Below are 288,358 nucleotides of genomic sequence, written 5' to 3'. Positions count from 1 at the left end.
CTGGTGGGGGAGAGTGTCCAGTTCTCAGGGGGACCTGGGAGAAATCTTTGCCAGTGCAGTACATGCACCAAGGGACTGTAAAATGGGGACCTAGGAGGTTCTCTGGGATGGCTCTGCACCCTACTCCAGAGGGTGTTCTGGGCCTGTTTCCCCCTTGTCTAAGTAAAGCGTTCACTGCTCTCCCTCCTGGCTTTGGGCAGGCAGGAAGCCCAAGACCTTTCGCCTGAGGTTAGGTGTCCTTCTGCCCTTGCCTGGGCCTCTCACTAGCCAAGGCTGGAGCTCCAGGCTGGGAAGAGCCCCCTGGTGGTGGGTAGAAACCAGGGGTGGACCAGGGCTTCTTGCAGCCAGATGGGCAGGAGAGGATGGGCCAGGAAACTGGGTCAGACCCAAGACAATCGGCCCATGAATAAGCTCTTCCCGTAATGGAGGTCTGGTGCACCAGAACCGCTGAGCCAGGCTCCTGGTCTCCAGGAGTGGGTCAGGCTCCAGGAAGAGCGGCTTGGTCAGGCTGAGGTTTCCTGCGATGCTCCCAGTCTGTGGAGATAAGCCAGCGGTGACTATGCCTTGTCAGTCCCGCTGCCTCTGGAGGGCAGCCCCTGCTTCTGGGAGTAGCCTGTGGAACCTATATGAAGGGGTGGGCCCAGGAGCCCACACCTCTCCTCTGTGGTGGGGACCGGAGGCCTGGAGTGGTTGGGAGCGACCTTCATGCCCCAGAACCACAACCAGAAATGAAAGATTCTTCACTTCACTTCTGAAGGATTCTTGAAACCAAGTGATCTGATTGGCTTTCTGCTTTCTGGAGAGAGGGCTCCATTCTGTCACAAGAGTGTCTGGGCCCCAGGAACCCCAAATCTTGTTTGGGGTCCTGAGAAGAGAAGGAGCCAGACAGAGGTCACCCAGCTGTCTGTCGGGCAAACAGCCTCAGAAGTTTTAAGGAGAGGCCTGAGAGTACCGAGCCCAGCTGCCCACCTGCCAACCGATGTTCGATGTTGGGGAGCTCAGTGGGTGAAGGGGGAGCCATCCAGAGGAGAAGGAAGCACAGGGCTGGGTCTGAGCTGTGGGCAGATTTTACTCTGGAAACGTCTGCTATGCCAGCTGTTTGCTGCTCCCTCCTCGGTGGTAAGCTCTCACAAGCTTGTTCTGGGACCATGTCACCCCAGGGAGATGGTTTGTGCAGGAGGGGGCAAGGACAGGGACTGTTCAGCCTGGAAGGACTAGTGTGGAGGCTGGTGACCTCCTTTAATAACTGTGGGACCTTGGGGGAAAAAAAAACCCTTCTGAATTTCAGTTTTCTCGTCTGTAAAATAGAATTACACATACCTTGCCAGGGTTATTAAAATAATTAAATGTTCTCATGTCAAAATGCCCAGTTTATAATAGATAGTCAATATGGTTTTCCTTCCCCTATTGAAAGAGGAAAGTAAGAAAGAAGGGAGGAAGGGAGGGAGGGATGAAGAGAAGGGGGAGAATGGGGAAAGGAGGGAAAGAGGAAGAAAGGAAAAGCCTTTGGTAGTAAATCTGTAGAGTATGACATCCAAATGCAGCAGCTGTGGCCACCCCTGCACGGCCCAAGAGCCCAGGCCACTGATCACCTTGGCCATCCGGGCTCGGACGATTGCATCCACCCTGCCTCAGCCCCTTGACCCTGGGGGTGAGGCACGTTCTGTTGCTGTAATACCCGATTCGTGGGGGCACAGACGGAGAGCCTGGTCCGGGGCTCCTCCAACCGCCCTCTCGCTTCTCCTAAGCCAGTCTTCACCAATATATGAGGTTTTCCCTGAGAAAGGCCCACTGACCTGCGAAGTGACACCGACTCAGGCGCTTGGGACCAGCAGCAGCCGCCACTCTCAAGCTCTTGGGCCGACGCCCCCACGCCCTCAGGTGCCTCCCTCTGGAACGCGGTGCTGTTAGAACTTTTTCAGAAAAGCAGTAGGTAGCCACGAGGTGGGAGGTGGCGGAGGTCAGCTTGTGGGAGAGGCTCTCCCCGGTCTTTGTGGAGAAACGGGAAACCTGAGGGGTAAACGCAGGAAACGGGTTGGCCGAGCTGCGGCGGGCAGAGGCGCAGCCCGCGGGTGACAGCGGAGACCGCATGGGGCCGTGGCTCCGCACAGCCGGGCCCGGGCGCCAGAGCCTCCAGTCCGCGGGCCTGGTGACGGCGCTACAAGCGCGGATCCCCAGGCGCGGACCCGGTGCCTCCTGGCAGCTCTAAAACTTCGGTGAGAACGACTGGGCCCGTCTGAGCTCAGGGTGCTCCGGACAGCAGGGCGAGCAGGGGAAGCGCAGGAGACCCTGACCGTCCCCAGAGGTGGCGGGGCGCACCGGGCATTGGCCGCCCGAGCCCCCGCCACGCCGGGATACTGACTCCGCTTCTCCGCGTTGGGAGCTCAACCTGACCTCGTTGTCCTTAGTAATAGCACTATCAAACCGAATAAAATAAAACCTTTTCCGGATTCTCCACGGAAAGTTTTCTTTAGGCAGGCGAAGAAAAGGAAAGGACAGGATCCCGGGAAACTTCAATCCCTATGGATGAGGAGGGAAGGTGAATGTGCTTTTTGCTTTTTTTTGTTTGTTTCTAGGGAGAAAGAAGGAAATTCGACACATATTTTTAAAAATCTACCCCCAACAAGTCCCAAAGGCTGTGAGTGTGAGCAGAGTCAGGAAACCGAGCCCCTGCCCGCAGTGACATCGGGCCTTTGTCTTCTTTCCTGAAGCCCCCATGACTGCTGACCGCGCCAAGATAAAGGCCGGGTCAGAGCCCTGTGGAATCCTGAGGGAGGGGGCAGCGGGGCTGTCCATTGGCCGCTTCCAACAGGCCGGCCTTGCCGGAACGGGGCTACCCAGCCAGAGGCTGCTCCCCCAGCCCCAGGCCCAACTGAGGCACGGATCCGCGTTTCTCGACTTGCCCTGAGTCTTCTGCCACTAAGTTCCCTGGACCCAGTCCCCACCAGCGCTATATTTTCCTATTTAAAGGCTCCAGGAGGGGTGAGGGGCCATGCCCACCGTCTCCCCCCACCTCCCACCCCCGGGACGGACGTCGCCTGATTTGGTCCTCTAGAGTGGAATCGTGAGCAACTTCTGCTGCGTCTCTGGCGTTTGCGGCCGCTGGGCTCGGTTGGCCAACAGGATCCGAACCCGTGCCGTGACTTCGCCGCTGCGCCTCTGTGCCTTCTCGCGGTCCTGGAGACCCCTCCAGCTCTTGGCCTCAAATTTTCGGCGTAACGCCCTCCTGTCGGCCGAACGGGTCTGCGGAGGTGGCAGGAGAGCATTTGTGACCCTATCCTACCGCTTTTTGTGATTTAGTAACGCGCGTCGCCGCGGAGCTCAAGCCTCCGTGCTGTTGCCTTTGCACGGCGGTGTGGAGACCCCAGGGTACGCGTAGGGTCGGTTTCTCCGCAGACACACGCAGGTGATGCGAGTGCTGCGCAGCTCAGACTTCTTCCGAAGAAAGAAAGGGAAGACGAGCCCGGCGACCTGCGCGTGCGGAGATGGAGGGATCTTCAGCAGTCAGGCTGCGCGCCTCCCGCGTACACCAACAAGGTTGTGCGCTGGGGCCCCCAGCCGGCGCTGCAGCCGCACATTTTCCCAAGCTGAGGGCGAATCCTCGGTTCCCTTCCCTTCATGATGGCTTGTGGGGGTAGGGGCCCGGGCCGTTCTCCCCGAGCCTACTGGAAGATCCGGGCCCCTCTTTTATCTTCCATGGGGACGCGACCTGGGGAGGAAAAGGAAAGGCGACAGACCAGGGAAGTGAGGCCCTGCAGCCTCGCGTGCCGGGAGCGCCCTCCACCTCTTCCTCTCTCGCCTCTGGCCCCCACCCGCTGACTCGGGGATCTTGGTCCCCACTGAAACTGGAGCTGCCCACCGGCCATCAGATGAGAGATAAAGGAGCCTGGCGGCGCCGAGGCTCTGACCGGATCCGGGCATTGCCGCACCCTGGAGCGGCACCTGAGATCCTACTTCCCCAGGTGGCACTGACTCAGTTGGAGAGAAACGGGTCGGCTGAGCAGTGTGTACATTCTGCCTCCAGGCACCAACAGTCGCGTCCGCGTGCGCAGTGTGCCTAGACACCTCTGCACGAGGGTATCCCGTATCCGTGTGCGTGTACACGCATACGTGTGTGCATCTGTTATCAGTCTAGAAAGACAGGCAGACACATTTACACACGCGTGGTATACCTGTGCACACGTTTGAACTCTTGCATCTGCCCTGTTCGCGCGCTGCGCAGACGCTGATGGAGCCGGCTGCTCGTGAGTAGTAATTGTGCCTCATATTTACATAGGCCTTTACAGTTTCTAATCACGATTTTTACAACTACCCTGGAGATACTGTCCTCTCGAATTTTAAGTGGGTAAACAAGCCAAGACAAGTTAATGGGTGCCCGTTTGCATGCAGACTGTGAGAGAGCGGGGCCAGCCAAAGACCTCGCCCGCTGTTGAACGTGGATGTGTTTGCTAGACGCGCTCCGAGGTTGGCCCGTTTACCGCCCTAAGCTACCTCCAGGCCCGGCGGGCCTTGGCCTTTCGCCAGGCTTCCAGGGAAACCCACAGCGCCGGGTGTCTAGTCTCAATTCGTTCGCTGATAAAAGTGCGCACTGCTAGAGCTCGGTGACCCTGGTGCCCAGAGCAGGGGAGCTCGGGGCTCGCCAGACTGCCGCGAAAGAGAACCCTAAGAGTCCAGGGCCGTGACCGCCCACGCGCAGCTGGGTCCCAAAAGTCTGGCTGGCCTGCATCCCCAAGGCAGCCACGACAGGCAAATGCGCGATCCTTTCACCCCAGCCGCAAAACCAGGAGCCCTGAGTTGTGCCAGAGCAGAAGCAGTGACGAACGAATTCTGCTGTCTTGAATCTCTAATGACCCTGCAAGAGCCGGAGCTCACCATGCCCATTTTACAGAAGTGATTAGTCGGAGGCAAGAGAGGTACAGTAAGTTGCCCCAAATTCAACAGCCGGGAAGTGACCAGGGTCGAGGCTGGAATCCCCAGTTAGCTGAGTCTGGATCCCTAGACCGCGGCTCCGATGCCCGCAGCCGGGATCGCCAGGTCCTTCCTTGCGCCACGTCTCCTGTGCGCGGCTCGAGACATCCGGCTCTTAGCCTCCGACTTCCCCCGCCAAGGACGCGAAAACTATTCTAGCTCTCACCAACATAATTTTAAAAGGTTCCTACACGCTTGGAACCTGTTTCTTATACATATATTCCCTGTGTGTTGGGCTTGGCATCGTGCTTTTTCTCCTGGGGCATTTGGTTGCCCCCCCGCCGCTTCCCCGCCCCAAGCCTTCGCACTCGGAGACTAAGGTTGCCCGAGGGCTGCAGCCTGACCACATCTCGCCGGGTGCCCTTGGGTCTCGGCGCCCGGCTCCGGCAGACTGAGGTCGCTGGTCCCCGGGCTCCAAGGCCGCCCCCATCCCGCCGAGCAAGGGCACTGGAAGGGAGCCCGCGGCACGGCGAGGTCGCCTTGCGGCCTCGCTGCCTCCAGGCTGCCCTCTGCTGGCATTAAGCGACATCATCGCAGACTCCCTCAGAGGCCCAGGAGCTGAGCCCACGAGAGAGGCTCGCGCAAGGCAAGGCTACCCCACAGCGCAGAGTGGCTGACACCACTGTTTGCTGGATCCCGGGAGTGACCGACGCGCCTTCAACCACTGCCGATACCCTCTGATATCTCTCAGTTTCTGGTCCCTGCTCCCCGCCGGCCCCGGACTCCGGGTGCTCCAACCAGGGGCTGCTCAGAGAGCCGAAGCTCTGCGCTGGCAGTCCAGCTGCTCTGGGGCTTCCGTCCGGATCACCGTCCCTCGGGGGAAGCGGGGGAAGGGTGGGAAGCCGCAACCCGCAGGCGTCCACCAGGCACGTCGCGTCAGGTCATTTGGCGGACTCTGGGGAGCCCGAGGAGAACCCCAGTCTGTGCTCAGGCCCCTTTCTTCTCAGCACCATGGCACTAGCACCCCTGGGTCAAGACCTAGAAAACCCTGCCCTCCCACTCCGTTCGACTTACAACTCCACTACATAGTCTCCTTGTCGCTTGGCTGCCTCTATTTCTCGCAGAGCACTTGTCTCCTCAACCAAATTAAGGGAGCCCCAAGGATCCGAAAGGACCGGTTCCCGACCCGCACAGTTCCCGACCCGCACGGCACACTCGCTCAGAGTCGGCCTAGTGGTGACCGCGCCTCCGTAGTCACTCTTGAAACAAGCCTTGGGCCATGAGGGGAGAAGACGCTTCCGCCTGCTGGAATCTAAGGTGGGATAAAAATTATTCAGTAATTATACCTGTGCCCTTCCAGTGCTACATATTAGGACTTTGCACGTTTTCCCTTTTCCTCTTATTTACAAAGATAATTCAAATTGAAGAAAATTGAGAAAATAGAAAATTGAGAAAAGAAAACAAAAATTACAGGTGATCCCACCCCTCCTCCACGAGGTAACCACGGTGAACATTTTGGTGACTTTCCTCTGATCTTTTATTTATCTATTTTAATAAGTCTAATTTCCATAATTACAAGAATATATTTTATATAGGATTTGCCATTTTGTATCCTGCTTCTTTTAACCTCTCACTATGGGGGTTTCTCCATATCTGATTCTTTGAAAGATGATTTGGAATGAATGCTTAATAATTCATCATATAGGTGAGCCATAATTTTTTAATATAAAAGCACTAATCAGATTTTTTTTTTTTTTTGGCAGTATGCGGGCCTCTCCCTGTTGTGGCCTCTCCCGTTGCAGAGCACAGGCTCCGGACGTGCAGGCTCAGTGGCCATGGCTCACGGGCCCAGCCGCTCCACGGCATGTGGGATCTTCCCGGACCGGGGCACGAACCCGTGTCCCCTGCATCGGCAGGTGGACTCTCAACCACTGCGCCACCAGGGAAGCCCACTAATCAGCTTTGTTTCAGGTCTAGGAATCACACTCTCCTGGTCATTAAATATGGAATCAGTAGCTGATCAAAAAATCTTGAGTCCCTTGCTGGCCCAAAAAGGAATGTTGTGGTCCCACTCTCAGGGCACAAAGGATCCACCCAGAAATTGGGAATTGCCTTGAGCTGGGAGAGGGCCTTCCAGACTCTGCTGACAGCTATTATTTCTCTTTCCTGGAGACCAGTGGAGCTGGGGTGCTGGAAGTAATGTCCTGAAAGAGAGCAGGGACCAGCAATGTGCCTGAAGAGCTGCCCTGGCCTGCCTCTAGGACCAAGCCCTGTATCCCCAGCTGGCACTCAAGACGGTATCTGCAGCCTGGGTTTCTGCATGCAGTATCTTGTAATAGGAGTCAAACATGCATTTATTTGGATCCTGGATCTTCCCTCAGAGGCTGTGTGACCTCGGAAAAGCTGCTCAACGTCTCTGAACCTCATTCTAAAACTCGGAATAATAATGCTCTCACACTGAGCCTTTTTAAAGTATTCAGCTAAATTATTGCATCACTTAGCCTAGCGCCTGAACAAAGAAATTCTCAATACATGGTAACTACTGCTCCTACTGCCTCTGCAGCTGCTGTTGCTTCTGGCATTAGCTTTGGTCTTGGGGATCACTGCAGTTGCCCTCTCCCTCAACTCCTGACCCCATTGCTACTGTTAAACACAAGCCTGAATCCTGGCACTACGCCGGGTCCAGGTTCTCAGGGCTGAAGGAGTCATTTCCAGCACTCTGGTTGGGCTGCTCAGGACCTACTGACAATCAGGCCTGGGCTTGGGTTGTTTATACTAGAACCGTTAAAACAGGAAAATATGCAAACCCTTCATTCACAGGGATCCGGCTATTGTTGGGTCAGAAATGATATTTTTGTTTCTAAAATAAAAAGTACATTTGCTGCTTTACTCACACACACATACAAACACTTTTTTGGGGGTGGGGGTTGGATGGGGAGGAGTTGAGTCTATAGGCAAAGTAAATGATCTAATTCATTTGACCAGTTCAACAAGCCTGAACTTCACGGGGCTCTTTTGTATATGTCCACAGACTAGGCTCTTATCCATCTCTCAAACAAAATGCCTTCAAAATCCATCTCCCAGGGACTTCCCTGGTGGTCCAGTGGTTGAGACTCCACGCTTCCAATGCAGGGGGCGTGGGAACTAAGATCCTACATGCTACACGGGGCAGCCAAAAAAAAAAAGAATCCATCTCCCAGACATGATGGGGGGATACCACCTCCAACTAGAAAAGAGGCTAAAGGGGAATTTCATAAGTTACACTAATTCAGCCAGCCTGATCCCAGTAGACTCAGAGGCACATCAAAATCTGAGAGAGAGGACTTCCCTGGTGGCCCAGTGGTTAAGACTCCATGCTCCCAATGCAGGGGGCACAGGTTCAATCCCTGGTCAGGGAGTTAACATGGTGTGGCCCCCAAAAAAAATCTCACAAAGAAAGTTTTAAAAGTGTGGATTTCATGATCCTCTTCAAACTGGATAGCTTTTGACTCTCTGGGGCTAGTGCTTGGCAATCCTTGTATGTGTATCTGTAAGTCAGTTCCTCCAGGTGATTCTGATGAAGCCCATGGAGGCACATTAGGGAACCACTGCTGTTCCCAATTGAATTGAAAGCTGAGGTTTCTCCAAGTGGACTCCGGAAAATACAGATTCCAAAGAGTCTTCCATTGGGACCACATGGAGTTACAAAAAGCCTGGTTCAAACACCGGATGTATGTATGAGTGTATGTGTGTATGTGTGGGGTGGTGAATACACGCTTGTTTTTGTGTGCTTTTGTTGTACTGTTGCCTTTGCATGTGTCAGGCCTCTTCGGTCACAAGTAACGTAAACCCACTAGAGCTGGCTTAAGCCAAACAGTAGGGGCAGGGGGAGATTGTTATAAGGATTTGTGGGTGACCTCTGGCGCTCCTGGCAGGGTGGCAGCCACACTTCCTGAAGGACTGGGACAACAGGGGCTGAAGTGATGGCAGAAACAGAGGTAGCTTCTCTCTGCAGACCAACTTTTTTCTTTTTAATATATATATATTTTTCACTTTGTCAATCTTTTTTAAATTTATTTTTGGCTGTGTTGGGTCTTTGTTGCTGCGGTCAGGCTTTCTCTAGTTGCGGTGAGCGGGGGCTACTCTTCAGTGCAGTGTGCGGGTTTCTCATTGCAGTGGCTTCTCTTGTTGCAGAGCACGGGCTCTACGTGCGTGGGCTTCAGTAGTTGTGGCATGTAGGCTCAGTAGTTGTGGCTCACGGGCTCAGTAGTTGTGGCTCACGGGCTCTAGAGCACAGGCTCAGTAGTTGTGGCGCACGGGCTTAGTTGCTCCACGGCATGTGGGATCTTCCCGGACCAGGGCTGAAACCTGTGACCCCTGCATTGGCAGGCCGATTCTTAAACACTGCACCACCAAGGAAGCCCCAGATCAACTTTTCTTGCTGCTCTGACCAGGCCTCTCCTCTGCTCTGTTCCAGGGAAGAGCCCAGTTATAGCTCAAATCTCTGAGTCCCAATTCCATTTTCCTGTGAGAGAGAAACTGACCCACCTGGGTTGGGTCTTGTCATCTGGAGCTGTTGGTGATGGGGAGGGTCTTGTAGTAGTTTCTGAAGGTTCCTTCCTGCGGGGAGAGAGCAGTCGTGGCACTCATTGAAGGCTAAGCAGACACCCCAAAAGTCTGATTTGCTTCAGAATGGCCCCTTCAACCACTCAATCAGTAGCTCAGGGGTTCATGATACTAGCTGCACTCCAAAAATCACCCAGGGATCCTCAAAAACTATTGTGTCCAGGTTCCATATATGGGGTATAACCAGGGCATCAGGATTTTTCAAAGCAACCCTGGTGATCCCAACATACAATAGCAATAACTAAATAGGGAACCTAGAGCAAATTTAGCCATTTCCTAAATATGCAGTGTCAAAGTACAACCAATTAAAAGAAAAAGTTTGAAAACCTAATGGGTTGCACATGGCTTATTTTCATCTTAATTGGAGACTGACATCCTAATCCCAATGTTAAATGCCATGATTATTCACATTTGACGTTTTCTAAACCTCCTAGTGTAAATGTTCATTTACATTCCTAAAGAAACTTGCCTTTTCTGGAGACCCTGAGCTACTAAAAACAAAGGATGCCTCCCTGTGGCTTTGGTTGACCCCAGCCCACTAAGGACCACCTGCCCCTTCTTTTCCTTGGTCTCCAGCTTGCTGAGACAGTCCCAAAGCTCCCAGCACTGAAGCACACTGACCTTGCTGGCTCCCACTCCAGGCTGGTGCTTCAAGGTTCCCACCCAGGGGCCTCTGACACAGGAGACCAAAGAGGAGAGACCCTGCCTCCTTAGCCAAGCTGGCAAACGCCTATCAAAACTTTGTCCTAGTCCATGGCAGGCTTGAGGAGAATCTTCATTTTATTCTATTTCCCCTCCTGGTAAGTTTCCCCAAACAGTTAATCAGCCGATCAGCAAGTATCTCATAAATAGCTACGATGTGCAAAGAAGGGAAAAAAAAAAAAAAGCATCACGCCCAGGACATCTTGTCGCTGGCAGAAGTGCAACAGCGACCCCTCTAGGCCTGGCCTTGCATGAATCTAAAGGAGCACATCAAAGGGATCCCTTCCTCAGGCCCTTTCCAGCCTGGCCCAGGGCTAGGTCTCAAGCACACCTAGAGGGTGAGGGATGGCAGGAAGGAGAAGGTAGCTATCAGCAGAGAGCTGTTCCCTGCCCCAAGAACCAGACAGCACAGACAGCAAGACCAAATTGTCTCTGAAAGCCGGGAAAGGCAGTCAACACAAAGGCCAGTGACTGATGGAGGATGTACAGAGGGTGGGGCTGGGCACACACAACCATGACCACTTTGCAGCTACAGTAAGGGCTTAGAGATGCCAAAAGAAGCCTAGGGTAGTGGTTTTCAAAGTGTGGAATCCAGATCATCAGCGTCACCTGGGACCTTATTGAAATGCAAATTCTCAAATGATTCAAACCCACTGAATTAGCAACTCTGGGGGTGGGGACTGCAATCCAAGTCCTCAAGTTGGAGAACCAATGGTCTACTCTACAGAATGCAGGGAGAGGAGGCACTCTTTCTAGACGTGGTAAGTCTAACTCTTCCAGGTTCTTAGATCTCTAAATGGGTTCCATGAAGCCAAACAGGACCTCAGAGATGTCACCCCAGCAAGAATTACTGCCCCTGTCTTCCCTAGTACCAAACCACTCACCCACCCAACACACACACGCACACACACACACACACACAATCACTCACTCACTCCCTGCCAGGAACTTCTGGCACAGGCAGGGTGACACAGAGCCAGGAGACTCTCTAGAGCCAGGGAAGTTGGAACAGAAACATCACCCAGATGCGTTGCCTAGAGTCTTAGAGCTGTTACCAGTTCTTTTCCAAAGGCCTTTGGCAGTCGCCAGCTTACCTGCACAGGCTGCTGGGAAATTCCAATCCTTGAGCTTTGGAGTGGGACTTAATTGGTTCACTTTTGGACAGAGGTCTTTTAAGCAGTTACCAGATAGTTGACCCCCTGTAGACCGCGAGACTCAGCCCTCTGAATGCCAGGGCCATGTTTGTCAGATGGTTCTCAAAGTGCTGTCCATAGACCAGCAGTACCAGCAGTACCTGGGACATGCAAATTCTCAGACCCCACCCTACCTCACCTACAAATCCGAAATTCAGGGGGTGGGGCTCAGCAATGCGCACTTCAACAAGGCCTCCAGGAGATTCTGAGACTCCCTAGCCCAAGTCTGAGGACCACTGGCCTGGGGGTGATTTCGGCTCAACCGGGAACCAGCCCAGAAGCAGGGTGTTCAAATGACTTAAAGGATTCGGACCCCCGAGGGTCAGGGATCGCCTCTCCCCGCTGTAGTGCAGTGGGCGAGCAGACCAAGTGCTCGGTCCCTGCGAAGCTTCGCGGGGTCGGCAGGTCCCGGGGCCGCCGGCAGTGGCCTTGCGGATTGGAATGACGGCCGTGAGACTCCACTCTGACTTGTTTTGTTCCATTCCGGGAGGAATAATTTGTTTCGTATTGGAATCAAAGCGCCTCTCGCGGCGCTTCCGTTTTATCTCGGAGGCTCTCCGGCCGGGGCGCGGCGGCTGCTTCCCATTAGGACGGGCATGGTCCCCATTACGTGCTGAGCCCGTCCCGCCGATGGGACTGCAGCTGACCCGCCTCTGCGCCGCGACATCCAGAGACCCACCCCTCCCCCTCCCCCCACCCACCCACCCAGTTACAGTTGGCCCCAGAGAGAAGCTGGAGCGGCCCTGGCCGTCCCAAGAGCTGGCCTCCACTGCTTGGCTGTCCCTTGCCTGCCAATACACCATCAGGGCGCTCCTTGGGGTCAGGCACCGCCCTCCAAAAGGGTACTTACAGGCCCCTAGCTCTTCAGTGGAAGTAAGTTCAAAGAGCTCTCAGATTTAGGACTTGGGCCTACCAAAAACGGCCCCTAAAGAGGAAAGCATCACAGGGATTTTCTAGCCGGGGAAGAAAATGTTTCCAGTTTACCTGTTTACCCAGTACCTGAGCCCAGACCCTTTACAGCTGCTCAGGGAAATCAGGCCGACCTGGTTTTCTCCTACTTTGGTATCCATTTTACAAACAGTATAGAACATCAAGGAAGAGAAGATTAAGAAAGAAAAGCCACACCCAGTCCCCCTGACTTAATGTCCCTTGCAGATAAAGGGGACGCTGAAGGCTCTCCACCACCTACTGAAGGAGGGGTCTCCACACACGCCAGCCAAATCAGGGAGCTGTGCCTGCCACATCCTGGCTTCCCCAGGATGGCGAAACGTCTGTGCTGGGGACCTGCCAGGGCTTGGGAACACAGCCAGCTATCCCAACAACCACCAGAGCAAAGTGTAACAAATGGCCCTCATGTTCCCGTCAAACTTCACACTTACTTTCTTTGATTTCATTTATTTTTTTATTGCACAAACAATACTCTAATAATCACGACAACTTTAAATTAGGATGGAAAGCCAATAATCATCCTAAGTCTGACCACTCACAAAGCAATTATTTTCATTTTTCCATTTTGCTACACAGTTCACAATATTTAACGAGGGTGTGAGACTCAGCCATGTGGGTGTGGCCTAATTTTTTTAACTCTGCAATTTAAGATGCTCGCAAGCTTTTCACCGTTATAGAATGGAAACACTTGTTGAGGCGTGTGTACTGTATCTTAATAACTTCTATGGGATTAGGCAATGGATTTTTTTTGCAGGGAATTTGAAAACTTCATAACATTATAAAAATTAACTATAGGGGCTTCCCTGGTGGCGCAGTGGTTGAGAGTCCGCCTGCCGATGCAGGGGACACGGGTTCGTGCCCCGGTCTGGGAAGATCCCACATGCCGCGGAGCGGCTGGGCCCGTGAGCCATGGCCGCTGAGCCTGCGCATCCGGAGCCTGTGCTCTGCAATGGGAGAGGCCACAGCGGTGAAAGGCCCGCGTACCACAAAAAAAAAAAAAAAAATTAACTATAATCCCAACTCCCCTTTTGTCCATCAAGCTTTCCTCACCTCTGTACTCCTATAGCACGTGCCTCTATACTCTTACGACTCTACTCCCTTTCATCTGTCAGGTTTTGCTTTGTATTTAATGGTGGTTTGTCTTTTCCATACTCTTTGATTAACATCATTGCTTAACATTATTGAAGCAAAGACCATACCCTTTTCATCTCTATAATAATCATAAGAGCTAGTTTTTATTGGGTGCCTAGTCTGTGCCAGACATAATACAACATTATCTCACTGAATTCCCACAGGCTATATTTTATTTCCTTTTACTATATGAGGAAAGTGAGGCTGAGCAAGATTAAATAACTTGTGTGGGGTCACCCAGCTTGTAAAGAGCAGCCAGGGGACAGAAACTGACTTCACATTCATGCCCTTTCCCCTGTATGAATCGCATTGCGATTTCCCCTGTAGAATCGCATTGATAGATGACTTCTCAAATCTTTACTCGTTCAGAATTATATTAATCTAGTTGTAATTAATAACCTGCTGTATCTTTGCATCAATGACAATGCTTTTGGATTTAAAAAAAAGAAATTTTAACGATGAAGTCTTCATTATCTCACAAAAGAGAAGACTCAGAGATTAATGGCTCCTGGCTTTGGTTAGTCATTCAAAGATTTGGGTATGAGCCCTCATCATCTTTCCCCTTTGTAGACTGTAGCCAGTCCAAGCATCACATTCAGATTTTTAAATGTCCGATGGGAAAAGGAACCATTTCTTCCAGGCCCTTTCTTAGGAATCTGGACCACTTTCCCAGAAGCCCTCAGCACACCTCCCCACTCATCTCATGGGCCAGGACTGAGCCACATGCTTGCTCCTATTTGCTGACAAAAAGATGAGAGCACCATGGCTGGCTCAGACTAACTGTGGTCCGCCCAGGAGCGGGGCCAGGGTCTCCGAAGCATTCGAATTACCTGCGTCGCTGAAGAAAATTAGGGTTCTCTGAAGAAGGAAGAGAGGCGGAAAGGGCGGTTAGAGAGGCAGCTAACTCGGTAATCTTAAAGGGCAATGTACCGAAAAATTAATGCATGTGAGCTAAAGTGAAAGCAATTTGAAAATTTCCTCCCCCGACTTGAAATACTATTATTTGTCTTTAAATCTGTCTATAGTTTTAAGTAAATCAGTTAAATGTAAACTGTCAAATGATTGTGTTTTAGTTAGACTATGAAGTGACGTTGGGGAAAGAAAAGGGGTTCAACTGTATGGCTTTGAGACTGAACAGCCATTGGGATCCGAGATTGCTCTGCTGTCTGGCCCTGTCTTTCTCCTCAACTGCCTGGTCTCTCCCAGGGCCACCCTGCTTCCCTTGCACATCCCCCTGCTTCCCCTGTTTTATCAAGTGCTCCCTCAGGCCACTGGCCCCCTCCTGGATTTGGTGGCCACCGAGGCCCCTCCAACCACCACTGCCACTGCAAATTAACAACCTCTCTTGGAAGCTCCTAATTCCAGTCTCCAAGAGAGGCGGCTCTGTTTGGGGCTGCTCATCCTGTCAGTACAGCCACTTCAGAGGCTGCTGACCCGGCCAGCATCTGGAGTGGCTGCCCTGGGGTCATGAGCTACCCCAGGTCCAACTGGCTGACCAAGGAAGGAAGCAGGTTCACTTGTCACAGAAACTGACTGCTGAGATCGGCCCCTTTGGGAAGGCACTGGCGCTGGCGGTGGGGTGGTGAGGCTGGGCACCTCCCATTAGAAGGTCTGACACTTGGAGTTCATTTTGCTTTTCTATGGCTGAACTTCCACTGCAGATGAGTCTGCTCCTTATCTCGTTCAAATCTGAGCACACAGTATGTGCTCCATAAATGCAAGCTGGTTGGTCTAGTCATCCTAAGAGGCTGTTATAGGCCAGTGTTTATCCAACTTTAACATGCATGCAAATGACCTGGGTTTTATTAAAAATGCAGATTTTAATTCAGAAGGGCTGGGGTGGGGCCTGAGCTCTGCATTTCTAACAGGCTCTGCATCAGGCTCATGGGAGCAGGTGCAGCGCATCTGGGACAAGGTTGTAGGTGACCTTGGGACTTTCTTCCAACCCAGGACATCTGTGGTTTTAAGATTCTATCAGGGGCTTCCCTGGTGGCACAGTGGTTGAGAGTCCGCCTACCGATGCAGGGGACACAGGTTCGTGCCCCGGTCCGGGAAGATCCCACATGCCGCGGAGCGGCTGGGCCCGTGAGCCATGGCCACTGAGCCTGCGCCCCGCAATGGGAGAGGCCACAACAGTGAGAGGCCCGCGTACCGAAAAAAAAAAAAAAAAGATTCTATCAGCATGCACCCTCCCCTCCTGCCAGGCTGCCTATGACCTGCCCCCATCAACCAGACACTTCTTCCTCCTTCAGTTCCTTTGCTTAGAATGCCCTCCCTTGGTTCCATGCTCTCCAGACTGCCACATTACTACTGACATTTTGAACCAGGACTTGGCTCTGAAGGGCTGTCCCGTTTGCTGGAGGATGTCTAGCAGCAACCCTGGTCTCCACCTATTAGATGCCAGGAGCCCCCTTCCTCAGGTGTGACAACCCAAAATGTCTCCAGACACTGCCAAAAGTCTCCTGGGTGGGGTGCTGGATGGAGGCAAAATTGTTCCTGGTTGAGAACTACTGCTCTGAGACGTTGAATCAGAATCTACATTTTAACAGGGCCCCAAGTGATTCACATGCATATTAAAATTTGAGAAGCACCGCTCTATGACACAGCTCCAGTCCGAACATTCACTCCCTCCTCCGAGCTCTCACAGCCCTTGCTCTCTGTGCCTCACGTCTGACGGGTCCTCGCACCTCTTCTGTACCGGTATTTAGCAGGATGCAGATGGGCCTGGATGTAGCACACACCTGAGATTTTGGTCCTACCTGACATCTGTCCTCCTCTCTTCTTCTAAGAGAACCTTGATTTTCTAGGGGAACTACCTCTCCCTCACTCTCATTCCAGTAGTTCAGATGGAGCCATACACACTCCTATCTCCACTCTCATGGGAGGGATGTATATTTCACCCCCCTCTTCCACACGGATTGCCCCAATGGCAGGCAAGTGATTTAAGCCAAGAAGACCCAATTCCAGAACTTTTGTAGGGACTGAAGGCAAAGAGAAGCTCTCTTTCCACCAAGACTGATAGCTCTAGAGAAGACATAAGCCTGGAACTTTTTTTTTTTTTTGGGGGGGGGTACGCGGGCCTCTCACCATTGTGGCCTCTCCCGTTGCGGAGCACAGGCTCCGGACGCGCAGGCTCAGCGGCCATGGCTCACAGGCCCAGCCGCTCCGTGGCATGTGGGATCTTCCCAGACCGGGGCACGAACCCGTGTCCCCTGCATCGGCAGGCGGACTCTCAACCACTGCGCCACCAGGGAAGCCCAAGCCTGGAACTTTTTAGGGCACCCAAGTGGAGAAAGTCTGCCTGACAGTGAAGCCAACACAAAGGAAAGAAGAATAGACAGGAGAGACTGAGCTCCAACCACATTGTTTGAGCTCCTGGTTCCAGCCATACCTGAAAACTTGCCATGAGTTTTCAGTGATATAAACCAATAATTTTCTTTTTTAAAAAAAATTGTAAGCAGCTTGAGTTGAGTGCGCATCAACTGCAGACAACAGACTCATGACTAATATGCAGGGCCTTTCTGAGGAGTTAGGTCATCACGGATGTATGGCAGGGTCCTATGGAACCACAGGCTGAGGCGGAAGTGTCCTTATCAGGAGGGTCCTCAGAGCCCCAGGACAACAGGCAGCACTACATCTGTGCCCAGGTCACCAGGTGCAACCCTGAGCAAAGGAGGGGGCATCCTCCCACTTCCGCCGAGGTCACTGCCTGGCTGCAGGGAGACCACAACCTTGTGGCCCCCTGGATCCTCAAGGACTGCAGCTTTGAGAGGCTGGCTGATGCCCCCTGGACAGGAGAAGAGCCTCCCAGCCATCAGAGGCCTGGGCAGCTATGGCAGTGAAGAGTCACCACCCTCAAGTGGCGTCACAGGCAGCCACATTCCACCAGGGGGCGGGGCAGACCAGAGTAGAGGAAGGTGAGAGCCATGTCTGAGCTCTCCTGAAACATCGCCAGGCAACCCCAGAAGCACGGAAGGCCGGCAGCTTTGCAACAAGTTGAGGTCTTGCATCCCGCAGATGGGGATCAAAGCCACCCACGTCGGGGTTAGAAGTACGTACCCTTAGCACCCACACACAGAAGAGGCTCCATAGCTCTAAGTTTCAATAAGTTTTCCTGAAGATGCCCTGGGGAGGTGGCAGATAATCAGAGGGGATGACCACGGGCTACCTGTGACCTGGGCACTGGTGTTCCCAGCTCCACCAGCATGGCACTGAAACAGCAGAGATGCCAGGCCCAAAGGGACCGCACAGCTTGGGACAGCAAATAACTCGGCAGTAACGTCTGAGGACTGATGTCCCAAGGCCCCTGATATCAGACAGGGTGGGTGATTAGAAAAAATTAGGATCATTTGAAGAGGACCACAGCTGGTGCTGTTTCTTTCACACCTGAGTTTGTAGAACAGCATTCAGTCCTCTGTGTGTAGTCTCTGCCCTGTCCAGGGCAAGCTGTCAGGGAAGGGAAGGTCCCTGAGCGCCTGAGCAGACTTAGGAAGGGTATCCCAGCAGCAGAGACCCGTAGGAGCCCAGCTTTCCCGTATCCCAGGGCCCCTGACCCTAGGAGCCTGGGTGTGAGGTCTGAAGCATCCTTTCCAGTTGGGAAAGGGCAGCCATGATTCAGCCACGCAGCCTCTCTCCTGAGCATAAATACAAGTGCCCCAACCTGCAACCACTTAGGAAGCAGAAACCAAACTCCAGCAATAAACAGACTGGCGGGAAACCTGCTCTGCAAGTGGAAGCATCAGAGGAAATTCTAGATTCAGAGGCTCTGAGATGGAAACCTCCTCACACACATCACCCAGCCCAACCTGCTCAGGAAGCTAGAAACCAACGAAGGCAGGGGACTTGCCTAAGGTCACACAATGAGTTGGTGGCACAGCCAGGAGCCAAAACCAGGCCTCCCCACCCCAGGTCTGGGGCTCTGTGCCCTGGGCTTCAGACACCCCCTCCCCACCCCAGGGAATCTCCACGTTTCAGAGGAAGAAAGGGACAAGGATTTTTTTTTGCGGTACGCGGGCCTCTCACTGTTGTGGCCTCTCCCGTTGCGGAGCACAGGCTCCGGACGCGCAGGCTCAGCGGCCATAACTCACGGGCCCAGCCGCTCCGCGGCATGTGGGATCTTCCCGGACGGGGGCACGAACCCACGTCCCCTGCATCGGCAGGCAGACTCGCAACCAGTGCGCCACCAGGGAAGCCCGGGACAAGGATTTCTATGCCATGTGTTTATCTTTGCACTTGGACTTCACCCTCTGGAATTTTATAGTGGGAGCTCATAGCTATCTCTTCCTTGGGATAATGCCCATTGCCCTGACCTATAAAGCTGCAGCCTTATTTATTGCCTCAAACCAGCCTTAGCCAGAATTCAGTTATATGGTAACAATAGTGGTCACCACTGATTGAACACTGTATTAGGGTTCTGCAGATAAACAGAACCAATAGGGAGAGAGAAAAAGAGAGTGATTGATTTTAAGGAATTGGGGGCTGGCAAATCTGAAATCCTGAAATCTGCAAGGATGCCAGCAGGCTGGAAATTCCAGCAGGAATCCACATTGCAGTCTTGAGTGGAAAGGCAGTCTAAAGGCAGAATTGCTTCCCCGTGAGGGGACCTCAGTCTTTTCCCCTAAGGCCTTCAACTGTTTCAAGGCCACTCACACTCTGGAAGGTAATGTGCTTTACTCAGACTCTGATGATTTAAGTGTTAACCACATCTAAAAAGTAACTTCATATCAACATCTGGATTGGGGGACTTCCTTGGTGGTGCAGTGGTTAAGAACCCACCTGCCAATGTAGGGGACAGGGGTTCGATTCCTGGTGCGGGAAGATTCCACATGCCGTGGAGCAACTAAGCCTGTGCATCATGACTACTGAGCCTGCGCTCTGGAGCCCATGAGCCACAACTACTGAGCCCACGTGCTGTAACTACTCAAGCCCACATGCCTAGAGCCTATGCTCCGCAACAAGAGAAGCCACCACGATGAGAAGACCACACACCGCAAAGAAGAATAGCCCCCACTCGCCGCAACTAGCGAAAGCCCGCGCGCAGCAACGAAGACCAAACGCAGCCAAAAAAAAAAAAAGAATCTAGACCAGTGTTGCACCAAATAACTGGGAGCCATCACCTAGGCAGTGACACGTAAAACCAACCATCACAAGTACTTACTCTGTGCCGGGTACTCAGATAATCTTGACAAGACGCTATGAGGGGGCTTCCCTGGTGGCACAGTGGTTAAGAATCTGCCTGCCAATGCAGGGGACACAGGTTTGATCCCTGGTCCAGGAAGACCCCACATACCGTGGAGCAACAACGCCCGTGCGCCACAACGAAGAGTAGCCCCTGCTCACCGCAACTAGAGAAAGCCCGCGTGCAGCAGTGAAGATCCAATTCAGCCAAAAATAAAAAAATTAAATAAATTAAAAAAAAAAAAAAGAATGCTATGAGGCGGCCAGCATCATCCCCACCTCACAGAAGGAAAACCGAGGGCTTAAGCCCACAGGAAGTTGTGGACCAGGCCTGGAACCCCAGTCTCCCTTCCTTATTCAGAACTTCCCCCTACCCCACCATTTCCTTTCGCTCAGTTGCTAGAGCACAAAAAGATGCTTCTAGTCTACAGGCCCTCAGTCACTGATGCAAATTAGAATCACCGGGGAAAACTACTTTAAAAAACAAAGATGGGGGGCTTCCCTGGTGGCGCAGTGGTTGAGAATCTGCCTGTAATGCAGGGGACACGGGTTCGAGCCCTGGTCTGGGCACATGCCGCGGAGCAACTAAGCCCGTGCGCCACAACTACTGAGCCTGCGCGTCTGGAGCCTGTGCTCCACAATAAGAGAGGCCGCGATAGTGAGAGTCCCGCACACCGCGACGAAGAGTGGCCCCCGCTTGCCACAACTAGAGAAAGCCCTTGCACAGAAACGAAGACCCAACACAGCAAAAATAAATTAATTAATTAATAAACTCCTACCCCCAACATCTTCTTTAAAAAAAAAGATAGGGGAATTCTCTGGCTGTCCAGTAGTTAGAACCCCACGCTTTCACAGCCAAGGGCGTGGATTCCATCCTAGTTAGGGAACTAAGAGCCAACAAGCGGTGGGCCATGGCCTAAATAAATAAATAAAACTACATAAACTTCAAAAAAAAATTTTAAAAACAAAGACACACTATTATATATAAAATAAACAACAAGGACCTACTGTATAGCACAGGGAACCATATTCAATATCTTGTAATAACCTATAATGGAAAAGAATCTGAAAAAGAATTGATGTATACATCATATATAACTGAATATACAACTGAATCACTTTTCTGTACACCTGAAACATTGTAAATTAACTATACTTCAATTTAAAAAAAAGAAAGCAGGGCTTCCCTGGTGGCGCAGTGGTTAAGAATCCGCCTGCCAATGCAGGGGACACGGGTTCGAGCCCCAGTCCGGGAAGATCCCACATGCCGCGGAGCAACTAAGCCCGTGATCCACAACTACTGAGCCTGAAAACCACAACTACTGAAGCCTGCATGCCTAGAGTCCATGCTCCACAAGAGAAGCCCGCGCACCACAAGGAAGAGCAGTCCTTGCTCACCTCAACCAGAGAAGGTCTGCGCACAGCAACAAAGACCTAACGCAGCCAAAAAAAATTTTTTTTAATAAAATTTATTTATTTATTTATTTTTGGTTGCGTTGGGTCTTCGTTGCTACCCACGGGCTTTCTCTAGTTGTAGAGAGCAGGGGCTACTCTTTGTTGTGGTGCGTGGGCTTCTCATTGCAGTAGCTTCTCTTGTTGTGGAGCACAGGCTCTAGGCATGTGGGCTTCAGTAGTTGTGGCACATGGGCTCACTAGTTGTGGCTCACGGGCTTAGTTGCTCCGCAGCACGTGGGATCTTCCCAGACCAGGGATCGAACCTGTGTCCCATGCATTGGCAGGCCGATTCTTATCCACTGCGCCACAAGGGAAGGCCAATATAATTTTAAAAACAAATAAAAATTTAAAAACCAGACCAGAAAACAAACAAAAAAACAAAGCTCAGACCCCATCCCCAGAGATTCTTATTCCATTGGTCAGAGGTGGAGCCCAGAGCATCAGTATTTTAACCTCTCCCAATTGATTCTAATGTGCAGCGAGGCTGAGAACCCCTGTTCTAGAAGATGGAGCGGTGAAAGGCATGAGTTCCTCTCTTTTGTGGAGTGTAGGTTGCCCAACAGAAAATATACATCCTAAAAGGAAATCAAATAGCTATAAAATAGCCTGCGGGAAAAACTAGCAAATACATTTCCTCTCTCAGCATGAAATTAGCTATTTCCCCTCTCATTCTGAAGTAGCTTACAATGAGGACTTCCTTAATTATTTAATTGGAAATACAAAAGAGTGAAATGGAGTATAATTCATTCGGGCAATAAGCATTTGGTGAGCACCTGCTGAGTGCTGGGCACGGTGCCGGGCAGCCAGCAGCTAGATCTAACGCAGTTCCTGTCTTTAGCCAGCAAGGCTTTAAGTGGGGCAGTCAGAACCACAGAATTATGTGGGGAGGAAAATGACAAACACCTGTCTCGAAGTTCCCAGATTCCAGAGATGGTGACCTGCCGCAGACCTGGCAGGTGGAACTTTGATACAGTGGAGTCTGTGTTTTCAGAGACTTACACCCTAAATGGATGTTCCTTCTAGGTCAGCAAGACCTCAAATGCTCAAGGCAGCCAGCCTCCTATGAAGGAAGTCAGCCAGGGCTCCCAGATGCCCAAGAAGCATATGGGAGCCCTGTTACGCCAGTCCTTGGTGAAACGAAAAAAACTTCATTTTTTGAGTTTTCTTAAAACTCTTGGGGTTAAAATATCCCTTTTCTGAACCCATCATAGAATTTGTTTTTGCTAATGTCCTGGTGTGCCGAAGCAACAGTGGACAAGTCTATGTTGTTTCCCCAATAACCACAGGGGATACTTCACTGGTTTCCAAAACCTGGGAACCGCCAGACTAGACAATGACCTGAGGCCTCATATGAGCAGAAATCTCTGGAAACATCGTCTTCTGCACCCAGTCTTGTCCTGATCCTGTACACCCACGGGCTCCTGAATAAATCACATGACATACATAGGTTGTCAGCTCTTTGAAAGAGGACACCTGTGTTTTGGAGCATTTTCTGGGCAGAATTGTTGAACTGGTATTTTCAGGTGTTTATTAGGAACAAATAAATACAATTTTGTACTATGTAAGGTAGAAAATGAGCATAACTTTGGTACTATTGGAACCTGGACTTCCGGGACTGGACACCCCTGACTAAACCGGGAGAGTGGGCCACAAACTTGGCCTCTGACACCCCAGATCTGGGATACTGGCCCATCATTGATGTGGCCCTTTGTGAGCAACTCAGATCAACTGAGAAAAGGGCTCACCCATGGTATGAGTGACTACTAACATGTCAAGGTAAACCTACTTCAATAAAATAAAATTGTCTTTGAGTAGGCAAGAACCTGACAAGGACAAAAAATACCAAAACAATCAAGTTATGCAAAAAGAAAAAGAGAACAGTGAGAAACCTTGAGGGAGGCCCCTTGCCTTCCCCTCTGACTGCCCCCAGACTCCTCCAGTTCTAGAGCTGCCTCCAATGTCGTTTCCAGCCCTACCAAAATGAGGAAGGGAATGCTGACCCTGAGTTAACAGTCCTGCCAGGATCTAGGAAAGAGAACCAGCAAACTTGTACTTCCAGGGAGCACAGACCTACGTTCCAGTGAAGGGGAGGACTTCTAACAGAAACCATAAGATATTTTCTCCGTTTTTTTTTTTCTTTTAACAATGATTATGCATTCCTTTTATAATCATACATGCCTTGTCCAAACTAGAATAAGAAGAACAATATAAGGACTTGCCTGGCAGTCCAGTGGTTAGGGCTCCACGCTTCCACTGCAGGGGGCACGGGTTCCATCCCTAGTCGCGGAATTAAGATCCCACAGGCTGGTGGCAAGGGGGGCAGAATCAGAGATACCAAAGGAAAGAAGAGTACAAAATACTAGAAACATGTAGGTAAATAAAAGTAACTATTAAAAACAAGAAAAGAACAATACATATGGGGGACAGGAGACAGTGTAGAGGGGAGGGAGGCTCACTTGGAGCCCTCACATGATCCACGAAGGCAGGAAACTAGAGTGCCAACACCAACAGGAACCATCCTGTTTTTGCCATTCCTCGGCAATCCAAAACCTGATCCCACCTTAACGTACCCAGTTCCAATGATCCAGGACCCCAACCACTAAGTGAAATGGACACGGGGATCCTGCGTTAAGGGCAGGGCCTGGGAAGAGACGCCCCAACCAAGGATCCCTCTGACCAAATAGCCCCTAAGGCGCACCTGGGCTGCGGGATGCGGGCTGCGACCGCCAGGTGGCGTCCTGACCTCGGCTGGGGTGGCCGCCGGCTCTTCCCTCCCAATAGTTCGTGAGGCAGGGCTTCCACCAAATCGTGCCCGAGGGGACGCGCCTAGTGCCCGCAGACCGTGGAGCTCGATCCCAAACACAGAGGCATCGCCTCCCTTGACCTCAAAGCCCTTGGACAGGGCCGAGGGACGTCAGGTCCCAGGGAGGACACTGGCACGGCCCTCGCCTCCGCCTTCTGACGTCTCAGCCCCTCGCCTCCCGGGGTTGGGGGCGGGGAAAGGAGCGGAAGATAAGACCGGAGGGGGGCCGAGGGAAAAGCAAGGCTGTCCCAAAATGAGGAGACCTCGCACTTGAAAAACCACTTCTTTTTTTTCAAATGTATTTATTTTTGGCTGTGTTGGTCTTCCTTGCGGTGCACGGGCTTCTCATTGTCGTGGCTTCTCTTGTTGTGGAGCACGGGCTCTAGGCGTACAGGCTTCAGTAGTTGTGGCCCATGGGTTCAGTAGTTGTGGCTCACGGGCTCTAGAGCTCAGGCTCAGTAGTTGTGGCGCAAGGGCTTAGTTGCTCCATGGTATGTGGGATTTTCCCGGCCAGGTCTCGAACCCATAGTCCCTTGGCATTAAGAGGGGGATTCTTAACCACTGCGCCACCAGAGAAGACTGGAAAAACCCGTCTTGCGGATGACGTGGTGGAAAAAGGCGCAGGACCCCGACCTCCCTCCCGCCTCCCCGCCAGCCCCGCGCTTCTTCCTTCCCCAGTCCTCCTCCCTCTTCCCGCGCTGGGCAAAAGCAGAAGCGTCTCAAAGGCCGGAGGAAGCGGGCCCGGAAGCTCCAGGGCTTTCCAATGCGCCGGCGGTAGGGAGGTCCCTCCGCAGCCCAGCGCGGCGCCCGCTCCGGCCTCAGGGAGGCCGCCAGAGGGCGCTGTGGGGCAGGCAGGCCGCGCCCCTTGAGAGCACTTGCTGCCCTTTTCAGATTTCCTTAGAAACGCGCCCAGTGATCTTGAGCCCAGCGGCGGAGACCCTCCCCGGGCTCCTAGCCCGGGGCAGGATTCCTGTCGGGCCCTGAGGGCAGGTCGTCTGTCCCACTGGCTGCTGCAGCTCCAGCTCCTCGAACAGAGAAGAATAAGTGCCATATTCACCAAAAATTGATTGAAAGCTTGCTAAGGCCAGGAAATGTCCTCGGCACTGATGATAAATGAGTGATCAAAACAGACAAAGCCATGACCCTTGTGAGGTTAATATTCTGTTGTGGAAGCAGGGAGGGGAGACAAGGAAGATAGGCAATAAACAAAATAGAAGCGTTAAAAACTAGTAAATAGGTGTCAGAAGGGGATAGGTGCTATGGAGAAAAAGCGGAGTAAGAGGGATATGGAGACCGAGACCTAGGGTGAGGTGGGGTTTCTTATTTTATACAGGATGATTACAGAAGGCCTCTCTTATCTGAGGGAGACGCTTCAGCAGATACCTAAAGGAGGGGCCGAGGGCAGCCAAGCAGCTGTCTGAGGTAATAAGGAACACTTCACACTTGTGTTAAATGAATGAGTTCTCAAGGCAGGAGCCCACGCTGGGCAACGGCCCCTCTGATGTGACCTAGGTCACACCTGTCTGCCCCACTTCATCCATCCGACCATTTCTGAGCAGTCCTCAGGCACCCTACCTTCTTTATGGTAGACCTTATGCTGGGTGTATTTCATTTCGATATCCCCAAAACCCAGGATATGGAAATGAAGAAGACATAGTCCTTGGAGGAAAAAGAGGCCTTCATGGTCGCTCTGGTAGGATCAGAGAATGAAACAGCCTTCTTGGAAAGTAATTTGACAGCATCTCACTCTTAAATGTGGGCACCCTTTGAACCAAATTCTCAGTCTGGGACTCCAGGCCAGGCGTCTCAGCATGGTGGTCAGGACTACTGGTTGGAACTAGACTGACTGGGTTCTAACTCCAGCAGCAACTCTTATCAGGTCTAGGACCCCGAAAATATTATTCATCTGTGCCTGAGCTTTCACGTCAGTAACATTAAGCTAATAACAATATGACCTAACTCATAAGATTTTTGAGAAAATACATCTCAAATGGTTTAGAGCAGTGCCTGGCTGATTGCCAGTGTTTGATACATGTTAGCTATTATTATTTGCTTAGGCAACTGTTTGCACAGAAGTGCAAATTGACCTGTTCACCAAAATGCTCTCTGCAGGATTATCCACATAGCTCCAGATGAGAGCAACCTCAGTAAATATCCAACAATAGGGAGATGACTAAGCAGATTATAGTACATCCATTCTATAGAAGAAAATGTAATTCTAGAAAGATTGTGCTGGGATTTCTGTGGTGGTCCAGCGGTTAAGACTCTGCGCTCCCAATGCAGGGGGCCTGGGTTAGATCCCTGGTCAGGGAACTAAAAGATCCCGCATGCTGCAACTAAAGATCTTGCATGCTGCAACTAAAGATCCCGCATGCTGCAACTAAAGATCTTGCATGCTGCAACTAAAGATCCCGCATGCTGCAACTAAAGATCTTGCATGCTGCAACTAAAGATCCCGCATGCTGCAACTAAAGATCTCGCATGCTGCAACTAAAGATCTCGCATGCTGCAACTAAAGATCCCGCATGCTGCAACTAAAGATCTCGCATGCTGCAACTAAAGATCCCGCATGCTGCAACTAAAGATCTCGCATGCTGCAACTAAAGATCCCGCATGCTGCAACTAAAGATCTCGCATGCTGCAACTCAGCCAAATAAATAAATAAAATTTTCTTTAAGGAAAGAAAGATTGTGCCAATGAGAGACATCATATCAGCAAGTCAGACCAAATGTCAGAAAGTGGTGAGTCTCATGGTATGCTGGAATGTGTGTCATGGAGGACTGGGGAAGACTTGTCTTTGGGGATCTCTGTTCCTCTGATAAGAGCTATTTGGACATGTTACTTGAATAGTCAGTCAATATCAATCAAAATTTTTAAATGTACATATCTTTTGACCCAGAAATTCTACTTCTAGGAGCTTATCGTAAAGACATACTTGCACATTTGCCCAAAGACTCATTAACAAGAAGGTTTGTGACAGCATTGTCAAAGATAGAAAGAACATTATTGTCCATCAACAGAGGATTAGTTAAATAAATTATGATACATCCATCCCATGAAAGATTGAGCAGCCATTAAAGTTAAAGAAGCATATCTATATGTGCTGATGTGGAAAAATCTCCAAGATGCAAAGTTAAAAACACAACATGACAACAATGAGATACCACTTTATACCCATTAAAATGGCTAAAATTAAAAAGACTGACAACACCAAACATTTGTAAAAATTTGGTACAAATAGAACTTATGCACTCTGCCAGTGGTTGTATAAAATGGCAGAACCATTTTGGAAAACAGTTTGGAGGGTTGTGTTTGTCTGCTTGTTTTTATTTATTTATATATTTATATTTGGCTGTGTTGGGTCATCGTTGCGGTGCGCAGGCTTTATCTAGTTGCAGTGAGCGGGGGCTACTCTTCGTTGCAGTGCGCGGGCTTCTCATTGTGGTGGATTCTCTTATTGTGGAGCATGGGCTCTAGGTGAGCAGGCTCAGTAGTTGTGGCACGCAGGTTTCAGTAGTTGTGACTTGCAGGCTCTAGAACGCAAGCTCAGTAGTTGTGGTGCACGGGCTTAGTTGCTCCGCAGCATGTGAGATCTTCCTGGATGACCAGGGCTCAAACCCGTGGACCCTGCATTGGCAGGTGGACTCTTAACCACTGTGCCACCAAGGAAGCCCTGTTTGTTTGTTTTTAATAAAGTTAAACGTGCACATAAGCAGAGACCTAGCAAATCCACTCCTAAGTATTACCCAAGAGAAATAAAAATATATGTCCTCATATGTTGTACACAGACGTTGATAGCAACTTTATTTGTAATAGCTCCAAACTAGAAACAACTCAAATGTCCATCAGCAGATAAGTGAATAAACGGATTGTTGTATAACTATTCAACTATAAAAATGGTGTTCTTGGAACTTCCCTGGCGGTCCAGTGGTTAAGACTTCTCCTTCCAATGCAGAGGGTGCAGGTTCAAGCCCTGGTCGGGTAGCTAAGATCCCACATGCCTCGAGGCCAAAAAAAAACCACAAAACATCAAACAGAAGCACTATTGTAGCAAATTCAATAAAGACCTTAAAATGGTCCACATCAAAAAAAATCTTTAAAAGAATGGTATTCTAAAAAAAAAAAAATGGTATTCTTCCTCCAGGAGTTCACCACTATGAACTTACGTCTCCCAGTCAACAATAAAAAGGAATGGACTGCTCATATGCAACAAATGAATGAATCTCAAAATTATTATTCTGCGTGAAAGAAGCTAGAACATAAAGGGTTCCATTTTTTGAAGTTCTATAACAGGCAAAACTAAGCTAAGGCGATAGAAATCTGACCAATGGGTTAGGGTTGGGGAGGTTTAACTGGAAGTGTCAACTGGGAACTTGCTGTGGTGACTGAAAGTTTCCATGTCTTGATGGGGATTTGGGTTATAAGGGTGTACGCATTGTCAAAAGTCAGAAAACACGGGCTTCCCTGGTGGCGCAGGGGTTGAGAGTCTGCCTGCTAATGCAGGGGACGCAGGTTCGTGCCCCGGTCCGGGAAGATCCCACGTGCCGCGGAGCGGCTGGGCTCATGAGCCATGGCCAAAAAGTCAGAAAACTCTTAAGATTTGTGCATTTTATTGAAAGTAAAATATTCCTTAACTTGGAAAAAAGCAAAGAAAAGAAAGAAAAGGCTAGGCCCTCACAACAGGAGCCATGAAGAATTTGAGAGAGAGGGGGCTGCCCTGGGGACCCCAGGGAGAGGTGCGTTCTCATAGTGGTGAGCTCCTGGGGGCAGAACCCCATCGGATTCTGCACTGTTCTTCTCTCCACCCTCAGTGCCCAGGACAGGACAGGGCAGGACAAGTATTCACAGAGCACCCCAGGGAAGGGGGAGACCATGAGACGGGCACAAGGTCCTCTGAGCCTCACAAACAGCGGAAAGGACAGAATGTGATGGGGCAGCCCTTGGAGTGATGCCGAGTCAGAGCTCAGGAGGGCGAGTTCTGTGGGCCTGCGAGAAGGCTGAATGTGCAGACCCCAGGGCTCCCATCCCTTGTCCCTGCTGGTGCTTGGGGCTGGGCTGCAGCAGCTTGTTCTGGTAGATTTGGAACAAACACGAGAGCTTGGAGGTGGCCTAGTAAGACATACTGATCCTCTCCGGCTAGCCGAGCCCAAGGACTCCCTGGCTTTCTCACCATACATACCCTCTGAGGCTTCTTATCTGGTTCCTGTAAGTCTTGGCCTCCAGCCCATCTCCTGGCAGAGGGTCATCTCAATCCCAAACACCCAGAACCTCTCCCCTCGATAACCTGAAGTCCATAAACTTTCAATGAAGCAAGGCAGATCCCTTGCTGCCGCAGTTTTCAGTCCCAGAGCAGTGATTCCTGAAATGACTGATTTCACCTAGTACACATGCTCCAGTATGAGAAGAAATCACAACAAAATTCTCATATAATCTTGGAGGGAAAAAAAAGGCATTTTTAACTATGACCTCAATCACATTCCATAAAACAAAAGACTGATAAATTCAACTAAATTTAAAAAATTTTATTTCTTAAAATTATTTATTTATTTTTGGCTGCCTTGGGTCTTTGTTGCTGTGTGCGGGCTTTCTCTAGTTGCGGCGAGCGGGGACTACTCTTCATTGCAGTGCACGGGATTCTCATTGCAGTGGCTTCTCTTGTTGCAGAGCATGGGCTCTAGGCACGCAGGCTTCAGTAGTTGTGGCTCACGGGCTTAGTTGCTCCTCGGCATGTGGGATCATCTTGGAACAGGGCTCGAACACGTGTCCCCTGTATTGGCAGGTGGATTCTTAACCACTGCCCCACCAGGAAAGCCCTAAAATTTTAATTTTTAAAGTGTTTTTTTTTTTTTTAAATTTCTCTTTGGTCGAGCCGTGTGGCTTGTGGCATCTTAGTTCCCCGAACAGAACAGCAATCGAACCCAGGCCCTTAGTAGTGAAAGCGCTGAGTCCTAACCACTGGACCACCAGGGAGTTCCCTAAAAAATGTAATACTTGACTGTAAAACCTGTGTAAACAAATTCAGAAGACAAGTAGCAAACTGGGAAAATATTTTTAAATTCATATAACAGAAGAAGAGCTTAATTTCTCTAATATAAAAAGAGATCCTCTAAATAGGTAAAGAGCAACCCCTAAATTTTAAAATGGTAAAAGTTCTGAGAAGAAAATTATAGGTAAACGACTCTTAAAAATTAAAATATTCTCAGGACTTTCCTGGCGGTCCAGTGGTTAAGACCTCACCTTCCAATGCAGGGGGTGCGGGTTCAATCCCTGGTCCGGGAGCTAAGATCCCACATGCCTCTCAGCCAATAAACCAAATCACAAAACAGAAGCAATATTGTAACAAATTCAATAAAGACTTTAAAAACTGTCCACATCAAAAAAAAAAAAAAGATTAAAATATTCTCAGTCTTACAATGAGAGAAATAAAACTACGTAAAGTTGGTGATAGTCAACAATTATTTTTACCTAAAATTCACAGCAATTTCCTATGGCTAACATCAATACAAATTAAAACAACATTGAGGTACTAGTTTCATCCTTTCGTATTGACAAAGGTTCATGTTGGCAAAACTGTAAAGTAACACAGACCTTGAGAGCAGAAGGCTAACTCATACAATCTCTATGGAAAGTGATTCAGCAGTTTTCTCTCAAATGACAAATGTAAATACCCTTCGACCCAGCTATTCCTCCACTAGGAAATGATTCTACAGATCTACTCACATACTTGAAATGTACACAGTTATTTGCCACATTGTTTGCAATCTCAAATGATTAGGAAAAAAATAAATGCTCGTCAGTTGGTAGACTGGTTAAATAAATTATGGTACATTCACACACACCCACATACCACAAAGCAACAGTAAAAATAGAATGAAATGATCTCTAAGATACACTGATAGATTTTTAAAAACCATACACACAAGGCTCAGAACAATGTGTTACCATCTGGGTAAACAAATATAAATGTGTGCGTTATGGTATCTGGAAAAACTGAAGATGTTTGTTTTGCCTAGAAAGGGGACCTAGGGTGAATGAAAAACAGAGGTAGTAGGGAAACATTTCACTAAATATTATTTTGTGCCTCTTGGATTTTGAACCCTGTGAATAATTACCCGTTCAAAACGAACAACAAACAAAACAACCAGCCCTGGCAGGGCTCTCAGTATATCCTATCAAAGACCTCACTCTAACCAAGGCATTAGCATAACAAGAAGTAGAAAGATAGATAATCTCAGCAATTCGGGGTCCCTCCTCCAAAAGTCTGCTCTATTCTTGTTTTGTGTATTGTCCCGGGACATTCTGACTGGGCAAAGGTCTGTGGAGCCATTTGGTAACACTAGACTTAAGGTCTTAAGCAGATGCTAGTCTGAGCTTCCTGAGCTCCTGCTGGGCTGGCCCTGGCCCTTGAGGAATCAATGAGGCAGGAAGCCAGGGACCTGATGGCAGGAGCTTAGAGGCAACCTGAGGAGTCAAAACTAATCCAAGCTGGAGACTGAGTTCAGGGACAAGGTAGGAAATCTGAAAAGTGAGACTGGGGAGCAGCCTGCCAAGAGACAACAGGCCAGCTAAGCCTGAGAAGGTGATCTGCAGTGGACCAGGAAGTCCTCCTGGGTCTGGGAGCCAAAGCGGGGAAGCAGGAGTGGCCCCATTAACCATCACTCCCAGGACCCACTTTTGTGCTTCCCATGCCTGCAGCTCAGCTCTGCGTGGTTGAAGGTTCTGGCCCCCAAAGGGGCTGTGTTCTCGCCAGGGGAACACAAGCAGGGTCTCACTGAACTACTAACCACAGCTCCTCCTCAGGGTCCTGCCAATGGGAGGAGTCACCACACTGGCAAGAGAAATTGACCCTGCTGAGCAGATGCAGGTAGAACTGCTTTTACACCGTGACGGGGGTGAGGGGGTGGGAACCCACGTGATCCACATCAGTGCCCCTTGGTACTCCCTGTGAATGGACACGTGTAGCAACACCGGCCTCAGATGGTTATGATTATATTGACTGAAAAAAATGCAAAAATTCTCAACCTAAAAGTTGAGAGTTATGTTTTATTTGGCAGACGTTATGGGGACTTCCAAGCCCGGCAGGCAGCCTCTCAAATAGCTCTAGGGTCTGTTCCGAAGAGGGAGAGGAGGAACCAGGATATATAGGAGTTTTGCAACAAAAATCAGATAAAGAAAACCAGACACCAAGTTAATTTAGTGCTTTTCTATGTATGGGAAGATGCAAGAGTCAGGGCTCTTTGAAATCATTCCTTTGATTTGCACCTTAGCTATGTAGGGCATGTAGCCTGTACTTCCCATCCCCTGTCCCCTCAGGGTGTGCCGTTGGGGGCAGCTGTAGTGGCTGATGGCTTGATGGCCAACATCCTTTGTTTGCTCATATGGCAAGCAGCATTCTTAGTCCACAAGTAACAAGAGTCATACCACCAGGTAAGCTACAGCCTGTAGAGGTGACCAATGAGGGTGAGTGAAATTTAGAGTAAGTAGTGGAGCAGAGAGAGGATAAGTGCCAGTTGTAACCGAGAGATCAGCTGCATGAATGGGGACTGTCATTGTCCAGTAAGCTGCTTCTGTTTCCCCTCAGAAAGAGAGACCTCCAGGAGCCAAGCAGGAGCTGCTCCCTGGACCTGTGGAGAAGAGAATTTGTACAGTGAAGTGGCCATGAGACTGTGCCTCTCATATCTCCAACTGCGGGAGTGTGTTTGACCATCACGACTTCCTTCAGGGCACTCACAGTCAGTGACTGAGCACAACAGGGGCCCCAAGGTGGGCCTGTACCCTGGAGACATGGGACTCTGCTGACTGGCAACTTCAGCTCAAGGACCCCTCATCAGCAGAGCCAGAACTTTTTTAGAAGTGCACTGCTCTCTGAGACTTCGTGTCTACCCTTCTCCCTCCTCCCCTCTCCTCCACACAGCCTGATGCTCTCTCAACCTCTTCCTCCAGCTTCCTAACTGGTCCCCTCTCAGGTCTTTTCCCAGTGAATCTCTTGGGGTCTAACCTCATCTTGGCATCTACTTCTTGGGAGACCTGAACAAACACAAACGTTATTGCTATTGTGTTTAAAACATAGTTCTGAGCTTCTTGGCAACCAAAGGAAAAAGCCTGTATTATTGTGCGATAACCATTAGTGCTCTTCATCAAATAATTCCAGTTCCCCCACTTCCAGGCACACTGGTAAGATTGCTTCCTTGAAATAAGTTGCTCCAAGTCAATAAGGTTCTTGGGACCCTTTTTATAACCTTAACCCAGCCTTTCCTGACTAATATACATTGGTTTCTTTTATCTTATTCATTGTTTGCCAATAGCCACGCGACTGCCATTTTGGATCAGACTACTCTTTGCTGTGGGAGACAGAACTTTACATTGTAGGACGTTTAACAGCATCACTGGCCTCCACTGACTAGATACGAGTAGCCCTCCCACAGTTGTGACAACCAAAAATATCTCCCAACGCTGGCAGATGTCACCTAGGGAACAAAATCACTCTCAGTTCAGAATCACTGACGTAACTAATAGCAGCAAAACTTTTCTTCAAAAAGAGATAAAGTTTAAAATGGAATTATATAAATGCTCAATTAAAACCAGACGGTAGGGACTTCCCTGGTGGTGCAGTGGTTAAGAATCTGCCTACCAATGCAGGGGACACTGGTTCGAGCCCTGATCCGGAAAGATCCCACATGCCATGGAGCAACTAAGCCTGTGTGCCACATCTACTGAGCCTGCGCTCTAGAGCCCGTGAGCCACAACTACTGAGCCCATGTGCCACAAGTACTGAAGCCCTCGTGCCTAGAGCCCATGCTCCACAGCAAGAGAAGCCACCGAGCACACTGCAACAAAGAGTAGTCGCTGCTCGCCGCAACTAGAGAAAGCCCGCACGCAGCAATGAAGGCCCAACGCAGCCAAACATAATAAAATAAATAAATTTATATATATATAAAAAAAAGACAGTAGAAAGAAGAGGAGAGGAAAGAAATAAAGAACAAGTACAACAAAGAAAAAACAGTTACCAGCATGGTGGATATTAATCTGATGATACCAATAATCACTTTATTTTATTTTTTTATTTTGACCGAGCTGTGAGGCTTGTGGATCTTAGTTCCCCACCCGGGGATCGAACCCGTGACCCCTGTAGTGGGAGCGTGGAATCCTAACCACTGCACAGCCAGGGAATTTCCCCCCAATAATCACTTTAAATGTTAATTGTCTTAAGCGAATGAGAAGGCAAGCCACAAACTGGGGAAAATATCTGGGAACTCTCTGCTTTCTGCTCGGTTTTTGCTGTAAGCATAAGACTGCCCTAAAAAATAAAGTATATTTTTAAAATAGATTAAAAATGTAAGTGGGCTAAATACACAGATTAAAAGACAGAGATTGGGCTTCCCTGGTGGCACAGTCGTTGAGAGACCGCCTGCCGATGCAGGGGACACGGGTTCGTGCCGTGGTCCGGGAAGATGCCGCGGAGCGGCTGGGCCCATGAGCCATGGCCGCTGAGCCTGCGCGTCCGGATCCTGTGCTCTGCAACGGGAGAGGCTACAACAGTGAGAGGCCCGCGTCCGCAAAAAAACCCTTCTGCACAGCAAAGGAAACCATCAACAAAACAAAAAGAAAACCCACAGAATGGGAGAAAATATTTGCAAACAAAGTGATTAGCAAGGGATAAGTCTCCAAAATATACAAATGTTAGCGGAAGTTCATGTACCCAATGCACAGTGAGGCCAAACAAACCAAATGTCGGAGTTTGGAGCAGAGAAAGGCTTATTGCAGGGCCATGAAAGGAGACGGGTGGCTCATGCCCTAAAAAACCCTGAGCTCTCTGAAGGGTTTCAGCAAAGCATTTGTAAAAGCCAGGTGAGGGATTGGGGGTCACAGGGTAAGTGATCAACTGGTACACACTTCTCTGACTGGCTGATGGTGAGGTAACCAGGCAGTGTCACAGGGGTTAACCTTATCAGTCCTTAGGCTCCAGGAGGCTATGTGCTCATGGTCATCAGGTAGTTAACATCTTCCATTTAATGGGGGGTTTTCACTTCTGTAAAACAACTCAGGAAATGTGCATCAAATACTGTTATCTAGGTACTTCAGAGAGGAGCTAAAGCAGAGGATACGGGGGAAGGCCTGTCCCAGGAAGCCCCCATAGGGTCCTGCTCGGTTACACAAATAGCTCATGCAGCTCAATATGAAAAAAAAAAAAAACCCAATCAAAAAATGGGCAGAAGACCTAAATAGACATTTCTCCAAAGAAGACATACAGATGGCCAAAAAAGCACATGAAAAGATGTTCAACATCACTAATTATTAGAAAAATGCAAATCAAAACTACAATGAGGTATCACCTCACACCGGTTGGAACGCCCATCATCAAAAAGAATACAAATAATAAATGCTGGAGAGGGTGTGGAGAAAAGGGAATCCTCCCATACTGTTGGTGGGAATGTAAATATTCTCCACTACGGAGAACAGTATGGAGGTTCCTTAAAAAACTAAAAATAGAACTACTGTATGATCCAGCAATCCCACTCCTGGGCATATATCTGGAGTAAACCATAATTTGAAAATATATATGCACCCCAATGTTCACAGCAGCACTATTTGCAATAGCCAGGACATGGAAGCAACCTAAATGTCTATCAACAGATGAATTGGTAAAGAAGATGTGGTGTATAAACAGTGGAATATTATTCAGCCATAAAAAAGAATGAAATAATGCCATTTGAAGCAACATGGATGGACCTAGAGATTATCATATTAAGTGAAGTAAGTCAGACAAAGACAAATAACATATGATACCACTTACATGTGGAATCTAGAAAATTGATACAAATGATCTTATTTACAAAACAGAAACAGACTCACAGATTTAGAAAACAAATTTATGGTTACCAAAGGGGAAAAGTGGGGAGGAGGGATAAATTAGGAGTTTGGGATTAACATATACACACTACTATATATAAAATAGAAAATCAACAAGGACCTACTGTATAGAACAGGGAACTCTTCTTAATACTCCGTAATGAACTATATGAGAAAAGAATCAGAAAGAATGGCTATATGTACGTGTATAACTGAATCACTTTGCTGTGCACCTAAAACTAACACAACATTGTAAATCAACTATACTTCAATTAAAAATAAAAATAAAATAAATAAAATTGAAAATACATAAATAGGAAAGATGTGATAAATCTCCTTTGCAGAAGAATTCCAGATAATTTATATAGATATTCTCCTGTGTTATGGGTTGAACTGTGTCCCTCAAAAAGATATTTTAAAGTCCTAAACCCCAGAATTTCTGACTGTGACCTTCTTCGGAAAGAGTGTTGCGGGTGGAATCAAGTTAAGATGACGTCATTAGGGTGGGCCCCAATCCAATGTAACTGGTGTTCGTATCAGAAGAAGAGAAGGCCACAAAGACAACAGGGGGAGAACACTGTGTGCCAGTGGAGGCAGACTGGAGTGATGCATCTACAAGCCTGGCAATGCCAAGGGTCGCCAGCAGCACCTGATGCCAGGAGAGAGGCATGGAGCAAATTCTCCCCTAGAGGCTTCAGTGAGAACATGCGGGAGAATAAATTTCTGTCACTTAAAGTCACCCATTTGTGGTACTTCGTTACAAAACCCTAGGAAACTAAGTCATGCGTCAAGGAGCTAGAGCATAATTCCCCAGTCCTTAAGTGTGTGTTGGGCATAGTGATTTCCTTCCAAGGAGCACAGTGTGGAAAGGGGGGAAAGAGTAACTTTCCAATGAGAAACCTGACAGACACGACCTCAGCCAGGTGATCAAGGTCAGTATCAATAGAGATCACATGTTGACCGTGTGCACCTTCATAATATACAATGAATATTGGACGTTATCTTTGTGGTCTTCCTCGCAAGAACCCGTAACTCCAGTCTAACCGTGAGAAAAACACCAGACAAATTCCAACAGAAAAACATGGTACAAAAGGGACTCATGCTCCTCAAAATCGTCAAGGTCATCAAAACCAAGGAGAAATTCTCACAGCCAACAGGAGCCTTAGACATGATCACTCAGTGTAACTCAGTGTAATGGGATCTTGGATCAGAAAAAGGACATTAGGTAAAAATTAAGGAAATCTGGGCTTCCCTGGTGGCGCAGTGGTTGAGAGTTCGCCTGCCGATGCAGGGGACACGGGTTCGTGCCCCGGTCCGGGAAGATCCCACATGCCGCGGAGCGGCTGGGCCCGTGAGCCATGGCCGCGGAGCCTGCGCGTCCGGAGCCTGTGCTCCGCAACGGGAGAGGCCACAACAGTGAGAGGCCCGCGTACCGAGAAAAAAAAAAAAAAAAATTAAGGAAATCTGAATAAAGCATGGTTAATGATTAATGATTATTTATCAATATTGGTTCATTAATTGGAACAAATGTACCATATTAACATAAGATGTTAATAGTAGAGGAAGTTGGATATATGGGAACTCTCTGTACTAGCTCCTCAATTTGTATGCAACTGCTCTAAAAAATAAAGTGTATTAAAATAAAAAAATTTTTAATGACAATAAAAGCCAATGCTGCCAATATGTCAGTATTCTCCAAACTATAAAAGTTGACAGATTTTGTTTAGAAAAGAGATCAAATTTTCTCTGGTGCTCACTCAAAGAAAATTTGGCATTGGCTCTTTATACCAGTGCTGGTGGTCGCTGTAACAGGGCCACTTGTCTTCTACTGAGGCTTTGTGTTTTTTGTGACAGGAGTGTTCCCTGTGTCACTTGATGACTGTAGATGAAAGATAAGGGCCAGAAAACCAATCTGACCAGGTGATCTCTTAGGAATATGCAGAAGCAATAAACAAGTCTAGGTAACGCATAGAACTTGCTATGTAAGCATTTTAATTATAATGACTCTTTTTTCTTTTTTTTTTGCGGTACGCGGGCCTCTCACTGTTGTGGCCTCTCCCGTTGCGGAGCACAGGCTCCGGACGCGCAGACTCAGCGGCCATGGCTCACGGGCCCAGCCGCTCCGCGGCATGTGGGATCCTCCCGGACCGGGGCACGAACCCATGTCCCCTGCATCGGCAGGTGGACTCTCAACCACTGCACCACCAGGAAAGCCCTATAATGACTCTTTTTATCCTCACAATATCCTTATAGAATAAATATCATTAATTCCCCATGTTACATTATGGAAACTAGGGCACAGAGAACTTTTAATAACATGCCCAAATCATATAGCATGTAAATAACCTAGCTGGGATTTGAACCCAAGCCAGCTAGCCCCAGACTCTGGATCTAGACATTATAGCATACTGTGGGAAGCCAAAATGTAATAGAGAATTTCATGATAACTTATGAAATCATGGGGAAAGGGTGGCTGGAGGGATTATGCAAGTCATAATAAACTATTCCAAACCTGTTACTTAGTACGTTTGTATAGGAAGCATAACATAGGGATCAAATTAACTGTACTTCAATAAAATTTTTTTTAAAAAAGCAAAACATAGGGATCAAAAATGTGGGCCCTGGAACCAGACTTCCAGAGCCTAAATCCCAGCTCTGCTACTTACTTGCTGTGTGAACAAAGCAAGTTACCTTCTGTGGTAGCCAGAATAACGGCCCCTCCAAAGATGTCCAAGTCCTAATGCCCAGAAACTGTGAATATATTAGGTTATATAGCAAAGGAGAATTAAGGTTGCAGGTGGAGTTAAGGTGGACTAATCAGCTGGCCTTAAGATACGGAGGTTGTTCTGGGTTATGCAGGTAGGTCCAGTGTCATCACAAGGGTCCTTAAAAATGGATGAGGGAGACTGAAGTGAGATTCAGTCAGGGTCAGAAGAGTTGTGGCAATAGAAACAAGATCGGAGTGATGCTATATGAGAAGAACTCGACCCACCATTGCTGGCTTTGAAGCTGGAAGGGGACCATAAGCCGAGCAATGCAGGCAGCCACTAAAAGCTGGACAAGGTCAGGAAATAGATGTTTCCCTAGATCCTCCAGAAGTAAAGCAGCCCTGCCTACACCTTGATTTTAGTCCAGTGAGACCCATTTCAAACTTCTGACCTACAGAAAGCTAAGATAATAAATGTGTTGTTTTAAGCCACTGAGTTTTTGGACTTTTGTTACAGCAGCAATAGGAAACGAATACACCTCTCTATGCCTCAGTTTCCTCACTTATAAAACGGAGAAAATAAAATTATCTCATAGGGTTATGGTGATGATTAAAGAAAATACAGGTAAAACCCTTGGAAGAGGGCACAGTACATAGTAAGTTGCTCAAGAAATGCTAGAAAAATACTTAATATAAACAGTTGAGGGAAGGAACCACAGTGGATGCTAAAAATATTAGGTGAAATATTGGTCAGGAACAGGATGTCACAATGGTGACCAAAGGTTACCCCATAGTTTACATACTCATTGCAAAAGGGGCAAGTGACTTTATGATGGAGAAATCTGCAACCACCACCTAAGCTCAGTCTTCAAACATAACATCACCGTAGGTGGGACCCCAGACGTTGATGTCCCTCCTGATAGGATGCAATATAAAGTACAACATTAACTTTGAAATACTTCTTACTAAAAAATGTTAATCTGAATCGAATCAAGCTACAGAGCTGACTTTCCATTTGCAGCAAATGCAAGGAATAGAGGAGGAAGTTAAATAACAACATGAAGAAACATTGAGATAAATCCTGTACGTGGGGATACTCTACAACTGTCCTTTTCTCTTCAAAACTGTTGTGTCATGAACCAAAAAAAAGGTTGTGAAAAGGTGGTTCTCGACTCTACCCGTCATTCAGGAACCCAGGCCTCTCCCATCTGTGATGCTGCCATGGTTCACACTCCTCCTATAAGGAAGGAGAAGGGGGCAGGATGTTGTGGGATGGCTTTTAGTACCATGCCTTAAAGTGACATCCTTCAGCTGCCACTTACATTTCTTTGGCCATAACTTCACCTGGCCCGTACCTAACTGGAAGAGAGCTGGGAGATGTGCCTGGACTCTTGGAAAGGTCAAGAAAGGGGTATGGTGACCATCCAACCAGACTCTCCACACATGTTAACACCACTTACCCCCAGTAATGCAGCACTCAGCATGGCCCCTGCCAGGCGGTCCTAAGCCATGCACACCTTCAGTGTCGTGGTATTCCTCGCTCTGAGATGGACCAGCAATCCAGGGTCCTCCCTTCCCCCTTACCCCCACACAGCCAGTCGGTCACAAATCTGACAGGTTTTACATATCTCTAAATAGCCTTCCCCTCTCCCACTGCAACTGCCAGACCTAGTGCAACAGCCTGTGGTCTGGCCTCCCTTCACGCAAGGATCCTGCTCTTGGAGGAGCGGGTGGGAGGTGGGACTATATTCTTGTAACAGGCGGCAAGTGAGCAAATAAATGGGCAAGACAACTTGCTGTGAATAAGCCAGAGACTGAAATGGTAAAGAATGACTCTGCGGGGTGAGGAGGAGAAGGGAATTTATATCGGGCTGTCAGGGAAGGCTGCACTGAGGAGGTAGCCGTGGCAGAGAGTCATCCGGAAAAGCAGTATTCCTATTTCTGTGTGCTGTTGCAGAACCCTGCCGCTCCGCCTTCAAGTGGTAGAGCCTGTGTTTCCTGTTTCCTCCACTTAAACTTGCACAGGTGTTTCTTTTTGTTTGTTTGTTTGTTTTAATATTTATTTATTTATTTACTTTTTGGCCGCGCAGCGTGTGGGATCTTAGTTCCCTGACCAGGGATGGAACCTGCGCTCCCTGCAGTGGAAGCCCGGAGTCTTAACTGCTGGACCGCCAGGGAAGTCCCTGGACAGGTGTTTCGACTTGCAAAATTAATAAAGTACAATAGAAGTGATGCTATGTGACTTCTTAGGCTGGGTCATAAAAGACATCACGGCTTCCACCTGACTCTCTTGGGACCCCTTGAACAACCAAGGCCCCTCGCCTTCAACCCTGGTTTAACTAACAGACGACTGCCAGCCCCAGCGTGCCAGCCATGAAAGTGAGCCATCTCTGAAGCAGATCCTCGGATCTCGGTTGATTTGCCCCAGCTGTCGCCATGTGGAACAAAAATGCATCTTCCTCATCAAGCCCTACCCATATTACAGATAGATAATAAGCGAAATAGATAACTGCTGTTCTGAAGCCACTGAGTTTGGGGGTGTTCCATTAGGGAGCGATAGTACTGAGTTAAGTTCTAAATACTAAGGAGCCAGCCATGAAGAAATCTTCACAAAGCATTTTAAGCATTGCTAACAACAAATCCCATGGCTCTAAGGCAGGAACAAACTCGGCACAGGTAAGCAGGTAAGGCCATGTGGCTGAGGGGGAGAGTAATAAGACGTGTGGCTGGAGAGGAAGGCTGGAGCCGTATCACGCAGAGCCTTGCGCACTGTGGTAAGAAGTTTGAAACGTATCAGAAGTTCTGTGGGAGCCTTTGGAGGGTTATGAGCAGAATAATAGTGGGATGGGCTTGTCCCTGAATGATGGCTCTGGCTGCTCTGGGGGGAGTGATCTACAGCAGGACAAGAGTAGAAGCAGGAAGACCAGTTAGCACATCACTGCAGTTGTTCAACACAAACACAACGGTCACTAAGCGGTGAAGAGAAGAAAATAGATTCTGGGCATATTCTGTAGACACAGCAGGCCTTGTTCTTTTTTTGTTTTGTTTTGTTGTGTTGTGTTTGTTCTTTTGTTTTTAATGAATTTTTTTTTTTTTTTTTGCGGTACATGGGTCTCTCACTGTTGTGGCCTCTCCCACTGCGGAGCACAGGCTCTGGACGCGCAGGCTCAGCGGCCATGGCTCACTGGCCTAGCCGCTCCGCGGCATGTGGGATCTTCCCGGACCGGGGCACGAACCCGTTTCCCCTGCATCGGCAGGCGGACTCTCAACCACTGCGCCACTAGGGAAGCCCTGAATTTTTTTTTTTTAAGTATAGTTGATTTACAAAGTAGTGTTAATATCTGCTATACAGCAAAGTGATTCAGTTATATATATACACACACACACACACACACACACACACATATACCTTCTATTTTATTTTTTTAGTTTTAAATTTTTGATTAATTAATTTATTTATTTTTGGCTGCGTTGGGTCTTCGTTGCTGCGCATGGGCTTTCTCTAGCTGCAGTGAGTGGGGGCTACTCCTTATTGTGGTGCGTGGGCTTCTCATTGCGGTAGCTTGTCTTTGTTGTGGAGCATGGGCTCTAGGCACACGGGCTTTGGTAGTTGTGGTGCATGGTCTCAGTAGTTGTGGCTCACGAGCTCTAGAGCGCAGGCTCAGTAGTTGTGGTGCACGGGCTTAGCTGCTCTGTGGCATGTGGGATCTTCCCGAACCGGGGATCAAACCCATGTCCCTGCATTGGCAGGCAGATTCTTTTTTTTTTTTCCTTTTAAAAACACTTTTTTTATTATGAAACATATCATACACACAGATAATTATTTAAAACCTACATGTTCAACTTAACAACTAGGTATAAAATAAACACCCATGCCACTATCACCCAGGTCAAGGCAAGAACATGGCCAGCAGTCCAGAAGTACCCCCAGTTATAATTATTTTTCAGCTGAATTAGTTGTCAGCACTTCAGATTCAGGAGATTTTATACGAAAACCCACTTTCTGGCCTCTCTTGAAAAATCAGACAATGCAGTCGCACTGGGCCCACATCCAGCAGGCAGATTCTTAACCACTGCGCCACCAGGGAAGTCCCTATACCTTCTTTTTTTTTTTTTTTTTTTTTTTGCGGTACGCGGGCCTCTCACTGCTATGGCCTCTCCCGTTGCGGAGCACAGGCTCCGGAAGCGCAGGCTCAGAGGCCATGGCTCATGGGCCCAGCCGCTCCGCGGCATGTGGGATCTTCCCAGACCGGGGCACGAACCCGTGTACCCTGCATCGGCAGGCGGACTCTCAACCAGTGCGCCACCAGGGAAGCCCCCTATACCTTCTTTTATAAAACATTCTTTTCCATTATGGTTTATCATAGGATATTGAATATAGTTCTCTGTGCTATAAAAGGACCTTGTTGCTCATCCATTCGGTATATAACAGCCCACCTCTGCTAACCCCAACCTCCCACTCCATCCCTCCCCCAACCCCCTCCCCCTTGGCAACCACCAGTCTGTTCTCTAGGTCCGTGATTCTGTTTCATAGACAGGTTCATTTGTGTCATATTTTAGATTCCACATATAAGTGATATCATATGGTATTTGTCTTTCTCTTTCTGACTTACTTCACTTAGTATGATCATCTCTAGTTGCACATACAGTATGCCTTGTTGATACACAGGATGAGAGGTGAGGGATAAGGAAAAATGAAGGTGACCTTCTAGGTTTTTCTCTCAAGCAGTCAGGTGAATAACACTGCTACTGGCTGGAAGGGGAGGGCTTGGGGAGGAGCAGGGTTGGGGTGGGGAAACTTCCCTTTCCCTCAGGATATCCAATTTTAATGTGGTTGTAGAAAGAATTTCAAGCTGCTTAAACAATGTTCACTAAGTTATGGGGAGGCGAGTATAGAGCTTCTGGGTCTGGTGGGGTTGGAGATTCTGATAACTACTTGACTTTCCTTAAGAACTCCTTTCTGTTTGTTTGTCTATATAGCTTTAAGATCCTCCATACAGAGTGTGGTTATTATAATTACTATGGCAAAGATCCCAGTTGGAAGCTAAAACACACCCAGAGGAGGAAATTGAACTCAACAGGTAGGGGACCCAGCCAAGCACTTTCTCCAAACCAAATTCCATTAGCTGGTCTGGAGAAGAGTCCCTGAGTGACCAAGAGAAGGGGACCAGGCCTTAGGTGCCTACTGGAAGAATGGCTAAGAAGAGTCAGGGGAAAGAAGGATGAACTTCTGGAAGGGCTCTTAATATAGGCAGAAGACCCAGACTGTTGGAAGCAGCTGCTGGGTCTCCTATGGGGAGAGGGAGGAGAAGGGGACATGGGGCTGCCCAGCAGCAGAGGAAGCAATTTCAGGCCAAGCCACACCTAGATGCCTTCCTTTACTTTCCTCTTCAGCCCAAGTTCCAGGAGCTTGCCTGATTCACTCAATTCCCTCCCTCATTGGAGGCATCTCTGAAGCTCAGAAGGAAACTGCTCTTCACCTGGTCTTCGGTGAGGGTCATTCACCTCCAGGCTTCATGGAAATCACCTCACAGGACCCCAGGTTGGATGGGTCAACAGAGGGAAGCAGGGTATCCATCCAGGCTCTCTATACAGGCAAAGGATAGGCAATCACAACAGCAGGGACAAGGACACTCAGTGACCTGGATTGTCTTTGCTGATTCCCACTCAGAGTCCCAATTCTACTGATTCCTCTCTCCTGTATTTTTCAAGTTTGCTTCAACTTTCCACCCCATTGTTTCCTCAATGGACCCACAGTACTTGCTGCCCAAATACTACTTCTTCCCACTCTCTCTCCAAAATATGGTAAAGAGTCTCAAGATTAACCATGACCCATCAAACAGCCAAAGATAACTCATACCTGAGAATTGCTTCATTTATTCATTCAACAATTATTTATTGAGGTCCTACCATGGGTGACTGTTAAGGAGGTTATTGCAGTAATCCAAGTAAGAGATGATGGAGACTTGGACCAGTATGGTAGTAGTGGAGGTGATGAGAGGTGGTTGGATTCTGGATATATTTTGAAAGATAGAGCCAACAGGATTCCCTGATGGATTGGACATGAGGAACGAGAGACAAAAGAAGAGAAAGATGCTTCCAGGTTTTGGGCCTAAGCATCTCAAAGGGTGGAGTTGCCATTTTCTGAGAGAGGAAAAAGAGCAAGACAAGCAAGTTGAAAGGACTAAATCAAGAGCTTGATTTTTGGACATATTAAACTTGAGATGCTTATTTAGACATTCCAGTGGCAATATTCAGTTAGCAGCCTGGAGTTCCTGAGAAAGGTTCAGGCTGGAGATAAAAATTTTCAAAACCTTATCCTGCCTTACTCTGCTCATAAGCAAAAAGAAATGCTGGAATCAGAGGGAAACTGCAGAATTTCAACCAACAAATAGCAGGAAGCATAACACCAACCAAGATATCTAGAAATGTTGTGGTTGGCATTGTCTAACAGAGTTGGTGAGCAACTTCTCTCAGAGACCGAATGAGATCATGTATCTAGAGTTCTAAGCTCCTATACAATGGGCACCATCACTGAAAGTGTCTGCAGTGGTCCCCTGCCCATAGAGACTGATGTAGGAATAATCTTACCCCCCTAAAATGGAACCAATGGCTTTTCTAGATCTCTTCCCTCCCAAGGTCAACATCACTATTTAAAACCAAACACCCTTTCCTCCCTCAATAAACTTTCTCCTCTCTTCCTTCACGTTGGCCTATCCCTTCTCCTACTTAGAAAATAAAAGCTACCATCCACATTAATGAGGACAAACAGAGGGTAGGGGTAAGGGAGTAGGAAATACGGCATGACCATACCTAGCAATAACCAACCTTAAATTCTTGTTATGTGTATTTTATTTTATTTAAATTTTGTTTGTTTGTTTTTTTGGGGGTACGCGAGCCTCTCACTGTTGTGGCCTCTCCCGTTGTGGAGTACAGGCTCCGGACGCGCAGGCTCAGCCGCCATGGCTCACGGGTCTAGCCGCTCCACGGCATGTGTGATCTTCCCGGACCGGGGCACGAACCCGCGTCCCCTGCATCGGCAGGCGGACTCTCAACCACTGCGCCACCAGGGAAGCCCTAGTTTTTTATTTTTGTCTGGATTGGGTCTTCTTTGCTGCGCACGGGCTTTCTCTAGTTGCAATGAGCGGAGGCTACTCTTCATCGCGTTGCCTGGGCTCCTCACTGCAGTGGTCTCTCCTGTTGCAGAGCACAGGCTCCAAGCGCACGGGGCCAGTAGTTGTGGCTCACGGGCTCCAGAGCACAGGCTCAGTAGTTGTGGCACACAGGCCCAGCTGCTTTGCTGCATGTGGGAGCCTCCCGGCCCGGGGATCGAACCCATGTCCCCTGAGTTGGCAAGTGGACTCTTAACCAATGTGTCTCTAGGGAAGTCCCTGTTATGTGTATTTAAAAAAAAAATTTTTTTTTTGCAGCTTCTCGAATTTATTTGGATTTGCTTCTTTTTTTTTAAATGGATTTTATTGAAGTATAGTTGATTGACAATGTTGTGTTAATTTCTGCTGTACAGCAAAGTGATTTAGTTATACATATATATACATTCTTTTTCATATTCTTTTCCATTATGGTTTATCATAAGATATTGAATATAGTTCCCAGTGCTATACAATAGGGCCATTTTGTTTATTCTATGTATAATAGTTTGCATCTTCTAATCCTAAACTCCCAATCCAACCTTTCCTCAACTCCCCCTCCCCCTTGGCAACCACAAGTCTGTTTGTTAAAAAATTTTTTTAATTATTGTTTTGTTTTAAGATATTTGCTGTCAGCGTAATTGTCCTTTTATTGTTGGTTATTTGTTTTTCTTTCTGGATGCTTGGGTGTTCTTTCATCCTCTTGGATTTTTTTTTTAAATTTATTTTTATTTATTTATTTTTGGCTGTGTTGGGTCTTCATTTCTGTGCGAGAGCTTTCTCTAGTTGTGGCGAGCGGGGGCCACTCTTCATTGCAGTGCACGGGCCTCTCACTGTCGTGGCCTCTCTTGTTGAGGAGCACAGCCTCCAGATGCGCAGGCTCAGTAGTTGTGGCTCATGGGCCCAGTTGCCCCATGGCATGTGGGATCTTCCCAGACCAGGTCTCGAACCCGTGTCCCCTTCCTTGGCAGGCAGATTCTCAACCACTGCGCCACCAGGGAAGCCCTCTTGGATTTTTTTAATAGACTTTATTTTTCAGAGTTTTAGACTCACAGCAAAATTGAGTGGAAAGTACAAGGAGTTCCTATTTACCCCAGACCTCTACACACACACAGACTGTCTTTACTATCAACATCAGTCACCAGAGTGGTAGGTACATTTGTTACAATCAATGAACTTCCATTAACACATCATTATCATTCCAAGTTTATAGTTTACATCAGGTTTCACTCTTGGTGTTGTACATTCTATGAGTTTGGACAAATGTATAATGCTATGTATCCACCATTATATTATCATACAGAATAGTTTCACTGCCCTAAAAATCCTGTGCTTCACCTATTCATCCCTCCCTCCCCAATAACCCCTGCCAACCACTCATCTCTTTACCATCTCAATGTTTTTGCAAAACTTTTTTGCATTCTTCTGGAATGTCATATACTTGGAATCATACAGTATGTAGCCTTTTCGGATTGGTTTTTTCACTTAGTAATATGCATTTAAGTTTCCTCCATATCTTTTTACAACTTGATAGCTTATTTCTTTTAGCACTGACTATTCCATGTATTAATGTACAATGTACACATTGTGTGATGTACCATTGCCTACTTACCCATTTACCTACAGCCTTCAGTAGTTGATCATGTATCTGTGTTGCTCTCAAGATGCTATTAATATAGTCTCCCTGTCTTCAATCTTCTGCAGTTTCCCTATAAAGACTGTAGGTTTGGGGAATTCCCTGGCGGTCCAGTGGTTAGGACTTGGAGCTTTCACTGCAGTGGCCCGAGTTCAACCCCTGGTTGGGGAACTAAGATCCTACAAGCCATGCAGCACAGCAAAAAAAAAAAAAAAAAGTCTATAAGTTTGGATTTATTTTTATTTATTTTTATTCTTGAGATTCATTCTGATTTCCAAACCAGAGAGTTCATATTTTTCACCAATTCTGGAAAATTACTCAGGCATTTTGTGTTTGAATAATATCTCTTTTCTATTTTCTATATTCTTTTCTTCTGGAGCCCAGTTGTCTGTGTGTTAGACCTCTCACTGCATCATTCATGTTTCCTAACATCTCTTTGTTTCTCTGTTTTGCATTCTGAATAATTTCTGCAGCTATATCTTCTAGTTTATTAATTCCCTCTTCAGTTATATCTAATTTGCTTTTTGACCTGTTCATTTGGTGTTTTATGTTTTTTAATTGTAAAAACACATAACTTAAAATTTATCATCTTAACCATTTGTTAGCGTACACTTCAGTAATGTTAAGTGTATTCACATTGTTTTGCAACCAATCACCAGAACTTTTCCATCTTGCAAAACTGAAACTTTATGCCCATTAAACAACAACTCCCCGCATTTCCCTCCCCCTGGCAACCACCATTCAACTTTCCGTCTCTATTAATTTAACTAATTTAGATATCTCATGTAGGTGAAATCATACATACAGCATTTGTCTTTTTGTGACTGGCTTATTTCACATAGCATGATATATTCAAAATTCATCCATGTTGTAGCATGTATCAGGATTTCTTCCTCTTTAAGGCTGAATAATCCTCCATTGTATGTATATAGCACTTTGTTTATCCATTCATTAATTAGCTGACACTTGGCTTGCTTACACATTTTACCTATTGTGAATAATGCCACTGTAAACGTGGGTGTGAGAATATCTCTTTGAGACCTTGCTTTCAATTCTTCCAGATACATACATACTTCCAGAAGTGAGTTTGCTGGATCGTATGGTAATTTCAGTTTTAATTTTTTGAGGAACTGCCATAATGTTTTCCACAGAGGCTATAACATTTTATGTTCCTGCCAACAATGCACAAAGCTTCCAATTTCTCCATGTCCTCAACAACACTTGTTATAAAGCACAACTGTCCTGGATCAACAAACATAGACAATTTTGAAATTCCTCAGTTTTGAGGGAAGTCTCCAACCACCCCATTTGTGGTTAATTGTTCATTGCCCAACCTGAGCTATTGACTCCTAAATGGGGAGTTTCATGGATGTGTGACAATAACTAGTGAGAGAGTGTTTCCCCACAGCTTCTGGAGATCAGTCCCCAGGGAAACCTGAGAATACAACTCTGGAGAAAAGTTGGGGGAGGAAGTCACTCCTGGGCAGCTGAGGACCACAGATACTTCCTCAGGGCGACCAGAGATTAGCAGGTCCTTTGAACAGGTTTCTCTATTCTCTTCCATTCCAAGGACAAGAGTTCCTCTGCCCTTGTCAGAGAACAGACACCTGCTCTGTTCATCTAGAGGAGGATACTAATCAGAGAATATTCAGCCTTTAGAAAATGGAATGAATTCCCTGGTGGCCCCGTGGTTAGGAATCCACTTCCACTGCAGGTGGCAGGGGTTCAATCCCAGGTCATCCCACAAGCTGCATGGCGTGACCCCCCACCCCCACCCCACAAAAGAAAGAAAAAGAAAATGGAGACTTTCTTTGGTGGAAAGAAAGCTGCACTGAGAATCTGCAGCTCAGAACCCTGGATTTCAGTTCTGCTCCTTTGGCTCAGAGGCTGTGTGATATGAATTGAAGTTCCTCCAGGAATTTCCTTTTTCATGGAATACAACTCACTCACCCGCTCTGGACCCAAGCGGGAGACAATGGCTCTCAGAATGCTCTGAATGCCTGTTCTGGTTCAAGTGTGCCTTGTTCTTTTAGCATTCATATAGAGCAGTGAAAAGTCCACCTTTATGAGAAATCTTCATTACTATGTGGTTCCTTCCACCACAGCAAGCCAGGCAAAAATATGACCATGTGTGATCCCTGCTCAGGGAAGTACATAGAAATGAAATGACTTGTGTGTGCTACAGTAGTGAGACTACTGGGTGGGAAGGGGGAGAGTTATGGGGGCATGAGAGTTTCTTTTTTAAAAGTTAGCTCAACCTTGTTCTTATAGTTTCTATTTAATGGTAATATTTAAACACAAATTAAAAATTATATAAGTCTTATAAATAAATTATTCCAGTTTATGTAAGGGAGCAAAATGTGAAAAACCCACCCACCTACACTCCACCACTCAATAATTTATTGCCTATGGCAGGAGGCTGGGTACCCCAAGAAATAGACTGTCAGACAAACTTGTGTGCGGATGGGTTATTAGGAAGTACTTTCAGAAACATCTGTGAGGGAATGAGAGAAGTGAGACGCGGCCAAGAGAGAAGTTAGGTTGTCAAGTAGTAGCAGGTTGCAGCAGAGGCTGCAGCAATCCCTGGGGGAGCTCTGAAGCTAGGATTGCCCTTCATAACTGTCCCAAACTGAAGCAAAGAAGATATGCATTTATACTGCATAAGAACCAGTCATTAGGGCTTCCCTGGTGGCGCAGTGGTTGAGAGTCCGCCTGCCGATGCAGGGGACACGGGTTCGTGCCCCGGTCCGGGAAGATCCCACATGCCGCGGAGCGGCTGGGCCCGTGAGCCATGGCCGCTGAGCCTGCGCATCCGGAGCCTGTGTTCCACGACGGGAGAGGCCACAACAGTGAGAGGTCCGCGTACCGCAAAAAAAAACAAAAACAAAAACAAACAAAAAAAACAACTTAAAAAAGGAAAAGGTAGGGACTTCCCTGGTGGCGCAGTGGTTAAGAATCTGCCTGCCATTACGGGAGACATGGGTTCAAGCCCTGGTCCGGGAAGATCTCACATGCCACAGAACAACAAAGCCCATGCTCCACAACTACTGAGCCCCCGCGCCTAAAGCCAGTGCTAAAAATAAATAAATAAATAAATGGAAAAGGTAACACCTGCTGGTAGAAAGGATATAAAGAAAACTGAATCACTTTGCCCTGTACAGCAGAAATTAACACAACATTGTAAATCAATGATATGTCAATAAAAAAGAATAATTATTTTTTAAAAAGAAGAAAAATCAGCTGTAATCTCATATTAAAAGAAAAATCTGGGGCTTCCCTGGTGGCAGTTGTTAAGAATCCGCCTGCCAATGCAGGGGACACAGGTTCGAGCCCTGGTCGGGGAAGATCCCACATGCCGTGGAGCAACTAAGCCTGTGTGCCACAACTACTGAGCCTGCGCTCTAGAGCCCGCAAGACACAACTACTGAGCCCGTGCGCCTACCGCCCGTGCTCCGCAACAAGAGAAGCCACCGCGATGAGAAGCCAGCGCACTGCAATGAAGAGTAGCCGCCCACCCCCCGTCACCGCAACTAGAGAAAGCCCGCGCACCAACGCAGCCAAAAATAAATTAAATAAATCAATTTTAAGAAAAGAAACATCTGTCAACATTTTAATGTTAATCTTTTCAGCTCCTTTTCTATGTATGACTAATTTTTTAACCTAGCTGACAGACTGAATGGTATTCAAATTCTGTTTATCCTTCTTTCTTTAACTTTCTCGGGAGCTTATCTCTAGTCTGGAATTCTCCCTCTTCCTTTGAAGTCACTATCTTCTTTCAAGCTCTGCCTTTGGGTGAAAGACAAGGCCACTAGCTCAGGAAGGACTCTCCCTTGCTGATGACTTGAAACTCCAGATCCTAGCCCCAGGTCACAGGAATGGCCCAGCAGGAGCCACTATCTTCAGACTGCTCTGGGGTAAGCAGGAAGAAAAGGCATTCCAAGGTGCAGGACTGATTGGGCTTGAGGATCAGAAAAGGGGACTGAGGATCCCCTGGCTGTGGCTGACGCTGATTATCGAAAACAACTATTCAAAAGACAACAGTTAGTAAAAGAAGTCTCCCCAGGTGAGACTGGTCACTGCTTCTGCCAGGATCAGGACCCCACAGAGCCTAAACTTTGCTCCCTTTAATCGGGTTGCAAGGTGGTGTGAACCTGAATAAGGGCATTTACTGCACCATGAGATTCCTTAACACTTGAGCCTAATTCAGGAGGGAAGGTGTTTACCTAGACCACAAGGGCAAATCTACATTTCTGGTTTAGAAAAGACCCTTGGAAAATGCTCCTTTAAACTTAACCGCAGGAGGAGCAAGCCAACCTTCGGTCAGTCTTAGTCAGAAAACTACTCCTTAGGGGTTCCAGCTGCGCCTGCGCAGGACTGCATCTGCCGGGGTGCGCAGAACCTGCACCTCAGTGAGCGGGCCCTGACGTCTGGAGAAGGAGCCACCAGTTACGCTAGCATCTGAACTTTCTATAATAGTGATCTTATACACTATGGGATAAGAATCCATGGATACATTTATAATCAGAGGAAATAAACATTTAGTATACAAGAGTCAATAAGGAGATGAAAATCCATTACAGAACCAAAAATGAAAGTTACCGAGATTGTTTCAAAATCCCTTAACAGTAATCATTTTGCAAGCTTCATATATCAAATCATTATGTTGTATACCTTAATATAATGCAATGTTATGTCAGTTATAGCTCACTAAAACTGGGAAACAATAAAAAATAAAATCCTCTTTGGGAATTCCCTGGTGGTCCAGTGGTTAGGACTCCGCACTTTCACTGACGAGGATGTGGGTTCAATCCCTGGTCCGGGAACTAAAATCCGCCAGCCGGCCAACATGGCCCCCTCCCCCAAAAAATCCTCTGGTCCTCTGCCGTCACAATCTAGACCCTAGAATATTTTAGAAGTTCCTATAGCAAACATACTTGCTGATTTATAAATGAACACTATGGCAGTAATATTGTCTTTGCAATGGCCAAGGTCTTCATGATTAAGGTTTGGACCTGCCACCTCTTTACATCCCCTGCTCTTCTACCATAGTCTGAAGCTTCATAAATGTTTTTGGTTGATGGCAAAGCTGTTGAGTTTCAGTAGACAAATCCGATTATTCTCCCAAAGGAGTGGGGAAAAGGCACAAATAATTGACTCCATGAATATATTTGATTTTGAAGTATAGTGTGATCATTTTATGATAAGTTCACCTTGGTATTCACTTTACTAGTAGCTCCTGAGCATAAATTAATTACTAGGAAGCTGCAAGTGTCCCTAGAAGATTCTTTTTTTTTTTTTTTTTTTAATTTATTTTATTTATTTATTTTTGGCTGCTTTGTGTCTCTGTTGCTGTGCGCGGGCTTTCTCTAGTTGCGGTGAGCGGGTGCCACTCTTCATTGCGGTGCGCAGGCTTCTCTTTGCGGTGGCTTCTCTCGTTGCGGAGTACGGGCTCTAGAGTGCAGGTTCGGTAGTTATGGCACACGGGCTTAGTTGCTCCGCGGCATGTGGGATCTTCCCGGACCAGGGCTTGAACCCGTGTCCCCTGCACTGGCAGGCGGATTCTTAACCACTGTGCCACCAGGGAAGACCTCTAGAAGATTCTTTCAATAGGAAGTTCCTCTCACTGCCCCCTTGGGGCATGTGACAGAAGCTCTGCCAATCAAATGCTGTCTTCCAGGGTTTTGATATTTCAACAAACAGGAGAGGAGGGGTATAACCTTTGGTCTCAGTGGACTAAGAGTGGGGTAGAGCTCTAAAGACCAAAAGGAATTTACTGTCCATATAGTAAACTCAAAAAGGGACACTAGGATTCAATTCCCTCATTAAATTATTCATTTCACAAACATTTACTGAGCATGCAATGTGTGCCAGGCATTGTACTAGATGTTTGTACCTACTCATTTCATTTAACAGACGAAGACAGATTCAAAAACTTTCAAGAAACTTGCACAAGGTCACACAGCCAGGCGAGGATCCGGACCCCTGAGTCTATTCTAGTGCTTTATCTTCTATTCCACAGTTTACACCAAGGCTTGCCCACATCTAGTTTTAGGGGTAAAATGAAAGAAAAACACCAAACAGATTCTTTTTAAACAGATGAGGCTGACTTAAAAAGTAGAATTAACTTTATTTCAAGTGAGTATTAAAACTTATGTACAGTTCCTGAGAACACATGGCTGGTAGGGGCGGAGACTGGAAGGGAGATTTCCCAGGAAAGAATGGGTGAGGCCACACGCACACACACCAATACACACAAAACAGAATTCTCCCCCATCAGAAGGGATGAACCTCAAATAGAAAGCTGATGGTTGAGGTGCTTGGAATGAAAACGGTAAACAGTTAGCCTGCCAAGTGAAAGAAACCCAGCTCTACTAGCTTAGACAACCACAGAAACAGCCTCAAGGGCAATGGCAAGTAAGACTGACTCTCTCTTTCTCCCCTTCCTTTTCTTGTCTGTGCATCTCTCTGTAGGTCAACCACTTTGTCTCAGTCAAGTTTCTACAAGTGAATGGAACAATAGCTGTTGGCAGTTTTCAGACTGCACCTCCCAGCCAAGAAGAACTTTATTCCTTTCCCTAGTGCCAGTTCAAACATCCTGGTGTACTGCCAGATTGTGTGTGTGTGTGTGTGATTAGCAGTGAGGGAGGGGGAAGCAGCCAGTGGTGATAATTATCCAGGAGAAATGGGGAGATATGAGCCTGCAATGAAAACTTTAAATATCCTCCACATGGAGTTATCATTCTAATTAGCCTCTGTTCTTTCTGGTTATAATTGCAGCATGGTCTCCACAAGTTCAGGAAAGATGTGACTGAAACAGGAGGTTAATCAGCTCAACTGTATCCCTCATCTACATTTTAAAATTTTTATTTATTTAATTAATTTATTTTTGGCTGTGTTGGGTCTTTGTTGCTGCGCACGGGCTTTCTCTAGCTGTGATGAGCGGGGGCTACTCTTTGTTGCAGTGCGCAGGCTTCTCATTGCAGTGGCTTCTTTTGTTGCAGAGCACGGGCTCTAGGCGCGTGGGCTTCAGTAGTTGTGGCGCGTGGGCTCAGTAGTTGTGGCTCGCGGGCTCTAGAGTGCAGGCTCAGTAGTTGTGGCGCACGGGCTTAGTTGCTCCGCGGCATGTGGGATCTTCCCAGACCAGAGCTCGAACCCATGTCCCCTGCACTGGCAGGCAGATTCTCAACCACTGAGCCACCAGGGAAGCCCCCTCATCTACATTAATAGCATCATTATTTTCATTTATGGGTCTATTCTGTTGATTAGCTTTTATACCTATTAGCTTTAATGGACTGTAACATATGGAAATTTGAGTGTGCTGATCATCTCTGATAACCATCCTAGACTTTTCTGTAGATTTTCTTTCTATATTGACTCAACTTCTATTTCTGTATGTGGCCCATTAACAAGAATAATTCCAAAGGCTTAAATATAACATTTCAGAATTGATTAAGCATGTTATATCCCAGTAGATAGATTCAAACCGATGTTTGCTTGCAAAAGAATTCATTAGACTGTATAGCAAAGGGAACTATATCCAATCTCCTGGGATAAACCATTATGGAAAAGAATATTTTTTAAAATGTATATATGTGTGTAACTGAGTCACGTTGCTCTATAGCAGAAATGAAGCACAACATTGTAAATCAACTATACTTCAATTAAAAAAATAGATTGGGGCTTCCCTGGTGGCGCAGTGGTTGAGAGTCCGCCTGCCGATGCAGGGGACACGGGTTCGTGCCCCGGTCCGGGAAGATCCCACATGCCGCGGAGCGGCTGGGCCCGTGAGCCATGGCCGCTGAGCCTGCGCATCTGGAGCCTGTGCTCTGCAACAGTAGAGGCCACAACAGGGAGAGAACGGCCGTACGGCAAAAAAAAAAAAAAAGTAAAACAACAAATAGATTAGACCCCTATATTTGCATTTTCCTCCTCATTTAGCGTAGGAAAAGAAAGGGGGAGCAATTGGGGTGGGTGTGTGGGCTGGATTGACTCCCTGCCTTATCACACACCCTGTGACCTTGGGTAGGTCCTTTAGTCATTTAAATTTCCTTTTCATTCTCTCTGAAATGGTTAACATCACCAACTTAGGGGTATTGGGAGGAGTAGAGATAACAGATGCTTAGCACAGGGTATGTATGGGAGGCTTAAAAAATGGTGCTTATTGATTTTAACCAAAGCCATTCTCCTACAATGCCCTGAGAGATCTTTATCCCAGGTTGGGATGACCCAGCAGTGCTCCACTATACACTCACTCACCTGTCCAAGGTACACAGAAAGCGATCAACCATCAGTTTACTGGGATATTCCCTCTCTGAGCCCAAATTGCCCTGCACGGCTCATGGTCCATTTGATCTTCCTATTGCACTGCTGTATGACATGGCTTGCATTGTTAACTCAGACTGTTAACTCTTACATTGTACAATGTTTCACCAACAGTTGCCAAACTGACCTCATTTCCTGCCAAGTTAACCTCATTTCCGTTTTTGATAAGGTTACTAAACTGAACGGATCCTGAGAATACTGCAGACAGTATTATCTGGGTTCTGCCAGGGAGATGATAAGGTCCTGTGGTGTCTCTGTGGCCAGGATGGCCAAAGCAGTGGGGAGACAGTGTAGATAGCAGGAGTCATAACTGGCTGGACAGTTCCTCCAGCAGCCCTTTGATCAGACCAAGAAGTTTGGTTGTGGGAAGTAGGTAGGTAGGTACAGAGAGGTCAAGCTGGGAATAAGAACTGAAGTGGTCATGAAAAAGATCCTTCAAAATCCAGAGTAGGAAGCCCTTTGGCTCATTCACAGAGCAAACTGAGTGCATGGGCAGGGCACTGAGTAAGGCTCTGGGGACAGAAGAGAACAAAACAGACATGACTTCTGCCTTTTTGGAGCTTATATTCTAGTGGTGGGGGGAGAGACAACAAACACACAAATCATCTGGAAATTTCTAAAACTGATGTGATACCAAGAAAGTAGCATGACTTGGGGCAGGAGAGGGCTGCTCCTTTAGGTATGATTGCCCAGTGAGCTAGAGAATGAGTAGCCAGCTGTGCAAACTTCTGGGGCCATAGCCAGCTAGGCAGAGGGAAGAGCAAAGGCAAAGGTCCCGAAAAGAGAACGTGCGGGGCTTCCCTGGTGGCGCAGTGGTTAAGATTCCGCCTGCCAATGCAGGGGACAAGGGTCCGAGCCCTGGTCCAGGAAGATCCCACATGCCGTGGAGCAAGTAAGCCCATGCACCACAACTACTGAGCCTGAGCTCTAGACCCTGTGAGCCACAACTACTGCGCCCATGAACCACAACTACTGAAGCCCGCACGCCTAGAGCCAGTGCTCTGCAACAAGAGAAGCCAACACAATAAGAAGCCCGCGCACCACAACGAGAAGCCCGCGCACCGCAACGAGAAGCCCGCACACCGCAACAAAGAGTAGCCCCCACTCGCTGCAACTGCAACTAGAGAAAGCCCGCAGGCAGCAACGAAGACCCAACGTAGCCAAAAATAAATGAAATAAATAAATTTTTTTAAAAAAAGAGAGAGAGAATGTGCTTGGTATATTAAGGTCTAGAAAGAAAAGCAGGTCTGGGGAGCAGAAATGAGGTGGAGAGGGGCAAGGAGTGGAACTTCTAATGAAGAGCCTCCCAGATGATGTGCCCTAGGGGGGTTTCACAGGGTCCCAGCTGTAGCTCCCTCAGCAAGTCAGCAGAACTAGGGCTTGGAGCAGCCTGCTTCTCTCCTTACCAACACCATCACCTTGGATTGCAAAAAGTTCATCTACTTACCCCAGTGTTCACTGCACATTTACAATTTCCTTTGTGTTCCATGATGTAGAAGGTTGAGAAGCGCTGATGTAGCTTTTTGTAGATCATGTTTAACACTTTAAATGTTAACTCCTGTATAGTTTCAAATGACAAAATTAGAACTATTGCTTAGAAAATATAAAGAGATATACCTCAAAACAACGGGAAATTGAAAAACTATCAGAATCATCCAATGATAGAATGGGTTGCCTCAAAAAATAGTCTGATAGGGCTTCCCTGGTGGCGCAGTGGTTGAGAGTCCGCCTGCCGATGCAGGGGACATGGGTTCGCTCCCCAGTCCGGGAAGATCCCACATGCCTCAGAGTGGCTGGGCCTGTGAGCCATGGCCGCTGAGCCTGCGCGTCCGGAGCCTGTGCTCTGCAACAGGAGAGGTCACAACAGTGAGAGGCCCGCGTACCACCAAAAAAAAAAAAAAAAAAAAAAAAAATAGTCTGATAGGAGGAGGAAAATACATATATTGGGTAGGAAGACTCAGTATTATAAAGATGTCAATTCACAATAAACTAATCTACACATTTAACATAACCAGGATTAAAACATCGAGTTTTTTTTAACTACACAATTTTAAAATTTATATTCTAAGAATATCTGGGAAAATTCTGGAAAAAGAAAGATGACCATCTCTTCTAGGTATTAAACACAGAATAATAAAAACAGTGTGGTAAGGGACATGAGGAAAGTTAAAAGGAAAACCACAGTCCCAAAATGGCATCACTCATGTTAAAAGCCCATGACGCCAAACCTAGATTTAATACCTGATCTAATTGCAGTTTCAACCTCTCCCAGAAATGTAATCCTAACCAACCAGTCTGGAATTTTCCAATCAAGCACCAGTAAGGTAATCTGTCACATGGGCCCTCTCCCTTTCCACCCCGCCTCCCCCAACCAAGAAAAGCCAATCTGCATGATAAAACCTTTGCTGCTCCCTTCCTCTAAAAAAAGATGCCCTAGCCTAAAAATAATCTTTTCTTTTCTTTTGCTAATAGCTGCCTTTCCCCACCCTTCTTCCCATAAAAACCTTCCATATTGTACAACTCCTTGGAGGCTCTTCTATTTGCTAGATGAGATTCCACCCAAATAAAGTCAATTAGATCTTCAAATTTACTTGGTTGAATTTTGTTTTTTAAACACTAGGCAGGGAAAAAAAAAACAACACAAAAAAAACACTAGGCAGGGGACTTCCCTGGTGGTGCAGTGGTTAGGAATCCTCCTGCCAATGCAGGAGACACGGGTTCCAGTCCTGCTCCGGGAAGATCCCACACGCCACGGAGCAACTAAGCCCATGCTCCACAACTACTGAAGCCCGCACACTGCAATGAAGAGTAGCCCCCGGTCAGCACAACTAGAGAAAGCCTGCGCCCAGCAACGATGACCCAATGCAGCCAAAACAAAAAGCAAACAAACCAAAAGAAACAATAGGCAGATAGATCAATGAAACAAAATTAAAAGCCCAGAAACATATATATGTGTAAAATTTTATATATAATTTATATATATAAATTTAGTTTATTATAAAGATAGTATTCTAAAAATAGATTATTCAGGGAATTCCCTGGCTGTCCAGTGGTTAGGACTTGGCGCTTTTGCTGCCTTGGCCCGGGTTCAATCCCTGGTCAGTGAATTAAGATCCCACAAGCCATGCAGCGTGGCCAAAAAAATAAATTAAATAAAAATGGATTTTTTTTTTTTTTTGGCTGTGCCGGATGGTTTGTGGGATATTTGTTCCGCAACCAGGGATTGAACACATGCCCCCTGTGGTGGAAGCACAGAGTCCTAACCACTGGACTGCCAGGGAATTCCCCAAAATGGGTTATTCAATAAAAGATGTTAGGAAACTGAAGAGCAATCTGGAAAAAAAAATACAATTGGATCACTACTTTATAGTTTAAAGCAAAATAAATTACAGATGGAGGAAAGGTTGGAATGTGAAAAGTGAAAGAACAAATGTACTAGAAGAGAACGTGGTAGAATTTTTGTATCTTGCTATAGACAAACTTCGCTCAGTATGGTAAAACAAACACTAAAATAAATAGGTAAAACAAGATGTTGTAAAAGAAAATACTAATAAGTTTCATCTTTTTTTCCCCCAGTTTTACTGAAATACGATTGGAAAGTGAAATTGTATATATCTAAGGTAAACAACATGATGTTTGGATATACATTGTGAAATGATTACCAAAATCAAGCTAATTAACAAATCCATCACCTCACCAAGTTACCTTTTTTTTTTTGGTGATGGTGGTAAGAACCCTTGAGATCTACAATGTTAGTTGATTTAGTTGATAGTTGATAGATAGTTTAGTTGATAGTTAGATAGTTAGTTTAGTTAGTTGATCTACAATGTTAGTTGACTTCAATACAATACATTATTATTAACTCTAGTCACCATGCTATACATTAGGTCTCCAAAGTTATTCATCTTTTTTTTCTTTTTTTGCGGTACGCGGGCCTCTCACTGTTGTGGCCTCTCCTGTTGCGGAGCACAGGCTCCGGACACGCAGGCTCAGCGGCCATGGCTCACGGGCCTAGCCGCTCTGCAGCATGTGGGATCTTCCCGGACCGGGGCACGAACCCGTGTCCCCTGCATTGGCAGGCAGACTCTCAGCCACTGAGCCACCAGGGAAGCCCAAAAGTTATTCATCTTATAACTGAAAAGTTGTATCCTTTGACCAACATCTCTCCATTTCCCCCACCCCCAGCTTCTAGTAATGAGCCTCCTACTCTGTTACTATGAGGTCCATTCTTTTAGATTCCACATATAAGTGAGATCATATAATATTGGTCTTTCTTTGTCTGGCTTACTTCATTTACATTCACTGAATTGAACAATTAAAAAATAAAAAAAAAATTTTTTTAAATTCCTGCATGGAAAAAGAAGTCATAAGAGAAATAACAAACTGGAAAAAATTTTCAATTTAAATTGTTCTTATTTTCAAAAACGTATGTATATATAAAGCCTAATATTTACAAGAAAAGCAGCAAGGAGAAAAAAATAGAAAAACAGGTAAAGGATATGAACAGACGGCACACAGAAAATAAACACGATGACTCTCACATATATGAAAGGATGCTCAACTTCATTCATAAGAGAAGTGCAAATGAAAACAGCTAAAGGTAACTTTAACCTACCAAGTTGGCATAAGTTAAAAAAAAAGTAATTAATATCCTAGTAATAGCATGGGGAAAAAGTACTCTCATAGTTGATGAATGGAATACAAATTGATACAACATCTACTGAGAGCAACCGGCAATATCTATCAAAATAACAAATGTATCTGCCCTTTGATCCAACAATTCTACTTTTAGATATTTATCCCACAACCTTGCGTGCGTATGAAAAATATGTAGTATAGTCAAAGTTATCCATTGCAGCCTTGTCTGTAATAGCAAAAGGGCAGAAACCCCAAAATAGTCATAAATAGATTGATTTATTAAATTATGACATATCCATATAATGAAATGCCATGTACCTGTTAAAAGGAATAAAGCAGCTTGCTCTAAGTATGGAATAACTTCTAAGATATGTAATTAAGGGGGAAATATTGTATTTAATCTGCTAACACTTGTGTTAAAAAAAAAAAGAGGGATTTCCCTGGTGGTCCAGTGGTTAAAACTCCATGCTTCTACTGCAGGGTGTGTGGGTTTGATCCCTGGTCAGGGAACTAGGAACCCATATGCCATGCAGTGTGGTCAAAAAAAAAAAAAAAAAAAATAACATATATGCTTGTAAAACACACAGACTATCCCTGGAAGGATACATATAAAAGTAGTAACAGTGGCTGCCTCTGGAGAGCAGAACTGAGGTGCTAGAGGAAGAGGGATAGAAGAGACTTTCTTTTCATTGTATATTCTTTCATACCCTTTGATTTTTATATTGTATATGTTATCTAATTTAAAAAACAGATTACAATTGAAAGTATGGGGTGCAAATGTCCATATATGTGTTTGTACAAGTATAGAAAATAACCATTCTTAGCATCCTGTAGCAAATGGTAGGGAGGTGAGGGATTTGAGGTGAGGCTTGACTTTTTACTTTGATACTCTGCCATATTTTTTCAATGTGTTACATTAAGCAAATACAGCTTTTCTTTTTTTTTCTTTTTTTTTTTTTTTGTGGTACGCGGGCCTCTCACTGCTGTGGTCTCTCCAGACGCACAGGCTCAGCGGCCATGGCTCACGAGGCATGTGGGATCTTCCCGGACCGGGGCACGAACCCACGTCCCCTGCATTAGCAGGCAGACTCTCAATCACTGCGCCACCAGGGAAGCCCAAATACAGCTTTTCTAATTAAAAAAATTAATAGTAGTTTCCTCACCAGAGGAGAGTTGGTACAAAGCTGAAAAGACTATTTGCAAAGTACTTTGTTTTTTTGTTTTGTTCTGTTGTTTTGTTTTTGACTTTATTTATTTTATTTTTTTACATCTTTATTGGAGTATAATTGCTTTACAATGGTGTTAGTTTCTGCTTTCTAACAAAGTGAATCAGTTATACATATACATATGTTCCCATATCTCTTCCCTCTTGCGTCTCCCTCCCTCCCACCCTCCCTATCCCACCCCTCTAGGTGGTCACAAAGCACGGAGCTGATCTACCTGTGCTATGCAGCTGCTTCCCACTAGCTATCTATTATACGTTTGGTAGTGTATATATGTCCATGCCACTCTCACTTTGTCACAGCTTACCATTCCCCCTCCCCACATCCTCAAGTCCATTCTCTAGTAGGTCTGTGTCTTTATTCCTGTCTTACCCCGAGGTTCTTCATGACATTTTTTTTTCTTAGATTCCATATATATGTGTTAGCATACGGTATTTGTCTTTCTCTTTCTGACTTACTTCACGCTGTATGACAGATTCTAGTGCAGAGTACTTTGTATGGGGAGTTCCACCTTGGTAGGGAATTTCAGACCAGATGGGTCTTTAGCAGCTTTCAACATAAAACATTCCTTAGTTCTATGATCTATAATACTAGGTGGACTGGCCTTATTTCTCCAACTGGATTATAAGCTATTTAAGGATGGGGAGTGTCAATTTTGCTTAAAAAAAAAAAAAATGTCCGTCATCTCTTAGCACAAAGGTACATAACTTGCCAAATAAATTCTGCGACTTGAACGGAGGGACATCTCTTTTTTTCACAGGTGACATAGTGCAGATTCAGTGCCCAGAGTTGTTAAGGTCACATATTGTTGTTCTAACCTTTCCTATCACAAAGAAATGTAATACAATTTTACTGGTAAAGAAGACTTAGTCAGCACATTTTGCTTTGGGTTTAGTAGAACAAGAATTTATTTGGTCAAAGTTAGTGGGCCAAGAACGGTTGGCCAGTGCACAGTCGTGATCTTGATTTACACAATGCCAGCAACAGGACTGTAGGTCTGGAGCCTGGGACTTTTCCCTGGGCACCCACTTGGGTCTCTAATTATCATCAATCCTTCTGGCATCAAAGTAAAGAGTCATAACTCTTTTTTTTTTTTTTTTTTTTTTTTTTTTGCGGTACGCGGGCCTCTCACTGTTGTGGCCTCTCCCGCTGCGGAGCACAGGCTCCGGACGCGCAGGCTCAGCGGCCATGGCTCACGGGCCCAGCCGCTCCGCGGCATGTGGGATCCTCCCAGACTGGGGCACGAACCCGTGTCCCCTGCATCAGCAGGCAGACTCTCAACCACTGCGCCACCAGGGAAGCCCATAGCTCTTTTTTTTAAAGTCACAACTCTTATAGTCGATGTGTACTAAATAAACGACTGTGCTAACGTATGAATACATGCCCAAATGAATAGATGGATCAATTATTGGGTAAATAAGTGCATAAATGCATGCATTAATTAATGAATGAAACACTTTCTCATGGGGCAAACAGACATACTATGTATGGGTCATAGACACTGACAGACCTAGAAAGTAGAGATAGGAACTATGGAGTGACAGGCACTCGGAGCATGTCCCCACGACTGTCCACAACCTGTACCTGTTTGACCGGAATGGAGTGTGTCTGCATTACTGCGAGTGGCACCGCAAGAAGCAAGCAGAGATCCCCAAGTAGGAGGACTACAAGCTGATGTACGGGATGCTCTTCTCTATCCTTTCCTTTGTCAGCAAAATGTCCCCACTAGACATTAAGGACGGCTTCCTGGCCTTCCAAACTAGACATTACAAACTCCATTAGTACAAGATGCCTGCTGGGATCAGCGCTGTCATGAATACTGACTTGGGCGTGGGACCCATCTGAGATGTGCTGCACCACATCCACGGTGAGCTGGACGTGGAGCTGGTGGTCAAGAATCCCCTGTGCTCGCTGGGCCAAACTGTGCAGAATGAGCTCTTCCGCTCCCGACTGGACTCCTGTGGCCACTCTCCGCCCTTCTTCTCCGCCCAGGCTGGCTGAAGGAAGCACTCTACCTCACCCCTCAGAAGAATCCCTGTCTGGGGCCCCTCCTAACCTGTTTCAGCCGAGGGCCCCCTACTGCAAGTGCCACCGTCCCAGCACCCCCAGCCCAGTCAAGCCCCTCGGTAGCCCTCCCAAGGGAACAGCCTAAAGCCGTCCCTGGTGCCCTCCCCGGCACAGAAAGAAAGCCTACCAGAGTCCCTACACCTCCGAACCAGGCCCTCTCCAGTTTTATCCCCTACCTGATGCTTCGAGAAGTACAGAATAAACTTCTTATCAGTAAAAAAAAAAAAAGAAGAAGAAGAAGAAGAAAGAAGGTAGAGATAGACACAAGAAGCACATTGAGCCCAAGACTGGGGCCCTTCCTGTGAGGACCACAAGTGGCCCCATCTCCTGGTCAGTGCCTAAGAGTGTACCCAGCCAAGCAGAGTACATAGCACAGGGTCAGAGCCATACATGCCCAGATGGGCTCCCACCAAGGGCCAAGATTAGGCTGCCACTTCAAGAAATACCTACCTAAGCCCTCTGATTAAAAATATTTGGTTTCCTCTGTACTTGGCTGTTTATGATTCCAGATATTGTATCGCCAGTTTTTTTCACAACAGGAAACATGTATATGTCAAAGTGTGGTCATATCAAAAAAAAATTTTTTTTTGCCACTTAACCTCTCTCTCCCTCTCTCTCTCTCTCTCTCTCTCCCTCTCTCTCTCTCTCTCTCTCTCTCTCCCTCTCTCTCTCTCTCTCTCTCTCTCACACACACACACACACACACACGCACACACACGCACACACACCTCAGAGCAACAGAAAATGGCAATTACAGCTCAAAAGTTTACAAAGTCCAAAAGGTGGTCAAGATAAATGACAATATAACATTCTACCTTGATGAAAGGTATCCAGACTCACCTATTAAATTGGCAAAGGTTTTTTTTTTTTTAATAAGAAGCTCAGTGTTACTATGGTCAAAGCAGCTCATTTGGCGAACTCCTGCTGGTGGTGATATAAACTGGGAAAACTCTTGGGAGAGCATTGGACCATCCATCCATCTTGAAAGCTTTAACAATATTCCTATCCTATGTCCTAGTGATCTCACTTCTCAAACCAGGGATGTGATGCAAAAGAAATAATTCTTTATTCTTAGAACATAATCCCAAAGCATTTTTTTAAAGACTTAAAATAGCAAACCTCAGCCCTCCACCCCCATCCGCCAGGCTCTAATCTCCTTTCCCTGCTTCTCTTCATAGTACATATTATATATTCATGTGTTTGTCTGTGTTTCCTCCCCACCCCTCCCAAAGAATCAAAGCAAACTGTGTCCCTAGCGCCCTTGAATAACTCCTTACACGTAGTAGGTACTCATAAATATCTGTCTAACTAATGAATTATTTATAATAGTGAAAATTAAAACAAATGTAAAAATAGAGTAATAATGATTAAGTACATTTTGGCAATCCTTTGATTGGCTGTTGTGTAGTCATTACAAATGTAATTATAAGAACTATATCAACTTGGAAAATAAATATACTGTTAAGTGAGAAATCAAAATGCAAAACAGGGGACTTCCCTGATGGTACAGTGGTTAAGACTCCGCGATCCCAATGCAAGGGGCCCGGGTTTGATTCCTGGTCAGGGAACTAGATCCCACATGCCGCAACTAGAAGATCCCGTGTGCTGCAACTAAGACCTGGCACGGGCAAATAAATAAATAAATATTTTAAAAATGCAAAATAGTATGTAGGTGTGGCTGATTGTTACAGTAATGACCCCAACGAACCATGCCTACCTGTATCTGTATTTTCTTTAAGTCCCCTCTCACACTGACTCTAGGCTTCGCCATGTGACTTGTGGATGATGGGATGTGAGCAAAGATGATTCTGGCAGCAGCTTGAAAGATGTTTGCACAGTGGGTCTTGACCTCTCTCCCTTGCTGCTTTTGGAACCCAGCTGCCCAGGTAGCATGCTGGACATATACCACCCAGCCCGCAGCCAGCGCCAGACACTGAATGTCTCATTCATAGAAAGAGGCCATATTATACAGCCTCCAGCTCTAGTTGAGCCAACAGAAGACTGCAGTGGCATGAATGACCCTAGCTGATAATAGCAGAAGAAAAGCCCAGCTAAGCTCTGCTCAAATTGATGACTCACAGAATTGTGAGCAAGTGAAAGGGTTGTAGTAATAAGCAGCAAGTTTGGGGGTGGTTTGATATAATATCTGCGTTGTTGAAATAGGTGTGCATATGGAGGAAAAAAGTACAGTGCAGAAAGAACTCACAGCAATCCTGTGATGAAAGAAACTCAGGTGAGGAGACCTCTTGACTAGGCATGACTTACCAGGCATGACTCTGTCAGCACAGGGACCAATATATTCTAGAGGAAAAACAAGCACAGAAATGAGTACAGAGGTTCTGTTTAGAGTGATGAAAAAGTTTTGGAGATAGATAGTGGTGACGGTTGTACAGCATTGTTAATGTAATTAATGTCATTGAATTGTACAATTTAAAAATGGTTAGTTAAGGGGTTTCCCTGGTGGTCCGTGGTAAAGAATCCGCCTTCCAATGCAGGGGACTGCGGTTCGTCAGGGAACCAAGATCCCAAATGCCTCGGGGCAACTAAGCCCTTGTGCACCACAACTACTGAACTCACACGCCTCAAATAGAGAGCCTGCATGCCACAAACTACAGAGCCCACTGCCCTGGGGCCCGTGTGCCACAACTAGAGAGAAGCCAGAGTGTAGCAACTAGAGAGAAGCCCAAGTGCTGCAACGAAGAGACCACGCACCGTAACAAAAGATCCCGCATGCCTCAACGAAGATCCTGTGTGCCGCAGCTAAGACCCGATGCAGCCAAAAAATTAAGGAAAATAAATAAAATAAATAAATATTTTTTTAAATGGTTAGTTAAAATGGCACATTTAGTGGAATTCCCTGGCTGTCCAGTGGTTAGGATTCTGAGCTCCCACTGCAGGGGGCACGGGTTCGATCCCTGGTGGGAGAACTAAGATCCCACAAACCGCAAGGCATGGACAAAAAAAAAAAACCCACAAAGAAACAAAACAACCGCCTGCCCCAAAACCATATAAGCAAAGTCACCTGTCACAAACTTCCTCCAAAGATGGCAATCTTTCCCTAACGCGCAATACAATTGGCTCCTCAGCCACTGTGAACAGCTCTTACAGTGGGCCAATATCCGCCCAGGATAACTTTCTATCTTTCCCTGCAGACCTCGGCTGAGTGATGCAAGCTGGTCCTGCCATCCTTTCAACAGCTCTGAATGTCAGGATGGGGTGGTGGAACTTACCTTCCTCAAAGGAACCTGATGCCAGTTGGCCGATCCCCACACCCACCGTTCCTCACTCTCTCCCGTGAGGCACACACTGCACTTACAGCCATGCCAGTGACCAAGAATGTTCTTTAGTTTCAGAGCGTGCTTCCTTGCCTCCTGCAGCAAGCAAGATGTGACAGTCACCACATCATCTGTTACTCACCACTTTGCCCTCTGCGCTATGCCAACCCTGGCTTTAGACAGCTCTGTGAAACCGACGGGCGGCATTCCCCGCTGAAACTTCCTGCAGGGGAAGCCAAGGGGGATTAACAGGGCACCTCACTCTCACCCTCCCCGAGAAGGAGCTCTTCCTCAGGGTCCAGGGCCCCTCTAGTTTCCCTCATCTGGCTGAGGTTCCTCACTGGATAGTCAGCGAGCCCTCTCACAGGAAATATGTTTGCCCAGTGCCTTCCCAGTGGCTTTTGCCCTAAACTTGAATCTGGTGGCACTGACTCATCTTTCCCTTGCGACACCGATACTCAATACTAGGCCATGGCAGCCGCCGTGAAATACCGGCCTGGCTTGTAGTTTTCTCTCTTCCTCTCCCGATCCTGCCTCGGCTCAGACCTGGCTGCCTACCTCAGCTTTCCCCAGTGCCTGTGTTTCAGCGCTGAGGTTTTTTACTTTTTGGCTTCCCTGCACAAGTGAATATTTGTTACTAATTTCCCCACTCTTCATCTTTGTGGGCTGTCTTTAGCCCTTCTTTCTGGGAGCTACTTTACCTCTGCTCCAGGGTCCTGGTAATTACCCTTCTAACTCAATTAGATGACCTTATTCTTTCCCACTTCCTCTTTCCTTCCATTGTTATGCAGAGGGCGGGGAGGTGGCTGAACGTGCGCGGAGAATTGGATTAGGTAACAGGGTAACTCAGCAGGTCTCTTGGGGGTTATGCCTCTGCCCCTGCTTCCAACGAGCCCTACACCCGCTACACACTGTCTTCCCACCTGCAAAACCAGGAACAAAGGAGCCAGGAGTGTGGGAGAAATGAATAAGGGGGCCTTGGCTGAGGCACTGGAGAGGAGGAAAAAGTTTCCCTCTTACGGCTCCTGGCTGGGTATGAAAATTAAACTGACAAAGACAGATTAACAAGAGAACTGCATACAACTTTTATTAAATTTTTATTAAATTCTTCGCAAGAGAATGAAGACCTGAAGAAGTGACCAGAGCAGGAAGATTTTATATCCCTTAGACAAATAATAAATGTGTGAAGAATTAACAACACAAAGGGGTTTGGGCTAAGAGTAGTAAATGGTGAAGAAGTAACTAGGAAGATAAGGGTTAGTTTAACGCACTTTATACAGCCTCGGTCCCAAATTCCCTGTCCTGGTGACAAGGAAGTCCTCCTTCCTCCTAGTACAGGGAGGGTACTTTTCACATGGGAGTTTTATGACCTGTTTCAGGTAAGAAGGGCACAGAGTGACCCTCCTACACCTGCCACTTTTTTTTTTTTTTTTTTTGCGGTACGCGGGCCTCTCACTGCTGTGGCCTCTCCCGTTGCGGAGCACAGGCTCCGGGCGCGCAGGCTCAGCGGCCATGGCTCACGGGTGCAACTGCTCTGCGGCATGTGGGATCTTCCCGGACCGGGACACGAACCCGTGTTCCCTGCATCGGCAGGCAAACTCGACCACTGCGCCACCAGGGAATCCTTCCTGCCACTTTTTAAAATTCCTTCAGCTTAAAATATTTAATATGCCAAGGTGCCATATTTTGGGGTTGCGTGTCCTGAACCCTGTCAGCATCTTATTACGATTTCCTCAAATGAACGGGAGATTGTGACATTACAAAATAAACGCCAAGAGACTATATACAGGAAGAAAACAGTAGTGTTGGGAAGAAAAAGTAATTTGGTCCAGGGAAATCGATGCAGAGAAAATTTATATAAAATCTCCGTCTTGGACTACATTCTCAAGTGATTCTTCTTATCCTTCTGGGGGGACACACACCCCTTTCAGATGAACGATACAGGATCATATCCCCAGGAAAATACATGTAAACACAGAAACCAAACATTAGGGGCTCACTACCTCCTTGAATCCCGACGGCACAGGGTAAGTGGGTAATTTCCTTCTTTGTAACCCCATCTAGAAGCTCAGTGTGGTTTGTAGAAAGCATTCATTTGTTCATTCATTCAACAAGTAACTCTTTGAGAAACTTCCAAGTGTCAGGCCCCACGCTGGGCCACATTGTGAGGCAGAAAGAGGTGAATCGGACACAGTGCCTGCTCCCGGGACGCTCATGGTCTGGTGGGGAGACCTACAGAGAGCACACAATGAGTGTAACAGTGATGGAAGAGGCAGCCGAGCGAACGGTGGGAGCCTGGAGGGAGGGGGCAGAACTGCTTCCCACCCTTCCCCCTTCGCCCTTCCCCCTTCCCCCAGCAGTCAGTGCTGCACCTCTGACTACAAAGCAAAGAGGTTTGAGAAAGCCCAAGTATGCCCTGAGGGGCTAGCTGAGCGGTCTGGGTCTGAGCTCTCACGCCCCACCCACGCCCCAGCCCCCGTTCACACCTCCACTGGGATGGACCCGTTTTCCTCTCTCCCCACAGGCTCCCTGGGCGCTGTCCATTCACAGCCAGCCCACCCCCGGCTACCCCATCTGGGGCTGTTCTCAGCTCCCCAGGCCAGCTTTTAAATAAGTAGCCAACCCCCCATTGCACTTCCTCCTTTCGTTGCTTAAACCCTATTCATTTTACTAGTTAAGCTGCGTGGAAACAAGGAATAACAAAAATAACTAACTTTAAGGAAGTTACAGATTTGCAAGGAACCTGGGGAGTCTTGGTATGAGCTGGTCTTTATTCACTTGATGGAAGGCTGGGCTGGGCTGGGCTAGGCTGGACCTGGCCCTGCTTCCTCTCACCTCTTCTCCCTTCTTAGAGTCCCAGGAAAAAGCCACTTGATACAAGTTTGTGTGTCAACCATTCTGCCTGTCTGGGTTGGATGCTAAACTACTCCCCTTATTCCAGCTGCTTCCCTATCACACCTTTGGCTACTGGAGCCCCAGAGCACCCATTGGAAGGCTCTGGCTGCCCCTCTTCCCTTCCTCGTTTCAGCTCTTGACTCCTGAGGGAGAAAGTCCCTTTCCTCCTTGGTTTTGTTTTGGTTTTTTAAAATATATTTATTTATCTATTTTTGGCTGTGTTGGGTCTTCGTTGCTGCGTGCGGCCTTTCTCTAGCTGTGGCGAATGGGGCTTCTCTTCGTTGTGGTGCACGGGCTTCTCATTGCGGTGGCTTCTCTTGTTGCAGAGCACGGGCTCTAGAGCACGGGCTCAGTAGTTGTGGCGCATGGGCTTAGTTGCTCCGCGGCTGTGGGCATGTGGGATCTTCCTGGACCAGGGCTCGAACCCGTGTCCCCTGCATTGGCAGGTGGATTCTTTTTTTTTTTTTTTTGGCAGGTGGATTCTTAACCACAGTGCCACCAGGGAAGCCCTCTGGTTTTGCTGTTGTTGTTCGTTTTTCGTTTCTTTTCTGAATGTTAAGGGCCCCTCTGCTATAAACTCCATGAAGGCAGGGACTGTTTTCATCTCTGCTCTCCTAGCTTCTACCACAGGGTCTAAGACATTCCAGCTGCTCTGTGACTGTTTAACTCAGCATGTGTTAATTTATCCATTTTATTCATTTGTCTTGACAGTTCAGTCCCTTATATCTAATCCATGACCGAGTACTAGCAGCTTTACTAAAACTGTTCTTAAATTTGCTTCTCTTGATCTCTATTACTGGCACCACACCTTCGTCTAAGCCACTCTAGCTAGATATTTTTGTAGCTGGGAATATATCATAGCTTCCCAGCTTTGTCTAAAAACTCCGTAACGTTTCTTCACTCAGCTGATACAGTAATGATAGAGAGAGAGATGGAGTTTGAGAGAGAGAGAGAGAGAGAGAGAGAGAGAGAGAGGGAGAGAAGGAAGGAAGGGAGGGAGGGAGGGAGGGGAGAAAATGACCAACCTCATAAATCTGGAGCTCTTGAAACCTGGCATATTCCAGGCAAATTTCCCATTCGTGGAAGTATTGTGTCTGTGACCCCACAAACATTTCTGTTCTTTTAAAAAAGAAATTAATTGGCTTTCTACCCTTCCTTTCACACTTGCAGTCAGTTGCAAATAGCGGAGAACCAACTAAAACCAGCAATAGGAAAGAATGGAGTTAATAGCTCAAACAATTTGAAGTGTTGCTGGTCTGCTGGCTTGAGGCCAGTCTGGACCCAGAGTTTCACTTGATGTTCTTTCTCCCGCTATTGCTCCTGCTTTTAGCACTCTCTTCTTCTGTATGTCGGTTTCATCTTTTTAACCCACTCTCTTCACACAATGACATAGAGGTCTGGCTTTACTTGATCTTACAGAGAAAAAGAGACCCTTTCCACATGCCAATTATAAAGGTGACCTCGATTGGTCCAGTTAGAGTCACCTGCTCAGACTTCCCTGGTGGCACAGTGGTTAAGAATCTGCCTGCCAATGCAGGGGACACGGGTTCGAGCCCTGGTCTGGGAAGATCCCACATGCCGCGGAGCAACTAAGCCCGTGCGCCACAAGTACTGAGCCTGTGCTCTAGAGCCTGCGAGCCACAACTGCTGAGCCCATGTGCTGCAACTACTGAAGCCCACGTGCCTAGACCCCATGCTCTGCAACAAGAGAAGCCACTGCAATAAGCCCACACACCTCAACGAAGAGTAGCCCCCACTCGCTGCAACTAGAGAAAGCCCGCACGCAGCAACGAAGACCCAACGCAGCCATAAATAAATACATTTATTAAAAAATTAAAAATAGGGCTTCTGTGGTGGCGCAGTGGTTGAGAGTCCGCCTGCCGATGCAGGGCACACGGATTCATGCCCCGATCTAGGAAGATCCCACATGCCACGGAGCGGCTGGGCCCATGAGCCATGGCCGCTGAGCCTGCGCGTCCGGAGCCTATGCTCCGCAACAGGAGAGGCCACAAGAGTGAGAGGCCCATGTATCGGAAAAAAAAAAAAAAAAAAAAAAAAATTAAAAGTAAAATAAAGTCACCTGCTCCTCCCCGAACTAATCACATTCATCATTATTGTCAGGAAGGTTCAGAGCTCTGATTGGCTGGGCGCCAACTCATGCGTGTAGGATAAGCGCAAAGCTCCCACAAAGCAGTCCTACCAGGCCCATGTAAAATAAACGGTCAGGGCTTCCAAAGGAAAAGTTGGGACACAAACAACACAGGTCCAGGCCCCTTTTTGCAGAGTGGGTATGGGGAGGGATTTTACATGTGCCCAACTCTTTCTTGCCTCTGTTCATTGACATGAGTGCTCTTTCCTCTGCCTGGAATGCTCTTTCCACTCACATCCTATGTACCTAAATTTTTTTTTTTTTAATTAATTAATTTATTTATTTTTGGCTGTGTTGGGTCTTCGTTCCTGTGTGAGGGCTTTCTCTAGTTGTGGCAAGCGGGGGCCAGTCTTCATCGCGGTGTGCGGGCCTCTATCGCGGCCTCTCTTGTTGAGGAGCACAGGCTCCAGATGCGCAGGCTCAGTAGTTGTGGCTCATGGGCCCAGTCGCTCCGTGGCATGTGGGATCTTCCCAGACCAGGGCTCGAACCCATGTCCCCAGCATTAGCAGGCAGATTTTTCAACCACTGCGCCACCAGGGAAGCCCCATAAATTTTTTTTTTTAAAGAGATTTATTTATTTGTTTGTTTGTTTCTTGGAGGCGTTGGGTCTTCGTCGCTGCACGCGGACTATCTCTAGTTGCAGCGAGCGGGGGCTACTCTTCGTTGTAGTGTGTGGGCTTCTCATTGTGGTGGCTTCTCTTGTTGCGGAGCACGGGCTCTAGGCGCGTGGGCTCAGTAGTTGTGGTGCACAGACTCAGTTGCTCTGCGGCATGTGGGATCTTCCCGGACCAGAGCTCGAGTCCGTGTTCCCTGCATTGGCAGGCATATTCTTAACCACTACACCACCAGGGAAGCCCCTATGTACCTAACTTCTACATGGACTTTAAGTCTCAGCTTAAATGTCACTCCAAAAGATGCTGCCCCTGACCCCATACATTGTCACCTATATCTGACTGACATTCTCATAGCAATTTTTAAAAAAAATTATTATGAAAGGTCCTTTTTATCTGTAAGACTCTGACTCTGAGTATTGAACACCCACATCATGGAAAGCACTATACCTGATGTTGGCTTTTTTTTTTTAATTTATTATTTATTTATTTTATTTATTTTTGGCTTCATGGGGTCTTAGTTGCAGCACGCGGGATCTTTGTTGAGGCACGCGGGATCGTTTTTTGTTGCAGTGCACAGGCTCTTCTCTGCGGCGCGCGGACCTCTCTCTAGTTATGGAGTGCGGGTTTTCCACAACTAGGTTGTGGCGTGCAGGCTCCAGGGCACATGGGCTCTGTAAGTGTGGTGCGTGGGCTTAGTTGCCCCACGGCATGTAGGATCTTAGTTCCCTGGCCAAGCATCGAACCCGCGTCGCCTACATTGGAAGGCAGATTCTTTACCACTGAACCACCAGGGAAGTCCCTAAAAGGTGATTTTTAATTTAATTTCGTTTTGGTTGAAAGTCTGTCTCCCTCAGTAAGCTCCACCAGGGCAAGGATTCCCTCAGCTTTGCCTCTTAGTGTTGCTCATGATTGCATTCCTAGCTCCTGGTTCAGATGCACATGGTAGGTATTCACTCCTTCATTTATTCAGAAATAAATAAATAAATAAAAGGGGGTGTGTGATAAGTGCTAAAGATTCAGGTAAATAAGATATATGTATCCCTGACTCAAGGAGTAGCAACTTCTATATCTCCATTAGACCAGTGTTTTTCTTTTTTTTTTAATTTAATTTTATTTATTTTTTTATGGCCGGTTCTTATTAGTTATCTATTTTATACATATTAGTGTATATATGTCAATCCCAATCTCCCAGTTCATCCCACCCCAGCCCCCTGCCACTTTCCCCCCTTGGTGTCCATATGTTTGTTCTCTACATCTGTGTCTCTATTTCTGCCCTGCAAACCAGTTCATCTGTACTATTTTTCTAGGTTCCACATATATGTGTTAATACACGATATTTGTTTTTCTTTTTCTGACTTACTTCACTCTGTATGACAGTCTCTAATACATCCACGTCTCTACAAATGACCCAATTTCATTCTTTTTTATGGCTAATATTCCATTGTATATATGTGCCACATCTTCTTTATGCATTCGTCTGTCGATGGGCATTTAGGTTGCTTCCATGGCCTGGCTATTGTAAATAGTGCCGCAATGAACATTGGGGTGCATGTGTCTTTTTGAATTATGGTTTTTCTCTGGGTATGTGCCAGTAGTGGGATTGCTGGGTCATATAGTAATTCTATTTTTAGTTTTTTAAGGAAACTCCATACTGTTCTCCATAGTGGCTGTATCAGTTTACATTCCCACCAACAGTGCAAGAGGGGTCCCCTTTCTCCACACCCTCTCCAGCATTTGTTGTTTGTAGATTTTCTGATGATGCCCACTCTAACTTAGACCAGTGTTTTTCAAATTGCAAGACTGAATGGATGGTGAAATTAACTTGGTGGATTGCAACTACAATTTTTAAAACATATTTAAAACAATTTTTAAGCAGTATAGCATAGAAAATAGAAATGACCTAGAAAACATCAGAGTGCCTCACACATGATAAGGGTGTTATTCCATCACAGTTTTATTTCAGCGTATAATATCAATACACACACACATACACACACCTCCTTATGTATTACTTACTGGGTTGCAGTAAAATGCTTCTTTTACTAAAGGGTGGGTCAGAAAGTTTTGGGAGACTTGCATGAAGCTGCTTGGACTGAAGTGTGATAAGATAGTATCTTTCCTGTTCAGATCAATCCAGAGCTCCAGATGTTGTCATGTCATCACTGGAAAATAACACATGGGAAGCTCATTCTCATTCAAAAACCCAGAGTGGAAGTAGACACAATTTCAAGATGCTCTTGTAGGGTGAACTCTGGGTTTCTGTGCTTTGGTTGGCTTGTGTTACATCCTCAAGGCCATTTAATCATATGTACAGTTAAGTGTGTTTTCTCTATTCTTTCTTTTTCAAATGACAGATGACTTGGGCTTCCCTGGTGGCGCAGCAGTTGAGAGTCCGCCTGCCGATGCAGGGGACACGGGTTCGTGCCCCAGTCCAGGAAGATCCCACATGTCGCGGAGTGGCTGGGCCCGTGAGCCGTGGCCACTGAGCCTGCGCATCCGGAGCCTGTGGTCCGCAATGGGACAGGCCACAACAGTGAGAGGCCTGCGTACCGCAAAAAAAACACACACAAAAAAACAGTTGACTTAATGGTTTTCAAAGTTGAATACAAAATTAAAAAAAACTTTTTCTTGCTGCCACATATGGTTGGGCCATAAACTGCATATTCCTAGAAATCACTGAATTAATTAAGATCCTGGAGTAATAGAACTCAGGGAGACTGGGGTGGTGTGAGTGTGGTGTGGAAGGAACTGGGGCTATTGTCCTGAACAGATCGGGCTTGAATCCCTATTTCAGGACTTGCTATGTAGATTTGGGTGAAGGGATCTAATACGCATTTGCTAAAGACTCATTCAGAGCTAGGCCCTGTGTCAACTGTGGGAAGTATAGAAATAAACACTATACCATCCACTGTCTCCAAGGAATATACAATCTGGTAGGAGATACAAGTACAACTGAGCCTCAGTTTTCTCATCTGGAAAATGCATATAATAGACCTTCATTCAGTCTATTAGGAATGTGAAATGAACAAATTCAGATACTTAGCTTGGTGTTAATAGACAGTAGAGAGGCATGTGATAAATGTTTTCTATTTAGCTTTATAAAATGAAAAAAACAGTCTTCAATGTTTATGACATCATACAGGAAATCAGATGGTACAAATCAGGTGCAGTTTTGAAAAGCTAGATATGGAAATTCATAACTGAATAAAGGTCTGTGAAAGCAGATGAGGTGTAGATATAGTTGTAGATGAAAGAAAGTGTGTAAATTTTGAATTATTTTAATGGTCTTCCTTTGGGTTATGTGCTTCCTTTGTGGAGTTTCTCAAATTTGGGTCTATATCAGTAAGATATAGGTTTGCTGCAGTTACAAACAACTCCTAAATCTCAGCGGTTGGATATGGCGAAGGTTTATTTCTAGTTCACACTCAGTTGGCTCCTGTCAGCTCTCCAGGGTAGCCATCCTTCATGTGTTGTCTCCAAGATCCACAGCACTGATCCATTCTTGTGGTACCTTTACATCAGCATGTGGGAAAGAGGATCTGGAGAAAAACACACTCCATTGCTCTCTCTTCTTTTTTTTTTTTCCTGACCATGCTGCAGCTTATGGAATTTTAGTTCCCTGACCAGGGATTGAACTCAGGCCTTCATCAGTGAGAGTGTAGAGTCATAACCACTGGACTGCCAGGGAGTTCCCTCACACTCCATCTCTTAAATGCTTCCATTGAGAGGTAGCAGATGCCACTTCTGCTCACATTTCCTTGGCCAAAGCAAGCCTTATGGCTCTGCTCAACTGTAAGGATTCCATCTAACTTCAAGGGAGCAGGGAAGTACAATCCTCCCAAGTGCTCTGCAGGGGAAGAGAACTGGAAGTATTAGCAAGTGGTGGTAATCTCTCCTGAGGGTCTCATACTGTTACCAAGGCTGTTGCCCCAGAATCATACTCCTGCCCCTCCCTCAAATGCAAGCCAATTATTCTTATCTAAGTTTCAGGAGGGAGATGCAAAGAGAAAAAAACAAGAACTGCTTAGGCCTAAGATGGTGTAAGATTCAACTTCCGGTAGATCTTGAGCTTCATTATATGCTCATTGTGATGCATTAGAATGCTCAATGACACAGCCACCAGGCCACGACAGTTGACAATTGCCATGACCACAACCAGAAAAGCCCACACAAGGACTGAAAAGGAGATCTGCATCAGTTCCAGGTCCAAACCACACCCCTGTTCCAGGATAACTCATGAGTATTCCTCCTACTCTTTCCAAATCCCTCCCTTTTACTTTTTTTTTTTAAGGCCTATTCTGTGGACTTTTTTTTTTTTTAATTAATTAATTAATTTATTGGCTGCATTGGGTCTTCGTTGCAGTACGCAGGCTTTCTCTAGTTGTGTTGAGCGGGGGCCACTCTTCGTTGCAGTGCCCTGGCCCCTCATTGCAGTGACCTCACTTGTTGTGGAGCACAGGCTCTAGGCGCGTGCGCCTCAGCAGTTGTGGCAAGCGGGCTCTAAAGCACAGGCTCAGTAGTTGTGGCACACGGGCCCAGTTGCTCCGCAGCATGTGGGATCCTCCCGGACCAGGGCTCGAACCCATGTCCCCCGCATTGGCAGGCGGATTCCTAACCACTGCGCCACCAGGGAAGTCCCTCCCTTTTACTTTGACCCTCCAATATATTTGGTGTCTCCACCAGAATTGGAATGAGAAGTTGATTTGTGAACTAGGTTCCTGCTTCTCCATTTTCTGGCTATTGAATAAAGTTTGTGCTCTTCTAGTCTTAGTATAGGTTTCGTTATTGGTTGTGGGAATCTGGTTGGAAAAAGAACCTCCCTGTCTGAGACAAGGGGTCTCGGCCTGGGTTAGGATCCTGGCGCAGGTTCAGTGGACCAACTTGGTAATAATATCATGCTTCCTGCACTCCAGCTGGTCTTTTTGGTTTTTCAAGTGGCCGCACAAAGGACCCTTGCCTTGGCTGTTTTTTCTGATTGCGATACTCTGGGCCTCCACTCTTTGCCTGGTCTCATCTTCCTTCAGACTGAGGCAAGTTTTCCCTTCCTTAGAGAAACTTGCTTTCTCCTCTCAGTAAATTCCTCCATTATTACTTACTTTCAAAGTGTCAGGCACCCCCCCACCTTATGGCACTTAGGTAATTTGCAGTTATTCATGAGATGTAATTTGCAGTTAATCATGAGATGACTTCATTAATGACTGTTTCTTCCTTTGCAGCAGATGCTGTATGAATCATGTTGTTTTGCTCACCCCCATATCACCACCATTTATCCAGTGCCTGGCACTGTTGCTGGTGAATGAAGAAGAGAATATTCTCAAGAGTCTGGGATAATTTTTTTTTTTTTAACCCTCCAAACAGTCTGTGTATTATTGGAATTTAACTGTCTTCTATGAATTTCTCGTGGTATCTATTAAGGAGACACTTGACAAAAACTTGCTGATTTCATTGTGGAAGTTCTGTCCGGATGGAACATCCCTGAACCCTCTGAATATGTAAATCTTTTTTTAAAAAAATAAATTTATTTATTTGTGCCTGCGTTGGGTCTTCATTGCTGTGCGCGGGCTTACTCTAGTTGTGGCGAGTGGTGGGCTACTCTTTGTTGCGGTGCGTGGGCTTCTTATTGCAGTGGCTTCTCTTGTTGTGGAGCACGGGCTTCAGTAGTTGTGGCATACAGGTTCAGTAGTTGTGGCTCGCTGGCTTAGTTGCTCTGTGGCATGTGGGATCTTTCCGGACAGGGCTCAAAGCCGTGTCCCCTGCTTTGGCAGGCGGATTCTTAACCACTGTGCCACCAGGGAAGTCCCCAGAATGTGTAAATCTTGATCCTTGTAAGAGGAACATTTATCCACCCCTTGACCAATCTGGGGGATTGAGGACTAGAGGAGTCATTTCACATTGTGCTCTTGTCCCCAGTCTTTCAAATTGGGCGATCCAGGTTTCTGTTTTCCAGAGCCATCCTGTACCTGCTATTTTCCCCATTTATTTGCATAGGTATTTCAATCCTGCTCTAGACATGTGAGCTCGGCTTGATTGAAGTATCAAAATTTGCTACAGGGACTTCCTGGTGGTCCAGTGGGTAAGACTCTGAGCTCCCAATGTAGGGGGCCCGGGTTCCATTCCTGGTCCGGGGAACTAGATCCCCCATGCTGCAGCAAAGATCCCACGTGCCACAGCTAAGACCCAGAGCAGCCAAAATAAGTAATTAAATAATTAAATATATTTTTTAAAGTTGCTACAAAAAGTCAAACTGTCTCTTCTACTTACATTTTGAAATATTGACTTGATTAAAAAGCAGAAGTAAAGTCAACTCTTTGGTTTGGTGTTTGCTTAAAGGAAAAAAGGCTCTGATGAAGCTCATTTTTTAGCTAAAGGAATTCCCTTTGAAGTTAGGGCTTTATTTTGCAAATATAAGGCTCTGTGAGCTACCACAGGAGCTGAGTATAGGCTCTCCAATAAAATTTCAGTAGTGGGTGAATCAGGGTGAAACTGCAAATAGGCCACTGGCCAGTTTGAGACATTTCTGCTTCTGATGCCTTCTTAATGGGCCAGAAATTTCTGGATTCCAGCTCTTTAAGGTAGCAGGTTATTTAAAATGTTAATTTAATTACATTGCATCCTTTTTTATAGAAACAGGTTAAACTGCAGTTTCAGGTGGCTTGTCCACAACAACAAACAGGGCAGAGCCTTTGTTGATAAAGAGCTCACATTCCACAAGGCAGAGTCACACCCAAACCCCTTGGGAACCAGGGGTACAATCTTTGATCCAGCTAACACTGCATACCAGAACTAATTGGTTTTAAAAGTGCCTGATTTATTATTTTTCAACATTCAACTTATATTTCTTTAGTGAATGACACCATTCTAGACTTGCAAGTTAATAAGGCTGAAGACAAATTGCACTTAACATACAATGTGATAAGCATTCTCAATTTGCAAGGCTAGTCCTTGAGTGTCCTTCCTGTCCTTTAGTGCACCCATTGCCTCACTGGCTCCCTTACTAGGGCTCCACCACTTCCTTTCTTGTTTTTTGCCTCTCCTTACTCAATGATGGTCAAACTTCTGGCTAAATTACAACTCTTTTATATGCTTTCTCTATACATATATTTATCTATCTATATTTATATAATAGGTAATATGTGAGCATGATAAAATTTCAAACAGCATAAAAGACAATAACCATAAAAATTAATTCTCCCTTCCACTCTTGTTTCCCAACCTCTAGTTCTCCTTTTCCCAGGCAACCACTGATAGTTTCTTCTGTCTTTCTGATAATAATCTATGCATATACAAATTGTAGCTGACTTTACTGTTCTGCATCTTGCCTATTTCATTAAATAATATTTTGGAGATTGTTCCAGATCAGTTCATATAGAAACACCTCATTATTATTTAAAAAAAAATAAATTTATTAATTTTATTTATTTATATTTGGCTGCGTTGGGTCTTTGTTGCTGTGCGCAGGCTTTCTCTAGTTGCAGTGAGTGGGGGCTACTCTTTGTTGCGGTGTGCGAGCTTCTCATTGCCGTGGCTTCTCTTGTTGCGGTGTGCAGGCTTCAGCAGTTGTGGCTCATAGGCTCCAGAGCGCAGGCTCAGTAGTTGTGGTGCACGGGTTTTGTTGCTCTGCAACATGGGAGATCTTCCCGGGCCAGGGCTCGAACCCGTGTCCCCTGCATTGGCAGGCAGATTCTTAACCAGTGCGCCACCAGGGAAGCCCCTGCCTCATTATTTTTACAGTTGTATACAGTCACATAATTCAGTTATGACCCGTGTGTATGTATGTGTGTGCTCACCTGTGTGTGTAATTGTTTTATTGAATTTCCCTTCAAAGCCTTATATATATCTTACTTTGCTTTCCTGGAGAATGTGTCTTGTTCCCCCTGAGTCCCTTCTGTCCTCCACTGCCTTTCACTTTCTGTCTCCTTTCTCCTAAGGTTCCTGGCCTTGATGTGTGTGTGTGTGTGTGTGCACCTTTTTGAAGTGGTCTTTGAAGGCACTTGGGGAAGAGGAGGAGAGAGAGGCAGCATGCCAATAACTGTGGCAGGACAGGATGTTTGAGGCTTTGTTGGCTCTCTCTGATATGGAGACGAGCATCCCGGCCTCCTCCTTCAGAATCTGGGGATGGTAAGTAACTTGTTCTAGGACTCTGTGCAACTCTTTTCATCTTTAAGGGCTTAGATTTCTCCCTGTATAAGATGAGTAGGCTATACAATGTAATTTCTAAGTCTCCAAGCTCCAAGCTCTAAAATTCTAAGAAAATAAGCTCTCAAGTATTCTGCTGGTGGGAGTGTAAAGGGTACATTCCAGAGAGAGGGCAATTTGGCAATATCCTTCAAAATTACAAATACCTATACCTATTGACCAAATAATTCTACTTCTAAGGATTTATTCTGTGGTTACACTTGCATATGCACAAAATGGTATAAATTCAAGGTTGTTCATTGCAGCATTGTTTGTATATCAAAAAATTGGACATAGTCTAAAAATATTCATCAATAAGGGACCAGATAAATGTAGTATTGATATATCCTTACAATGGAACATTATATAGCCTGAAAATAAATGCAGATAGAATGAAATACTGTATCACAATGAGAATGAGCAAAATACAGTTATATGCAGTAGTATATGAATATCAAAACAGTGTAGAGGAAATGTAGGGCAAAAGCCAAACTCAAAAAGAGCACACACCGTATGAATCTGTTTAATTAAAGTTCAAAAACAGGAAAAAGGAATCTCTAGTGATAGAGATTGTGGTAACCCCTGGGGGTAGGGCAGTGACTGAAAGGGATCACAAGTGGGTTCTGAGATATTTGTCATGTTCTCTATTGAGTTGAGAAGTAATTACACAGGTGTGTTCCGTTTGTGAAAATTTATGACGTGGGCAGTTTTTTCTATTCTGTATACCAGTAACAATGTAAAAGAATAGATAAACTCTATAAGCACGGATATCAAACAACCTGATAGATATTATGTGGAAAAAAAACCAAGCATGAATCAAACACTTCCATATGTGTTAAAAATGGAGAAATAGGGCTTCCCTGGTGGCGCAGTGGTTGAGAGTCCGCCTGCCGATGCAGGGGACACGGGTTCGTGCCCCGGTCCGGGAAGATCCCACATGCCGCGGAGCGGCTGGGCCCGTGAGCCATGACCGCTGAGCCTGTGCGTCCGGAGCCTGTGCTCCGCAACCGGAGAGGCCACAACAGTGAGAGGCCCGCGTATCGCAAAAAAAAAAAAAAGGAGAAATATACCTGTACTTGCTTATAAATGTATACAATACGGCTGGAAAGATGCTCAAGAAGCTGACAACTTTGGTTGTGAAGAGCGAGTAATAGCTGAGAGAGAGACTTTTACTGAACGTTCAGTTGTACATTTTGGATTTCAAATCATGCATATTTACTACTTATAAAATGAAGAGGAAGCACTCAAATTCTAAAAAGGAAAAATAAAAAATGTTTCTGAGCCTAGGAAATTCTCAGAAGTGAGGAAGTACTCATAAGTAAGAAGAAGGAAAAAAGGGGAAAAACACCCCCTAAAAAACACCAAAAGATTATATATTGAATGTATAACTCAGAACTCAGTAGTGGGGAAGTAGAGAACATTTGAATCTTCTAAAATTGAACAGATAGAACCTTTTCTTTATGTTCACCACTTTTTTTTTCTTTAAAGCTGTATTTATTAAATGCATAAGATAATACATACAATTTTTTTCACATCTTTATTGGAGTATAATTGCTTTACAATGTTGTGTTACTTTCTGCTGTACAACAAAGTGAATCAGCTATATGTATACATATATCCTGATATCTCCCAAACAATGGTTTTAACAGTAAGATATCAAATATCTATAAAGACATTTCAGCCCTCTGAGCTATCCAATGTGATCAGCCTAGTATAAATTCTTCAATCCCTTTCTCTATGCCCCCATGGATATATCTATAAATGGTCAGCAATATACTAACAGGATCATACCACTCTTTATCCCTCTTCAGTTTGCATTTTCCACTTTAGCAATATATCAAGGACATCCCTCTAGGTCAATACAGATAGGTCTAACTAATTTTCATCATTGATCAGTGTATAATATTGCAGAGTATGGAGGGAGTACAATTGGTTCATATATTCCATTACCTATGGACAATCACATTGTTCCTAGTTTGTGTTTGTTTTGCACTTCACATAACACAATAAGCATCTGTGTTAGTTTCCTGTGGCAACCACAAACTGAGTGGCTTAAAATAACAGAAATTGATTCTTTCCCGGATTTGGAGTTCCAAGTCTGAAATCAATGTGTTAGCAGGCTCTGCAAACCTGTTCTGTGGCCCCCTCCTAGCTTCTGGTAGCTGCCAGCAATCCTTGGCATTCTTTAGCTTGTACATGCATCATTCCCAACTGCCTCATTCTTCACATCCCCTTTATCTCGGTGTCTCTATCTCAAATCTTTCTCTGCCTTTCTCTTGAAAGGATGCCTGTCATTGGATTTAGGGCCCACCCGAAATCTATGATGATCTCATTTCAAGATCCTTAACTTAATTACATCTGTAAAGATCCTTTTCCCAAATAAGGCTATGCTCACAGGTTCCAGGTGGGCTTCTTTTGGAGGGCCAACATTCAACCCACCACAACATCCTTGGATCCATCCTTACAATTAGTATTTTCTTTAGTTTTTCTATAGGGCAGAGTTAATGCATTTTTGGGTCAATGGATAGGTACATGTATTTTAAATTTAAATAGGTATTCTCAGATTACTCCTAGAAAGTTTGTGGCATTTACACTCCCATCAGAGCTTGTTTCCTATGTATCGATTGGTCTTTTTGCCAGTCTGATGAGTGAAAAATGGATTACTGTTTTAGTTTGCTTTCTCAATAGAGACTCTTTTATGTTAGAGATATGTGTTTGCCATGTGTTTTGTGCAGTTCTATTCCGTCTATTGTTTTTTGTTTTAACTTGTCTTAGTGTGATGTTATGCAAAACTTTCAAAATATTTAGGTAGAAAATTTTTTTTCTTTGATGATTCTGAGCTTCCTGTCTTGCTTAAAGTTTCCCCTCGCTAATGTTATATTACTATTCTTTAAAAAATTTCCTCTAAGTCTTTGTTTTGTATATTTTTAAGTCTAACTCTTCTGGAACATATTTTTGAATATGGTATGGCTCTAGATTTATTATGAATAGTCAATTAAATCAGGATCCTTGATCAAATAAACTATTCTTTTATCACAGGCTTGTTTGCCACCTTTGCTTTATATTAGGTTTACTTGAGATTCCATCCCAGACTACTCAACTATTTGCCTGAGATATTACAGTAGCAATAAGTTACAATAACCTTACAATATAGTAGCTTTACAATAAGTTTTGGTTTTCAGTAAGTGAAATTGAAGTGTGCCATTAAGAAAGAGGACCATGAGATTTCCCGGTTGAGGTCAAAAGATAACAGGAGATAAGGTATGCGAACAGGGCTGGGTAAACTGTAAGCCTCTGCAGATAAATGTTAATTATCGCAAAAATGAACACACAGAAAAAGAATCTTGGGCTTGGAATGCTGGACTTTTGCTTTATAACCAGTGCAGGGATTGAAGGGCCAGCTGTGGGTCAGCCGACCTAGCGGCCCCACCCCCAGAAGAGGAGTGACACAGGGGGAGAGGGAAAAGCAAAGTGTAGGGCCCAGGAACCGAGATATCAGTTCAGAGTCGCAGAACTGGGGAGAGTGGCTGTGAAGAGAAGGCCGGCAAGGAAACTAGGAACAGAGAAATCTCTCGGAGGCGGCTACGAAGGCCGGGGCAGGTGGTGGGTCTCTCCTGAAAGCGGATTGCTGGGGATTCCCGATTCCGAGTCCTCCGGGAGCCTCAAAGAGGAGCTGCCGCACAGCAGCGCCGCTGCTGGGCGGACAGCCGGAGAAATCTAGGCGGCGGTTCAGCCTCCCAGCAGGCACCAACCGGAGAGGGCTAGGCGGCGGTTCCCCTCCCAGCCGCGACCAACTCTGCCCCGCCCAGCCCTCAGACCTGGTATTGGCCGGAGCGGCTCGCGGGGCGGGGCGAGGGCTGCTGGGAGGCGGGCCCTTGAGGCGGGCGGGCGCGCGCGCGCGCGCTCCGTCAACGGCGCGCGCGTGCTCCGTTGGTCGGTGCGGCGGCGGCGGCGGCGGCGGAGCTGGCCATGGCCGTGGGCGACGGGCTGGTGTAGCGCCGCGCGGGGCAGGCGGGTGGCGACTGAGAGAGACGGGCATGGGAGCGCCGCAGCTGGACGGTCGCGGTGGCCTGGGCTGCTAACTGCGCACCTGGAGCCGAGAGCCGGCGGCAGCGGCGGCGGCGGCGGCGGCGGCGGCGGAGCGCCGGGCAGGTGAGTGCAGTGGAGCGGGACCCGGATGCGGCGCGGCTGACGGGCGACGCGGTCGCGGCGGGCCTCTGAGGTGCCCCCGCGCGGGCCGGCGGCGCGCTCTTGCCCGCCACAGCCTGCGGCGCCGGCGACTGAGTGGCCGCTCCGCGCTTCCTGCCGACGCGGAGGACGCCGGCCCGCGGGGGTGCCTAGCTAGCCTGCGGCCCTCCCGGGGCTCTCCAAGGTGAGCGGCTCTCCCCGGCCTCCGGGCGGCAGGGACGCGGCCCTTTGGGTTGCGTTCCTGAGGGGCGTCTGGGGAGAGGCGGCGTCCTCGCCCCTTGTGTCTGTGCGGACACCCGCGAGCTCCTGATCCTCAGATGCCTTTTTGCGCAGGGTGTATTTTAGGGGCGGGGATCCTGGACTGTTGGGATAGGGTCGTGTTTTCAAATGCCGGCGCCGCCACTGAGCAGCCCTGGGGCTTTGGGCCAGAGTATCCGGATTTGTTAGTGGGAATAATTATACGTACTTCACAGGGTTGTTGTGAAGCTAGGACAGGATGATGTACATGACCGAAAAACGAGTGGTTGGTCAGTGGTAGGCTGTTAAGAGTAACTCTGCTGCAGCATCTTCCCTTGTTAGCTATTGCTGATTCTTGGCTGCGGGTGTACTTTTGGGGGGCATTTATTTCCGAAGCGCTTTGATGTTGCAGTAACCTCCACTGGAGTTGTTTAATACAGGAGCCTGTTATCTTAACAGTGGCCAAAATACGAATCCTATAGCCTCATCCTAGAATGCTGGAGTCTCTCTTTTTATTTTTTCTAAGGCTGCCTTGGAATACCTGTCTCAGGTACCGAGTGGGAATTGCTGTTTAAATAAAACAGTGAGTTTTAGGATTCGCTTCAGATGCAGGGTGCTGGGACATATCAAACTTGAAGTGCTTTGCTGTTTAAATAATCTTAAGTGACACTTAAACTGTCACTTGTTACAGAGTATAAACAGAGAAGAATATGGAAACAGACTCCTTTTTTTGCATTGCTACATACGAAGGGAGTGACAAGTGCTTTTGTAAACATCATCGTGGGCAGTGTTATTTCTGGTGAAGTCATCATAGTTAAATTAGATGAGTACTTATTTTGAAGCACTGAATGGGTGTTTGGAAATATGATTCCTAATAAAATCATCTCCAACGAGTCAGAATTCTCAGCAGTTCATTAATCATTTGGGGATTTTTTGGTTACACTGTAAGATTTTTATGGTAAAAGCAGAACTGCTTAAGTCATGATAAAGTAGCATAGGAAAGGGTGGTCAGGATAAAGATCTTAACCTAGTTCCAGAGGCAAGTGTGGAACAAAGTAAAAATCTTTAGCTTTAAAACTGGGATTGTATTCACTAAAGAAAAAATGACTGAAATCAAAAAACTTTTTTGTACAACCCCTGATTCACATCCTAATGAGGGTCTTCTACCTTCAGAGTGGTTTTTTTTTTTAAATTTAATTTATTTATTTTTGGCTGTGTTGGGTCTTCGTTGCTGTGTGCGGGCTTTCTCTAGTTGAGGCGTGCCGGGGCTACTTTTCGTTGCGGTGTGCGGGCTTCTCATTGTGGTGGCTTCTCTTGTTGTGGAGCACGGGCTCTAGGTGCGTGGGCTTCAGCAGTTGTGGCTGACGGGCTCAGTAGTTGTGGCTCTTGGGCTCTGGAGTGCAGGCTCAGTAGTTGTGGCCCACGGGCTTAGTTGCTCCGCAGCATGTGGGATCTTCCCGGACCAGGCTTGAACCCATGTTGCCTGCATTGGCAGGCGGATTCTTAACTACTGTGCCACTGGGGAAGACCCACAGTGTTTTTTAGAAGTGGAGAAAATCGAGTTGGGTTTTGATTTATTGCCTTTTTTCACCTCTTGTCTGTATTTCTTACTTTTCTTAGAGACTCATCCATAAAGACTTTTGATCCAACTTGCTTTGTGAATGTAAACAAAATACATAGAAAAAAAATTAACCTTGTAATCTAAATTATTTTCTTCCTTGTAGTCTCATTGTGTTCTTCCTAGATTATAACCTTCCCTGTTGTCTCACTGGTGAACCCAACAGTAGAAGCGCTGCTAGCCACTGTGAAAAGGCTAGGGGTCAGAAGTCACACCTTGGCTCTTAGGCCTGGTCCTGGGTCCCAGGTAGCTGAGACTTTGGGGATGTCACCCAGTCTTTCTGGGCCTCAGTTTTTTTTTTTGTTTGTTTATAGAATTTGAGAGTGTGTGGCCAGCAGGATGGGAGGGTGGTGGTGGATTAGAGTATCATATTATATAAAGGAACCTTCCAGGATACTCCACTTTTATGGTTTTCCTTCTCTTCACTCTGTTTCTCTATCTCTTTTGTTGACTTTTCCTTCTCTTCTTGAATTCAAAACGTCCTAATGCCTCAGGGTGTCCAAGTCCGTCCCTCTACTTTTTTCTACCTGTATTCTCTCTGAGTGATCTCATCAAGTCCTGTGGTTTAAATACTGTCACTGTGCTGTTGACTCTCAGATTTTTATCTCCAGTTCTGAGCTTCACATTTCTTCTACCTGCCTACATATCTTCACTTCATTTGTCTATCTTAAACTTGACATGTTCAAAGTGGAGCTCTTGATTTCCATTCTCCAACCTGTTCCTTCCCCAGCAGTCTGCATTTCATAAGAGCACCCCTCTACCCCCCTGTTCCACCTACTTAAGTGAAAAATCTGGTGGTCATCCTTAATTCAACGCTTTGCCTCACTGCTCCCCCACTGCCCCACACAACCAGTCCTTCAGCAAACCCTGTTGATTTTGCCTCCAAAATGTATCCCGCATATATTTACTTCACTTTATTTTTTATTTTTAAAAAATATTTATTTACTTTTTGGCTGTATCGGGTCTTAGTTGTGGCACATGGGCTCAGTAGCTGCAGAATGTGGACTTAGCTGCCCCGTGGCATGTGGGATCTTAGTTCCCCTGACCACGGATTGAACCGGCGTCCCCTGCATTGCAAGATGGATTCTTAACCACTGGACCACCAGGGAAGTCCCTACTTCACTTTATTTTTTATTGTCACCACCCCAGTTGTTCCTAGGTAGTAGCTTCCTAACTAGTCTCCTTGCCTCTGGCCTTGCTCTCCTACAGTCCATTTTCAGACAGCAGTCAGAGTGATCTTTACTTAGTCTCCTGCTCCAGGGGCTTCTTATTGCACTAAAAAGTAAGTCCAAACTCTACCTACATTATCAGCTAATTATCTTGCTTATTTTCTTGTTTGTTTATGGTCTTTTCCCTCCAACATATTATAAACTCTCTGATGGAAGGGACTTGGTCTTCCCTGGGGTATTCTCAGTAACCAGAACAGTGTCTGGAAAATTTAACTAATGTTGAATGAATGAATGTGTGAATGAAATACATTATAAAATCTTCCGATTCCAAGTATAACATGTACTGAACACACTTGACCCTTTTTTGGTCCCAGATTTGTGCAAATGAGGAAGTGATCACAGGGCCTAGAGTTATTCTATTAGGTATCCTTACTTTCTCAGTCTTCATTAAGGTACTGTACCTCCTGAAAAGGCTAAGCATTTAGACGTCAAGCCGTTAATAACAAAAACAAATGTGGATTTTGTTCATTGTATACTGGATCATTAGTATTTTTGTGAATAAGAAACCATACAAGTTTTCCAGCCTTGTTTTGTTCTTTAGAAGCGTTGAATTTTGGTCTTGACTGGAGGGGACTGGTTCTATAGAATGTGGTAGTTTAATCCAGTATTGCATACCAAATCCTATAGGGTAGCAGTTGCAATTTTTACAGAGAACAGGTGTGTTTATTTATTTCAATTACACTATTTTTTAAAAATCTGAGCCCCCCCCTTGTGTGCATTTATGTAAATATCCTCTGAACCATTTGATTCAGTTATCATATCTTACCATATCTTGGAGAGATAAGTCCCTATCATTTGGCTTCTGCTAACTGCTCACTTGCAAGCCTTGTCATGTTGTAGAAAGAGGCAAATAATTTAGGATTTTCCCCCTGCCTGAGACTGAAGCCCCAAAGACTATCTAGTAGGTTTGTGAAGAAAGAAGGGTATGGAAAAATCAAGGTGTAGAATTCCATTGTCAGAGTAGATAATAGTAAAAAGATACGTTGGAGAAGGAAATCCTAGACTAGAAGAACAATACTGGAAATTTAGTAGAAGAGAAGAAAAAAAGGAAGATAAAGGAGAATATTATAGATTTTCAGGCTTGTGTGGGGTAACTTTGCTTCTCACTCCTTTTACCTTCTCATCTCCCTCTCCAAATTTTGACACTTTTTTTCCCCCTCTGCCTTCTCTCCACTGCCTGATTTGTATGGGCTGTTTTTCTAAGGAGTGCCTATGTGCTTTTGGTAGTTTGATGTCTGCTGGGACACCTTGTGTGAAAGGATACTATCCTTACTTGAAGAGGCCTTTCTGCTTTCTCATAATCAAAGTCTGACTTCCTGTATTTTCCAGCCACTGGGTCCAGCTTTACCCTTTGGAGTGATTCTAAACTGGTGTACTTCCTTTTTAAGTTGTTCTCTCATATATTCCATGGTAACCTTTATGTTATCATCTCCAGGTTAAATAATCCTGAGTCACAAGCTTCCAGTTGAGAGAGGAAAAATGAAAGGTATTAGATGTATGTTTGGGTGTGTATAGTGTGTTACCTACCGGTTGCTCTGATAATGCAGATTGCGTATCTCTAATTTAGACCTTTCTTTTTCTGAGTTGATAGTTGTTTTTTTTTTTTTAAATAAAAAAGACATTTCTAAAAGGAGAGTGACATTGAATTTTAAAATTTTACAAAAACTTTTTCATGTACAGTCCTATGAGTTTTAACACATGCCTAGATTCTTGTAACTATCACCACCATTAACAATGTACAGAATAATTCCAACACCCCAAAGAATTCCCTCATGTTACCCCTTTGTGGTCAGCCTCCCCTTCATTTTTAACACTTGGAATTATTTTATTTTTTGGCCGCCACACGGCTTGTAGGGTCTTAGTTCCCTGACCAAGGGTTGAACCCAGGCCCTTGGCAGTGAAAGCGCAGAGTCCTAACCACTGGACCGCCAGCGAATTCCCTGGATTTATTTGTTTTTTTAAAGGGAAAGTCTCTCATGCATAGAATATGTTAGAACTTGGAATAAGTGGATAATTGATCAACCTAATTGTTGGTTTTCTTTTAGAAATATAAATGAAAGAACTCCAGTCTTCAACGTAATGGGTTTACATGCAATAAAGTAATAAACTTTGTAGATGGAGGAATGTTTAAAAGGCTTTAAATTAAAAAAAAAAAAACTATTGTATAACTTCTGGAACCTGTCAAGTGAGGCAAATCCCATGATGTCAGGTTACAATAGGGAGCATCTAACAAAGAAATTTGGAGGCTAAGTCTGTGATAAAATCATAAAGGATGGCATAACATATCTTCTCATGTGTCTTTGATAAACCCAGAATCCCATTTACTGCAATCGCAGGGTAAGCTAGGGTAAACTGGAGATTAATTTTGCCAAGGATTATGTTATGAAGTCTCAGCTTTTCTCTGTTCTCTCTCTCTAGCATTGTCACCTCTGCTAGACTATCCATTTTATTCCAGCATTTAGTTGTTTCAGGTATTCAACTCTCCTAGGGTTTGAGGGAAAGATGTGCTATCTTTATAGCTATGGTGTATTGCAAAGGTAGCTTTCCATTATTCGTTTAACTTTTTTCCAGCCTAAAGCAGTCAATAATTTAGAAATTCCCTCATTTCCTCAAAAATTTACACATCCTTCCCCTGAGTCCTGGCTCCATGATCTGTCTTTCCCCCACTTCTTCACCAAGAATGTATATTTCCTTATTTTCTTGATTATTTAAAGTAGGTCACCTGAGGTTATTATCTGTTGAGCCTTTAATAGGGGGAATTTACCGCCAAAATAAAGAAAGTTAATCTGACAGTCCCCTGTGTTGTGGTATTGTTAGAGCACAGGTCAGCAGCTCACAGTCCCCTACTGCAAACCCTGGAGGGACTGCTGCATCCCTGACCCTGTAGCTTGTCTCCTGCTGCTCTGGCTACTTGGGAGACCACCGGGCAAATGCTCATTTGCCTTCAATGGAAATGCGAACCTGATTATCCATGCCTTCAGGAGGAGGATTATGTGGATTAAAAGAAATCCATGGGTAATCCAGAAGCTTTATTTAAACTGCAGTTTAACCACATTCCTGACCATAGTTTTTCTTTGCATTTCTAATAACTAATTTATAATATTTACCAATTTCATGTTTACCTCTTTGTACCGTTTAGAAGTAATGGTAGTTATGAAGTAGAGAATATGTGGGAAGGGACAAAGGAGTTAGATAATCTACAGGCATTGCCCCACATAACTTGGTGTTGACTGGATGGTTTAACCAGTAAGGTTTAGTAATGCTTACTAGACCTTGAAGCCCTGAATTCCATGAATTCCTTACCTGCTGAGCCACTGGAAGAGATTTGAGGTGACTGTCAACAAGAGGCCAAACTCCATTTTGAGACATTTGTACTTTACTAGCTTAAATGATTGAGCTTTTGTGATTTAAATGAGTATTGCAGATTGTCAGAATTATAAATTTACTACAATTTGAAGTTCTCTTTAATGTTTATTTAATCACTTAACCTGTTAAACATTTTCATAGGAGTTAAAATGAAGACCTTCTATTTGAGATAGAGGTGCTCATTTCTTGTAGCCAGGCCACTACTTACTACCTCTGACATGTTACTTACATGTAGTTACACAGTAACTAATTTCTATTAAATAGTTGAAATATGGTCATTTAAAATTGCTTATTCTTGAACTACTGATTTAGTGTAGATCTTGTATTTAGATATCATACTATTAAAATCGGTGTTTTCCTCTGACTTTATAAATCATTACAAATTGCTGCCCTTATGTTATCTGAACACAAATTTATTTAAAACTTATTTCTGCAGTTGTATATTTTCAAAAGTTAGGTTCCATGTTTATCAGCTACATGGACATCATTCCTCCAATGAGATTCATTGTAGTTAATTATTAGAGGCATGTCCTGGGGAAAACCAACTGGAATTCTCTTAACACTTGTTTTTTGCACTAAGGAAACATCCATAGAAGATGGTTGTTGATTTTGGACAATGTTATGATCAATTATAATTATTTTATTTTTGTTCTTTTGATGGCTGTGGATATTTCACATTTTCATTGGAAATCATTAGTTCTTAACTCTTGATGTACTTCACTCAACATTCCATTATTAAATTATTAAAATTTTCCCTAACTGAGAGGCTTCTGGGTTTTAGATTCTCATTCTACCTACAAGGAATGTCTACTGTGTGTGTGTGTGTGTGTGTGTGTGTGTGTGTGTGTTATAGAGAACTATATATGCTGTACCAACCAGTAACAATTGTTTTACCTTTAACTTATGAAGAATTTACTATCTTCTCCTTGAGAGCCAGGCAATTATTTTTTAATCAGTGACTTCTTTAATTCTATGTATTCTATTGTTATCTGCTTCCTTTTATCAATATGTTCTTTTGTCATTTAAAGCTGTGACTGTCAATATAGCCTATTAGAAAAACTCCTCTGTGTGATTTACTATATAGGATTAAACTATAACCAAAGTTAACATTATTGAATGCTCACCTATGTGTCAGGTTATGCTAACTCCTCTTTGTGCATTATTCATTTTATCTTCATAACAAACTTGTAATGAAGGTACTAATGATATCCTCATTTAAGAGATGAGGAGGGCTCCCCTGGTGGCGCAGTGGTTGAGAGTCCGCCTGCCAATGCAGGGGTTCCGGGTTTGAGCCCTGGTCCGGGAAGATCCCTCATGCCACAGAGCAGGTAAGCCTGTGTGCCACAACTGCTGAGCTCGCGAACCACGGCTGCTGGGCCCACGTGCCACAACTACTGAAGCCTGTGCCTAGAGCCCGTGCTCCACAACAAGAGAGGCCACTGCAATGAGAAGCCCACGCAGCGCAACAAAAAGTAGTTCCCGCTCGCCGCGACTAGAGAAAACCTGCACACAGTAACGAAGACCCAATGCAGCCATAAATAAATAAATTTATTATGAAAGAGATGAGTAAACTGAAGCTTTGGGAAGTTAACGTGCCAGGTGGCACACAGCTTTTAAGTGGGAGAGTCAGGTTTTGAACTCTGGTCTGTATGACTCTAGAATTTATGCTTTTGCTTATTTATTTATTTTTAAATTTATTTTTTTTGAGGAATAGTTGATTTACAATATTATATAAGTTTCAGGTGTACAACGTAGTGATTCACAATTTTTAAAGGTTATACTCCATTTATAGTTATTATAAAATATTCCCTGTCTTGTACAATGTACTCTTGTAGCTTATTTATTTTATACATAGTAGTTTGTACCTCTTAATACCCTACCCCAGGAGTCCCCAACCCCCAGGCCACAGACCGGTAGTGGTCCAAGGCCTGTTAGGAACTGGGTTGCACCGCAGGAGATGAGTGGCAGGTGAGCGAGCAAAGCTTCATCTGCCGCTCCCCATGGCTTGCATTACTGCCTAAAGCATCTTTTGCATTATGACCTGAACCCCCTCCTGCCCCCACCCCCCCGTCCCTGCCCTGGCCGTGGAAAAATTGTCTTCCACGAAACTGGTCCCTGGTGCCAAAAAATTTGGGGACCGCTGCCCTACCCCATCTTGCTCCTCCCGCCTTCCCTCTCCCTACTAGTAACCACTAGTTTGTTCTCTATATCTGTAAGTCTTTTTTCTTATATTCACTAGTTTGTTTTAATTTTTATATTCCACATATAAGTGCTATCATACAGTATGTGTTTCTCTTTCTGACTTATTTCACTTAGCATAATATCCTCCATATCCATCCATGTTGTTACAAATGGCAAAATTTTGTTCTTTTTATTTATAATGGAGTAGTAATCCATTGTGTGTATATATATATATATATATATATATATATATATATATATATATACACACCACTCTTCTGTATTCATTCATTTGTTGATGGACACTTAGGTTGCTTCCATATCTTGGCTATTGTAAATAATGTTGCTGTGAACACTGGGGTAGAATTTATGCTTATAACTGATTGCCTCAATAGTTTTTTTATTTGTTAGGTCCTTCAGAGGAAGGTTGAAAGAGACTATATATATATATATTTTTTTTTCTTTTTTTTTGAAGAGGGCTCTTTCCTTTCTTATTTTTTTAATTAATTTATTTTTGGCTGTGTTGGGTCTTCATTGCTGTGCGCGGGCTTTCTCTAGTTGTGGTGAGCAGGGGCTACTTTTCATTGTGGTGTGCGGGCTTCTCATTGTGGTGGCTTCTCTTGTTGCGGAGGATGGGCTCTAGGCGTGTGGGCTTCAGTAGTTGTGGCTCGTGGGCTCTAGAGCGCAGGCTCAGTAGTTGTGGCGCATGGGCTTAGTTGCTCCGCGGCACGTGAGATCTTCCCAGGCCAGGGCTCAAACCTGTGTCCCCTGCATTGGCAGGCAGATTCTTAACCACTGTGTCACCAGGGAAGCCTGAGACTATATAAGTTTAAAGTGTTGCTTTTTAGTGTAATAATCACCACCTTCATTTTACAGTACCTGGGTATTTGAAAACAGGAAGCAATTTTCTAATCATTTAACCATTAACTTTCACTCACTACTCTTAAACAAGTTTTTATGTGTATAGTCCTGTTTTATGGATTAGAGTTAACAGTTAAACAATGAATTAGTTATGTGATATAGTGTACCTTTTTTAAAAAAATAAATATTTATTTATTTATTTTGGTTGCACTGGGTCTTAGTTGCAGCATGCGGGATCTTTAGTTGGGGCATGTGGGCTTCTTAGTTGTGTCATGTGAACTCTTAGTTGTGGCAGGCATGCGGGATCTAGTTCCCTGACCAGGGATCAAACCCCGGCCCGCTGCATTGGGATTGCGGAGTCTTACCCACTGGACCACCAGGGAAGTCCCATACCTTTGTTTTGAATGTAAGATGAGCTTTTCCTTTTCCCTTGGCTTTACAATTGGACTGTGGTTTTGTGGTTTGTCATATATGTGTAAGTAACAAAAATACTTAATGTATGACTTTGTATAGTTAGAGGTCCTAGTCCGCTTGTGTAGATCATCTCTACAGATTTTTTTTTTTTTGCGGTACATGGGCCTCTCACTGTCGTGGCCTCTCCCGTTGCGGAGCACAGGCTCCAGACGCGAAGGCTCAGCGGCCGTCCAGCCGCTTCGCGGCATGTGGGATCTTCCCAGACCTGGGCACGAACCCGCATCCCCTGCATCAGCAGGCGGACTCTCAACCACTGCGCCACCAGGGAAGCCCTACAGAGTTTTAAAATAAGAAAACACAGGTTTTTTTTCCTCTTCTGCTTAGGTAATTTGTTTGGGTGGTATATTAAAACATGTTGCTAAGCTTGATCCTAAATTATTGGGAATAGAGGAAGTTAGACATAAATTTACTTTTTTTTTTTCATAAATTTACTTTGAATAAATGAACCAATAGACTACAGTTGTTAATCCCTTAACTTAAAAATATAGTGAATTGAGAAGCGTTAATACTATTTGGCCTTTTTTTTCATATTCACAGGAGAAAGGAATGTGAGCGTTAACATTACATCTACCATTAGTAGTACTCAGACACATAGAAGGAGATGCATAGGATACAATGGAGGTTTTCTTTCTAACTCTGGAGCCCAGTTAACTTGTTTCAGGCAAGTTTCTGGTTGTGATGCCATTATAAGCCATTATGACAGCACATCCAATCTGCAAATGGGGGATTTGTGATTATTTTCTTTACAGCTAAAGAGTTGAGCTCTTACTGAGTATGCCTCTTCCCATAGACAAGCCGTGTGTGGGCCCAAATTGGGGCAGGTGGGTCACTTTTCCCTCTTAGAAGTCTGAACTTTTTTCTGTTGACAGTAATCTCAGTGACTCACAAATGTTATTTTAGTTACCCAGTTCGCCTTTAACATTATTTCCCAAATTGTGTATTATTTTACAAAATAAAATGCAAGCGCTTAGAACAGGAAAATCCTATCTTATAAATTCCATAATAATTGTTTTGAGCTAATCACTATTTTAAATTCATTTATAAGCAATGGTGTCTATAGATGAGAACTGTGTAGTTACAAAATTACAGGTATTCTTTCGTCATTCCTGAGTGGGTGTGGAGACCTAAAGCCACTGATGTATTATCCATTTTGAAAATGAACTATTTAATAACTTAAGAGAAGTTTTGGACTGACTACATCTAGTTAGTTGTATGCTGAGGTTGGGATCTGATTTTAGTAAAGGAAAATATTTTTAAGGAATACAATTCTTCTTGAAGTCTTCATGTATTATTGACAGTGTCAATAATGTTTGCCTTAAAATGTAATCTTAAAAGGTAGCAATCTTTTTTTTTTTTTTAGAAAATTGCTAAGGTCATTTTATTTTTTAAATTAATTTTATTTTTGGCTGCATTGGGTCTTTGTTGCTGCACGCGGGCTTTCTCTAGTTGTGGTGAGGGGGCTTTCTCTAGTTGTGGCAAATAGGGGCTACTCTTTGTTGTGGTGTGCGGGTTTCTCATTGTGGTGGCTTCTCTTGTTGTGGAGCACAGGCTCTAGGCACGTGGGCTTCAGTAGTTGTGGCCCGTGGGCTTCAGTAGTTGTGGCCCGTGGGCTCAGTAGTTGTGGCCCACGGGCTCTAGAGTGCAGGCTCAGTAGTCGTGGCACATGGGATTAGTTGCTCCGTGACATGTGGGATCTTCCTGGATCAGGGCTTGAACCTGTGTCTCCTGCATTGGCAGGCAGATTCTTAAAACACTGCACCACCAGGGAATCCCTAAAAAATTTTTTTAAAATTTTTGGCCGTGCCACGCAGGTTGTGGGATCTTAGTTTCAGGACCAGGGATCAAACCTGCGCCCTCAGCAGTGAAAAGTGTAGAGTCCTAACTGGACCGCCAGGGAATTCCCTGCATTATTATTTAAAATGGAAAAATTCTTTATTTTTTAATGTACAAAGTAGTTTATTTTTTTCAGGAATTTAAAAATACATACCAATTTAAACTGAATACACGTTAAGTTAGTGTTTTATTTCCCAAATATGCAGTTGATATTATAAGGAACTGCTCCATTCAGTTAAAACCTAATGAATAACATCAACTTTTTCTGGCTTACTTTTCTGAAGATAATTGGTACATAAACATATAATTTAATCCTTTTTATTATTTATTTATTTTTATTTTGGCCATGCCGTGTGGCTTGCAGGATCTCGGTTCCCCAACCAGGGGTTGAACCCAGGCCACGGTAGTGAAAGCCCATAATCCTAACTACTAAGCCACAAGGGAACTCCCTTGATGCAGGCTTTCTGAAAGGATACCCAAAAACTGCTATACGTTGGTTGCCTCTGGGGAGTGTAACCTCGGATGCTGAGAGACATTTGTGGTAGGGAGACTTTATTGTATATCCGTTTGTGCTTTTGAATTATGTGCCTTTGAATTTCCTTTTGTGCTTTTGAATTTATGTAATCAATGCATGTAACTACAAAGTAAAGAAATTCAGCTATTTTGATGATTAAAAAGGTAATTTTGTAAGGTATTACAGAATTAAACACAGTGGACACTATAATGTTTAGTTTAAGTATCATTAAAGCTTAAGAAAATTGTATTTATTCTGTCTTCTACCTTGACTTGTATTATACCTGTACAATTAATGCATAGGTGGGTAAGATGGAGGTCTAACCCTGTGTTAGGCATATTAATAATGATAGCCAAGGTTTATGGAATGCTTACAATATAGCAGGCACTTTGCTAAATCCTTTATGGTGGCATTGCTTGTTTGCTGCTTTCCCTCTGAGGGAAGGGCAACTATCAAGAATATTAATTTTTGGGGCTTCCCTGGTGGCGCAGTGGTTGAGAGTCCGCTTGCCGCTGCAGAGGATACGGGTTTGTGCCCTGGTCCTGGAAGATCCCACGTGCCGCCGAGCGGCTGAGCCCGTGAGCCATGGCTGCTGAGCCTGCGCGTCCGGAGGCTGTGCTTCGCAAGGGAAGAGGCCGCAACAGTGAGAGACCCGTGTACCGCAAAAGGAAAAAAAAAAAAAAAAGGAATATTAAGTTTTCATTTCAGTTGTTACCTCTTTCCTGTATTGAGTTGTCAAAAGCAATTTTAGGGCTTCCCTGGTGGGGCAGTGGTTAAGAATCTGCCTGCCAATGCAGGGGACACGGGTTTGAGCCTTCTGGGAAGACCCCACATGCCGTGGAGCAATTAAGCCCGTGTGCCACACTACTGAGCCTGCACTCGAGAGCCTGTGAGCCACAAATGCTGAGCCCACGTCCCACAACTACTGAAGCCCACGCGCCTAGAGCCTGTGCTCCGCACCGAGAAGCTACCACGGTGAGAAGCCTGCACACCGCATTGAAGAGTAGCCCCCGCTCGCCACAACTAGAGAAAACCCGCATGCAGCAACGAAGACCCAATGCAGCCATAAATAAATAAATTAATTTAAAAGGAAAGTAATTTTAATATCAAATCCTCACTGGTGGCAGTTCTCAGATGTATTCACATTTTGCTACACACCAGGATCCAAAGCTATTACTGTCTCTTTGAAGGAGATATCAAACCGATCCAGAATGAGCAGGATAATTATTTTAGTCAATAGTTTCTACTCCATACGCTTCAATCTTTTTATCAGACTGCTTTAGCAGCTATTAAAATTTGTCTGAAATTTAAAAAATAGATTAATTTGGTTGCCTCTAATCATCAGATTATTTGGAGAATTGCTCAACTGTCCCTTGATTGCATTTGTACAAGTAGCCCAAGATCCTTGGAGTAGAATTATAAAATATACTTCTGTGATCTGAGGGCAGACTTGGAAGGATTCCCTTCAAAGGTAGGGAGACAGGGAGGGGAAGTATTACAATATATGCAGTCCAGAAGAGCAGTGAGGGATGCTTAACTATGACAGTGGGTTTGAGAAGGGGAAATTTGCATTAGAGAGATATTGAACATTTTTTTTTAAAGATTTATTTATTTATTATATATTTATTTAATGTATTTTTGGCTGCATCGGGTCTTAGCCGCGGCATGAGGGATCTTCGTTGTGTTGCGTGGGCTTCTCTTTAGTAGTGGCATGCAGGTTTTTGCTTCTCTAGTTGTGGCGCACAGGCTCCAGGGCGCAGGCTCTGTAGTTGTGATGCGTGGGTTCCAGAGCACGTGGGCTCTTTAGTTTGCAGCACGTGGGCTCTAGTTGAGGTGCGTGAGCTCAGTACTTGTGGCATGTGGGATTAGTTGCTTGGCGACATGTGGGATCTTAGTTCACTGACTAGGGATTGACCCTGCATCCTCTGCATTCATTGTAAGGCAGATTCTCCACCACTGGACCACAGGGAAGTCCCGATATTGAACACTTTGCAAGTTACTGGGTTTCTGGAAGGAATAGAAACATCAGGAGGAAAAGGAAAGTTTCTCTAATTTTGTTTAACAGGACTGTGTTTAGGTACATATATGTGTGTGTGGTGTGTAAGAGATTCACATTTTGGGTAATTTCTTCTGTTAGGAAAAGTAATGCTTTTAGAAAAAGATAACACTCCTGCTACTTTCAGGTTTTATTAAAAAAATAAAGTTAATGGGAATTAGCTTTTAGGTACATTTCACCTTTCCTGAAATGTCCCTAGTTATTCAGTAACCATATACTAGTTGTAAAAAATTCAAATAAAGAAGGAAAATACAAGAGAAAGTGAAAGTCCCCTTTCAGACCTTTCTACTCCAACCTCCTCTGTTCTCCCCATTCCCATTGCCCTCCTCAGAGATAATTATTATTATATTTTTTAAACATCTTTATTGGAGTATAATTGCTTTACAATGGTGTGTTACTTTCTGCTTTATAACAAAGTGAATCAGTTACACGTATGTCCCCATATCTCTTCCCTCTTGCGTCTCCCTCCCTCCCACCCTCCCTATCCCACCCTTCTAGGTGGTCACAAAGCACGGAGCTGATCTCCCTGTGCTGTGTGGCTGCTTCCCACTACTAGCTATTTTACGTTTGGTAGTGTATATATGTCCATGCCACTCTTTCACTTTGTCCCAGCTTACCCTCCCCCACCCCGTATCCTCAAGTCCATTCTCTAGTAGGTCTGCATCTTTATTCCCGTCTTGCCCCTAGGTTCTTCTGACCACTTTTTTTCTTTTTCCTTTTTTTTTTTTTTAGATTCCATATATATATGTGTTAGCATACAGTATTTTTCTCTTTCTGACTTACTTCACTCTGTATGACAGTCTCTAGGTCCATCCACCTCACTACAAATAACTCAGTTTCGTTTCTTTTTATGGCTGAGTAATATTCCATTGTATATATGTGCCACATCTTCTTTATCCATTCATCTGTCAGTGGACACTTAGGTTGCTTCCATGTCCTGGGTATTGTAAATAGAGTTGCAGTGAACGTTTTGGTACATGACTCTTTTTGAATTATGGTTTTCTGAGGGTATATGCCCAGTAGTGGGATTGCTGGGTCGTATGGTAGTTCTATTTTTTAGTTTTTTAAGGAACCGCCATACTGTTCTTCATAGTGGCTGTATCAATTTACATTCCTACCAGCAGTGCAAGAGGGTTCCCTTTTCTCCACACCCTCTCCAGCATTTATTGTTTGTAGATTTTTTGATGATGGCCATTCTGACTGGTGTGAGATGATAAGAGATAATTATTGTTATACTCAGGCATATAGCCTGCATTCCTTTCTCTGTACATTTTCATATCTATCTATGTATCTATCTATCTATCTGTTTTCCTGGGTTATCTTTCCTTTATTTCTTTGGCAGAAAGTAGTAGGTACATGTATATTTTCTTAATTCCTCTTTACAAAGAGTAACATATTACAGATATATAATTTATTTTAAATAGGATCATTTTACATTTTCTATAAGTATCTCTTTTATATTTGATTGAAGTTTACCAAGACAGTTATCATTTTTGACTTTAACACGTATTTTTCCAGTTTATTATTATTTTTTTTTTGCGGTATGCGGGCCTCTCACTGTTGTGGCCTCTCCCGTTGCGGAGCACAGGCCCCGGACGCGCAGGCTCAGCGGCCATGGCTCACGGGCCCAGCTGCTCCGCGGCATGTGGGATCTTCCCGGACTGGGGCACGAACCCGTGTCCCCTGCATCGGCAGGCGGACTCTCAACCACTGTGCCACCAGGGAAGCCTCCAGTTTATTATTTTTTAAAATTATTTTTTTGGCTGCGTTGGGTCTTCTTCGCTGCACGCAGGCTTTCTCTGGTTGTGGTGAGAGGGGCCTACTCTTCGTTGTGGTGTGCGGGCTTCTCATTGCGGTGGCTTCTCTTGTTGCAGAGCATGGGCTCTAGGCACGCGGGCTTCAGTAGTTGTGACTCATGGGCTCAGTAGTTGTGGTTCGTGGGCACTACTAGAGTGCAGGCTCAGTAGTCGTGGCAAATGGGTTTAGTTGCTCCACGGCATGTGGGATCTTCCCGGACCAGAGATTGAACCTGTGTCCCCCTGCATTGGCAGGCGGATCCTTAACCACTGTGCCACCAGGGAAGTCCCCACATATTTTTCTAACACCTATTTATGTTTTCAGATTTGTGCTACACAGACTTTTTCCTTAAAGAGATTCTTTGAAATCTGTTCAAGTTGGGGAGGGGATATGTGAACAGGGGAAACCTAGAGACACAGATGTGGTTGGCTCTTGGATTGGAAGAATCAACATTGTGAAATGACTATACTATCCAAAGCACTCTGCAGATTCAGTGCAATCCCTATCAAAGTACCAATGGCATTTTACACAGAACTAGAACAAAAAATGTTACAATTTGTACGGAAACATAAAAGACCCCGAATAGCCAAAGCAATCTTGAGAAAGAAAAACAGAGCTGGAGGAATCAGGCTCCCTGACTTCAGACTATACTACAAATCTACGATAATCAAGACAGTATGGTACTGGCACAAAAACAGAAATACAGATCAAAGGAACAGGATAGAAAGCCCAGAGATGAACCCACGCACATATGGTCACCTTATCTTTGATAAAGGAGGCAAGAATATACTGTGGAGAAAAGACAGCCTCTTCAGTAAGTGGTGCTGGGAAAACTGAACAGCTACGTGTAAAAGAATGAAATTAGAACACTGCTTCACACCATACACAAATGTGGTTGGTGAAATATCATTTAATCTCATAGGTTCTCAGAATTTAAGAGAAGACTTAGGGATCACTTAGTTGCTAGACTAGGAAACTGGTTCTCTTGTGTTTACTGTTCAGGAGGAATATCTCCAGTGTTCTGTGTTTCCACTTACATAGAGTTTCACTCTCTGGAACTCTGGTGAGAAGATGGAGATAGAAGAATGGATGATATAGTACCATTGCATGGCTTTAGGCATGTTTTTTTTAACCAAGCAGCTATAGAGTAGTTGCTTAATGGATCTGTGTCAAGCTGGAGGGCTTTCAGACTCACTGAAAGATATTTTTTATTCAAATTCTTAACTTTTTTGGTTACATGATAGATACTACTTTCAAAATTTGAAAGTACCAGAAACACCCTTCCTCTCTTCTGGACAGGCAGCCAAAGCCATCAGTTTCTCATATGCCCTTCAGCGAGATTTTGCTTTTTCCAGTATATACATGTGTATGTATTCTACTATTCCACACACTGTTTATGTAAATACCATATTCCCTTCTTTTAAATTACATAAATAATTAGTAGAGGTTGGAATTATGGACGGAAAGGGAAACTGATGTATATTGTACCATGAATGATAGCTAGCCTTGACCTACAGAAATAATATGCATAGCTCTTTAGTTGATCTGTATAAAGTATTCTAAGACCAGTTATTACTTCCTTCATCCATTTCTGTACTCATTAGACTTGATTCAGTTTTGCTTCTGCATTTCTGTCACTAGGTATATGTGAAAGAATTCTGTACTTCTTTCTTTTTTCTATATAAGCACTTAATCCTTTCACTTCATTTTTTAAAAATTTTTATTTTACTTTTTGGCTGCACCATGCAGCATGCGGGATCTTAGTTCCCTGACCAGGATGGAACCTTTGCCCCCTGCAGTGGAATCTCAAGAGTCTGTTAAGTGCTGGACTGCCAGGGAAATCCCCTCACTTCATTTCTTTATTTTTTAAATTTATTTTATTTTTCAATTTGAAAGCAGTCACTGTTTATTAACTGACCGGATTACAAAAATAATCATGGTAGATACCTTAGTTCATTCTTCTTATAAGTCTGTTGATCTGGTCTTCCCTGTTGCCAGCATCTCCACCTTCTACAAAATGAGTAGTCTTTTTCTTCATTCCACCTCGTGGAGAAGACAATTTGAAGGGCCACAGGAAGTTGTTTTCTTCTTTGAAACGTTTTCCAACAGTATAGATCTCATGAATCAGATCCTCCATGCAGATAATACCGTATTTGCCAAGAGATCCAGCAATCAACACGTTATCCGTCAGGGCAGTTTGCTTCTTGTTGATTTTGCCATAACCACGCTTGTAGATCAGTTCATTTACTGACTTCAGGTTTGGGTACCTCCATGCAATGTATGGTTCCACAATTCTCAGCATGTTAATTGAAGCCTCGTTGAGCTTCACAAAGGTGCCATTGAAAATCTGACGGAGGTGAAGAAGCTGCAACACCTTTCGAACCTTTGGGCTCATACCATTGATACCTCTGATCCTGATGACAAATGCCAATTTGGGTTCCGCGGGTACGTAGAAGTTGCCAGCTTTTCTTGCCATCCTAGCCATTCGAATTTCAGTTCTGTACATCTGCCAGTATTCCTTGTGATAGCGCTTAGCTTTTTCATAGATAAGCTTCTCCTTGCCTTTCGAAGCATCTTCTGGGCAAATTTCTTTCTCAGGCGCTTGATCTTAAGCTCTGCAAAATTCTTTCGCTTTTTCTTAAGGGTTTCTGGCACAGCAGGAACCTTCTTTTTCTTCTCAGCACCTTCCATGGTTCCAGCCGGGAAAGAGCCATTTCTTTATTTTTTGTTATATATTTAGTAAGCAGTTACTGTCTACTATCTGTGGAGCCTGATGCTGTTTCTTCCCCCCCCCCATTTTTTTGGCAGCAGCTTTATTGATATATAATTTGCGTATAATGCAGTTCATCCATTTCAATTGTACATTTCAATTTTTTTTGTATATTCAGAGTTGTGCAGACCTACCAAAATCAATTTTGGAAAAATGTTACCACCTCAAAAAGGAACCTTTTAGCTGTCATTTTCAATCCCATCCTTGCTCCCAGCTCTATGCAGTGAATAATTTATGTCTGTATAGATTTGCCTCTTCTGGATATGTCATATAAATGGAATCATAATATGAGGTCATTGTGAATGGCTTCTTTATCATGTTTTCAAGGTTCATCCATACTGTGGTATCAGTACTTCCTTTTAATTGCTGAATAATTCTGTTTCCTCTTTCAATTTCACTAATAAATGTGTTTTGCTACGTATTGGGCTGTTAATCAGGAGTATCCATGCCCTAGGTTTTCCTTCTGTGTATCACCTAGTTGTTAACATTTTGCTGTGTATTGATAAGTCTCTAATAGTATTGGCAAAGAGAGGGAAAAGAGTGAGCTGTTTGTTAATATCATTGGCAAGCATTTTATTTTAAAAGGAGTGTGAAACTTGGGAATTACTCTTGGATTTAATTTTTCATGTTTTTTCCCACAACCCCTAGTATTTGTTTATTTTTCTCGGGAGAAGGATTTATTACTTGCACAAGTAAGGAGAACACTGGGGGTCTTTTCCAAAGCAGTGTCTCTTCTATTATTTATTATTTAATAAATTTATTATTTATTTGAGCTAATAAATACTGTCTATAATATCTCCACTTGAACTTAAATTAAGGTGGAAGATAGTCAGATGTAGAATTATAGTGTTGGAAAAGAGACAGTTTCATATCTGGAGCACTCTTATTGTGAAACCCAGTACAGACTAGTCTCCTGTAAAGAGTTTCACAGAACACCTTGAGTTGCCTTAATTTTTTTTTTTTTTTTTTTTTTTTTGAGTTGCCTTAATTTAATCTGAGGTATTTTGTTGTGTCTCCCCCCACCGCAACATGGCTTGTGGGATCTTAGTTTCCCGTCCAGGGATTGAACCTGTGCCCTCAGCAGTGAAAGCTGGAAGTCCTAACCATTGGGCCGCCAGGGAATTCCCAGTATTTTAAATAGTGATTTCTGAGTTAATCTATCAGGCATCAAAGAACATTTAACATATGTTGTTTTTTATAAAGAGATTGGTTCCTGAAGTGTTTTGTTTTTGTTTTTTTGGCTCTGATGGGCTTTTTCATGAATAGATAGGAGGTTTTTTTCCCCCCACATAAGTATTTTAAGATCTTTTTCAAGAACATGAGAAGTATCTCTTTAACCAGATGATGTCTCTGTTGAATTTTCAGGAGATGGAACTGGTGTGGTAAGAACTCACGAGTAGGCTTAGTTGTGTTGATGCATCACTGCTCAAAAGTGTGATCCCAGTGCCCATTGCCATGCCCACTGTTATAGCCTTCAGAAATCAAAAGTTAATAATAAGAAAATATGGGTTTATATTTTATCTTCATTTTTCTATTAGTTCTTTTTATTGTATTTTAGTAAAGCACTGGATTGCTTCAATTGTGGGGGAACCCCACTAGTTCATTACTACTGACAGTTTGAAAAGCACAAGGAACTGTCAAATGTCTAGGCTCCAGCTTTCAGGGAGCCTCTGGTTACGTGGATTTAGGTTTTCAGGATTTTATTTTATTTTATTTTTTTTCAGGATTTTATTTTATTTTATTTTTTGCAGTATGCAGGCCTCTCACTGTTGTGGCCTCTCCCGTTGCAGAGCACAGGCTGTGGACGCGCAGGCTCAGTGGCCATGGCTCACGGGCCCAGCCACTCTGTGGCATGTGGGATCTTCCCAGACTGGGGCACGAACCCGTGTCCCCTGCATTGGCAGGCAGACTCTCAACCACTGCGCCACCAGGGAAGCCCAGGATTTTATTTTTAATTGAAATTTTAATTGAGATAATTGTAGATTCATATGCAGTTGTAAGAAGTAATAGAGGTCTTTGTATACTTGACCAGGTTTCCCCCAGTGGTGACATTTGTAGAACTATAGTATAGTATCATAACCAGAATATTGACATTTATACAATCTACTAACATTATTCAGATTTCTCCAGTTTTACTCGTACGTGTGTGTAATAAGTTCTACACAATTTTGTCACCTGTGTAGGTTTTTGTGTGCACCACCACAGTCAAGGAACCTAACAGTTCCAACGCCGTAAGGATCCCTTGTGTTGCATGTTTATAACCACATCTACCTCTAGCACCCACCCTGCCCACCTCCATTCCCCACTGTGGTTCTTTATGTAAATGAAATCATTCAGTATGTAACCTTTTGAGATTGGCTTTTTTCACCTGGCATAATTCCCTGAAGATTCATCCAAATGTTGCATGTATTAGTAGTTTGTTCCTTTTTATTGCTGAGTAGAAGTCCATGATATGGATGAACCACAGTTTGTTTAACCATTCACCTGTTGAAAGATTTGGATTGTTTTCAGTTTTTGGCTGTTAAAAATAAAGCGAGTATGAACATTTGTTTTTTTGTGTGAACATAAGTTTTCATTTCTTTGGGATAAATGCCCAAGAGTGCAGTTGCTGAATTGTATCGTAAATGCATGTTTAGCTTTTTATAAGAAACCGCCACAGTCCCTTTTATCATACAAGAACTAACTGAGAAGCCTTCTCTAAACAGATGCTAGCTGCAATATATAAACAGATCCTAGCTGAGCTGCTGTTCTGGTTGAAGTAAGCTTAGAGTTCCACCTACTTGATCACCACCCAGGGACTGTGCCAGCCTTGTCTGCTCTCTTCACCCAGGCTGGAACGCAGAGCTGGACAGGTGAAGTCACTTTAAGGAATTAAAAAAAAAATCAGAAGTGATTTTAGGCTTGTTACTGGCAAAACTGGTATTGGAACTCAGGTTTCTTTCTTTTTTTTTTAAAGTTTTATTTTTATTATTTTAAAAATACGTATTTATTTATTTTGGCTGTACCGCGTCTTAGTTGCCGCATGCGGTATCTTTAGTTGCAGCATGCGTGTGGGATTTAGTTTCTTGATGAGGGATTGAACTCGGGCCCCCTGCATTGGGAGAGTGGAGTCTTACCTACTAGGCCACCAGGAAGTCCCTGGAACTCAGGATTCTTGATACCTAGTTTTTGTTGTCTTTATAAATCAGTTATACTTTCATATGTATGGTTTGAAGGATCAAATAGTCCTCCAAGGTTTGTTATCAAAAACAATAGCATTGGGCGTCCCTGGTGGTGCGGTGGTTGAGAATCTACCTGCTAATTCAGGGGACACGGGTTTGAGCCCTGGTCTGGGAAGATCCCACATGCCGCGGAGCAACTAGGCCTGTGAGCTACAACTACTGAGCCTGTGTGTCTGGAGCCTGTGCTCCGCAACAAGAGAGGCCACGATAGTGAGAGGCCCGCGCACCGCGATGAAGAGTGGCCCCCGCTTGCCACAGCTAGAGAAAGCCCTCGCACAGAAACAAAGACCCAACACAGCCAAAAATAAATAAACTAAATAAACAAACAAACAAACAAACAAAAAAAAACCAATAGCATTTTTTGAGGGTCTATATAGCATCCAAACAGTGTTTGAAAGTAATGATACAGTCCTGTCCAGTTGGTTTAAAACTTGTGTCTAGGGCTTCCCTGGTGGCACAGTGGTTGAGAATCTGCCTGCTAATGCAGGGGACACGGGTTCGAGCCCTGGTCTGGGAGGATCCCACATGCCACGGAGCAACTAGACCCATGAGCCACAACTGCTGAGCCTGCGTGTCTGGCTCCTGTTCTCCGCAACAAGGGAGGCCGCGATAGTGAGAGGCCCGCGCACCACGATGAAGAGTGGCCCCCGCTTGCCGCAACTAGAGAAAGCCCTCGCACAGAAACGAAGACCCAACACAGCCATAAACAAATAAATAAATAAATATAAAAAGAATAACAACCCAAGCCAAGCTGTAGGATTTATTTTAAAACAAACAAACAAAAAAACTTGTGTCTAAATTGTCATCAATGGCACATTGCAAGCAACAACATTAATAAAAGTATAACTTCACAAAAGACAAACAAAAACAAACAAAAAATAGCATTCTGCTGCTCCACTCCCATCTAAAGTAATTGTACCAGAGCATTTACCATTAACATATATATATTATTTGGTACTGAATTATGTTCCTTTTATTTCTACTTTATAATACTTAGGACTGTTCCTAACCTATACATATTTAAAATTATGTTTAATTTGCATTATTTGTAAATTATGTTTCAGAATGTTAAAGGGATATTATGAAATAATTGTTACTTTAAAAAAAGGGAGCACCGGGTCTGACGTGACTGCGAACCCGACGGTAGGTGTGATGTGGTGGTGTGCAGCACAGGGGAAAACTTTGGTGACAGGGAGCCTGGCATTTGGAGAAATGAAAAAGGAGGCCATATACAGCTTGAGAGGAGAGGGATAGGGAGAGATGTGTAGAATAAGGGATATATAGGATGAGTTCAAGAGGGAGGTAGAGTCTGTGTTGGACCTTGTAGGAAGAAGCTTGGAGATTTGTTTGACTAGAACAAAAGCTGAGGTGTTGTGAGGTATGGAGTTGTTTGACCAAGCGAAATTATATCTGAAATGGACTTTAAAGATCATGTAATTTAACCATCCCATTTTACAAATAAGAAAATGAAAGTTAAGGGAACCTTCCCAAGGTAAAACAATTAACAGATGAGTGGGAGCTTGAACTTGATGGTGTTAGTTCATTAGTTTGGGAGCATTTCAGGTTTTGAGCAAGAGAATTCCAAGATTGAGGAGATGGCTGGATGGCTGTGTGCAGGCTGGAGGTAGTGGGGAATGGTCATCTGCAAAGTCAGGCCCGTGATTTTACCCTTTGGTTAAACAGAATCACTAAGTACGAGTTCGTTCTTGACTTATGCTCAGTTATTTAATAGTTTTGTGTGTTAGTGTGCTTGTCTCCCCTTCTAGATAGCATGCCCTCTACTTTTACTTCCCATACATGCTGGCTCAATAATTTATTTTTAAGTAATGAGTTTTACACGTATGTTCCCCCAGCATCAGGATATAAATTGGGCCACCAGCTTATTAGAATCTTCATTTCTTCTTCCTGCATTGACTTTTTACCTAGTTATATATTTTAGTTCAATAGAATAAATGGTTACCTGCAAAGATTAGTTCATGTTCTCTATAGCAAAGCTCTTCTCTAGCAACCGTACTTTAAAATAATACTGAAAATCAGGAAATAGGAACTTTGTGGTTGAGATCTTGTTCAGAAGATCTTTTTTTTTTTTCCGTTACGCAGGCCTCTCACTGTTGTGGCCTCTCCCGTTGCAGAGCACAGGCTCAGCGGCCATGGCTCACGAGCCCAGCCGCTCCGCGGCATGTGGGATCTTCCCGGACCCGGGCACGAACCCGTGTCCCCTGCATCGGCAGGCGGACTCGCAACCACTGCACCACCGGGGAAGCCCCAAAAGATTATTTTTATAAATTTATTTATTTGGCTGCACCGCATGACTTGTGGGATCATAGTTCCCCGACCAGGGATTGAACCCGGGCCGTTGGCAGTGAAAGCTTGGAGTCCTGACCCCTGGACCGCCAGGGGATTCCCCAGAAGATTATTTTTAAAAAAGAGTTTAGGGCTTCTCTCGTGGTGCAGTGGTTGAGAATCTGCCTGCTAATGCAGGGGACACGGGTTCGAGCCCTGGTCTGGGAAGATCCCACATGCCGCGGAGCAACTAGGCCCGTGAGCCAGAACTACTGAGCCTGCGCATCTGGAGCCTGTGCTTCGCAACAAGAGAGGCCCCGATAGTGAGAGGCCCGCGCACCACGATGAAGAGTGGCCCCTGCTTGCCACAACTAGAGAAAGCTCTTGCACAGAAATGAAGACCCAACACAGCCAAAAAAATAAAAATAAAAAATAAAAAAATAAAAGATTACTATTAAAAAAATGTTTATGTGTACTTAATTCTCTGTATTATTAGCCATGTTTTTGTCCTACACTGGTGGCATTATGTGCTCACCCAGGTTAGGTGAATAGGCTCTCAAGAATCCCTGGTACTATTTCGTGACTCAGAGTGAATGCAGGCCCATTGTTACTAAGCAAGTAAGTAATAGTCTCCAAGGAGACAACCACCTTCGGCCTTTAACTTTTATCTATTTTTTAATTAAAATTTTATTTATTTATTTTTTATTTTCATCTGCGTTGGGTCTTTGTTGCTGTGCGTGGACTTTCTCTAGTTGCGGTGAGCAGGGGCTACTCTTTGTTGCAGTGTGTGGGCTTGTCATTGCGGTGGCTTCTCTTGTTGCAGAGCATGGGTTCTAGGTACGCAGCCTTCAGTAATTGTGGCAGGTGGGCTCAGTAGTTGTGGCTTGCAGGCTCTAGAGTGCAGGCTCTGTAGTTGTGGCACACGGGCTTAGTTGCCCCATGGCACATGGGATCTTCTCAGATCAGGTTTCGAACCCATGTCCCCTGCATTGGCAGGCCGATTCTTGATCACTGTGCCCCCAGGGAAGTCCCTATTTTTTTTTTTTTTGCGGTACGCGGGCCTCTCACTGCTGTGGCCTCTCCCGTTGTGGAGCACAGGCTCCGGACGTGCAGGCCCAGCAGCCATGGCTCACGGGCCCAGCTGCTCCGCGGCATGTGGGATCCTCCCGGACCAGGGCATGAACCCGCGTCCCCTGCATTGGCAGGTGGACTCCCAACCACTGCACCACCAGGGAAGCCCCCTATTTTTTTTAATTTTTAAAAAAATTAAAAAAAAATTTTTTGAAGTATAGTCAATATACAATATTATATGTTACAGGTGTACAATATAGTGATTCATAATTTTTAAAGATTATATTCCATTTATAGTTATTATAAAATATTGGCCATATTCCCTTGTTGTACAATGTATCCTTGTAGCTTATTTTATACATGGTAGTTTGTACCTTTTAATCCCCTACCCCTATCTTGCCCCTCCCTACTTCCATCTCCCCACTAGTTTGTTCTGTATATATGAGTCTGTTTCTTTTTCATTACATTCATTAGTTTGTTGTATTTTTTAGATTCCACTTACAGGTGATATCATACAATATTTGTCTTTCTCTGTCTGACTTATTTCACTTAACATAATGCCCTCCAAGTCCACCCATGTTGTTGCAAATATCAAGATTTCATTCTTTTTCTTGGCTGAATAGTATTCCATTGTGTGTGTTAGGTTGCTTCCATATCTTGGTAATTGTAAATAATGCTGCTATGAACATTGGGTGTGTGTATCTTTTCAAATTAATGTTTTTGTTTTTGTTCTGATATATACCCAGGATTGGAATTTCTGGATCGTGTGGTAGTTCTATTTCTGTTTAACTATTTTATTTATTTTTAATAGTTGATGCATGCATATCATATAAAATTTAAAACAAATACAGTGGAATGTAAGTCTTCTGCCTCTCCTCATTCTCAGGAGGAAATCACTCTTTTAAGTTTTTGTGTGTTGTTCCTTAGATAACCTATGCCTTTATGAATATACACACACGTAAACCCCCACCCTCACAAATGGTAGAGCGGCATACTCATTGTTCTTTGTGTCTTTTCTTATTACTTAAAAAGATATTTGATATTATGGATCTGTAGTTTCAGAACGGCTTTATTCTTTTTCATGGTTTCTTAGTATTCTGTTGTATCAATATAACATAAATTTTCTCTATTTGTATATGAATTGACGTTGAAATTGTTTCTAATCTTTTGCTATAGTTTTTGACTAGTTTTGAAGTGGCCAGATTTGAAATCAAAGTTTGCAAGGTATGTGTGGGCACAGAGAGAGAGAAGGGCCATTATAATGATTGAGACAAGGGAGGAGGATGAGTAGGAGAAAATCTGGAGAGCTAGGAGAATGAAGGAAGAGAAAAAGTGAAGGAGAGAGGAATAAAGGATAGGAGTGAAATAACCCAGGTCTTTCCAAGGCAGATACTAAAACCAGCCTCAACCTTTCTATTACTGTCTTGGAACCAGATGGTTCCAAGTTATTAGCCATGTGATCTTGGGCAAGTTATCTGTTCTCTCTGTGCCTCCATTTCCTCATTTGCAAAATGGGATAGTAACACCTCATCATATGTTAATAACACATACAGCTGTTGGTATAGCATCCATCCACATTGAGAAAGCTTTCTGCTCCCTCCACCCCCAGCTTTGCTCTTATTCAGCCTTTTATAGCTCAAGTGTACTCCTCTACAAAACCATCTAGGTTGCACCAGGAGCCCCACTTCTGTATCCTGTACCTTTGTCTTAGATTTCACCTCATTCCTTTGAAATTCCCATATCTAATTATTTACCCCTGTCTGAGGGTGGGGAACCATCTCTTGTAGTGTCTTGTATAATTTAGTTTCACCCTGCAACCACCACTAAAATACTTAGCACAGTGCCTGGCATATAGTAGGCACTTGATAGTGTTTGACCTAAACTGAAGAAAGCCTTGGGCCTTAGGAACATCGAACCTAGAGAAATGCTAATCTTTCCACCCTTTCCCCCACCGCCTAATTTTCATTCCCTGAGGCAACCGTTTTTCCTCGGTTTATATAAACAAATATATATATATACACACACACATATATATACACCCCCACACATATTTATATATCTCCTCTCTTTAAAAGTAAAACAATAGCATACTCTAAACATTGTTTGTACATTGTAGTCATCCCAAAAAGGAATGAAGTTCAATTCTGTGGGAACTTCACCCAAATGAAATTGTAAGCATTGTTAGGTTTTTGTGTAAGACTCTTGCTGGAGCGTGGATAGGTGTGATTGGTGAGTCTACCATCTATCAGTTACAGTGAGATTGTAACAGCATTTTTTCCTGCACAACAAAGAAGCTTTGTAAATAAAATTTTAACATTTTGAAAAAAAATGGTAGGTACCATTTAATTTTTTTTAAATTTTGAGATAACTGTAGATTCACATGTTGTAAGAAATAATATGGAAGAATCCTGGTTACCTTTTACTCATATTTCCCCAGTGGTAACATCTTGCATAACTATAGAAAAAATCAAAGCCGGGAAATTGACTTTGATACAATCCATCCACCTTATTCAAAACTCACCAGTTTTACATGTACTTATTTATGTGTGTATTTAGTTCTGTGCATTTTCATCACATGTATAGATTTGTGCGATCACCACTACAGTCAAGATACAACAGTTATATCACAAGCCTCTCCCATGCTACTTCCATCCCTCCCACCCTTTTTTTTTTTTTTTTTTTTTTCCTCCCACCCTTTTTAACCTCTGGCAACCAATAATCTGTTCTCCATCTCTATGATTTTGTCATTTTAAAGAATGCTATGTAAGGAATTCCCTGGCGGTCCAGTGGTTAGGACCGGGCACTTTCACCACCAGGGGCCCAGGTTCGATCTCGCTGTTTGTGGAAGTAAGATCCTGTAAGCCGAGTGGCGTGGCCAAAAAAAAAAAAAAAGAATGCTATGTAAATTCTCTAGTATGTGACCTTTGAGATCGGCTTTTTTTCATTCAGCATAATGCCCTGAAGATCCACCCAAGTTACTGTGCATTATCAGTAGACATTCTCTTACATAGCCATATTATAGTTCTCAAATTTAGGAAATATAGCATTGATAAAATATTATTATCTATAATCCATATTCCAGTTATACCAGTTGTATTAATTATACTCTACACTATTGCCACCATTGCCCAGTCCAGTATCACATTATGAGTATGATTGTCAGGTCTCTGTAATTTTCTTTAACATGGAACAATTCCTTTTTTCTTGTCTGTAATTACTTTGATATATTTGGAAAATACAGATCAGTTTATGTTGTAGAATGTCCCTTTTTTGGGTTTGTTGTTCTTCATGGTTAGATCCAGATTATTCATTTTTGTCAGGAGAACCATGGAAATGATATTGTATATCCCTTAGCATATGCATGATGGCAGTTCATTCCATTGTTGGTCATTTTAACTTTGATTACTTGATTAAAGTGATGTGAGCCTGATTTCTCCATTTAAAGTTATTAATTTTTGCTTTTGTCATTGATAAGTATTTTTGTGGGAGGATACTTTGAGTCCAAGTAAAGACCCTGTTTCTCATCAAACTTTCACCAGTGTTAGCATCCCTTGAGGGTTTTTTTTGTACCTGAATTATTATTATCATGGTTGCAAAATGGTGATAAACTTTTAAAGGCCAGCAAAAAGGCAAAGCTGACTTCCACTTGAGCATCCAGTTGACAAAGTAGAAAAAACAATTCTTTCTTATATATATGTTAATAATAAAAAAGCAAGCCTAAAAAGGCAAGGGGTAAATTGTATAGAAAAGGATAATAAATTTAGACCCTCCCCAAGAGTATAATTTTTAAGAGAAAAATGTTACAGTAAGGGGTAATTCTTTAATTTTTTAATTTTTAAATTTCATTTATTTATTTTTGGCTGCGTTGGATCTTTGTTGCTGCATGCAGGCTTTCCCTAGTTGCGGCAAGTGGGGGCTACTCTTCGTTGCAGTGCGTGGGCTTTCCATTGTGATGGCTTTTCTTGTTGTGGAGCATGGGCTCTTAGGCGCGTGGGCTTCAGTAGTTGTAGCACGCGGGCTTCGTTGTGGCTCGTGGCCTCTAGAACACAGGCTCAGCAGTTGTGGCGCACGGGCTTACCTGCTCCACGGCATGTGGGATCTTCCTGGACCAGGGCTCGAACCTGTGTCCCCTGCATCGCCAGGTGGATTCTTAACCACTGCACCACCAGGGAAGCCCAAGGGGTAATTCTTGAGAAGTTAAGGTTGGATCGTGAATTACGGAATGATAAAAGCATGTTTGAGAATCTGAAGGCAGAGGTAGTTTAAAAAAATTTTTTTAGGACAATGCTAGGTTTACAGAAAAATTGCAAAGATTGTCCAGAGTTCCCATATACTCTGCATCCAGTTTCTCCTATTATCAACATTACTGTGGTACATTTGTTACATTTAACAAACCAGTGTTGATAAATGGTTATTAACTGAAGTCCGTATTTTATTCATATTTCTTTGGTTTTTACCTAATGTCTTTTTTCTGTTTTTGCATTTCGTCCAGGATACCACATTGCATTGAGTTGCTGTATTTCCTTAAAGGTCCTCTTAGCTGACAGTTTCTCAGACGTTCTTTATTTTTGAAGACCTTGACAGTTCTGAGGAATACTGATCAGGTGTTTTTGCACAGTATCCTTCAATTGGATCTCTCTTGATGATTTTTTAAAAATGCTTAGACTGTAGTTATGACTTTTTGGGAGGAAGACTACAGAGATAAAGTGCATTTTCATCACATACTATCAACATGACTTACATTGTTGATGTTGAGGGTGATCACCTGGCTGATATGGTGTTTGTCAGGTTTCTCCATTGTAAAGTTATTGTTTTCTTCCCCTTTTCATCTTATGCTCTTTGAATGAAAGGCACTATGTGCAGCCCACACTTAAGGAGAGGGGAGTTGTGCTCCATCTCTTTGAGGGGGGTGCATATCTACATAAATTACTTGAAATTCTTCTGCATGGGATATACATCTCCTTCCCAACTCCCATTTACTTGTTTGTTTAGTCATTTATATTAGTGTGGACTTGTGGATTTTTATACTTTAGGTTATAATTCAATACTACTTAATTCTGTTGTTCAAAATGTTACAGCTTGGCCACTGGGAACTTTTTCAGTTGGCTTCTGTGTCCTTTTGACGTTGTTGTTGTTGTTTTAGCACTTTCTTACTTTCTTGTACCACAAGATGTTCAGGGCTTACCTTGTTTATTTCCTTCTTCACTCCTAGGATCAGTCATTTCTCCAAGGGGCCCTGGTTCCTTTCATTGGAGGATGGTATTTAGAAACTAAGATCTGAGCACTGTGCGCTTATTACTACTAGGGTATCGTTGCTTCAAGGCCTTCTTGGCTGACAGAGCAAGGAAATATGTGAATATCTGAACCTGTGAATATATAATTTCTATGGATATTTCTTTTATTGTGTTTATTAATTTTTAATTTTTTTGCCATGCTGCGTGGCATGCGGGGTCTTAGTTCCTCAATCAGGGATCAAACCCATGCCCCCTGCAGTGGAAGCGTGGAATCTTAACCACTTGACCATCAGGGAAGTCCCTTGTTTTTAAAATTTTAAATAAATATTTTTAACCATCTCATTCCATGTTAAACTAAACATGAGTTTCTACTAATGTTTCCAACTCTAAATCATCCCAGCTTCTTGTTGCTTAACTGTGCCACTGCAATGGTAAGTAACCTGGCTTTCGGTTTTCTTAACAGTGTCTTTCACAGAACAGAAGTTTTTAATTTTAATTAGTCCAACTTACCATTTTCCCCCCAATGGATCGTACTTTGTTTTCTTTTTCTTCTTTTTAAAAATTTTTTGGCCATGCCATGCAGCATGTGGGATCCTAGTTCCCCAACCTGGGATCGAACCCGTGCCCCCTGCATTAGAAGCACGGAGTTCTAACCACTGTACCGCCAAGGAAGTCCCTGGATCCTGCTTTTGATGTTGGCTGGAAAACTCATAGTGAAACCCAGGGTCACGTAGATTTTCTCCTGGAAGTTTCATAGTTTTGCATTTTACATCAGAAATAGCTTTTTGAGCTTCTTTTAAGTGAGAGATTTTTAGTCGTTGAATAAGTAATATATTTTGGCTTTTTTTTCTCCCTTTAATTTTTTGGATGGGATATAGATGTCAGTCTTAAGTTTCATGGTTAGAAATGGTGAAATGAAGTTTTAGAACTTCTTTAGAGGTGAATAAAAAGTTCTAATAATTTCAGAATTGAATTATCATATGTCATATGGAGAAAATGAATCCATCTTTTCCCAGCCATTACTCTGATTGAGGGTACAAGACATATACAGTAAAAATCAACATTAAGAGACAACATATAGGGCCTTCCCTGGTGGCGCAGTGATTAGGAATCCTCCTGCCAATGCAGAGGACAGGTTCGATTCCTGGTCCAGGAAGATCCCACATGCCGTGGAGCAACTAAGCCCATGGCCACAGCTACTGAGCCTGCACTCTGGAGCCTGCGAGCCACAACTACTGAGCCCACGCACCACAACTACTGAAGCCTGCATGCCTAGAGCCCGTGCTCCACAAGAGAAGCCACCGCAATGAGAAGCCCACACACTGCAACGAAGAGTAGCCCCCGCTTGCTGCAACTAGAGAAAACCCATGCGCAGCAATGAAGACCCAACGCAGCCAAAAATAAATAAATAAATTTATTAAAAATAAAAAAAGAGAGAGACAACGTATAGGGTAATGTTTAATTGTGTTTTAAAAAACCCTAAAATTCTGAGGAGACCAAGGTCAATGTGAGCTAGACTAGTAAGGGAAGGCATCCTGGAAGCCAGACTTGAATTTGGTCTTGAAGGACTTGGCAATAAAACTTTCTTAATTGAGGGGTGGGACAAAATATAGATTGTAGGCAGTAAGGGAGCTAGTGGGGAAAGACAGGTGGAGATAATCTTGGCTGATGAGGAAAGGAGAAAAAGGATGGAAAGAAAGCAAGGAGACACATATGAGGTGTGTGTTTTTGCATTCAGAGGTGAAAGAGCCGATTGGTAGAGGGGATTGAAAATGCCCTTTCCTGTACTTGGCAGGAATCAGATGCCTCAAGTACAGGAATTAGATGCCTCAAGATGCTGGATTTTGTGGGTTTTTAAACAAATTTATTGTTTTTGAACAAGTAGTACACTCCTATGATTCAAAATTCAAAAGGAAACAAAGAGTGTACAGTGAAGTCTCCTTTCTGCCTGTCTCCCAGCTACCCAATTTGCATTCCTTGAAGCAACCAGTGATTACAAATGCATTTTCCTAAGTGCTGTATAAGCAAATATATTCGTATTTATATATCCCCCCTTTTTTTTTAAAAGAAACAAAAACATAGCATTCTCTAAACATTGTTCTGCACATTGCTTCCTCCCCCACACTTAATGTACCTCTACTTAATGTAATGTGTCAACTCATTCATTCCTGGGGTGCCTCTTTCTGCTGAGCATGTATAGTTATCATATGGCTGAATGAATGAAACAGTGATAGTCCTCTGAATGTTTCTTTTCAAGTCTGAAAATCACTGAAGATTTTATAAACAAACCACTGATGTGCTTATAATTGTGTGTTAACATATCTATCTCTTAGTCTATATAGAAACTGTTGCCTTGCTGATGGAATTAAGGAAATCCTGATTCTTTTTGTAAGGGGAAGAATCCTTTTGAAATGGGAAATGGACTTCCTAATGCTGATTTTAATACTTGCTCAGTTTTATTATTTTTTTTGTTGTTTTTTTTTGCGGTATGCGGGCCTCTCACTGTTGTGGCCTCTCCCGTTGCGGAGCACAGGCTCCGGATGCACGGGCTCAGCAGCCATAGCTCACGGGCCTAGCCGCTCCGCGGCATGTGGGATCCTCCAGGACCGGGACACGAACCCGTGTCTCCTGCATCGGCAGGCGGACTCTCAACAAATACGCCACCAGGGAAGCCCCTCTTTTTTAAGAACTGGCTCTGGGGGCTTCCCTGGTGGCACAGTGGTTGAGAGTCTGCCTGCTGGTGCAGGGGACATGGGTTCAAGCCCTGGTCAGGGAAGATCCCACATGCCGCAGAGTGGCTGGGCCCGTGCGCCACAACTACTGAGCCTGCTCTCTAGAGCCCGCGAGCCACAACTACTGAAGCCCGCACGCCTAGAGCCTATGCTCCACAAGAGAAGCCACCGCAATAAGCCCACGCACCATAACAAAGAGTAGCCCCCACTTGCCACAACTACAGAAAGCCCCGCACACAGCAACAAAGACCAAAGGCAGCCAAAAATAAATAAATATATTAAAAAAAAAAAAAGAACTGGCTCTGGAGTCAAACTGCCAAGCTTTTTTTTTTATTATTATTTTTTATTTTTTTACGGTACGCGGGCCTCTCACTGCTGTGGTCTCTCCCGTTGCGCAGCACAGGCTCTGGACGCGCAGGCTCAGCGGCCATGGCCCACGGGCCCAGCCTCTCCGCGGCATGCGGGATCCTCCCGGACCGGGGCCCGAACCCGCGTCCCCCACATCGGCAGGCGGACTCTCAACCACTGCGCCACCAGGGAAGCCCCAAGCTTTTTTAAAAAAATTTATTAAATTAATTTTTTTTTTGGCTGCATTGGGTCTTAGTTGCGGCACTCAGGATCTTTTGTTGTGGTGGGCGGGCTTCTCTCTAGTTGTGGCGCGCGGGCTCCAGAGCACGTGGGCTCTGTAGTTTGCGGTACACAGGCTCTCTAGTTGAGGTGCATGAGCTCAGTAGTGTGGTGCGCGGGCTTAGTTGCCACGTGGCATGTGGGATCTTAGTTCTGTGACCAGGAATTGAACCCGCATCACTTGCATTGTAAGACGTATTCTTTACCACTGGACTACCAGGGAAGTCCCCTTACTGAGTTTTCTAAAGGCTGGTGCTCAAAGTATGCTAGGAAAGAAATTGCAGAAATTAAGAATTCTTAAGGAATTGTGTGTCATGCATTTAATGACCAGATTTTAGCTAATTTTATAGAGATGTTCTTAACAGTTGGTGAGAATATCAAATGAGAATAATAATCATTGTTGTATCCACTTAATTTAAAGGCCGTATGAGGCTTTTCTTTCTTTTTGGGGGGGGGGGGGCGCGTCAGGTGGCAAGCGGGATCTTAGTTCCCTGACCAGGGATTGAACCCATGCGCCCTGCATTGGGAACTTGGAGTCTTAACCACTGAACCGCCAGGGAAGTCCCTGAGGCTTTTTGAATAGGTCACATAATAAATAAATAAAAATGAGAATATAGTGAAATTGTAGTGTACATAATGGATAATAGTTTCTCTCCCCTTAAGAAAAAAAAGCCTGTTTTTCTTTTTTTTTTTTTTTTGGCCATGCCACGTGGCTTGCAGGATCTTAGTTCCCCAGCCAGCGATTGAACCCAGGCCATGGCAGTGAAAGCGCTGAGTCCTAACCACTGGACCACCAGGAGACTCCCGGAAAAGTCTGTTTTCTAAACTATGCCATTATTATTGTTCTGTGAACCTTGTTCTAAGAGTATGCCAAAGTGAATGTCTTTGTGTGGTACCATATTTACGGGTTGTGGTTCCAGTGAAAAATATGTTGTGATTTTAACTACTAAAAGTTTAAGTGATCTGCTTTTATAAAACATAATAGGAACTGGGAAATTATTTTAATGACTATTTTCTAAAATATTCACATGGCTTTTTCTCTTTAAGAGGTCAAGTAATTTGTCTAGAAAATGTGGTAACAGTATTAACCTGTGTTGTAAGTGATTTAACAGTAATTGAATGCTTTGCTAATATGATGTGGAATACTAGTGAGCTGACTCTGGTCAAAATTCAGACCTTTGGAATGTCAGATTTGTTATTGCAAGTGGTTGGGGCTTTCCTAGGCATGCAAGGTAGAGACTTCCTGAAAATTATGGCAGAGAGACTGCATTTTAGAGCTTTATTTTACAGTTGAGAATGGAGACCTAGAGAAGGAGGCCGCCACCTCTAGGGTGTGCAGGCTGCAGTGGCTTCCCTAGGGCCACAGGCTCCTTTAGCTCTGCATTGAATTTACCCTTCATGCTTGAGAATTGTTCCAAGAGCTTTTCTCATCGACTTGGTTAGTGTGACATCCCACCCTAACCCCATCCCTGGCCTTACTTTAAAAGGATTTCTTTTTCCCTGGCACAGGTACTTCTTCAGATACCCAGTTAATGAACAAACCTAGAGATATTGGTTGAGCATTGAGGTATTGGTCTAGGTATAAGTGAGAGAGGCAAGTATGTGTCCTATCTTCAATGATGTTATGATGTTGTTTAATTGGATTGGGAGGGTGATGTTCATTCATAGAAATGTAAGGAGGCATTGATTTGAAATCAAACAATGCAAATAAAGACAAGAAAATATGTTTTTCATATTCTAATTTGGTTGACAAAATTTTAAGAAATTCATAAGCTGGGAATGCCTGTTTGATCCTTAGTCATCCATCACGGGTGCTCTCCTTACCTTGACACCAACCCCCCCTCCCCCATTTTTTTTTAAAACAGTGGTTTAATTGTCTTGTTGCAGAGGTGATACTTTTATTTAGTCAGAAGGCTGGAGCAGTGGGTGTTTGTTTATAGTCTAAGATGCTTTTTAGGATGTTCTTTTCTTTTTCCCTCAGGGCTGAACTTTGTAAAGTCTAATCTAGTATGATTATGCCAGGTCTGAATGTATCCTTTATTCTACTTCTAGCATTGTTGTCAATTTATCATAAGATTTTTCTTTTATACATTTCTGTTAGCTGAAGAGTTGGCCATGGAAAATCTGCTTCATTCACATATACCTTTATCTATTAGAGTGTGTGAATATTTTCCTATATTTACCATTTATTCATGGAATGTTTATTGAGAAGATATATGCTCTATGAGGCACTGGGGATGCAAAGTTGAAGAAAGCTCATGGCTTGAAGGAACATTAAGAGAGACAGACAAATGAACAGATAATTCTAATACTGTGTGTTACATGCAAATGATAGAACCTCTTCATGGTATTGTGGGAGGCATAGAATGGAGCAGTGATGATTTCCAATAAACAAACAAACAAACAAAAAGAATGGAGCAGTGGTTCTCAAAGTACAGTCTGGGGACCTCTGGAGGTCCCCGGGCTCTTTCTCAGAGATCTGCAAGGTCAAAGCTATTTTCATAACTTAAGACATTATTTGCTTTTCTTTTGCCCTTATTTGTTTACGAGTATACGATGGAGATTGCCAGAGGCAATATAAATTGTGTTATCTCAATTGACTGGGTGCAAAGCAGAGATGAGAATCTAGCTGTTTTCTATTAAGGCAGACGTTAAGGAGATTTGCAGAAGTGTAAAATTGTATCACTCTTCTCACGAAAGGTTTTCTTTGAAAAATGTGGTTTTTAAAACTAAAATATGTTTAAAAATAAAATGTTTTTAAGTAAACATTTAATAGGTTTACTATTTTTTACATGAATAAAAATTTAAAATCCTTGCTTTTAATTTCAAATTCAGTAAATATTGATAGATATAACCTACATAGACAAGAGCTTTTGAGTCCTCAGTAATTTTTTTTTTTTTTTTTTTGCGGTACGTGGGCCTCTCACTGCTGTGGCCTCTCCTGTTGCGGAGCACAGGCTCCAGACCACAGGCTCCGGACGCGCAGCCTCAGCGGCCATGGCTCACGGGCCCAGCCGCTCCGCGGCATGTGGGATCTTCCCGGACTGGGGCACGAACCCGTGTCCCCTGCATCGGCAGGCGGACTCTCAACCACTGCGCCACCAGGGAAACCTCTCAGTAATTTTTAAGAGTGTGAACGGAAGCTGAAACCAAAAAGTTTAAGAACCACTGGAATAGAAATTTCTAAACTGGTCTTCAGGAGAGAGGTGGGCAAGGAAATATTCCTGTGGGAGGTGATACCAGGGCTTAGTGACAGGTGTTTAAAATTCTGCCAGCTGTAATGTAAAGAGGGAGGGAGTTTCAGAAAATAGGTAGGAAGAGGTGGATCACAGAAGGCCTTGTATGCCCGACTGAGAAGTTTGTTTCTTCTCCCATAGTCAGAAATAATAGTTTCTAAAATATGTTAATTTCTAACCTTACATATGAAGTGCTATTGGAAGCTATTTTACTATATATGTATTTTCAAATATAAGGAGGTTAGAAGATTGTGTTTTTGATTTTATTTGCTAAATTGGCTGTCAGCATTTTGTATATCAAGGGTGTTCTTTGCTTACAATACTATTTAACATTGACAACAGATGAATGATCTGTGACTTCAAGTCCTTAAAGAAATTATTGTATTTCCTATAAAATGTGGGTTTCAGGTAACCATTTGTCAGTGATACCAAATTCTTGTAAACTGTTTTTAATATGTCAGTTATGGTTGTAAGTTCTGACAGACTTCTGAACCTAGAGATTAAGTTAATAAGAAAACTCAGAGCCGAATGTTCAAATAGAGGGCCAATGAGAAAACATTAGAAAAGCATATATCTGATAAGGAATATATATAATAATATAAAGAACATATACAACTCAATAATAAAAATTTAAATAATCCAACTTAAAAATAGGCAAACTGGTTTGAATAAATGTTTTTCCAAGGAAGATATAAAAATGGCTAATAAGCACATGAACAATTGCTCAACATTATCTGTCATTAGGGAAATGTAAATTGAAACCACAATGAGATGTGCTTCACATTACAAGTATGGCTATAATCAAAAGATGGGCAGTAACAAATGTTGCATGTGGATTTGGAATCCTCGTACATTGCTGGTTGGATTGTAAAGTAGCGCATCTGTTTTGGTAAAGCAGTTTGTCAGTTCCTTAAAATGTTAAACAGAATTACCATATGACACGGCAATTCCACTGCTAGGTTTATAGCCAAGAGAATTGAAACACATGTTCATACAAAAACTTGTACATGAGTGTTCAAAGCAGTCTTATTCATAATAGCCAAAAAGTGGAAACAACCCAAATGTCCACAGCTAATGAATGGATAAGCAAAATGCATTTTATCCATACAGTGGAATAGTATTCAGTCTTAAAAAGGAATGCAATTCTTATACATGCTGCAGTATCGATGTTCCTTGAAAACATTATGCTAAGTCAAAGAAGCCAGTCACAGAAGACTATGTATTGTATGATTCCATTTATATAAAATGTCCAGAATAGGCATTTCCATGGAGAAATATTGGAAACAATTTCAGACTTAATAGAAAAGTTTAAAAAATAATAGAGAGTTAAAGTTACATGGATTACAAGCTATCCTCAAGACTTTTCATATTTTCCTGTGGAAGAAAAAAACATGTAAATAATAAATGAGAATTGCAAGTACTGTTAAGTATTATGAAGATAGTAAAGTGGTAGGGAGTGAACCAGGTTACAATCTTAATTGTGGTGGTACACAGGAAACTTCTTAGAAGAGGTAACTTTTGAATTGAGACATGGATGTTAGAAGGTGGTAGATGACCTGGGGCAGAACATTCTAAACTGAAAGAATAGCAAGTACAAAAGCACTAAGTTAGGAACAAAGTAAGTGTGAGAGGAACAAAAAGCAAATCATTATGACTGGAAAGAAGTCAGTGAGGAAGAATGGAAGATGAAGTCAGAGGTAGACAAGTACCAGATCATAAAAGGTCTTTGTAGTGCATAGTTGCAACTCAGGTAGGGTTACAGTGGGAAGTTTTGTAAGGTATTAAGCAAACAATCGGAGTAAATCTGATTTCTGCTCTGTGAGGTACATTGTAGTTACTCTGACACAGATAAACTGTAGAGCAGCTAGAGTGGAGACAGAGAGACTGATTAGGAGGGTGCTGAAGCAGAACAGCCCAGAAATGCTGGTAGTGGCTTTGACCAACAGTCCCCAACCTTTTTGGCACCAGGGACCGGTTACATGGAAGACAATTTTTCCACAGAGGGTTGGGGAAGGGGGTGGTTTCAGGATGATTCAAGCACATTACATTTATTGTGCACTTTATTTCTATTATTATTACATTGAAATAATTATACAACTCACCATAATGCAGGATCAGTGGGGCCTTGAGCTTGTTTTCACTTGCCACTCACTGATAGGGTTTTGATATGAATCTGCAAGCAATTGATTTATTATGGTCTCTCTGTGCAGTCAGACCTCTCTCTAATGATAGTCTGTATTTGCAGCCGCTCCCCAGCACTAGCATCACTGCCTCAGCCCCACCTCAGATCATCAGGCATTAGATTCTCATAAGGAGCACGCAGCCTAGATCCCTCGCTTGCGCAGTTCATAGTAGGGTTCGCTCTCCTATGAGACTCTAATGCTGCTGCTGATCTGACAGGAGGTGGAGCTCATGTGGTAATGCGAGCGATGGGGAGCGATGGGGAGCGGCTCTAAATACAGATGAAGCTTTGCTTGCTTGCCCGCCTGCCACTGTGCAGCCCGGTTCCTAACAGAGCATGGAGTGGTTCCGGTCCATGGCCTGGGGGTTGGGGACCCCTGGCTTAGACTGAGGCTGTGTCAGGGACAGTGGGAGTGTTGGTTGAGTTTGATATGTTTTGGCTGGTAGAGCCAGTTTTTTTTGTTTTTTTGTCTGAGATGTTGTTTGAGGGGAAGCGGAACAGGAGGATATCAATAGTTTACACTGTTAAAATATTGGAAACAATCTAAATACCCATAAACAGTGGTATATCTACACAGTGAAGTACAGTCCAGATGTAAAAAAAGAATCAGGAAGATCTCTGTGAACTGATACAAAGTAATTTCCAGGATTGTTAAAGAAAAAAAGCAGAGTACAAAAGAATAACTATCTTTTATGTTAACTAGGTTAACTAGGATGTATTTAAAAGGCATCCTTAAAGTTTGCTTTTCTCCTTGTTTCCCAGCTTTTGCCAGTATTTGATAAAATTTGAAAACCCATTTTGAATTGCAAACACCTGTCTGTCGCACAATTCTTAGGTGTATTTGAATAGTTGATTATTCTGTTCTCTGCTTCCTTTTCCTCAAGCCACATGGGACAGCCCTTATTGGAATGTCTGTATCAGTTAGTGTTTGAGACTCTGGGAGAAATGCTTGGTCCCTGTAACGCTACCTTCTTAGAAAATGTTATATATACTTATTTCTTGTTATCATTATATCTCATAATTTCTTTAAAACAAAAAATGAACAAAAGTTCATAAAAATTTAGCATTCCAACAGCAGCTGTTTTTCTACTTTATTACCATTTCTTTTGTGGGGGGGAGGTCATGCCATGTGGCATGTAGGATCCTAGTTCCCCGACCAGGGATCCAACCTGTGCTCCCTGCAATGGAAGCATGGATTCTTAACCACTGGACTGCCGGGGAAGTCCCTTTATTAACTTTTAGTAGACATACTTAACTTTTTATTGATTGATTGATTGATTGATTGATTGTGATACACGGGCCTCTCACCATTGTGGCCTCTCCCGTCGCGGAGCACAGGCTCCGGATGCACAGGCTCAGTGGCCATGGCTCACGGGCCCAGCCGCTCCGTGGCATGTGGGATCTTCCCGGACCGGGGCACGAACCCGTGTCCCCTGCATCGGCAGGCGGACTCTCAACCACTGCGCCACCAGGGAAGCCCTAGTAGACATACTTAACTTTTTACATAGGTTTATGTAACACCTCTAAAGTGATTGAGATGTTTTCTTAATATTTTCAGTGATTCTATATGTATGAAAGCTTTACATCTAAGATACTGATATATTTCAGTGAGGAAAAGTGTTATTGGAGTTGCTGTTTTCTTCAAAACAGGGACTGAATGAAGTAAAATGCCTTTGGGGTTAAGCAGAACATTAAGTGGGATTTTAGCTACACGTGTAGTTTCTTTAATTCATTCAGTGAACATTTTTGATTACCTGCCCTAATCAAAGGCATTTTGCAGGTACTTGGATTGTAAATATGAATATGACTCTCTACTTGCTCTGAGGGATCCACAGTCCTGCAGGGGAGATAAGCAAACTAATATTTGTAATGCACTGTAATAAATGAGTTACATACAAGTCATAGCAGGATCCCATGGGAGTAAGCCTTGGGGGATCAGAAAGGGCTCTAGAGAAAATGCCACCTGAACTGGTGTAGGTGCATAGGAGCTGGCCTGATGGACAGACAGCAGCATCTGCACAGAGGCTTGCACCCCAAACTCTCTCATACTTAATCTTGTCGTTACCAGAATTTAGGCAAATAGTGTCTTGCATTTTAGGTAAATGAGAGATGAATGATATAATTCAGTATGGAGGACAATTCAGTATAGGGATTATCTCATTGTTTTAGTTTAAGGAGGAGATACTATTGGCGGCAAACACTAGATGCCTCCCTTTTGTACATTCCCTTATTTATTAGACCATGATTTAGTTATTAGGGTGAATTACTGGTGAGTAGAAAAGACTAATCCCTGGACTTACCAGGTGAGAGTATGAGAATCCTTAGGTGAGGCTTTTGTTCAGAAGAGACATGAGGCTTTATATAACTGTTAGGGGAGAGGAGGTTGACCATGACAATGAGAGAAGCAAAATGGAATTTCGGAGGAAACATACTTTCTCAAGGAAAGTAATATTAGAGATCTTGGGCTGATGACTTAGGCCAGACAGATGTGTTCACACTACAGACTTCAGTGAGATGGATAATGTTGTTGCCTCAGTTACAGAGACAGTAAAAGAATAGTTTTTGTCATCGTGTGTGTATGTTGATAGTATTTGGACCCTATTTTGGTTTATTAATTTACTAATCTATGGATAATAGTAATAGATTCCCATGGGATTAAAAACCTTTTAAATATAAGAAAAACAGTAGAAACTTTCCCACCTCTAGCCCTCAGCCACCCTGTTCCTATTTACTGCATTCCTCCAACACTCCACTCTGTCCCGGAAGCTATTTATTAGCCTCTTAGGGATTCTTCTAGAGTTTCTTTACATAAATAAAGGCAATAAAAGTAGACACTTTTTTCTATCCAAAAAACTCACCAACTCCAAAGGTAGCGTACTATCCCTGTTGTTCTGCAGATTGGTCTTCTTACCCTCCCCTTTGTACATTGTGTTTTTTACTTAACAGTGGAGATCTCTACCAAAGACCTTTCCATAGAGTATATAGTTTTGTTTTGTTTTTTAACTTGTATGATTTCCCTTTGGATAATTTATTTAACCAATTCCCTGTTGGTAGACGTTTGGCTTGTTTCTGGTTTTTTATTATTGTAACAGTATTGCAGTGAACTACCTTGTACATATGGCATTTTGCCCATATGCAAGTATATAATTATGGAATAAATTCAGATGTGGTATTACTAATAAGAGGCCATATATCGTTGTAATTTTGATAGATATTGCTAAATTGCCCTTATGTTTGGACCCTGACTCTCCCACCAATGAAAAGAGATAATGTGTGTTTCTCTCCTCCTTCCCCAGCTTTATTGGGATTTAATTGACATATAACATCGTGTAAATTTAAGGTGTACAGTGTAATGATTTGATACAGGTATATATTGCAAAATATTTACCACAATAAGGTTACATAATTCACATACTTACCATTATGTTGTTGTTATGCTGGATGACGTATATTTCTTCACAGCCTTGCCAACAATGTACCATGGTAAACAGGTTGAAAATTGTGTAGTTTTAATTTACATTTTTCTAATGCATGAAGTCGGGAGTCTGTCCATATTTTTAAGACTCCCCCCACATCCTGTGTTCTGTGAACTTAACTATTTCATGGGGTTTTTGAAGCAGAAATTGTTATCCTTATTTATATATTTTTTTTCTAATTCAAGTGTAACATATGTACATCAGAGTGTATAAATCTTAAGAGTGTAGTGAGGTGGATTTTTTATAAGCCTCTGACACTCATTCTGGATGTTTTTTGGTGATTTTTACCAAAAGATGTCAACAAAGATTTCAGACTACAGCCAGGATATATATTCTTTTTTCAAATGGTCCTTACATGGTTTGTGTACTAAAATATTAAAGGTTGTAGTTGTCTTATTAGGACATCAGGGAAAAGAATCAAGTTCACATGCGGCATTCCTGCTACCTGATAGTGACTGTAAGATGCATTTCTATATCAAAGGTGTTAAAATGTGGAAAACACTTCATCTTAAAAATAATGAAATATGTTAGATAATGCCAGATTGATTTTTCCTTAGAGGTCATACTAATTTACACTGTCACCAGGAAGGTAAAATGTTTTGGTTATTCCACATAATCTCAAACAGTTGATACTGTCAGATCTTTTTGTCAGTCTAACAAATGCGATATAGTGGTTCACTGTGTGTTTTTTCTTTTAACTTTTTTCAGTGAAGTATAACACATACAGTAAATGGCAAAAAATCATCAATATATAGTATCATGATTTATCACAAAGTAAACAGATCCACGTAACCATCACCAAGAAGTAGAACACTGCCAGGAGACCAGAAACTCTGCTTTTGTGTACCACCTCCCACCCCACTCACTTCTGCTTGCTTCCTTCCCAAGGGTAGTCACTATTCTGACAGCTAACACCCTAGAATTAGTTTTGCCCATTAGTTTTTGCCCTATATTGTGTCAAATTGGTTATTATTTTTTGCTTTCCTTTTCTCTTTTCCCTTTTAAATAAATATTATTTTTTTAGAGCAGTTTTAGTTTTACAGTATAATGGAGCAGGAAGCACATAGAGTTCCCATTTATCCCAGCCCCCCCCCCCCCCACAGCCTCCTCAGCTGTCAACATCCTGTACCAGCAAATTGGTTATTTTTGAGTTGACTAATTACCTTACTTTTGGGAAAGTAAACAGTCTGATACACTTTGACATCATTCTAAAATTTGTTTTATAACATTCCTTTCACTTTAAAAGCATATTATTGACCTTATTTCAAAAGAAAAGAAGCCAAGACTAGAATTAAATTATTTGCTTCCTAGCCAAATTTTATTTTGAAGGTTCCAAATGAAAAAGATTTTCAACTTTAATAACAACAATCATGCTCTCCTTTGATTCCTGCTAATTTAATGAAACTTGAAGATTTTTCAGCCTTTTCTCCCTTTTTTTTAAACGTAAAATGTTCTAACCAGATGGTTGAAATTTTTTATTAAAATTTGTGACTTGGAGTATTACTGACAAATGTGAACAATTCCAGACTTGGCATGTGGCACAAGTTCCAGTCCAATTTGGTTTTTTAAAATTAATTTGTTTGGCTGCGTTGGTCTTAGTTGCGGCACGTGGGAGGTGGGTGGGCTCTTTGTTGTGGTGAACGGGCAGCAGAGCATGCGGGCTCAGTAGTTGCAGCACGCCGGCATGTGGGATCTTAGTTCCCTGACCAGGGATCCAACCCGCGTCCCCTGCATTGGAAAGGCGGATTCTTAACCACTGGACCACCAGGGAAGTCCCTCCAATCCAACCTGAGTGGGCTTGCCCAGAAATGAATTCAATGATAATGACTAGGACGCAACTATCACAAAGGTCATAAAGTCCTGAAATGTTGTTTGTGAAGAATGGGGCATAATGGCTGAGAGGAGAGAGCTGTGAGCTCACTGATCCTTGGAAAGCACTCATGAATTAGGGCTCAGATGAAAAGACAAAGCCATAAAGTTTTATGAAGGCTATAGGATTTTCTCAGTGAACCAGAAAACTGACTCAAAAAATGATTGATATTTTTGACTACATTAAAATTAATGTCCATCTAAAAACACCGTAAGGAAGATGAAAAGATAAAGCACAAATTTGGGAGGAAAATTGTAATATATGTAATAGAGAATTAGTGTCCTGAACAGGGCCACCTTTATGGATGTACAACCTGTGCAGTCATACAGGGCCCCACACGTATTTTAACGCTAAGCTGTTACTGTCTTGAAATTAATTTTTGAATAAGTGGCCCTGCTTTTTTATTTTGTACTGGGCACTGCAAATTATGTAGCCAGTCCTGGTCCTGAATATACAAAGCATATTATTTCATAAGAAAAAGACAATCCAATAAAATTGCCTAAAAACTGTGAACAAAAGAATGCAGAAACAAACATGGATCATTAATAAACTTGTGAAAAGGTCTTCAACCTTATTAGATCTTCAACCTAATCAAGTACAAACAGATTACAGTGTGATGCAATTTTATGTGTTCTGTATTGCTACAAATTAAGAAATCTGACTCTACCAGGTATTGGAGAAGATGTGTTAGCGATTCATATACTGCTGGAGAATTGGTAAGGTGATTCAGTTGAAGACATGTTGGCATTTTTGGTAAACTTGGGAATTTGGATGTCCTATGTATAACTCACCAATTTTCCACTTCTAGGTTTAAAGCCTAACCCTTAAGAAATTCTTCTGTAAGTGTACCTGGAGACGTGCATAGTAATGTTGATAAAAGCAAAAAACTAAACCATCCAAATGTTTGTCAACAGAGTATATAAATACACTGTGGCATATTTATATAGTGAAATACCATATAGAGCAATGAAAATGTAACATGGATAAAGCTTAGAAAAATATTGAGTGAAAAAATTCAAGTCCCTGAAGACTTGGTATGCTGTGATAACTTAGCATACCAAGTTATCAAGCTGAAAAAGGGAGCAGGGGACACAGAACTAAACAAAATATTGTTTAATGACATAATACATATGTGACAAAGTATGTTTTAAAAAGTAGTGGAATAATAAATATTTAGGATAAAGGTTGGGAGGAGAGGAGCATGTAGGTAATGTTACTGATGTTCTTATGTGGCATGGTGATTTACAATTTACAGTGTTCATCTTAATGCTTGCTTACATTCATCTTTCCATATATTTTGTGTGTGTCAAATATTACATTAAAGAAGAAAAGGGGAAAAATGAAATAAGCTACTCATGGTTAGCAGCTTATGATCCAGTTGGAGGAATGGGTTGGGAAATAGAAAGAAAACTAGCATATTACAGAAAAGTTTTCAAGAAAGAGGAGGTAATCCACATAAGAGAATCCAGATAGTTGCACAGGACGTCCACTTAACTCCCTTTCAGCTGTAATGTTCTGTAACTTAAATATCGTGGTTCGTGTGTTTTCTATATTTTCCCCATATTTAAAAATACAGTTATAAGCAATTATGTCATATAAGTAGTAAAATTATTTTTAATTTAGTCCATTTAGGTGTTAATATCTTTTATCTTCACCCTTTTTGGCAGCATATCTTCTAATCTGAAAAAGTCTTCCATGAAAACTTCACTTTTAAAAAATAAGTAATGCCATCTGTTTTCCTAAAAGACTGAAATGGGGGTTATCATTTCAAGGTAAGTATCCAATTTCGTATCTTTAATTACTTATATCATTTTTTCAGAAGTTAAGTATGGAAGGAAGATGTGAATCTTGCTTAGATCCTAAATCTTTTAGTTATTCTGGGGTGGGGATGGGAAGGAAGTCCTAGGCCTTGTTTTAAGACATTCAGATACTTAGGATTATGTTTACCACAGATTAAACCCAACTTCATGAAGGAGAGAGGAGGGGTCAGTAGTGTTTAAAGCTTTTTAGAGAGGTTAATTGAAAACTGAGAGCCTTTTGGATTTGGCAGTTAGGAGGTCATTGCTGACCCCAGCAGAGGCCATTTCAGGACAATGTTTGTGGCTGAAAATAAGCTTGCAGTAGAGCAAAGAGTGAAGAGAAGGTGATAAAGTGAATATTTTAGCTCTAAAGTGATTTATTAAACCAATATATGATATGTACTTAGGATGCAGCAGTCATTTCCCCAAGCACTGGAGTTATAGTGTGACAATATATATCTTTGTTTAAACCTCTTGTAGATAATGTAATGCCCAAATATTTTTTCTCCAACTTTATTTAGATATAATTGACATAAAACATTGTGTAATTGCTGAACTATCTTATGCCATTTTTTACTCTTGTCTTCTGTATGATAAATTACATGGTCTACCCTAGTTATACTGTTAACGAGGGCAGATATTCCCTGCCAGGGGAATGTTAACTTGTGTGTTAGACTGGGCTGATAGTCCAGCAGGCAAGTTAGGTGCTTAGTGGCACTTGTCACTGTGATAAGTGATGCAAAAGTGAAATAATGACTACCTGAATGAGTGGTGGGAGTGGAAGCTGGTTGTCTGTGAGTTCATTTGGCAGGATAGATTTCAAAGGTAGATTTGGCAGGGAATATGGAAGAAAGAAATCATATATATGAATCCAAGATTTTGAGTGGCTAGAAGTATGATGGTACCATAACATAAGTAAGGAAACCACAAGGAAAGACTGGTTATTAGGGGGCAAGTAGATGGGACTATAACATATGAATTCTGTGAGACACATTTTGATTTTGGAGGTACAGGTAGAACTTTCAGAATATCTCCTTAAATGTGGAAATATGAGACTAAAATTTAGAAAAAAGACAATTTAGGGCCCGAAGATACAGATTTTGGAGCAATTCGCATAGAGTTTAAGCTGTGGAAGTAGATAACATTTCCAGTATCCTAGCAGAGAGAAAAAGGTAAAGCACAGAACTTTAAATGTTGTTAAAAAGAATCAGTAGAGGAAAAATAAGAGGAAAGGTATGAAGGTATTGTGTCTTTCTTTGAAGCATAATAAAGAATTTCAAGGAGAGGTTCTTGAGAGGGATGAGATGCTTAGAAAGATTAAGGATTTTAATACCCTAGAAGGGCATTAAATTTAATTAAATTCAAGAACCCCTCTAGGGCATTAATATAACCTAATAATAATTATTAGGTTCATTATGTAATAAAATAAGATAGTAATTATTAAGAGTTTCTTGATAACTGAGAGAACAGATTGAGTAGACCAGGATGAATTATAAGAGGTTAAGTAAATGGTTTTACAAAATACAAAAAAGCATGAAGTATAAAATAGAATGGTTTTCAAGAAGTTTGTGCAAGAAATGAGACAGTGATCATTTTGAAGAGTTAGCCACATAGAAGATATTTTAGCATTAGCACTTGGTATATTTTACGTGAAAGGGAATGATCCATCAGAGTAGTTTAAATATGTAGAATAGTTTAAATATTAGAGTGATTAATTGCCTGAAGGAGGTAAGAAGGTTTGAGATCAAGGACCTGGACAAAGGGCTTAACTCTTACGAAAGAGTAGCAGCCATTCTGCTTAGAAACCAGAGGAAGGGAAGAGAGGATGAATCAAGGAGTTTTTAGGCAAAGAGGAAGAAAACTGTAGAATTTCTTATCCTGCTTTTCAAAATAAGATGGGGATTGAGGTTATCTACAAGGCAAATCGTTAATCAGTGGTGGGGTTGGGATTCTGGAAGGAGAAAACATTTAGGAAAAATGTTATAGGGTAATTTCCAACTTCAGCAGATATTCATTGAACACCTGCTTTGTGCCAGGTGTGTTTTTATTTATTTATTTTGTTGAGTTGGGTCTTAGTTGCAGCTCGCTGGCTCCTTAGTTGTGGCATGTGAACTCTTAGTTGCGGCACGCATGTGGGATCTAGTTCCCGGACCAGGGATTGAAGCCGGGCCGCCTGCATTGGGAGCGTGGAGTCTTAACCACTACGCCACCAGGGAAGTCCTGATAAGTTTTCTCATGAAGCCGATCGTTGAAACGAACAATAAAAATACCAAATTGTAATGTGATCTGAGGAGGGCAGTTGATAAAGTGACTTATTGGCTACTTCTGAGGAGGTGAGTTTAAGGTAAGGTATGAAAGACAAGGATTCAGTCACTTGAAAATAAAGCTAGCATGAAAATCTCAAGGTAGAAATGAGCTTGATGTATTTGAAGAATGGAAAGAAAGCCAGTGTTCTGGAACAGAGTGGATGAGAACCATAGAGTCATGAGATGAAGTTAAAGAAGTAGGCAGGGCCAGGCCATGTTGGTTCCTATGGCCATGGTAAAGAGTTTAGACTCAAGGAAACCTTTTAAGGAAAGGTTTTACACAGAAGAGTGTCATGATATGATACATGTTTTAAAGATTCCTTTGGCTGCTTTATTAAAGATGGGCTATAGGAGTACAGGAAAAGCAAGGAGATCAGTTAAGAGACTGTTAGAATTGACCAGGTCAGAGACCATGGTGGAGGAACTTAATATGATCACCAGGATAGGATAGAAAGGATTGTTGACCAATCATAAAGGCTAGTTCAACATAAACAACTTGACATGGCAGGCACTGTGAATTTAGCTAGCATAACCTTTAAGATGGAAATGAGAAATTTGGCATTGGTGGTTGGAATAACTGTCTATGGAGATATAGGCTTGGTAAAAGGTAATGCACAAGGGATTGGAGGCCATGATTGGTTCAACAGATATTTATTGATAATATATTCACCTCCTAATATACCAAGAACTGTGCTAGCTGCTGGGGTTATGACAGTCAACAAAAACAGAGGCTCCTTTCTCATGGAATTGATGTTCTAATGAGGGTGGGAAAGATAAACAGTAAGTAAATATATACTGTGTTGGATGGTAATCAGTACCATTAAAAATATATTAGGGAAATGTATTAGGGAAAGGTAGATATTGACGGGGGAAGGGTAGGCTTACTGTTTTATAAGGTGTGATTAGGGAAACCCTCTCTAATTAGGTGACATTTGGGCTCACAGCTCTAAGTGAAGTTAAGGGAGCAGACCAGGTAGATATTTGGCTTAGGGGTGGGGGAGCTGAGGATGGACTGTACTTGATGTGTTCTAGGAGCAGTAAGAGGGCCAGTGTGACTGGAATGGAGTAAGTGAGGCAGGAGGAAGTAGAAGCTGACATTGTGAAGGTAGAAGAGCTAGAGTCAGGTTGTAGACTTTGGGTGTTCTTCTTTTTGATGGTGGAGGTGCAGATCCAGGGATGAGGATACAGGAGGGGTGAAAGGCAAGGCTGTGGCTGAGCAGTGTAGCTTGTGGCTAACCGTGAGGCCAGATGTTTGAAGTGTCTGAGGCAATGATAAGAGAAGGGGATGTACAATAAAACAGAGTTTTTAATCCCACAGGGAAGTAGGAAGAGTAGAGAAAGGTGGATTGGATGCACGAAGGCCTTGTAGTTCCTGATAATTAAGTTTATTTTGATTTGGGTTTTTTAAAATTAATTAATTAATTTTAAAAAATATCTATCTATCTATCTATCTGGCTGCGCCGGGTCTTAGTTGCAGCATGCGGGATCTTTTACTTGCAGCATGTGGGATCTAGTTCCCCGATCAGGGATCGAACCCTGGCCCCCTGCATTTGGAGCGTGGAGTCTTAACCACCGGACCATCAGGGAAGTCCCTGGATTTGGGCTTTTTTTTTTTGTGGTACGCCAGCCTCTCACTGTTGTGGCCTCTCCCGTTGCGGAGCACAGGCTCCAGACGCGCAGGCTCAGCAGCCATGGCTCACGGGCCCAGCCGCTCCCCGGCATGTGGGATCTTCCCAGACCGGGGCACGAACCCGTGTCCCCTGCATCGGCAGGCAGACTCCCAACCACTGCGCCACCAGGGAAGCCCCGGGCTTTTTAAAATTGTAAAGTGTGCATAACAAAATTGACCAGTTTGACTTTATTTTTTTATGCTAAGTTAACACTTGCTATACATGAATTAGGTAAGCTTCTTCATGCGTACAAAGCATCTGAATGTTCAGTTTCATCTGCACAGTATTGCTCACTTTTCTTTACTCAAAGCAGATATACGACTGAGATGGATTGAAAGAATAAGTTGACTCATTTCACCTTGTCAAGGGGGCCTTCTCTTGCTGTTGCTTCTATCTGTAAATTGAGAAATGAAATACCCAAGAGTACTCCCTTTTAAAAAACTTTAATAAAAGGGGATTTCCAAATCACATCATTGATTGAGAGATGGTGTCAGGAGTATAGAAGCAACACTCATGATCAGTTAAAGACCTCTCCCTGGGAATTCCCTGGAAGTCCAGTGGTTAGGACTCCGAGCTTTCACTGCCGAGGGCCCAGGTTCAATCCCTGGTGAGGGAACTAAGATCCCGCAAGCCACGTAGTGCAGCCAGAAAATAAAATAAAGACTTTTTCCTCTAAATTGAAGGAAGAGGTCTGGTTACTTTGCTCATTGACATTGAATACTAAGAAAAAAACCCCCACAGCTATAGAACTCCGAATTGTCTCTAAATCCAGTGTTCCTTAGCTGCCTAAAGCTAGTGAAGTAAAAATACATTAGCCTCACCCTTGACATTTTCAGATTTAACATATTCAAAGATCCTCTGTGAGCTCCAAAACACATGATTCCAAATTGTGTCCCAGTAAAATGGCATTTATTACGAGTGCATCGTGACAAGTACTCAGCATGAGTGAGCTTAAATAAATGTTAAGCATCTACAACTCTGTGTGACCTTATTGTTCTTATTTTATCATCATATTTCATCCTATCAGTAACTTCCCTCTGAAATAAGTAATGAAGGAACTTTATAAATTTCATAAATGAAGGAATCATTAAATTTGGGATATGTACAAATGTGGGCATTTGGAAAGAGCTCAATGTGTTCTTCCTGAACATTGACCATTTTAACTGTTTTTTTTTTTTTTATTTTACTTATTTTTTATTTTTATTTTAATTTTTTGGCTGCATTGGGTCTTTGTTGCTGCACACGGGCTTTCTCTAGTTGTGGTGAGTGGGGGCTACTCTTTGTTGTAGTATGTGGGCTTCTCATTGCGGTGGCTTCTCTTGCTGCAGAGCACGGGCTCTAGGCACGCGGGCTTCAGTAGTTGCAGCACGCGGGCTTAGTCGTTGTGGTTCGCGGGCTCTAGAGCACAGGCTCAGTAGTTGTGGCGCATGGGCTTAATTGCTCTGCAGCATGTGGGATCTTCCTGGACCAGGGATCAAACCCATGTCCCCTGCATTGACAGGCAGACTGTTTAACCACTGCGCCACCAGGGAAGTCCCTAACGGTTTTTAAATGTACAATTCCCTGGCATAAATATATTCACAGTGTTGTGCAACCATCACCACTATCCCTCTCCACAACTTTTTTATCAGCCCAATCCCTGATAACCATTATTCTACTTTCTGTTTCTGTGAATTTGCCTATTCTGAGTAGCTTGTATAAATGGAATCATACAATGTTTGTTCTTTCATGGCTGGTTTATTTCACTTAGCATAATGTCCTCAAGGTTCATCTGTGTTGTAGCGTGTATCACAGTGTCCTTTTTAAGGCTGAATAATATTCCATTGTATGTTCATACCATATTTTGTTTATCCACCCATCTATTGAGGGAAATTTGAGTTGTTTCCACCTTATGGCTATTGTTAATAATACTGCTATGCACGCGGGTGTACAAATACCTGTGTGACTTCCTCCCTGCTTTTAATTCTTTTGGATATATACCCAGAAGTAGAATTGCTGGATCATTTGGTAATTTTGTTTAAATATTTTAAGAACTGCTATATTTTCTTCCACAGTGGTTGCACCATTTTACATTCCCACCAGTAACATACAAGGGTTATAATTTCTCCATATCTTTGCCTGGATTTGGTTTATAGTTTGTTTTTGGTTTTGAACAGTGGAATGTTTTACGTATATTTGTTTCCTTAAAAGAAGGTTTATCTTAGATCATTTTCTAGTAGGTTTAGAATTAACACATCCTCATGCTCTGCTATAAGGTCAGAACTGGTAAAGAAAGTTGTTACCTGGTTAAATTTTAGTGAGAGATCCTCACAGCAATTAAAATTATGGACCCTTGAAAAGAATTCATTGCCAAAAACTTACGGTTATTCTGTCTATGTAACCTGGCTGTGGTGTTTAATGTACCAAGTACCTTCACTTGGCTTAGGAGAAAGCTATGTGTTTTGATTACTGGGCAGGAATAACTATGATCTCCCAGGATAGGACAAGATGATTAAATGAGTTAGAATGCTTTTTTCCCCCCAAAGGATACACTTGAAAATTGGAAATTTTATAAGGAGTCTGGAGAAATTTTCATCATGCTGTTGACTGACACACTGTCTGTGTAACAGTTGGGAAAAGACATTACTTGTTCAGATGGATAATAGACTGATAAAAGTTACTAAGGGAAAAAAAAAGTGCTGATGGGATTACAGCTCCTGCAGAGAGGATTTTGAAGCTTTGTACCTTGTTTGCAATTGTCATTAAGATTTGGAAATTTTGAAATAGATCATATTCATGCTTCAATATTGTTATAGTTACGTTTTTCCTTGGTAAATCACATGTTTTAATTTGAAAAAGTTTACTGTAGAAGCTTCTTATCATGTTATATGAATATTATGAATAAACTGAGTGGTTTAAACTTGCCTTCCAGATTTTACTAGTTCCTCTTCCCCCAGTTCTTTGTCTTTGACTCAGGATTCTTTTTCTTTAATATGCACTGGATGTTTCTGCATTAGAAAAATGTTCATAAAGATTATATTGTTGAGTGCCTACTGTTTCTGGTTCTTTGATAACATGCTTTTTGCTTTTACTCAGAAAATAACTGTGGTTAGATTGTCATATAGTCTACCACAGACAGTAAGGATATTGTGAAAGAAATTCTGGCTATCTGTGTAGCATGACCTTTCAAAACTGTTTTCTTTGCTGTAAGCATCTCACTTAGCCTTTTGACTGCCACATGACAGGGGAAGTAGTGTATAAAAGGCAATATAAATGGCTGCCTTGTTGATCTCAGTACAATTTTCCAATATAAGAACTTGCTAAACAGTCACATGTTATCAAATATCATCGTTTTGTTTATGTAGAGGATGAACTAGTTTTATGCATTATACATAGAGTACATTTTAAATGTAATTTTTAAAATAAAATAATAGTAAATTATAATTGTAAAAATTGAAATGGAAAATCATTTTTGTTACTTTGAAGAAGGATCTAAATTTTTTATTCAGAGTTTTAAGAATTATTAATGAATGGAGATTATTATATACAGTTGATGACTACACATCTACTGTTTTTGTGGGCAGAGATTTTAAAGCAACTTTGGAATTGTCTTTCTGTTGTTCCTGAGCAGCCAAGAGAGTCTTTAAAACTGTGAAAGGGCTTAGAGAACATGAGGAAGCACCAGCCTGATTTTAAACTTTAATCTTATTTTCACTAGTAGCTTAGCTCTGTAATGTATTTATTTATCCATCAATCAGCAGATAGTTACTGAGGTCCTGTATCAAGCACTGTGCAGAAAGAACTGCAAAGATGAAAGAGCCTGTAACTGTCATTCAGGAACTCACTCTCTAGGTTTCAGCAAGGGTGGCAGGAATGGAGATGAACAGGATCACGATTCTTTGCTGTAGATGCTAATGTCACTTCCCTCCTAGAATCCAGAGTTAAAGACAAAGGTGATAAGGAGAAGTAGTTAGGGGCATGAGGACGGTCAGGATTCTTAGGTAGGAATAGAGGAGAAGAAGCAACTGTGGGTGATAGCAAAAATCTAGAACTTAGGTTTATCAGTAACACTGAGGTCATAGTCACAGTAAAATGGAGAGTGGGTTCCCATCAAATGGATTCTCCATGCCAGATGCTGCCGAGGGGCTTTACATCTGTTATTGCTGTTAATCCATTTTTAAAAAGTGTGAAATTTAGCATCTATACAGAAGAGCACATGAGAACTTAAATTTATAGTTTAAAGAATGATGAAAAATGAACAACTCTGCATAACAGCCAGATCAGTAATAAGTGCCTTCTTTGATCGTATCTCCCTCCCTCTCCCCAAGCTATACTTTGCTGAATTTTTTTGTTATTTTCTTAAGCTTTTCTTTATAACTTTACCATATCTGTTTGCATCTCTGAACAATATTTGACTTTATGTTTATGTTTAAGTAAATGGAATCAAATATTCTTTTTTTGATTTTACATTGTTAGTACGGTTCATTCATGGTGATGTGTATAGCTGTATTAATTTCCTGTATTGTAAAATATATAATTTATTGATCCATTCTATTAATGCACATTTAGGTTGTGTCTAGTTTTTGGAGACTGTGAAAAATTTCACATTGAATACCCATGTACGTGTGACAGCCTTGGATAAGAGTTTTCCTAGGATGTATACCTAGTAATGGAATTTTCTTTTTCTAATTTTATTTATTTTTGGCTGCATTGTGTCTTTGTTGCTGTGTGCGGGCTTTCTCTAGTTGCAGTGAGCAGGGGCTACTCTTTGTTGCCGTGCGTAGGCTTCTCATTGCTGTGGCTTCTCTTGTTGTGGAGCGCGGGCTCTAGGTGTGCGGCTCAGTAGTTGTGGCACTGGGCTTAGTTGCTCCACGACATGTAGGATCTTCCCGGACGAGGGATGGAACCTGTGTCCCCTGCATTGGCAGGAGGATTCTTAACCACTCTGCCACCAGGGAAGTCCACTAATGGAATTTTTTTTTTTTTTGCGGTACGCGGGCCTCTCACCACTGTGGCCTCTCCCGTTGGGGAGCACAGGCTCTGGACGCACAGGCTCAGCGACCATGGCTCATGGGCCCAGCCACTCCACGGCATGTGGGACCTTCCCGGACCGGGACACGAACCTGTGTCCCCTGCATTGGCAGGCGGATGCTCAACCACTGCGCCACCAGGAAAGCCCCCTCTAATGGAATTTTTGATGCCAAACTTCTTGGAAGAGGTTGAATCAATTCATTCTCCCTCCAGCAGTGATCTATGAAATGGTATCTCATTGTGGTTTTAATTTACATTTCTTTGGTGACTAATGGGTTTGAATATTCTACCCCTGCCTCATATGCTTATGGGACTTTTGGCTCCTGTGAAATTTCTATTTAATTATTTTGCCCATTTTTCTGTTGGGTTTATGTTCTTTGCCTATTCATTTTCTCATAAATAAATAAAATTAATTTATTCTATCAGTTTTTATTCACTTGTTGAACGTTCTTCATTGAGTCTCCTCTTGTTTTTTGAATGAAGAGCAATACCTTAATGTGGCCTACCAGAATGGAGATTTGGCCAGCCCCTCCACTACCACTCTGCCTCTGTTTTCCATCTCGCTGTGTTCCAAAGGGTAATCTTTGAATTCCTCAAATACTTAAGGTTTCTTAGGTCTTTGCGTATGTTCTTTTTCCCTTTGCCTAGCCAATTTCCTCTTCAAGTCTGTGTTAAAATATCCCCTTCTCTTGGAAAACGCTCTTGGCTCTACTTGCCTCAAATTCAACATACTTTGTGTCTCTACACTTACTTATGAAAAATACAGTAATTTTAGTCAGATGACTAGTCAGGAGGAGAAAGAGAGCTGTCAACATGTTCTTTTCTACCAGGGGATTAAAAAATGTATGTGTAAAGTGATAAACAAGGATTAAAGCTGTTGAGTTTAAATAGTGAATGATTTGGGGACATCATAATGTTAGCCTCATCAATGTTGTTGCCCACTCCTCTTCATAATTCCGTTTTCTGTTTGGTTGGAGAAGGGTGATAAGGAAAACACAGTGGTAGAGTACACAGAGCATTGGACTGAATGTAACTGAGGGAGCATATATGAGGTTTTTCTTTTTTTTAATTGAAACAGTTTATGTACAATATTATGTTAGTTTCAGGTGTACCACATAGTGATTTGAAATATGCGTACATTATGAAATGGTCACCAAGTCTAATAAGCATCTATCCCTATACAAAGTTATTATTGACCCTATTCCTTATGCTGTATATTATATACCTGTGACTTATTTATTATATAACTGCAGGTTTGTACCCTTTAATCCCCTTCACTTATTTTGCCCATTCCTCACCCCCCTTTCTTCTGGCAAACACCTGTTCGCTCTCTGTATCTATGAGTCTGTTTTCATTTTGTTTTATTTGTTTGGTTTTTAGATTCCACTTGTGACTGAGATCATGCAGCATTTGTTGTTTCGTCTGACTTATTTTACTTAGCATAATGCCCTCTAGATCCAGTCATGTTGTGAAAAATGGCAAGATCCCCTCCCCCCTTTATGGCTGAGTAATATTCCACTATAGATACAGATATTACATCTTCTTTATCAATTTGTCTATTGATGGACACTTAGGTTGCTTCCATATCTTGACTGTTGTAAATAATACTGCAGTAGACATTGGAGTGCATATATCTTTTTGAATTAATATTTTGATTATTTTTGGACAGATTACCCAGAAGTGAAATTGCTGGCTCATATGGCAGTTCTATTTTTAATTTTTTGAGGAGTCTCCATACTATTTTCCAATAATGTCTGCACCAGTTTACAATCCCACCAACAATGCACAGTGTTCCCTTTTCTCCACATCCTCGCCAACACTTGTTACTTGGTTTTTTGTTTGATGATAGCCATTCTGACAGGTGGAGGTGGTATCTCATTGTAGTTTTGGTTTACATTTCCCTGATGATTAGTGATGTTGAACATTTTTTTTTTTTTGTGGTACGCGGGCCTCTCACTGTTGTGGCCTCTCCCGTTGCGGAGCATAGGCTCCGGACGCGCAGGCTCAACGGCCATGGCTCACGGGCCTAGCCGCTCCGCAGCATGTGGGATCTTCCTGGACCAGGGCACGAACCCGTGTCCCCTGCATCGGCAGGCGGACTGTCAACCACTGCACCACCAGGGAAGCCCTGAGCATCTTTTTAATGTGTCTGTTGGCCATCAGTATGTCTTCTTTGGAAAAACATCTGTTCAGGTTCTCTGCCCATTTTGTAATTGGATTGTTTGTTTTTTGATGTTGAGTTGTATGAGTTTATATTTTGGGTGTTAACCCCTTATTGGATATCTTGGTTCTAGATATCTTCTCCCATTCAGTGGGCTGCCTTTTCATTTTGTTGATAGTTTCCTTTGCTGTGCAAAACCTTTTTAGTTTGACGTAGTCCCACTTATTTTTGGTTTTGTTTCCCTTGTCCGAGGAGACATATCCCTCCAAATATTGCCAAGACCAATGTCAAAGAGCATGCAGCATGTGATTTCTTGTATGAGTTTTATGGTTTCAGACATTTAAGTCTTTAACCCATTTTGAGTTTATTTTTGTATACTATGTAAGAAAGTAGTTTAGTTTGATTCTTTTTCATGTAGCTGTCTAGTTTTCTGAACAACATTTATTGAAGAGGCTCTCTTTTCCCCATTGTATATCCTTACCTCCTTTGTTGTAGATTAATTGATGTGTAAGTGTGGGTTCATTTTTGGATTCTCTGTTCTGTTCCTCGATCTGTGTGTGTGTTTCTGTGCTAGTACCATACTGTTTTTTTTGTTTGTTTGTTTTGTTTTGTTTTGGCTGTGCTGCATGGCTAGTGGGATCTTAGTTCCCCATCCAGGGATCAAACTTGGGCCCTTGGCAGTGAAAGTGTGGAGCTCTAACCGCTGGACGGCCACGAATTCCCCCATACTGGTTTTTTCTTTCATAAAAATATTTATTTGTTTATTTGGCTGCACTGGATCTTCGCTGTGACTTGCCTGATCTTTGTTGTGGCATGTGGGATCTTTGCTGCGGCATGCGGGATCTTTAGTTGCAGCACGCAAACTCTAAGTTGTGGCGTGTGGTATCTAGTTCCCTGACCAGGGATTAGACCTGGGCCCCCTGCATTGGGAGTGTGGAGCCTTAGCCGCTGGACCACCAGGGAGGTTCCCCCCCCACCCCATACTGTTTTGATTACTGTAGCTTTATAGTATATGTAGTTTTATTTCAGGGGGCATGATACTTCCAGCTTTGTTCTTCCTCAAGATTGTTGCGGTCTTTTGTGTTCATATGTGATTTTTTTTTTTTTTTTTTTTTGCGGTACGCGGGCCTCTCACTGTTGTGGCCTCTCCCGTTGCGGAGCACAGGCTCCAGACGCGCAGGCTCAGTGGCCACGGCTCACGGGCCCAGCCGCTCCACGGCATGTGGGATACTCCTGGACCGGGGCACGAACCCATGTCCCCTGCATTGGCAGGCAGACTCTCAACCACTGTGCCACCAGGGAAGCTCTCATATGTGATTTTTAATCACGGTCTTGCAGCTACCTAAACTATGTGTTTGACTAAACTAGTGAAGTCCAAATTGCTGTAACAGACTGAAAATGAATAGTATCTCAAACATAATAGATGTTTATTTCTTACTCATGGAACAGTCCAAAGTGGATGGTCCTCTTTGGTAGGTGGTTCTATTCCAGGTGGTTTCTTTCGTCTCATGACTGTTTCTTCCTCTGTGACCAGTGAAAGAGGAAAGAGAAGGTGTAGGTGGCGTACAGACTTTTTTAAACGCTCTAACCTGAAGTGACACAGGTCATTTCCACTCAACATTCCACTGGAGAGAACTTAGTATATGATCATTCTTACTGCACAGGAGGTTGGAATATCTAGTGTGCCAAGTGCACCGCCACAGTCCCATAACTGTGGAAGGAGATAAGCAGTCTCTACCACAGTGGTCTTCAGAAAGTCATCTTATTTCTGTAGGTCTTAGTTCTTAATGTATAAAATAAAAGATCTGTACTCAGAAGATTTATAACACACACACATCCTACTTCCTTAGTGATTCACATTAAAAGGCACAAGGAAAGTGTTTCCATTGTGTCTCCATTCACCTTCCTTATTTATTTGGTTGCACTGGGTCTTAGTTGTGGCCGACGGGCTCCTTAGTTGCGGCTCCAGGGCCTCTTAGTTGTGGCTCACCAGCTCTTTAGTTGTGGCAGGCAGGCTCCTTAGTTTAAGCGGCTCGTTGGCTCCTTAGTTGCGGCATTTGAACTCCTGGTTGCAGCATGCGTGTGGGATCTAGTTAGTTCCCTGACCAGGGGTTGAACCCAGGCCCCCTGCATTGGGAGCGTGGAGTCTTATCCACTGTGCCATCAGGGAAGTCCCTACATTCACCTTCTTTTAATGCAGATTTTAAGGAATATGAGGTGATAAAGCTGCTTTTCATCACTGTTCGTTCCTTGTTATCACAGCCAGGCTGCTTATAGTTCTATAACTTTATCCAGGTCCTGGGTACAAACCTCATCATGGTCCTATAGTGAATGGAAGCTTATTATGGGAGATGAAATAATTCTGAGGTTATGTGTTCATGCCAGGTTGTAGACAAATGTATTAGTTGGTTTTGAAATATTAAATTAAGAACTTGTTTAAATATTCTATATTTTCTTTGGAAAACTTAAGAATTTTACATACAAACATCTAATTAAGGAAGCTGACTAGAGCTTGTATCAGTTTGTTCATAAATTTGGATTCTACTTTTCAGTAGTTATGATTTCAAGAAAATTGTCTTCATAGTTTTTGTAACTGAAGTTTGATAGATCAAAGTTGAGTAATGGAAATATACCTCCTTTTTTGAGGGAAATGACACTAGATTACTAGACAAGATTATAACTGGTAATTTAATTTTAGCTTTTATTTCTCAGTTCCATTTAAATATCAATAGGATTTTGGTCTGAGTGATTATAATTTCAGAGGTTAACTTATTTGCTAATATAATGAAGCTATTTGTATATAAGTAGAAAAGATTTCTTATGAGAAATGCCGTTGAGAAAAATATGTATTTAAGGAAGTGTGTATGTGTGTGTGTGTGTGTGTGTTTAAAGAAACAAATGAGGGCTTCCCTGGTGGCGCAGTGGTTAAGAATCCACCTGCCAATGCAGGGGACACGGATTTGAGCCCTGGTCTGGGAAGATCCCACATGCCACGGAGCAACTAAGCTCGTGCACCACAACTACTGAGCCTGCGCTCCAGAGCCCATGAGGCACAACTACTGCAGCCCGTGCACCTAGAACCCGTGCTCTGCAACAAGAGAAGCCACCGCAATGAGAAGCCCACGCACAGCAACTAGAGAATGCCTGCAGGCAGCAACGAAGACCCAACACAGACAAAAATAAATAAATTTATTAAAAAAAAAAAAAGAAACAAATGAATCAATTCTTGGTTGTAGTATAATTTATTCTCTTAACCTAGTATATCCAATTATCTATTGCTGTAACAAACTATCACGAAACTTAGTGATGTAAAACATCCATTTTGTTATGCCTTTGCACTGTGGTCAAGAACTTGAACAGGGCACAGCAGGGTAAGCTTGTCTCTGGTTCATGATGTCTGGGCCTCAGATGGAGAAACTCAAAGTCTGAGGGTCAGAGTTGTAAAGGCCTAGTCACTAAGAAGTCTGGCTCTTGGTGCTGGCAGTCATTGGGGGTTGGTCAAAACACCTATATATGGCTCTTAAAATGAGCATCTCACAAACAAATGTTGGAATAGATAACAAGTGGAAGCTGCCAGTTTCTTAAACCTGGGTCTACTAGTGTATTACCTCTGCTTTATTTAATTGGTCAAGCAGTCACCAAATTCAGATTCAAGGGGAGGGAACATAGCCCTCGCTTCTTAATAGGAGGAAGGTAAAAGAATTGGGGGGCTTGTTTTAAATTCATCGCAGGTCATTAGGCAAGACTCTTTATCATGTAATTATAAGTCTTTTTGAGTTAGTTTTCCATGTTCTGTTAGATAATTTGGATTCTTAAAGCTCTCTTTCATTGCGAATGTTTTAACCAATACATTTTAAAATTCCTTGAGAGTATTCCCTCAGTTTCCACATGATGTCAGTTTTGAAGCTGAGACGTGAAGTCAAATGGACCTCTAATGGTAGCTTTTACTTAAAAATTAGACAGCCTAAAATAAATGGATAAATTTTCAGAAACATACAACCTTCCAAGACTGAATGATGAAGAAATAGAAAATCTAAACAGACTGATTACTAGTAAAGAGATTGATCTGTAACAAAAACCTCTCAACAAACAAAAGTTCAGGACCAGGTAGCTTCACTGGTGAATTCTACCAAACATATAAAGAAGAATTACCAGTCTTTCTCAAATTCTTCCAAAAAATAGAAGAAGAAGAACACTTCCAAACTCATATTATGAGGTCAGCATTACCCTGATACCAAAACCAGACAAGGACACCACAACAAAGGAAAATTACAGGCCAGTATCCCTAATGAACATAGATGCAGAAGTCCTCAACAAAATATTAACAAATCAAATTCAGCAGTATGTTAAAAGAATCATACACCATGATTAAGTGGGATGTATTTCAGGTGTGCAAGATGGTCCACATTTGTAAATCAGTCAATGTGATAACACCACACAGACAAAATGAAGGATGGAAATTATGTGATCATCTTAATAGGTGGAGAAATTTGACAAAATTTAACATCCATTTATGATAAAAACTCAACAAACTGTGTATTTAGGGAACGTACCTCAACATAATAAGGGCCATATAGGACAAGCCCACAGCTAACATCATACTCACTGGTGAAAAGAAAAAGCTGAAAGCTTTTCCTTCAAGATCAGGGACCAAAGATGCCCACTCTTGCCATTTTTATTCAACATAGTCTGGAAGTCCTAGCCAGAGTAATTAGGCAAGGAAAAAAAAAAAGGCATCCAAGTTGGAAAAGAAGTAAAACTGTCCCTATTTACAGATGACATGATATTCTATATTGTATATAGAAAACCATAAAGACTTCACCAAAAATATGTTAGAACTGATAAATGAATCTAGTAAAGTTGGCAGATACAAAAACCAATATACAAATATCTGTTGCATTTCTGTATGCTAACAACTATTAGAAAGAAAAAATAAGAAAACAATCCCATTTACAATTGCAAGAAAGAGAGTAAAATATCTAGGAATAAATTTAACCAAGGAGGTCAAAGACTGAAAACTTTAAGACATTGATGAAAGAAAGTGAAGAAGACACAAACGGAAAGATACTACATGCTCATGATTTGGAAGAATTAATGTTGTTAAAATATCCATTCTGTCCAAAGCAATCTACAGATTCAATGCAATCCTTACCAAAATTCAAATGACATTTTTCACAGAAACAGAACAAAGAACCCTAAGATTTCTGTGGAACCACAAAAGGCCGCAAATAGCCAAAGCATTCTTGAGAAAGAACAAAGCTGGAGACACTATACTTCCTGATTTCAAACTATGTCACAAGGTTATAGATATCATAATAGTATGACATTGACATTAAAAACAGGCATATAGACCAATGGAAAATAATAGAGAGCCCAGAAATAAATCCATGCATGTATGGTCAATTAATTTATGACCATAACAAAGGAGCCAAGAATATACAATGGAACATGGCAGCCTCTTCAATAAAAGGTTTTGGGAAAACTGGACAGCCACATGCAAGAGAACGAAACTGGGCCACCATCTTACACCATACACAAAATAAACTGAAAATGGATTGAAGACTTAAATGTTTTAGACCTGGAACTATAAACTCCTAGAAGAAAACATAGGATTTAACCTCATTGTTGTTGGTCTTGGTGATGATTTTTTGTATTTGACATCAAAAACAAAGGGAACAAAAGCAAAAATAAACAAGTGGGACTACATCAAATTAAAAACCTTCTGCAGGGAGTTCCCTGGTGGTCTAGTGGTTAGGATTCGGCACTTTACTGCCACGACCCAGGTTCAGTCCCTGGTTGGGGAACTGAGATCCCACAAGCCACATGGCGTGGCCAATAATAATAATAATGATAATAATAATAAAATAAAAGCTTCTGCACAACAAAGGAAACCATCAACAAAAAGAAAAGGCAACTTAACAAATGGGAGAAAATCCTAAATGCAGAATGAGTGTTGTATGTGGAGAAAAGGGAACCCTTTAGCAGTGGTGGGAATGTAAATTGTTGTAGTTGCTATGAAAATAGTCGGAGGTTCCTCAAAAAATTAAAAATAGATCTATCGTATGATTCAGCAGTTCTTCTTCTGTGTATTTGTTTGAAGGAAACAAAAACACTAAAAGATATATGTGTCCCCATGTTCATTGTAGCATCATTTACAATAGCCAATACATGGAAACAACCGAAGTGTCCATTGATGGATAAATAGATAAAGAAATTGTGGTGTATCTATATCTATCTATAGATAGATATAGATACACACACAAAGGAAAATTATTCAGCCATAAACAAAGGAAATCTTGCCTTTTGTGACAACCCGGATGGCCCTTGAAGGCATTGTGCTATGTGAAATAATTCAGACAGAGAAAGAGAAGTACTGTTTGATCTCACTTATATGTGAAATATAAAATAAGCAAACAGGGCTTCCCTGGTGGCGCAGTGGTTGAGTCCGCCTGCCGATGCAGGGGACACGGGTTCGTGCCCCGGTCTGGGAAGATCCCACATGCCGCGGAGCGGCTGGGCCCGTGAGCCATGGCCACTGAGCCTGCGCGTCCAGAGCCTGTGCTCCGCAACGGGAGAGGCCACAGCGGTGAGAGGCCCGCGTACCGCAAAATAAAATAAAATAAAATAAAATAAGCAAACAATCAAAAAACCCCAAACTCATAGATACGGAGAACAGGTTGGTTGTTGGTTTCCAGAGGCAGGGGAGTGGTGGGGGAAGTGCAGAATGGGTGAAGGGGATCAAAAAGTACAAACTTCTCGTTATAAAATAAGTTATGGGGATGTAATGTACAGCATGGTGACTATAGTAATAATACTGTCGTACATTTGAAAGTTAAGAGAGTAGATCTTAAAAGTTCTCATCACAAGAAAAAAAATAATGCCATTTTAGAAATAATGCTGTTTGACGTTTTTGAAACAAAGTGTGATTTATTAGATTACCTACAATGTAGTCTTGTAAATTAAATACAGCACAGTATCCAAAAGCCGAGTTTGAAGCATAGATGAAGATTTCGGATTTCTTTGGAACCTAGAAATAGTGACCTATGGTGAATTATTATCCTCCAAGCCGTGTAACTCCCGGTAAGGCAATGAAGGGGTTTCGTGACAGTGATACTGTGGTGCTACCTCACCATTTCAGGTGAGGTCTCCTGATCCCCAGCTAATACTACTTTCTGTCCCACTTTGTGAAGTTTAAACAGGTACTCCATACTTCCCCTTTTCAATATTCCATCCTCATCTCTTGTGGTTGAGATTCTGTGTGGGTTGAGGTGGAAAACACTGCAAGCAGTCATGTAAGCTTCAGTATCTGTCTTTATTTTATATTCCCCAGCAGTCTGAGAAGGAGCACCTTGTGAATGAAACAGAACACATACCTCCTCCCACTAGTCTCTTTCAGCAGACCTCAGTGCTCTGGTACACACTGGGTTGCAAACTTCTCCATTTTATTTTTTTGATCCCCTCCTCCCCCAGTCAAGTGTGTGATATGGCATCTTAAACAGAACGAGTACTTAGTAAATATTTGTTAACTTGCATTCCAATCATTTTTGCTCTCTTCTCTCTTGATTGAGGCCTAGCACTGAGATGACACTATCAGCCTGCCTCTCCTGATGTGTTCTGTAGAGAGAATAGGCAGTGAAAGAAAAGTTGGTACCAGGGACAGATATCTCTTCAATTTTTCCTAGGTTTTTTTTTTGTATTCCCTGTTTAATGTCGGTAGTAAAGGGGCTGTGAAGACTACACACAGAAGCATTTTGTCATTCATGGCTGGATAGTTTATGAGGAAAATTGGTCTCCAAGGAAGAGTTTTAAAACAGACAAACAAGTACCTGCATAGACCAAACTTACACCAGTGTGCAGAAGAATAATCCTGAAATGGCTTGGGAGAAATGCTAGTATTTTAGGACGCTCATTTAATTTTTACATCGTACAACTTATGTTCAAAATGACAGCAGACGGAAATAACTAAAAGGTTCAGAGCCTGGGATAGTGCTTTTTCTACAGCTGTAAGCTATTTAACATTCTTCTCATGTTACTGTTTGCCATTCAGATGGCTTTCTGGCACTGGATCAGTTCCTAGATGTTGGTTAGTTACTCACCAGCATCACTACACACTTGTACAGTCTGGCTCATGACTCACTCTCACAGCACTTATATGTGGGTACCCTTTGCTATACAGTCATTGCTGATTATTTGATGTCACTTGTTATGAACAAGTACCAGGATTGATTGAATACCATGTCTTGAATGAAGGTTTGTTGTCATTTAAAAAAACCAAAAAACCCCACCCTAGTTAGTCTGTTGGTTCCATTGCTACTGGATTGAAAAACAGAAGCAGTTGTCCAGACTATGAAACCTTTGTCTAAAATATGTATCCCATGATAGGTACAAAATTGTATCCAGTAAGCCAGAATTATTTGCTTCACTTTAGTGCTATTGCCTAAAATGATTAAAATGCAAAAATGGGCTGCTCAGAAGTCAGAATTCCTGAGAGATGAGGGAGGGGGTTGGTATCTGGAACAAACATCCAAGGAGTCTCTGAGGTGCTGGCAGTGTTCTAATTCTTGACCTGGCTTGTGGTTTGTTTTACAGGAATTCGTTTGTTACTTTTCTGTTTATATATTATTTTAAACAAGAAAAATATTTTAAAATAGAAAGAAAGTACTTGCTCATCATGTAGGAGAATTCCCTCAGCTGTATCTTCAATGGCTACAGAAGGTCACCATATTTTATAGTAGATATTAGTAGTAAGTCTTTGTCCTATTAATATGATATATTTAGGAAAATAATCACCCTAAAACGTGGTAACAGTCTACCAGTGATTGAAGTAGGTTTAACAGTTCCCATGCCCCAAACACTATTCATTTGGAAGTGGAAGAGAAGGGACAGGGTGAAGGGAGAACATTGTAGGGATGAAATATATCTTTCTTGGTAATATATACCCAATTAGAATAATTTATTATTTCTTTCTTGTTGGTAAGTATGATTGAACATTTAGATTAGAATACAGGAGAGCAGACTGAAAACTAGGAACACTGAAAAAAATTAATTAGCATTATTTAATAAAAATTAAATATTTGAATCAAAACCACTTAAATAATTTTAAATTGAGTATCTTAAAGAGGTTAGCAGTATACAATCTATTGGAATAGTGGGGTGATGTGACTTTTTTTTTTTATAATCTTTGTAGGAAGATTGTTAACATTCTTTAGACCTGGGAATCTGCTGAATTAAATTTTTTCATTAGCCCATTTGGTCTGAAGAAATAATACCAATAATGACCTGTCTCCACTCCCCATTGGCGTCATTGTTATGGATTATGTATCTAAATTTCTATTTATACTTTTATCTGACAATAATGACTTAAAAAGTTGTTGGGAATGTGGTAGTTATTTAAAATTCTTTAGTATCTTTTAACTAATTCTAATTTATATGGCTTGTTTCAAACCTTATTATTTGTTCAGAGATTATCAGTGGAAGGAGCAAGAAAAAGGTAGGGTAAAAAGTATGAATTGTAGAGCACGCTGTGGTTTGACATTCCACATGCATTTTGAGATTCACTGCATTTCTAAACCTGTCTTAAAGCGTAGACTACTGCTCAGACTCTGCTGCTCTGTGTGACCTTCAAGATTGTAAGTTCTTAGATGATAGGCTTCTGGGATTAGCCTTGACTGATTTTGGAGAGGCCTAAATTCTTACCACATAAAAATCCTCAGAGAAAGATACCATACCAGTTAGAAATGAAAAACACTGACACTCCAAAATGGGCCATGGGTGACAACAGTTGGTTTAGTTTGATTTAATTTATTTTAAAAACAGAATGTCTTTTATTTGAATACTGAATACATTATGTTAGTACACAGAGTATGCTGAGAATGGAATTTTTTAAGGAAAAAACTAGCAGCAGCAATACAATTAAAATGGAAAAAACGTAGTTCCTAATAATTTTTTAATATAACATGAATGACAAATAGATATGTCAGCATTCTGTGAAGTCCACTTAGGGCATTACATTATCTGATAAACTGTAGTTTAATTTAAATTTACTGCACATGAATATTTGGAACTGGAGTGTATTTGGAATTTTTTTTCTCTTGGAAAACAGGATTTTATTGTGGGGTGCTCTATTTTATCACAATAAGAATTATTCTCAAAGCAAATAATCTAAGATACTGAAGTATTCAGTTTATTTGGATAGTAGACTTTAATATATTAAAAGTTTAAAAGCCTAAGGTAAGCAAGCAACAAGTCAATAAAATCACAACTCAGTTCTAACATTTTCATGCAGTATCATTCACTATGAAATGCAAGAAGACAATGTTGAAATGAAATGACCTCTAACATAAATTACATCAGTGTGATCAAACATATACAGAAATACAAATTCTAGTAAATATAAAAAATTTTTGATTTTTTTAACATCTCAGGCAAATTTTATTGATAAGCCACATGCCTAAAACCAAAATATGGAGAGATTGAAAATAACCCTCTTCTCTTTTCAGCAGTTGCCCACTGCTTTGAGTGTATAAGGACTTGGGAGAGGGAGAGGGAGTCACGATGTTGTGGGTGGTCCCAAGTAATGCTTCTTTTGGGTCTCCTTCTTTCTCCAGAAGAGCTCTGGGGCAGCCTTCATGTTATCTGTCCACTCACCCCTATAGTACTGGGCTCAGTCTGCTGTGTTATTATTATTTTTTTAAATTTTTGGTCGCGTTGGGACTTCCTTGCTGTCTGAGGGCTTTCTCTACTTGTGGCGAGCAGGGCTACTCTTCGTTGTGGTGAGCAGGGGCTACTCTTCGTTGCAGTGTGCGGGCTTCTCATCGTGGTGGCTTCTCTTGTTGCGGAGCATGGGCTCTAGGCACTCAAGCATAAGTAGTTGCAGCACGCGGGCTCAGTAGTTGTGGCGCCCGGGCTTTGTTGCTCTGCGGCATGTGGGATCTTCCCGGACCAGGGATGGAACCCATGTCCCCTGCAGTGGCAGGCAGATTCTGTAACCACTGTGCCACCAGGGAAGCCCTGCTGTGTTATTGTATACTGAAATACAGCAGCAGCAGCAAGGCAAAGAGCAAGGCCTGAACTCAAAAATCTGTTGTAAGACAGTTCTTTGGGAATGGTTTCTTACCCTCCTACACTCTGCCTGTTCTCTCCCTCCCCATGGAGTTCTTGTAGTCTTTAAAAAAATTTTGATTTTGCAAGTAATCAGAAATGCAGATTAACTCAGATAACTTCAAATAATTGACTAAGATTAAAAAGCTTTATTACAGTTCTGTTGATGGATACTGTGTACATCCATTAATGTAGTGGGGATACAAATTGGTAAAACCTTTCTTGAAAGTACCTTTCTAAGAAGTTTTGCAATATGTATAAAGAATCTTAAAGAAGTTTATAGTAAAGATTCTAAACCCTGTTAGACCCAACCCCCTTTTTGTAGTATGTTTTGTAATACTTGTTTTACTATACTGAAAAGAAATTTATAGGTAACATAATCTACTTACACACATAAGAAAAATATGCTTTAACTATAATATAAAGGAAGTTCATTTGTGATAAAAAAATAGCTTGATATTTACATGCTAAAAAATATGTAAACCCTCAGATACAACTGTAGTAGACCATAGTCAGATGCCTGTATCTGTAGTTAGATCACTTGTGAATGCATTGACTACAAGTAAAGACTGACACAGGGATGTTGTGTTGGTAACTTAAATTCCATGAGAAGTACATGCAGCTGCTATTTTTGATTCTACATCATGGCTCACAAAAAACAAACCAAATGAAAAATCCTTGCTCTGATTGCATGGCTTTTCATTCACAAACAGAAAAAAAAGTCACTGAACACTTCTCTCTCAGGAGCTGTGATAGATACTCCAGGGGTTTTGGCCTTCATAAAGCAAAATGTCTACTAATGTACACACGAGGTAGTAATTGCTCTGTCAAGTTCTATGCCATTGATATTATGCAGCGCCTAGTGTGTAGTTTGATGAAGGAATTTTCTTTTTTTTCGTTTTGAATTTTAGAATTTTATTTTTTTATACAGCAGGTTCTTATTAGTTATCCATTTTATACATATTAGTGTATATATGTCAATCCCAATCTCCCAGTTCATCCCACCACACCTGGCCCCGCCTCTTCCCCCCTTGGTGTCCATATGTTTCTTCTCTACATCTGTGTCACTATTTCTGCCCTGCAAACCGGTTCATCTGTACCGTTTTACTAGGTTCCACATACATGTGTTAATACATGATATTTGTTTTTTTCTTTCTGACTAACTTCACTGTGTATGACAGTCTATAGATCCATCCACGTCTCTACAAATGACCCAATTTCGTTCCTTTTTATGGCCGAGTAATATTCCATTGCATATATGTACCACATCTTCTTTTACCATTTGTCTGTCGATGGGCATTTAGGTCACTTCCATGACTTGCCTATTGTAAATAGTGCTGCATTGAATGTTGGGGTGCATGTGTCTTTTTGAATTATGGTTTTTCTCTGGGTATGTGCCCAGTAGTGGGATTGCTGCGTCATATGGTAATTCTATTTTTAGATTTTTAAGGAACCTCCAAACTGTTCTCCACAGTGGCTGTATCCATTTACATTCCTACCAACAGTGCAAGAGGATTCCCTTTTCTCCACACCCTTTCCAGCATTTGTTGTTTGTAGATTTTCTGATGATGCCTATTCTAACTGGGGTGAGGTGATACCTCATTGTAGTTTTGATTTGCATTTCCTAATAGTGATGTTGAGCAGCTTTTCATGTGCTTCTTGGCCATCTGTATGTCTTCTTTGGAGAAATGTCTGTTTATGTCTTCTGCCCATTTTAGATTGGTTTTTTTTTTTTAATATTGAGCTGTACGAGCTGTTTATATATTTTGGAGATTAATCATTTGTCTGTTGATTCGTTTGCAAATATTTTCTCCCATTCTGTGGGTTGTCTTTTCGTTTTGTTTGTACTTTGCTTTGCAAAGGCTTTTAAGTTTCATTAGGTCCCATTTGTTTATTTTTGTTTTTATTTCTATTACTCTAGTAGGTGGATCAAAAAAGATCTTGCTGTGATTTATATCAAAGAGTGTTCTTCCTATGTTTTCCTCTAAGAGTTTTATAGTGTCTGGTCTTACATTTAGGTCTTGAAGCCATTTTTTTTTTTTTTTTTTTTGCGGTACGCGGGCCTCTCACTGCTGTGGCCTCTCCCGTTGTGGAGCACAGGCTCCAGACGCACAGGCTCAGCGGGCATGGCTCACAGGCCCAGCCGCTCCGCAGCATGTGGGATCCTCCTGGACCAGGGCACAAACCTGTGTCCCCTGCATCGGCAGGCAGACTCTCAACCACTGCGCCACCAGGGAAGCCCTCGAACCCATTTTGAATTTATTTTTGTGTGTGGTGTTAGGGAGTTTTCTAATTACATTCTTTTACATGTAGCTGTACAGTTTTCCCAGCACCACTTATTGAAGAGACTGTCTTTTCTCCATTGTATATCCTTGCCTCTTTTGTCATAGATAAGTTGACCAAAGGTGTGTGGGTTTATCTCTGGGCTTTCTATCCTGTTCCATTGATCTATATTTCTGTTTTTGTGCCAGAACCATATTGTCTTGATTACTGTAGCTTTGTAGTATAGTCTGAAGTCAGGGAGTCTGATTCCTCCAACTTTGTTTTTTTCCCTCAAGACTGTATAGGCTATTTGAGGTCTTTTGTGTCTCCATAAAAATTTTAAGATTTTTTGTTCTAGTTCTGTAAAAAATGCCATTGGTAATTTGATAGGGATTGCATTGAATCTGTAGATTGCTTTGGTAGTGTAGTCATTTTCACAATATTGATTCTTCTAATACAAGAACATGGTATATCTCTCCATCTGTTGGTATCATCTTTAATTTCTTTCATCAGTGTCTTACAGTTTTCTGCATACAGGTCTTTTGTCTTCCTAGGTAGGTTTATCCTAGGTATTTCATTCTTTTTATTGCAATGGTAAATGGGAGTGTTTCCTTAATTTCTCTTTCAGAGTTTTCATCATTAGTGTATAGGAATGCAAGAGTTTTCTGTGCATTAATTTTGTATCCTGCAATTTTTCCAAATTCATTGATTAGCTCTAGTAGTTTTCTGGTGGCATCTTTAGGATTCTCTGTGTATAGTGTCATGTTATCTGCAGACAGTGCAGTTTTACTTCTTCTTTTCCAATTTGTATTCCTTTTAATTCTTTTTCTTTTCTGATTGCTGTGGCTGGGACTTCCAAAACTATGTTGAATAATAGTGGCAAGAGTGGACATCCTTGTCTTGTTCCTGATCTTAGAGGAAATGCTTTCAGTTTTTCACCATTGAGAATGAAGTTTGCTGTGGGTTTGTCGTATATGGCCTTTATTATGTTGAGGTAGTTTCCCTCTATGCCCACTCTCTGGAGAGTTTTTATCATAAATGGGTGTTGAATTTTGTCAAAAGCATTTTCTGCATCTCTTTCTGAGATGATCATATGGTTTTTATTCTTCAATTTGTTAATATGGTGTATCACATTGATTGATTTGTGTATATTGAAGAATCCTTGCATACTTGGGATAAATCCCACTTGATCATGGTGTATGATCGTTTTAATGTGCTGTTGGATTCTGTTTGCTGGCATTTTGTTGAGGATTTTTGCATCTATATTTATCAGTGATATTGGTCTGTAATTTTCTTTTTTTGTAGTATCTTTGTGTGGTTTTGGTATGAGGGTGATGGTGGCCTCATAGAATGAGTTTGGGAGTATTACTTCCTCTGCAATTTTTTGGAAGAGTTTTAGAAGGATGGGTGTTAGCTCTTCTTTAAATGTTTGATAAAATTCACCTGTGAAGCCATCTGGTCCTGGACTTTTGTTTGTTGGAAGATTTTTAATCACAGTTTCAATTTCATTACTTGTGTTTGTTCTGTTCTTATTTTCTGTTTCTTCCTGGTTCAGTCTTGGCAGGTTATACCTTTCTAAGAATTTGTCCATTTCTTCCAGGCTGTCCATTTTATTGGTATAGAGTTGCTTATAGTAGTCTCTTATGATGCTTTATATTTCTGCAGTGTCTGTTGTAGTTTCTCCTTTTTCATTTCTCATTTTATTGATTTAAGTCCTCTCCCTCTTTTTCTTTTTTTTAAAAAATTTTATTTATTTGTTTATTTATTTATTTATGGCTGCATTGGGTCTTTGTTGCTGCGCACAGGCTTTCTCTAGTTGCGGTGAGCAAGGGCTACTCTTCGTTGCTGTACATGGGCTTCTCATTGTGGTGGCTTCTCTTTGTTATGCAACACCGGCTCTAGGCACGTAGGCTTCAGCAGTTGTGGCACTTGTGCTCAGTAGTTGTGGCTTGCCAGCTCTAGAACGCAGGTTCAGTAGCTGTGGTGCACGGGCTTAGCTGCTGTGCAACATGTGGGATCTTTCTGGACCTTGGCTTGAACCCATGTCCCCTGCGCATTGGCAGGCAGATTCTTAACCACTGTGCCACCAGGGAGGCCCTCCTTCTTTTTCTTGATGAGTCTGGCTAAATGTTTATCAATTTTGTTTGTCTTCTCTAAGCACCAGCTTTTAGTTTTATTGATCTTTGCTATTGTTTCCTTTGTTTCTATTTCAGTTATTTCTGCTCTGATTTTTATGATTTCTTTCCATCTGCTAACTTTGTGTTTTGTTTGTTCTTCTTTCTCTAGTTCCTTTAGGTGTAAGGTTAGATTATTTGAAATTTTTCTTATTTCTTGAGGTAGACTTGTATTGCTATAAACTTCCCTCTTGGAACTGCTTTTGCTGCATCCCATAGGTTTTGGATTGTGTTTTCGTTGTAATTTGTCCCTAGATATTTTTTGATGTCCTCTTTGATTTCTTCAGTGATCTCTTGGTTATTTAGTAACATATTGTTTATCCTCCATGTGTCTGTGCTTTTTACGTTTTTTTCCCTGTCATTGATTTCTAATCTCATAGCATTGTGGTCAGACAAGATGCATGATATGATTTCAATTTTCTTAAATTTACTGAGGCTTGATTTGTGACCCAAATGTGATTTATCCTGGATAATGTTCTGTGTGCACTTGAGGAGAAAGTGTAATCTGCTGTTTTTGGATGGAATGTTGTAGAATATCAATTAAATCTGTCTGGTCTGTTGTGTCATTTAAAGCTTGTGTTTCCATATTAATTTTCTGTTTGGATGATCTGTCCATTGGTGTAAGTGAGCTGTTAAAGTTCCCCCACAGTTATTGTGTCACTGTCGATTTCCTCTTTTATAGCTGTTAGCAGTTGCCTTATGTATTGAGGTGCTCCTATGTTGGGTGTATATATATTTATAATTGTTATATCTTCTTCTTGGATTGATCCCTTGATCATTATGTAGTGTCCTTCTTTGTCTCTTGTAACATTCTTTATTTTAAAGTCTATTTTATCTGATATGAGTATTGCTACACTAGCTTTCTTTTGAAGATATTTTCTCGGGTCCTTTCTCTCTCTCTTCTCCTTCTGGGATCTGTATAATGTGAATGTTGGTGCATTTGATGTTGTCCCAGAGTTCTCTAAGGCTGTCTTCATTTCTTTTCATTCTTTTTTCTTTATTCTTTCCGTGGCAGTGAATTCCCCCATTCTGTCTTCCAGGTCACTTATCCGTTCTTCTGCCTCACTTATTCTGCTATTGATTCCTTCTAGTGTATTTTTCATTTCAGTTATTGTATTGTTCGACTCTGCTTTTCTTTAATTCTTCTAGGTCTTTGTTAAACATTTCTCGCATCTTCTTGATCTTTGCCTCCTTTCTTTTTTCGAGGTCCTGGATCATCTTCACTATCATTATTCTGATTTCTTTTTCTGAAAGGTTTCCTATCTCCACTTCATTTAGATGTTTTTCAGGGGTTTTATCTTGTTCCTTTATCTGGTACATAGCCCTCTGCCTTTTCATCTTGTCTGTCTTTCTGTGAATGTGGTTTTTGTTCCACAGGCTGTTAGGACTGTAGTTCTTCTTGCTTCTGCTCTCTCCCCTCTTGGTGAAGGAATTTTGCAGTAGCTTGTTCTGCTTTCTCTCCGAGTATTATCATTGGAACCTTTTTTTTTGCAGTTGTGAAATTGTGTTTGTCTTGTTACAAGGAATGTAACTTTAATTTTTGCCTCTCTGATTTTGGTCTCTTTGAATTAGTTTTGAGCCACTGAACTAAGGTGAATGATACAACATGATACTAACAATAAATACTTAACAAAAGTAAATGCTGTAGCAGAAGTGAAGTAAAAATATATTTGCTAAGATTTGGAAGCATCCCATTAACCGTTACCCAAGGGAAATTGAACAGCACAGCTCTGCTAGCATAGAGTTGTGTTGTGGGATTTTTGTAGAAAATTTTATTAATTTTGGGAAATGCATGTGAGCAAACCACCTGTAGATCACTAGAGACCACCTTTTAAGAATTACTGTTTTAATTTCTTTCACATCAAGCAAACAAGACTGATGATTTATGCTGTGAATAGGAGGCATGGCTGTTCCTTTTGTTGGGAAGAAACTGGTCTCACTGTAAATTAATATGTCATCAGTTATTGAGATTTTGTGTTTTGTTGTTTGTTTTTTGCCACATGGCATACGGGATTCTAGTTCCCCAAGCAGGGATCAAACCCACGTCCCCTGCAGTGGAAGTGCAACGTCTTGACCAGTGCACTGCCAGGGAAGTCCCTTGAGTGCTTTTTTATGTGAAGTGCTATGCAAAGTTCTTTTCTGTATGTGCTGTTTTATTTAATCCTTTAGCTTTGCAGGGTGGAAAGTTCTTATTCATAAATTAGTTATCTAAGGTTATGAAATCCAAGCTATACAAAAAATATGTTGGTGAAACAATATTACGAAAAGGACTACTTAGTGTTTCATTAATAAATCTTTGTGGATCTGGAACTTTATACTAGATTAAAGATAATGACAGAATGACGGGTTCAGTGACTTAAGATTAGACTTTATTTTAAAGATTCAAAATAGAAAATGTAACATTTACATACTAGATAATTTTATGAAATGATTCCTTTATTGAATTTGAAGTTTATGCTTTGGAGCTGTGTCTTTTAAGATCTTAGGATAGTAATCTGGTTTTTGGAGGGGAATTTAGTAATATTATATATTTCATTTAAATTTGTACGATTTTGAAATTTGAAAAAAAAAATTTATTTTTGCCATGCCATGTGGCTTGTGGGATCTTTGTTCCCCAGCCAGTGATCGAACCCGGGCCCCCTGCAGTGGAAGTTTGGTGTCCTAACCACTGGATTGACAGGGAATTCCCTGTACTATTTCAGTTTTAGATATATACTTACCTCTTCAGGATATTTACTGTGATTACCAGCTGTTTGTGCATTATAGGTTGCTTGTTGGGAAAAGTTTTAAAAGAGAGGAATTGCTTAAGCAATACAGGAGTTAGTTTTGTCAGTGTTTAGGTTAGACACAGAAGCTGTCTTGGTGTATTGTGTTGTGGTTTTAAAAAATTGCTCTGCATTCATAGAGATTGAAATAAATCTGGCTTATAAGAAATATACTTGTTTTATAGAGGCATGTTAAGTACTTATAAATGTATTCTGTTTATATTAACGTTAACTACTAAGAATGAAAATCTGACTTTGGAAATACTGATGAACACCGACATATTAAGAATAGGTAGCCTAGCTGTAATCTGAGTTCTTCCTTTGGACTATTCTAAGTGTCTTGAATAATAGAGCTTTTTAAAAAAGTATGTAATCTGTATGCTCTCATTAATGAAACATTGAAAAAACATATTTATTTATAGTTACTTTTTTTGTTGTTGTTTTTTGTTTGCTGTACATGGGCCTCTCACTGCTGTGGCCTCTCCCGTTGTGGAGCACAGGCTCCAGACGCGCAGGCTCAGCGGCCATGGCTCATGGGCCCAGCCGCTCCGCGGCACGTGGGATCCTCCCGGACTGGGGCACAAACCCGTGTCCCCTGCATCAGCAGGTGGACCCTCAACCACTGCACCACCAGGGAAGCCCCTATAGTTACTTTTGAACTATATTAGTATATTTCCTTCCATCTTTAATTTCTTTCTTTCTTTTGTTCTTTTAGTTTTGTTGAGATATAGTTGATATCCAGCACTGTATAAGTCATACAGCATAATGATTTGACTTACATACATCATGGAATGATTACCACAGTAGATTTAATGAAAATTTGTTATCTCATATTGACACAATATTAAAGAAATAGAAAAAATATACATTTTTTTCCTTATGAGAACTCTTAGGATTTACTCTCAACAACTTTCATATATAATGTATAGTAGTGTTAGTTATTTTCATCATGTGTACATTACATCTCTAGTACTTATTCATCTTATAACTGGGAGGTTATACTTTTGACTAACTTCATCTAATTCCCCCTTCCTCCCTTTCCGCCTCTCAGCCTCTGGTTTTCCAGCCTAAATTTCCATGCATTAGATTGTACATATGATTTTTTCCTTTTTACAGTTAACAGAATTCTAATTATACTTTTTGTACTGCTTTACATTTTACTCTCTCCATATCATCTATAAACATGTCCATAGTATTGTACACATATGACAGACTTCAGTATAAATAGCTGCTTAATATGCCATCAAATGGGTATATCATTGTTTGTTTAACTATTTTTTGATATTTGGACCGTTAGGTTATTTTCAAGTTTGTCACGTTTGTATGTTTTTGCTTTGTGTATGAAAATTTTCCTGAATTCAAGTTTTTAAATAGGTAAATTACTGGGTTAGTAGGTTTAAAAAGTTTTCAGGGCTCAGTGCATATTTGCAAATATTTTCTAAAGGCTATTTAGAGTGCCTCCTCCTCCTCTCCCTCCCCTCCCCCTCCTCCTTCTCCCCCTTCTCCCTCCTCCCCATCCTCCCCGTCCCCCTCTTTTTTTTTTTTTTTGCCACACCACACTCCTTTTTTTTTTTTTTTTTTGCCGCACCACGCGGCATGCAGGATCTTAATTCCCTGACCAGGGATCAAAACTATGCCCTCTGCAGTGGAAGCGTGGATTCGTAACTACTGGATTGCCAGGGAAGCCCCCACCTTCTATTTTAAGAGGATAAATTTGAATGTTATTTCAATATAAATGATAAGGTATACAGTACTGTTTTAGCAGTTATTCTTTAATAATTTGTAGAATTACTTTAGAGAGACCTTTTACATGGAATTACAGTAATTCAGATAAAATAACCATCTTTAACAAATGGAGTTCTATATTGTTCAGTTTTTCAGTGTTCAGTATAATGCATACTTCATTGTAAACAAATCAGCAAACAAGGCTGATTTCTTGTCTTTGAACAGTAGAAGTGGGGGGAGGGGAAGGACAGAAACCCAGGTAAATCAAAATCCCGTCACTTAAATTGTCCGTTATTGAAACCTGAAGGTTGAGATAATAAATGTGGTGTTCATGATAAGTGCACTGCCCCTTACAGTTCTTTTATGAACATTAACCTGTCTTCTAGCTATATCTTATAGTAGTAAAATAAATGCTAGGTAAATACTATTGCATTTAATATTTTTAAAATATTCACTTTAAATCTCTCTTAAATTTTTTTTCCATGATTTTCCAAAGAAGTTTTTGTGTGAACTACTTGTTCATCTGTCTAACAAGTTTATGTTGGTTTCTACTTATCACTTGATTGAAAGAAGTAAAATCCTGTAGTTCTGCTGGCACATTGCTAGGGAAGTTGAGAGTATCTAAACCCTTTCCTCTCTTTCTGCTCGTGAACAATTGGCAGGATATGGGTTTGTAATTACAGTCTAAGTGTTTAGTTGAGCTAATTGTCACTACTGAAGTTCCTGTGCCCTCTGATAGCTTCCTTGAAAAGTTGTTTTCATAAGTAGTTTCATGCTTGTCCTCATCCTTTGATCATTTGCTTAATGCTCAAACAAAAGAGTGATACTGTACTAGGTTAACCCTGTGCTAGAGTCACCCTGTGAAGGATTGTTGTGCTAAGGCACCCCTGTGAAGAACATTTCCTTTAAAAGAAGGAAAAAAAAAAAAAAGGTAAAGAAAATATAATTATAGAGTATGTTAATTGCTTGGAAATAAATCTTACTTCTGTCCTGGCTTTGTTTTTGTGTTAACTGGGTAATTTACTTGATTCATCTGGGCCTTAGTTTTCTTATCTTTAAAATAGGAAGGGTCTGTCACTCCTAAGGTACCTTCCAACCTGAAACTCTGAGTTACTTCTCAGGCTGGACTCTTGTGTGTGATGCTCCTATAAAATAAGGGTGACTAAGGGAAATAGGAACCAGAACTAGAATATATTTATTTTCAATTATGTAGCAGTAATTTCATTTTCTTCAGAATATCTTTATAAAAGATTTATCTGTTACCACGTGATTTGTTACCTTATTTGTTTAGCAACAGTGTCAGTTTTAGATCAGATAAAGGATATACTATTTTTAATTACAGCACGGCACATTTTGTAAGTATGCCCCCTCTCTCAATACTTACCTTAAAAGTTATGGGGCTTCCCTGGTGGCGCAGTGGTTGAGAGTCCGCCTGCCAATGCAGGGGACACGGGTTCGTGCCCCGGCTCGGGAAGATCCCACATGCCGTGGAGCGGCTGGGCCCGTGAGCCATGGCCGCTGAGCCTGCGCATCCGGAGCCTGTGCTCCGCAACGGGAGAGGCCACAACAGTGAGAGGCCCGCGTACAGCAAAAAAAAAAAAAAAAAAAAAAACAAGTTATGTGTATAGGGGTGGGATAGGGAGGATGGGAGCGAGGCTCAGGAGGGAGGCTCAAGAGGGAGGGGATATGGGAACATATGTATACATATGGCTGATTCATTTTGGTGTACAACAGAAACTAACAGTATTGTGAGGCAATTATACTCCAATAAAGATCTATTAAAAAATATTGTACAGTACAGAGAAATACAGCCATTATTTTGTAATAACTTCAAATGGAGTGTAATTGAGTATAATATAGAAAAACATCGAATCACTATGTTGCACACCTGAAACATATTGTAAATAAACTATACATCAATTAAAAAAAATAAAATTAAAGGTTAAAAAAAGAAAATGTATATGTATACATATAGCTAATTTGCTTTGCTGTACAGTAGAAACTAACACAACATTGTAAAGCAACTGTACTCCAATAAAAATTTTTTTTAAAAAGTGTTATGCAAGAAGCTCTTAAGTGCTACAAGTTACCCTGTAGTTTTTTGTTTTGTTTTTTAAAAGAATTTTAAAATTAAGTAATTTTTGCCTGAGTTGGGTCTTCGTTGTTGCTTGCGGGCTTTCTCTAGTTGTGGTGAGTGGGGGCTACTCTTCGTTGCGGTGCGCAGGCTCCTCATTGCAGTGGCTTCTCTTGTTGCGGAGCACGTGCTCTAGGCAGGCAGACTTCAGTAGTTGTGGCGCACGGGCTTAGTTGCTCCGCGGCATGTGGGATCTTCCCAGAGCAGGGCTTGAACCCATGTCCCCTGCATTGGCAGGTGGATTCTTAACCACTGTGCCACTAGGGAAGCCCTGTTTTGTTTTGTTTTGTTTTTAAAACTATGTACTTCATTTAATAATAGTACATTGGTTCATCAGTTGTATCAAATGTGTTGCACTAATATGAGGTAATAATAGGGGAAGCTGTGGGGGAGACTTTCTGCTCAATTTTTCCATAAACTTAAAACTGCTCTAAAAACAATTATATGAATTATTTTTTAAAAACTGTAAATCATCAAGACATAGAGGAATGAGGCATCTCTTAACTTGGGGGGCCATTTTTTCTTTCTAAAATGTTAGAACTGATGCACCTCTCTTTCTTTACTGATTAGAAAGGAACTAGGAGGAATTGAGAAGAGAACCATTATTTTCCTGTATCAGACAGAAATAAAAGTGAATTGTAGCCATCAGTTCCTTTATGCACACTCCAAGCTGGGAGATACAGGAGAAAAAAGATCCTTCTTTAACTTTTCTGCCAGGTAATAGATGACTTATGTTCTTTTTTTAATTTTTTTAATTAATTTTTATTGGAGTATGGTTGCTTTACACTGTTGTGTTAGCCTCCACTTCATAACAAAATGAATCAGCCATACACTCTCCTGTAGTTTTAGTTAGACTACCCCATCAGTATGTTTAGTAAGGATCTTGAAAACTAAGAGCCAATTATACTGGCCTTACATTCCTCTGATTGGTTAGGGGGCTAAAGTTTTCTTGACTTAGACCTTCTTTTACCCTTCAAGAATTAGCCAAAGATAACATAGCCAAATACAGGAAACACTGTTGATTGTCAAGTAGAAATGTATGGGAAATTAATGTTCATTATTGTTTTAAATACAGACTACAGTTAGGTCTACTTGGATTTTGGAGACCCCATTAACCCTTTGAGAAATAGTAGGAATTGTCCTAGAGCAGGGGTTCTGAAACTGGACAGTGTGAAATCCCCCCCTATAAGATGCTTTTGAAATTTGTAGGGGGTGATATTGTTGTACCTGTTGCTGATGCAGTGACTGGGGGAGGTGCTACTATTATATAATGGTTAAAAGTCTTACTATTATCTGAGCCTAGATCTGAACTTCATTTATTTACATAAAAATATAATACACAGCATTTTTTACATGATTTTTTTTTTTTTTTTTTTTTTTGCGGTATGCGGGCCTCTCACCGTTGTGGCCTTTCCTGTTGCGGAGCACAGGCTCTGGACGCACAGGCTCAGCAGCCATGGCTCACGGGCCCAGCCGCTCCGCGGCATGTGGGATCTTCCCGGACCGGGGCACGAACCCGTGTCCCCTGCATCGGCAGGTGGACTCCCAACCACTGCGCCACCAGGGAAGCCCTACATGATTTTAATACATTAATTTTGGAAGATATAAACTTGGAAGATAAAGATTTGTAAAATCAATGGCACCAGTGGCTTTTATGGCATTTGATCAGTGTGCATTTGTAGTTGTCACATCCATGGTGATTCTATGTATAGATTCAAACCTCTGACTACTTCATTGTGTAGGGGTATGGTTATGTCCAAGTATTCACATACTGAAATATACAGTCTTATTTTCTTTTATTTTCCCTTTATATTATAATTAGGACATTATATATTTTGAAGTTGGCTATATATGTATGTAAATTATATGAATAATTTCATTTCAGATTTTTAAAGTATTTGTAAAATGCTTATTTAGAAAGAATATTGAATATGAAGATTGAGAACCAGTCTCTTAGGTAGTATTTAACTCAAAGTACTTTGAAAACCTTGAGAAGTGGTCTAATAAAAGTGCTTTTATTAAAGTGACACACAAGTACAGCCTATACGTTAGGCTGTAATTACATGGTATATGTCTATCTGTAGTGTTTATAAAGTCTGACAACCATTCTAACTCAGTTATTAGTAACTTATTAATATGGTAATATCAAGGTAGAAATTTATGTACCTGGACGTAACCTTTCATTACAGTTCACTTTCAGTATCTACAGAGGTTTGGTTCCAGGAGCCCTCACAGATACCAAATCTGCCGATGCTCAAGTCCGTCATATAAAATGGTGTAGTATAATGAATAAATACAGTCATTATACTGTATCTGTGAAATTTTGATACGTGGTTGGTTGAATCTGCGGATGCGAAAGGCATGGATACAGAGGGCCTACTGTATTTCCTTTGATAATTCACTCCTTTTTGAGAAAAACATTTCTAGGTCTCATTTAAACACAGTATTGCTTTTCAAGCATCATCAATATTTTGATGAATCATTAGAATCTTTCTGATGATTTTATGTCAAAAAGTTGATATTTTCAATATGAGAATTTTGTCTTTGAAATAGAAGATAGAGGGATAAACAGCAGGGTCCTACTGTACAGCACAGGGAACTATATTCAATATCCTATGATAAACCATAAAGGAAAAGAGTATGAAAAAGAATGTACTTGTATGTGTAACTATCACTTTGCTGTACAGTAGTAGTTTACACAACATTGTAAATCAACTATACTTCAATAAAATAACTTAAAAAAAATTAAAGATAGGGGAATTGATTTTGGAGATTGGTGTGATGTTGCTTTAGTAAGCAAAGAGCATGGTTAACTGTAAAGCTAAAGGATTAAACTTTACGATGCATTTTGAGATGGCAGGAGAGAAATACTTGACTCTTGTAATTTACTTTGCCAGTTCCTAATGCTATTTATTTATTTATTTTTATCTGCGTCCGGTCTTTGTTGCGGCCCGCAGGTGTCTCTCTAGTTGTGGCATGTGGGCTCCAGAGCACGTGGGCTCTGTAGTTGTGGCACGTGGGATCTTAGTTCCCTGACCAGGGATTGAACCCACATCCCCTGCATTGGAAGGCGGATTCTTAACCACTGGACCACTTGGAAAGTCCCTAAATCACATTTTTAAGGGGGACTTCCCTGGCGGTCCAGTGGTTAACGCTCTGTGCTTCCACAGCAGGGGGCATGGGTTCGATTCCTGGTCAGGAACTAAGATCCCTCATGCCGCACAGCGTGGCCAAAGGAACAACAACAGCAACAAAAAATTACTTTTTTTTTTTTTTTTTTTTTGCGGTACACGGACTTCTCACTGTTGTGGCCTCTCCCGTTGTGGACCACAGGCTCCAGACACACAGGCTCAGTGGCCATGGCTCATGGGCCCAGCTGCTCTGCGGCATGTGGGATCTTCCTGGACTGGGGCACGAACCTGCATCCCCTTGATCGGCAGGCGGACTCTCAACCACTGTGCCACCAGGGAAACCCAAAAAATCACTTTTTTAATGATCAATATAATTGTTCTAGTAATTTGCATAGAATTCGAATTCATTCATTCAGACAGAAGTAAATATTTATTGAGCCAGAAATAGTAGGAGGTTGGGAAGCTCTCACTAAGCAACAAGCTTCAATATAGTGTGGTCCTGCTTTGACATAGATATGCCCTGGTGCTTGAGTGCACAGAGGAGTATTGGGGGTGGATTCCAAGAGTCTAGAAGACTAAGAGTTGGTCAGGACATATGTAGCTGAGGACAACCTAGGGAGAGGGATGATAGGTTAAAGGTAGGAGGCAGGAGAGAGTATGGGAAATGCTGGCAAGTATCAGCAGTTCAGCAAGGCTGGATTAAGGATAGTATGTGTGGGAGTGTTGAATGACATATCTAGAAAGTAAGAAAGGTAGGGGCCCATTAATTCATTCTTGTAATTCATTTTAGGTATGACTACTTCATCAAGAAATTCTTAAATCTGCCATAGTGGTTTTGCCTCTAATACCCAAGAAGTTTAGAATTTGAATCTGGGAAGTTGATGCTGTTGGGTAGCGAGGTACAATAAGTCTCCTTGAAAAGGTTGCTGCTCTGGGCTCCAGGGTCTCAGGAAGTCTCATCATTTCCAGTTGTCTGGTAAGGGTGAGGTCTCAGAGTTTTTGTTTTTATAGTTTCGTGCTCCTGTATTACTATGGATATTCATCAGGTGATTTGGCTTCAGTTGTGAGAATCTTGCCAAAAATCTATGCTGAAGAAACCAGGGGAGTATACAGGTTTATCTTGATTGTAATTCTGTGACAGTTGGCTGATGTTTCATAAACTCATCTCAGTTTTAAATGCTAACTTTAGTTTGTCCTGTCAGCTTTGTTGACAACTCTTAACTCATATGTAGTACTTGGTGTTCAGGAGATGGCTTTTCCCTGTTTGTCTTTGCATGGTGATATTTGAAGGTAAGCAAAGCATGGTCTTTAAAATTAGATGTAGCATGTTTTCGTTCCTCAAATATTTCTTGAATGCCTGATACTTGGAAAGTTGAGAAGCTCCTCCACTGAAGACAATCTCTAAAGGCTGTTCGGTAGTGATTTGCCTAAAGCGTTTCTAGGATCAGCGACAGTTAATGACATCTGTAGTAACTTTGTGTAATTTTGTTCTTGTCTCTGAAAGTTTATCTGTTCAGAATTTCTACGTATAAACGTATAATGATTTCTCTGTACACTGTGGTGAGAGACAGTATTTTAAGAAGCATGGCACAAGACCTCAAGGAGCTTACAGCCAACGTAATGTGGTTTATTATGGTTAAATGTCTCAGACTCTTTTTATGGTGCTTTAGTAGTCATTACGTAGAGTGTGGTGTTAGGCTCACCCTCTAGAGTTAGACCCAACTTCAAATCCTAGGACTGCTGCTTTTTATCCGTGAGATCTCAGATTTTCTAAGTCTCAGGTGCTTCTTGAGGAGTAGTAGTATTACCACAGGGTAGTAGTAAGGATAAAATATAGTAACACATGTAAGACTTTATTAGAATGCTGACACATAGTAAGTACTTACCTTTAGGTGTTATAAATTCTATTATCCTGTGAGCTTTTTTTTTTTCCTTTTTTTAAAATTGTTGGAGTAGGGACAATACTGTTTGGTCTTAAGTTCATTAAACAATTACAAATGGCTACTATCTGCTAATCACTTTTGGGAAAACAAAAGTAGTTGAATATATGTGGCTCACAGCTCAAAAGAACTAACAGTTTTTGAATTAAAAAAATTAATAAATAGCAACAAACATGGGGCTTATTATATTCCAGGCATTCTTTACTCAGTGTTAATAAGTATGCTATGAGGTAGTTACTGTTGTTTTCACCATTTCACAGATAAAGGAATTTAAGTAGGGAGAAGGCATGTGATTTGCCCAAGATCTCTCTGCTAGCGAGTGATGGAGCCAGGTTTTACAACTAAGCTGTTATACTCTGAGAACACAATATTTAATCGTTGTTCTGTTCTGCCTACAGAAACAAGGCTTGCACATCTGAAAGATTCAGGACCTTTATGACAGTGTCAGTGTGGTGGATCTAGGCTATGGGGTGTAAGACTTAGGAGGGAGGAATCAGTAACGGCCAGGATGTTCAGTAAAGGGAGAAAGCTGTCATTTAGCAGAACTTGCAATGTGTCAGGCTCTCACATATTAGCTCCTTCATTTGTCACAGTGTTCCCAGGAGGAGCATTTTATTATGAACCCCTTTTTTAGTTAATGGAGGCTCAGGAAGTTTAAGTGACTTACCAAAATTCACATAGCTGGTAAATGGTATAGATGGGATTTTTTTTTAATCTTTTATTTTTTTAATTAATTAATTTTATTTATTTATTTTTGGCTGCACTGGATCTTCGTTGCAATGCGCGGGCTTCTCATTGCAGTGGCTTCTCTTCTTGCGGAGCATGGTCTCTAGGCGCGTGGGCTTCAGTAGTTGTGACGCACGGACTTCAGTAGTTGTGGCTCGCGGGCTCAGTAGTTGTGGCTCACAGGCTCTAGAGCGCAGGCTCAGTAGTTGTGGTGCATGGGCTTAGTTGCTCCATGGCATGTGGGATCTTCCCGGACCAGGGCTCAAACCTGTGTCCCCTGCATTGGCAGGCATATTAACTGCTACGCCACCAGGGACGTCTTTAGATGGGATTTAACAAAATCTTTTTTACGAAAATAGCAAACATACAGAAAAGCAGAGGAGTAATACAGTGTACTCCTCATCACCCAGATTCAGTAAATACCAACATTTTGCCTCTCATTTCATCTATTTCTGTCACTTTTTAAAAGTTTTATTGAGGGATAATTGACTTAAAGTAAACTGCACATATTTAAAGTGTATAATTTGATATATTTTGAAATATGTACACACTCCTGAAACCGTCATCACCATAATCAAGGTAAATAAACATATCCACCACTCCCAAGAGTTCCCTTGTGTCCCTTTGTAATCCCTCCTTCTTACCTTTTCCTGCTTCCCTGCCCTCTCCCACACAAGGCAACCCCTGATCTGTCACTATAGACGAGTTTACATTTTCTAGACTTTTATATAAATGGAGTCATACAGTATGTACTCTTTTTGTCAGGCTTCTTTCACTCAGCGTAATTATTTTGAGATTCATCCACATTGTTGAATGTGTCTGTAGTGGATTTTTGTTTGCTTTTGCTTTTTTGAGTGTGTAGTATTCTATTGTATGAGTGTACCACTTTTTAAAAAATTCATTCACTTGTTGATGGACATTTGAATTTTCCCCAATTTTTAGCTAGTATAAATAAAGCTGCTATGAACAGCTATATACAAGTTTTTACATGGATATATGCCTTCATTTCATTTGGGTATATATTTAGAAGTGGGATGACTTGATCATATGGTAGGTGTATGTTAAGAAACTGCCAAACTGTTTTCCAAAGTAGCTCTAGTGTTTAACATTCCCATCAGCAGTGTATGAGAGTTCCAGTTCCTCTTCTTTCTTGTCTACACTTAGTATGGTTGGTCTTTTTAATTTTAGCCATGTAAGAGGTGTGTAGTGGTGTCTTACTGTTGTTTTAATTTATATGACTAATGATATTGAGCCCTTTTATCATCCATCTATCTCCTTTGATAGCCTCTGTTCAAATCTTTTGCCAATTTAAAAAAACTGAGCTGTTTTTCTTTTTTTTAAACAAATTTAGGAATTCAGGATTTTCTTTTTTTTAACAATTTTTATTTATTTATTTATTTATTTTCGGCTGTGTTGCATCTTCATTGCTGTGCGTGGGCTTTTCTCTAGTTGCAGTGCGCGGGCTTCTCATTGCGGTGGCTTCTCTTGTTGTGGAGCACGGGCTCTAGGCACGTGGGCTTTAGTAGTTGCGGCATGCAGGCTCAGTAGTTGTGGCACATGGGCTTAGTTGCTCCACGGCATGTGGAATCTTCCTGGACCAGGGCTCGAACCCATGTCCCCTGCATTGGCAGGCCAACTCTTAACTGTGCCACCAGGGAAGCCCTGAGCTGTTTTCTTATTATTGTATGTTGAGAGTTCTTTATGTATGCTGGATACAAGTTCTTTATATGATTTGTAAGCATTTTCTCCTGTCTGTGGCTTGTCTTTTTATATTATGGACAGTGTCTTCCTTAAGAGCAGAAGTTCTTAGTTTTGGTGATGTTCATTTTATCAATTTTTTATTTTATGAATTGTGCTTATGGTGTCGTATCTAAGAATTCTTTGCCTAATGCAAGATCACAAGCTTTTCTCCTATGTTTTTTTCTAGAGGATTTACAGTTTTAGCGTTTACATTTAGGCCTACAATCCATTTTGAGTTTATAATTTTTGATGTGAGATACGGATTGAGCTTCATTTTCTTAGCATATGGATGTCTCGTAATTCCAGCACCATTTTTTGAAGACTTTCTTTTTTCTCATCGAATTACCTTTACATCTTTGTTGAAATCAGCTGCCCATTCACGTTTTAAAAAATGGAATAATTTAAAGCAAATGCCAAGCATAGTGTCATTTTATCCCTATATATACTTCATTATGTGTCTCTGACTGATAAAGACTGGTTTTTAGAAACATAACATTCCATTATTATACCTCACAAAATGAACAGTTTCCTTACAATTGTCTGATATTTAATCCATATTTAAATTTCCCAGGTTGTTTCAAATCAGTCTCCAAAGTTGACCAATAAAGGGTTTTTCTCTATCATCATTGTCTCACGTTTGTATATATTTCATGTGTATCAATCCATGGATGTCGTTATTGTTTTTGATGCCCCAAAATGCTTCAGGTTGGTGTCTGTCTCTTTTGACACGATACTTGAATGTTTTGAATAAATGGAATTTGAACCTTGTTTTGTTTTTTTTAACTTCAGTGCCCATGTTCTTCCCAGGATTATTGTTGTGCTTTCTTGAAGGAAGCCCTTAAGGAATAGATGACACTTAAATGGTCCAGTTGAAGGGTGCATTTGTTGGAATAGTGGTTTGGTACGGGCAGTGTCAACATATCTGTGAACATAGGTCTAGCAGCAGGAGGCAAAAAGCACTTGTGGCACAAGAGCCTGGATTGTGGAGTAGTCAGAGAAGCAAAGGAAAACAGGCCAGAGTCATAGCATAAAGCGCCTTGCCAGCTGGTTTGGGGGATTTGGTCTTTTTAATACTTTGGTGGTGGGTCATGGGACTAAGTTCATGACATTTTGTTTCTCTCGTGAGCTTGATAGAAAATTATTTTTGAAGGAAGGCCCTCTTGATTGCCATTTTTCATGGAGTTTGCCAAGAAAAATTTGGTTGAAGAAGCGGATATCAATTCTCTAAGTAAAGTCTGGAGAGAATCCCCTGTTGAGTGGTTGTTAACTGGATTTCTCAGGAGCCTGTACTCCTTAAACCTTTCATCTTTCACATAATAAGTCATATACTTATTATGTTGAATTTGAATCAGTATGATATATATACATAATTTATGTAGTGATAACCAGAAGTATTTTTTTTTTTTTAATATTTTTATTTATTTATTTGGCTGCATCAGGTCTTAGCTGTGGCACGCGGGATCTAGTTCCCTAATCAGGGATCAAACCCGGGCCCCCTGCATTGGGAGCTCGGAGTCTTAGCCACTGGACCACCAGGGAAGTCCCCAGAAGTATTTTTAAGTTATGGTGGCTTACTCTTGCTTAACTTAATTGACCTCCTGTTACATTGTTGGCTGTATTGAAATCCAAGGACTAATTATGGATTGGTGAGCTTTATCATGGTTTAGTATAAAATTTGGCTAATTAATTCATTAAGTTTTACTTACTGATTTCTAGAGCCCCATGGTTATGAGTGTGCTTCCGCTTCATAATGCCTCCTGCTATGGCAGACATCCTTGACATCTGGGCAGTGGATTCACAGATAGCATCTGATGGCTCCATACCCGTGGATTTCCTTTTGCCCACTGGGATTTATATCCAGTTGGAGGTACCTCGGGAAGCTACCATTTCCTATATTAAACAGGTATGTTATCAGGCTGAATTTCTATAAACATAGCTTACTTACTATATCACTTAGGGGAAAATGTTCCTCCATTTTAGAATGTTATTAATGTAAATCATATGGTAAATTTGAGAGAAGTTTATAAGTCATTATATTTTAAAGATTTTGATCCATACTGTGTCTTGGATCTTGTTTATTGGCTATATAAAACATTCTCATTCTCACTCCCACTCACTTTTAATTTTTAAAAAAATCCACGTGTGATACCTGAATGAAGACAAATTAGTTTATGTTAGCTGGTTTGAAAGGCTTGTTCAGGTTATCAAAAGGAATTTGACATTGTTCTAGAAAGTTTTATTTTGAGGTAAGATCTTTGTATGAATTGTCTTTGAGCTTATCACGTTTATTTTTCCTCAAGTGATTTTTCGTTGGTTGTCTCTTCTCTCCTTTTCCTTCCCTTTCTAATCCCCATTTCCTGTCCCCATCCCCACTATTTTTCATGGTCACCCTGGGGGAAAAAAAGGTTTTCTGCTGTTCAGTAGATTTTTTTCCCCCAGTGATCAATGCTATGTCCTCATTTGAAAGCAAATTCTTTCACATAGCAAGGCTTGCATGTTTTGTTGGATGATTTTTTTCAAGCGAATTGATGAGTACTATTGATTTGTGAAGATCATGACTTGTAAGTAAAATTATTTTCCTAAACTTTCTCTTTAATGTTTTCCAAATAGCTGAACCCAATATGGAAATTGGGGTTTATGACATATTTAAGAAAAAGTATTTATGACAAACCTTTTTAAAACGCTTGACTTTGGACAGCCTTTTAACTCTTTTCCAAGCTTCTTCATCAGGGAGACATAAGAATTCTAGAACTGCATAATCCCTTAAGTGAAAAGGGATCACTTTTTAATTGTTTTGGGCACCCTACAGGGGCAGATAGTACACTTATTTTTATAGTCACAAGTGACAGGTATGGATGCCTGTGGCTATAGCTGAAGCTGAATTAACCATTGAAACCATGCTCCTTTAAAAAAAACTTATTGTTGTAAAATACGTATAACATAAAACTTACCGTAGGAGTCATTTTTAGGCACACAGTTTCTTGGTATTAAGTATATTCACAGTGTTGCCCAATCCATCACCACTATCCATTTCCAGCACTTTCATCATCCTAAACACAGACTCTGTACTTAGTAAATAATAAACTTCCCTTCTCCTAGTCCCTGGTAATCTCTATTCTAGTTTCTGTCTATATGAATTTGTATATTCGAGCTACCTCATGTAAGTGGAATCACACAGTAGTCGACCTCTTGTGTCTGGTTTTCTCAATTAGCATTTGTATATATTTTAAAAGTTCATTCATGTTGTTACAGGTATCTGAATTTCATTCCTTTTTAAGACTGAATATTATTTCATTGTATGGATATACCACATTTTGTTTATTCATTCATCTTTTAATGGACATTTTGGTTATAACCATCTTTTGTCTTTTGTGAATAATGCTGCTCTGTACATTGGTGCACAAGTATCTGTATGAATCCCTGCTCTCCATATGTTGGATCATATGGTAATTCTGTTTTAACTTTTTAAGAAACTGCTAAACTTTTTTTTTTTTTTTTTTACAATGACTGTACCATTTTACTTTCCCACCAGCAATGCAAAAGGGTTCCAGTTTCTCAAAATGCTAGCCAACACTTGTTTTCCTTTTTTGTTTTTTTTTTTTAAAGTAATAACCATTCTTATGGCTGTGAAGTGGTACCTCATTTTTTTTTTTTTTTTTGCGGTACGTGGGCCTCTCCCTGTTGTGGCCTCTCCCGTTGCGGAGCACAGACTCCGGACGCGCAGGCTCAGCAGCCATGGCTCACGGGCCCAGCCACTCTGCGGCATGTGGGATCTTCCCGGACCGGGGCACGAACCCGTGTCCCCTGCATCGGCAGGCGGACTCTCAACCACTGCGCCACCAGGGAAGCCCTCTCATTTTAGTTTTTATTTGCATTTCCCTAATGACTAATGATTTCAGGCATCTTTTCATGTTCTTATGGACCATTTGTAGAATTGTCTGTTCAAGACCGTTGCCTATTTTTTAATTCAATTGTTTTTTGTTGTTGAGTCATGGGAGTTCTTTAATGTATTCTGGTTGGTAATCTCTTATCAAACATATAATTTGAAAATAATTTCTCCTATTCTGTGAGTTGCCTTTTCACTCTCATAATAGTGTGCTTTGATACAGAAAAGTTTCTAATTTTGATGAAGTCCAATTTACCTATTTTTTTAATTTGTTTTTTGCCTAGCATCAGTTTCTCTTGTTTGTTTCATATAACTGAATCTGAGGATTGGCCACGATTTTTATCCCTCAGCTGTTGACTTTTGTCCTGGTTGCAGTTAAAATATGTAATCCACCTTGTGTTTGTGTGGTGACCTTTTATGTGATCTCATCCAGGAGACTTCAGGGGAGATCATGAGAAATTGATTCTGGTCATCCTAACAGGACAGTGCTAGTTAATGGAGATAACTCTGGTGAATAGAAAAGAATTCAGGACAAAAATAATGTAAATTTTGTATGGAGGTGATAGATGATACATAATTTAAATGTTCTTTTTTTAATTAGAAATTATTTATGTCCACCAGAATGCTAAATATGGAAGTCTTCAGTGATTCTTATTCTTCATAGATTTTCACATTTAATACTTTTGTTTATATAAGTGCATTTTTTTGCATTATACCATTATATTGCTTTACAAAAATGGGTTAAATACCATTCATATTCTCTTACAATTTGCTGTTTTTAAAAGGAACCAACCTTAATATATCTCGTATAGCTTTCCATGTTACCGTGTTTTTCTGTTTTATTTTCACAGTTCTGTAATATTCCGTAATTCACTTAACTGATCCCTTATTGCTAAGCAGTTTGCTTGTCCTCAGTTTTTGAGTTTTCCAAAGAGTGCTGCAGTGAGCATCCTTGTAGATATATCTTTGTACACTTGAGCAAGTATTTCCATTTCAGAAAATGTCTTATTACTTTTTCCTGCAGATGTTATGGAAACAAGTTCATAATTACCCAATGTTTAACCTCCTTATGGAAATTGACTCCTATATGTTTGCATGTGTGAATCAAACTGCTGTATATGAGGAGCTTGAAGATGAAACAAGAAGACTCTGTGATGTCAGACCTTTTCTTCCAGTTCTCAAATTAGTGACAAGAAGTTGTGACCCAGGCGAAAAATTAGACTCAAAAATTGGAGTCCTTATAGGAAGAGGTAATTAAAAAAATTCTTATTTTGAATTTTTAACATGTTTGTTGCTATCTGTATAAACATGTAGTAAGTATGATCTGAGACCTTGCTTTACAAGGTGTGGTCCATGGACCAGTGCTGGTCTGTACATTGTTACCAGTCTGAGATAAAGTAAGTATAGAAATCGAGAATAAACTTCTCTAGCAATGTGATATTGCCACAACATCCAAGGGTGTGTGTATTTTTTATCTTTTTCTTTTCCACTGACTTAGTTTTTTAAATTTATTTATTGAAGTATAGTTGATTTACAATGTTGTGTTAATTTCTGCTGTATAAAGAAGTGATTCAATTATGCATAAATATACATTCTTTTCCATTATGGTTTATCACAGGATATTGTATATAGTTCCCGGCGCTATACAGTAGGACTTGTTGTTTATCCATTCTATATATAATAGTTTGCCTCTGCTAGTCCCAAACTCCCAATCCATCCATCCCCCTCCCCTACCCCTTGAAAAACCACAAGTCTGTTCTGTATGGCTATGAGTCTGTTTCTGTTTTGTAGATAAGTTTTTTTATGTCATATTTTAGATTCCACATGTAGGTGATATCATATGGTGTTTGTCTTTTCTTTCTGACTTACTTCACTTAGTATGATAATCTCTTGGTCCATCCATGTTGCTGCAAATGGCATTATTACATTATTTTTTATGGCTGAGTAGTATTCCATTGTGTATATATACCACATTTTTTTTATCCATTCAACTGTCAACGGACATCTAGGCTGTTTCCATGTCTTGGCTATTGTGAATAGTGCAGCTATGAACATAAGGATGCATGTATCTTTTTGAATTATAGTTTTGTTTGGATATATGCCCAGGAGTGGGATTGCTGTATGAAGTGGTAACCCTATATTTAGTGTTCTGAGGAACCTCCATATATTGTTTTTCACGGTGGCTGAACCAAGTTACATTCCCACCAGCAGTGTAGGAGGGTTCCCTTTTCTCCACACCCTCTCCAGCATTTGTTATTTGTAGACTTTTAAATGATGGCCATTCTGACCAGTGTGAGGTGATATTTCATTGTAGTTTTGATTGGCATTTCTTTAATAGTTAGCGATGTTGAGCATCTTTCATGTGCTTGTTGGCAATCTATATGTCTAGTGAATTATTTTTATTTTATAAAAGTGTTGTTTTTTGCAAACTTGAAATAAAAAAGTTGTTCCTTTGCCTCAGGTACTTTGAAAAGCCCTTTTTAAGAGATGCATCTTAAGTTTCTTATGAACTACCCGTCTAGTACGAACGTAATTTATGCACAACTCTATGCTAACTGAGACTTTAAGCTGATTGATGTTTCCATAAATTTTACTCCATAAGTAAAATTATGTTTTAAGTAGAAGTTACTTTTATAGCAAGTCAAGATATATCATGCCCACATTATTCTTTGCATATTAATTTCAGGGAGAATTGTGAGTAACACAATAAACACGGAGCAGTCTCTCTTGCTGTAGTAATCTTAGATGTCTAAAGGGCCAATGGTATCCTGCCTTAGACAGGGTATTAACTTGAATTTGCAAAGTGCAAGGGATTACTGAAGAGGAGGCTTAAAGTACAAAACCAAAAATATCTGAAGAGTGTTGGATCTGGATTGGCTACCTGTATTGATCACATTCACTCTTATAGGATAATATAGTACCATCCCCTTTAAGATAGTAAGTACCTTTAAGATACTATTCTTTGATCTTGACCTATAGTTAATTCAGGCTAGCTAATGATTACACAGTGGGACTAAACTCTTCCCTTTGAGTACTTAGAACAGAAGCTTGTTTATTTACTGAATGACACCCTGGTATTTAAAAATGTTTGATTATTTCAGATGTTAGCTAGTTTGCTTTGGCAATGACTTTTCCCCCCATTAAATAGGCTTGTAATTGTATACCATACAGATTTTTCAAAAATATATTAATAGCTTCAATAGAAAGCATTCCTTTCTGTTTTTTAGAGCTCCTAAGATTGTTTTTAAACTTATAATTATTCTCCATTAGTAAAAATTTTTCCTCTGAATTAAAGTATATAAAAGTACTGAATTAAAGTAAAAGTAGAAAGAATAAAAAAATCACTTAGTTTTATCCAGGAAAAGAATATCCACTAATAATATTTTGATATAGTTCTTTTTAAGCAGTTTTGTGTGCATGTTTGTGAAAATATTGTTTTTCTGTATTTTTCTGCTGATATTTAGGGAAGCTGTAATATTTGACAATTCAAAAGGTTAGCATCACAGAGAGAGTTAACTTTTATGAGAATATAGATGTCTTTTTGAGATTTACCATCTTCTCAAAACTTAGATCACTGTGCTTTCTTTGGGTCTTGATCTCCAAAGCATATGGAATCATTAGCCACCATTATCTGTACCTAAGCTTGTCAGATTTACCAAATAAAAATACAGTAGATCCATGGGATACTCTTAATGCCAAAAAGTCATTCACTGTTTATCTAAAATTCAAATAGAACTAGACATACTGTGTTTTTTTTGTTTTTTTGTTTTTAAATTTGACAACTCTAACTTCACCCTACTAACAGCACAGAGATCTAATATATATTAGAATTGAATTTCTCTTTCTATAAACAATGTACCATATTTCATTTAGTGTATAAAGCTTATTGTACAAAAATTTTTTTATGCAATGTGCCCTGCAATTTGAATGACTAAGAAAATGCCACGAGTGTTTTATTGCATTGAATTAAACAGTTTATAAGCTCTTAAAATTTATAAATTGTACTTTAGACCCTCAGCAGTTTAAGAAAGCTGGCCTTATGATCATATACACAAATTCAAATGTTAACAGTCATTTAGGAAGTTGAGTAAGTCTGTTCTGATGTTTTAGAATGAAATTTTACTTTAAATACCTAACAAGTCATTTTTTGCAGTTACTGATTTGTATGTGATGACTACAACCGGGACTTTGTGAGCTCATGCCTCCTGGGAAAACAATGAACAATTATTTCAATTTAACTTCAGGAACAAGTTTGCTGCCTCCTCCTCCCCAGCGAAAACAATAGAACCTTTACAGACATAACTGCCCTGACGGGTCTAAAAATACCTTTTCCTGAAAGATGATATGCCTAATTATTTCATTTTCTGTTTATTCTAATAATTATTTATAGAGCTACTGCTGGGGTTCTGATTATTCTCTGTAGAGAAGATACTTGTTACTCCTGCATTAATTTCTCCAAATACCCAGTATTAAATCTTGATCAGAGGATTTTGTCAGCATCCTGAAAAAAGTATTTGAACACTTCCTTTTTCTCCTCACCTATCTAAAGCTGTGGCATACCTTAAAGTGAAGGAAATACATAGTCTGTAGGATTTTAACAGTATCTTCAATATGAAGAAATTGTTCATTCAGTACTTTTTTTAATATCAAAAATTTATATTTGACTGTAAACTATGCAATACTCTTATCTTAAAATTTAAGCTTTGCTATCAAATTTTCATACCACAAGACATATAGGCAATTAACTAGGCTTAAAATTAAATTCCTGGGGCTTCCCTGGTGGCGCAGTGGTTGAGAGTCCGCCTGCCGATGCAGGGGACACGGGTTCGTGCCCCGGTCCAGGAAGATCCCACATGCCGCGGAGCGGCTGGGCCCGTGAGCCATGGCCGCTGAGCCTGCGCGTCCGGAGCCTGTGCTCCGCAACGGGAGAGGCCACAACAATGAGAGGCCCGCGTACCGCAAAAAAAAAAAAAAAAAAAAAATTAAATTCCTTAGCCTAACTTTTTATTTTTGGCAAAGTGTCTACTTTTAAGAGATCTTTATAGTAGTTCCCCAATTCAGGCTTCATCCATTTCTTCCTTTTTCTTTCTTTTTTTTTTCCTTCCTTCCTTCCTTTCTTTTTTCGTTTTAATTTTTATTGGAGTATAGTTGATTTACAATGTTGTATTAGTTTCAGGTGTACAGCAAAGTGAATCAGTTATACATACACATGTATCCACTCCTTTTTTTTTTTTAGATTCTTTTCCCATATAGGCCATTTCAGAGTATTGAGCAGAGTTCCCTGTGCTATACAGCATGTTCTTATTAGTTATCTATTTTATATATAGTAGTGTGTATATGTCAATCCTAATCTCCCAGTTTATCCCTCCCCCTGCCGTATCCCCTGATAACTGTTTTCTACATCCATGACTCTACTTCTGTTTTGTAAATAAGTTCATTTGTAACCCCCCCTTTTTTTTTAAGATTCCACATATAAACAGTATCATATGATATTTATCTTTCTGTGTCTGACTGACTTCAGTCAGTATGACAATCTCTAGGTCCATCCATGTTGCTGCAAATGGTGTTATTTTGTTCTTTTTTATGGCTGAGTAATATTTCAATGTATATATGTTCCACATCTTCTTTATCCATCCCTCTGTCAATGGATATTTAGGTTGCTTCCATGTCTTGGCTATTGTAAATAGTGCTACAATGAACTTTGGGGTGCATGTATCTTTTCAAATTATGGTTTTCTCTGGATATATGCCCAGGAGTGGGATTGCTGGGTCATATGGTAGTTCTATTTTTAGTTTTTTTTGTGTGTGTGTGTGTGTGTGTTAGTTTCTGCTTTATAGCAAAGTGAATCAGTTATACATATACATATGTTCCCATATCTCTTCCCTCTTGCATCTCCCTCCCTCCCACCCCTCCAGGCGGTCACAAAGCACCGAACCAATATCCCTGTGCCATGCGGCTGCTTCCCACTAGCTATCTCCCTTACGTTTGGTAGTGTATATATGTCCATGCCTCTCTCTCGCCCTGTCACAGCTCACCCTTCCCCCTCCCCATATCCTCAAGTCTGTTCTCCAGTAGGTCTGTGTCTTTATTCCTGTCTTACCTCTAGGTTCTTCATGACATTTTTTTTTCTTAAATTCCATATATATGTGTTAGCATACGGTGTTTGTCTTTTTCTTTCTGACTTACTTCACTCTGTATGACAGACTCTAGGTCTATCCACCTCATTACAAATAGCTCAATTTCGTTTCTTTTTATGGCTGAGTAATATTCCATTGTATATATGTGCCACATCTTCTTTATCCATTCATCCGATGATGGGCACTTAGGTTGTTTCCATCTCTGGGCTATTGTAAATAGAGCTGCAATGAACACTTTGGTACATGACTCTTTGAATTTTGGTTTTCTCAGGGTATATGCCCAGTAGTGGGATTGCTGGGTCATATGTATTTTTAGTTTTTTAAGGAACCTCCATACTGTTCTCCATAGTGGCTGTACCAATTTACATTCCCACCAACAGTGTGGGACGGTTCCCTTTTCTCCACACCCTCTCCAGCACTTATCGTTTGTAGATTTTTTGATGGTGGCCATTCTGACCGGTGTGGGGTGATAATGTCATTGTAGTTTTGATTGCATATCTCTAATAATTAGTGATGTTGAGCATCTTTTCATGTACTTTTTGGCCATCTGTATGTCTTCTTTGGAGAAATGTCTGTTTAGGTCTTCTCATTTTTTGATAGGGTTGTTTGTTTTTTTGTTATTGAGCTGCATGAGCCATTTGTATATTTTGGACATTAATCCCTTGTTGGTTGCTTTGTTTGCAAATATTTTCTCCCATTCTGAGGGTTATCTTTTTCTTTTGTTTATGGTTTCCTTCTGTGCAAAAACTTTTAAGTTTAATTAGATCCCATTTGTTTATTTTTGTTTTTTATTGTCATTACTTTAGAAGGTGGATCAGAAAAGATCTTGCTTCGATTTATGTCAGAGAGTGTTCTGCCTCTGTTTTCCTCTAAGAGTTTTATAGTATCTGCCCTTACATTTAGGTCTTCAATCCATTTTGAGTTTATTTTTGTGTATGGTGTTAGGGAGTGTTCTAATTTCATTCTCTTACATTTAACTGTCCAGTTTTCCCAGCACCACTTATTGAAGAGACTGTCTTGTCTACATTGTATATGCTTGCCTCCTTTGTTTTGTTGTTGTTTAAAATATTTATTTATTTATTTACTTATTTATTTTTTGCGGTATGTGGGCCTCTCACTGTTGTGGCCTCTCCCGTTGCGGAGCACAGGCTCTGGGTACACAGGCTCAGCAGCCGTGGCTCATGGGCCCACCCGCTCCGTGGCATGTGGGATCTTCCCAGACCAGGGCACGAACTTGTGTCCCCTGCATTGGCAGGTGGACTCTCAACCACTGCACCACCAGGGAAGCCCTAAAATATTTATTTATTTTGGCTGTGCTGTGTCTTAGTTGTGGCACACAGGATATTTGTTGTGGCATGTGGGATCTTTAGTTGCAGCATACAGACTTCTTAGTTGTGGCATGTGGGCTTCTTAGTTGCAGCATGCAGAGTGTTAGTTGTGGCATGCATGCAGGAACTAGTTCTCCGACCAGGAATCACATCCTGGGCTCCCTGTATTGGGAGCGTGGAGTCTTACCCACTGGACCACTAGGGAAGTCCACTTGCCTCCTTTGTTATAGATTAGGTAACCATTCATCAGTTTCTTAAAAAGCAGATTGTCAGAGATTGGGATTTAATGAGTCTGGGATGTATGAAAGAAATCTGTACTTTTCAGTTGTCTCTCATAGTTATGTGAAAAGAGTCCCTTATTTATATTATATTGAAAAAAATTACCAAAACAGTAGCAATTGCAATTCAACAGTTTATATTGAGTGTTTATACTTGAGAACCACAGCACTGAACTTGGGTAATGTGGTCTTTGTCTGCTTGGAGCTCACAATCCAGTGGGAAATAATGGATCAGTAAGCCGACAGTTACAATACAATGTATAAGCTGTTATAAGTCAAAGAGGGTCACTTAAATCAACTGGGTGAGTCAGGGCCTTCCTCTTTGCAGACAAACAGCTAAACTGTGACTTAAGCGCTCATTAGGAGTTGAGTAGGTGAAAGGAGATGGAAGAAGGAAAACCAAGTGGGAATGGCATATAGGAATGATGGCCTATTCAAGGAATAGAAGAAATTGACTATGATTTGCTTAAGGGGACGGCTAGGATAAGCAGGAAGTCCAGAGAGGCAACCGGCTTCAGAGCATGCAGAGCCATCCAGGCCGTGTAAAAAGTAGAGATTTAATTCGTAAGAGCAATTGGGAAGCTATTGAAGGGATTTAAGTAGGGGAGTAACATCATCAGATTTTCATTTTAGAAAAATTATTTAGGTTGGGGAATGGAAATGGATTGGAGGGATTAAGATTGTGAGTAGAGAAATTAATGAAAAACTGATGTAATAATTAATCCATGGGAGAGATGATGGTAGCTAGGATTAAGGTAATGGCTATAGGACCTAAGAGAACTAGACGGAGTTGAGAGACATTTAGAAAGTGGATTAGACATGACTTTTAGTAGATAAAGGGAGATAAAGAGTTTGATTTTTGTTAGATGTATCTATTATTAGGAATCCATTTCCATGTCCTTAACTGTAGTACTGATGATCTGTGAATAGAAATAGTTTGAACAGTGCAAAGGAAGAAGCTCTAAGATACTTAAGGTAGTTCGCTTAAATTACAGTTCATTCACATAGCTGATTTAGAGTAATATATTTTATTCCAGATCTAAAACTATCCAAGAAATCATATTTTACCATCAAGATTTTACCTTTGTTGTATTATGGAGCTTAAACATTTTAATTTTTCTATATTTAATACCTCAAATCAATGCTAATATTTATTTTAGAAATAATGACTGTTTTAATAGACGTAAATATACAATGCAGGTAAGTCTACTATCAAGATAACACTCATTGATGTGCATATATTCAAATGATATAGTATTGATTTGGCCCTAAAGAATGAAAAGTAACAACTTGCCGCACTGTGCTTCCCTCTCCAACACTATGAAATGCTGTTAATATTATCTCAATTTTCAAGGCAAAAATTTATATGCATTCTATATTCTTTCTTTTGAATTTGCATAAAAGGAATCTTGCGAGACCCATTGTGTCCCTGCTTTATATATTTAATATATCTGGGACTTTTATCCTAACAACACAGATCTACTTCATTCATTTTAGCACTTGTACCACTCTATCATGGTATATGGATGTATCTTAATTTTTTTAACCAGGTCTTAATGATTATCTTTAGGTTATTTCCAGTTTTTTGTTTATTATAAACAAAGCTACAGTGAACATGCTTGTACTGATAATCATGTTATCTGTACAATTATTTCCATAGATTTGTGGGAATAAACAATCATGCAAATGAGAACAGAGTTTTTACTCAGAGCTTGCTATAATAAAGGAATTTTGTGTTTGGCAGTGAGTCAGAGTCAGGCAGGGGAGTGATAAAGTTTTATGGTAGAGAAAGTGGATGGCTTTCATGTATGCCTGATGGAAGTTCCCAGCAGGAGGAAGTGCAAGGTGGGCTCACGAGAAGCTGGGCATCTTACGTGGTTGGTTTGGGGAACATATTTGACTTTCACTAGTTGGTCCTGAGTCTCTCAGGTTGCACTTCCTCTTGGTGGAATACCAGGGTCAAAACGTGTGTGTGTGTGTGTGTGTGTGTGTGTGTGAGTTCTAATAAATATTAAATATGCCTATTTCTCTTCTGTCCCTTCCAGCTTAAGGTTTTGTCCAACTTTAAAATGTTTGCCAATCTGATAGGTAAAAATTAATGCACATATAAAAATTTATACATGTTCTTCTATTATTTTAGATATCTAGAATTATTTATTAGAATAATTATAAGCTTATGAACAGGCTGTTATATAGTTATCTTCATGGCAGAAGTGGTTCATAATTCAGTACAACAAAAAATAGTTTTATGTTTATGAGATTTTTGACTAACTGATATGCTATAACCGTTGTTGAAAAATCACAGTAAACTGAAAGTTTATAAAATTGAAGTTTACTGAGTTTTAAGTAATAACTTGAGTTTTAGGCTTATTTGTAAAGTTTTCAGAGTCTTAGCCTTTCTTAAATATTTTACATGTGATTTACTTGATTTGTAAAGAAAAACTGGCTTTTTCATATGTGGTTTTAAAATAGTACTGTGAATTTCAGTGATTATCTTTTTTAAATTGGTAACCAGCTATATTTCTTTAAGAGGTTTCAAGTTTGTATTCTTTAGAAATCTAATTGTATGTTCATCTTCTATACATGAAGTTCGTTATTTCATCTTGAATATTTTTTATCTTTCATAATATTCTCTTTATCTTTCATAATATTTTCCTTTTCAGTTTTGTTGGCTTCATAAAAACCAAGCATCCAAATTATCTTTTTTTGAGTATATTTTGTATTCTCTTAGCTACTCAAAATGACACGTTTAAAATTTTTGTTTAGGTTTGCATGAATTTGATGCCTTGAAGGATCCTGAGGTGAATGAATTCCGAATAAAAATGCGCAGATTCAGTGAGGAAAAGATTCAGTCACTTGTGGGATTGTCTTGGATGGATTGGCTAAAGCAAACCTATCCACCAGAGCATGAACCATCCATTCCTGAAAATTTAGAAGATAAACTTTACGGAGGAAAGCTCATTGTGGCTGTTCATTTTGAAAATTGTCAGGTAGTATTATATTATTTTAAGAAATACTTTATAATAAATTTGTGAATTTTAGCAAAATGCAGCACCAATGTTAGAGGAGGCTGTTGCTCACCTAGTAAAGACTGACATAGATCATTTTTAGATTTAAGATGGAAATATATTTAGGATTATATGTGACAACCTAAAGTGACACATCCTTTGCACATATATGGTTTTTTGATGCATTTTTGTCTAGATCGGGGTCTGCAAACTGCAGTGGTTTTGAATGGTTTTTATATTTTTTGTGGGATGTAAAAAGCTCAAAGAATTTTGAAGGATGTTAAAAAGAAAAGAAAGAAGAATATGCGACAGATACTCATATGTTGTTAGCAAAGCCTAGTTCTTTAGAGAAAAAGTTTGCCAACCCCTGGTATAGATAATGTTGTTTAATGTAGATATAATTTTATTTTCTCATGTGATTTTTCTCTTGTTTATAAAATGAAAGGTTTGATCAAAGAGCTCTTTTTTTCCATTTTCTTACATTTGCATTCTGTGAATACGTGAACTAAGTGCCGGTTCGGAATTGGGCATTATAATAGAGTGTATATACAGTTAATCTGTATCTGAATGTTCATAGCAATTTTACAAACTAGATTATGCTACTGCCTTTGTATGAAGTGTGCTCATTTTATCATCTAGTCTCTGGCCTTGGAATTAGGGTAGGAGTACAAGGATATTTTGTTTTGTTCTTCAGTTACTGTGATAACAATAACAAGACCTTTATCAGTAGCCCTTCTCTGTTAAGCACTTTACTATGCCAGGAATTATGAAAGGTATTTTTGAAATATATTCTCTACTTCTCACAACAACCCAATAAAGTGTTGTTATTTTAACCCCATTTTATAGTGAAGAAACTGAAAGGGAGAGAAGTTTGAGTTCTTTTGTGCCCTGCTTCATAGGTGGTCAGTGGTAGAGCCAGGATTTTTTCCAGGTGTTTCTCATTTTATCAAGTCGGCCTCCTTGCCAAAAACATGTTATTAAGTATTTGTTAGGTCATATGTAAAAAAAGGATCCTACATTCAGGCATTTTGCAAAGGAAGTTTGTCTAGAGAAAAAAAAAAAAGAAAACAATTTGTCACTCTATACTGAGATATGTTGAGACTCAAGTTCAATTTAAGCCAAGAATTGGATATCATAAAGTGTAAAGATCAAATTTAAAATACCGCTTAAGGAATTCTGCATTGTTGAAAGAGTTGAAATAGGGAATTTTACTGTTAAAAGGTGATTAGAATTCAACTTGAAAATACCTGCTCCGAGCAATTTGTCCATCTAGGTCAGTTTGAATTTCATCACATATGGGTCAAACCTCTACTGGATATACAAATTTTAATGTGATCATCATTGTAACAAAGTATATGTGAAAAGAAGTGTTTTGAAGTTAGAAGAGAAATATAGATGTAAAATCTTATTGGATTCAAGCAGTCATAGAACTTAATGGTGAAAGGAGTTTAGACATCATCTAGGCAGACTCTTTATATAACATAATAATTCTTTTCACCATCCTTTATATCCTGCGTCTCTAACCAAATACATCCAGTTGCTATGGGAGCCCTCTGCCTACTGAAGTAGCATGTTTTCACTGTGAGCAAGCACACATTTAAATTTTGAATTAAAAAAATTAAATTCAAACTAGCTTTCTGTGACTTCTGCTCATCTGGTTATACTTTCTTATTTAATATGTATCCATTCAATCTCCCTTTATTCTACATGCCAGATATTCAGATAATTGGAATATAGCTATCATATGTCTCCTTAGTCTCCTTTTCTTTTGGCTAAATACTTCCCAGGGATTAAACCAAAAATTCTTAGAGTTTTTGATCATACAGAATAGTAAATATTTAAGTCATGAAATAATTTTAGGAAGTCACATAGAGTGTATAGATTTTTTTAAAAAATAAATTTATTTATTTTATTTATTTATTTTTGGCTGTGTTGGGTCTTTGTTGCTGGGTGCAGGCTTTCTCTAGTTGCGGTGAGCGGGGCCTACTCTCCATTGTGGTGCACGGGTTTCTCATTGTGGTGGCTTCTCTTGTTGTGGAGCATGGGCTTTAGGCACGTGGGCTTCAGTAGTTGTGGCACGTGGGCTCAGTAGTTGTGGCTCATGGGCTTAGTTGCTCTGCGGCATGTGGGATCTTCCCGGATCAGGGCTTGAACCTGTGTCCCCTGCATTGGCAGGTGGATTCTTAACCACTGCGCCACCAAGGAAGCCCGAGTTTATAGATTTTTATTTAGGCTATTATTGCTTTAAAAAAAAACCAACCCCCATACCGTAATTTATTGCCAGCACTATTTCATAAGTGAATAAACATTTTACCATCAAAAAATAGGAATGACAGAATCTCAAAATAAAGGATGTTTGGCAACTGACTCCATCATACATGCATCTCCCCGCCCACCCCCCCCTCAAATTCTTTAAATTCTCATTTGGCCATTTCACCATCACTGCTGATAACCAGCATTGGGAAGCAGCATGTGGGAACACTAAACTAAAAATGAGATGAACTGTAACAAGGTATTCATTTAGGTTAATAAATGATTTTCCAGGATTGGTAGGGGGAAAGAAAATTTACTGGAAATTAAATGTAAAGGATGTACATGTGTAAACATTATGTATAGTTGTGTACACTGTAGTACTTAATAATAAGTACAAATGTAAAGAGTGGTTTTTTTTTTCCAGTGTAAATACAAAATTGCTTCTTTTTTCTACCCCCGTTTTTAGGATGTGTTTAGCTTTCAAGTATCTCCTAATATGAATCCTATCAAAATAAATGAATTGGCAATCCAAAAACGTTTGACTATTCATGGGAAAGAAGATGAAGTTAGCCCCTATGACTATGTGTTGCAAGTCAGTGGGAGAGTAGAATATGTGTTTGGTGATCACCCACTAATTCAGTTCCAGGTATGTGTTTTAACTATCAATTTAACATTTATTTACATTTAGTCATGAATTCTTTGTGTAGATGTTTTATGCAGGGAATTGATGTGCCTCAGGTTATTTTTGGAGTATAGTGGAGTTTAAATAAGATATGTGCATTGCGACACCCCTTCCCCCAGCATAAGGTATGCTATTTAAAGAAGCTTTGCCTTCAAGAAACTTGAGGATATTTTTGTTGAAATTACATTTGGAGACCAAAAAATGGTCGTTACATAAAGAATACTGGGTTAAGTGCCAAGTTAGAGGTAAATAGTAACAGAATTTTAGGAAAATATGTGATTACTCTTTCTTTAAAAATTTATTTTATTTATTTATTTATTTTTGGCTGCATTGGGTCTTCCTTGCTGCGCTCAGGCTTTCTCTAGTTGCAGCAAGTGGGGGCTACTCTTCGTTGCGGTGTGTGGGCTTCTCATTGCCATGGCTTCTCTTGTTGTGGAGCAAAGGCTCTAGGCGTATGGGCTTCAGTAGTTGTGGCACGCAGGCTCAGTAGTTGTGGCTCGTGGGCTCTAGGCTCACGGACTTCAGTAGTTGTGGCGCATGGGCTTAGTTGCTCTGCGGCATGTGGGATCTTCCCTGACCAGGGCTTGAACCTGTGTCCCCTGCATTGGCAGCCGGATTCTTAACCACTGTGCCACCATGGAAACCTGTGATTACTCTTATTTGTTATTTTTGTTGTTTGTTTTAAGCAAGAGGGATACAGGCATGCCAGTTATTAAGTGATGTCTGTTTGAGAAGGAGCTCTGATTTATTACCAGGTAACGGGATTTTGTATCCTCCCCTTCTTTTTTTTTTTTTCTTCAGATTTTTAGTGTAGCCCTTAATCCTTGGTTTAGTAGGTAGAAAGTCTAGCAGCAGTTATAACCTCTGTGCACAGCTTTGGCATCTGTGACATTCTGACAGTAAGTGCTTGAACTCTAGCCCATGAGAGGAAGAATGAAGATGAAAAGTGCTTGGTGGTAACATCTAAGTACTGACTTCTTCCCTTCATGTTCTGCCATCTTTTTTTTTTTTTTTTTTTTTTTTTTTTGCGGTATGCGGGCCTCTCACTGTTGTGGCCACTCCCGTTGCGGAGCACAGGCTCCAGACGCGCAGGCTCAGCGGCCATGGCTCACGGGCCCAGCTGCTCCGCGGCATGTGGGATCCTCCCGGACGGGGGCACGAACCCGCGTCCCCTGCATCGGCAGGCGGACTCTCAACCACTGTGCCACCAGGGAAGCCCTCTACCATCTTTTAAGTAGGCTCCTGCTTCTTTAATTGAACACTTTTTTTTTAAACCTTAATAGGAGGAAAGTACATTGTTTTGCTCAAACTGGAATTTTTTATTACAAAGAAAACTAAAGACGTGTGTTTTTTGTACAAGGTCATGTGAGAAAGAAAATATACAATGAAGGTGAAGGAACCTGAAGGAAATGAAATGATACATCTTTCATAGTGAAAAGTTTTTGAATGAATTTATTTATCATAGTATCATGTTAACTCCCACTTATAGGCCATTCTGGAATTTTTTTTTTTTTCCAGAAGTGTATTTTCAGTGGTTCTGAATTGAATACAATATACTGAGTCACACTTTATATCTGTATAGGAAATTTATTATAGTGAGGAGTACATTGGATTTCTATTCATTATGTTAGGAATCTTTGGTAATGTGAATAACCACCCCTCTTTTTATATGCCTCTGGAGAATCATCCTGGTTTCATGGAAATGAAACAGAGCATCAAGCTCAAATGGCCAGTAAGTTTTTGAATGAAAGGCAGTAATGGGTGCCTGGAGGCCTGTGCTGAAAAGGTACCAGGTCTGCCTCAGGGATCCATGGAAATGTGGCCACCTCAGGAGTTATAAAAAATGGCTACATGTGTACTACATATTCACCTTTCCTGACTTACTGGTCAGAGGTGGCAGTGTGGCATCGCAGTCTATGACGATCAAGTCCTGCCCCTGGAAAGGTGTGCCAGTTGGTGATACTGTCAGGTCTTAAGTGCAGAGAAGAGAAAATAAAACATCTGTACTGTGGCACATATTTCTCCAAAGTTTAGCAAACAGAAAAGAAGTCAGACAAATGGATTTAAATCCAGGTGTTAAAGATACTAGCTGTGTAATTTAGCTTTCTGATTTTCAGTTCTTTAGTCTATTAAAAGGGGAAAATCTGTCTTTGAGAGTTATGAAGATTAGCTCTAACATATAAGAAGTATCTAGTTCAGTTCTCAGGTATGTAGATGTTCAATTAATTTTAGCAATTTTATGTTTTGATTTTTATTTCTCATATTCTTGACATTGAGTTGTTATTTAAGATATTCTTTCACAGTGAATTTGTTCTAGTGTTGTTCAGCTTAATTTTATTCTTCTGTTGATTTAAGTTTTGCTTGAAAATCCTTACCTTATTCTTTCTTGCCACTGTAGTATATCCGGAACTGTGTAATGAATAGAACCTTGCCCCATTTTATACTTGTGGAATGTTGCAAGATCAAGAAGCTGTATGAACAGGAAATGATTGCCATAGAGGCTGCCATAAATCGAAATTCATCTAACCTTCCTCTTCCTTTACCACCAAAGAAAACTCGAATTATTTCTGTAAGTTTCACGTGTGAACCTTTGGTAACCCCAGAAGGCACGCGATTTTTTTGGTTAGGTTGTATGCTTAAGCCTCACACGTATATTCTTTGCTCAGTTTTCCTTCTGTGGAAAATGCATATTTTCTACAGAATATTAATATGAATTAATATTAATATTCCACAGAATATTAATGCATATTTGCCAAAGATCCATCACCATTTATTAGTAATTATCTTTTTAGCTACCCTTCTTTTTCCTTACTCAGGCTACATATGATTGTAAACAGGCCATTTATGTTTTCGTTTATCTTTTGGTGCTAAAGAAAGATGCCCTCAAATTTGAGATATTTTGAGATTAGAGCTAAATGGGACTTCAAAGAGCAAGTTGAGCATTCTAGTAGAAAAGTTAGATGTGCAGAGACAGTTGATTTTCTGGTATATCTCATTTCTTTCAGTTTATCTATAATAGTGTTTTGGTCTGATTTGTCTGTTTTCTTCTTTCTTATTGAATACTTTTAGACTTTAAATGTAACAAAGCCATCATTTTTTTCTAGAATGTAATATATTTGTATAAAGCAAATCTTAAGTTTGTATTCATTAGAACACAACAGTTTTAAAATAGTTCTTCAGTCTTAAGAAATTGAATGTTTAACCATTACTTGATGATTAAGTTATTATCTTTATATTAATTTATTGGTCAATTCTTAATTTATGCAAAACTTTTAATACTATTTTTTGATGGTGTTTAGTGAATTTCTTAGCAATACTGGAATGCTGCCTGTTTTGCCTTGAGAACTAAGTGCTAGTGGTTGTGATGGTTAATTTAATATATGTGATTTTCAGTTGTTAGTTCAGAGGTGTATTTTCATTCTTTTACCAATGGAAATGAGAACTGATAAGGCGATTTCATTGCTAGCATAGAATATTCATTTCTTTGATTAAAATACTCTGTTTATTTCATTTTTTTACAGCATGTTTGGGAAAATAACAACCCTTTCCAAATTGTCTTGGTTAAGGGAAATAAACTTAACACAGAAGAAACTGTAAAAGTGAGTACTTGTTAAGATTTGAATTTATCTTCAGCTCCATTATTTGAATAAGTCACTGATATGCTCAGTGAAAGTCACATTGGAGACGAATTTTACCCATATTGGTTAACTACAGGAGATAGAGTATGGTATATAGGACAATTAAGAATTTTTGTTTTAAAATATTCTTTGAATAGTTTGAGATGTACTGGATAGATTGACATTTTCCCAGTGTATATTATGGAAAAGAAATGGGTTTAGATCAGGAATTCAGCAAGTGAAATTTAAGCCAAACCTATAGGTCACAAGTTTCTGTTCAGGCTTACTCTCCTTTCTCAGCTTTGCTTAGAGCTGCACAATAGCCTCTCTTACCCCCTCCCCCCTTTTTTTTCCATTTAAACTTGCTGAAAACACAGAAAATGTAATATTTTTTCCTGAAATAAAATACATGACTGTTGTAGACCACAACTTGTTAACACATGAGGATTTATTGCACCACCCCTACAGTTAAGACTTAACAAGGCATTTTGTCTGAAAGTGTAAAGCATACATTTTCCTCTATTTAGCTTGGCAGGAAATTAAATGAATAGTTTTGTGATCCAAGAAAGAGATTCAGTTAGTTTAAGATGTTTGCTGGCATGAGGATATATTCAGGAGCACCTTGCCAAAGATTACCAGTGGCTTGCTTTTATAAATGGACATTAAAGATTCTTTGGGTAGCTGTCATTAAAATAAGGGATTTTTTTCACTTTTATTCTTAGCTAGATTTTAATTCTTAATGAGTATGCTTATGGCCAATTAGCCTTTGTTTTCTATTTTAGTGGTAATTTAATTTTTCCCTTTAATTTAAATTTTCTTTATTAATTTTTTCCAGTGGCAAAAGTATAGCATGATTGTTGCAACAGGCAAAAAAAGTCCAAACATTATTTAAGAAAAAAGTTGCTGATCTCTCCTCCCCATCTCTTTACCATCATATGGGATTCAAGGTCAACAGGCTTTGAGTGACCTCCATGTTTATACAAATATATATACACATATGGTTTATACAAATATATATAAACATATGGTTGTGTTTATTTTGTTGATTGGTCGGTTTCTTAAAGAAAAGGGATGATGTTATATATATTTATTCTATAATTTGATTTCTTCACTTTATATCTTGGATGGTCCTCTGGATTATTAAATATTTAGTAGAGTTCCTCAGGAATTATATTTCTTTTTTTTTTTATGGTTTTTGGTTTTTTTTGACTTTTTATTTTATTTTTTTCATGCACACACACTGTATTCTATTTTTACAAGAGATAAACTGACACCAAGCATTGTAAATGGATGACCACAAAAGCAACAATGATTGCAATTACCAAACACGAAACACACTTATACAATGTCATAATATTGACATTCAGTCCAGTAATCCTCCACTGTAACAGCTCCTTCACTTTGCAGTGAAAATTGATTTGTATATTTTTTGCCTCTGAGTCCTTGTGGGATTTTTTTTTTTATTCAAACAGAAAGTCACAAAAATTATAATCATCCTCATCAGTTCACTCAGTCCCATGTAATTAATTTTTTTTCATCTTGATCTTTTGTTAGCACTTTTATTAATTCATCAGTTTTCCATTAGAGTTCTGAAAATGCTTATTGATTCAGTTCAGCAGTATAGTCAGTTACCAGAAACCTGTACTTGTCAGTCTTTTCCATGAATTCCTTGAAGATGAAACCCCTTTATAGGAACATTTTTGTGAAGGCATCAGACTACACCCAGAACTGTCTGTAAATGACAAAAGACTTAAAAATGACCATGGTTAAAGGTTTGATGAAAGTTCATAATAATGCAATTGACAAGGAAATTTAGTTATTTCTGAGATATATATTTTAAAGTAATAACTAGAATTATGACTTATAACATTATACCAGAATGTATATGATTTTTAGAAATTTCATGTAATGCCTGAAACATTTATATTAACATATTTCCATACAAATAACCCAAAGAAAGTTTAATATTAGTTGTTTTTTGTTTGTTTGTTTATACTGCAGGTTCTTATTAGTCATCAATTTTATACACACCAGTGTATACATGTCAATCCCAATCGTCCAGTTCAGCACACCGCCATCCCCACCCCACCACGGTTTCCCCCCTTGGTGTCCATACGTTTGTTCTCTACATCTGTGTCTCAACTTCTGCTCTGCAAACCAGTTCATCTGTACCATTTTTCTAGGTTCCACATACATGCGTTAATATACAATATTTGTTTTTCTCTTTCTGACTTACTTCACTCTGTATGACAGTCTCTAGATCCATCCACGTCTCAACAAATGACTCAATTTCATTCCTTTTTATGAGTGAGTAATATTCCATCATATATATGTACCACAACTTCTTTATCCATTTGTCTATCAATGGACATTTCGGTTGCTTCCATGACCTGGTTATTGTAAGTAGTGCTGCAGTGAACATTGGGGTGCATGTGTCTTTTTGAATTACGGTTTTCTCTGGGTATATGCCCAGTAGTGGGATTGCTGGATCATATCCTTTAGTTTTTTAAGGCACCTCCATACTGTTCTCCACAGTGGCTGTATCCATTTACATTCCCACCAACAGTGCAAGAGGGTTCCCTTTTCTCCACACCCTCTCCAGCATTTGTTGTTTGTATATTTTCTGATGATGCCCATTCTAACTGTTGTGAGGTGATACCTCATTGTAGTTTTGATTTGCTTTCTCTAATTATTAGTGATGTTGAGCAGCTTTTCATGTGCTTCTTGGCCATCTGTATGTCTTCTTTGGAGAAATGTCTATTTAGGTCTTCTGCCCATTTTTGGATTGGGTTGTTTGTTTCTTTAATATTGAGTTGCATGAGCTGTTAATATATTTTGGAGATTAATCCTTTGTCCGTTGATTCGTTTGCAAATATTTTCTCCCATTCTGAGGGTTGTCTTTTCATCTGTTTATGGTTTCCTTTGCTGTGCAAAAGCTTTAAAGTTTCATTGGGACCCATTTGTTTATTTTTGTTTTTATTTCCATTACTCAAGGAGGTGGATCAAAAAAGATCTTGCTGTGGTTTATGTCAAAGAGTGTTCTTCCTATGTTTTCCTCTAAGAGTTTTATAGTGTCCAGTCTTACATTTAGGTCTTGAATCCATTTTGAGTTTATTTTTGTGTATGGTGTTAAGGAGTGTTCTAATTTCATTCTTTTACATGTAGCTGTCCAGTTTTCCCAGCACCACTTACTGAAGAGACTGTCTTTTCTCCATTGTATATCTTTGCCTCCTTTGTCATAGATTAGTTGACCATAGGTGCGTGGGTTTATCTCTGGGCTTTCTATCTTGTTCCATTGATCTACGTTTCTCTTTTTGTGCCGGAACCATATTGTCTTGATTACTGTAGCTTTGTAGTATAGTCCAAAGTCAGGGAGTCTGATTCCTCCAGTTCCGTTTTTTTCTCTCAAGACTGCTTTGGCTATTCGGGGTCTTTTGTGTCTCCATACAAATTTTAAGTTGATTTGTTCTAGTTACATAAAATATGCCACTGGTAATTTGATAGGGATTGCATTGAATCTGTAGATTGCTTTGGGTAGTATAGTCATTTTCACAATATTGATTCTTCCAATCCAAGAACATGGTATATCTCTCCATCTGTTGGTATCATCTTTAATATCTTTCATCAGTGTCTTATAGTTTTCTACATACTGGTCTTTTGTTTCCCTAGGTGGGTTTATTCCTAGGTATTTTTTTGTTGTTGTTGCAGTGGTAAATGGGAGTGTTTCCATAATTTCTCTTTCAGATTTTTCTTCATTAGTGTATAGGAATGCAAGAAATTTCTGTGCATTAATTTTGTATCCTGCAGCTTTACCAAATTCATTGATTAGCTCTAGTAGTTTTCTGGTGGCATCTTTAGGATTCTCTATGTATAGTATCATGTCATTTGCAAACACTGACAGTTTTACTTCTTTTCCAATTTGTATTCCTTTTAATTCTTTTTCTTCTGTGATTGCCGTGGCTAGGACTTCCAAAACTATGTTGAATAATAGTGGTGAGAGTGGACATCCTTGTCTCATTCCTGATCTTAGAGGAAATGCTTTCAGTTTTTCACCATTGAGAAGGATGTTTGCTGTGGGTTTGTCATATATGGCCTGTATTATGTTGAGGTAGTTTCCCTCTATGCCCACTCTCTGGAGAGTTTTTATCATAAATAGGTGTTGAATTTTGTCAAAAGCTTTTTCTGCATCTTTTTCTGAGATGATCATATGGTTTTTATTGTTCAATTTGTTAATATGGTGTATCACATTGATTGATTTGCGTATATTGAAGAATCCTTGCATCCCTGGGATAAATCCCACTTGATCATGGTGTATGATCCTTTTAATGTGCTGTTGGATTCTGTTTACTGGTATTTTGTTGAGGATTTTTGCGTCTATATTCATCAGTGATATTGGTCTGTAATTTTCTTTTTTTGTAGTATCTCGATGTGGTTTTGGTATCAGGGTGATGGTGGCCTCATAGAATGAGTTTGGGAGTGTTCCTTCCTCTGCAATTTTTTGGGAGAGTTTTAGAAGGATGGGTGTTAGCTCTCTTCTAAATGTTTGATTGAATTCACCTGTGAAGCCATCTGGGTCTGGGCTTTTGTTTATTGGAAGATTTTTAATCACAGTTTCAATTTCATTACTTGTGATTGGTCTGTTCATATTTTCTGTTTCTTCCTGGTTCAGTCTTGGAAGGTTATACCTTTCTAAGAATTTGTCCATTTCTTCCAGGTTGTCTGTTTTATTGGCACAGAGTTGCTTGTAGTAGTCTCTTAGAATGCTTTGTATTTCTGCAGTGTCTGTTGTAACTTCTCCTGTTTCATTTCTAATTTTATTGATTTGAGTCCTCTTCCTCTTTTTCTTGATGAGTCTGGCTAATGGTTTATCAATTTTGTTTATCTTCTCAAAGATCCACCTTTTAGTTTTATTGATCTTTCCTATTGTTTTCTTTGTTTCTATTTCATTTATTTCTGCTCTGATCTTTATGATTTCTTTCCTTCTGCTAATTTTGGGTTTTGTTTGTTCTTCTTTCTGTAGTTCCTTTAGGTGTAAGGTTAGATTGTTTACTTGAGATTTTTCTTGTTTCTTGAGGTAGGGTTGTATAGCTATAAACTTCCCTCTTAGAAGTGCTTTTGCTGCATTCCATATGTTTTGGATTGTCGTGTTTTCATTGTCATTTGTCTCTAGGTATTTTCTGATGTCCTCTTTGATTTCTTCAGTGATCTCTTGGTTATTTAGTAATGTATTGTTTAGCCTCCATGTGTTTGTTTTCTTTACCTTTTTTTCCCCTGTAATTCATTTCTAATCTCATAGCATTGTGGTCAGAAAAGATGCTTGATATGATTTCAGTTTTCTTAAATTTACTGAGGCTTGATTTGTGATCCAAGATGTAATCTATCCTGGAGTGTGTTCCTTGTGCACTTGAGAAGAAAGTATAATCTGCTCGTTTTGGATGGAATGTCCTATAAATATCAATTAAATATCTCTGGTCTATTGTGTCATTTAAAGCTTCTGTTTCCTTATTTATTTTCATTTTGTATGATCTGTCCATTGGTGTAAGTGAGCTGTTAAAGTCCCCCACTATTATTGTGTTACTGTCGATTTCCTCTTTTATACCTGTTAGCAGTTGCCTTATGTATTGAGGTGCTCCTATGTTGGGTGCATATATATTTATAATTGTTATATCTTCTTCTTGGATTGATCCTTTGATCATTATGTAGTGTCATTCCTTGTCTCTTATAACATTCTTTATTTTAAAGTCTATTTTATCTGATATGAGTATTGCTACTCCAGCTTACTTTTGATTTCCATTTGCATGGAATATCTTTTTCCATCCCCTCACTTTCAGTCTGTATGTGTCCCTAGGTCTGAAGTGGGTCTCTTGTAGACAGCATATATATGGGTCTTGTTTTTGTATCCATTTAGCATGCCTGTGACTTTTGGTTGGAGCATTTAATCCATTCACATTTAAGGTAATTATCGATATGTATTTTCCTATGACCATTTTCTTGATCGTTTTGGGCTTGTTTTTGTAGATACTTTTCTTCTTTTGTGTTTCCCACTTAGAGAAGTTCCTTTAGCATTTGTTGTAGGGCTGGTTTGGTGGTGCTGAATTCTCAGCTTTTGCTTGTTTGTAAAGCTTTTGATTTCTCCATCGAATCTGCATGAGATCCTTGCGGGGGTAGAGTAATCTTGGTTGTAGTTTCTTCCTTTTCATCACTTTAAGTATATCACACCACTCCCTTCTGGCTTGTAGAGTTTCTGCTGAGAAATCAGCTGTTAACCTTATGGGAGTTACCTTGTGTGTTATTTGTCGTTTTTCCCTTGCTGCTTTCAATAATTTTTCTTTGTCTTTAATTTTTGCCAATTTGATTATTGTGTGTCTCGGTGTGTTTCTCCTTGGGTTTATCCTGTATGGAACTCGCTGTGCTTCCTGGACTTGGGTGGCTGTTTCTTTCCCATGTTAGGGAAGTTTTCAGCTATAATCTCTTCAGATATATTCTCTGGTCCTTTCTCTCTCTCTCTTCTCCTTCTGGGACCCCTATAATGCGAATATTGTTGCATTTAATGTTGTCCCAGAGGTCTCCTAGGCTGTCTTCATTTCTTTTCATTCTTTTTTCCTTATTCTGTTCTGCATCAGTGAATTCCACCATTCTGTTTTCCAGGTCACTTATCCGTCTTCTGCCTCACTTATTCTGCTATTGATTCCTTCTAGTGTAGTTTTCATTTCAGTTATTGTATTTTTCATCTCTGTTTGTTTGTTCTTTAATGCTTCTAGGTCTTTGCTAAACATTTCTTGCATCTTCTCGATCTTTGTCTCCATTCTCTTTCCGAGGTCCTGGATTATTGTCACTATCATTATTCTGAATTCTTTTTCTGGAAGGTTGCCTATCTCCACTTCATTTAGTTGTTTTTCTGGGGTTTTATCTTGTTCTTTCATCTGGTACATAGCCCTCTGCCTTTTCATCTTGTCTCTCTTTCTGTGCATGTGGTTTTTGTCCCACAGGCTGCAGGATTGTAGTTCTTCTTGCTTCTGCTCTGCTCTCTGCCCTCTGGTGGATGAGGCTATGTAAGAGGCTTGATGAGAGGGACTGGTGGTGGGTAGAGCTGACTGCTGCTCTGGTGGGAAGAGCTCAGTAAAACTTAAATCCACTTGACTCTTGATGGGTGGGGCTGGGTTCTCTCCCTGTTGGTTGTTTGGCCTGTGGCAACGCAACACTGGAGCCTACCTGGCCTCTTTGGAGGGGCTAATGACAGACTCTGGGAGGGTTCACTCCAAGGAGTACTTCCCAGAACTTCTTCTGTCAGTGTCCTTGTCCCCACGGTTAGCCACAGCCACCCCCCGCCTCTGCAGGAGACCCTCCAACACTAGCAGGTAGGTCTGGTTCAGTCTTCCCTGGGGTCACTGCTCCTTCCCCTGGGTCCTGATGGGCACAGTACTTTGTGTCTGCCCTCCAAGAGTGGAGTCTCTCTTTCCCCCATTCCTGTCAAAGTCCTGCAGTCAATTCCCACTAGGCTTCAAAGTCTGATTCTCTAGGAATTCCTCCTCCCGTTGCTAGACCCCCAGGTTGGGAAGCCTGACGTGGGGCTCAGAACCTTCACTCCAGTGGGTGGACTTCTGTGGTATAAGTGTTCTCCAGTCTGTGAGTCACCCACCCAGCAGTTATGGGATTTGATTTTACTGTGATTGTACCGCTCCTGCCGTCTCATTGTGGCATCTCCTTTATCTTTGGATGTGGGGTATCTTTTTTGGTGAGTTCCAGTGTCTTCCTGTCGATGATTGTCCAGCAGCTAGTTGTGATTCTGGTGTTCTCACAAGAGGGAGTGAGAGCACGTCCTACTCCGCCATCTTGGTTCCTCCCTCGGGTATTATATTTCTAAAGGCAGAAATCATTTATAGGCAAATATACCCTCAAGTCATATGGAGTGTTTTTTTTAACATATATGTATGATTTTGCTTAGTAGTTTGTATGTATACATGTATAATTTACATTTTAAAAATGGGATTTCCTACTTGTTCTCATTTTTTAGGTTATTGTATTTATTACTTATTTAATGCTTTTGTAGTTATTATTTCTCTACAGCCTTTTGTTGTTACTTAGTTTCTTCCTGAAGGAGGACCAAATAAGCATTCACTACATGCTTTATTTTTCTTGAGCATTATGCTTTATTTTTGTCATTGACAGATTATTTGTGAGTGACATTTTATTTTCATAGGTTTTAACAACTTCCATCAGCTATTTCAAGCTGGATTCATTCTATTGTTTGTGGTCATATATTCATAGGAATAATCGGCTTAATTTAAAGTACCCTCCCCCCCACTCCAGCTAATTCTCTAGTTCCCCCTCCTCCACTTTTTTCTCTTTCCAGTGGGGTTACATAGTTGAATTTAAGTAAATTAATGCAATTATGGCATGACTTTCTTGTAGGTACACCTCATTCTTTTTAATTGCTACACAGGTTAGGAGTTCCTTTACAAAGTTGAAGAGAAATCTGGGGGGAAAATAGAAGGCGAGGGGTAGATGCGGAGCAGGGAACTTTCTTTCCAGACTTTTTCCTTTTCTTAATGTACTGGCTAGGACTTTCAGTATGATGTTGAATAGAACTGCTGAGAGTAGATGGTATTAGTCAGGATTCTCCAAAGGGGGGGGGGGAATAATAGGGTGTGTGTGTGCACGCATGTTTGTGTTCACACACACACACACACAGATTTATTTAAGGAATTGGCTCACATAAATAGTTGGCAAACTGGAAATCCAGAAGAACGGATAGTTTAGTCTGAGTCTGAAGGCCTGATAACCAGGAGGTACGTATCATGAAGTTCCTGTTGAAGTTCTGTAGGCTCAAGACCCAGGAAGAGCTGAGGTTAGATAGGCAAAAGTTCTTTCTTACTCTAAGTAGGACAAGTGTTTTTGTTCTATTCATTTCTTCCACTGATTGGATTACCACCACCTACTCTAAGGAGGGTAATCTGCTTTTGTCAGGCCACCATTTAAATGTCAATCTTATCAGGGGAAAAAAAAAACCACTCTCACAGAAACAACCAGAATATCTGAATGCCCCAAGGCCCAGTCACACGGGCAAAGGAAATTAACCATCACAGTAGACATTTTTGTTTTGTTCTTAAAAGCATTTAGTCTTTCAACTTTAAGTATAATATTACCTGTAGGTTTTTCGTACGTGCCCTTTATTCAAGAAGTTCTCTTCTGTTTCTACTTAGCCAAGAGATTTTATCCTGAAAGGGATAGAAAAAGTTGCACTTTGTCCACTGCTTTTTCTGTATTTATTGAGGTGATTGTGTAGTTTTTATATTTTGGTCAGTTAATTTGATTGATTTTCAAAAGTTAAGACCAACCTTGCATTTCTGAAATATGTACTACACATTGAAGATGTAGTAGCCCTTTTATATATTGCTGGATTTGATTTATTAATATTATGTTATGAATTTTTATGTCTGTGTTCACAGGGAATATTGGTCTGCACTTTTCTTTTTATGTAATGTCTTCCTCTGGTTTTGGAATCAGGAAAATGTTGACCTTATAAATTGAGTTGAGAAACCTTACCCTCCTCAATTTTCTGAACAAGTTTATGTAGGATTGGTATTATTTCTTCCTTAAATATTTGGTAGGATTTACTCCAAGCCACCTGAGCCTGGAGTTTTTTTATGGGAAGGTTTTTAATTAGAAATTTAATTTCTTTAGTAGATATATAGTTAGTCATATTTTCTGTTTCTTTTGTGTCAGCTTTGATAATTTTTGTCTTTTGAAGAATTTAAGTTGATAAATTTTTTGGCATTAAGTTCATAATAACCCCTCAAATTAGTTTTATGTTGCTGTGTAACAAATTACCACAAACCTAGCAGCTTAAAACAGCACCTATCTGTTAGCTCATATTTCTGTTGTTCAGAAGTCTGAGCATGGTGTGGCTGGGTTTTCTGCTTATGGTCTTACGAGGTTGAAATCCAGGTGTTAGTTGGGCTACATTCCTTCCCGAAGCTCTAGGGAAGAATCTGCTTCCAGCATGATTCAAGTTATTGGCCACATTCAGTTCCTTGCAGTTGTAGGCCTGAGGTTTTCTTTGCTTGATGGCTTTTGGCTAGGGATTGCTCTCAGTTACTAGAAGCACCTTTCAGGTCCTAGCTGTGTGGCTCTCTTAAGCATTAAATCCTTTCCTTGCTTTGAATCTCTTGCCAGAAGATCCTGATCCCTTTTAAGGGCTCACCAGTGGGTCAGGCCCATGAAGGATAATCTCCCTTCCTTTGTTTTATTTTGTTTTGGCCATGGCGCTCAGCATGTGGGAACTTAGTTCCCAGACCTGGGATCAAACTGGCGCTCCCTGCAGTGGAAGCACAGTCTTACCCGCTGGACCGCCAGGGAAATCCCTCCCTTCCTTAAAGTAACCTACGTCATATAGTAAAACATAATCACGGTAGTGAAATCCATTGTAATGGCAGTCCCAGAGATCTTAATGGGCACACGATTCTCTGGAGTCTGTAATGAAATCCCAGGTGTTTCGGTGAAGATTCACTACTCTGCCTGGCTGGCATTTGAATGTCTTTCACTGTTAAAGTGCTTAGAATTCTGTAGTATACAGCTTCCTGGTTGATCTTTTCCCCGCCTCGTGGCATTTCCCTTTTCAGGTCTGCATCTTAATATTCAGCAGAAGCCTTACATCAGTGTTGCTCAAAATCTAGAAGATGGTATTAGCGCAGATAGAACTCAGAAAGCCCTCTAATTATAGCACTAGTTGGAATGGGTTCTTCTAACTCTCAGAGAGAGTGGGGATCTCCCCATTTTTTCCCTCTTTTTCTGGTTTTCTGTTCTTTTCTCTGTTCTTATTTGCCCTAGTACCCCAAGAAGTCCTGTGGCAGCAGTAGCAGAGCGGCAGTGGCAGAAGCAACAGCATTGGGGACAGGCCTAAAATGCAGAGTTGAGCCTTCCTCTTTGACTAGAGGAGTTGCAGCCCTAAGAGAATTGGGCATGTCCTGATTGGCCTCCCCCCTTTCCCTTTCTGTCCTTCTCTTTTTGGCATAGTTGTAGGAAATGTGGGTGAATAACGCCTCAGATTTCTGGCTAGGTGACAAGAAGAGGGGAGCCCCAGGCAACCAAAAAATACTTGGATGATTTCAGAGTGGGACGAGCTCAGGAAACTTCTAGGTTTATTCCTGAGCTGTACATCTATGGATCAGAGTCATAACTGCCTGTATACTAAGAGAACTGAACTGTGGCCTAAACCACCACCCAAGTCTCAGACTAGTCACTGTGTGGTGCACATGCAGGACAGATCCAGATAGCCCTGCAAAGGATTTGAAAACTGAACTGGTATTGGAACCACAGCTCACAGAAGGTTTGTTGGAACTTGCAGCCTGAACCTAACCATTGTCTCCTAAAACAAACATCAACATTCTCTGTAGAATATAAACAAAACCGAGTGTCTTATAACATAATAGTCAAAATGTGTAGGATATATTTCAAAATTAATTGGCATATAAAGAACCAGGAAAATCTCAAGTTGTATGGACCATGAGAATCAACAGCCATCAGTGCTGAGATGACATAGATGTTGGAATTATTCACAAAGCTGTTAAAGTAGTTATTATAAAAATGCTCTAACAACTAAGGGCAAAACACAAACAATGAAAAGGAATGGAGAAATAGAAAGTCTCAGCCAACATATACAGTTGTCCATCAGTATCTGCAGGGGTTTGGTTCCAGGACCCCCAGAGGACACCAAAAGCCCCAGAATTTCAAGTAAGTTCCTTATATTAAATGACATAGTATTCTTATACAACCTATGCATATCCTGTACTTTATTATTATTTTTAAAATTAATAAACTTATTTTATTTTTGGCTGCATTGGGTCTTTGTTGCTGCACGTGGGCTTTCTTTAGTTGTGGCAAGCAGGGGCTACTCTCCATTGCGGTGCATGTGCTTCTCATTGAGGTGGCTTCTCGTTGCGGAGCATGGACTCTAGGTGTGTGGGCTTCAGTAGTTGTGGCACACGGGCTCAGTAGTTGTGGCTCATGGGCTCTAGAGCGCAGGCTCAGTGGTTGTGGCACACAGGCTTAGTTGTTCTGTGGCGTATGGGATCCTCCCAGGCCAGGGCTCGAACCCATGTGCCCTGCATTGGCAGGCGGATTCCCAACCACTGAGCCACCAGGGAAGCCCCACATCCTGTACTTTAAATAATCTGTAGATTACTTATAATACCCAATACAATGTAAATGCTACGTAAATAGTTACTGGAGTGCAGCAAATTCAAGTTTTTCTTTTTATCACTTTCTAGAAGTTTTTTTCCGAAATATTTTTGATCAGTGGTTGGTTTAATCTGTGGTTGCAGAACCTGTGGATAAGGAGGGCCAGCTAATTAAAAAACTCTGGGGAAAAAAAAAACCCTCAATGGGGCTTCCCTGGTGGCGCAGTGGTTGAGAGTCCGCCTGCCGATGCAGGGGACACGGGTTCGTGCCCCGGTCCAGGAAGATCCCACATGCCACGGAGCGGCTGGGCCCGTGAGCCATGGCCGCTGAGCCTGCGCGTCTGGGGCCTGTGCTCCGCAACAGGAGAGGCCACAACAGTGAGAGACCCGCGTACCACAAAAAAAAGCCAAACAAACCCTCAATGGACTCAATAATGGAAGTAGTGTGAAAGGAAAGAGTAGTGAACTTGAAGATTAATCAATAAAATTTTCTAGTTTGAATGGAGAGAAAAATAGTTTGAGGAGAAAAAACTTCACAGAGTCTCAGATACCTGTATGACAATATCAGAAGGTCTAACTCGTGTGTAATCTGCATCTCAAAAGGAAAAGGGAAGGAATGAAGCTGAGAAAAACGAAACTAAAGAAATCATCACTGGGAGCTTTCCAAAGTTGGCAAAAGACATAAATATAACATGTTTAAGAAGCCCAACGAACCCTAAGCGTGATAAACCCAGAGAATTCCAAGCTCAGATATACTCCATATCAAAAATCATAACTTGACTCTTCCTAGTTAAAAATCATAACACCTCATAAGCCTAGTTACATGGCTCTCACCACTCCTAACCTGTTAAAATAGATATAACCTAGGAAAGAAAAAACTATCTTAATCTTTTTATCTTATTTCAGTACCTAGAACACTCAATAAATATTTGTGCAATGAATGAATACATTTTAATGTAACTGTCTCTAACATCTTTATATCCTTAGTTAAAGGTAGCACAGGACTCCTCCCACTAAGCGAGAACAAACCTGCCTTTTTATTGTGATATACTTCATGAAACCCTGGGAATTTCAGCCTATTCATGTTACTGATTTTTTTGTGTGTGTCTAATATCAGAAGGGTAAATGTAGTGGATTTTGGCCATATCGTCGAACAAGAAGGAAATTAGGTGTTGATGTTGGGAAAAAGTTTCACATCTTGGCCAACACGACATTTTTAATTGGTGAGTTCAGGAATGCGGTCTCTGCAGGCTTGGCACACCCTTGCTGTGGCACAGTTGAACGTCCTTTACATAACAAAGCCTGCCTTCTCTCCATCTCCAAGTATTCTGGGACTTGTGAAAAAGTATCTTTGGAAGCTTACTGAAGTTGGACAATGAAACATGTGACTGTAATTAAACATGATGGTCCTTTAAAATTCTTAACTTTTCAGAGCCTGAAGGTGATTGAGACAAAGCATCAGGAAATGTGACAATTTTGACAAAATTTCACATGATATAAATTTAGAGAATGGTTTTTCTTACTGCTTTTTCTGAAAACAAAACCCTTTTTTTAATGTCTTCTACTACGGGAAATTCTAAGCTCAGAAAACACAGATTTTTTCACTTTATTTTAAATGTAGATAGTTTTTTCTTCTCTTGTTTGTTTTTAACCATGTATGAACTTCAGTCATTTTAGTGAATTACCAGGAGATTTTGCAATCAGACATAGTCCTGATGACTTGGTCTTAAATATATCACACTTTAACTATTAGAGAATGATATTTCAACAGTTTTCTTCAGAATGTGCAGGGTCATTTTTGTTTATTGTTACCACACCCAAGTTAGATTCATTCTTTATTGTTATTCTTTCCCACATCACACCCTTGGCTGTTGCTGTTTACAGCTAGTATAGGACTTTCCTAGGTCATTATACTTGAGTTCTTTTTTGAGCTTTGTATCCAACCGATCCATAATTTTACTGTGTTCCATATATCTGAATTTTGCCAGAATTTGGTTGATAGAACTATAACCAGCATTTTTTGTTTTGGTTTTTAAGTATAAACATTTATTGAGTACTTACAATGTAGTGGGCTCATTTGTTTCTATTTCTCAAAAACTGTCAAAAACCAAGAGACACAAATGTTTTTAAGCTCAGCAATTTAAGTAGCTTGTTTTTATCACAAAAACATGGAAAAATATTTATTTTTAAACTTGTGATTTTTCTGAATAAACTATATATTCTTTATACAAAAGGTGATAAATTTATAAGTCTTTAATGTCACTGAGAGTAAGAATTGAATATCACTTTTGTTCTGAAATGCCTATCTTCCATCCTATCATACGAAAGTTTTATGTATGTTTTGTTTTATTTATGATTTATCCAATCTCATTTCACACATGGTTTGAGGTAAACTTGCTTGCGTGTCCCCCCCGCCCACGCACACCCAGTCTCTCATATATACACACAAAAATATACAAAGTGTGACTTTTTAAAAAATAATCGAGGATATTTATTAGTTGAAAAAGCCAAGAGCAAGATTTGCAGCAGGTAGTTATATAATAGGATCCTGTATAACTGCTTGATGTGGACTACCGATTTCACTCTCTGTTGGCAATGTAGATAGTAGCCAAAGCAAAGGAAACATGATCAGTTATAATATTTAGAATCTCTTGAGATAAAAATAATCTAGTTATTCATATGGTTGTGGTTCATTCTTATGCTGGAAATGGAGAGATGTTTAGCAGTTCCTTATGAAGGAGACACAGTGGGTGATAAAGTGTGCACCAAAATCCCTGCCAACATCATTATAGTAGGTAAAATAATGTTTCACATATCTGTCTCTTACCCAGTCTTTCACTGGGTAGACTTAAAATATAATATTGACAGTGCAATTCAGAAAAAATCATTCTGTGTGATACCAAAGTCATTCTGTGTAATTCAGTCTAAGTGCTATACTCAACCATGTGAGTATTTAGTTGAATGGTAATATTTGGACTTTCCAAAGAAATAAATATATTGCATGACTTTCTGGAAGTTCCGTATATGTATTTTTACTCAAAAATGGGTTTGGATAAAGATTGGGCAGCAGAGACTTTGTTGTGGCCATTTAAGCTCAGATATATATATATATATCTGATATTGATTATTGAGATATATATATATATATATATATATATATATATATATATAAGATCAAAGCCTAGAGTGGAATTAAAGTAGTCTTATAGACATGAATTTCCTTTGTGGGTTTTACGTATGAATAGATGACAACCCCATCCCATCAGCCATACACCTTTACATGGAGATCTGTGGAGTGTCAGGTGTCTATGAATTAACCTGCATTTTTCAGGAAGAAAATACACTTTAAGCCTTCTACTTCATGTAACATACACCCTATCCTCAATCTGCCGCACCCACATGACTTCAGAATTTAGTAACAATGATCTGTCTGTAGTTGGTAAATATTGGATTATGATTTTTATAGTCGGTACATAATTTGGTGTTCCTCATTACTTGTTTTCCTTATAAATAATAGTTGTTTAGTATTTTATTGCCCTAATGTTTCATAACTTCTAAATAGAGTAGATTGACAGATCGGACGTATCCTTCAGAACATGTCATCTTCAAGTAATAGACAACCAGACAAAACAAGTAGCTTAAATAGGGCTTTCAGAGGAGAGTAACTCTGGAAGTTCTCAGCAGTGAAGGAAAGGTAAGAAATAGTTCTTGTAGTGATGAAAGAATTTTACATTTGGCTTTGGTCGGTCATGGTGCTGGTCTGCCTAGTAATATTTGGCATGGAGGAGAGGCAGATAATCAGGTTTATCCAGGACATGGGCCTCAGATGAGTGTGGCAAAGGAGAGACAGGCACTGGCAGAGGGTTTTGGTGAGGGTGAAGGCAAACAAAGCTAATGGAGAAATGGGGAGGTGTTGATTATTGAAATGGAGGCCTTAGTGAGGGCAGGGAAGTGTTCCTTTGGGAGTGTTGGAGTGAGTTGGAAGGTGAGATAGTTGGAGAGTAAGATGTAGGAATTATTGATTTGGAGGTGCTAGGGTGTGGTAAAGTCAAATTCAGGGTGAGATTGTGGATTGTGTGGCTGAAGGGAGTGAGAGAAAGTACTGTGGAGATCTTGATGGCAAGGTCCTCAGAGGTCAGATGGATTGTTTGCTTCAGGCATGTGGACCCTACCTCAATACCTCTTAGTGGTTTGCCTCCTGCTCATATTCTTCAGATCTTGGAAAACAATAACTAATACCTTCTTTGTAAGAAAATTGAAAAAAACTGTCCTACCTTTGCTTATGGTTCTCAAGCCTTTGCTTCCACCCCAGATATCTATTCAGTTCCATTCTCTATTTTCACATGGTACATACACTTTTTTTTTTTTGCGGTACGCGGACCTCTCACTGTTGTGGCCTCTCCCATTGCGGAGCACAGGCTCCGGACGCGCAGGCTCAGTGGCCATGGCTCACGGGCCCAGCCGCTCCGCGGCATGTGGGATCTTCCCGGACCGGGGCACAAACCCGTGTCCCCTGCATCGGCGGGCGGACTCTCAACCACTGTGCCACCGGGGAAGCCCGATAGTAGTTTTTGTATTTATGGTCTTGGTTTCTTTAGACCCATTTATACCATTGAGACCTTTGGCATTTTTTAGCTGGTCTGCTTAGTAAGTGAAAAATAGGTTATACTAACAGTGTGGTGAATTATATGCTGATGAATTATAGTCTAATGGTTCTGTGGATGAATATGCTTTCCTAGAGTTTGTCTGCTTCTGCCAGTATGTATTTCTTCATTCTCCCAAATAAAGGTGTTTTAGTGGTGCAGTATTCATGATTCTGTATTTGTTTTTGTCTCCATCATTACAGGTTCACGTCAGGGCTGGCCTTTTTCATGGTACCGAACTCCTGTGTAAAACCGTCGTAAGCTCAGAGATATCAGGGAAAAACGATCATATTTGGAATGAACCACTGGAATTTGATATCAATACTTGTGACCTGCCACGAATGGCTCGATTATGTTTCGCTGTTTATGCAGTTTTGGATAAAGTGAAAACGAAGAAATCAACTAAAGCTATTAATCCCTCTAAATATCAGACCATCAGGAAATCTGGAAAAGTGGTAATTATATACTAACTTCTGAAAAGTTTTTATAATGGACTAATAATAACATAATGGAATAATTTAAAAACTTTGAAATAATAGAGTAATATAAATGAAATTATGTCATATAACTTTTGTCCCTAAGAACTGATTTCTAAAAAAGACAGTAAGTCTCCATTTTATGTCCTTGTCATTTTTCTTTTGGCAACTTTATTTTAGTATATGTCATACTGTAAGTGTTCTATTATAAATGTAATCCTTTTTAGAAAATAGTTTAAAAAGAATGAAGAGATTTAAAATATTACAGGTCCACAGTCCTTTAACTGAAGTTTCAGGTGCCAGATATGTTTGAGAATTCAAAATTTTATGCATTTTAGAAAGATCATAGATCACTCAACACACCTTGTAGGGTCTGGGACACAACTCTGTAATCAAACACATCAAGTTTCTAGCAGTGAAATATATGAATATTCTCACTAAATGAGACAAATGAAGGCTGTCATTTAGCTTCATGTTATTTCTGGTCATGTTTTACTGTTAAATGAATTATGAACAAACCTTTAGTTGTCAGAGTTTCTTGGACTTTGAAATTGTGGATAAAGGATGGTGAATGTGTTCTTATGTTCTCATCTTCCATTTCATATTTTTATTCAAGTCTTTTTAATTTTCTTCTTTATGGAACGTTTCTTTTTGGAGGATGGAGACATGAATTTTATGCATTTTAAAAAGTGTGGTGACTATATTTATCTACATGAATTTGTATCCTTTTATTCTTAGCATGAGAATATAAGCCTTTCCTCTGGTTATTATCATATAGTTTTTTTAAAAATGAATTTTATTGTCTAAAAAGTCACATAAGAGTTATTTCCTTAGTTTTTTTTCTCCACTGATAGAGAATTTTACTCAGAGTGTTCAAGTATTTATAGTTTTTTCATAGACTGCGACCAGATTAATTAGTCTGAGTGCCTACATAAAAGTCCTATTAGCTTGGTGCCTCCTTTTTAGAAATATAAATAAATTCTACAATACCTAGAGACATTGCCTTCTGCTAAATTAAGATTTATATAGGCTGAAAGATCTTAAAACATATAATCTAACATATCGCACATATTTTCTTGAATCATTAAAAATTCCTCATCATTTGCAATGGCTGCACAATAAATATTCTACGTTTTGGATACTGTATTTTATTCTGAGACATTAATTGGCTTTTAGGATTTTCTTTAACCATTATAAAGATGTTGAACATCTTTCCATGTACATCTTGTTTTTATATTGGATGGTTTTGGAGGAAATCATCTAGAAAGCTAGAAACTTCTAAAACTAACATTATTGAAGCAAAGGGTATGTGCGTGTTCACACCTTAAAGTTTATTCTTAGTATATTTACGCAATGGTATCTTTTCAACAGGATTATCCTGTAGCCTGGGTAAATACGATGGTTTTTGACTTTAAAGGACAGTTGAGATCTGGAGATATAATATTACACAGCTGGTCTTCATTTCCTGGTAAGATTTACATCCTAATCCTTAGTGTTAAAGAATAATTTTTGGCATGTGGACTAGTTAACATTTTTTTATGACTCACTCTTTTTTCAGTCCAGTTAAGAAACCATATTTTTATTGTTTATTCTAAAACAGATTTCCCAAGATTATTTTAATATACTTAAAAGTGATTTGTATCTGAATATATTTATTTTGATAACTGTTTTCTCACTTCAAATGTTTTGTTACAGGTTTTTGAGACATTCTTCTAAGGAACAATGTCTTCTTTATAACAATCTCTGTGGTTCCTAGTTGTACTGAATTTCTCCTTCTGCACTAGAAGGAACATTCTAACATGGGAAGGATAGTAAAGACACTTCCTCTTTAGTTGGCGTTATCTTGAAATTTGAGCTAAGAGGAACACCTTCCATAAGCCTATATTTCTCAAATACTACTCAGAGTATCCCTGTGAGGTAGATGGCTTTGTCCCATTTTATAGATGAGAAAAGTGAAGTTCAGCCGTAAGTCAGTCTTACATAATTGGTTCTTCAAACCTAGGATTTGTGCAAAAGATTGCTTGACTCTTTCCATTGTTCCTACTGCTTTCCCAAATGTGGGAAATTTTCAGTGTTATCTTTGCATTATAATAGGGTTTTTTTTTTGGTCTTCATAGTTGGTTAATATATATAGTAAAATTGTGCCCTTACTTGCATTTAAAAATTATTTTGTGGGTGACAAACATTTAAAAATGTTCTATTTTAGTAGCTGCTACCTGAGAAATTGCTTTTGGATAATCAGTTATCCATGAACATATTTATAAACTGCTCATATCCTAGCATTTTATTTGTGTATATTCTTTTATTCCTACCCTTTCCTGCATATACCTCCAATAATTTTCACTAATCACATTATTCCCCAAATATAGGAGAGCAGTGTGCTCTTCTTAAGAGGAACTGTAGTTTCACAGTTAGAGTAAAAATTATTCATTTCAGCAGTAAACTTTTTTGAAAATCTTAATTTAGACTCACACATGTTCTCCAAGATCAGTAAGCAACTTAACTGATATTTTTAGAAAAATTGACAATTTTTTGCAATTAACTTGGCATATCATGGACCTGAATTTATCTCTAACAAAATGTTAGAGATGTTTGTTCTGCATGTTTGGTTCTAGAATTCACATTTATCCTAGTACGAGCAAGCCAGAAACACAGGAACTACAAATACTCTAATTTCTAGAGTACCTAGGTCATCATTAGAAGGTTTATAATCACATTTATTGGTTGCTTTTGTATTTCCAGAATTCTTCATGTATATAGAAGAAAATACAAATATAAATTTCTACGTTTCTCCCTATTCTTAAATAAAATAGCATATTCTGTGCAGTGTTCTGTTCTCCATATGTTTGGGGCAGATAATACTAAATTGGTACACTTGACTTTAGATAGGTTGCATTTGATAGGACTAATAAATATAATGCTACTAGATAGCACAAATATAGGATATTAATTTGCTGAGAAATCAGCTTCAGAAGTGTATAAATTATGAGAATTCCTTCAGTCCAGGTCAAAATGGAATCCGTGAGATGTGAGAGTATTAAACAAGATAAGCAAAGGGTTGATTAAGGAGCTGAAACTTGTAAATATTGGATGGGTCAAAAAAGTGCCTTCGGTTTTTTAAGTAAAAATAAAAGATACATTTTTCATTTTCACCAAGAACTTTATTGAACAACATATTCACCTTTTTGTTCCACCACCTTCTGCCATTTTCCAGGCAACTTCATAATTCCATCTTCCCCAAACTTTTTATCTTTTTGAGAAAAGAACTGTTCCAGGTGCCTTTTACAGTCTTCCGGGGAATTGAAATTTTTTCCATTAAGAGAATTTTGTAAAGACCAAAATCAATGGAAATCCAAAGGTGCAATATTTGGCGAATACAGCCGGATGAATCAGAACTTTCCAGCCAAGCTATAACAGTTTTTGCCTGGTCATCAAAGAAACATGCAGTCTTGTATTATCCTAATGGAAGATTATGCGTTTTAGATCAGTCTGTTGACTAATTCCAGACGCTTTTTGTCGAGTGCCGCTTTCACTTGGTCTAATTGAGAGCAGTACTTGTTGGAATTAATTGTTTTGTTTTCCGGAAGGAGCTCATAATGGATGACTCCCTTCCAGTCCCACCATATGCACAACATCACCTTCTTTGGATGAAGACCGGTCTTTGGTGTGGTTGGTGGTGGTTCATTTCGCTTGCCCCGCGATTTGTCCCATTCCACATTGTCGTACAGCATCCACTTTTCATTTCCCGTCACAATTTCTCTTAAAAACGGAATGCTTTCATTACGTTTCAGTAGAGAATTGCATGCGGAAATATGGTTAAGAAGGTTTTTTTTTTGCTTAACTTACGTGCAACCCAAACATCAGAGCAATTCACATAACCAAGCTGGTGCAAATGATTTTCAGCACTTGATTTGGATATTTTGAATATGTCGTCTCTCTCTCGTGTGGTATAACGCTGATTGTTCTCAATTGATGTCTCGATATAATAGCTATCAACTTCAACTGTTCCACCAGACCGCGGAGCATTGTCCAGCGAGAAATCTCCGACACGAAAGTTAGCAAACCCCTTTTGACACATTCGAACAGTCAATAGCACCTTCTCCATACACTGCACAAATCTTTTTGTGTTTCAGTTGCGTTTTTACCTTTCTTGAAATAATAAAGCATAATATGCCGAAAATGTTGCTTTTTTCCTTCCATCTTCAGTATTAAAATGTCTACACAAAAATTCACCAATTTTGATGTCTTTTTTTAAATGCACGCTGATATGACAGCTGTCACATACAGTCTAACAAAATTGTTTCGAATGAAGTTAAAGACAACTAAGTGCTATTAGAGCCATCTAACGGAAAAAACTGAGCGAACCTTTTGGACCACCCTGTACTTTGTAAAGATTTTCTAGCTTTGGGAGATAATTCTCAGTGTGCATACCACCTGGACATTAGGCCTGGACAGAATGTACTTTTATCTTTTATTTCCTTAGGAAGTACAAAAGGACAACTGTGCAAAAAATCAGTTATAAGAAGAGAGAAATTAGTTTGCAGAGGGGAGACTTTAGTTTGTACTGCTAACTCTTGTTTTCTCAGAGTTTAATGTCTCTTCAACACTTTACTTCTCTGTGAAATGAGAAAATTATATGAGCTCTAGGGTTTAAGATAACATTGAAATTCTGATTCACATGCCCAGTCTGTGAATGGAACATATTTAGGGTGGTAGAGAAGAGGAAGGAGTGCCTTGAAGAATGTCACAGTTGGTGAGGTTAAAGAAGTACCACTTGGATGGAATGTTTGAGAAACTACCAGAGAAGGTGTTTAACTACATCAGCAGTTATGAGATCATAGAGGAACATTACCAACATTAGGTTTGTCAAAAGGAATGTTATTAATGACTGTCAAAATATCAGTTTGGGTACTGTGATGACCATGGAAATCAGAACATATGTGATTAAGAAATTGATATATAGTGATGAAATAATAAAAATTCCTATGGACCACCTAATTTTGAGGGGACGAGAGCAGTTCCAATTTTTTTTTTTTGTAGATTGAGAATACTTGAACACATTTGAAGAAAGAGGTGAGGTAGCCATTAATTTCTGTTAACTTTTTCATTTTAAAGATGTATATAAACTCATCCAAATTTTGTGCCAAGCATTAAGAAAATTAGAGGCTTACTGATACTGTCTGCCAAACTTCCTTAGGTGACACACTTTTAAAGTAATGGATTGAAATCCATTAAAGTTTTGTTTTAGTTTCAAAAACATTTCCTAAGAATCAAAATTATTTGCATGTTTTAGATGAACTTGAAGAAATGTTGAATCCAATGGGAACTGTTCAAACAAATCCATATACTGAAAATGCAACAGCTTTGCACATCAGATTCCCAGAGAATAAAAAACAACCTTATTACTATCCTCCCTTTGATAAGGTAAGCTAATTATTTAAAGGTCCACTGTGTATGAAATAATTGGATTTTTAGTTCTCGGCTCTATATGTTTATCATTTACGTGATATATGTCTTTCTCTTTCAAGACATCAAATACATTTACATCTTGGTTCAGTGGAAAGACCACTGAGCAGGAAGCCAACTGTATTTAGTACTGGCTTTATCACTGACCAAGTGAGACATGGCCCCTCTGGAGTTCAGATTCCTCATTTATAAAATGAGGAAATCATAATTGTTCTCTGAGGTCCTTTTCAATTACAGGGGCTATAAATGCATTCATATGTAACTCTAATAAACATGTGAAACGTGCCCAGCATGTTGGTCCAGATTAAAGACAATCACTACTGTGTTAGAGTTGGTATTCAAAGAACAGATTATTTATGTTGAAAATATAATAAGACTTCCTAAGGTGCTCTTATTTTTGTAGAATCTATAGCAAGGGCTTCTATTTCTTAACACATTTCCTTAGTCTACAAGCTGCATGTTTTGGGGATATGGAGAGTGTCTGGTGGGGGTTGAAAACTGGGCTGTGATCATTTATATGTTAAGAGAGCTGAGCTGTCATATGTTGTACCTTCAGGTTTGGCCTCTTTGTTTCAGGTATGATTGATGCTGATTTTCGTGAGGAAATCTTTGAGCAAATTCTCACATAATAAACAGGAATTTTATTTGATTTACTTAATCCATGTGAGACCAAGCTGCCTTTAAAAATTGGTATTATACTAAAATTTCAACTAATCTACCTATACACTTAATTGTATTTAACATTCAGCACTATCAGACCTATACAGAGTAGATTTTAAATATAGTATGTAAATTAAATTAACGTAACTCAGATGTTTCTTTACTTTCAATTTAGTTGAATTTTATCCACATTAGAAGTAATTTTTCATTTCATTTTTTAAAAATGTTCTTCCGATCAGTAATATACAACAAAATTAAAATTTGTGATTATTACAATAGTAGAAATCTCACATGTCAAGAGCCATATACCTTGTGTTACACAGAGTAGAAGAAGGTACATTTTGATGCATCCATTACATTTCTGCTATGGCTTTATTTCTTAGAATAGGTATTTATCCATAAACTATAGCTACTTGTGATACAGTTAAAAGTCCAAGCTCTGACTTTTTTTGTGTTCAATTATGGTATGTGTTCAGCAGTCATTTATAGTTTCTTTTGGATCAAATGAGGTGCTTTTTGAAGTGTTTTTACAAATATAACATCTTGGGCAAATTTAAGTATTTTTAGTCTAATATTTCAAGATAAGTCCAGTTTCTTTAAAATGTTCTGTTTCAGCATTGTTGTCAACAGAGTCATCTACAACTGGCCACTAAACTTTCCTTTTGCCTTTCTGATCCCTTGGAGAGTCTGTCTTTGAAGATCTACTTGGGATGGAGATTTTAGTCTTTAAATATGTATAATATATTTATATTTATTGGTTTTCTTTTAATTGTACAATTTTATATATGATCATTAAAAATATAATGCAGATATAAAAAGTGAAAGTTCCTTGTATTTTTATTTAATGTTTTTTGCTGTACTTGTATACACTTTGCTTTTCAAATCAACTTTTATGGTTATTGCTTAATTTTATTAAATATAATCTCATTTTATCACATAACAACCTTATGAAATAGGATGGAAATTACCAGTACATTTTACACATAAGGATTCAATTAAATTATTTGTGGAGAATTAGTCAACTCAGTAACTGGACATGGATCTTCAGATTTTTTTACCTGCTGAGTCTTCCCAGTAGACTAGTGGGTTCCCCATCTTTTCAAGAATCAAAGCCTCTTTTGAACTTAATGAATTTAAAAAATATTTTTAGGTTCTCCCTTGACATTACTTCTACTTTTGATATGTTAATTCAGAAGAAAACATGACAAATGACAAAAACTTATTCTTTGTTTTGTAACTCTTACATAACTTTGCATTTTCTTAACCAGAAAATATTTACCTATATTAAAATTCTGTTCACATATACAAGCCACTGCTTATTTTATCTATAGACAATCCTAGTGTACCCTGGGAGTTAACAGTCCTTTATAGTAATACCATTGCTTCCTGGTTGTCAAGAGTTTGAAGACTGGGAATCACTGCATAATACTATTTTGCATTTAAAATTCATGCTTACGTTATAAACCATAGAAATGCCAGATCATATGTAGCTCCTTATAGTGTATGTACAAGTGTAGTAATTTACACTTAAAATTTTATGAATACAAGAGCCAAATTTTAATTTTCTTAATTTTTTTAAACAGATTATTGAAAAGGCAGCTGAGATTGCAAGCAGTGATAGTGCTAATGTATCAGTAAGTATCAAGGTTTTAAAATAGCCCTTATTACAAAGTTGTGTTCATTATTAGTTACCTTCATGTCATACAGGAGACCATACTCATAAGCAAGAACAGTCTGAGTGTGCGTGAGTATGAACATGCTAATATTTTGTTAAATGGCAGCTGTTTGTGGTTGGTCTGTGTTCAGGTGGTAAGCCCTTTTCTGATACAAGCACAGGTTCAGCAGGTAGTCTGTAAGGGATGCTATGACACTTCATAGATTAACAATACCATCTTTTAAAATATTATTCAGTTGAATGAGGAGGCTGTAATTTTCTTTATTTCTCTGATATAACAGAGCAGGTATATTCAAGGCAGGTTTCACAATGCTGGGGACCCAGGTTTCTTGCATCTTGGCGCTCTTCCATGTTAATATGTAGTTTTTGTCTCATGTAATATCGGTGCTTCAGCTTCCTATATTACTACTTTCCAGCCCACAGGAACAGGAAAAGCAAGACTAGAGGCCGTACCCATTCTTTTTGAGGATATCATTAATATGCTTCATTTCTGCTCACGTCTCATTAGCCATAACTTAGTCATATGGCCATACCTAACTATAAGTGAGGCTTGTAAATGTAGTCGTTAGCCGGGCAGTCCTGGGCTTGGCTAAGAGTAAGAGATTGTAGTTAATAAAGTAAGAAGGGGAGAATGCATATTGAGAGACAAATAGCAGTCTCTGCTACATACATCATTCCCATAGTTTCTGCCCAAAGACTACAAAATAGATTACTTTGTTTATTTAGTTTACAATATATATAATATTTCTACCATCTATATTTTTTAATTTAATTTTTTGACGTTCACTTTAAGACTTTGCTGAGTTTTCATCTGTTTTTTTCTTTTCATGTCACCAGTTTATAACTTTCAAGTGACTTTAGTAATGCCATTCTGTATAGAATGGTAATTAGATAGAAGCCAGGAGGCAAATGGAGATAATGTATATCCTTTTGTTATTTGCACAGAATGAAAGCACTAATTAATGTTGGTTAGTTGGAGAAACATCTGGCCCAGGCTGTCTCCTTTTTTTGTTTGCTTCCCTTTTATTCTTTTCTTTTTTTTTTCTTTTTGCGGTACGTGGGCCTCTCACTGTCGTGGCCTCTCCCGTTGCGGAGCGCAGGCTCAGCGGCCATGGCTCACGGGCCTAGCCGCTCCGTGGCATGTGGGATCCTCCCGGACCGGGGCACGAACCCGTGTTCCCTGCTTCGGCAGGCAGACTCTCAACCACTGCGCCACCAGGGAAGCCCTTGTTTTCTTTTTTAATTGAAGTATAGTTGATTTACAGCGTTTCAGGTGTACAGCAAACTGATTCGGTTTCATATATATTTATATATATTTTTTCACATTCTTTTCCATTATAGATTATTACAAGATATTGAATATAGCTTCATGTGCTATACACAGGAAACTATATTCAGTAGCTTGAATATAGTTGATTATCTATTTTATATATAGTAGTGTGTATCTATAATCCCAAACTCCTAGTTTATCCCCTCCACCTTACCCCTTTGGTAACTGTATGTTTGTTTCCTATGTCTCTTTCTATTTCTATTTTGTAGATAAGTTCATTTGTATGTTCACTTAGTATGATAATCTCTAAGTTCATCCATGTTGCTGCAAATGGCATTATTTCATTTTTTAAAAAATCTGTTGAAGTATAGTTGATTTACAATGTTGGGTTAATATCTACTGTACAGCAAACTGATTCAGTTATACATATATATACACATATTCTTTTCCATTATGGTTTATCACAGGATATTGAATGTAGTTCCCTGTGTTATACAATAGGAATTATTTCTTTCTTTTATGACTAATATTCCATTGTGGCGTGTGTGTGTGTGTGTGTGTGTGTGTGTGTGTGTGTACATGCAAATACCACATCTTTATCCGTTCGTCTATCATTGGACATTTAGTTTGCTTCCATGTTTCGGCTTTTGTAAATAGTGCTGCTATGAACATTGGTGTGCATGGATATTTTCAAATTAGAGTTTTCATCTTTTCCGGATATATGCTCAGGGGTGGAATGGTTGGATCATATGGCCACTCTATTTTTAGTTTTTTAAGGAAACTCTATACTGTTTTCCATTGTGGCTGCACCAGTTTACATTCCCACCAATAGTGTAGTAAGGTTCCCTTTTCTGTACACCCTTTCCAGCATTTATTAATTGTAGACTTTTTGTTGATGACCATTCTGACTGGTGTGAGGTAGTACCTCATTGTTGTTTTGATTTGCATTTCTCTAATAATTAGAGATGTTGATCATCTTTTCTTGTGCCTGTTTCCATCTGTACGTTTTCTTTGGAGAAATGTCTATTTAGGTGTTCTGCCCATCTTTCTATTGGGTTGTTTGTTTTTGATATTGAGCTGTATAAGCTGTTTGTATATTTTGGAAATTAATCCGTTTTTGCTTGCATCGTTTGAAAATGTTTTCTCCCATTCTGTAGGTTGTCTTTTCGTTTTGTTTATGGTTTCCTTTGTGGAAAAGCTTTTAAGTTTAACTGTGTCCCATTTGTTTATTTTTGCTTTTGTTTCAGTTACTCTAGGAGACAGATCCAAAAAAATATTGCTCTGATTCATGTCAGAGTGTTTTGCCTGCGTTTTCCACTAGGATTTTTATAGTACCATTTTGAGTTTATTTTTGTATGTGGTGTTAGAGAATGTTCTGATTTAATTCTTTTACATGTAGCTGTCCAGTTTTCCCAGTGCAACTTATTGAAGAGACTGTCATCTCCATTGTGTACTCTTGCCTTCTTTGTTGTAGATTAATTGGCCATAAGTGTGTGGATTTATTCCTGAGCTTTCTGTTCGGTTCCATTGATCTATGTGTCTGTTTTTGTGCCAGTACCATGCTGTTTTGATTACTGTAGCTTTATAGCATAGTCTGAAGTCAGGGAGTGTGATTGCTCCAGTCCATTCTTCTTTCTCAAGAATTGTTTTGGCTATTCTGCAGGCTGTCTTCTGCTTTACCATTAGAGTTCTCAAAAATTTCAGTAGCCTTTCATTGCAAGTTATCTGCTACTACAAATACTTTAAGAGTACAGTTGACCCTTGAACAACACAGGTTTGAACTGTGTGGGTCCTCTTAAACACAGATTTTTTTTCATTAAATAGGTACTGCAGTACCACATGATCTGCAGTTTGATTGAATTCATGGATGCAGAACCTTGGGTACAGAGTATCAACTGTAAAATTATACATAGGTTTTTGACTGTGCAGGTGGTCTGCATCCCTAATCCCCATGTTGTTCAAGGGTCAAGCGTGGTAGCTCTCTTTAATGAAATAAGTTTATTATAAGTATACACTTACTAGCTTGTCTGACAATTACTGAAACATATAATTACAGTTTAAGAAATAACACTTATATAGGCCTATCTTCATTCTCATGCCTATTTTTAGTTACCTTTTATTAGTCTTAATATTGCTCCTTGAACATCAGAAGTGTAAATTAATTTTTATTATTTCTGCTGTGATCTACTGCTACCTTACCTAAATCAGAGAGTTCCCTCCTTACTGACGATGCAATATTCTTGCCTGGATTTTTTTTTTTTTTTTTAAATAATCCCATGTTCAAGATCTTTGTGGTATGTGGGATCTTTTTTAGCTGCGGCATGCGGGATCTTTAGTTGTGACATGTGGGATCTTGTAGTTGCTGCATGTGAGATCTTTAGTTGTGGCACGCAAACTCTTGGTTGCGGCATGTGGGATCTAGTTCTCTGAGCAGGGATCAAACCCAGTCCCCGTGCATTGGGAGTGTGGAGTCTTAGCCACTGGATCACCAGGGAAGTCCCTCTTGCCCAGGTTTGACGTACACTTTTTTTGGTGGGTACATTAATAAATTGTGTGAAACCAAAAATGAAAGTTTTAAAAATAACTGCCACTTACCTTTCTTGCCCAGAGATAACTATACAGTTTAGCTTTGTGTGTAAATATCTATATATTTAAAAAATATATGAGATCTTTATATATGTAGTTTCGTCCTTTTTCATGTAACGCATTTTATGGATCTTGTCATGTCTGTATGAAGAGCTCCACTGCTCTCTTTATAAAGCCTTGTTTCTATTTCATGACATTAATTATTGGTGGCCATTAGTTATTAAATATTCATACCTCTACTGATGGATGTTTTGCTTATTTCTAATTATTTTCCACTGAAGCTGTGTTGCAATGAATACTTTGTACATCTTTATATACATGTCTGTATTTTGTATGATGGCTTCCTAGAAATGAAATTATAGATTGAAAGGTATGTCCCTTTTTAATAAGAATTCTGCCAAATTGTATACCCTAAAAGAGTTAAAATTTACGACACACCCATACTGTGAACATAAAAATGGTGTCACATTATTTTAACTTGCATTCTTTTCTTATTAGTCAGGTTGGAGTTCGTTTCTTTTTTCTTTTTAAAATTTTATTTATCTTTTAAAAGATTTCTGTTAATTCCTTTTTCATGGCTATAATGTCACCTTAGTTCTCTCTGAGGAATTAAATAATCTTGTTTTTGAAGTGGTCTTGCTTCTGCTTTTGACATCTATCTATCTTCATATGGGTTTTTCTCAATATTTGGTGATTCTTAGTTTAGCTCTTTTGTACTTGTGACTCCCTGGTTATTTGCTTATTCACTGTAATCTGTGTTCAATATCTGTAAGACTTAGGGTAGACTGTGCTGACAGTGGGTCTCCTGTATGAAGATTTCCATACCTTCTGAGATCAGGTGGATCCTTATGACTCAGTACCCATGCTCCTCACCTCAGTCTAGGGCTGATCCCATTGCTGTTTCAGCTCAGCATAAACAGAGCAAGGGGCATGCCTGACCAAAGCAGCTGCTCCGTATGCAGATCCTGGGATAACTCCCCTGACGATCCCCCCCTGCCCCCCCACCGGCCTCCTCTCATCCCTTGTATCCTCTGATTCTGAGCCGGAATGCCTCCTGGAACTGTGTGTTTCACTATTGCTTGAGTCTCAGCACATCTGATCCCTGATCCTATCTACTTTCTCTCATTAAAGGATTCCTATGTTACACATTTTCCCTTGTATCCTAGAACTGTTACTGATTTATATTTTTATATTTATATATTTATTTATTTATTTGGCTGCGTTAGGTCTTAGTTGCAGCCCACGGATCTTCGTTGCAGCATGCGAGATCTTTTGTTGTGGTGCGGGCTTCTCTTTAGTTGTGGTGTGCGGGCTCAGCAGTTGCAGCATGCAGGCTTAGTTGCCCCGTGGCATGTGGGATCTTAGTTCCCCGACCAGAGATCGTAACCGCGTCCCCTGCATTGGAAGGTGGATTCTTAACCACTGGACCACCAGGGAAGTCCCACTGATTAGTATTTTTAAATACTTAAGGCACTTCATGGTCTTTTGAATGAAAGGAATGAAGAGAACTAAGTTCTCATTCCACTGTTTAATCCACTTTCATGTATATGCCAAGAGCATGTTACATTCCTTAATAAGATCATGGTAAGTTGACTTGTTGAATTGTGTGTGTGTGTACATTTATAGGTATATATATATTAAACATGTATACGTATAATATGTACACACATGCAATTTATTTTTGAATTTACCAACACCTTACTAAGGAACTTAAACCTGCTCTTGGAATTAAAAGAAATTTTTTTTAATTGTGGTAAAGTACACATAAAATGTACTGTCTGAATCATTTTCAAGTGTACAGTTCACACGTGTTAAGTATATTCACAATATACTTAAAACATTGTTATGCAATTGATATCCAGAACTTTTTAATCTTGCAAAATTGAAACTCTGTATCCATTAAACAACTCCCCATTTTCCCTTCCCCTCAGACCGTGACATCCACTGTTCTACTTTCTGTCTCTATGAATTTGACCATTCTAGAAACCTCATATAAATGTAATCATACACTATTTTATCTTCCTGTGACTGGCTTATTTCACTTAGTGTAATGTCTTTAAGGTTCATCCATGTTATAGCATGTCAAAATTTCCTTCCTTTTTAAGGCTGAATAATATTCCATTGCGTGTATGTACCAGATTATGTTTATCCATTCATTCATCAATGGACCCTTGGTTCGTGTCCACATTTTAGCCATTGTGAATAACGCTGCTATGAACATGAGTGTACAATATATTTTTGAGATGTTGCTTTTGATTCTTTTGGGTATATACCCAGAAGTAGAATTGCTGGATCATATGGTAATTCTATTTTTCATTTTTTGAGGAACTGCCAGTGTTTTCCACAGTGGCTGTACCATTTTACATTCCCACCAACTGCAAAAGGATTCCAGTTTTTCCATATCCTTCCCACCACTTCTGTTCTTTTGATGGTGTTAAGCCTAATAGGTGTTGGCAATTTTTTTTTTTTTTTTTTTTTTTGTCTGCATCAAGTCTTAGTTGCGGCATACGGGATCTTTGTTGCTGTGCACGGGCTTCTCTCTAGTTGTGACATTGAGGCTCCAGGACACGTGGGCTCTGTAGTTGTGGCATGAGGGTTCCAGAGCCCATGGGCTCTGTAATTTGTGGCACGCATGCTCTCTAGTTGAGGCTCATGGGCTTAGTTGCCCCCATGGCATGTTGGATCTTAGTTCCCTGACCAGGGATCGAACCTGCATCCCCTGCATTGTAAGGTAGATTCTTTATCACTGGACCAGCAGGGAAGTCCCAGTGTTGGCATGTTTTTAAACAGGTGGTTGCCAAGGATCGTGGGTCTGTAGAATAGAAAAATATGTGACCTTTGTGAATTATGATTATTGAATTGACAGCTTTTGATCTTCCTATCCAGTGGTTCTCAACCTGAGGCTGTTTTGCCTTCAGTGGGGCATTTGGCATTGTCTCAAAATTTTCTTAGTTATCTCAAGTCATGGGAGGTTGTTTCTGGCACATAGTGAGTAGAGTTCAGGGGCTGCTAAACTGTCTACCATGTACAGGACCATCCTCCTACAACAAGATAGCATGGGGGCTGAGAAACCAAATCTTAATGGCTGGCTTTTGTTAATGAAGATGATGACTCAGCCTTTAGTTCAGAGGTTCTGGGGATCTACCTAGAATGTTTTCTTAGTAGAATGATTTGGGGTCTTTACAGCCTTCAATTTTAGGGAAGGAAAGAGCAAACATTTTTTTAAAAAATTCAAACTCACTGAAAACTTGGGAGAAGAGTACAAAGAATTCCCATACAACTTTCATCCAGCTTCCCCAACGGTTAACATTTTACCACATTTGTTTTATTGTTTTGAGTGTGTGTATTCAGTTCTTTCTGAATCATCTGAGATGAGGTGGCATACATCATGACATTTTATCCTTTAATTCTTCAGTGTATATTTCCTAAAAACAAGGACATTCTCATAACTAACCAGAATCAATTCATAAAAATCAGGAAAATAATACTGATAGAGTTCTGTTGTCTAATTCACACATTCCATTCATATTTAGCCAGTTGTCTCAATAATGTCCTTTATAGGTCCAGGATCCAACTCAGGATTACTTGTTGCATTTCTTTAACATGTGTCTTTAGTTTTCTTCATTCTAGAATAGTTCCTCAGTCTTTCCTTATCTTTAACGACTCTGATGTTTTTTAAGAATACAAGCCGGTTACTTTGTAGAATGTCACTCAGTTTGGATTTGCCTAATGTTTTGTCATGATCAGATTCCAGCTACGCATTTTTAGCATAAATAGATTGAAGTGGTAGTTTGTTCTTACTGCATTTCACTCAAAGGCAAACAATGTCAACCTGTCCTATTACTATTGACGTTAATTATTACATCACTTGGTTAGGATAGTGTCTACTAGGTTTTTCTACTGTAAAGTTAATAAGTAAGTAGTTTGTGGGCATATTTTGAGACTAAGTAAACATACTGTTTCACATCTAACTTTCACCCACTTGTTTTAATATTAATATATCTTGCCTGAACCAGTATTATTACAGTGGTTTGCCGTGCTGATTTTCAAATTTATTTTCCTTTTGGATTTGTTAGTTGACATACCATAGGGTCGAGGTTTTTCTTCTCCCCCATTTATTTACTTACTTAAAAAAATTATTGGATTTGTGATTCGTTTTATTTAATGACTTATAATTAGTAACTGTCATTAATTTTGATGTTCAGATTTTACCTAGATTGGGCCAGTGGCAACCCATTCATGTTCCGTCTTGAGTCTTTTTGGCATGTCTTTATCATTCTTTGAGCGTTTCCTTCTTTCTGGTACAACAAAGTGTTCCAAGGCTCATCTGGTATTTTCTCTACCCTAGCTTTGGTTTCAGTCATTTTCCCCAGAAGATCTGATTCCTTTTACTTGTTAAAAGTATTTAGAATCCAAGTTCTGGGCACTGGGTATGCTCATTACCCTTGGCATGCAATTGCATCTAGGCCTTTTCCTGAAACAGAACTAGGTAGTATGTGTTTGACTGCATACTATTTGAGCATATATAAGCACAGAGATATATTTCTTTGTCTGTTAAAAACTATGAGTTCTTATCAATGTCTCCAATTTGGATTCACCACCACAGGATTTTTTTCTAGCCTCTGCCTTAACATATTTTAAATTACCTTTTCTGACAGTGAGAAGTCTGGATTCCTATGAACCTTAGCATATTTACTTATTTGCTCAATCCTCTGTAATCAATCTCCCAATCATATAAACATCTTCTCAGTCTCTTTCCCACCAGCCCTGACTACATGGGCTGTCTCATCCCCAGTTGTGTGTTGGTCAGTCTGGCCAACACATAGTTAATTCCATCCTTGACAAGCACATGGCTAACACGCTGTTTTGAGTTTCTAGCCCCTCTGAATATGACGGATGAGTTTTCCAGGCCCACCACCCCAGTAAGGAATGGGAAAGAGCCATAGTCTTTTTTTTCATTTGCCTATGGCAAGATATATATGTTGTGTTTTATTTTGGTTAGTAATCACTATTATATCATAATGTGTATATAATTACGAAAAATCTAAACAAAAACAAAGCAGAGAATATAGGTGTTAACTTTCATTGCTTTTTATTTTAATGCAAGCATTTTAACGTGTGTAAGTTCATCAGTTGCACTACAGTGTAATTTTTCATTGCTGATTGTTTTGAGTTTTGTAAAAGGATGTAAGATTCTGTGGGTTTTTTTGGCTTACTGCCACATTTCTGGTAGTTGTTTGTTTTTACTTTGGCTTTATCCAGTGCTGTACTTTTCATAGCTCAGTAAACAATCACACTACAATTATACAGCTAACCCCCTGCTCTTCCCTCTTCATTTATTCCTAGGTCTTCAGGATATTTACTTACAGTAGGTCTGTAGCGTCTAATTTTGATCCATGAAATTACAGTAGTCTGCTAGGTTTTGCGCTATTTAACCTAACAGCAGTCTGCCTTTCTCCGGCATGAACAATTTATACTTTTTGTTGTTTGCAGTAACAGGTTTCACTTTTATATGTAAGTGTAGGAGTTACATTTTCAAATTCTGATAACTTCTCATGATCATTTTGCAAAGAAAAAAGAAACTCAGTCAATTTTGTAAAATAAAGCATACCTTTTTAGATTGAGGCTCTGAATATAAAACTGTAATCATACATAGAGAGAGTATGTGTGTGTGAGAGTGTGTGTGTGTGTGTGTGTGTGTGTGTAAGACTTTATTTTTGCTAAGAGCATTTTAGACTCACAACAAAATTGGGAGGACCGTACAAAGATTTGCCATATATCCGTGCCCCTGCACATGTATAGCCTCCCTCATTATCAACATCACTTACCAGAATGGTATGTTTATTACTAAGGATGAATCTACATTAATACATCATAACACTCAAATGTCCATAGTTTACCTTAGGTTTCATTCTTGCTGTTGTAGATTCTATGGGTTTGGGCACATGTATAATGACATATATCCATCATTATAATATCATACCAAGTAGTTTCTCTGCTTTGCAAATCTGTGTTCTGCCTATTCATTCCCTCACCCTACCTTCTATCCCTGGCAACCACTGATCTTTTTATTGTCTCCATAGTTTTGCCTTTTTCCAGAATGTTGTAGTCAGCATCATTTTACCTGTAGCCTTTTCAGATTGACTTCTTTCACTTAGTCATATGCATTTAAGGTTCCTACATGTCTTTTTGTGGGATGATAGCTCATTTCTTATAGTGCTAAATAATATTCCATTGTCTGTATGTATTACAGTTTATCCATTCACCTACTGAAGGACATCTTGGTTGCTTCCAAGTTTTGGCAATTTTGAATAAAGCCAAATAAACATCCGTTTACAGGTTTTTGTGTGGGCATAAGTTTTCAACTCCTTTTGGTAAATAGCCAAGGGACATGATTACTGGATTGTATGGTAAGAGTATGTTTAGTTTTGTAAGAAATCGCCAAATTGTCTTCCTAAGGGATTGTAGTATTTTGCATTTCCGCCAGCAATGAATAAGAGTTGCTCCACATCCTTAGTAGCATTTGATGTTGTCAGTGTTCTGGATTTGGGCCATTCTAATAGGTATGCAGTCATATTTCATTTTTGTTTTAATTTGCATTTCCCTGCTGACATATGATATTAAGCATCATTTTATATATATATTTTTGCCAACCGTATATCTTATTTGATGAGGTGTCTGTTCAGGTCTTTGATCCATATTTTGTTTGTTTGTTTGTTTGTTTTGTTTGTTTTTTGCGGTACGCGGGCCTCTCACTGCTGTGGCCTCTCCCATCGTGGAGCACAGGCTCCGGACGCACAGGCCCAGCGGCCATGGCTCACGGGCCCAGCCACTCCGCGGCATGTGGGATCCTCCCGGACCGGGGCACGAACCCGCGTCCCCTGCATCAGCAGGCGGACTCTCAACCACTGCGCCACCAGGGAAGCCCTGATCCATATTGTTTTGTCTGGTTGTTTTCTTGTTGTTGAGTTGTAAGAGTTCTTTGTATATTTTGGATAACAGTCCTTTATCAGGTATGTCTTTTTGCAAATATTTTCTCCCAGTCTGTGCCTTATCGTTTCATTCTCTTGACAGTGTCTTTTGCAGAGCAGATAATTTTAAATTTAATGAAGTCCAAGGTATCAATTCTTTCAATGACGGATTATGCATTTGGTGTTATACGTTAAAAGTTATTGCCAAACCCAAGGTCATCTAGATTTTCTCCTGTGTTCTAGGAGTTTTATAGTTTTGCTTTTCACGTTTATTTTTATCTAAGTCAGGTAGTATCGGTCCTTCAGCGTTGTTTTTATTTATTTTTTTTTGCGGTACACGGGCCTCTCACTGTTGTGGCCTTTCCCGTTGCGGAGCGCAGGCTCAGGGGCCATGGCTCAAGGGCCCAGCCCCTCCGCGGCATGTGGGATCCTCCCGGACCGGGGCACAAACCCACGTAACCTGCATCAGCAGGCAGACTCTCAACACTTCGCCACCAGGGAAGCCCTGTTGTTGTTGTTGTTTTTTTAATAAATTTTATTTATTTATTCTTGGCTGTGTTGGGTCTTCTTTGCTGCGTGCGGGCTTTCTCCAGTTGTGGCGAGTGGGGGCTACTCATCCTTGTAGTGTGCAGGCTTCTCATTGCGGTGGCTTCTCTTGTTGCAGAGCATAGGCTCTAGGCATGCGGGCATCAGTAGTTGTGGCTCACGGGCTCCAGGGTCCTGGCCCTCCCGGACCAGGGCTCAAACCCATGTCCCCTGCATTGGCAGGTGGATTCTTAACCAGTGCACCACCAGGGAAGTCCTTGTAGTAAGTTTTAAAATAAGGAAATGTGAAACCGCCACCAGGGAAGTCCCTCAACCTTGGTCTTTCTTCTTCCATACTGTGTTGACTATTTTGGGTCTTTTGCCTTTCCATATAATTTTAGAATCAGTTTGTTGATATCCACATAATAACTTACTGGGATTTAAATTGGGTTTAAATTGAATCTGTTGATATTAAGTTGGGAAGAACTGACAATATTGTGATTGTCAGTTCATGGATAAGAATATTGACAATGTTCTTATCCGTGAACATGGAATATATCTCCATTTGTTTAATTCCTTGATTACTTTCGTATGAGTTCTGTAGTTTTCTCATATAGATCTTGTATGTATGTTGTTAATTTCTTACCTGTTTCCTTGTTTTGGGGTGCTAATGTAAATGTTATTGCATTTTTAATTTCAAATTCCGCTTATTTATTGCTAATACATAAGAAAAGGATTTACTTTTATATATTGACCTTGTATCCCACAATTGCTGTAATTGCTTATTAGTTCCAATGGTGGTTTTGTTGATTCTTTCAGATTTTCTACATAGACAATCATGTCATCCTAATTATTTTTACATATGCATGTACTATTTTGAATCTCACTACTTCAGAAAATTAGTGATATGACTTTTATTTATTTTAATGTTTGTATGAAATCCCAGTTAAAATAATTTCAAGTACAAAATAATATGCTAATGGAACATAAATCCTTACAGAATCTTGTCAGATAATTCTGGAGATTTTTTTGTGGGGGTGGGGGATAAGGAAGGGATATGCTTTCACCTAAATGGTTTAGTTTTTCTTTAAGTATGGGGAAATGTACCTTTTTCTTTTCCTTTTCTTTATTTAATAAATTTCTTTTATTTATTTATTTTTGGCTGCATTGGGTCTTCATTGCTGCGTGTGGGCTTTCTCTAGTTGCAGCAAGCAGGGGCTTCTCTTCATTGTGGTGTGCTGGCTTCTCATTGCAGTGGCTTCTCTTGTTGTGGAGCACAGGCTCTAGGCACGCAGGCTTCAGTAGTTGTGGCACACAGGCTCAGTAGTTGTGGCTCGCGGACTCTAGAGTGCAGGCTTAGTAGTTGTGGCGCACGGGCTTTGTTGCTCCACGGCATGTGGGATCTTCCCAGACCAGGGCTCGAACCAGTGTCGCCTGCGTTGCTAGACGGATTCTTCACCACTGCACCACCAGGGAAGCCCCCCTTTTTCTTTTAATGTTAGTGTAATTCAGAGTCTGGATCCAAAAAATAGTATGGTCCATTTTCTTTACTTTAATATATTCTTATAAGATTTGGGAAAGAAAATGGGATAACTGTATTTTTTTTATGTTTACTTTTAGCCAAGTTTCAGTCCTTACTCTAAATGTTTTAATGCCTCAGAGCCAAGAAGGCACCTATTAACTTTTTTTAAAACTATAAATTTGGTTCATCTTTGATTTTGTTTGTTTTTTTCTTTATAGAAATTAAAAATTAAAAAAGGAAGATGAGAAAAGTCAGTTCAAATAATGACTTCTTTTTAATCCAAATTACAATTCTGCCACCTAGTGTTTGCATACGGATTTTTTAACAGTATTCTTTTTTCTTTTAAAAAACTGAGAATAATATTTTCCTTCATCCTTAGCTTACTAATTTAATATTCAGCTTAGTAAAAACTTTAAAAGGGGTATCCAGCTTTTTATGGAATTAGATTGTTAATATCTCAAATTTTAAAGCTCATAAATTGTTGAAAAATTCATTGTGTAGTTAACCCTTGAACAACATGGGTTTGAAGTGTGCAGATCCACTTACAAGTGGATTTTTTTCAATAAACAAGTACTGCAGTACTACGTGAACCGTGGTTGGTTGAATCTATGAATTTAGGGATTTTCTACTGCTTGGGGGTTGGTGCCTCTAACCCCTGTGTTCAAGGTCTGCCCGTGATGTTCACACAGTTTTGTTCTGTAATGAGTAATCTTACTTTCTTAGAGTCGAGGTGGAAAGAAGTTTCTTGCTGTACTGAAAGAAATCTTGGACAGGGATCCGTTGTCTCAACTGTGTGAGAATGAAATGGATCTTATTTGGACTTTGCGACAAGACTGCAGAGAGAATTTCCCACAGTCATTGCCAAAATTACTGCTGTCAATCAAGTGGAATAAACTTGAGGATGTTGCTCAGGTAACAAAAGATCATTTCTGTAACTCCATTCAGCAGTATATGTTACTTTGTTGATTTCATGTAAATTGTCCTTTCCTACATAGGTATGTTTCCAAAGGTTGGGTAATTTTCTGCAGGAGAAATTTTGAGGTTTTCAACTCTTACATATTCTGGTCTAAATGGTAAACCAGAAAGTTTTAAGATTTCAAAATCCCAGATTCTGGGTAGGTTTTCTATATCTTTTACTAAAGATAGTTAAGACTTAGGTCTTGGTGTAATCATCTGTAATTACTACCAGCATGTGGTAGGTTCTCGGCTACTTCTAACAGTTTCATCAATGAACTCCAAGGTTTTAATCTTAAGACCCTTTGCAGTGAGTGTCCTAAAATGAATATGTATTGTTTTGAAAATTACCTCTATTTGTAAAAGTTAACATTTTAGATCATAAGCCATTCAGATCAGTTTTACTGTTTATTTAAAGTTGGTCAGTGTTGATGAATATTTGTCTTTAAGCAGAAAAGCAAAAGGGGAAAAAATGTTTGATCCAAAAAAGTCACCAAATTTTAGCTACTTGATTTAATTTTCAAGACTATGTGAAAAAGCACTGGCATTATTAAATTCACTTGGTTATCAGTGCTCTACAGAAAGATTCTTGAAATTATTTCTTAATCAGAATGAATACATGTGGCATATTAAAATAACGATATTCACCTTCCTTGAATTCAACTGATCTTTTAAAAATTTTTCTTGTCTTATTAAATCTATAATGACTTTAAAAATTTAGTCAAGAAATGTATATTTCTTTTAATCAGGTATATTTTTTTTAATCTTTGATTTTATTGTTTTACTTCGGAAATTAAATTTAGAAAGTATTTCATTTGAATTTATTTCTAGGGTCTAACAATCTTTTTGGAATCATGTTACAAAATTATATGATGTGCCTTGTTTAAACTGGTTACACAGACCACATGAAAATTACTCTGAAAAGGAACTATTTTTGTCAGCTAGATAGATTTTAATTGTTCTGACACAGTTGTCTTCTAACCATTTATTTATTTAAATTCAAGGCTAGTTTTCTATGAACCCCCCCTAATGGTTGAATATAAGCATTTTTTAACTGGCACATTTGCCTACTTCTCAATGAATAGCATTCATTTCTAAGTGCCTATCCAAGAAATGCATCATATTATTATTTTACATATAATTAGAATAGAAAAACATTTCTTGCTCTAAAGATATCTGAGAGGGAGGTTTTGTATGTCAACTGTCAGAAAATGGAATGAGACAATTCAGGCTTAATATTTCTTTATTCGAACCCCAGGGGCAGAAATTTTTACACTGAGGAGTTTAGTTTAGTATACTTGTCTCATTTCCATGAGTAAATCTAAAGCATTGTTTTCAGATATAACTTACCTTCCTCCATTGTGGTAGAAGAAAGTCTGTAGTATAACTTAATATTCTTATAGAAAAACCTAAATGTGTGTAAGGAAGTATAGGAAGGCATGAATTTCATGATCCTAATCCCCCCTTTTAGTAGTCTAGAAAAGAAAATCAACGGAATAAAAAGTAATGTGTTTTGGCTTCTCCCCCAGCCCTATCCCATTGCCAGTTACACTGAGCTGGTATAAGAGAATATAAACTGTATTTTCAATGAATTGACTACCTAAGAGAAGTGGAGAGTCAGAACCTGGTGCACATATTCTGCAGGCATATGCCACGGGTGAAAATTCTATAGAAGGGTAGCCTCCCATTAATCCACAGGAAAACATTCTGTTGGCATACTGCAGAAGGGGTTTCAATAGTCTCTTGCAGCAGACAGGTAATTAATTAGTCAGCACTGCTTTCACTATTTATATGGCTGAGTCAGATTTCCCTTCCCTGTTTGCTTCCATAGCTTTCTCCAAACTGAAGCGATGAGTTTTGGTAATTTATTTAATTTTATGTTTATATTATTGATTTAATAATTTAATAATCTTAGCAAAAGTTATAACTTTTCAATAGTAGGGCTGTTTTTAACCTATACCATAGTTGAACCTTTGGTATTACATAACATTATCTATCCTTTACAGTATTGTTTTTGTGGAGCAGTGTATATTCCACGTGTTAACTGGGGATGCTAGGAGGTTTTTTTTAGCTATCATTTCAGACCCTCAAGAAACAGTCCCCTTTATCCATAAGGAGGACGACTAGTCCATTAGGGCCTTGGGGAAAGTGGGCAGGGAGCCCCATCAGTGATAAAACGTGGGGTGATGTATCATATCTTTAAAGCAGTATTGCTCAAACTTTTGTTCAATTATTACACTCCTTAGGACCCTTTTTACATATTTTCCCCAATAGCCCCATCCCCATGGGATTTTGATACCACAGATAAGTGTATGTCTGCCTATGTAGTGTATGCATATATGTACTTTGTATATTAAAAGAGCAAGTATAAGACAATCTTCTTATTCAGTACAAGTTTAAGAATAATTGAACCAAAATTTAAGGTAAAGGTTAAAATGTAAAAACTAACATTTTGTTGTATTTGTTGAATAACTGATGTAATTCATTATGTAAATTGTAATGTATCACATTTCATATCCATGTTAGTAATTTATGTAAATATATATTAAAAAGGCAATGCAGTCAACTTTTAAAAATTACTCAAAAGGGTTATTTTTTCTGCTAATGTAAAATAATTGAAAATTAATTTTTTAAAAATTATATCATTAGAGAACTTAACTTTTAAATTTGCTTCCTATGAGAAGATACCTTTTAACTTAGCTGCTAGATACTCATTTAGATATTGACTTTTTTGAGCACTTGACAAGTTAATGAGAGGTTGAATAATTTGGAGAATTAAAATAATAAAATATAAATTATTTTAATGTAATTTTCAAAGCCCAAGTCTCTCACAGATGCTCAAGTGACAAACGACAAGGCAGGCAGCAGGTACTGCAAGCCATCTCTTGCAACATGACTTTGAGATTGAGCAGGCAACTGAGAGAAAAGCCTCCTACCATTGCCATCTATTTGCCATATTCTTGTAGCTCTCATCTTGCATACATTTTGTGTTTCTTCCTTGGACTTGATGTCAGTGCTACATAAGTGATACCCAAGAAAACCCAACAGTATAAATCAGATATTAGGGAATAAGATTTTGTCCGATAAGGTTGAGCTTTGGAGGGCCACAAATCATAATTATCAAAAAATGTTTTGCTTTCCTCCATAACCACTTTTCTTCCCACTTACCATCCCTGATAAGAATGTAAGCTATAAACATATCAAAACCATGAGGAGGAAGGGACTCTTTCCAAAATCGACCCTTAAAAAAAAAATCAACCCTGATGAGTCTCACTGTGTTCTGATGGGAGGCAGGTAAGAATCCTTTCTAGAGATTTGGGTTTTCTGGAACTAGGGTTTCCCAAGATGTGGCCGTGTCCACCTGAACCCACCCTTCACCAGTACTCCCAGCTCATTCCCCCATGGGACTCTTTTTTATCCTATATCTAGGTCATTTCTAAGCGGCATCTGTAAATGGGAAAGTGGCTGTATTTATCTTGTGTATATAAAATAACTAGGTACTGTGATTTAATGTATTTAAACATGTTATAGTCAATAAAGTTTTGTAAAGTGATACTCTTAAAAATATTAAGAACTAAAAGTAAACTTCCTCAAGATAATTTTATGTTGTTATAATGCACTTTTTTATATGTAAATTGCCTTTCATTAGTTTGAGCCTTGCAGCTTATATTTATACTTTGAATTTGACCTTTAAGTATTTCTTGATTATTTCCCTCTGCTGTTTCCCCTCTCCCCTTTCTCTCACCTTCCCCCCTACCTTCTGCCCCCATCTTTTTTTCCTTTAAAAATTATTTAATGATTGTAGAATTCATATATTCAGTGTATCATTCTACCTCCAGGTAAGTACATAATAGCTTTTTCACTTGCTTACCGATAGAATCTTTCAACAGAGAATCTTTCAACAGAGACAATCTTTATTAATCTGTATTAACAATAGTGGATTTTTGAGGCCTTAGTTAACTGCAAGTATGCTTCTCCTTTCTTTTGACCCATCTCTGCTCCTGTGTACCAAGGAAAAATAGATTACTTTTCTCTGCTATAATTTCTGAACCACTTTCAATTTTTAAACAGCTTCAGGCACTACTTCAGATTTGGCCTAAACTGCCCCCCCGGGAGGCCCTGGAGCTTCTAGATTTCAACTATCCAGATCAGTACGTGCGAGAATATGCTGTGGGCTGTCTGCAACAGATGAGGTATCTCCTGCAGGAGGCTTTTTTGGGTCAAGGAATAACTTGTGGGTGGGAAGAGAAGTTGATGTCTGCTTGAATGTCTTGTAAGAAAGGAAAAGGATAGGCATGACCGAGTTCAAAGCATCTGTTCCCTCCTTCCTCCCACTCTCTCCCACAGTCTCTCCTGTTTTCTCCCCCCACCCCGCCCTATCTCCTCCGATCCTCCCCGACTCTCGCGCTCTCTCTCTCTCTGTTTTTTTTTTTTTTTTGGCATGGCTGCCTGGCATGCAGGATCTTAGTTCCTGACCAGGGATCGAACCTGCGCCCTCTGCAGTGGAAGCGTGGAGTCTTAACCACTGGGCCACCAGGGAAGTCCCCACTCTATATGATAAAACAAAAAAGCAAGCAAAAACTGCATCGGGTGGTCCCCAAGAACACCCTCAGGTTCCATGACTTACTAGGAGGACTCATAGGACTCAGCATATAGTCACTCTTGGCTAAGATTTATTACAGAAAAAGTATACAGAGCAGAACTGGCAAAGGAAAAAAATTCATGGGGCAAAGTCTGGAGGAAACCAGGGAGATGCTTCTAAGAGTTCTTTCCCAGTGGAATCACACTGAATACACTTAATTCCCCCAGCAACAAGTTGTGACAGCACACCTGAATACTTGGTGGCCAGGGTTTTTTTTTGCGGGGAGGGCAGTGCTAGTCACATGAGCACCCTCTGCCTAGTATATTCCCAAATTCTAGACTCCCGGAACAAAAATGCTTGTTGAGCATAAAACATACTGTTTGCAAAAACAGTTTGGCATAGTAAGCCACTCTTATCTGTTAAGGTGGTGGGAAGCCTTCCGAAATCTACATTCCCAGATGCCAGTCAAGGGCTAACCTTGTAAGCATGCTTTATCAAAGGATAGCAGTCAGGCTTGCTCCTCTGTTAACTCCTTTCTGTCCACTACCCACAATTAAGAAATGTTAATATTTTTTCTTTTTTTAAATGTTAATATTTTTGACTTTTTTTAAGTTTGTATTTTATTTATTTTTTTAAACTTAAAAAAAATTTTTTTTTTATTCTTTGGCTGCCTTGGGTCTTCGTTGCTGCATGCAGGCTTTCTCTAGTTGCAGCAAGTGGGGGCTACTCTTCCCTGCGGTGCGCGGGCTTCTCATTACGGTGGCTTCTCTTGTTGCAGAGAACGGGCTCTAGGCACGCAGGCTTCAGTAGTTGTGGCATGCAGGCTCAGTAGCTGTGGCTCGCGGGCTCTAGAGCACAGGCTCAGTAGTTGTTGCCCACGGGTTTAGTTGCTCCGCGGCATGTGCGATCTTCCCGGACCAGGGCTCAAACCTATGTCCCCCACATTGGCAGACAGATTCTTAACCACTGTGCCACCAGGGAAGCCCTAAGTTTGTATTTTAAAGCAATTAACGTTACAGCTAAAGTCCTCATAGTTTCCTTACTCAATCCTGATTATTTTCACTTCCCAGAGGCAACTGTTATCACGAATTTGGTGTATATCCTTCTATACCATAATTTTCTGTTTTTACCACATTTATATATCTATAAAATACAGATATGGGATAATATTGTACATTTAAAAATCACACAACTGTGTCTTGCCATATATATTGTTTTACATAGTTTTTTTCCTTTATTCAACATTAGGTTTTTGAGGTCAGTCTCTCCTGTTACATATAAATGTAGTTTATTCCTTTCACTACTGTGTAATATTCTTTCATAGAGATGTGTCGTATTTACTCCATACATTTCTCTATTGAGGAACATTTTAAATTTTCTCAAAATTTCCCTCTTAACAAACAATGCTACAGTGAACATGCTTGTACAATCTCTTTAGCGTAGTACATGTGTGAGAATCTATGGGATTTCTTGGATGAAATGTCATTATTGAGACAGTCTCAGACAATGGGCATTTTCAGGTTTATCCATTTTCTTACTAGCCTCAAAATGAGGGCTTATACCATATGGTCATTTGAAAAACAAAAGTTCTCAGAAAATTATGGATACTGTGATACATTTTTTTTCCTTTTCTTCTTTTTAAAATAAATCATTTATGTTTTAAATTGTGTGCTCTCCAAAACAAATTATACAAACTCTTTAACAGTGGTTATTTTGGGGGAGTGAAATAAGAAGTGTAAGGAAGAGGAAGCCTCTTCTTTTCTATACTTCTATCTTTTACACTACTTATAGATTTTATAGTGGGCATGGATTCTACAATAAACTTAAGATGGTCTTATAGATAGTTTTAAAAAATGAGGCTCCCAGTTGTTCCTCAGTCTCTCTGTTTGCATTGGAGATCTGAAGGGGAGGGGCTACCTGGCCCCCCTTGGACTGAGCTAAGTGTTTTTCTTAAATATATTGATCCCTAGGAGGAGATTGCTGTGATCCCCATGTTCCATATAGGTAATTCTAATGTGTCTTCCTATGTTAAATTTTCTGGTATGAGGTTTTTTTCTGGTGTATAGTATCCTAGGTTTCAGTCCCAGGTCAGTCTCCTAGGTTTCATTCCCAGGTCTGCTTTAGACTACTGCTTAACCATTTATTGTCCAAGACTATAGTCACCAAGTAGAGGACTTGGGATACATATCTTACCTGACTACTGGAATTGCCTTTGATGGGAGTGTGTTTACATGTGAATGGTTTGGAGATGGATACAAAATAGAGAGCCCGAACATTAATTAATTTAGCTCATTTAATTACAATATTATGTCAATTCAATGAATCCATTCCCACTTACAAATACACTGTTTATCCTTCAAACTATTTGAAGATTTTAATTGTTCATTCATTTTCTAGGAGCAAAAATTATTTAATCCCAATGATATGAAAGGAAAATAAGTTGAAGTACTGATGGAATTTGTATTTTAAAAAGCTGGTTGGTTGACTGAGCACGTAACTTTTTCAGCATGAACAGAAAATTATTACCTAATTTTATTATAACTCTCGGCTGATTATAAATACAATCATCAGTTGTATAAACCTAGTTAACTTAATAAAAATGCCCCATATATCTGTTCTTTGCTCCTTTTCACTCTTCTGCCCATCAGAAATTCTCAGCTTTTCTTATGTTATTGTAACAGTGAAACAGTGAATGTAAGTGTGCCCCAAGCTTGACCCAAAAGAACCATTGTGTTTCAGTAAGTTAGTATTTGATAAGTTTGATAGGAATGGGTCTTTTTCCAGCACCGATTGTTGAGTGACTTACTGTGTTTTGTTTTTTTCAGTGATGAAGAACTCTCTCAATATCTTTTACAGTTGGTGCAAGTTTTAAAATATGAGCCTTTTCTTGATTGTGCCCTCTCTAGATTCCTACTAGAAAGAGCACTTGCTAATCGGAGGATAGGGCAGTTTTTATTTTGGCACCTTAGGTAAGTCTTTTATATTTCAAATCAAATCCACCACGTGCTTTTGTAAATATTAACCAGCATAATACAGGGCATGTAGTAAAGCAGTCTAGCTGCTTTAGTTGTTTCTGAGTCATCCATAACATTTATGCTTTCTTGGTATCTACTCCTATTTCTTGATACCCAGACTCTCAATTTTCGTGATTTGGCAGAGTAACTGAGATAAGTGTCCCTTTATGCCTCGTTGATTTATAACTGAAATTAATAATTTTTATTATGATAATTATTATAATTAATAATTATTATAATGTATTGCTATTTTCCAGTAAAGTTTACTTATTGTGTTAATATTTTTGGACTAAAAACGTACTTATTGGGTAGTGGTATCATCATTGCTACTATTGCATAAATAAAGATTTTAAAGTTTTCCTATAACAACAGCAACTTTATTTTTAACTTCTTTATTAACTAGGTCATTTTCAGAAATACATGAATCTTATTAAACCAAGTTTATATAGGAGTAAAATAGGGAAAGAGAACTAAAATTCTTTTGTTGCCTAGGAAGGTTGTCAATTCCTCATTTCTCACTCTATACTTGGACATTTGTGATTTTTTTCCATCTGGACTTCAGAGTACTGAAGCTAATCATTAACAGAAAAAAATAACTTTTCTCCTTTTTGGCTAAGCTTCTTAAGGAAAATAAGCTGTATAGTATTTTGATGTTAATTTTAGGAGTTATATTTCTGAATCTTGATTTCTTTATTATCCATAGTTTTTCCTTTCTTATTTTTAACTTGTCTTCTTTTCTCATCCATTTCAATCTTCTTATTTTTAAATCCCTCAAGGAATAACAAAATAAGGTATTCCTTCCTTTTTCAAATGTGTACACCATTCTTTAAGTGAAAAAAAAATCACATAGAAGCTAATTGAGGAATTAGTCAATTGTGTGATCTGAGTCAGATCTGTGTTTCATCTGAGTTGTCTGTAAATTGGTAGTATTACCATTTCACTCCAAAAAAACAAATAAGATGTGATAACTTTGGATTTCTTGGAGTAAACAATTAACTAATGATAAAATCACATATCTTTTTGAACTGTAGTGTTTAAAGAATTAAAAGTTGAGCATCCCGTCTGTGATTGTGTACAAGATGATGTGTTCTCCCTTTCTTTGATTAGCATAATAAGTTAATTTCATAATAGAATAAAGAAGTCAGTATTTTTATTTGGTGACCTGAAGTGTTTGATAAATCTTCATAATATTAACTTTCTGCAGGTCAGAAGTGCACATTCCTGCTGTTTCAGTACAATTTGGTGTCATCCTTGAAGCATACTGCCGGGGAAGCGTAGGTCACATGAAAGCGCTTTCCAAGCAGGTATCAGCTTATTTTAATCTTCATGTTCACTTTGTCACATGGTATTTGATAAATTGTGTCATATGCTAGTTCTCCTATCATAGTATTTCATAGAAGTTTCAATAACTGAACCCAGTTAATACATTTTTTAATCAAAATGTAAGCCAAGAAATGAAGTTTCAACAAGTCAGCAGAATATTATTAATTGAATGCTATCTGAAAAATTAGAATTCCTTGTAGTATTAACACCATGCCTTAAATTTTAGTAGGAAATACCTATTTAGACGTGCTTAACAATGGATTTGATGGTAACAAAGATTATGAAATCTTTAGACGCTGTTTTTCCATACCCCTGAGTTACTCTTTCCAGTTAGTATAGTATTTATGATTCATACACTCTGCCATTTGTTTTAAGCTGAGATATTTTGACACCTAAGTTTTGTAGGTGTTACAGCTTCTAGAATTCAGAATCCTCAAGCTGCTTTTTCTTTTTTTTTTTTTAAACATTTATTTATTTATTTTTGGCTGTGTTGGTTCTTGGTTGCTGCACACGGATTTTCTCTAGTTGCGGTGAGTGGGGCTACTCTTTGTTGCGGTGCTCAGGCTTCCCATTGTGGTGGCTTCTCTTGTTGTGGAGCACGGGCCCTAGGCACGCGGGCTTCAGTAGTTGTGGCTCACGGGCTCTAGAGCGCAGGCTCAGTAGTTGTGGCGGCCAGACTTAGTTGCTGCTCCGCGGCATGTGGGATCTTCCCCGACCAGGGCTCGAACCGGTGTCCCCTGCATTGGCAGGCGGATTCTTAATGACTGCACCACCAGGGAAGTCCCTGCTTTTTCAAACTATATATACATGCCTGAAATTGTGATGCTCTCCCACATTCCCTCATTTTCTTCCTAGGCCTTCATTTTCTAATCATTTCAGGTGATGAGTTATTAGTGATACTAATAGGTCAGATATTAAATGCTTACTGTATGCCAGGAAGTATACTAAGTGTTTAAAGTATGCTATTTTACTCTCCTAATAATGTGCCACAGTATTTACTGTTACTGTCTGGACTTGACAAGGTGAAAAAACAATCTCTCCAAGAGATTAAGTAACTTGCCTAAAAACCCACAACTATTAAGTAAAAGAGTAAGTTTCAGACTTAGCTCTCTGTCCAACTATAAAGCTAAATCTCTTTTTATTATACCGGGAGTTTTCAAACCTTTTAAGCAAAACCTCTCTTTTTAAAATCAAAACTCAAAGATAGACCCATTTTACAAAATAGACAACAATGTCATTTTATCAGTATAAATGTATTTTTGAAGCTAAAATAAAACATAAGCCATTAAACAGAATCATGATGCTGTTTTATTGAACACAGAATTTCATCAGGCGTTATTGTTGACAGTTGTCTCAGTATCCAGTTATTTGTGTATTTTATTTTGGAGATAATCCTGACTTATACCTCTAAGTAATTACAAATAGTAATGGTTTTTAAAGAGCTTTCTTGCAAATGAGAAACATAACCTTGGCCCAAGCTTGATTTGTTGCTGTCTTCTTGGTCCCCTGAAGGATGAGATGAGAGCATTTCTGCCGTCAGGTAAAGCAGCCCTGTATTAGCTTCTTCATGCTGGAATCCTTCATTGACAGATAGCAACGATATGCTCTTGTTCTCTAGCAATAGTTTTTCCTAAATTGAATATTATCTAACATAACTCAAGAAGATTTTAAAAAATGGTTTAATATATATTTACTCAGAACCTGCTACATGCTAGGGTTTGTATTGCTGTTGGTGATGTGAAGTCATATTAGCTATGTTGCTGTCATCAAGGATTTTATATTCCACAGAGTAGGTACACAAATTAGTGATATTATGATGGCAGTGTTATTAATGGGAGTATTATGTATGGTAGCAGAAAAAAGAGGCACATATTCTAGCTTAGGGCATTAGGCAAGAGGTCACAGTGCAGGTGACACTTGTGGGTTTTGATGATCTGGTTAGCTAGTTGGAGAGTGTGGTAGTCAGTACTCTACAGAGAGACAATTGTGTTTGTGTCTATATAGAGAAAGAGTGAAGGGGGCAGGTGGGTGAGATTGAGACTTATTATAAAGAATTGGCTCATGTGATTATGGAGGCCAAGAAGTCCCAAGATCTGCAGTCAAGCAAGCTGGAAATCCAGGAGAGCTGGTGTAGTTCCAGCCTTGAGTCTGAAGGCCTGAGAACCTGGAGAGCCAACAGTATATGAGTACCAGTCTGAAAGCAGACAGACTTGACACCCAAGAAGAGCCATTGTTTCAGTTCAAGTCTGAAGGCAGGAAAAGAACAATGTCCCAGCTCTAGGCAGTCAGGCAGGTGGAATTCCTTCTTTCTTGCAGGAGGGCCTGCCTTTTGTTCTATTCACATGTTTGGATGAGGCCCACCCACATAAGGGAGGGCAATCAGTTATATTCAGTCTACCTATTCAAATATTAATCTCATCCAGAAACACCTAGAATAATGTTGGTCCAAATATCTGAACACTCTGTGGCCCAGTCAAGTTGATATGTAAAATTAGCCATCACAGGTCAACTTGGCATCCATATGTAGCTCCTTAAACCCTTACTTAATCTCTAAATAAAGCCAATAACAAGGTCAAAATTCCACCTAACATGATACAACGAGGCTGAGTACCACCAATTACTCATTAACTTCTTTCTCAGAGGAGGAGATAATCTCCTTGAGTGGCGTTTGTTCTTCTCCTTAATTCCCTGTAAATTAAATAGTATGTTGTAAAATTAATAATACTTAAGTATTAAGATTTAAGTAATGATATAAAGTTAATGTATCTTATGTTACATGTTAAGGGAATAAGAGTGAGAAGGAAACAAAGATATTTGTTATATATGTGTGTATATATGTGTGCATACACCCATATTCATAACAAAATAAGATATTCATGACAGTCCTCATTTCTGTAACTGATCACGTGGTTATATCTGGTATTTATCACTACCATCTTCTAACCCATCCTGTATTCCCTTTGTCTTCGGCAAGCACCTCAGTTGGTTGTGTTCTTTGCATGCTGGGATGACCTAAAGCTTCATTCTTGAAGAGTCTAGGCCATTAGTAGTCCTACCTGGATTGACTTGTAATTTCCCATTGATCTTAATCACTGGACATGGTAATACTAAGAGATCACCTATATTCTAGACATACTCTTCCCTAATTTCTGCTTTGCAGTCAGGATCAATCATTCTAGCCAGCACCATAATGTACTTCTTTGCCTGTTGATCCAGAAGCATGAGGAGCCCAAAATGGCTGGGCAGGAGTCTTACCATCCAGTTCAATGGAATCGTTGTGTCTCCCAGTAGAATCATTCTTCTCTCTGAAACTAAGACCTCTGTGCCAACAGATCTCAGGAACAGGAGGCAAAAATTTTGTTAGTGGGTCATTAGGGGTAATAGTGAGAGGGTACTACTTCCATTTTCACACCTTCATGGACCTGTGAATCCTGGCTATTGGAGAAACAGCATCATATATTGGATGCTGATTCAGAGCATATACAGCCTTCTACAGAACCTTGCCCCAGCCCTGCAAGGTATTCACATCTAGCCAGCACTGTAATTGTCTTCAAAAGGCCATTCCACTGTTTTATCAAGGCAGCTACTTCTAAATGGTAGGGAACATGGTAAGACTAGTGAATTCTATGAGCATGAGCCCATTGCTGTACTTTATTTGCTGTGAAATGAGTTCCTTGTTCAGAAGCAATGCTATGTGGAATGCCATGATGGTGGCTAAGGTGTTTTATAAGTCCATGGATGGTAGTTTTGGCAGAAACATTGTAGGCAAATTCATATCCAGAGTGTTTGTTCCAGTAAGAAGAAGACACTGCCCTTTCCAGAAGGGAAGCAGTCCCATGTTATCAACCTGTCGTTCCATAGCTGGCTGATCACCCCCAGGAAATGGTGCCATATTGCACGCTCAGTGTTGATCTCTGGTGCTGGCACATCAGGCACTCAGCAGTGGCCGTAGCAGGTGGGCTTTGGTGAGTGGAGGTTCATGTTGCTGAGCACATACATAACCTCCATCCCTGCCACTGTTCTCCATTGGATGGTGACCGGGTTGGCTGAGGAAAGGCTGGCTGGTATACATGGAATGGGTCATCCTATCCACTTAATTATAAAAATCTTCCAAGGTTAAACTTTGGTGAGCATACAGTGGGACAAAAATATCTTTTATTTTTTTGCCCATTCAGAGAGGTCTATCACATACCTCTTCCTTAAATTTCCTTGTCACTAGTTTTCCAATCATGTTCCTTCTAAGTCTCTGACCATCAGCTAAGTGTTGGTCACAGCTCGTGAATTGGTATATAATTGCACATATGGCCATTTCTCCTTCCAAGCAAAGTGAACAACCAGGTGCACTTTCTGAAGTTCTTCACACTGGGAGTATTTCCCTTCACCACTGTCCTTCAGGAATGTTCCAGAAGGGGGCTCTAGTACCACAGTTGTCCACTTTTGTATGGTGCCTACCTATTGTAATCCAATAATCTGTAAACCATGGTTAAGTCTTCTCTTCCTGTGTCAGCTGATCATAAGGAACTCCCCATGAGGCCATGCTACAGGATAGGAATAGAGAAGGTAGTATAACAGGAGTGAGAAACCACGGACATTTGGGCCACTTCTTCATGTCACTTGTGCCTTCAGGACCCGATTGGGCCCAGTTTCGTATATAACCACGTTCACTTGATGATGGAGTGCCACTGTGCTTGCCCATCTTTATGTGTGGTGGGTCAGATAACACCTGGTTCATGACAGGCAGCTCAGGTTGCATGGTTACTTCATGGCCAGTGGCTAAGCGTTGTCTCTACTAAAACCCAGAAGCAAGCTAAGAGCTAGTTCTCAAAAGGAGAGTAGTTATCAGTAGGGCATGGTAGATTTTGTTTTTCCCCCAAATCCTAAGGACCTGTGCTGTGATTCACCTATAGGAGCCTGCCAAAGGCTCCAAATAGCATCCCTATATGTCACTGACAGATCTAGCACCATTAGATCTGCTGGATCATGTGGCCACAACTTGTATGGCAGTTTGGGCCTGCTGCAGAGCATTCTCTTGTTCTGGGCCTCACTCAAAACCAGCACCTCGGGCTTCCCTGGTGGCGCAGTGGTTGAGAGTCCGCCTGCCGATGCAGGGGACACAGGTTCATGCCCAGGTCCGGGAAGATCCCACATTGCTGTGGAGCGGCTAGGCCCATGAGCAATGGCCGCTGAGCCTGCGCGTCTGGAGCCTGTGCTCCGCAATGGGAGAGGCCACAACAGTGAGAGGCCCACATACCGCAAAAAAAAAAAAAAAAAAACCAAAAAAAACAAACCGGCACCTTTTGAGGTGCTGGGTCACTCAGTAAACAGGCCAGAGTGCATGAGGAATATGTTGCCTCCAAAATCCAAAGAGGCCCACTAGGTGTTGTGCCTTATTTTTGGTTGTAAGCAAATAAATTATTCTTCACCTTAGAAGGGATATCTTGACATGCTCCATACCACTTTAACCCTAGAAGATGCACTGAGATTGAAGGCCTCACATTTTTGTCGGATTTATTTCCCACCTTCTAACATACAAATTTCTTTAAGTCTAGAGTAGTTGCTACATGTTACTTACTAGGTTCAGTCAGCATAATGTTATCACTGTAATGGATCAGCATGATATCTTATTGAAAGGAAAGTCGATTAAGGTTCCAGCAAGCTAAACTATTACATAGAGCTGGAGAATTGATGTACCCCTGAGTCAGGACAATGAAAGTGTATTGTTGGCCTTGCTAACTTAAGCAAATTACTTATGGGGGTCCATATTGACACATATGGAGAAAAAAAGCACTTGTCAGATCAGTTGTTGCATACCACGTATCAGGGGGTGTGTTTATGCAGTGAAACTACATCTGGTATACCACCTGGTTAATGCTGTAACAATCCACTGTAATTCTCTAAGAGTCATCTATCTTTTGCACAGGCCAAATAGGCAAGATGAATGAGGATGTGATGGGAATCACCACCTTGCATCTTTCAAGTCCTTGATGATAATACTAATCTGTACAGTTGCTCCAGGAATGTTTTTACTGTTTTTTTGGGAAGAGACAGTTGTAATAACTTCCACCTGGCCTTTCCCATCGTAATAGCTCTCACTCCACGGGTCAGGGAAACAACATAGGGATTCTGCCAGCTCCTGAGGATATCTATTTCAGCTATGCATTCCAGAACTAGAGAAATAACCACAGGATGGGTTTGGGATCCACTGGGCCCACCGTGGAACAGATTTGTGCTAAAACTCCATTGTTAACTTGGCCTCCATAAGCCCCTACTTTGGTGGACCTCTGATGTTTTGGATCTCTTTGAATTAGTGTCAATTCAGAACCAGTGTCCAGAAGTCCCTGAAAGTTCTGATTATTTCCTTTCCCCCAGTGTGCAGTTGCTATGGTAAAAGGCCATGGGTCCCTCTGGGAAAGCCAGGGGAAAGTCAGTTTCAGTCTGGTTGATATAGGAGAGTTCACAGGCATCATTCAGCGTTGATGAAAGTATTGGGGGATTTATTAACTTTTTAGTGTGTCTAAGCCTATGAATACATGTAAGAGAAGTGAGGTGTTTATTATTGTCATGGTGTAAATGTAGACCATAAGCTGTATGTGACTGTAAGTATTACAGTATGTAAGCTGTAAGTATTAGCAGGGGAGTTTCATCTAGCTGATATAAACTGAAATCAGTATATTCAGTCCACCTAACTGAAATTTTCTGTAGTATTAAATATTCTCTCCCAGACTTTACTTTTCGGTACTACATTGTTTTTTCCTTGTGGCAAAGACTCCCCTACTTTTTACCTTTTCTAACTTCTCTATCTCATTTGAAGGCCATTTGTTTCACCACTCCTAACCTGCTGTTCATTCCTATGCCTCTGTGGTATCACACCCTAATTTTATATCAGCTCTCTGTAGTATTATAATTTCCAGTGCCACTACACCTTTTTTTTTTTTTGCAGTATGCAGGCCTCTCACTGTTGTGGCCTCTCCCGTTGCGGAGCACGGGCTCTGGACGCGCAGGCTCAGCGGCCATGGCTCACGGGCCCAGCCGCTCCACGGCATGTGGGATCCTCCTGGACCAGGGCACAAACCTGTGTCCGCTGCATCGGCAGGTGGACTCTCAACCACTGCACCACCAGGGAAGCCCCCACTACAGTTTTTTAACTCATTTGCATTGCCAGAGGAACTACCGTAGGTTTTCATAGATGATTTTAATATTTACGGTTTTTCAACAGAATACACATTTTTCTCAAGTGCTCATGGAACATTCTCCAGGATAGATCATATCTTGGGTCACAGATCAAGCCTTGGTAAATTTAAGAAAATTAAAATTGTATCAAGTATCTTTTCCAACCACAAAACTATGAGGCTAGGTGTCAATTACAGGAAGAAATCTGTAAAAAATACAAACACATGGAGGCTAAACAATACACTACTTAATAACGAAGTGATCACTGAAGAAATCAAAGAGGAAATCAAAAAATACCTAGAAACAAATGACAATGGAGACACGACGACCCAAAACCTATGGGATGCAGCAAAAGCAGTTCTAAGAGGGAAGTTTATAGCAATACAATCCTACCTTAAGAAACAGGAAGCATCTCAAATAAACAACTTAACCTTGCACCTAAATCAATTACAGAAAGAAGAACAAAAAAAACCCAAAGTTAGCAGAAGGAAGGAAATCATAAAGATCAGATCAGAAATAAATGAAAAAGAAATGAAGGAAACAATAGCAAAGATCAATAAAACTAAAAGCTGGTTCTTTGAGAAGATAAACAAAATTGATAAACCATTAGCCAGACTCATCAAGAAAAAAAGGGAGAAGACTAAAATCAATAGAATTAGAAATGAAAAGGGAGAAGTAACAACTGACACTACAGAAATACAAAAGGTCATGAGAGATTACTACAAGCAACTCTATGCCAGTAAAATGGACAACCTGGAAGAAATGGACAAATTCTTAGAAATGCACAACCTGCCAAGACTTAATCAGGAAGAAACAGAAAATATGAACAGACCAATCACAAGCACTGAAATGGAAACTGTGATTAAAAATCTTCCAACAAACAAAAGCCCAGGACCAGATAGCTTCACAGGTGAATTCTATCAAACATTTAGAGAAGAGCTAACACCCATCCTTCTCAAACTCTTCCAAAATATAGCAGAGGGAGGAACACTCCCAAACTCATTCTACAAGGCCACCATCACCTTGATACCAAAACCAGACAAGGATGTCACAAAGAAAGAAAAGTACAGGCCAATATCACTGATGAACATAGATGCAAAAATCCTCAACAAAATACTAGCAAACAGAATCCAACAACACATTAAAAGGATCATACACCATGATCAAGTGGAGTTCATCCCAGGAATGCAAGGATTCTTCAATATATGCAAATCAATCAATGTGATAAACCATATTAACAAAGCAAAGGAGAAAAACCATATGATCATCTCAATAGATGGAGAGAAAGCTTTTGACAGAATTCAACACCCATTTATGATAAAAACTCTGCAGAAAGTAGGCATAGAGGGAACTTTCCTCAACATAATAAAGGCCATATATGACAAACCCACAGCCAACATCGTCCTCAGTGGTGAAAAACAAAGCATTTCCTCTAAGATCAGGAACAAGACAAGGTTGCCCACTCTCACCACTCTTATTCAACATAGTTTTGGAAGTTTTAGCCACAGCAATCAGAGAAGAAGAGGAAATAAAAGGAATCCAAATCGGAAAAGAAGAAGTAAAGCTGTCACTGTTTGCAGATGACATGATACTATACATAGAGAATCCTAAAGATGCTACCAGAAAAATACTAGAGCTAATCAATGAATTTGGTAAAGTAGCAGGATATAAAATTAATGCACAGAAATCTCTGGCATTCCTATACACTTATGATGAAAAATCTGAAAGTGAAATCAAGAAAACACTCCCATTTACTACTGCAACAAAAAGAATAAAATATCTAGGAATAGACCTACCTAAGGAGACAAAAGACCTGTATGCAGAAAATTATAAGACACTGATGAAGGAAATTAAAGGTGATACAAATAGATGGAGAGATATACCATGTTCTTAGATTGGAAGAATCAACATTGTGAAAATGACTCTACTACCCAAAGCAATCTACCGATTCAATGCAATCCATATCAAAGTAGCACTAGCATTTTCCACAGAACTAGAACAAAAAAATTTCACAATTTGTATGGAAACAGAAAAGACCCCGAATAGCCAAAGCAATCTTGAGAACGAAAAACGGAGCTGGAGGAATCAGGCTCCCTGACTTCAGACTATACTACAAAGCTACAGTAATCAAGACAGTATGGTACTGGCACAAAAACAGAAACATAGATCAATGGAACAGGATAGAAAGCCCAGAGATAAACCCACGTACATATGGTCACCTTATCTTTGATAAAGGAGGCAGGAATGTACAGTGGAGAAAGGACAGCCTCTTCAATAAGTGGTGCTGGGAAAACTGGACAGGTACAGGGAAAAGTATGAGATTAGATCACTCCCTTACACCATACACAAAAATAAGCTCAAAATGGATTAAAGACCTAAATGTAAGGCCAGAAACTATCAAACTCTTAGAGGAAAACATAGGCAGAACACTCTATGACATAAATCACAGCAAGACCCTTTTTGACCCACCTCCTAGAGAAATGGAAATAAAAACAAAAATAAATGGGACCTAATGAAACTTCAAAGCTTTTGCACAGCAAAGGAAACCATAAAGCAGACCAAAAGACAACCCTCAGAATGGGAGAAAATATTTGCAAATGAAGCAACTGACAAAGGATTAATCTCCAAAATTTACAAGCAGCTCATGCAGCTCAATAACAAAAAAACAAACAACCCCATCCAAAAATGGGCAGAAGACCTAAATAGACATTTCTCCAAAGAAGATACACAGACTGCCAACAAACACATGAAAGAATGCTCAACATCATTAATCATTAGAGAAATGCAAATCAAAACTACACTGAGGTATCATCTCACACCAGTCAGAATGGCCATCATCAAAAAATCTAGAAACAATAAATGCTGGAGAGGGTGTGGAGAAAAGGGAGCACTCTTGCACTGTTGGTGGGAATGTAAATTGATACAGCCACTATGGCAAACAGTATGGAGGTTCCTTAAACAACTACAAATATAACTACTATATGACCCAGCAATCCCACTACTGGGCATATACCCTGAGAAAACCATGATTCAAAAAGAGTCATGTACCAAAATGTTCATTGCAGCTCTATTTACAATACCCAGGACATGGAAACAACCTAAGTGTCCATCATTGGATGAATGGATAAAGAAGATGTGGCACATGTATACAATGGAATATTACTCAGCCATAAAAAGAAATGAAATTGAGCTATTTGTAATGAGGTGGATGGACCTAGAGTCTGTCATACAGAGTGAAGTAAGTCAGAAAGAGAAAGACAAATACCGTATGCTAACACATATATATGGAATTTAAGAAAAAAAATGTCATGATGGACCTAGGGGTAAGACAGGAATAAAGACACAGACCTACTAGAGCATGGACTTGAGGATATGGGGAGGGGGAAGGGTAAGCTGTGACAAAGCGAGAGAGAGGCATGGACGTATATACACTACCAAACGTAAGGTAGATAGCTAGTGGGAATCAGCTGCATAGCACAGGGAGATCAGCTCGGTGCTTTGTGACCGCCTGGTGGGATGGGATAGGGAGGGTGGGAGGGAGGGAGACTCACGAGGGAAGAGATATGGGAACATATGTATATGTATAACTGATTCACTTTGTTTTAAAGCAGAAACTAACACACCATTGTAAAGCAATTATACTCCAATAAAGATGTAAAAAAATATTTACAGTTTTTTATTCATGTTAAAATAACTGCATCTGATCCCTCCTTTTTGGAAAGCCCTTTAATGATGGTAATAATAGCTAACATTTATTCACCGCTTATTGTGGGCCATTTATTCTTCACAAGAATATGAGATAGATACTATTAGTCCCGTTAATTTTATAGTCAGATACTATTAGTCCCCTTAATTTTATAGTCCTTTTAAAGATATCTCATACCTATCAATTTCTCTTGTGTTCATGCCTACCATCCTTGTCCAACCCACCATCCTTTCTTACCTGGATGTCTTCATTAACCTCCTAAATTGTGCCTCTTGTTTCCATTCTTCTGCACGCACGCATGTGTGCACACACACACACAGACACACACACACGTACCTTTATCCTCTACCCAGCAGATAAAATGATCTTTTTAAAATGTATTCCCTTTTTAAAATCCCTGCAGTAATATTCATTGCATAGAGAATAAAATCCAAATTTTAACAAAGTCTATTAAGACCCCACTTGATGAGGTCCCTACTTCTTTGGCCTCATTCATATGAGCAGACAACACTGGACGTTTTTTTGGTTCTCTGGGAACCTCAGTTTGACATTTATACCAGCAAACATATGACATATTGTGTCATATTATGTCATATGTCATATGACATATGACATATGATCACATTATTCTTACTCTTTTCTTGACTGATGAATAGCCAGGGGAAGATTGTACCCTTTATATGGGAGTTCTTGTTATCACTGTAAACCTATAGTGTGACAAGGTGTTGAAACACTTAAAGTATTTGACTTATGGCCATGTGGGTATTCCGAACGCTGTTCCAGGAAATGGATATCAACATAATTAGGGTTAGGCCCTGAAAATTCACAACTGTACAAACATGGAAGAAATTCAAATTTGAAATACTTTAAAAAGTTCTTGTTTGCATAGCCCATTTTTCAGCGAGTTCCCTTTTCACCAGTGTTTGTACAGCTCCTGAAATTGTTGAGAAATGGGGTGTCTGTGGTTTTGACAGATGGCTAACTTGGCAAGCTTCAGCAATCTCAATTTTATCACCAGGCTACATAGAACCTTCCCAGTTTCCTGTGAGCAAGCCCTCAGCCTGTCTGTAGAAACTGCATGCCGAATTCACCTCCCTACAGAGTCTTAGTGGTTTCCTTGCATAGAAGCAAAGTTCAAAAATGAAAATATGGTGTAAAATAAATCTCCTGTTCATCAAAATGCAAGCCATGGTGTTCATAATGTTTGTGCCTACATATTTTTTTTGCCTACATATTTTATATGCTTGTTATACACAATTCACATGTTGATATATGTATTCTGTTTTTATCATTTGTTGTTTCCAGTTTTAATGACATAATGATAAAATAAAATACTCCTTTTTATGTTTTATACCTGGCTGAGGCTGGGTCTTACAGAATTTGACATAATATTACATGGAAAGACCTTGAGTTACTAAACAATAAAGTTGACTTCTCTTTCCTTGTTTTTTTTTTTTTTTTTTTTTTTTTTGTGGTACGCGGGCCTCTCACTGTTGTGGCCTCTCCCGTTGAGGAGCACAGGCTCCGGACGCGCTGGCTCAGCGGCCATGGCTCACGGGCCCAGCCGCTCCACGGCATGTGGGATCTTCCCGGACCGGGGCACGAACCCCCGTCCCCTGCGTCGGCAGGTGGACTCTCAACCACTGCGCCACCAGGGAAGCCCTCCTTGTTTTTTTTTTAATAAATTTATTTATTATTTTTGGCTGTGTCGGGTGTTTGTTGCTGTGTGCGGGCTTTCTCTAGTTGCAGCGAGCTGGGACTACTCTTTGTTGCGGTGCGCGGGCTTCTCATTGCAGTGGCTTCTTGTTTCAGAGCACGGGCTCTAGGTGTGTGGGCTTCAGTAGTTGTGACTCTCAGGCTCTAGAGCACAGGCTCAGTAGTTGTGGCGCATGAGCTTAGTTGCTCCATGGCATGTGGGATCTTCCCAGACCAGGGCTCGAACCCGTGTCTCCTGCATTGGCAGGCAGATTCTTAACCACTGCACTACTAGGGAAGCCCAGTAAAGTTGACTTTTAAACACATGGTTTTATTTATTTATTTATTTATGGCTACACTAGGTCTTCGTTGCTGCATATGGGCTTTCTGTAGCTGTGGCGAGCGGGGGCTACTCTTTGTTGTAGTGCGCAGGCTTCTCATTGCGGTGGCTTCTCTTGTTGTGGAGCACGGGGCTCTAGGCGCGAGGGCTTCAGTAGTTGTGGCACACAGGCTCAGTAGTTGTGTCTTGCGGGCTCTAGAGCCCAGGCTCAGTAGTTGTGGCGCATGGGCTTAGTTGCTCCACGTCATGTGGGATCTTCCCGGACCAGGGCTCGAACCCGTTTCCCCTGCATTGGCAGGCGGATTCTTAACCACTGCGCCACCAGGGAAGTCCCAAACACATGGTTTTGATCCAGTTGGCCATTGTTGATTCCCCTTGTACTACTTGCATGATTTTTTTTTGCATAAGTTTTGATAGCCAGAGTTACCTCATTATAAAAACCAGTTAATTTAGACTTGAACAATAGCTACTGTTGTCTATATTCATATCTATTTTATTGCACAAAAATTTACTTTATACTCTTAGTGGAAAGAGAATATACTGAGAAGATGTTATAGAAGAGTGATGACAAAGGTAGTAAGGTTGAATGTCAACCCCAGGGTTACTTGTACATAGATTTTCCTTTCGTACTATGGAGTTGCCCAATTACAGTGGTTCAGATTAATTGTATTTCAAATTCTATTACTCAGTTAGTTGCAGAGTTCTGAGTAAGGTTTCATACTTATCTTCTTACCTATAATCTATGTCTCTTTACTTTTCTCTAATTTATAAGATTTTATTTAAGAAAAGGTTCAAGAACATTTGAAAAATGGTGCTTTAAGTAACAAGAGGTAACAATTAATTTTTTTCGTTGTATCTAATATTCTTGTCATAAAGCAAGCACTGTTTTTACGTTAGCTGGTTGTCCTGCCTGTGTATTGTGGGGAGGAGGGTGGTGAGGGAATGGTATTGATTAATATTATCACATGATATTATTTTTAACATAAATGAATTTTGGTGGTGGGGAAACTTATTTTTCAGGTTGAAGCACTCAATAAATTAAAAACTTTAAATAGTTTAATCAAACTGAATGCAATGAAGCTAAATAGAGCCAAAGGGAAAGAAGCAATGCACACTTGTTTAAAACAGAATGCTTATCGGGAAGCCCTCTCTGACCTGCAATCACCTCTGAACCCATGTGTTATCCTCTCAGAACTCTAGTAAGTGACCTTCTGTACTGTGCTTAGTGAATCTCCCATTAAATAGCAATGCAGAAGGGATTTCTGAGTGACTGCCTTAGGGGAGCAGTAGGGACAGCTGTTACCCTCAGTAAGTGGAATATAATTAAAAAAGGAAAATGTTAAAGTTCTCAAAAGTTATTCTTGTGTTAATAGGACATATGCCTTCTAGCTAAATTTACCTGTGGGATTAGTGAAAGTTAATGCAAGTTCATTTCCTTTCAATTGTATGTAACTAAATTTGCTTTCTATATTACTGGTTTCTAAGAGTTGAAAATCCTATGTAAGCAAAATGTTGGCAGCCATCATAGATTATTTACTAATTAAACTTTCCTATTTCAAAATGAGATTTTTGAATGAATTTAGAAAATTATTTCTCATTTTTACTTTTCCTACAAAAGTAATAATGGGAAAGTGATAATTATGTTCAGTATATCAGTATGCAAAATTGATCCCTCTTTAAGAAATCAAGAATGGAGTTACAATCCAGTGTTACATTCTGATTTTTATTGTTTATGTATAATAACATAAAGTTAAGGAAGAATAAGGGAAGGAAAGGAGGAATTTTAAATGTAGCCATGAGAAGGGCAAATCTGGGTTTTCAGTCCAGCTCACCTGGCGTCACTACATGCCAGCCAAGGCTAGCATTGCGGTTGCTTTTCTGCCAAGAGGAAATGTTCTCGTTCTGACTTCTGTATACCTGGAACAGGTGAGGGGTTTTCCCAAGCCTAGTATATCATGGCAACGTTACAGTCTTGCCGTATCTTTAAATTGAAGTGGGCTAATTTTCCCCTTTCTTCCTTTCAGTATTGAAAAGTGTAAATACATGGATTCCAAAATGAAGCCTTTGTGGCTGGTGTACAACAACAAGGTGTTTGGTGAGGATTCAGTTGGAGTGATTTTTAAAAATGGTGATGGTATGTACGGAGGTTTTTACAGTGCCAGATTCCTTAGTATTTTTCATTTGCTGTCCATTTGCTTTATCTGAAAGGTGATGTGTAAATGTATAACAAACAGATGGCAGCCAAGAGGTAGCTATCAGTGGTCATAAATTTGAATTTGGCATGTCATAAATCCCCTTTTTTTTTTTTTCGCTTTGGAGAATGATTTCTACAGCTTACTTACATACGTTGTTCTAACAAGCCTTCCTTTTTTCCTACAAAATACAAAGCTGTCTACTCCTTTGGTAAAAAGCTTCTGAAATGCAAGAGAATATTTTCAATAATATATTCATACATCCTGTTTCATAGTTTTGTGTTTTAATTAAAATATCTTACCCATACTTCATAAAGGAAATGCCTGTGAAGTAATCACACCAACCAGAAGGCAGTCATGACTGCTACCACTTGTTAGTTTTGTGATTTCAGGCAAATCACATAAAATTCATTGAGCTTCAGGATCTTCTTGTCCATGAGGATTATAGCATCTCTGTGTTGGGTTTATTAAATGGAATTAAGTGGGATAACATAAGTATATGTGTTTAGCATAGTATATGCTTACAACTTTTTTTTTTTTTTTTGAATATAGTTGCTTTATAGTGCTAGTTTCTGGTATACAGCAAAGTGAATCAGTTATACGTATACACATATCCATTCTTTTTTAGATTCTTTCCCAGTTAGGTCACCACACATCACTGAGTAGAGTTCCCTGTGGTATACAGTAGGTTCTCATTAGTTATCTGTTTTATACATAATAGTGTATATATGTCAATCCCAGTCTCCCAATTCATCCCACCCCACCTTCCCCCCTTTGTAACCATAAGTTTGTTCTCTACATCTGTGACTCTATTTCTGCTTTGCAAATAAGTTCATGTGTACCATTTTTCTAGATTCTACATATAGGCAATATTATACAATGTTTGTTTTTCTCTTTCTGACTTCATTCTGTACAACAATCTCTAGGTCCATCCACATCTCTGCAAATGGCACTATTTCGTCCCTTTTTATGGCTGAGTAATATTCCATGGTATATATTACCACATTTTCTTTATCCATTCCTCTGCTTACAACTATTTTTAAAAGAAGTTTTAGTATTTCCTAGACATTTAACCCCACTTGATAGTAGAAATGTCATTATGTGGAAGTCTGTACTTTCACCACCTCTTACTTAAAAATTACCCTTGGACATGATAATAAATAAAATCAACTATTACAGTTTTGTGAACCCATCATACAGTTACTTATGTGATTCTTAAGAATTTCTTCTGCATCCCAAAAGACAAACAAGAAGAAGAAAAGTTAGCAATGTGAATTGTATGGATGCTGTAACACAGCATTACTGTATTATAGCAGTATTACAGCACCCGTACAAGTAGTATAGTAGCTTGCACATGGTAAACAACTAAAAATATTTTTAAACTTAATTTCTGAAGTAGTTACTGGAGCATGCTAACCAACAAACCTAGTATTTAGCATATTGAGTATGGTCAGCATTAAAATTCTGGAAAAAAATTAACAGAGCAGTTATTTGTCAATGTTTCTTTCCAGCCAGTTAATTCTGGTTGAATTAGCTAATCTTGAATAAATGTTATTAAGCCAAAGTGGAAAGCACTTATAACATAGCAGGGTTCTTTCCCCTTAGATTTACGGCAGGATATGTTGACACTCCAAATGCTGCGCTTGATGGATTTACTCTGGAAAGAAGCTGGTCTGGATCTTAGGTGAGATTTCTAGTGAATTTATTTTTATCTCATGTTGTAGTCCTTCTACAATAGAATTTAAAAATTATAAAAACTTGATGTTTTGATTTCTTGCTGCTATTATTATTGGTCGTTCATAATTATATTTATATAACGCTTTATAGTTTACAATATGCTCTCAAATACATTATCTTATTGAACCCTCATCAAGTGTAAAACTATACACGTGACAGCAAGAGTCATATCCCAATCTGTGGTTTTGAAGGTGGTCTCAGGAAGGATGACTGGTGGTCATGGGAGTGATAAGACAGAGAAGGGCCTGCCTTTCTTCTTAGTTAACTTAGTAACATTGATTCTTCTAACCTTCCTGAAAGGGAAGTGTTTAGGTGGGCTTTCAGGGTTTTTTGCTGGCCACCATTGTTAGGGGTAGACAATGAGTAGAACAGGTTTATGGAGACAAAGAGGAAACATAATGGATTTTAAAGTTTAATTATTATAAAATCTTTCAAGATAAAGAGCAGATGAAGATAATTGCAAACAAGACCACATAAAAATATAAGATTTGAATGTCAACAAACAAAAGTCAAGCCTCTGGGCATTATATTCATAATGAACAGGACAGGGGGATAATAATTCTAAATATTTAAAGAGTTCATAGAAATAAACATATGGGGAGAAGATATGAAAAGGCCATTCAAGTTATAAAATAAAAAAACTAATAATTATGCGAAGACTGTCAGTTCTAATGTAGAAGTATGAATTAAAAGAACAATTATATAGCATTGATTTCCTTGCAAAAAATTCTGTTAAGTGAAATGTAGTCTGGAACACGGTTGAAGTAACAAAAACACAAATATTGTCATATACCATTTTGAATGAATATAAACCTCTCTGAATCAAGTTTATTTATTCCCTATATCCAATATTTCCAGAATTTAATTTAAAATTAGAAATGTGAACAGTGACTTATGCACAGAGATATTCATCCTTGACTTATTTACAGTAAAAACAACCATTGGGACACTCTTTTGAACATTTGCTCAATAGAACAACAGTTTTAAAGATGATTAACTTTCACATATGACCAAACATCTCAGATATTTAAAAGTATTGTTTATGGAGAATTGCTAACAATTTAGAGAAAGTACTATCTTCAAATGTCAAATGAGATAAGTGAGATGCAAAAAAATATTTTTATAGAATGATTTCAGCCAGTTAAAAATCCCTGAAAAATGACACACTAAAATGTTGACAGAAACTAAAATGTATAGTAGACATTACTTCTGGGTGGTAGGATGAAAGGTGATACAATCTCTCCTCCCTGTCCCCCCTTTTGGTATACCTGTTTAGCTAGTTTTCTATGGTGTACTCCTTTTTTAATCAAGGGGGAAAAAACATTAAGCATATTTCATGATACAATACAGGGCCATACAATTAAAAAATTTTTTTCTATGCTAGTTATTAATGAATAACTTCATCTTTTACCTAATTCTTTTTTTAATTGTGAAATACTTCAAACATGAAATATAGATGATAATTGACAACATTTTTTGTGTTCTTAAACCCAGACTTGAGTATACATTTAGCTATTAAATGACAGATGTTAACATGTTTCCATATTTACTTCTTTAAAAAAGGAATTAAATATTCAGATAAAATTAATGCATTCTTATCCTCTTCTACTTTCTCACAACTCAGGATTTACCATTATTCTAAACTGTAATATATATGTTTTTGTGCTTTAATTATAAATTATATATCCATTGAATGCTTTGAACTTCCAGTAAATACTGTCGTATCACATGTAACTTTTTGAAGTTTACTTTTTTTATTACATTTTTTGAGATATACTAAGATTAATATGTGAAGTTCTAATTTGTTATTGTCACTTCTCTATTAATGTTTTGAGTAAATACAAAAATTTATCCATTCCCCTATTAGAAGCTATTTGTATTCATTTGTTTTTGTTTTTTATTTATTTTTTAAACCTAAAGTTTACACAGTTCTCTTACGTTTGGAAGAGTTCTTCAGTTTATATAGCCAGAAGTGGAATTGCCAGGTCATAAGGCATGCATATTTTCAACCTTACCACCATTGCCCAACTGGCTTCCAGAATGGTTGTACCAGTGTTATGTTTCTACCCAGAAATATCTCCTTGCCAATCAGACTTGTTAATTTTTTGCAAATCTAATGGATACAACACAGTATCTCATAGAATTTTAATTTGCATTTGTTTGGTTGAGTAATTTTTCAATGTTTATTAGTATTGTGTTTTCTCTCTGCTATAAGTTACCTAGGTTACTTCAAGGTTTATGCTTTTTGTTTTATTATTTTAAAAAAATCCTTCCCTGTACAGTTATCTTAAAGATGCTGTCTTATATTTTATTTTCCAAATTTTAAACTTGATATGCTTTCTTCTCTTCTGTCTCTGTAAAAGTTTGGTCCTGGTATTGATTTTTTGGAATCTAGGTTTTTTTGACTACTGATTTTCCTTAATGGTTATTGGACTCTTTGGGTTGTTTTCCCTCTTGAGTCACTTTGAGGCTAAGAATTGTCCAGTTCATCATTGTTTTTGAATTTATTACCATACTTTTTTTTATAACATCCTCTTGTAATTTAAAAACCTCTGCTATGTTTAACTTTTTTCTCCCTTTGCATTTGTAAAATTATTTTGTATGCAATATTTTTTCCTTATTAGCCTTATTAGAGGTTTCCATCTTAGTATTTTAAAAGTGTCCTTCTAGTTTTATGTTTTCATTTTCTGTTTTATCATTGATTACATCTTTATAGTTTCCTTCCTTTTACTTGTGTTAATTCTGTTCTGATTTTTTGAGATGAACACATAGAACATTAATTTCCATTTTTTTCATATATACAACTTAAAACCATGTTTCCTCTAACTACTGCCTTAGCTGCATCCCATAAGTTTTAAAATATACTTATTTGGGCTTCCCTGGTGGCGCAGTGGTTGAGAGTCCGCCTGCCGATGCAGGGGACATGGGTTCGTGCCCCGGTCCAGGAAGATCCCACATGCCGCGGAGCGGCTGGGCCCGTGAGCCACTGCCACTGAGCCTGCGCGTCCGGAGCCTGTGCTCCACAATGGGAGAGGCCACAACAGTGAGAGGCCCGCGTACCGAAAAAAAAAAAAACAAAAAACTTATTTGTGCATTTTCATAATACATCACACTATATGGAATTCAGTTCTAAATGTTTTATTTCCATTTGTATTTTTCAACTCCTGAACTAGTTTAAATTATTTTGACTCCCAAATTGCACTGGACTTTTTTTGTTGTTCTTGTGACGTCTAATTTTATTGTACCTGACTATTGTCAGATTATGTGGTCTGTATAAGATCAGGGTCATATTTCTTAAGATTATTTATGCCTTACCATATGTCTAGTTTTTCTGTCACATTTGTGATTGAAAAGGTTCCAGTTGCTGTAATTATTAACCATAAGATTGTAAATTAGTCCATTAGATCAAATTTGTTAATTATGCCCAAGTCTTTATTCTCATCAGACTTTTACCTGTTTGTCACTTCAGACATATGTTAAAACCAACCATTATAAGTGGCATTTGTCAATTTCTGCTTGCAATTTTGTTAATTTTCTAATTGTGGTTTTAATTTGTATTTTCCTAATGACAAATAATGTTGGCCAGCTTTTCATGTGCTTGTCATTTGTATATCTTCTTTGGAGAAATATCTATTCAAGTTCTTTGCTCATTTTTGAATTGGATTATTTGTCTTTTGAGTTGTGAGTTCTTTATATATTTTGAATTCTAGACTTCTAGTAAATAAATTACTGGCAAATATTTTCTCCCATTCTGTGGGTTGTCTGTTCACTTTCTTGATAGTGTCCTTTGATATACAAAATTTTTTACTTTGATGAAGTCCAATTTATCTATTTTTTTTCTTTAGCTGCATGTGTTTTTGGTGTCAGGTCTAAGAAACCATTGTCTAATCCAGTGTCATGAAGATTTATGCCTATCCTTTCTTCTGAAAATTTTAGTTTAGCCCTTATCTAGGTCATTAATCCATTTTTAGTTAATTTTTATATGGTATGTGGTAGGAGTCCAATTTCATTTTTTTTGTATTGGTATCCAGTTGTCTCAGCACCATTGTTTAAAAGACTGTTCTTTCTTCATTGAATTATCTTGGCACTTGTGTCAAACATGGATTGACTGTAAATGTGAGGGTTTTTCCCTGGAGTCTAAGTTCTGTTTCATTGACCTACATGTCTGTCTCTGTGCACAGTCTTGATTACTTTGTAGTAAGTTTTGAAATTGAGAATTGTCTGCCTACATTCTCTTATAGGAGTTCTATGGTTTCAGGTCTTACATTTAGGTCTTTAATCCATTTTAAGTTTGTTTTCATATATGGTGTGAGAAAATGTTCTGTTTTCATTCTTTTATATGTAGCCGTCCAGTTTTCCCAGCACCACTTATTGAAGAGACCGTCTTTTCTCCATTATATATTCTTGCTTCCTTTGTCGTAGGCTCATTGACCATACACGCATGGGTTTACTTCTGAGCTCTCTATTCTGCACCATTGATCTATGTGTCTGTTTTTGTGCCAGTACCATGTTGTTTTGATTACTGTAGCATTGTAGTATAGTCTAAAGTCTAGGAGTGTGATACCTCCAGCTTTGTTCTTTCTTCCTTAAGATTGCTTTTGCTATTTGGGGTCTTTCGTGGTTCCATATAAATTTTAGGATTATTTGTTCTAGTTCTGTGAAAAATGTCATGGTATTTGGTTCATTTAAATGATATCTATTTATAGTCTCTGGTAATTCATCATTCTTGTACTTCTCTTTTGTTCTTTAGACGTGGTTCCTTTTACTTCTTTGAACATACTTAAAATAGGGGTTTTAAATTTCACAACCCTGCAAATCAGATTCTCTCCCCTGTTCAGGATTTTTTGTTGTTGCTGTTTGTTTCATGACTTCTCATTTAATTATGTAAGGTTTTTGTTCTTTGTCATGTGTTGTCACTGATTTCTCTGCCTGGTTAGTTTATTGGTCAGCTAATGATTGACCACAGATTTCCTTAAATGCCTGGAATTCTTAAGTCTTTCAGTCTTTACTGAGGGGTTCTGTGTGCATGTTGGGGCATTCTGTCAGGAGTCAGCCAGGTAGTTCAGAGCTGTGCCTTAGCCTTAACTTGTGTAAGCCTCAGAGTTAGTAAGAGGTGAGAGCTAGGGCCTTCTAGCTTCTTTCCTGTCCATTTGCACAGCCCCAGGAATGCATGCAACCATCGCCATGCACATGGCTTCTAGATTCCTATGGGAATGTTGTAGTCTTTAACTGTCCCCTGTGAACATCTCATTCCACAGTTTATTCTTTAAGTTTTTTAGTTAGCTTATTATTTACCCCAACTATTATTTATCCCTGAGACAGCTGCAGTGTTAAACAATTGATTCAGATTATTTTTGAGAAACACCTCCAGCTAAAAGGCAGTTCACAGTAGGCAAGGTCTGAGTCAGGTCAAAGAAACAGTGTGAGTGGGATCTTCCTGGAAACTACTAGAAAGTTCAAAGAATGACAGTTACGTTGAAATGAGGCTTTGAAGGAGCTCCAGCCCCATTTTTGCCCCCTCTAGTGGCTACCAGATTGCTGTAGTCACAATGATTATGTGCCATTTGTTGCCAAGTCTACTGCAGAACTGGGAAGTAGGTAAGATTGGAATAAGTAACAGTAAAACTCAACTGAGATTCAGCCATTTTCTTCAAGAAACACTCCCCAGATTGTTGCAACCCATTTTTGTATTTCCATATTACTGAAATAGTTGATCCTTGACAATTTTTTGCCAATCTTCTTGTTGTTTTTATGGAAGAGTGGATTTTCAAATGTCCTTAACCCCCTGTTTTTGCTGACATTACCTGGTTATACAGCTGCTTTCCAAAGACACCTTGAAGATGTTATTCCATGGTATTCTGACGTCTGTTTTTTTGTTGTTTTTTTTTTTACGGTACGCGGGCCTCTCACTGTTGTGTCCTCTCCCGTTGCGGAGCACAGGCTCCGGAGGCACAGGCTCAGTGGTCAAGGCTCACGGGCCTAGCCGCTCCGCGGCATGTGGGATCTTCCTGGACCGGGGCACGAACCTGTGTCCCCTGCATCGGCAGGCGGACTCTCAACCACTGTGCCACCAGGGAAGCCGTCTGTTGTTATTTTTAAAAGCCTGCTGTCAGTCTAAACTGACATTGCAGAAAAAAATTTCTCTTTGCCTTTCATTTCTGCAGTTTTATTGTAATTTGTCTGTGTATGGATTTCTTTTTATTTTTACTTCCCCATTCTTATTGTATCTTTTCAATCAAAGAAAATCACCTCTTTTAGTTTCTACAGAATGTATCCATGTTCTTCAACACTGCAGTTCTCTCACTCTCACAGTCTTCTCCTGCAACTTTAATAGATGTATATTGGTTTTCCTTGTTCTGCCTTGCATTTCTCTTAACCTCTTTCCTATTTCTCTCCTTCTTTATGCAGCATTTTTTTTGTAGTTTCTTTTACTCTTCTATTTTACTAATTATCTCTTTAGTATTGTCTCATCTCTTGTGTATCAGTGTAGTATGTTTATTTCAATGACTGTTTTCGTTTAGGAATTGTATTTGATTTTGTTTTGTATACCTGTTCTTTTTTTAATACTGTACTCTCCTTATGCTTTCTGTTCCTCTTCATGCCTTTCATCATTTTAGCATCTCTTTCATATTGTTCTGTTTTATCTCTTAGGGTGTCACCTTTTCATTTATCTGCTTAATCTTATTCATTTCCTTGTGTAGTTAATAATATTTGGTTTTGAATTCGTTATTGGTGAGTTTTGTGTTTTCTGTAAGGGTCCTTTCCTCCCTAGGGTGTGAAAGTTTGCCCCCCAAAATGAATTTTGGTCTAGTTTGTGCTTTTGCCCAAGCTCTTTATGCACGATCAATCAGTTTTTATGTTAATTCTTTGCCTTCAGGCTCTCATACTTCATAAGTATTTATATTATATTTGAATCTCATAAGAATATGGGAAGGCTTGGGTTTTTTTGCACATTCATGCACCCCCCCCCCATTTTTATTGCTCACCCAGGGCCCAGGTTAGATGGCAGACTTTCATGGTATATCGTCTCATCAATGAGCAGACCTTTTCTAGTTCCCTTCATACATTTGACAGCCCTTTTAGAGCCCCAGCTCCTGCCATGTCCAGATCCTGCCTCTCGGACTCAAGACCATGTCTCTTTTCTCATGGGCATTAAAATGTTAACCAAGTCAGTAACTTCCTGAGCCATTACTATGAATAATCTATATTTCTGAGATATAGAAGTCTCCTTTTTTTCTTTATTAATCATAACTTTTTAAAACCTTTTTTTCTTTATCTGTTATTTTTTAATATGTTTTAGTATCTACAGCAACTTTGTCCACAAGGTTGCTAGAAACAGTTACACTTGTGATTGACTTTATCCCTGCAAGATTATAAGTATTTCTTGATTTCATTTTAAGTTTAATTTATTTAAAAACTTAAAACAGTTGATATTTATTGACTGAAACAGGTTTTGTATTAGGTTCTTCACATGTGTAATGACATATAATTTACAACTTTATGAAGTTGTGTTATTGCTTTTTAGCAGATGAGAAATTTAAACTTAAGGGACTTTAAACAGTTTGTCAAAGGTTACAAAAATAATAAGTGGTGGAGCTGGATTCAAATTGGGGTCTGTCAGACACTAAACTTGATTTCAGTTCTGTTATTTTGGTAGTGTAAGTGAGAAAAATTGTGGTAAGACCTATCTAGTAACTATTTGTTTATCAAAGTATTCTGGTGCCCCAAATATGTAATTGTCCATTGATTTTTTTTAAGAGGTTTTTAGTCTTTAGATTTTTTTTCCAGCATACACTTTTCTAGTGCTATTGAGGTAGAAAGAACAATTTGCTGTGGGTTTTGTTCCTTGAATGGGACTTGTAGGAATACCGAATACAGAAGTATTGGAATATAGAAGTGAGATTATGGTTCATATATAAAGGACCTTTGAGTACCATAAATGACAAAGAGCTTTGCTTTTAAATTAGCAGTAATTTCTAATATGGCTGTGTAAAAATAGAATAGGTAGTTTTGAATAGGTAGCAAAACTTTTGGTCAATCACTTACTCATAAGAAATACTATGTAGATAAGAGGAGAATGGGTGATTTTAAGAAACTCCCTGGGGAACACAAACCCAGAGGGTTCTGGCCTACCTTTTTTCTTTTTCTTTTGGTTTTAGTGGCACACAGCCACAACCCGTTTGTTAACATATTGTCTATGGCTGCTTTTATGCTATAACTGCAAAATTGAGTTAGTTACCTTATAGTCTATAGCACCTAAAATTAAAATATTTACTATCTGGTTCAGTCCAGTAAACGTTTATTGACCCTTCTTATAAAGTAAACCCCAGTGAAAATGATTTTACTTTATTTGTCCGTAAAAAATGGGGAAAACTTTTCAAGCATAGGCTCGTAACTTGTTGGTTCTTTCCAAGGTCAGCACATAAGCTACATAGTGGTCTCCTTTGCTAAGAGCAGATTCTGGCCATATGATGTCTTGTTAATTATGAAAGGCTGAGCTAAAGACTTTGTCCTCGGTTCAGTCAGACTAATTGAAAGCCTCAACTAAGTTCTTTTCTCTTAGTTTTTTGTTTTACCCATTCTGTTTAACTGTAAAGGACATTTAGCATCAAATAAAGTTCATTGTGACCTCAGGCAAAGGGAGGCAGCCACATGTGGGAGTGCTAGAAATAAACCTGGTATCTGTCTGAGGGGAAGCAATATGTGTGTAACAAGAAAAAGGAACTTGTCTGTTCAGTGAGATCTTTGCTGACTTTTTGTACTCTGACCCCATGTTTAAAAAAATATGCAGGACTTCAATTCTTTTGAGTTCATTTTCAAACCAATAGCTTTTTTTTCCCACCAAACATTTTTTACTGTTTCTATAAATATACATGCCCCAGTGTTCCTGTTGTACGTGTTTTTCTTTTGGCCAGCTGTTTAGGTTAAACCTGTTCATGTAGCACACACTCTTTTAGGTTCAATGTCAAATCTTCAGATACCTTCTACAAATTACTATTTTGATCAGAATATTTTAGCACCTGCAAAAGTGCCATGTTAGCATGAATGAAAGTGCATATTTCTCATTTTCATTTTTCTCTGATGTCTCAAAATATTCTTTTGGTATCTTCCATGCCAAATTAGAACATTTGTAAGCCATCAGTATGTTAGAACACCCTGACCTTTGGTCAACAAATAGGTAATTAGACTTTTCTGTCAAGTCTGATAGGTTGCATGTAAGTCTACCTGGATTTTTGGTAGATTTGACAGTCCCATCTCGTGCCCCCCCCCCACCCAATACAGTTGACATTGAATTTTGGAGAGTTGTCTTCACTGTGACTTTATATTTGAGTTGCACTAATGGGGTTTACTTCCCTTTTAAGAGAGCTACACAGCAGTTCTAATGACACTGGTTTCAGTAGTTAGAAGGATGAAGGAAGAAGATGGAAGCAATGCAAGCCTTAGGTAAAAGAATTATACTTGCCTCCTTTTGAAGCAATGGGCTAAGGTACCACTGAGACTTGGAGTCAAGGCCAGAGAAAACTTTCTACATACTCATTCAGAATAGGGTGATGGGGCTGCCATCCCCACTGCTGTAGAATTTATCTCATTTTACAATTCTAGCTTTAATGGAAAGATAACAAATTGCTCCTTGGGTCAGAGAGTCTGAGAAAGGAAGATAAACATTACTAAGCGTTGTCATGGCCTTTATAAGAAGTTGAGTGCAAAGGGTGCCCCCGTAAGGTGGTCAGGGCTCCAAGAGTTTGTCCCCAGCTTGACTTCTGTCAAACTGTCTCTATGACAAGGATGTTTTTTCCTTCCCATTGTGAGCATTCCATCCTCAAGACACTAAATGCTTTCATCATTGTCTGCTTTTGAAGAGGAAATTGTTGAACTTTTGCCCAGTTTGACTGCAAGTAGAGTAGGAGGAGATGTAGGAAAGTGAGCCAAAGTGCAGTTTAACCAGACAGTGTTTACTTCACATGTGTTGTGTCACGATAAGGATAGGGGTATTGGTAAACCTTTCACGCTCCATAGCTACCTTTTCTAGTGAAGCATAAACTTTAAAAAAAGAGAAATAAATTAATAATGCATATGTAAAGCAGGCTATTGATGTATCAGGCTGTCAGCATGAAGTTTCACAATTTTGCTTCCAACCGTATTTTGCTAGAACTAGGGAAGTGCTTAAAGAGGCATAAAATTGAATTGCTGGTTGGAAGGAAATTTAGGAACTATTAAATGAAACTCTCCTCTTTTATCTGATTATTACATGGCTACCACACTCATTCATTCCCCCAACACACACACACACACACACACACACACACCTTTTTTCTCTTTGGTAAAGTCCTTATGTGGCAGATAGAGGTCTGCATGGTCTTTCCAACACTGACTCTTTTTTCCCCTCACCTGCTCCCTCTGTACTTTCCTCTGTCCCTCATGTCCTTCCTCCTCACAGAGATCTTTCTTGACTGTTGACACGTTCTACTGGCACTTCTCATTTATCCATTGATCACATGCACATTGTGCATTTGTGGTTTGTCTGATCAGTGAGAGCAGGGACTGCATTTTTGGCTCATTTCTGTGTCACCAGCAGCTAACACAATGCTTGGCACATAGCTGCACTCATATATGTATAGAACTCGTGAATTCCATCCATTGCATTTTCTGTAGTCACCTGACTTTTATTTGAACTTTGCGAGGTATTTTATTCCATTTTGTATTTGCTCTAGTGATAATACCATTTTTAGAAAACTGAAGAAAATGTTGACAACCAAAATGAGAAAAGGATAATATTAATGTATGAAGAACTCATATAAATCTCTAAGGAAAATGTTTAAAACTCTAATAAATAGACCGAGTATGTGATTAGCTAATTCACAAAAGAAATTCTACATAAAATGGCTAAAAGAGACGTGAGAAAATGCTTATTTGCACTAGGGATCATATAAATGCAAAGCAAAGCAAAATCCTACCTATAGATTTAGCAAAAATTATTTGGCACAAGAAGTAGCTTGAGAGACCTCTTATACAGTGACTCTGTAGACTGTGTTAGGTTAAAAAGATAGTTTTAGAGCCACTCAGACCTAGTTTTAAGTCTTAGATCTTCCACTTGGTTAAATGTATGACTTTTTTGCAAATTAATTTTATGTCTCGTTTATAAAATTAGGAATTTACCTATTTATAGGGATTTTGTTATTGTTTGTTTAATTCATTCAGAAATACTTATTGAGTGCCTGCTTTGTGCCCAAACACATTCTCAAGTACTGAGGATACACACTGAACAAATTATCCCTGGCTGATGGAATTTACATCCTAATGGTAGAGACAGACAATAAACAAACACATAAATAAAATGTACAGGATGTTGGATAGTGTTGAGGGCTATAGAGGGAAATAAAGGAGGGAAGAGATGGCAGTTAGTATGTCACCGTGTTGCTATTTTAAATAGGATGATTCAGGAATCCCTTACTGAGACGGTGACATTTCAGCAAAGATTTCAAAATGGTAAGGGAGTAAACCATGTAGATGTTTTGGGGAAGAATGTTCCAAGTAGAGAAAATAACACAGATAAAGGAATGAGGGAATGCTGTACCTGATATGTTTGGGGAATAGCCATGGAGCCAGTATAGTAAGAACAAGTGATCAAGTGGAAGATACTATGAGAGGTGAAGGGGGACGAGATTGAAGGCCTTGTGAGCTACAACAAGCGGGTTGGCTTTCACTTAGGTGGGAAGTCATGGCTGAAATTTCAATCAGGGGAATGACATAATATGAGTATATTTTAAATGGATTATGTTGCTGTTGCATTTAGAACAGACTATGCTGTGGAAGCAGGTAGACTAATTAGGAAACTTGAATTTTGAATAGGGGTTGATGGTGACCTGGACTAGGGTGGTAGCTTAAGGAAGGGTGGAGACAGAGAACTACTTAGACTCTGCACATTTTCAAGGTACGTAAATATTAGGCATGAGAGGAAAAGTGAAAGATTACAAGGTCTTGGGCTTGAACAACTGGAAGGATGGAGTTGTTGTTAACCAAGGTAACGTGTAGAGTGCTTAGCCTGCTGTGTGGCATCTACTAGATGCTACATAAAAGGTGGTTCCCATATACACACTAACAAACGTAGTAAGGTAGATAGCTAGGGGGAAGCAGCCGCAAGGCACAGGGATTTTAGCTCGGGGCTTTGGGACAGCCTGGAAGGGTGGGATGGGGAGAGTGGGAGGGAGGGAGACGCAAGAGGGAAGACACATGGGAGCATATGTATATGTATAGCTGATTCACTTTGTTATAAAGCAGAAACTAACACACCATTGTAAAGCAATTATACCCCAATAAAGATGTTAAAAAAAAAAATGTCTGAGACAAAAAATATACAGCAACTTAGGAAAAACATTTATTCTCATTCTCAAGGCTTAAAACTGAACACCAATGCTCTCTGCAGCAATCTTTTGTTTTTCACTACCTTCTGAAAGAATGTTTTTTCTTTCTCATTTTTTCTCTTACCTATTATTTTCTTCCAATATGAACAGTAAATAGATTGTTTGCTGAGTTCAGTAAATCGCATATTATAATCCTTCAAAGCAATAAATGTTTTTATTCAAAAAAAAAAAGGTGGTTCCCTTCCCCAAAATTTAGGGTAAAAATGAAAGACTTTTCCTTTATCTGATGTGCTTGTGTCCACCTACACAAACAAATAGAATATTTCACCAGAATAATTAGATAACAAATTATACATTTAGCTAGCACATTGGAGTTTAGTAAATTACTCCATCTGTTCACTAAGGTATTTACAGTCTAATAGAAAGTGGAACTAATATTTTTCTATATGACTGATACAGTAATGGCAAGGTTATCAATAGTAATAAAACTTTTTTAAAAATCAAAGAAAAAACATACTCTCTCAGTGTTTCATTTTATGGGTAGCATACACATGTGACTCTTTATGCCCCTTTTTTTTCTTTTCAGGATGCTGCCTTATGGCTGTTTAGCAACAGGAGACCACTCTGGCCTCATTGAAGTTGTGAGCACCTCTGAGACAATTGCTGACATTCAGCTGAACAGTAGCAATGTGGCTGCAGCAGCAGCCTTCAACAAAGATGCCCTTCTGAACTGGCTTAAAGAATACAATTCTGGGTTAGTGTTCTGGGTTAGTGTATTTTGTTTGATTATCATTCTTCTGAACAAACTCCCAAAAAGTAACTGTTCTCGCAGTTAGGATCATCAGTGTCCTAGAGGAAATATTAGTGTTATTTATTGCTTCATTTCAGGTTAGATCAAAATGACAAATAGGCCTTCCTAAAATCTTACAGAAGATTAGCATGGAATTCTGCTTCATCTAGATCAAATTTCAGAGCTGGGCAGTAGTTTAAAAATCTAAGAACTTAAGTGTTTAACAAATAACATATAACTTTTTAAGTGCATGAACTTCCATAATTATGTGAATGTATGAACCTAAGTAAATTTTCAATAGATTTTTAAAATAGAAGTAAATGAGTTTGTAGGCTGATCTTTCCAAACTAAAAAATACAGTGCTAGGAATTGTGTTACTTACAATTATTGTGTTGGAAAAGCCCTAATACATAGGAAATTAAGGAATTTCACAGTGAGGGGAAAACACTGCAAGTATTTTTGGCTGAAGATTTTGAAGTCAGACTTAAATGTTATCATTGGCAAAATCCAAGAACTTGGACTTCCCTGGTGGCACAGTGGTTAAGAATCCGCCTGCCAATGCAGGGGACTTGGGTTCGAGCCCTGGTCTGGGAAGATCCCACATGCTGTGAAGCAACTAAGCCCGTGTGCCACAACTACTGAGCTCGCATGCTGCAACTACTGAAGCCCGTGTGCTGCAACTACTGAAGCCCACGCTTCTAGAGCCCGTGCTCCGCAATTAGAGAAGCCACCGCAATGAGAAACCCGTGCACCGCAACGAAGAGTAGCCCCTGCTCGCCTCAACTAGAGAGAGCCTGCGTGCAGCAGTGAAGACCGAATGCTGCCAAAAGTAAATAAATAAATAAATAAATAAAATCCAAGAACTTGTATGTGAGAATTAATTTTCAAATTTTGATTTTAGGGCCTTGTCCCTAAAGGGTCTATATTAGTTACTTCTGATATAAGTCAGTGACTTTAATGGTTGGCACTGTAATACTTAACTCTTAAATATGGAATTCTAGTCTTCAGTCAAAACTACAAAAATGTTCCAAAGCCCAGCATCATTCAGCCAAGCTGATGGTCTCCTCTCATTACTATGCATATGAACCTACCCCTGTCCCCGACAGAAATGTGAGCCCCAGGACACAGCAGTTTGAATAGTTGATGTCCAGTTACCTGATGTCTTTGAGCAAGCCTGCTGGCTCCTCCCTGCCCTGCTCCTCTGATCATCATCCTCACTCTTGGCTGATCCAGCATCTTCTCCTTATATGGTTTTGGCAGCTCTGTGTTGCAGTTGTTCTCACATTAAAAAGGAAACAGAAGTGTGGATTGGCTCCGTCCCACACATTTGGAGGCTGAAAACCTTCCTTGCTCCTATTTTTTTCTCTCATTCAGGGATGACCTGGACCGAGCCATTGAGGAGTTTACCCTGTCCTGTGCCGGCTACTGTGTAGCTTCTTATGTCCTTGGGATTGGTGACAGACATAGTGATAACATCATGGTCAAAAAAACTGGCCAGGTAAGCAACTTCCCAGAGTGCCAAGGGCCTCAGTGATGCTGTTACTTATGTGCAGCACAATCTCTTGTGAAACTCAGATTCTTTATGAGTCTCAGTCATGCCTTTGTCTTTCCTTTTATTTCCCACCCCTTGTTTCATGTGCCATCTGCTTCATATATCGGTTTGTTTGCTTGAAGTTAGGTGATAAGCATTTATTTAAATGTTTAAAAAATTATTTAGGTTATTTACAAGTGACCTATTCCTTCACTATAAGAAATTGTATTTGGGACACATATGTGCCGAAGAGCAGAAGGAGCAGATAATGTGCAGGATATATTAACTTTAAAGAAGATAAGTGTTAAAAAAAGAAAAAGTTGAGACAAACCCCACTTGAGGCATTTTTTCTTTTAGACTATCAGATATAATCATCTGCGGGAGTAAGGCGATACGGAGTATGACTAATATCATTTTGGGGTAGCTAGGAAGCTAGACCGGGTTATATAATATAAAGAAGCTCTCAGTTTTGAAGTGAAAATTTTCTTATTCAGAGTGACTTTTGTTTGTAAATTCTTTAATATTAAGCAAAGACAGATGAAATAATTTGAGACGTTTTCAGTTTAGCCACCCTTAGAATTCCCTGACACTAGGGGCATTCCAGAGTAAAGACGCTGAGTCACTCTGTGAACTCTGGCCCTAGGTGGGACCCAGAGTTTTACACCTCCTTGGAGATCTGGGTAGTTCTGGCTTGATCTTTTGAGAGTTGAACCTTGTGTTCACACTTAAAAGGATTCCCTCCGACTTCTGGTTAATCACGCTGAAACACAGGTTTTCCTCCATTCTTTCTTGATGCCCTTCTAATATATTGAGGAATAAGAAATATGTAAATCCAAGAAGTCAAAGATAATAGGAAAAGAAGCCAACAATGGGTGAAAGACATCAACAGATTTGGGGATGAGCAAAAGCAAAATGGAAAAATAGCAGTGACTCGGCATAACTGAGAAAATGGCTACTTGTGGAAGGGTGTGTCAGTCTGAGGAAAGCTCTGGAATCAGGGGCACTAGGTGCTGCTGAAGGTGGGGAAAGGGGAAGAGGCTGAAAACAGGATTGATTGGCAGTTTATATATGGAGCAATTAGGTGCTTGTATCTCCTTTCCAACTCCAAGAAGGGCTAGAGGATTTATTCTCTGAAGAAACCAATTCTTCTGACTCAAGGACAAACAGCTTCTATGGAAGCTAAGGGTAAGATGCCATATTAAAAATAGGGATGGAGTGAAAGTTGGCATGATAAATGGTATGATTCCCAGCCATTTCTGCTTGCTTTGCTCCAAGAACAGTAGCAACCAGGTGTATATTCCCACTCTCGCAATAGACTACATGGTTCTTCTCAAGAGAAAGTGATCAGTTCCAGTGAAAAGGCTTACAGATGCTGACTTTTGAGGTCTTTCCCCAGATACTCTGCAAGGAAGCCCACTGATCAACAATCCTACCATGTCCATAGATTTTTCATTCATCTTGTTAGTGACTCATTCTTAAATATGAATGGTCAGCCAAAGATTATCAGACATTTGTTGAAAGCCTCCACCATGAAAGAGACCAAATCAAGCAAAATGGGGGGAGGGGGAAAGAAGAACTCTGGGAAAACAGTACCTGCAGTAAACAGAGGATGATTTAAGAAGTAAAAACAGAAAAGATATTGCATCTATGAAGTAGTAAGATTCTATTTTTAAAAATTAGAAAATGGAATTCCTATAAATTAAAAAGAGGAACAAATAAAATAGAAGTATAAACTAAAGATCAACTAACATTTCTTGAACTCTTTAACTTGTGGAAAGCACAGTGCTTTAAGTTCTTTATATACGTTAACTCCTTCAGTCCTTATGATAACCGTACAGAGTAAGTGGTAGTGTTATCCCCATTTACAGGTGAGAAGATTGACACAACAGAGAGTGGACATACCAGGATTAAATCCTGGCAGTTTGGCCCAGATTCTGTTTTTTAGGCACCAGGCAATGTATTGCCCTTTAATATCCCGAAGAGGACCAAGATATCTGATAAGTAGAAGAAAGAGGATCCAGAAATGATAGAGGATCAGTCCAGGGAGGTTCACCATCTAGCCTAATAAAAGTTACAGAAAGAAGTAGCACATAAGAGGAAGGGAAGGAACTTACCCAAAAATAATACAAAAACATTTCCCAAAGCTGATGTTTGTGACTATCCAGTCAAAAGGGCACGAAAGTTCCCTTACAGTAGATGAAACAACCCTTACTAAGGCCATGCACCGTGACATTTCAGTGCATCAGGCATAAAGTGATGGTCTTAAAACCTTCCCAGAGATACAGCAAGCCACTTACCAGGGTTCAGGAGTCAGAAAGACTTGACTTCTAAAATAGCAGCGTTGGAAACTGTATAAGACAGTGGGAATTAGCCTTCATGATTTTGAGTGAAAATGATTTCTAACCTAGAATTCTATACCAGACTTTCAGTATGAATGTAGAACAAAGACATTTTCAAACATAAGGTTTCAAAAGCTGTGTCTCTTCTGCATCTTTTTTCAGGAGGATGCCAGAATAAGGACATCCATGAAAATAAGGGTCTCAACTGGGGTGCTTTTGCCCTTGGAGGACATTTGTCAATGCCTGAAGACAATTTTGGTTGTCAGGATGCGGGAGGGGGTATTCTACAGGCATCTGTGGGTAGAGGCTAGGGGTGCTGCCAAACATCTTATAGTGTATGTAAGGTAGAACCTCACAACAAAGAATTTTAGGGCCTAAATGTCAGTAATGCCAAAAGTGAGAAAGCCTGGTCTACACCAAAAGAGAAATGATGTGGAACCCAGGAAACAGGGACTGCAAATGGGAGGAGAGTGAAGGTTGAGCACGGGGTGATGGTTCTTTGGCAGGCTTAGAGAACAGCCAGCCCAGACAGGAGCTAACAGGTTACCTGACCATGTGGAAAACCGTTGTGAAATGATTTTTAGATTTTTAAGATTTTGCGAAGAATTAATGACCAGATCATAGAACACTAAGACAAAAAATAGTTTTGTCAAGAAAAAAGATGAGCAAGAAAAGGAAGTGTAATCATAGTATAGTATTACCACATGGCTTATGTACTTTGAACAGTAAACACTGGATATTGATTTAACCAGAAATTATGATATAATGTGTTGCATTATGAGGCATGACATCAGCACAGGAGTACTAAATCTTTACCTTCCATAATAATCCAAAATTAGGAAGTAAAAAATAATTATAAACATACTGTTTAGAAAAATGGAGACATATATCAGGAAAAACACGTGGACGGGTGGGGAGAAGTTACCTCTAAGTAGTAGCGCTTAAGGTGGTGAGGGAACTGGTGGGGCAAGGATGTACTCTCTCTTTGTTTTATTTCTGTGTATAAAACTATTTGATTTTTTAAAATCAAACATGTTTATTATTTGGATGTATTTTTCTTTTTAAAGATTCATCTTTCCCACTGTGTATATGCAGTTTAATATCAGGGTTATTATTGAATATAAAAGACCTTCGAATGTCAGAGCACTCTTTTCCCAAATGATCCAGGAGGCCGTGTAGTGTGTCTACTACTACTCCATTTGATGTAGTGCATGGGCATCTAGGACTGCTGAGGCCTTGGATTTTTATTTGGAACCCACCAGAAAAAAAGGGGAAATTAAATCCCATTTGTTTTCCAGCTCTTCCACATTGACTTTGGACATATTCTTGGAAATTTCAAGTCTAAATTTGGCATTAAAAGGGAGAGAGTGCCTTTTATTCTTACTTATGATTTCATTCATGTGATTCAACAAGGAAAAACAGGAAACACGGAAAAGTTTGGCCGGTGAGTATTGTCCTCGTGTCAGCGTGAACACATCTAATGTTTTCTCAACTGACCAGCTAGACTAGCATTTAGCTGAGAGGTATATGTAGATTGGGGAGATAGTCAGTCTGCTAACAGGAGGCTTTGGGGGAACTTGCCTGTCAGATCCTGTTCTGGTTCAAAGAAGAGAAAAAAAAGTGCTAGAGGGCTTCCCTGGTTGCGCAGTGGTTGGGAGTCCGCCTGCCGATGCAGGGGACACGGGTTCGTGCCCCGGTCCGGGAGGATCCCACATGCTGCAGAGCGGCTGGGCCCGTGAGCCATGGCCAACGAGCCTGCGCATCCGGAGCCTGTGCTCCGCAACGGGAGAGGCCACAACAGTGAGAGGCCCGCGTACCGCAAAAAAAAAAAAAAAGCTAGAAATTTGAAATAAATTATTGTTTTATTCCAATAGTATACCACCTTTTACCTGTATTAGAAAATTCTCTGAAACTGTTAAGACATTTGATAGTGAGATGCTGAGAGGGACTGGCATTTTGCTGTCATTCTATGTGAAGTGCAGTAAGAGAGTCAGGGTTCAGGGAAAGACTTTGTAATCTCTGATCTTTTCCTTGCTGTTTGTAGGTTTCCAAGCACATTACTTGTCATCTTGTCTTTACTTCTTCATTTTAAATGGGGACAAAAATAATTATATTTCAGGGATATTTTGATAATGAGAGATATGTTACATGATGTGATCAACTCATCCATATGCTTACCAAATGATTGCTAGTATCATTTCCAGTTCCGCATGGGTTTCTGCAGAGTATAACTCTGGATCCATTTTCCTCTTTGGCAAAATTAGGGAGATAGGATTGGGTGGTCATCTTGAATGACCAGCTTGAAGAGGAGAGAGAGGGAAGGCAAGATGATAGAAAGGTACAATGCAAATTCATTGACACTGGTTTGGGGGACATTAAAGAAATTAAGTCTCTGGAGTCAGACCACAAATCTAGAATCTAGAATTATGGTTAGAAATCCTTATGGATTATAATCACCACTTTTTTATAATTAATTTTTGTGACACATAGAATTAAAAAGCCTAGATTAAGTGTTAGATTGCCTTTTACCATATAATTTCTATTTAATTTTGTTTTTGAAAAAGATATGTGTGGTTTTAGAGAGCTTGATTTATTTTATGTAAATTTTAGTCCTGGGACAATTTTCAAAAGGGTAAAACTCAGAAACGAACCTTTAGTTCAGTAGAAATTTTCCAGCTCTTATGGAAAGTCTAGCTATATCTCTCATTTTCCTTTATGAAATTTGCTATTTCCGTTCTAACATCATACTCTTGTGATTTGCTGCATCAACTAAAGGTTCCGCCAGTGTTGTGAGGATGCATATCTGATTTTACGACGGCATGGGAATCTCTTCATCACTCTCTTTGCACTGATGTTGACTGCAGGGCTTCCTGAGCTCACATCAGTCAAGGATATACAGTATCTTAAGGTATAAACCTCTTTTCTTTGTAAATTGGACTTTATGAGCATAGAGCTCAGCCGTACCTACCTATTTCATTCAGATGTTCAAAGGGAATGGAACAAAGTCATCTCCTGTGAGACAGTTTTACCCAGGAGTGGTAGTGACAAGCAGCTAAGTAGTTGTCTTGCAGTAATCATAAATTCATTTCATCTTCAAAAAGCCTCTGGCAGAGGTCATATTGTCACCATACCTTGGTGTTCATTCTCTCTCCCATAAATGGTATTTGAATAAGGACATGGGGTATGCTGTGTGGCCAAGTCAGCCTCCTGCAGACTTTTGAGATTCGCATCTCACTACAGAGAATATATAAAATCAGATTTTTTCCCTTCATTTTCAGGACTCTCTTGCCTTAGGGAAGAGTGAAGAAGAAGCACTCAAGCAATTTAAGCAAAAATTTGATGAGGCACTCAGGGAAAGCTGGACTACTAAAGTGAACTGGATGGCCCACACAGTTCGGAAAGACTACAGATCTTAACGATCAGCCTTTGCTCCTAATGTATTTGTTGGTTTCGTTTAGTTTTCATTTTGCACTTGCACTAAATTGAACGTGACCCTGCCAGAGATGTTATAAAGGGAATGAAATCCTGGAACCCAGAGTTAAATTAAAAACAATGGCATCCCACAGAAACCTAATCTGAACAATCCCTGATGACCACCCTCTGCTTTTGAATGCTTCCAAGATTCATCATGCAAACTGTCAACATTATGGATAATCATTTCCTGCTGACTTTGCACGCCAAGGAATGCTACTAGAGATTGTTTTTTGTCTTTCTGTTTTTTGTTTTTTTTAAGTATTTGGTACTTTTCTGGAAAGGTGTAAATACTTCTTTTTCATATTGTGACCAAGTGTTATCACTCAGCCAACTTATCCACACCTGGGGACTAGTAGCTGTTCTTACTTTCCAAATGAGGCTTAAAAGAAAGCTTTCTTTCTTCCCTTTTTAAATGTGGAAACTACAAATTATAATATAATTTGAAATTATGATTTTTCAAAAATCTTTTAAACCTGTGGAAACATTAATTCTTTTGTTGATACTTATCTACTGTGATAGCATCATCCCAGCCAGACTTGATGAAAATCTACTTGGTGAGGCAAATATAATTTATGCTGCATATATATTTATAAAATTTCTAGTGGGAGTTCTACATAAAAAGGATGTTATTTTGATTTTCTTCAGCCTGTGTTTTAAAGTTTTACAAAAGCAGAGCTTTTTCCCAAGTTACTTTTTAGTTAACTATGTGATCCAGTTCTTCCAGCTGCTTCTATAATGAGGCACATATTAGTACAGTTTTTACATGGTATCTATGAAAGAGTTCACTTCATAGAGCATAGTACTTGAGCAAATGTATCCAAGACAGAAAGCAAATGAAAAGGAAACTATTTATGGAATAAACTCCAGGCCTAAAATTCAGTATTTTAGTAAAATGCCAGCTGTTCTTACTGTATTTATTAAAACTTGTAATAATGTGATTTTTCAAGGATATTAGTTCAAATTGAAATGTTTCATGCCACATGGAATTCTTTAATTTATTTGTGGAGGTACCATATATTTAGGGTGCTAGATGGCAGAAAATGTTAATATGTGCAATAGGAACTACTGGTTTGAATGTGTAAATGGATGCTCTTCCTGAGCACTGGCAACATCCAGCAAAACTACTGCTTATTCTCCAAAGACTATTGTATTGGGAGCTCTCAATCCTCAGTGACATGGGAAAGAGAACTGAGTATTGGCCCTGCGACTGAGTTTTCTATAGGAATTTTATTAAAGATTGTTTAATTTTGTTGTCTTCCTTAATGTTCTCAGTCAAATAAATGGGTGAGCTGGTTTTGGCTGCTCTTGGGATGTGTGGGCCTCTTCTTTATGGGCAGCACAGGACCTTGGCACTGGGACTCTTTAAGAAATGGTCAATAGACAAACCAACCTCAGGGTAAGCTAAGGCTCATGGTCTCTTCCCTGACTTCTCTCCTTGTTTCCCAACCCCATCAAGCAGTATGGGAGGCCTTTTGGACTTTGGTTGGGAGCCTGAGGCAAGAGGGTGTCTTCACTGAGTTTCCATGCCTTTGGGAGGTATCCTGAGGTCTGGAAGAACGTCCCTTCAGTTACTTGGTACCCAAGGCCAGACAAGCCACTTTGTAGCTCTCTTCTATTGGGCAGGAGCTCAGAGCACAGTTTCTTGGAAATAACTCAGCTGATGGTGGGGATTGAACTCTGAACTGACCATTCGCAGGGCTGCTCTAGACTTGGTGAGAGTTGCAGAAATAGGACCATAGGAGGACAGGTTTGTTCAGGGATCTTTGTCTGATAGCAGTCCACCATTACATGTACCAGGTTACGGATCAGGGGTTTGAAGAGTGGTGAGCATTGCCAGGCAGAAGTGGGCACCATTGTTTCCAGAGGGGTCTCCTCAGCCCATAGGTTCCTTGGTAAATATATGCTAAATCGGTGAATGTGAATGTCTTTAAGAGTAAGAAAGGGAAACGAACCTCCCCAGACAGTGCTGGACCTGAGGCCAGCATGGCTCTTAACCACCCCTGCCGTAGACCCCCCATGATAGCACGATAACCCTCAGTAGCTGCGGAGCACTCCTACCAGGTGCTCCCTACATACTTGCTGACTTGCATGTCCCTGATTCTCAGGGCCTCCGCCTGAGCCAGACAGTTGGAGGTGGAAGGCAGAGGATAGCCAACCAACAGAGCAGATTAGGGCTCTGGGCTGTAGGAATAGTTCCTTGCCTGGGGGCTGGTTACCCAGTGCCGTGGCTCCCTGTCTTTTGGTTATTTCCCAAAACAAGATTTTGGAAGCTCTATACATTTCCATACTTGAGGACAGCATCTGTGTCTACCCTGGACTGGGAAGACAAAGGGTGACTTTGTTGAACAAGTTAATTCCTGAGTATTCTTCTCATGTCTATATTCAAGACCCTGGGCTGCAGAAGCTAGTATTTGCAATCCAGCTCTGCCTCTCTGACCTTGGAGTAAGGTATTTATTTTCTTTCTCAGGATCTGAGCTTCCTATTTGTAAAGTGGGATTGGTAATAACTGCCCTACTCACTTCTGTGGGAGAGACTAGTTTAAGACTGTGATTGGAACGTGTGCTGAGTCCCAACTCAGAGGCAATCTCATTTCTTTCCCTGCTTCCCCCTCCTGAAGGGAGGAATCTCAGGGAAGGGAAACCCCTTCCACAGCTCTATGCTTGTCTCCTGTCTTCCAGTGCATTTTCAGTTCTGCCTTGTGCAGCCCATATCCCTGACTGTCAGCACCAGATCTTAGCCAGGCAGCCTGTAATGCAGGATTCACTTGTGTGCAGAAGGTGAAAGATTGGTCCATGATGTGGAAAGCAGAGAGGTACCATGCCATGTGACCCTTACTATAGGGGACAAGCAGCTCTTAGGAGGGAGGAAGCAGGGGCTGTGGTTTCCTGGAGAAGTGGGCCTCTGAGCTGAGTCTTCAAGGACAGATAGGAGCTAGGTGAACAGGTAATGGGAAGAGCATATTAGGCAGGAAGGTACAGCATATATAAAGCATGATTCGTGGGCATTAACAGGATCAGCAATTGCTTATTTCTACTGCCTCTTGCCCTTCCTCCACATCAGAATGCTGCATCTCTTCCCAGGTAGGATCTAAACACCAGTCATGACATCCTGGAGCCTCTTCCTCTTTCAGTAGCAGTAGCAGTTTTGTCCCCTTTTCCAATGATGGAAAAACTGTCTGTCTGACAACACTTTCTGGGTTATTCCTACATGAAAATGTATAACTAATAGATTTTTGGAACTCTTAATATCTTTCTACTTTTAGCAAAGCCCAGTTTTAACACTTAGAGGTCTGGCCTTTCAGATCTTCTCCACCTTCTCCTCTTCGACCTTTTTTTATTGTGGAAAAAGGCACATACAGAAAAGTGCATAAAACACTAACATAAATAATATTAGCATATGATAGAGCAAACATCCAGGTAACCACCACACAGGTCAAGAAAGAAGATTGACCACCTCAGAACCCTACAAATTCCCCTTCCTGGTGAAGACTCCCTCTCTGCCAAGGTAATCACCACCTCTTCTTTTATGGCAATCATCAGGATTCTTCCCCTCAACATCATGTTTTTAAGATTCAGCCATTTAGTTGCATGTATCTCCAGTTCATTATTTATCATCACTGTACAGTATTCCATGTTATGGATACCCTATAATTTACATATCCTTTCTACTGTTGGGACACATAGGTTGATTCTAGTTTGAGGCTATTACAAATGATGCTGCTGTGATAATTATAATTTATCTCCTGTTTCACATATGTACATATTTCTTTGGATGTATATACTTAAGATTAAAATTGATGGGTCATAGAATTATGTAATCTTTTTTTTACCAAGTAATGCTAAAATGAGTAGTTGTACCAATTTATTTTTTCCTGGTACTTAATTCTTGTTGCTCCACACTCTCGCCAACACCCGGTTAACCAACATTTAAAATATTTTAGCTGTTCTGGTGTTTATAGTGAGCTAATTTGCATTTCCCTGATTGATTAGTAATGACATTGAATTGCTTTTTCATGTTTGTTTTTGGCCATTTGGATTTTCTGCTTTGTGAAATGCCTTCTTAAGTCCTTTATCCATTTATTAATTTGGTTACCTGTCATTTTGGTTTTTTGTTTTAAGGAAGGATTTTTTAATTTTGCTTTTTCGTTTTTGTTATGTGAAATTCTGTATATATTTTGTCTACAAGCCTTATCTTCTAATAACACAAGATCTTAATTTTAATGTCAAACTTATTATTATTTTCCTTTGTGGTTAATATCCCTTATGTGGTATTTAAGAAATCTTTCCCTATTCCAAGGTCATGAAGATATTCTCCTGGAATACCTTATGAAAGCTTCATTTTTTTCCTAATCCATTTAGATCTGTAGTCTACCTGGAATTGCTTTTTATATATAGTATGAAGTGTTTTTTCCTAGTATCTTTTATTTGGAAAGATAATCCTTCTTTCTCCACTGTTCTATATCCCCCTTGGTCATAAACCATCTGTCCATATATGCATGAGTGTGCTTCTGGACTCTAGAAGATATCCAGTAGATTTCATCTCCCTATTTTATTTTATTTTAATTATTAAACTCATGCATAGTACATATTGTGTGCTAGGCATGCATCTAAACTATGTATATTTAACCCTTTTAACAATGTTGTATGATAGGTACAGTTGTTCTTTCCCACTTTGCAAATGAGAAAATGGAGGCACTTTGTCCACAAAGTAGGAGCCAGTATTCAAACTCAGGGAGTCTGTCTTAAGTGTCCATGCTCTTTATTCACAGTTATCAATGATGCCTCAGTATACATTTCAGAATCTACTTGTCGAGATGCCCAAAATATGGAAATTTTAAATGGAATTGCACTAACTTGTAGATTAGGTTGAGTCAAATTGACATCTTCAGAATATTGACTCTTAAAATCCATGACAGTGGAGTATCTTTTATTTAGATCCTCTTCAGTTTATATCCACTGTGATTTATAGTTTGCTATGGAGAGCCTTGTCTATATTTTGTTAGATTCCTGGGTAAGTGATTTTTTAAAACATATTTATTGGAGTATAATTGCTTTACAGTGGTGTGTTTCTGCTGTATAACAAAGTGAATCAGCTATACGTAAATATATATTCCCATATCTCCTCCCTCCTTTTTTTTTTTTTTTTTTTTTTTTTTGCGGTACGCGGGCCTCTCACCGTTGTGGCCTCTCCCGTTGCGGAGCACAGGCTCCGGACGCGCAGGCTCAGTGGTCATGGCTCACGGGCCCAACCGCTTCGCGGCATGTGGGATCTTCCCGGACCGGGGCATGAACCCGTGTCGCCTGCATCAGCAGGCGGACTCTCAACCACTGCGCCACCAGGGAAACCCCCTCCTCTCTCTTGTGTCTCCCTCCCTCCCTATCCCACCCCTCTAGGTGGTCACAAAGCACCAAGCTGATCTCCCTGTGCTATGTGACTGCTTCCCACTAGCTATCTGTTTTACATTTGGTAGTGTATATATGTCCATGCCACTCTCACTTCTTCCCAGCTTACCCTTCCCCATCGCCGTGTCCTCAAGTCCATTCTCTACATCTGCGTCTTTGTTCCTGTCCTGCCTGGGTAAGTGATTTTAAGTTCCCTTGTTGTTGATCTGTTATATAGCAATTGTTCTCAAAGTGTGGTCCTCTGACTTAGGAGTATTAGCATCACCTGGGAACTGATTAGAATGCAAAGTCTTGACCCCCACCCCAGACCTACTAAATCAGAAACTTGGGAGATGGAATAGAGCAACCTGTATTTTAATAGTTTTAACTAAAGTTTCAGAGCAATCAATAGATATACAAAAAATATTTCTATTTCTCAGACATATGAAACATTCTAATTAATCCTATTTATAGAAATTATTTTGATTTTGCTTGTATCATCTACAAATGATTAGTAGCTTTATTTCTTTCTTTCCATTCCCTTCAACATTTTATTTCTTTTTCTTGACCTGCACTGGTTAGGAATTCCAAGAAAAGGTTGAATGGAAGCAGTATTCTACCTTTTGCTGATCTCAAAGGGAAAGTCTTCCATATTAGGTATGGTGTTTGCTCTGGAATCTGGATCTTTTACTAGGTTAAGGAAGCATGTTTCAATTCCCACTAAATTTGTTTCAAAAATCATGAAGTGATGCTGAATTTTATCAAGTTATTTTCTGCATTTTACAAAGATGATCATATGGTTTTACTCATTTGGTGAGTTATATTGATTGATGTTCAAATATTTAACCAAATATTTACATTCCTTGAATGAGCCCAACTTGATTGTGATGTATTATCTTTTTAAAAATATATTGCTGGATTTGATTCGCCAATAATTCATTTGGGACTTTTGTGTCTATTTTCATCAGTGGGATTGGTCCATAAATTTCTTTTAAGGCCTGTTTCAGATTTTGTTATCAAGGTTTTGGTGACCTTATAACCCAGCTAAGATTGGCATTATTTCTTACTTAAAAGTTTGATAGAATTTTGCTAGTGACTTTATGTCTGATGTTTCTTTGAGGTATGGATTTAATTTCTTTAATAGCTAGAGGAATATTCAGATTTTTATATCTTACTGTGTTTGTTTTGAAGAGTTGTGATTTTCTAGGTATGTGTCCATTTCATACACCTTTTCAAATTTATTTTTATAAAGTAACCCGTGTGTTAAGAGTTAATTAATGTTGCAGGATTGATAGTGATGTCCTCTTTCCATTCTTGGTTTTGGTTAGTGCCTTCTCTCTTTTTAGTCTCACTAGAGGTTTCTTAATTGTACTGGTCTTTACAAAAATAAGCTTTTGACCTTTTTGACCCTCTGTTGTATGTTTGTTTTCTACTCTGCTTTTACCTTTATTATTTCCTTCCTTCTACTTTATTTGTGTTTATTTTGCTGTTATTCCTCTCCTACAACTTTATAAAATGGTTGCTTAGCTGATCAATTTTAGCTTTTATAATAACAGTCTTTATCTGCATCCCGTAAGTTTTCATACGAAGTCTTTTCAAAACCATTCAATAGAAAATATTTTCTGATTATCATTTTGGTTTCTTTGTGACGTGCTGGTTACTTCAAAGTATTTATTAATTTCCCGATACAGATGGATTTTCTTATTTTTTAAATTGATTTCTAGATTAGATGGCATTCACAGAACTTATCTATGAGTTAAATTCTTTCAAATTTGTGGGACTTATTTTTTTATGACTCACAGTAACGTCAGGTTTTATAAATGTTCAGTGTGCACATGAAAAAATCCATATTTTGCAGCTTTTGATCAGCTGTTTTACATATGTTCATTAGATCAATTCTGCTATGTTGTTTAAATTTATATATTTTTACTGAATTTTTGCCTAGCATTTATGAAAGCGATAAGTTAAAATACCCTACTATGATTTTGGATTTGCTTATTCCAGTTATGTCAATTTTTATCTTATAGAGTTTGAAGCAATATAATTAGGTGCATCCAAATTTAGAGATGATTTATATCCCTGGTGAATTGAACCATTTTAAAAAATTATTTTAAAGTGTTAAACCGTTTCTGATAATGTGTTTTGCCTCAATGTCTGCTTAACTGATATCAATAGAGTTATATTAGCTTTCATTTGGTTAGTGTTTGCATGGTGTGTTCTTGCAACCTTTTGGAATCCTTATATTATAAATGTCTCTCTTGTAAATAGGATGTAGTTTTGTTTTGTTTTGTTTTAATCCACTCTGACAGTCTTTACCTGTGAATTGAAACATTTAGTCTATTTATATTTAATGTAATTGCCTATGTATTTGGGGTTAAGTGAACCACCTTACTCTGTAGTTTTATTTTTCCTAGATTTTCTTTCTTTGTGTTCTTTTTTGAGTTATTTTCTTTCCCATTTTAATGGAATGCTGAGATAACTTTTCCCATTAATTTGGAAATCATACACTCTTTTACCATTCTTTTATTGATTACACTAGATGACAACTTGCGTATTAGACTTATCTGAGTCTAATGTTTATTGGTACTTTTATCATCTTCCCAGACAATGCAAGAACCTTAGAACTCTTCAAATCTGTTTATTTCTCACCCAACCTATATGCTATCGTTGTTGGATTTTAATGATATATCAGTGTTAAATCCCACAAGAAAGTATTGTTTTATACAGCCACTATCATTAAATATACAGTTAACCCTTGAACAACATGGGGGTTGAGGGGGCCAACCTCCTGCACAGTCGGAAATCTGAATATAACTTTACAGTCACCCCTCCCTATATGTGGTTCCATATCCACGGATTCAGTCAACTGTGAATTGTTTACTACGTATTTATTGGGAAAAAAGTTTATTATAAGTGGACCTGTGCAGTTCCAATCCATGTTTTTCAAGGGTCAAATGTATATACATTTTTTACTCTTATCATTGCTTTTTATCTTTTTTCCTGCATTTTCAAGCTTTCATTTGGGATCATTTGTTTCTTGGACCAAGGAATACCATTTCATATTTTTTTAAGTTGTTCTACTCTTGGTTAATTCCTTCAACTTTTGTTTGTCTGGGCCCAGAAATTTAGGTTGGAAGTTGCTTATTTCAGCACGTTGAAGGGATTTTTCCATTGTCCTCTTGTTTATATCATTTCTTTTATAAAGTTAACAGTATTGGGCTTCCCTGGTGGCGCAGTGGTTGAGAGTCCGCCTGCTGATGCAGGGGACACAGGTTCGTGCCCTGGTCTGGGAAAATCCCACATGCTGCGGAGCGGCTGGGCCCGTGAGCCATGGCCGCTGAGCCTGCGCGTCTGGAGCCTGTGCTCCGCAACGTGAGAGGCCACAACAGTGAGAGGCCCGCGTACCACACACACACACAAAAAAGTTAACAGTATTTTAATGTGTATTTATTTTCTACTAGCCACTTTTAAAGATTTTGTTTGTCTTTTGTTATTAGCAGTTTTCCTATGATATACTGAGGGCTGGTTGTCTTTCTATTCTTCCTGCTTGGTGTCTGCAGATCTTGAATCTATAGCTTGCTACCTTTCATCATTTGGAAAATTCTCTTCAAATCTGCTTTTGCATAATTCTCTGTCCTTTTGGAACTCCATTTACATGTATTTGACCTTCAATTATGTAGTCTATACTTTAATTACTCCTTTCTCTATAATCTCTTTGTATTTTTCTCCTATTTTCTTTTCACCTATTTCCCAGTTTATTATTTCTCTGATTTTGAGTTATTAATTTCATTATTGCGTTTTTCAGTTCTACAGTTTCTATTTGGTTCTTTTTAAATTCTGCTGTGTCTTTTTATATTTTTCTGTTCTCTGTGAAATTCTCAGAGTTGTCTTTTCATTACCCTGAACATTTTAAACATAATTATGTTAAGCTTTACATCTAATGAATTCTTAATCTGCAGACCCTGTGGGCCTCTTTCTATTGTTGGTTATTTCTGTTGATGCCCATTCATGTTGCCCTGCCTTGTTTGCTCATTTATTTATTTATGCTGTATACTCACATCCAAGGTAACTCTTATTTCAAGAACAGATCAACTCTTTATTCTTTTTTTAAAATATTTATTTATTTTTGGCTGCATCAGGTCTTAGTTGCAGGATGCGGGATCTTCATTAGGATCTTTGTTGCAGCATGCAGAATCCTCCGCTGTGGCATGCGGGCTATCTAGTTGTGGCCTGTGTGCTCAGTAGTTGCAGCGCATGGGCTTAGTTGCCCCACAGCATGTGGGA

General features: G+C 40.4%; 1 protein-coding gene and 2 pseudogenes across 3 annotated transcripts; 2 read left to right on the top strand and 1 right to left on the bottom strand.

Moving 5' to 3' along the window:
* The first annotated feature begins 36,853 nt into the window (after window positions 1–36,853).
* On the top strand, window positions 36,854–63,447 carry LOC136122653 (trafficking protein particle complex subunit 1 pseudogene; annotated as a pseudogene).
* Window positions 63,448–84,534: 21,087 nt separating this feature from the next.
* PIK3CB (phosphatidylinositol-4,5-bisphosphate 3-kinase catalytic subunit beta) lies at window positions 84,535–279,179 on the top strand. Of its 3 annotated transcripts, XM_065875713.1 has the most exons (24): window positions 84,535–84,774; window positions 131,346–131,450; window positions 174,038–174,224; window positions 177,232–177,457; window positions 186,717–186,940; window positions 189,678–189,857; window positions 192,292–192,462; window positions 193,415–193,492; window positions 210,536–210,787; window positions 212,180–212,276; window positions 216,102–216,232; window positions 218,518–218,568; window positions 232,207–232,395; window positions 236,509–236,630; window positions 239,845–239,988; window positions 241,238–241,337; window positions 255,288–255,466; window positions 256,292–256,401; window positions 258,065–258,143; window positions 271,145–271,312; window positions 272,723–272,846; window positions 276,517–276,662; window positions 277,994–278,126; window positions 278,497–279,179. In XM_065875713.1, the coding sequence occupies exons 3-24, from the start codon at window positions 174,072–174,074 to the stop codon at window positions 278,632–278,634; spliced, it is 3,195 nt and encodes a 1,064-aa protein (XP_065731785.1). In that variant the 5' UTR covers window positions 84,535–84,774; window positions 131,346–131,450; window positions 174,038–174,071; the 3' UTR covers window positions 278,635–279,179. The 3 variants fall into 3 exon arrangements, with proteins under 3 accessions (XP_065731785.1, XP_065731786.1, XP_065731787.1); XM_065875714.1 differs by lacking the exons at window positions 84,535–84,774; window positions 131,346–131,450; window positions 174,038–174,224; window positions 192,292–192,462 and having other exon boundaries at window positions 177,451–177,457; XM_065875715.1 differs by lacking the exons at window positions 84,535–84,774; window positions 131,346–131,450; window positions 174,038–174,224; ... (4 more) ...; window positions 193,415–193,492; window positions 218,518–218,568 and having other exon boundaries at window positions 210,674–210,787; window positions 278,497–278,634.
* On the bottom strand, window positions 102,925–103,667 carry LOC136122446 (large ribosomal subunit protein uL30 pseudogene; annotated as a pseudogene).
* Window positions 279,180–288,358: the final 9,179 nt, after the last annotated feature.

Source organism: Phocoena phocoena, chromosome 4 (assembly GCF_963924675.1).
Source record: "Phocoena phocoena chromosome 4, mPhoPho1.1, whole genome shotgun sequence".
NCBI lineage: Eukaryota > Metazoa > Chordata > Mammalia > Artiodactyla > Phocoenidae > Phocoena > Phocoena phocoena.
The sequence above is the reverse complement of the archived record's forward strand: the minus strand, read 5'-3'. Positions and strand labels throughout refer to the sequence as shown.

Bases quoted from the DNA above. Each gene is read 5' to 3' on its own strand.
- PIK3CB (XM_065875713.1), top strand. From the start codon at position 174,072: ATGCCTCCTGCTATGGCAGACATCCTTGACATCTGGGCAGTGGATTCA. The intron at 174,225-177,231 runs GTATGTTATCAG...TTTTTCCTGCAG, and splicing joins CCATTTCCTATATTAAACAG to ATGTTATGGAAACAAGTTCA. The intron at 241,338-255,287 runs GTATCAGCTTAT...CTTATTTTTCAG, and splicing joins TGAAAGCGCTTTCCAAGCAG to GTTGAAGCACTCAATAAATT.